This window comes from Lynx canadensis, chromosome B3 (genome assembly GCF_007474595.2).
Source record: "Lynx canadensis isolate LIC74 chromosome B3, mLynCan4.pri.v2, whole genome shotgun sequence".
Classification (NCBI taxonomy): domain Eukaryota; kingdom Metazoa; phylum Chordata; class Mammalia; order Carnivora; family Felidae; genus Lynx; species Lynx canadensis.
The window spans coordinates 31,492,191-31,771,225 of NC_044308.2; the positions used below are offsets into that span (position 1 = coordinate 31,492,191).

The 279,035-nt window shown below is 54.3% G+C and overlaps 7 protein-coding genes across 12 annotated transcripts; 4 read left to right on the forward strand and 3 right to left on the reverse strand.

The window, feature by feature from the left end:
• Positions 1-14,225: 14,225 nt before the first annotated feature.
• On the forward strand, positions 14,226-27,197 carry UBL7 (ubiquitin like 7). Of its 2 annotated transcripts, none has more exons than XM_030317713.1 (11): positions 14,226-14,313; positions 15,897-16,109; positions 16,909-17,040; positions 20,106-20,188; positions 20,996-21,080; positions 21,607-21,664; positions 22,727-22,860; positions 23,120-23,169; positions 23,411-23,578; positions 24,148-24,270; positions 26,949-27,197. In XM_030317713.1, exons 1-11 carry the CDS (start codon positions 14,226-14,228, stop codon positions 27,084-27,086), a joined length of 1,272 nt encoding a protein of 423 aa, XP_030173573.1. In that variant the 3' UTR covers positions 27,087-27,197. The 2 variants fall into 2 exon arrangements, with proteins under 2 accessions (XP_030173573.1, XP_030173574.1); XM_030317714.1 differs by having other exon boundaries at positions 14,239-14,313; positions 16,921-17,040.
• Positions 27,198-37,702: 10,505 nt separating this feature from the next.
• Positions 37,703-60,305, forward strand: SEMA7A (semaphorin 7A (John Milton Hagen blood group)). Its single transcript, XM_030317711.1, has 14 exons — positions 37,703-37,908; positions 51,110-51,261; positions 51,800-51,841; positions 52,167-52,259; positions 52,478-52,562; positions 52,682-52,792; positions 53,672-53,811; positions 54,387-54,571; positions 55,412-55,520; positions 55,605-55,803; positions 58,236-58,363; positions 58,564-58,718; positions 58,924-58,985; positions 59,294-60,305. Exons 1-14 carry the CDS (start codon positions 37,740-37,742, stop codon positions 59,653-59,655), a joined length of 1,992 nt encoding a protein of 663 aa, XP_030173571.1. The 5' UTR covers positions 37,703-37,739; the 3' UTR covers positions 59,656-60,305.
• Positions 60,306-105,921: 45,616 nt separating this feature from the next.
• LOC115515680 (cholesterol side-chain cleavage enzyme, mitochondrial) lies at positions 105,922-120,233 on the forward strand. Its single transcript, XM_030317715.1, has 9 exons — positions 105,922-106,190; positions 109,888-110,043; positions 112,726-112,925; positions 113,781-113,984; positions 114,651-114,808; positions 117,978-118,144; positions 118,630-118,708; positions 119,218-119,415; positions 119,895-120,233. Exons 1-9 carry the CDS (start codon positions 105,922-105,924, stop codon positions 120,024-120,026), a joined length of 1,563 nt encoding a protein of 520 aa, XP_030173575.1. The 3' UTR covers positions 120,027-120,233.
• A 1,555-nt stretch (positions 120,234-121,788) lies between these two features.
• CCDC33 (coiled-coil domain containing 33) lies at positions 121,789-141,387 on the reverse strand. 2 transcript variants are annotated; one of them, XM_032593593.1, is made up of 10 exons: positions 141,314-141,387; positions 126,369-126,534; positions 126,018-126,106; positions 125,720-125,851; positions 125,534-125,624; positions 124,415-124,581; positions 123,959-124,060; positions 123,303-123,389; positions 122,834-122,947; positions 121,789-121,987 (listed from the first exon to the last, which is right to left on the reverse strand). In XM_032593593.1, exons 1-10 carry the CDS (start codon positions 141,377-141,379, stop codon positions 121,880-121,882), a joined length of 1,122 nt encoding a protein of 373 aa, XP_032449484.1. In that variant the 5' UTR covers positions 141,380-141,387; the 3' UTR covers positions 121,789-121,879. The 2 variants fall into 2 exon arrangements, with proteins under 2 accessions (XP_032449484.1, XP_032449485.1); XM_032593594.1 differs by lacking the exon at positions 121,789-121,987 and having other exon boundaries at positions 122,643-122,947.
• A 14,598-nt stretch (positions 141,388-155,985) lies between these two features.
• Positions 155,986-229,353, reverse strand: LOC116737744 (coiled-coil domain-containing protein 33-like). The gene is made up of 15 exons (XM_032593503.1): positions 228,960-229,353; positions 227,709-228,073; positions 206,836-206,883; positions 206,067-206,230; positions 192,210-192,343; positions 188,011-188,120; positions 183,051-183,142; positions 182,082-182,202; positions 175,958-176,087; positions 175,195-175,328; positions 174,173-174,244; positions 170,366-170,499; positions 167,097-167,148; positions 162,193-162,381; positions 155,986-156,156 (listed from the first exon to the last, which is right to left on the reverse strand). Exons 1-15 carry the CDS (start codon positions 229,267-229,269, stop codon positions 155,986-155,988), a joined length of 2,226 nt encoding a protein of 741 aa, XP_032449394.1. The 5' UTR covers positions 229,270-229,353.
• Positions 229,354-233,423: 4,070 nt separating this feature from the next.
• STRA6 (signaling receptor and transporter of retinol STRA6) lies at positions 233,424-263,480 on the forward strand. Of its 4 annotated transcripts, XM_032593596.1 has the most exons (19): positions 241,734-242,109; positions 243,092-243,275; positions 246,757-246,823; positions 247,138-247,223; positions 248,422-248,561; positions 249,198-249,221; positions 249,419-249,585; positions 250,911-251,033; positions 253,176-253,243; positions 253,422-253,498; positions 253,770-253,831; positions 254,772-254,934; positions 258,057-258,132; positions 259,138-259,271; positions 260,381-260,498; positions 260,582-260,683; positions 261,383-261,546; positions 261,806-261,955; positions 262,582-263,480. In XM_032593596.1, the coding sequence occupies exons 2-19, from the start codon at positions 243,163-243,165 to the stop codon at positions 262,728-262,730; spliced, it is 1,983 nt and encodes a 660-aa protein (XP_032449487.1). In that variant the 5' UTR covers positions 241,734-242,109; positions 243,092-243,162; the 3' UTR covers positions 262,731-263,480. The 4 variants fall into 4 exon arrangements, with proteins under 4 accessions (XP_030173583.1, XP_032449487.1, XP_032449486.1 ...); XM_030317723.1 differs by lacking the exons at positions 241,734-242,109; positions 243,092-243,275 and adding an exon at positions 233,424-233,619; XM_032593595.1 differs by lacking the exons at positions 241,734-242,109; positions 243,092-243,275 and adding an exon at positions 244,104-246,605.
• A 2,445-nt stretch (positions 263,481-265,925) lies between these two features.
• ISLR (immunoglobulin superfamily containing leucine rich repeat) lies at positions 265,926-269,345 on the reverse strand. The gene is made up of 2 exons (XM_030317724.1): positions 268,724-269,345; positions 265,926-267,921 (listed from the first exon to the last, which is right to left on the reverse strand). Exon 2 carries the CDS (start codon positions 267,911-267,913, stop codon positions 266,627-266,629), a length of 1,287 nt encoding a protein of 428 aa, XP_030173584.1. The 5' UTR covers positions 267,914-267,921; positions 268,724-269,345; the 3' UTR covers positions 265,926-266,626.
• Between the last annotated feature and the right edge of the window lie 9,690 nt (positions 269,346-279,035).

Below are 279,035 nucleotides of genomic sequence, written 5' to 3' on the forward strand. Positions count from 1 at the left end.
GAGAGAAGCCACGGAGCACAGGGAGCTATTTTTGCTTGTGGAGAGAGGATGGAGACAAGGAGGGAGTACAGGAAAAGCACCGCCCCCAAAAGCAGCTGCAGAGAAAGAGGAAGAGTAAAACAGCCACAAGGGACTGAACAAAAGAGGGAGAAAGGAAAAAGGAGAGGGTTTAAATTCCTTTAAGACTCTACAAACAGGGGGAGTGCAGAGTCTGAAACTCCACAGCTTGATACCTGGCAGTGCTCTTGTGGGAAGGGTGAATCCCAGAGCAGAGAGTGAGGTCCGCGGGTCCTGGGGCCACACAGAAAGAGGCGGTTCCCCTGCTCAGAGGACATTTGGTAGAAGTTGTGTGGCCTTGCCATAGGCAAAGGTCCCAGTGGACCCCAGAGATCAACCACATTCGCTGGTGCTGGAACAAGGACATTAAGGGTGAAGCCTGGTGCCAGATGTGTGTTGTGATTCACCATAATCCCTGAACCGCTGATGCTACATGATTGTGTGAACTTTTTCTGGGGCAGGCTGCACCTGGCCTTAGTCTCTGGACATTGGCAGCAGCATGGTCAGGCGAATGTTCCTGGGGGCAGGCCAGCTCCTGGCCATTGTTCCATGAGACCCTCTCCCAGAGGGTCTGAGCGGGTCAAAGCTGCATTCCCTCAGAAGTGAGGGGTTGGGAAACACAGACCCATCTGAGGTAAAATTTGGGAGGGAGGTGCTGCCTGGCAGCCTGACAGCTTGGTCATGGACAGTGTAAAAGTAGGGAGCGGACAGAAGATGTAGACAAAGGAAGAGTGCTTGATTGCTGGTTGGGGAGAAAACAGTTCTGAAACTAGAGACTGGGTAGCTGGGTGATGCCATTTTCACCCCCTCCCGCAAATGCACATACACACCTACACGTGCCACAACAATCCTCCCCAGTAAGCTAAGCAGCGCCATCTAGTGGAGAACAGAGCTGTTACACTAAGCCCCGCTCAACTGGGCGAATGGCGCTCTTGAGGAATACCACAAATCTCTCTGTCTGCTTAGCTTATGGACTATAAAGTGCTTAATAGTTTGACTTCTAGGGGAAACTGGATGCAATTTCAATCATATTTCATTCTGTTCACTGGTCCATCTATTCAATTTTTTTTCCTTTTTCTTTTCTTATTCTTGAATACAGAAAGAGAAAAAAATTATTTTTGTTTTCCATTTTTATAAAAAAGATTTTTCCTTGGGGTGCCTGGGTGGCTCAGTCGGTTGAGCGTCCGACTTCAGCTCAGGTCACGATCTCGTGGTCCGTGAGTTCAAACCCCGCGTCGGGCTCTGGGCTGATGGCTCGGAGCCTGGAGCCTGCTTCCGATTCTGTGTCTCCCTCTCTCTCTGCCCCTCCCCCGTTCATGCTCTGTCTCTGTCTCAAAAATAAATTAAAAAAAAAACGTAAAAAAAAAATTAAAAAAAATAAATAAAAAGATTTTTCCTAATTTTTTCTACTATATTTTTCATTTTGTAAAATTTTTAAATTCTATTCTACTTTCATCATTTCATTTTATTCTATTGTATTCATTTTTTCAAATTTTTAAACATTTTTCTTTTTTTCTTTTCTTTCCCTTTTTTCTCTATTCTATCAAGTTTCTTTCAACAACCAGACCAAAATTCACCTAGGATTTAGCATCCTTTATTTGATTTTTCTGTGTTGTTCTTAATTTTTAATGTTTTTATACTTTATTAATTCCTTTTATTCCTTCAAAATGATGAAACGAAATTAATTCACCCCAAAAGAAAGAACAGGAAGAAATGACAGCCAGGGATTTAATCAACATAGATACAAGCAAGGTGTCTGAACCAGAATTTAGAATCACGATAATAATACTAGCTGGGGTTGAAAATAGATTAGAATTCCTTTCTGTGGAGATAAAAGAAGTAAAAACTGGTCAGGATGAAATAAAAAATGCTATAACTGCACTGCAATCTCGAATGGATGACATGGAGGCAAGGATAGATGAAGCAGAGCAGCAAATCAGCTCTACAGAGGACAAACATATGGAGAATAATAAAGCAGAAAAAAAAAGAGAGAGACTAAGGCAAAAGAGCACGATATAAGAATTAGAAAACTTAGTGACTCATTAAAAGGGAATAAACATCAGAATCATAGGGTCCCAGAAGATGAAGGGAAGAAAAAGGGGTAGAAGGTTTATGTGAGTAAATCATAGTGGAAAACTTTCCTAACCTGGGGAAAGACACAGACATCAAAATTCAGGAAGCACAGAGAACTCCCATTAGATTCAACAAAAACCGACCATCAACAAGGCCTATCACAGTCAAATTCACAAAATACTCAGGTAAGGAAAGAATCACGAAAGCAACAAGGGAAAAAAGTCCTTAACCTACAAGGAAAGACATATCAGGCTCGCAGCAGACCTATCTATCCACAGAAACTTGCAGGCCAGAAAGAAGTGACAGGATATATTCAATGTACTGAATCGGAAAAACATGCAGCCAAGAATTCTTTATCCAGCAAGACTGTCATTCAAGATAGGAGAGATAAAAAGTTTCCTAGACAATCAAAAACTAAAGGAGTTTGTGACCACTAAACCAGCCCTGCAAGAAATTTTAAGGGGGACTCTCTGAGGGGAGTAAAGACAAAACAAACAAACAACAACAACAACAACAACAACACCCAAAACTGAAACCAAAAGACCAAAAGCAACAAAGACTAGAAAGGACCAGAGAACACCACCAGAAACTCCAACTCTACAGGCAACGTAATGGCAATAAATTCATATCTTTCAGTACTCACTCTAAACGTCAATGGACTAAATGCTCCAATCAAAAGACACAGGGTAACAGAATGGATAAGAAAACAAAATCCATCTATATGCTATTTACAAGAGACCCACTTTAGACCTAAGGGCACCTTCAGATTGAAAGTAAGGGGATGCAGAACCATCTATCATGCTAATGATCACCAAAAGAAAGCTGGAGTAGCCATACTTATATCAGACAATCTAGATTTTCAAATAAAGACTTTAACAAGAGATCAAGAAGGGCATTATATCATAATTAAGGGGTCTATCCACCAAAAAGATCTAACAATTGTAAACATTTATGCTCCCAACCTGAAAGCACCCAAATACATAAGTCAATTAATCACAAACATATAGAAGCTCATTGATAATAATACCATAAAATAGCAGACTTCAACACCCCACTTGCAGCAATGGACAGATCTAAACAGAAAATCAACAAGGAAACAATGGCTTTGAATGACCCACTGGACATGATGGACTTAACAGATATATACAGAACATTACATGCTAAAGCAGCAGAATACACATTCTTCTTGAGTGCACATGGAACATTCTCCAGAATAGAACACATACTGGGACATAAATCAGCCTACAGCAAGTACAAAAAGATCAGTATTATACCGTGCATACCCACAACACTATGAAACTCGAAATCAACCACAAGAAAAACATGTGGAAAGATAACAAATACTTGGAGACTAAAGAACATACTACTAAAGAATGAATGGGCTAACCAAGAAGTTAAAGAGGAATTAAAAAGTACCTGGAAGCCAATGAAAATGATAACACCACAGCCCAAAACCTCAGGGACACAGCAAAAGCAGTCATAAGAGGGAAGTCTATAGCAATCCAGGCCTTCCTAAAGAAGAAAGGTTTCAGATACACAACCTAACCTTACACCTTAAACTGGAAAAAGAACAGCAAATAAAACCCCAAACCAGCAGAAGACAGGAAATAATAAAGATTAGAGCAGAAATCAATGCTATCAAAACCAACCAAACAAAAAAACAACAAAAAATTCCAAAACAAACAAACAAACAAAAACTGTAGAACAGATCAATGAAACCAGGAGCTGGTTCATTGAAAGAATTAAAAAAACTGATAACCCCCTAGCTAGTTTGATCAAAAGGAAAAAGGAAAGGACCCAAATAAATAAAATCAAGAATGAAAGAGATCACAATCAACACAGCAGAAATACAAACAATAATAAGAGAATATTGAGTAATTATATGCCAATAAAATGGGCAATATGGAAGAAATGGACAAATTCCTAGAAACATAAACTACCACAACTGAAACAAGAAGAAATAGAAAATTTGAACAGACCCATAACTGTAAAGAAATCGAATTAGTAATCAAAAATCTCCCAAAAAAACAAGAGTCCAGGGCTGGATGGCTTTCCAGGGGAATTTTACCAAACACTTAAAGAAGAGTTAACACCTATTCTTTTGAAGCTGTTCAAAAAAAAAACAAAAAACCCAGAAATGGAAGGAAAACTTCCAAACTCATTCTATGAAGCCAGCATTACCTTGATTCTAAAACCAGACAAAGATCACTAAAAAGGAGAACTACAGACCAATTTCCCTGATGAACATAGATGTAAAAATCCTCAACAAGATACTAGCGAACTGGGTCCAACAATACATTAAAATAATTCTTCACCACAACCAAGTGGGATTTATACCTGGGATACAGGGCTGGTTCACTATCTGCAAAACAATGTGATACATCACATCAGTAAAAGAAAGAACAAGAACCACATGATCCTCTCAATAGATGCAGAGAAAGCATTTGACAAAATAAAGCATCCTTTCTTGATAAAAACCCTCAAGAAAGTAGGGATAGAAGGATCATACTTGAAGATCATAAAAGCCATGTATGAAAGACCCACCGCTAATATTATCCTCAATGGGGAAAAACTGACAGCTTTTCCCCTAAGGTCAGGAACAGACAGGGATGTCCACTTTTGCCACTGTTATTCAACATAGTATTGGGAGTCCTAGCCTCAGCAGTCAGACAATGCAAAGTAATAAAACACATCCAGATCAGCCAAGAAGAGGTCAAACTTTCACTCTTTGCAGATGACATGATACTCTTTTGGGAAAACCCAAAAGATTCCACCAAAAAACTGCTAGAACTGACTCATGAATTCAGCAAAGTCGCAGGATATAAAACCAATGCACAGAAATCAGTTGCATTCCTATACACCAATAATGAAACAACAGAAAGAGAAATCAAGGAATCTATCCCATTTACAATTGCACCAAAAACCATAAAATGCCTAGGAATAAACCTAACCAAAGAAGTGAAAAATCTATACATTGAAAAGTATAGAAAGCTTATGAAAGAAATTGAAGAAGACACACACAAAAAAGAAAATATTCCATGTTCCTGGAGTGGAAGAACAAATATTGTTAAAATGTCAATACTACCCAAAGCAATCTACATATTCAATGCAATCCCTATCAAAATAACACCAGCATTCTTCACAGAGCTAGAACAAACAATCCTAAAATTTGTATGGAACCAGTAAAGACCCCAAACAGCCAAGCAATCCTCAAAAAGAAAACCAAAGCTGGAGGCATCATAATCCAGGACTTCAAGCTGTATTACAAAGCTGTAATCATCAAGACAGCAAGGTACTGGCACAAAAACAGACACTCAGATCAATGGAACAGAATAGAGAACCCAGAAATGGACCCACAAACGTATGGCCAACTAATCTTTGACAAAGCAGGAAAGAATATCCAATGGAATAGACAGTCTCCTCAGCAAATGGTGCTGGGAAAACTGGACAGCGACATGCAGAAAATTGAACTTGGACCACTTTCTTACACCATACACACAAAAAAATTCAAAATGGATGAAAGACCTAAATGTAAGACAGGAAGCCATCAAAATCCTCAAGGAGAAAGCAGGCAAAAACCTCTTTGACCTCGGCCACAGCAACTTCTTACTCAACACGTCTCCGGAGGCAAGGGAGACAAGCAAAAATGAACTACTGGGACCTCATCAAAATAAAAATCTTCTGCCTAGTGAAGGAAACAATCAGCAAAACTAAAAGGCACCCGATGGAATGGGAGAAGATATTTGCAAACAACATCAGATAAAGGGTTGGTATCCAAAATCTATAAAGAACTTATCAAACTCAACACCCAAAAAACAAATAATCCAGTGAAGAAATGGGCAAAAGACATGAATAGACACTTCTCCAAAGAAGACATCCAGATGGCTAACAGACACATGAAAAAATGCTCAGCATCACTCACCATCAGGGAAATACAAATGGAAACCACAATGAGATACCACCTCACACCAGTCAGAATGACTAAAATTAATAAGTCAGGCAATAATAGATGTTGGCAAGGATGTGGAGAAAGACGGTATCTTTTGCACTGCTGGTGGGAATGCAACCTGGTACAGCCACTCTGGAAAACAGTATGGAAGTTCTTCAAAAAATTAAAAATAGAACTACCCTACGACCCAGCAATTGCACTACTAGGTATTTATCCAAGGGATACAGGTATGCTGTTTTGAAGGGACACATGCACCCCAATGTTTATAGCAGCACTATCAACAATAGCCAAAGTATGGAAAGAGCCCAAATGTCCATCCACGGATGAATGGATAAAGAAGATGTGGTGTATATATATATATATATATATATATATATATATATACACACACACAATGGAGTATTGCTCGGCAATCAAAAAGAATGAAATCTTGCTATTTGCAACTATGTGGATGGAACTGGAGGGCATTACGCTAAGTGAAATTAGTCAGAGAAAGACAAACATCATATGACTTCACTCATGAGGACTTTAAGAGACACAACAGGGGCGCCTGGGTGGCGCAGTCGGTTAAGCGTCCGACTTCAGCCAGGTCACGATCTCGCGGTCCGGGAGTTCGAGCCCCGCGTCAGGCTCTGGGCTGATGGCTCGGAGCCTGGAGCCTGTTTCCGATTCTGTGTCTCCCTCTCTCTCTGCCCCTCCCCCGTTCATGCTCTGTCTCTCTCTGTCCCAAAAATAAATAAACGTTGAAAAAAATTAAAAAAAAAAGAGACACAACAGATGAACATAAGGGAAGGGAAACAAAAATAATACAAAAACAGGGAGGGGGACAAAACAGAAGAGACTCATAAATATGGAGAACAGAGGGTCACTGAAGGGGTTGTGGGAGGGGGGATGGGCTAAATGGGTAAGAGGCATTAAGGAAGACACTTGTTGGGATGAGCACTGGTTATTATTCATAGGGGATGAATCACTGGAAACCACTCCTGAAATCATTATTGTACTATATGCTAACTAACTTGGATGTAAATTGAAAAAATAATTAATTTTAAAAAGTGACGAAAAAAACCCCATATAATTTTTATTTACATATCGTACACACACACATATACATATATGAAATAGAAATATAGACGAGTAGGTTTGCGTGTGTAAACGTTCATATATGTCCACTGAGAGGGACTAGAAATAATGACATCCCAGTGGCAATAAACACACCTAGCATCTAAACTTGGATTCTAAATACAATTCTCTACTAAAATAAACCAAGGTTGTTTGGATTAATGACTGACAGGACACACTATCAACATTTCCCACATAATTTGTGAAAGCAGCAATGAGGTGATCAGCCTCCATCTACCTGGAGCAGTTGAAATTTGAATTACATCTGTGGATTAATTGTAGATGGTAGTACTGTATTAATTTCTTGATTCTGACGGGTTGTATTGTGGCTATGTAGGAAAGCATGTCTTTGTTTTCTGGAAATACCCTCTGAAACATTTAAGAGTAATGGGGCATCATATCTGCAACTTGCCTTCAAATGGCTTGGGATGTAGGTGGGAGAATATATATCTAGAGAGGATGAAAAAGAATGAAAAGGTAAATGTAAAATGTTAACAATTGGGGCTTTAGGTGAAGGTTGAAAGCAAGTTATTTTGTATTATTTTTGCAACTTTATTGTAAACTTCAAATTGTTTTAAAATAAAAATGAGCATCTGGATGGCTCAGTCAGTTAGGCATCCAACTCCTGATCTCAGCTCAGGTCCTGATCTCACTCATGATCCTGAGTTCAAGTCCCACACTGGGCTCCACACTGGGTGTGAAGCCTACTTAAGAAAAACTTTTAAATAAAAATGAAAAAGTTGGGGTACCTGGGTGGCTCTGTCAGTTAAGCATCTGATTCTTGATTTGGTCTCAGGTCATGATCTCATCACAGTTGTGGGAGATCAAGTCCTGCATTGGGCTCCATGCTGGGCACCAAGCCTACTTAAGATTCTCTGTTTCCCATTCCTTCTGCCCCTCCCTCTCTCTCAGTCTCTCAAAAAAAAAAAAAAAAGTCATCTTCTCAAAGACAACTTGAGCATACAGGGAACTATTCAAGTTAATAATAGATCCATCTTAAGACAAAACAAATACAAATCTCAAGGATGTATGCTACCAGATATCAAGACCTATTCAGAAACTGCAGAAATCAAGTCATGTGGTATTGGCACAGGGAGAGGAAAACACATCAGTGAGACGGAATACAGTCAGAAATTGACCCATACAAAAGAGTCACCTTATTTATTTATGACAAAGCTGCCACTGAAATTCAGTGGGGACAGGATTAAAAAAAAAAAAGAGTAGTGCTAGGTCAATTGATACTCATATGTAAAATAAAAACCTTGATTCCTATCTCACTTCCCACCTAAAAACTAATTTGAAATTAATCAGAGACTTAATATGAAAGATAAAAGTTACAGAAGATAAAATAGCTTCAAAATTAGGGCTAAGATTTCTTAAATGGGACATAAAAAGCACTCTCCAACAAAATAAAATTCCATAAATTGGATTTTTAAAAAGATTTTTTTAAGTTTATTTATTTATATTTGAGAGGAGAGACAGTGTGAGCAGGGGAAGGGCAGAGAGGGCGAGAGAGAATCCCAAGAAGGCTTTGCATTGTCAGCACAGAGCCTTATGTGGGGCTCGAACTCATGAAACAATGGGATCATTACCTGAGCTGAAACCTAGAGTCAGATGCTTAACTGAATGAGCCACCCAGGAGCCCCCATAAATTGGACTTTTAAAAAATTCTTAAAAACACCCTTAAGTGTGTAAAAAAGCAAGCCACCGAATGGAAGGATATTCGCAATGCACATTCTTTTTTAAAGTTTATTTATTTATTTTGAGAGAGAGTAAGAATGAACAGCAGGGGCAGAGAGAGAGAGGAAGAAGAGAGAATCCCACAGAGGCTCCGTGCTGTCAGCACAGAGCCCAACTTGGGGCTTGAGCTCATGAATCTTGAGACTATGAGCTGAAATCATGAGTCTAATGCTTAACTGACTGAGCCCCTGAGGTACCCTGCACAATACACATTCTTGACAAGGAATTAATTTCAGTGACAATAGTTATTTCTCAAAGTTCTTCTCAAATATGTCTGTTCTTTTTTCATCATGTCTTACTCTTTCTTAAAGCCTTGATATCTTCTTTAATGTCTTTAATAAATTTTATCTTGCTTATTTTATGTCCTCTGCCCATTTCTTAAATGGATTATTTGTTTTTTGGGTGTTGAATTTGATAAGTTCTTTACAGATTTTGGATTCTCACCTTTTATCTCATATGTCATCTGCAATTATCTTCTCCCATTCTGTAGGCTGACCTTTAGTTTTGTTGGTTGTTTCCTTTGCTGTGCAGAAGCTTTTTATCTTGAAGTCTCAACAGTTCATTTTTGCTTGTTTACTTCTGATGATGAGTCTAGCAAAAAAGTTGCTACGGCTGAGGTCCAAGAGGTTGCTGCCTGTGTTCTCCTCCAGGATTTTGATGGTTTCCGGTCTCACATTTAGGTCTTTCATCCGTTTTGAATTTATTTTTGTGTATGGTGTAAGAAAGTGGTCCAGTTTCACTCTTCTGCACGTTGCTGCCCAGTTTTCCCAACACTATTTGTTGAAGAGACTGTCTTTTTTCCATCGGAAATTCTTTCCTGCTTTGTCAGAAGTTAGTTGACCATATAGCTGTGGGTTATCTTGCTTATTTTATTTCCCTTTTTAGTTTTTAAATTTTTTTTCAACGTTTTTATTTATTTTTGGGACAGAGAGAGACAGAGCATGAACGGGGGAGGGGCAGAGAGAGAGGGAGACACAGAATCGCAAACAGGCTCCAGGCTCTGAGCGATGAGCCCAGAGCCTGACGCGGGGCTCGAACTCACGGACCCCGAGATCGTGACCCGGACCGCGAGATCGTGACCTGGCTGAAGTCGGAGGCTTAACCGACTGCGCCACCCAGGCGCCCCCCTTTTTAGTTTTTAAAATAGAGAGCAAGCAGGGAAGGGGGCAGAGGGAGGGAGGGAGAGAGAGAGAGAGAGAGAGAGAGAGAGAGAGAGAGAATCCCAAGCAGACTCTGTGCTTAGTGCAGAACTCGACGTGGGGCTTGATCCCACGACCCTGAGATCATGACTTGAGCCAAAACTAACAGACAGTCAACCAACTGAGCCACCCAAGCACCTCTTATGTCCCTTTCTAAAATTGACTTCCTAATATCTGAAGTTTTTGTTGTTGTGACTCTTTTTTGTTCTTCTGCTCTTTCTTACAATGGCTCATTTCCGTGAATGTCTGCTAATTCTTTGCGTGAAATCTTCAGTTTAGCTTTCTTCTTTCTTGTTGGATGGCATGGGTTTTGGTAGTGTTGCTCTGAAGAGGATTTATATTGGCTTTACCAACAGCCCCAGGACCATTTGTTTTAAGGGTAGGTTTTATTGTATACAAATTCTTTCTAAATAAAGTGGACTTAACAAAACTTGAGGTAATACTTAATCAAGATAACACTTTGAGCAACCTGATTTTATTTTCATTTCTGTAGTCTTTAAAAAAATTTTTTTTAATGTTTACTTACTTTTGAGAGAGAGAGAGAGAGAGAGAGAGCATGAGTGGGAGAGGGGCAGAGAGAGGGAGACACAGAATCTGAAGCAGGCTCCAGGCTCTGAGCTGTCAGCACAGAGCCCAATGTGGGGCTCCAACTCACGACCTGCGAGATCATGACCTGAGCCGAAAGTTGGACACCCAACCGACTAAGCCACCCAGGCGCCTCCATTTCTGTAGTCTTTATGTTTTTTATTCCTATAGATCTGGACTTTGCTACTTTTTGTAAAAGAATAAACTAGATTAAAATTTTTTAGTTGTAGATACTCAAATGACATGTTATTTGCCTTTCCCCTCCTCATTAAATAGTAGAGCTCAGCCTCATCAACTTAAGTCAGCCACCCAGCTACAAAGTTTCTCTTTGCCACCAGAATCTTGAGTCTCTTAATAGTGCCTCAGTTTCTGAGGCATTATATACTATATATCTTATATTCACTGGACATCATATACTACTGTTACTGTATGTTAAAATGCAGACCCTACCACCCATTTTGGATGTTTCTGGGAAAGGCTGACCATAAACGTGCACAAATTATAGACTTGGGGTTTCAAATTCTAAGGTAAGACTATTCTTTCACACATCAGCTCGTCTTTTACTATCCTGCCCTCAGAGCCAAGCAGAGAGAACTTTTCCTGTCTTTTCTTAGTGCTGATGCATGGTTTTTTGTTTCGTTTTTTAGTTTGCCCTTTGACATAGGGTGCAAAATTTTTAAAGGTTTCAATTTCATGCCGTGGTGTCAGTTTCTATCTCTGAGGGGCTCAGTCTTTCGGTGTTAAAACTCTCCAAGCAAGGTTCCCAGGACCACCACTCTCTTTGGAGAGCTGCTCATCAGCTTTCAAGTTCATTGCCTTGTTTCCAGTTGCCCCTTCATTTCTGGTGTCTGAGGATTTCCCACTTCTCCTGTGATCACAGCTATGTGATTTTTAGTAAGTGTACTATTTTACACATTGATTTGTAGCGGGAGTATTTACAGATGATTTCATTTGTTATCTTGCCAGAAATCCCCATATGAATATTATAAACAGAAAAGTTATTTTAAAAATGCAGCCCCATGTGGGGCTCCACGTTAAGCATGGAGCCTGCTTGGGATTCTCTCTCTCTCTCCCTCTGTCCCTCCCCGGCTCGCACTTTCTCTCTCAAAATAAATACAAAAATTGCAAATGTGGGGTGCCTGGGTGGCTCAATCAGTCAAGTGTCCGACTCTTGACTTCAGCTCAGGTCATGATCCCCACATCAGGCTCTGTGCTAGGTGTGGGGCTTAAGATTCTCTCTCCCTCTCTCTCTTAAAAAATTAATTAATTAATTTAAAAAATGCAAAGGTGCATACTCATAATTTGTTTTCCAATAGTTAACGTTTGGGCCAAATAATTTCCTGAAGGCTTAATGAACACTCGTCCACCACTTTCTCAGAGAAAACTAGCGAGGGTATCAATGTCTTCAAATATGGGTTGGCTGAAGGACTGGGTCAGGACACTTTCCTTTTTACTACATGTCTGGTCTTCCATCTTTATCTTGTGTCCAGGCTTCTAATTTTATCTAGAATCTGACCCTTACTTCTGAGCACAGCATCTACCTGCTAAACGGGCTCCCAAAGAACCTGTTTGGTCCTAGATTATTCCTTCCTTCATTTGTTCATGTAATAATTTATCATTACAGGGGTGCCTGGATGGCTCAGTCGGTTAAGCGTCTGACTTCGGCTCAGGTCACTATCTCACAGTTCGTGAGTTCGAGCCTTGCATTGGGCTCCGTGCTGACAGCTCAGAGCCTGGAGCCTCCTTCGATTCTATGTCTCCCTCTTTCTCTGCCCCTCCCCTGCTCATCTGTCTCTGTCTCTCAAAAATGAATAAACATTAAAAAAAAATTTTTTTAAATAATTTATCACTACAGTGTTTCTGAACATTGTGATGATTCAGAACTCAAAGCAGATTATCTCCTTTACTGGGAGGAACAAGCCACAGCAAGACAACCACATTTGGTAAATAGCTTTGGCCTGAATTACTCATTCAGTATCTATTTGTTATCACCTACTATGTGCCAGGCCGTGGTCCACTGCTGAAGATAAAGTGTGGGTAAGACAGTCATTGTTCATTTCTCTATGGAAATTATCATGAAATCAATCAAAACAAATTCTTGAACACTTAGTATATTCAGCTCCACTTTGAGGAAAACAAAATGAAGACAGGGTCCCTGTCTTCTGCAGGCAGTTACAACATAGTATCGAATAAAACTTAGTAAAACACTAAAATATGTGGTTCAGGTACAAATACCTTAGTAGACAGGAGAGGTAGGAGCCTAAAGAGAGCTGGCTAGTTAGGCAGGATTTCTGAGGAGTTATATCTAAAGATGGGTAGGATGGGTAGGGCAACAGCCATAAGGAATGTGGACTTCAGCCTGAAAACAGACTGACAGACTTTCTGAAAATCTCCCACATAACATATCAGAAAAGCAGAGGGGTCCCTGCCTGCAATGTTAGGCCCTTCCAGACCCTGTGGTTTGCTCTCCTCAGACAAGCTATCCCGCTCAGTTGCTGCCCCAGTTCCAGGCTTACGTTAGAATGTTCTAGAATTACACTTCTACGTTTGTGCACACCAGATCAGCCTTCAGCTGCTATGATCAACCTCATTCACTTATATTCGCCTGTTCTTTTGCTTTCCTTAGTCCTTGAATTAATTCTCGAATAGAATCCAATTAGAAGTGGCCCCTCTTGGGGCACCTGGGTGGCTAAGCAGGTTGAGCACCCGACTATTGATTTCAGCGCAGGTCATGATCCCAGGGTCACAGGATCAAGTCCTGCCTCGGGCTCCGATTCTCTTCCCTTCCCTTGCTCACTCTCGCTCTAAGATTTAAAAAAAAAAAAAAAAGTAACCTTCTTCAACATTTTAGCGCTAATTCTAATTTCTGTGCAAACGCAAACCAATTCTAACCATGCATTTAAAATACGCAGTTTCTCTATTACAGTTCAGTGGAAATTCCCCTCTCCAAATTGATTCTATGAATGACTGTTATATAAACCTCACCACTGCATGGTGAAGCAAGGATTCCGACTTAACAGCGGACCCACGTTTAGAGGGAGTCGTCCTTCCGTTCCTGCTTTTGCCTCATTGGTAGACTGGCTACGAGAAGCGCAAAAGAGGATGCCTTCATCCGAGAGCCCTCGGTTTTCCAGGGGAGGGCCGCAAGGTACCACTGGGTGTGTCTGGAGAGGCCGCTAGGGAAGGCGGGTGGCGAGCGTCGGAGCAGGAGGGGATCTGGGAGGGGCCTTCCCTCTGGCGGCGCAGTAACAACCCAGCACTGCCGGAGGACTCTGCATGCTTCTGGGGACGGCGCCAGGCCCACCTCCCGCAACTCGCGCCCTGGAACGCAGACAGGCACCAGGTCTTTCACCCGCGAAAGCCGCAGAGGTGCCCCGCGCGGGAAATTTCAAGGGGCTCGGAAGCCACGCCCACCCCAGAACCGGAAGCTTTGCAATTAGCGCCACCAGCAGGCAGGGGATTTAGAAGGGACGGGGCCGCAAGCAGAAACTGCAATTCCCAGAATGCAGCGCAGGGTTTCCGGTTTCCGGCGAGAGGACCGGAGTGTGTTTACACCGGCGGCTCTGCGGCCGGGTTCCTTCCGCGGGACGGGTGAGGGCTCTGGGCCCCGGGTCGCGCGGGCTCGACATGTGTCCATTAGTTAGCTGGTTCCGTGGGAATGGTGGGGTCGTCACCTAAGAGATAGTGCTCCTGCCCCACCATTAGCTGTTTGTAACCTTGGGCCGGTGACTTCACCTTTCTGAGTCACGGTTCCCTTGTCTTTAATGTTTAGTTGGTAATGCCTGCCTCAAGGAACAGTTGTGAGGATAAAATGATATGGTATATAAAAAGACCTATTTATTTCCTTCCTTCTTATAAACCTGGAGATCGGTACCTTGAGGATGCCTTGGGGTCTGCTGTGCAGCTTCAAAGCCACACGGCCTTTTTTTTTTTTTTTAGCTTCCCTACTAGAGGCCTCTTTGGAAGCAATAATGATTATAACGAGGGCTTGCCTTGGAGGATTCTTCCACCCTCAGAGTTTCTGATTCATTTTCTGGGGACCCACATCTGCCAAGCGTTGGGACAATAAAGGCAAAAATTCTAGTCTTTGCTATCAGGGGCCTTCAGGAACGCGTTGGGGACTGGGGTTTGACAAGTATATAGATATTTGTAACCCTTTGCCCTGAGGGTATGTGGGAACAACAGAGGAAGGAGAGAGGGGACAGAGAAGGTTGTATTTGAGTTGATCTTGGTAGTTTGCTAAGAGGCCAGAGGGAGGAGGAGGAATTATACATGCAGAGTTAGCAGATGAACAGAGATATAAAGTGGGAGACGTTTGTTAAGACTGGAGGCTTCCTGGGGGTGGACTTAAGTGCTGGGGAGGTTAGGGCAGGGCAGGGCTCTGTTGGGGAGGAAGGCTGGCAGAGGGAACAGAAAGAATGTTGTCATAAAACAAAACAAAACATAAAACAAAACAAATGTTGTCATAAGCCAGGCTGTGGAGTTATAGACTTATTCACAGAAGTGGTTTGGAGTCGTTGGAGGAGTCCTAAGCAGAGGAATGTTTTGATAAGATCTGTGTTTTAAAGTGATGATTAACTATGGAGAACAAACAGATGGTTACCAGAACAGAGGTGGGTGGGGGGGATGGGTGAAATAGTGATGGAGATTGAGTACATTTGGCATGATGAGCACTGAGTAATGTACACAATTATTGAGTCACTAGACTGTACACCTGAAAATAATATAACACTGTTTGTTAGCTCTACTGAATTGAAAAAAAATAGTGATGAGTTGGGTGGCAGCATGGATATTTGATAGGAAGAGAGGCAAGAGGCAGGGGCTTGTTATAAAGCTATGGCAGTTCAAGCAAGAGTTGATGAAGAAAATTGGAAATAAGGAGTGTACGTAAGGGAGGGGGTTGGATGATCTCATTTGAACCTCACGACATTCCATTTTTATGTCCACTTTAAAGATAAAGAAACCGAGGCCTAGCGAGCTGAAGTTTTTTTGCTGTTTATCGTAGGATGGGCATAGAAAGGACCCCAGATTCTAGTTCTGGCTTCCTGATGTTGCACCCTGTGTTTTTCCAACAGTGTCACAATGAATTATCTTTCATTCAGCCCCTTGGTGGGGTGGGGGTGGCGTAGGGTGGCAGTCTGCCCTTTAACCACTAAGGCTCTGTTCCTTTACAGGGAGAAAGAGAGAGCGCGAAAGAGAGAGGATGTCTCTCTCAGATTGGCATCTGGCGGTGAAGCTGGCCGACCAGCCACTTGCCCCAAAGTCTGTTCTTCAGTTGCCGGAGTCAGAGCTGGGTGAATACTCACTGGGGGGCTATAGTATTTCATTTCTGAAGCAACTCATAGCTGGAAAACTCCAGGAGTCTGTTCCAGACCCTGAGCTGATTGGTGAGTCTCTGAAACGGGTTGGGCTGCTGCTCTGCTCTCTTTCGGGGGAGGATACTTCGGGAATTACAAGGGTAAATTAAGAGTTTGGGATTTGTTGCCTCATAATGTTAATGGTCCAGGGAAGTTAATGGTAGTTGGGTGAATAGAAACACAAACCATGAAATAAAACTATTGGTTGCCATTTCAGTTGCGCATTATACTGAGTTCCTTTATCACAGAGCTCCTTAACCATGACATTGTTAAATTCTTTCCCTGAAAGAGCAAGAATTTGGGGTATGCTAGGGAAGGAGCAGCTTGTTGGGGGAGGCCCCTAGTATATGGCATTTGAGATGGGTTTTAAAGGATAATTAGAAGGATTTGTGTTTTTGCTTGCTTGGTTGGTTAGAGGGAAGGCAGTAAATAAAGGAAAGGAAGATGGTAAGGGTATTCTAGGTGGAGGAAGAGGGAATTTAAATATAATGTTAAATGATATCATAAACGTAATTTATAATAGCTGAGGTGTCCAACTGGCAAAAAGTATGTTCTTAGTCATAAAAACACTGGGTTCATCCTTTTTTGTTGTTGCATTTTCCCATTCATTTAAATATCAGTCAGCATGATGTTAAGCTCTGGAGCCTACCTGCGCATAGATGCTGTATTTTATGAGTTTGTACTTGCTAATAATTTGTTACTAAAATGTATTTATTAATAAAGAGTACTTTTTAAAGCACGTATCCTTCTCCAGCTGTCCGATCAAGATAAGTTTCTTAGGGGCAGAAACTATCTACACTGTTTTGAAGAATATAATATAAATGGACAGTTCTCTTTTTAGATCTGATCTACTGTGGTCGGAAACTTAAAGATGACCAGACCCTTGACTTCTACGGCATCCAACCTGGGTCCACAGTCCATGTTCTGCGCAAGTCCTGGCCCGAGCCTGATCAGAAACCAGGTGAGTAAGGGCCCTTAGACAAGCAGAGTTTCTGTAATGTCTACACCGAAAGGGTCTGTGTGCTCTTGAGGCCTGGCCTGGGTGGAACAAAGAAGTGAGTTACTGAGATAGTGATGGAGGATATCTATTATTACATAGTGGATTAGTCCCATTGGTAATAGAGTGCAGTTTTGATTTTTTTTTTTTTTTAATGTTTCTTTATTTTCGAGAGAGAGAGAGACAGAGCACGAGCAGGGGAGGGGCAGAGAGAGAGGGAGACAGAATCCAAAGCAGGGTCCAGACTCGGAGCTGTCAGCACAGAGCCCGACACGGGGCTCAAACCCACGGATTGGGAGATCATGACCTGAGCCGAAGTCAGACGCTTAACTGACTGAGCCGCCCAGGCGCCCCAATAGAGTACAGTTTTGATCTACTTGCTGCCAACACCACTAACAGAAGGGGACTTGTTTCTCTCCATTTTAAGTTCATTACCCATTGTATTCTAGTGGGGGTAGGGAGCGTGTGTCTCTTTAAACTTGTTTAGATTAATGGTTTATTTCTCAGTGAACTTTGGATCTCTTTGTTGTTGCTGTTCTTACTAGGAAAAAGCTGAAACTCCCTGTGCTCTCCTAATGCTGTAGCAAATCTTCCCACAAGTGGCCCTGGACAGCTCACTTCTGCTGTACTGGTAGTTTATTTTCCTGAAGCTTGAAAATATTTGAACAGTACTAAAGTAGCTCTTGGAGAACACTCACAAAACCTCGAATGCCCTTTTGATTTATTAATAAAAGGTGCTGCTTGGCATTCATAATTTCAGTTTTACATCTGTGTTTTAAAAGTGTCCCCAGGGATAAAGCTAAGCTATGTAAAAGAGGTTTGTTAAACTGCCCATCTGACATATTTTTGAAATGTTCATGACTGCTGTGATTGGTTATCAGTCTGAAATATTCCCTCTTTTCAATTCTAAACATCAAGGACAAAAAGATCTCTTGGCCACTGACGGGAGGTGAGAAAGAGAAAGGCAGTCTCTGACATTCAAGGGTTGGCCTGGCCCTTGGCTAGGCCTTGACACATGAACAATTTCAACAGATCGCCAACACCTGTAAGGCCACTCACTCTGAGACTATAATGGATCAAGACAAAAATAAGATCCCTCCCATTTCTGAACAGAGACAAAGCCCTGAGCATTGTTCACAACACAGAAGTGACCAAATATCCCTCCATCCTGGCTATTATGAGCGGCTGTTGCTTCTTTACCAGTTACAGCGTTGGCCTCGCTCTAGTTTTCTTTCCTCTAGCTAAGGATTATTAGCTATCCAATCATAAAATCACCCCCACTTCCTGACAGCGTTCAATCCAGAACAAAACCCTACTTCTTGAAACCGCCCCCCCCATCCCCGATCCCCCAGCCGAATCCCAAATCCTATAAATCTTCTGTAACATCATCGTATGGCGATACCCCCAATTCTCGTGGTGTGCATCCTTCCCTTTGTACAGAGCAGTGAGCCCAACTTGGTCCACTGCAGGTGTGCCCCTCTCGTCTTTGGCTGGAGGGCACTGACAGAAGGAAAGTAACATTTGTTGCTTCTTCAAGCCAGATTGTTTCTCTTTGATATCCCATTTAATCATTAGACCTGCAGGCCAGGTAACAGCATTAGCATTTGATAGATGAAGAAAAGGAAAGTTAGAAAAGGTATTTATTCAAGGTCACCTACTTAGAAAATTAATGCAAGAGCTGGGATGTGAATCAGGTTTTCCTGGCTCTAGAGCCCACATTCTTTCCACTGGGCTGGCTGCTTCCCACTTCCAAAGAGTGAGGTAGAGATTAGCTCAGAGATGTTACAGAGACAACCACAGCTCTTAGCTGATGACTGGATTCAGATATTAAGAGTCCTTTTCCTCCTCCCTTTGGCCTGGAGTTTTATCTTTGAAACACGTGCATGTTTTATTGTGGGGTGAAAATAAACTTAGATCTGAAAAGAAACGGTTTCGCGGTGGCATTTTGGATATTTTATTTTTGAGTGCTCTTATAAAAGGAAGCACATTTCTGGGTCTCCCACTAGATTAGCGCCTGTAGGAGGAGAACCTGTCAGTCCCTCCCTTCCCACCTGGATCCCTTTGATGGTTCTCTGTGGCAGGTTACGGATCTCTTCAGGATCTTACGTAGCCTGCTGTTTGAGCAGGGACGTGTACCGTGAGCCCTGGCTACAAAAAAAAAAATGACTTGGGATTCCATCAAAGCACCTCATTCTTTTATTCTCCCATGATTTTGCACACAGTCTCACTGAAGCTTAGAATACCTTCTCCTAGAAAACATCTGCTTTACCAATTAAAACTAAGCCAACGGCTAAACTTTCCCATATATACAAATCATAGTGTCCAAAGGTCAGGAAGGAGCTTTGAGTCCCAGTGAAACGCTTGCTGTTGGGCGTAGGTGATAACAAGGTTAAGGGGTACAGTGTTTTTTCTTGGTTCATATATATATATATATATATATATGTATATTTTAAGATTAAAAATAATATAGAAGCCTAAAAGAAAATATGACAGAGAAAACAATTAGCCTTGATCCTGCCACCCTCCCTAAGTTCTCTTCTCCCCTTTGTCCCCTTCCAGCCTTGGACCACGTGCACAATGACACATTTTACGGAGTTTTACTAGAGAACATATGTACAACTTCGTGTTCTATTTCTTTCGCTTAACATATTGTGTCAGCGTTGCTCCATATTGTTCAGATGGCTTTTGGTTCTTATTTTAAATCGCTGTCTAAAAGTCTACAGAGTTGGCTATACATTCCCCCTTTTCAAATGTAACAAGTCTAGAACTCCCGCAGTGGGATATCGATCGGAGCGGTCTCTTTCAGGTGCTGAGATCCGCCACTGCCACCTGAACTTGAATTTGTTTGCCTTGTGTACTGGAGCTGCTCCAAAGAGGGTGTGGTTCTCCCATCTGTGGTGGCATCAGTGGGTTTTTCTGAATGGGCACTCATGTTCTTTGTGGGGTGCTGAGGGAGCACGCTGGATGATGCTCTGCATCTGCCGCAGGGACAGGGCCGGGTTGTAGGTAACTGAGTGTCTTGTCCCCAGAGCCTGTGGACAGAGTGGCTGCCCTGAGGGAGTTCCGGGTGCTGCACACTGCCCTGCACAGCAGCTCCTCCTACAGGGAGGCGGTGAGTGTGTGCCGAGGCCCCTTGCCCCAGACTCTTGCCAGGATGGCAGGAGAGGGTGTGAACGCTGGTGAGTGGTGTCGAGTGGGAGCTGGAAGCCTGTTGCCATGGCTACTAAGAGTTCCTTGGGGAGTTTTTGTCGTGTCTGTGGGTCTCAGTAGAGCCCTGTCATCCCCCAAACAGGCTCTCTCAGCTGGGTCTTGTTGATTTCCTCTCGTGAGAATGATACTACCTCTCCTGATAGTGGATTGGCCTCACAGAATGAATATAGTTACAGCCAATGGATCCACATGCTGTTTCTGCCGGGCGTCATTCTTTGACTTTTGCTGAACTGCCTGCCCACTGCTCCTTACCTGGATTTCCTCACTGGGCAAATGTGCTGATGTCTTTCTGTAGGAGAGTTGATAAGCAGAGTTAATAGAGCTGCAAACTTCCCGACATATATGCATATGAAATGATAATTTTACAGAGATTGAAAAGGGCTTTTGGGACCTAGAAGAACGTTTGCCATTGGGCTTACAGAGAGAGCTTTTATTTTGGAAGCATTAGAACTACAGATGAGGGACAGGACTAGAGATTGAAGGTTTACCGTGGTCTTGCTTTCTTTAAAAATGGTTTGTTTCCCCTCCAGTAAGCTACAATCTTAGAGAAAAAAGTTCATGTGTTTCCTGGGGCTATTGTTCCACTGTGGTGATGTGCATGCAAGCACACAGAGGGAGGAAGCACTTCAGCAGCGTGCAGGTGCTTGCTGAGTGGATTGAGCTGGTTGAGTGCTCAGCGCCCCTGCCCCCACCCCCATTTCTCCTGCAGGTCTTTAAGATGCTCAGCAATAAGGAATCTCTGGATCAGATCATTGTGGCCACCCCAGGTCTCAGCAGTGACCCCATTGCCCTCGGTAAGTGCAGGACTGAGCCTGAGGAAACAGGAGTTGTTGGAGAAGGAGAAACAGGGAGAGGCAATTACCATCTTGTGAAGAACCACTAGTCTTGTTGGGGCGAGGGATAACCAAGATGTGTTACATACATCCAGCCCTCCAAGAGCGGTCAGTGCTGCTGAGAAATCATGGCCTAGCTAACATCATAAATGAGATGGTAGGTTGCCAGATGGGGGCAGCATTTTGCCCCCAGGAGGGAAGACTTCCTACACACTTTGGTGGCCAAGGGAGGAACCCAGACATATGGGGAAGAGAGGCTGATGTGTCGGTATGCAGCATGTGACCTAAGTGCAGAGGGAGGTGATGAGTGGGGAACACGGTGGAGAACACTTGGGTTGTGCTTCTTGGTGTTTTGTTTCCTCCCCTTCTCATGAGAGCTGCTCTGTGGTCCTGTGTCCCTGTTGAACTGGTTGCTCTGAGGCCTAAAGCCTCTTCATACCCTCCTAGACTAGGAAGAGTCTCTGAGGTGAGCCCTGTTCTCCTTCAGGTGTTCTCCAGGACAAGGACCTCTTCTCTGTCTTCGCTGATCCCAGCATGCTTGATACGTAAGTCTACCCATCTTATTAAAGGGTACCCTGTGTCTCCTCATGGTTGGGCCAGAAACCTAATCGTCACCCCAGATTCTGCTCTTAGAGCCCAACCCCATCTCTCCCAAAGTCTACCTGTTAAGTATGTCAGCAGGTGAGAAAGAGCAGGGGCTCCCAGTAGACCGACCAAGCCCAGGGACAGGACACGTGGAGATGCGGAGTTGAAGCAGGGTTCTGAGGGAGGTGGCTTTGCAGCCGGGCTCAGTTCAGTGCTTATTCGGTAGACATTGGAGAGCCTTTAAAATATATATATATATATGTAAAAATATATATAAATGTAAATATATATATAAAAGTATATATATATGTGTGTGTATATATATATATATATATACACACACACACATATATATATACTTTTTTTTTCTGAGAGAGGAGAGAGTGAGAGAGCAAACACACACATGCACAAGCAGGGGAGGGGCAAAGAGAGAGGGAGGCAGAGGATCCAAAGCGGGCCCCATGCCGACAGTAGAGAGCCTGATGCAGGGCTTGAACTCACGATCCACGAGATCATGACCTGAGCCGAAGTCGGATGCTTAACCAACGGAGCCACCCAGGTGCCCTGAGCCTTTAAAATATTTTAAGATGGGGAAAGATGCAGGAGCATTGATCCCTAGAATTTTAGAACTAGAAGGGACAGTACAGGTTATAGACCTTATTTTGCAAGTGAAGAAAACAGCTCCACCCTGGGAAGAGAAGGCACCTGACAGAGGTCATCCAGGAAAGTAGTGATGGAGATGAGACTAGAGAGAGACCCCTGAGCCGCCTTGGCTGTGCATGTCCTATCATGCCTTGCCAGAGGGGAAGGTAAAGCATTGGCAGTGGACCCTAGGACTGGCGGCCTTGCCATTGCTGCTGAGGGCAGGGCAGGAGAACAGAGCCAACCGATGGGAGGTGCCAAGGAATTTAAAGTCAGGCAAGGGAATGCAGCTGTTTTGAGGGGCACCCAGAACTGCTGGCATGCTGAAGGGTCTCTTTCCTTCTTAGTCACCCTTGTGTTTCTTCCTGCCTCTGTCCCAGGTTGGTGCCTGCTCACCCAGCCCTGGTCAATGCCATCGTCCTGGTTCTGCACTCGGTGGCGGGTAGCACCCCACTGCCAGGAGCTGACTCCTCTTCGAGGAGCATGCCCTCCAGCTCGTACCGGGACATGCCAGGTAGGCCCCAGAAAGCGTAACGTAGGCCCCCTCGGGAGCCGGCAGTGGCCCAGGGATTTGCTTTACTCAGCAGCTATGTATAGCGCTGGCAGAGGGCGTTCCTCGGGAACTCTCGGTTTGAGTCAGGGAGTGCATCTGTCCTGTAATTTTCCAAGGGGAGAGATGAAAATGTGAATTTGGAGAGTATCTGAACTGAGATTCTGGAGCTACGCCTGTGCCTTTCTGTTCTTCCTCCCGAAATCTGTTCTCCCTCCTCCAGGTGGCTTCCTGTTTGAAGGGCTCTCTGACGATGAGGACGACTTTCACCCAGTAAGTGGCCTGGCTGCTTGCCATTTAGAGGAGATGGTGCCAGGGATGCGCCTCTCCCTGGGACTTGGCACACCCAAGCCGGGGGGTGGTCTTAACCCCTCTGGTGGCCAATCTATGTCATACTATTCCTTTCTGAACCTGGCAGCTTGGGGAGGCTCCTTCTGTTCCTGCCGCGGGGGCGGGGTTCATCTGGGAATGTCTCAGTGCCACTTCCCTGATCCTGGGCACCTCCCTTCTCCAGACCTCCAGGTCCACGCCTTCTAGCAGCACACCCAGCTCCCGCCCAGCCTCCCTGGGGTACAGTGGAGCTGCTGGCCCCCGGCCCATTACCCAGAGCGAGCTGGCCACTGCCCTGGCCCTGGCCAGCACTCCGGAGAGCAGCTCTCACACGCCGACTCCTGGCACCCAGGTATGAAGATGGGGGCCGGGCCCCCAGGGGAGAAGCTCCCCAGCAGTACAGTGGGTTTACCTTTGCTGACCCTGGTGCTACATCTGGTTTGAACTGAAGTCTTCCTGGAACCCTGGTGGGGTTCTCACTGCAGCCCGGTCACCCTCTCCCTGACTTGCCTTTAGGGCTTAGCATCCGGGGTGCAGTACAGTCCAGAATTCCTCCCCTCATCGTTCAGAACCTCCCCTCGCGTAGTGTGCCCTTCCTCATCCTTGACAGGTCTCAGCCGTCACCGGCTTAAGCATTCCTGGTAATGGTCACTCTAGCTGCCAAGGCCATCTCTCCCAATGCTGCGGTCCTAGGCTAGGTCAGAGGCTCAGTTCCATTTCCCTGGGCAGAAGAGGATGGAATCTTTTCTGGCCTCAGCGAGCTTTTAGGCACCCCTGTGTGGTTGTCCCACGTAGGTGTCTATTGGGAGGCAGTAGTTGGGTACCCCAGGGACCCACGATGGGGTGCCGTGACGGTCTCATGTATGTACTGGAAGATAGAGGTGTCTCTGAGGGTGGCACTAACCACTGATTTGTCTCTAGGGCCATTCCTCAGGGACCTCACCAATGTCTTCTGGTGTCCAGTCAGGGACACCCATCACCAACGATCTCTTCAGCCAAGCCCTACAGCACGCTCTGCAGGCCTCTGGGCAGCCCAGCCTTCAGGTCAGTTTTCCCCACTCCGGTATCCATGCGGCTGCCTGGTTACTTTGAATATGGAGCTTCTTTCTGCTCTCTAGAGGGCCTTCTTCGCTCTAGGAACAGCTGGTGCCTGGCAGTGTGACAGGAGAGGATGCTCCCAGCAAGGGCAGTTTTCCCTGTGGCTTCCCCTCCTGCACCCTGTGGCCCTGGCCTGACTCCACTGACTGTGTGGCTGGGACACTTAATGGCCGTTTTAGTCAAAGAGTCATTCATTCATCCCGTGAGCATTGACTGAGTGTTGAGTACTGAAATACCGGATCTGGGTCCAGCTCCTGGGGCAGAGGTGAGCCATCATCATCTCTGCTGTGGAGGGGTACCAGGAGATTGAAACGGGAGCAGTAGAGCGAGAAGCCCGGCCCAGGCTTCAAGTGAGGGCCTGGGTCAGGCAGAACTTTTCTGAGGAAGGAGCGTTTGAACTGATTATCAAAGAATTGGTTAGAGGTTAGCCAGACAGGAAAGGGGTATTTGGGAGGATGGTGTCCAGGTAGAGGCAGCCACCTGTTGGAGCAAATGTGTGGAGGTACATGTGACATCCCCGAGCCTGCAAGGCCAGAAGGCAGTGTCCTCATGGAGAAGATCCTCAGACGGAGCCAGAGAACAGGGGAGCAGGACCCTGAGTGTGACAGCCCTGAGTGTTTGAGGAAGGAGACCAGACTTGATCCTGTAGTCACCAGGGAGCCAAGGAAGGTTTCAGCAGGGAATGACACCATGGCTGCTCTGCTTCATGGAAAGGTCACTCGAGCAACTAAGTGGAAGACCGTAGGAGCCAACATTTTATTGCATGTCTCTGTGCATGAGCTGTCTGCTTCACTCTGTTTCCTTTGCTTTGTTTCCTTCACTCTGTTTCCAAACACTTTGTTTCCTTTGTTTCCTTCACTCTGTTTCCACTCTGTTTCCTGAGCCTGGGGGTGAATGTCATTTCTGGAATTGGTCCAGGGTCATATAGCCATCAAGTGGGAAAGACAGGGTTCAAGCTCCCGTGGTTTCCTCTAAACCTGTGTGGTCCCAGTGGACAGTGAGGGGAATAGGAGCAGGGTCCGTGGACAGCTTGTCTTTTCCATTCCTTCATCTTCCCCAGCTAGATGCCTGTTCACTCTGCTCTCCAGCTCGAGCTTTCACTGGCTCCACCTGACCAACCAAGTTGGTTTGTGTGGTTTTTGAAAGACCCTCCACACCTCACTGCCTGCCCATCTCTCTGAATTTGCATTTCATCCCCACTGCCTTCTTCCCACGAGTGAGCACATTGTCTTCCCTAAGTTGTGCACTTCCTCCTGCATGAAGTAGAGATATTGATAAAGCTTTGAAAGTACTAAAAGAAAATGTGGGGGGCGCCTGGGTGGTTCAGTCGGTTGAGCATCCGTCTTTGGCTCAGGTCATGATCTCACAGCTCGTGAGTTCAAGCCCTGCGTTGGGCTCTGTGCTGACAGCTCAGAGCCTGGAGCCTGCTTCGGATTCTGTGTCTCCCTCTCTCTCTGCCCCTCCCCTGCTCATGCTCTGTCTCTCCCTCTCTCTCTCTGTCAAAAATAAACATTAAAAAAACTTAAAAAAAAAAAAAGATTTAAAAAAAAAGAAAGAAAGAAAATGTGGGTTAATTTCTTTAAACCCTTATAGTGGAGAGGGCCTTTTGTAGCTGAGAGTCAAAATCCAGGAGCCATTACATAAAGAGTAATACATTCTGAGTTTGTAAAAGTGAAGATTTCTGCATAGGAAACCACACCAAACCAGAAGCAAAGACCAAAGGCCAAGAACAAACAGGGAAAAAGTCTGTAACACATACCAGGCAAAACTTCCCTGGTGTGTAGAATTCTAGTAATTTAGGACCAACAACTCCATAGAAAAATGGGCAAAGGACAGGAACAGGCTCTTCGTGGAAAGGAAGTGCTGATTAATGCCATGATTCCTTCCAGCCCCTTTTCTTGGAATTTCTCCTGGAGTTATGTGTGTGCATGTAGAAAACGACATTTGTACAGAGGCCGTCACCTTGGCATCGTTTGTAGTGGCGAAGGGTTGGGAACAGCTCAGTTATGGTACATTTCAAGACACGTATGAGTTGGAATATTGTACAGTTATTAAAAAGCTCTCTGGTGGCAAAGAGAGATCATCAGGCTACGTTAATTATGTTGGAAAAAAGGCAGGTGCTGAGAGTAGAACAGGGTCTAAGAAAAGAGTAGCTACGGGAATATATATTTGTATTTTCTCAAAGATAAGTAAAATAGGTTCTCTGGGGTGGGTATGGGAGTGGATAGAGGGAAACTTTTCACTATGCATCACACTCAAAAACAAAACTAATTTAAAAATGTACCCCCTCCCCCCATCTGTGTGTATGTGTCTGTCTGTCTATACATAGAGCAGGAGAAAGAAAGTAATTTAATTTTTTAAAATTTAGATAGTGAGTAATCTGTGCCTTCTTTTTTGATCCTTATGTTAAATTTTTCCTTTTTTAATTGGGAAAACTTCTCGTTTGTTCTCTAAACTCTCAAGGCCCTCTGGTAGTCTTCCTAGAAGCCCTGTGTTCTGTGGAACTTCACATCAGCGACTTTGCCTTAGGAACCGACCTTCGTCCCTCCCCCTGAGAGAGCAGACCCCGGCAAGTCTACTGAGGATCCCAGCTAATGGCTTCCGCTTGTCCTGTCTTTCTGCAGAGCCAGTGGCAGCCCCAGCTGCAGCAGCTGCGCGACATGGGCATCCAGGACGATGAGCTGAGCCTGCGGGCCCTGCAGGCCACTGGCGGCGACATCCAAGCAGCCCTGGAGCTCATCTTTGCCGGAGGAGCCCCGTGAACTCCTGCTCCTCCTGACCCCCCAGCAAACTGCCAAGGCGGCTGCCCGTGGGAGGCACTCCTGAAGGTGCCCCATCTCTCCTCTCCCCAATACATCTGATGGTCGACCTTCCGCCTTGTCCATTGCTTGGCCGTTCTGGCTGATCTGAGCTGGTGGAGGCAATGGGGCAAGCGTGGTGTGTGGGTCTTGGCGCCGTGGGATCAGGGATTGTGGCCTGCCCCTGCTTCTGAGCCCTGGGTGGAGAATTTTAGACCCACATCACGGGATGCTGTGTGATGCCCACATTCTCTTTTTTGGAGAAGTTTCCAGTGATAGCCCCAGGACCTTTGGTACGTTGGGGTGTGGCAGCCTCAGGACATACCCAAGGCTGGAGCAGAGCCGCCACCCAGTGTCCAGGGTGGCTGCTGTGTGGCGGCTGTGGCCAGAAGAGGCCTGCGCTTCTGAGATGACCCCAGTCTGAGGAGTGGCCAGGTGTCCTTTTACTGTGAGCGGGTAGGGCAGCTCGCCTTCCCACAGGCTCCCACGAGATTCCGTATTCCTCCCCTGGCCTCCTCTCGCCAGGGAGTCTTTGATGCCTATTCTGTAACCACGCCAGACTCTGGGCCTCAGAGCTGTGCCAGGAGGCAGGGCCCTCTTCTCTGTCCTCAAGGCGTAAATACAAGAGCAGTTAAATAACAATACTAAACAACAACACCAACACGAACAGGGCTCAGCTTTCATCTTGAAGAGAGGGCACCAACCCCCAAGCTGCCGCTCCATCTGCCCGAGCTCTCGTTCCCCTTGGCACAGTGTTTCCTACTGCGTCGCAGACACGTCCAAGTTGAGTGAGTGGGTTTCGTGTGCTTTGAATACTTTGTCAGGAAAAGATCCTTCCCCTCAGATGGTGTTTCAGTGGAAAGGAGCTCAGGTCTGCGCCTGCCCTGTGCCTTAGGCAGACGTCCTGCCCACAGCATCCACCGTCCTGGTCATTCAACCTCTGCTTGTCACTTCCTGGGACAAGAGGTCTGCCACTGAAAGGACTGCCTCTTCTGTCCTTTGGTCCCATCTGTGCCCCGAGGGAGCACACAGACAAGCCTGCTGCCCTGTCTGCTCTGTTAGCGTGGCTTTAGTTAGGGAGAGGGGTGACAATTCACTTGCCCCTTTGGCCTGTGCTGGTTTTGGTGCCTCGCACATCCTGTTCTCCATGAATGACTTCCTTGTCAGTGATGCTCTTAAGAGGAGGCGCTCAGGAGGACCCCCTGTTCTAGATATGGCCTGAGTAGCATAGTGTTCTGTCCCTCCTCCAGAAACTGTGAAGTCTTGCCACATTTCCCTCTCCATCCTAGAATTAATGTTGAGAGGTGTTTGCATTTGCTGCAAAGGCTTGGAACTTACCAGGCTTCTTGGTGCTGGGCCTCTTTTGGGCCTCAGTGGTCTACCTGGAGCCCAGCTGCCTCCTTGTGGGTGGGAACAAAGACCAAGAAGGAAGCTCTCTGTCTTTTCACCCAATGTCTCTGGCTTGTCCGTGGTAGAAACAGAGGTCATTTCCAGCCACATGGGACCACTTGCTGACACAGCCCTTCTCCCCATGACACTGCGTGCCTAGAGCTAGTTTCCATTCTGTGGCCACTCATACCCTGCCCCTGGGGACTGCCATCACAAGCACTGGGGCTCAACTCTCCCACACCATCATGCTGGGGGACATTTGAGTAACCCTGCCCTGTCCCTGGAACTGACCCCCCAAATACCAGTTGCACTGTTTCCAAGAATTGAACCGTTTCCACGATTTCCCCTTCCCTTCTTTGTCAGCTGTTTCCTCCGAGGTCTTGGCAAGTTGGCTTTACTTCCTGTGGCCATGTTTTAAATAATATATGTTGAGTCTGATAAGCGCCCGCACAGAGCCTGGGGCTTTCCACGGGCCAAGGACTCCTTCCTCACCATTGTTCCCTTTACTCTCCCAAAAAACATTCGTTCAGCCTCTGCTCTGTGCCAGGTAAACCTGATGGGGTCCTTGCTGTCACAGAGCCACATCATTGGGAAGACAGAAAAACAGATGTTTACACTAAAGCCTGATGACAGGCAGACGAGGCAGGTCCCCATAGAAAGGGGAGAAAGGGTCCCCATAGAAAGGGTTAGGGTGGGGGTGTGTGAGTGAGGGAGAGCTTCTTGGAGAGAGTGGTGTCTGACTTGAGAGCTGAGGGGGAGGAGGAGTTGGGCAGGAAAGTGTACGTGCTGAGAGGGCCAGAAGCAGGGAGAATACAGCTCCTGTAGCCCTGTGTGGCAGGGTGGATTTTTGAGGTAGGCAGAGGCTGGATCCTTTTAAGCCGTGTATAAAGAGTTTGGACTTCCGTTAAGAACACTGGGAGTCACAGGAGATTTTGAGTCCAGGGAGAGTGAGGTTTGCATTGTAGATAGGTCACTGGCTGCTGTGTGTGAACAGGTGGAGAGTGGGGCAGGCTTGAGGCAGGGAGGCCAGTGAGGAAGCTGTGATCCACTAAGCACTGACCGTGGGCTCACCTGGCAGTCTGGCCGTGTGGAAGGGGGGTGGGTGGAGAGCCATTTGAGGACTTAGCATTCACATGGCCTCTTGGGAAAGGTGAGCGTTACTTAATTAGCCCCGGTTTTCGGGTGAGGACACAGGGGCTTGAGAGGTGAGGTCATCCGTCCACAATCGCAGTTAGGCATTGGACAAGTTGGCCTCAGGAACTCAGGTCTGTCTTGCTCCAAAGCTGGTGCACTTCTCACTGCTGCTCCTGGCTGGTGGGTGCAGAGGGGTGGGAGGCGGTGCAGGGGCTGACCAGGTGGAGGAGCTCGGGCTTTATCCTAAAGGCAGAGAGCACCCTTTGGATGGCTTTAGGCAGGCCAGTTGGGGGGTGGGGGGGGGGTGAGGGGCGGGGACCAAATTCGCGTGAGGTAACCTGACAGCTGTGTGGAGGCTGGATTTGTGGGAAGTGAGATTGGCAGTGGGAGACCAGCTCGGCGGCTCGGCGGCTTGCTGCCTGCAGATGGGACGCACGCACGTGGGGACTAGAGCCGCAGCAGGGGGGCTGGGTGGAGGGGAGGGATGTGAGATGTGAAAGACAGACTAGATGTGGGGACGAGGGAGACGGAGAAGGTGGTGGGGCGTGAGTGGGTAGATGGTGGTGCGGCCAGAATAAGAGATCGGGGGTTGGCTTTGGAATGCAGGGCCAGTTTGGGACACGTTGGGCTCACGGTGCCATGGGACAGCCAGGTGGGGGTGTCTTGTAGAACAGTGGGTGTTTCTTAAGTTGGAGATAATGATCAGGGAGTCTTGGGCTGACGACTCTGCTTGTGTCCTGTGAGAAGGGAATTCAACTCTTCAGGGATGGGTAGCAGCCAAGGGACACCCACTAAGGAGTTAGACTTTATAGGGATGGTGACTGGTGACCATGGAACACAGAAGGGGGCGGTCTCCGCCGCTTCTGGGAAGGTGAGACCATGAGTCATCAAAGCTGCCGGAATGGAACTGGACAAAGAGGGCACGGTCAGTTTTGTGAGCTCTGTGGAGAGACCTTAGCAGCCCAGGGCTGACCTTGGACTTGCTGACTTGAGCCATGGTGACCTTGCGGAAACGTTATAGTGGAACCAGAAAACAGTGGCAGGGGTTGAGGCCTGAATAGGTGGGGGCAGCAGAGGCAGGGAGGGCAGAGAACTCTGGAGAACCTTGCCTGCAGGAGGGTAGCTGGAGGGGAGATAGTTGGCAGTTGGAAGGGAGATGGGACTGAGAGTGAGCTTTTGCAGTTCAGCAGAGGTGAAGTTGGAATTGATCACGAGAACTTTTCTAGGAAGCTAAGGGAAAAAAAAGGAAAAGACCCCAAAATAGAATATGTAAATATGCAGAGATGGGTGAGTTTTCTGAGCAGATCCCTTCTCCTGATATAACTCAAATTTGGCTGGGCTGGCATGGGCTGGGCTGGCACAGCTTGCTGGGCACATGGGCCCCGGTTCTGCTCCTCGCCTCAGCCCCATCTGGCCTGGGCCCCAGACCAAGCTCTCAGAGCCCTACCCTGAGCTGGCCTCTTGTCACTTCTGCCACGGGCCATGGCATTGAACGTTTGGTGAGAACGTTGGGGGGTTATTTAGGCCTCCGTGTGCCTACCCAGCCTCCCCGAGCCCCCCGTGGGCCTGGGTGGGGGTTAGGTCGGCTTGGCTCTGCCCCTGTGTCCCTGGGCCCGCCCTGTCTGGCTCCTTCAGGCTCTGCAGTTGCCGGTGACAGCATTCAGCTCCCTGTATGCTTGCAATGCCTTGTGCAGAGACCCAGGCACTGCCCTGCTGTACCTTGGCAAAGTGGCTGACAGCAGTGCAGTAGGGCAGTACTCGTCTATTAACCCTGTCTGTGCCAGTCATTGAGCTGGGTACACGCATATGCCATCTCGGCTGAACCTCCTAACAACCCAGAGAGGTAGATACTACCCCATTTACTGATGAGGGCTTCCTCGTGTAACAGGATGTGGCTGTGCTGGGAAACTGGCCCTTTCTAGGACTGGGGTGGGATTGTATCAGCACGATTCCGTCAGTGTGCACACGTGGGGCCTGGCTGCCAGACCTGGAAGCCACTCAGAGGCACATCCCTCCACGAAGCGGCAGCTTGGGTCTTCGAGGGGAATCAATCTTCTGAGTCAGACGGGCTGAGAGTTAGGTCTTCTCCACAGACAGCCTAACCTCTTGGAGCCTCGCTCGTGTCCTGTTTGACATTTCCTCTCAGTTTGTAGAGATAGATATTGACAGGGTATAAAGCAGAGATGGAAGGGCACTCAGAGCTGGACTGGTGAGTGTTCTAGATGACTGATGGAGGCAGGGACAACCCTAACAAGAGGGACAGGAATGGGGACAACCTGAGGTCCTGTGGTGGGGACTAGAAAACCAATTGTTCTCATGAAGGATGGGTTCTCATTCCCCCCCCCCCTAAGCCCAGATTCAGACTCAGTCTTCCTCAACCAGTGTTCCAGAAGGCCACTGCTGATGGGTGGGAATTGGCCCAAGGATGGCCCTGGGCTAAGATCGATAGGATTTAGCAGCCTGGTATCTCAGCCCCATGAGGCAGTGCCTTTGGGGGGCTGTAGTCAGGAGGGAAATCAGTCTTCCAACTCTTTACTACTCAGCCTCTCCTCTAAATGTTGTGTTCTGATCTGCCACCAGGGTGCTATTTTTGAAGATGGACACAGGGGTGCCCGGGTGGCTCAGTCAGGAGAATGTGCAACTCTTTTTTTTTTTTTTAATTAAAAAAAAAAAGTTTTTGTTTATGTTTATTTATTTGAGAGAGAGAGAGAGCGTGCAAACATGAGTGGGGGAGGGGCAGAGAGGGGGACACAGAATCCGAAGCAGGCTCCAGGCTCTGAGCTGTCAGCACAGAGCCTGATGCAGGGCCTGAAGCCATGAACTGTAAGATCATTACCTGAGCTGAAGTCAGACGCTTAACTGACTGAGCCACCCAGGCGCCCCAAGAGAGCATGCAACTCCTGATCTTGGGGTTGTGAGTTCAAGCCCTACATTGGGCGTAGAGCTTACTTTAAAAAAAAAAAAAAAAAAAAAAAAAGTAAATGAAGGAGATGGACACAAACCGAGCTGCCCAGCACCTAAGAGCTTCTCTGTAGAAGTTTGTCAAATGCCTGACGGCTAACGTCCTAGGAATCAACAAGGATCACAGAGAACAAGCAAAGCCCCTGAGGGACCTAGTTGGAATTGGGGTTATTTGCCGTGAAAAAAAGAGTAGATTTAGAAGGGCATGACCTCTGCTGAAATTCCCTATTGAAATCCCCTGGCTGTATCCCAGGAAGAGAGATTAGACGTGGTCTGTGTGGCCTCAGAGGACAGATTTAGGACCACTGGGCAGGAGTCTTCTCCCAGGGGAGATGGCTTAATGAGAGCTGAGTAAGATGCCCTGGAAGTGAGCTCATCATCACTGGGGGTATGTAAGAGGCTGCATGACTGCCATCTAGGCTGCTGTGAGGGGCTCCCAGGTTGGACTGATTGACCTCCGAGAGTCAAGAATTGGGATTCTTAGATCATTGTATCTACAAAAGAACGTGAACTGTTTGTGGGAGATCACATGTCTGCATGTCTTTCTTTTCATGCAGGTGGCCCCAGCAGGCTCGGGTGACACATCAGAGCTGGGAGGGCCTGGGACACCTGTCCTGCAGAGATAATTTTAAAAGCATATCTGTTTCAATCTACAAACAAGGAAACGCAGAAAGAATGAGAAAGTTTGGTGTGTCTCTGGTCTAGATTGGAGATAGACCAGAAGGATAGTTTCTCTTTGTCATTTTGTAAACAAAGAAATGGAGGCCTGGGCTAGGGCAGGGCCTTACTTGGGTCACTGGCCATGCTGGGACCTGCTCTGACCTCAGCCACATCTAGTCAGGAGACTTTTTTAGGCAGGATGGGTTCCACATGACTCCCACGAGATTCTGCTGTGCCACAGGCCTTGGGCACTGAGAATAGAGGCTCAAAGATGGGGGTGGGGGTGTGGTGGGGTGGAGGGAGGAGTTTGTCTCCAGAAAGGCTTGGGAGTCTGTATCTACCCACAGCCTATGCTAAGACTCCCCTCTGTTCCAAAGTGGCCACCAGGTGGCACTCCTGCCCCACAAGCCCAGGGCCTGGCGTGTCGAGTTTGGGGGATAAGACACTGGGTTGCCCCTGCAAGCCATGGGAGGCCCTGACATGTTTTTAGGTGAGCTGAGTGTCCTGATGGAAGGAGAAAAGGGCTAGCTCTTATCTGCCAGTCTCCTGTCCATCACTGAATAGCCCCCTGTGGATTTTTGCTTTTGTCTCTCCCCTTGGCAAGCCAGACCCCAATCTTAACAATTTAGGGTAGGACCGAACAAATAAAAATGTATCTGGAATAACTAGGTCGGAGAACAGAGATGCAGGAATGGGATGCTTCAGGAAAGCGCTGACCCTCAGCCTAGGAAGGGTGGCAGCAGTTGTGTGAAGTTCTCCGTCTGAGCAGCCGCCTGGGAGACCGTGGCTCTGAGCTGGCCTAGAAGGAAGACACAGGCTTGGATAGGTGGGGAGAGTTTTAGGGGCAGACAGAGCTCTGAGGGGAGGGGGAGATGCGGTACCGGGGCCCGCGCAAGCCGAGGAGGGTGCCCTGTGTGTACATCATGTGGTCCATGCCTAAGCCCTGATATGGTCTTTGGAGGTTGGGCCAAGTACACGGGAGGCAGCCGCTGTTGTGTCTATGCCTGTGCCCATGAGATAGTCACGGGCCTGCATACAGTGAGCACACAGTAAGTTGGAATTTCCAGACGTGGCCTGGGTGGTCATAAACATTTTACTTGAGTTTTTTGGTTTTTGTTTTTTGGGGTTTTTTTTTTGCCACTGTTTTAAAACTGATAGTTTCAACATAAACTCAGTTTTCAGCTTCCAGTGAAAAGTCAGACTGCCTGTCATCTTGGGTGTACTTTCCCATGGCCCCTATAGCCTGGGGCTAAGTAGCAACTGCTCTGTAGATGGAGCGTGTGCCCTCCTGGTGTTCCCCAGCCCCACCCCGCCCCCCTTCCGCTTCACTGTTCTCAGAATTTCCCTGGTCTCTGCCCCGTGCTAGTGGAGGGGGTGCAGTTAGAGCTGCTGCTGTGAGTGGACATGAGACCTCCTAACATGGTGGGTCTAGCACGAAGGGGCTGTTATGGGCTTGGGTGCCTTATACCTACGACGGGCTTCTTGTTAGAGGCAGGTCACTCCTTTGAAGACCCATGGAATCAGGGCTGAGGAGGGGGTCAGAGAAAGCTTGGAGAGAGGAGGAATGCTCTGATAGGGCCCTGCAAGGCTTTGCTTGGAAGTCTGGGGAAGGGGTCCCGATGCTGCTATGGGGCCATGAACTTCAGGTCGGTGTGTGTCCATTTCTCTGACTCCCTAAGGGGTCTTCCGGATTTGGCTGTGCCTCAGCTCCCCACAGGGAAGACCCCTTCAAGGTCTTTTTCTCCAAATAGGAGCCCCTGCACCATTTCTTTCTCCCAGCTTTCTCTCCGGACTCCCCCATGTGGGGAGCCATGGGGAAGAGGGCAATAGGAATGCACTTACCCTCAGATCTGTCTGCAGTCACATCTGTGGCTTCCTCTGCTCCTTCATTTCCCACCATTTGCTGTGAGTGGAGATTATGCCCCCACCCTTGGTCCAGGCCCCAAAGCTAGCCTTGGCCTCCATTGAGGCAGGCAGGCTCTTGTCACCACCTGTGCCATCCTCATTTGATTTCCCCGTGCTGCCTGAGGCACACCAAAGTCCACACCCAAACACCAGTCCTCTGCTTTGCGCACCCTGGGTACCTGCTCCCACTATACCCACAGTGTAGTTGCTTTCTCCTGTAGAGCTACTGCCCCAATCACGGGCCCAGTCCTTACCTCCCTGGACTCCCAGTCCTTACCTCCCCAGCCAACCAGGAGTGGGCTGCCATCTGGCCCTTTGCCCCTAGATTGGCTGGCTCAGGGGTGCCCGTTGGTGTAGCAGGTGCTAAGCCAGGCATGGAGAAGCCCAGCCAGAGGCCCACCCTAGGGCATGAGGTGGAACAATCTTCAGCATTACCCCCTCATCCCCACCCCAGCCTGGAAAAAGAAAATTCCTTGGCATCTACCCCAGTTTCCATCTGCTGCCCTGTTGCTTGGGAGGCTGAGCCCGAGCCTGGCACCTGGTAACCTGGGCCCTGTCTGCGTCTTTCCGAGGATCATCTGGATCCAGATCCCAGCTACACACAGCAGGCAGCAGCAACAGGGTGCAGTGCACTGAGAGTGGAACATGATGATGTAGAAGATAGAGGTGTGGGCCCCAGGGAGATGACCTGAGCTTCTATCCCAGCCCTTCTCTATCTAGCTGTGTGACCTTGGGTACATCACATTCCCTCTCAGTACCTTGGTTTCTGTTTGTTTGTTTGTTTGTTTGTTTGTTTGTTTGCAAAGGGAGCCAAACAATAGCACCTACTTAGAAGACTGAAGATGGACTGAGTTAAAGTGGGGCTGTGAAACATGCGTAGCACATAGTAACCTCAGCGCCAGCCACTGGTTGTTGCAGTCAGAAAACCCAGGTCCACCTTGGCTCTACCAGCTGACCTTGGGCAAATCCCTCCCCCTCCCTGTGCCTCAGTGTCCTCTAATATGTCCTGGAGACGAGCCTGGGCAAGGGCATGCTGCTGGGTTCAGGGCCACGGGCTTGGGTGCGGCCTGGGGAGGGGCTCTTTGCTCACAGCCTCCTTCTTTTTTGGGGCACTGTACTCTGGGCATCAGGAAGCTGTTGGCCCCACCCAGGAGGCCAGGAACCTAGTCCTGCCCGGTCTCTAGAGGCATCCTGGTTTCACCTTTTGGCCTGTTCGGGTATCTTGGGGCCCTTAGGGAAGAAGGAAGGGGATAGCTGGAAACAAAGTATGGAATGGTGCAGCAAAACTTCCTGGTAAGAAAACTCTTCTGGCCATGGCACAGGGCAAAAGGCTGGAGCCGGGGCTGAGGCCTGGGCAGCCTATATCCGTCTTCGATGGTATCTGAAGCGTGTAAATCAAGTCCAGCTAGGCGTGTGGGTCCTAGAGGCCCATGTGTACCTCTGCTACGTCCTCCTCACCCTGCCTCCTCTCAGTGCAGCCTGCCCGGGGAGAGGTATCCAGTAAGTCCTGGGTAAGTGGGATTCCCATCCCTGGTTCCCTCAGGCACAGCAGAGGTGGAGAGTCTGGGCGCTCTCTGGCCCGAGGAGAGGAGACCCCCTCATAGAGGGCAGCCACGTGGCTCTAAGAGGATGAGCTGATGGCAGAACTGCCTGGACTGTCCACCCAACTGCAGAGGGACTGGGTCTGGATCCTGCCGGGCATCATCACTCAGTCATCAGGTTGCCTGCTTGGCTGAGCCCTATATGCTTTGGGGGCGGAGACTCCCTAAAGCTGGTCTGACCCTGCCTCCAGGACAAGGAGTCCTGGGAATGCAGGAGGCTCCCCTCTCTCTACTTGGGAAAGGGGACTTCTTAATTACATCCCCCTCCACTCACATGGAAATGAGTTTGGATTTTCTGAGCATACACCAGCTGGCTGGGGGGAGGCAGCCCAGAAGGCTGCTGGTTGGGAAAGGGAGGAGAAGGGAGAGGGGAGGGAGTCAGGCCAAGATGAAAATTCCACGTTCTCACGGCAGAGCAATGATGGGGTGCTGAGTGCTCCCCACAGATCATCTACTCCTCTGCCTGTTTTCCCCCAGGGGAAAGCATCTTGCTCCTCCATATAGTCTCCGAGGGAACCGTGTACACTCAAGCTAGCCTGTCCTCTGAGAACCAAGCTTTCAGGGGCCAAACCACTTAGCTGGCCATTAGTGCAGTTACCTGGTCCATGCCCTAGGAGAGATGCTTCCCGACTTCTAGGCCAACCCTTTCATGGGGTATGGGGGAGTGGATTTCAGGCCCAGAGAGGGTACAGGGCCTGCCACCGATCAGAGAAGTCCACGTCTGTCTTGTCCCTGGCGGTCCGGGTTCTCCCCTTGGAGTTGCCCGGGAGAGGGTGGCGAAGGTTCCCTAGCTGCGGGCACTGCGCCCCCCTTGGGCAGCAGGGAGGCGAGAAAGGCTGCGGGGTGGGGAAGCGGGGAGGGAGGGTGGGGTCAGGAATTTGACTCCGCCTCCTTGCACTGGGAGCAGCCTGCGGTCGGGCGCTGGCTCAGTCTCGGCTGCTCGCCGCTGTCGCTCCCGGGCTGCGGGATGACACCGCCTCCGCCCGGATGCGCCTCCCTCGGCGCCCCGCGCGCCCGCGTTCCCGGCCGGCTGGCTCGGTCTTGGCTCCTGCTGCAGCTGCTGCTGCTGCTCTGGACTGCCGCCGCCACCCAAGGCCACCAGAGGAGCGGACCCCGCATCTCCGCTGTCTGGAAAGGTAGGTGGCGCCGCGCGGCCGGTGGGGAAAGGGAACGGACGCCGCGCGGGGCGGGTGCAGAGTGTGCGGCACCGGAGGGAGTGCGTGCGCTGCGCTGCGGGTCCCGGGCTGTCCCCGCGGGGAGCGTGTGGGTCTGGGTGAGTGTGTGAGTGTGCGCGCTGGCACGCTGGAGCGGCTGTAACGCTGCGGCGAGCGAGCGGCGGGGGCCGGAGCCCCGGCTAAGTCGCTCCAAGTCCGCCCCCAGTCGGGAACCGCAGCGCCGGGGCGCAGGGGAGGAAGAGGGCCCCTCTCTCGGCCGAGAGGCATTCTCGGTCCTCCAGCGCTAGGACCTCTGTACAGGACCTTTTCTTCGGCCGGGACCTCCACCCAGGTCTCCTCTTCTTGAGCTGCGGGCTCCGCTGTCGCACGCAGCGCAGGCTGGGCCGGCAAGGGGGGCGCGGACCCCTTGCCGCCGCCGCTGCGCTCCGGCTGCGGGAACAAAGACCCCGCTGCCTGCCCCCGCCCCCGCCCCGGCCCCGAGCGCGGGCCGGGTAAAGGGGTGGACACCCAGTGGCGAGCCGGGACAAGGTGCGGTGCGGAGGCTTGGGGCACCCGGGCGCTGCCTCTGCAATGCCAGGACCGGCCGCTCCCCCCTTGTCTGCACGTGGCAGTTGTCATCAGGAATCGGCGCCAGCTTGGGGGGCAGTGCCCGTTGGGTGGGGCACGGACGTTGGGACCCCCAGGTGGCGGATCTGGGGAGGGAGTGCAGCTTTTAGGCCTCGATAGATATGTGAACCGGGGGACCAGAGTCTCCCCCAGGGGCGCCTCACTTTAGACCCCTGTACAATGGGTCAGAAAGCCGGCTTAGGTGGGGTTTGAGTCTTTCTGCTGCCAGGAACTGAGCTCCCCTCCCCTGCATTGCACACAAATGCTTCCCCGCCCCTAGACCGACAGAGCTCTGTCCTCCAAATTTGGCGGCACTGCAGACTCCCTGTGGTGGTGGTGGACTCGTAGTGGGGGCTGGGGGACTGGGGGACTGGTCTGGTCTGGCCCTGCTGGGGGCCCTTTGATGCCTGAGGCGGTTTGCAGGAATTGCCAGAGCCTGAGCATTATCTGGGGCAGGTATTCTTAGCAGAGAGAGGAAAAAATCCCACACACAAAACAAGTAGCCTGATCTGCAGCTGCAGCGGGGGGAATGTGACTTGCCCAAGGTCACTCCGCAGTGTGTGAGCTCACAGTGCAAACTGGGGGCTCTGATCTGGCACAGGACCAGTGCTATTTCTGAGTTAGGGAGGAGAGAAGGATTTAGGCAATTTTTTGGCCATAAAGGAGGGACTCTGCTCCCAGGCAGAGGTATTTCTGGTAGGAGTAGAGCAGGAAGCTGGACCTCTGGTCGCCTATTCATGGTGGACACCTGCCCACCCCTCAGTCATACGAGCTCCAGCCCGGGCTTTCTCTGCATTGCCAGCATCCCTGCCTTGACTCCGTCCCCTTGGCTGTCCTGGACAGCACAGCATTTGGGCACTCTGAAAAGGGCAAATGGCCATATCTGAGTGTTCTGGAATCTCCCCCCTGCACCCAACCCCTTGCATTTGGCTCTGCTTGTTCCTAGCCCCAAGTCTTCCTAAGACCCCTCCCCCTATACTTAATGCGCAGCCACATCTTAGCACTTAATGTGAACCTCCACATCTTGGGCACTTAGTCCCCACCCTGGGGCTATTTAAAGCTGCTTTCAGTCCTCTTACCCACTTTCAAAGCTCCCAGCCCAGCTCCACCTCTCCCCTGCGCGCAGTTCACAACTGTACCACAGAGGCCCGCATTGGCCGTGCCCTCTGCTTCATAATGCACTATTGATCCCTACTGGGATCTGCCACCCCCTCACCTATCTTGTCCAAAGGCAGTCTTTGCTCATCTGCACCAGTGCCAGGCGCCCCACTGGCCAGACGGACCCTGCCATCCGCCTATCCCCCAGGCCCACCAGCTGGTGATGGTATGCCTGGCTGACAGCTGTCTCCTATTTCCTGTGGGGTGACACATGGCAGTCGGACAGGAATGGGTTTGGGCAGGGCAAACAGGGGAGTAGGCTGAGAAGAGGGCCCTCCAGCCTTTGCTGTAGGCCAGGTCCCTGTCTTGCAGGGGTTGGGGTGCTGTGGGAATTGACTTCCATGAATGACTAGATCAAAGATAATGGTAGTTCTGGAGCCAGTTTTTTTTTTTTTTTTTTTTTTTTTTTTTTATGAAGCATAGACTAGAGTTTTAGTTTTAAGCCAGGATAGGTGCAAGGACTGGAGTGGGTACGGAGGGTTCTTCTCTGTCATTTATTTTTTGTTGCTTGGTCTCCTAAGCCTCAGGGAAAGATTAGATCAGGGAGTTCTGAGAGATTCCCAGCCTGCACTTATTGGGAAGGCTGATGCCTCTTCAGCCTGATGAAGGCCTGGCCAGGAGAGAGAGGACTGTGTCAGCACTGACCTGCTGGGTTCCCTTGAACTCTGCATCTGTCTCTGACCCTCAGAGCTTGCCAGATCAGGAAGGGCTCTGGAGATTGTCCTCTGAGGGCATCACTGACACATGAACTGGTCACAGATGCCAGGTGTGAGCCTTACCTCCCTGCAAGCAGGGGCTAGAGGAGATTGTGTTGGCATGCTTATGTAAGCTGTGCACCCCTCTCCTGTTCCATCCCTGCTTGGAGGAGATGGAGAAGCCCAGGAAGGTCCTGACCCCCAAGATCAGAGGTGAGCCAGCATGAAACGAGAGAAACAGTGCCCAGTCTCCAGTCTCCACCTGCCCAGCTGGTTCTGGGCTCTCCCTTGTCCAATTAAACAACAGGATGTTATTGTTGACTTGGTGGCTGCTGGGGGAGCCATTATGGGGCGACTCCCCAGGGTAGGGGGTTGTTGTCACCTCCTCCAGGAGATGAGGTCACGGCTGGGGCTCCCCAAGCATCAGCATTTCCAGTGGAAATCCTTGCCCCCTTGGGGACTTAGATGTGCTCATCACCTTCAAGGTGAACTCCCTCTGCAGAACCAGGGAAGGGGGGCAATTCCCAGGAGGAGAGGGGGGTTTCCTAAGCTGGGAGAGCTGGGAGAGATGCACGGTGATGTCACCGGGAGCATCCTGCCAAGCTGTGTGGCCCCTCTGTCCTGGATAGTGAAGATTCTGAGAGTAGGCTGGGGTGGGGTGGATGCTGGCACGGGCTTAAGACTATACGGCTTGGAGAAAAGAGATGGGAGGTCTGGAGCCTGGCTCTGGTCCTAGCTCTGACCTGGTTTTTTGTGTGACCTTGGGCACGTACTTGCCTTTTTCTGAGCCTCAGTTTCCTCAAATGTCCAAAGTGGGCAGAAGGAGGGAGGAGCTTATATTTATCAGAGCGCGAATTCTCTGGGATGGGCAGAGGCTGTGGTGGCCAGTTCAAACCTTAGCGGTGAGGAGAAATTGAAACCTGGGAAGTCAGGGGAAATCCTTGAGTTCTGTGTTCTTTCCTATCTTTTTCTCTTGTGAGCTGAAGGCTGTGAATCAGCTGGAGGAAGTGGCTCATTGGTTTGTGGTCTCCAGGGTGGACATAGTAATTTAGCATATTTGACATTTGCTGGGGCCAACCTTGTATTGGTCCCAGGGCAGGGCTTGGGGACCCAGGGATGAGAAAGTAGACAAGTTTGTAGATTTCTCAGGGTAGATGGGGAGGCAGACAGGCAGGTCAGCCTTCACTTACAATAAAATGTGGCAGGGCCTGTAACAAAGGGCAACTATGGGGGTTGAGGAGGTACCTAACCCAGTCTGCCCAATCAAGGAGGGCTTCCCGGGAGAGGTGATAAGTTGGGATGCCAGGAGGAGTAGAAGCCAGCGTCGGAGGGGAGGGACAGGAGGAAGTACCTGGTGTGACATAATTTCATAACTTGCAACTAGGACCAGGGAGAGGAGAGGAGCTGAGTGGGTGTCTCCAGGAGGGAGACGTTGAGTTAGCCAGGGCTTGGGGGCTCCAGGAAGGTTTCTTGCAGGAGGGGACATCTAAAGTGAGCCATTTGACCTTACACAGCCAGCAGGAAGAGGGATCTGGCAGGGAAGGCCTCCTGAGTGTCCTAGCTCCCTGATGGGAAGCCAGGGCTGGGTCCAGGGAGACCAGAGCTTTCTGCCTAACTCCTGACTGCCCAGGTTCTACAGATGAGGCAGCCTGTTCCTCACCAGAGACTCTCCCTGTGGGGAAGATCTAGGCCCTGTTGCTGAGGGCAGCATGCCCTTCCTCTGACCAGCTTTCCCTTCCAGGAGAAGGTCACCTTAGCAGGGGTAGGTCATTGGGCATAGGGGACGTGGCAGGTGTGGGGCAGAATTCTGGGCACCCAGGAGAAGCAGGGAGAACTGGGTACCCTTCTTTGTGGGGGGTCGGGTCAGGGCCCCTAATGTGCAGGTGGTAAGCTGAGGCTTCAGCCAGGGGAAGGGGTCCAGCAGCCCGCAGAGGGCAGTGGTGGGAGTGGGTGGCCCTACAGTTGACAGCTGAGGCCCTAGCTGACGTCCTGTCTTCCACACCCAGCCCCGTGTCCCTTATGTCAGCCACTATAGGCGTCTGGCTATGTCACAAGAGACTGACCATACTTCCTCTGCTCTGTTGGCAGCTCGGGGGCCGGAAAGCTTCCCCTTCTCTTAATTTCCTTTTTTGGACACGTCTGTCTGTCCCGTGAGGCCCCTCCATCCCTTCACGTTAATGCGCTGAACAGTTCACCTCGAATACACAGTGACAGAGCTACTGCTTTCCCCAGTGCTGCGTGGTGGCCGGGCCCCATGCCTACCTTGTCTCCCACACATCTTTCCTCACCGCTCCCCAGCGCCCATGTTTTCCTGCCTCAGGGCCACTGCCCTGCTTGTCATCCGCCCCAGCACCCCATTCTCTTCCTTTCTGCCATTTCTGTCTCACTTCCTCCAAGGAAACTTCTTGAATGACTCCAACCCACACAGCCTGATGGGCAGAGCTTAGGACATCAGAAGACAAATGTCAGAGATCCACACGTTCCCTGACATGTTCCACAGATGGGGAAACTGAGGCCAGAGATGACAGAGACTGGCCCAAGGTCACCCAATGACATAGGCAGAGCTGGGACCAGGACTGTATCTTCTGCCCAAGCCTGCTCTTGGCCTCAGCTATTGGCCTCCCTTCACTTGTCTGTCTGTCTACATGCTCTTTCCCCAGGCTTGGGGCTCACTGAGCACTTTCCTCCTCGGTCAGCTCGGCTGAGCCCAGACTCTTCCGGCCCCAGTGCTTTCTGCTCCCAGGAGCCCCACTGGCCATGACCATCTTCCCTTCAGGACTTTAGACTGGGCCAGCTTGATGTGCCTCCTCTGGTCTTTTCCTCAGGGCAGCTGGGCCTCAGGTCTTGAGGGCAGGTTGATCTGTGTCATGGGCTAATCTGGGTTTAACTGTCACGGCAGCCTGGGATTAGGCTGATCCTACCCTGCCTCCTGCACCCCTTGCTTCTAGTCAAGGGCTCGGGCTCTGTGCTAACACCCTCAGGGGCAGCCCTCACTGTGGAGGCAGCCAGCACCTGCCCCCGTGCCTAGGTCTGTGCAGCTTCTCTAGGGGAGAGAGCAGGAGAAGGCCCAAGGGTTTGCCCTTGGGGAGCACACAGGTGCCTGGAGAGGTGGGCCTGCTGCCTGGTTAGGGAGGGCACCTGGGAGATCTGGAACCTGTAGGTGTAGCCACGGACTGTGACAGGAGATGAGAGCAGGACAGGTCAGTGTGGGGTGAGAGGAAGAGCCAGACTGAGAGCGAAGGGCAGGTGTATGTGGTGGGGGCAAGGTGGGGCGCAGAGAACCACTCATGTTGTTTATCTGCTGGGCCCAGGGCTCTGAGCCAGCCTGGTGAGGAAGGAAGGTCACTGTGATAAACTAAGCACGCTGTCAGTGGCTCAGGAGCCTCATCCAAGATGTTAGTTCCTCCGACGTGGCCTACTGCCCCAGTCTGCCCCTCCCTACTATCTAAACTGTCCCTACTTGCCCAGCCCTGGCCTTGGCTTGGCCCAGGGCCCACAGAGCGAGAGGAAGCCTGGACTTCACCTTCAGGACCCCACAGTCCAGGTGAAATCCCACCAGACAGGTGATCTGAGAGAAGATGGTGTGTGCCAGATGGTATATAGCACAAGGTCAGAGGGAGGACAGAGCAGTGAGGGCTGGAGCAGTAGGGAACACTTCCTAAAGCCAGGGAGGTTGAGACCAGGTGTTCAAGGACAGGAAAGACCATGTGCACAGACAGAAGGGGAAAGGGCAATCAAGGTAAAGGAGAGCACAAGCAAAGGTGCGGAGGAGGGAAAGAGCCTTGGCAGAGATGAGCAGACATGGGCCTTGACTGCCAGGTAGAGGGGGAGGGCCCTGCTGGGTAGGCAGTTGAGAGTCATGGTGGGTTTTTGAGCTGAGGGGTCAGGGGTGGAGGCGAATGTTTTTGGTTGGTGCTGGTTGGGTAGGAACCTGGCTGGACAGATAATAAAGAAGGGTTCATGGGCATATCCTGCCCTTCACTGTGGTCTGCCTCAGGCTCGATAGTGCTTTCTATTTTGGGTAGAGATCTCAAGAGATTTATCTTCCTAATTAGTCATGCTGGTCAGCACTCAGTGCTGTGCTGGACCCCCAGATCCCTACCCACCCCACCCCGCACCCCTAATCCCTGGTGCCTCGGGTCTGCACACCCACGCTCTTACACTCTCTTTGGGGCATCGCGGTCAGGCCTTCATGGGTCAAGAGGCCTCTGACCAGGCTCCACCCTCTCTGCCCCCCAGTCTTCTCTTTTGTGTGGGAGGCACTGGCCTGGAAGCTTCCAAGGGCCCTTCTATGGAGCGCAGTGCTTTAAGCACAGATTCCAGAATCAAGCTGCCTGAGAGTCAACCTCCATCACTTAACAGCTGTGTGATCCTGGGCGGGTTACTCAAGTTCTGTGTCTCGCTGAGCTCATTATGAAATGGGGGTAGTAAGAGATCCCACCTTCTAAGAGTTCAGTGATGACCAAGTGAGTTAATTTATCTACAAATCACTTAAGAATAGTGCCTGGCACATAATAAATGCAGTGGAACAGTTTGGTGGTAGGAAAATCACTGTTGCCATCACTGTCATTCTCCTCCTTTGACATTCTGATTTCTGATGAAATGCAGCCCTGGCAGCCGGCCCCTGCCAGCTCTCCCTTACTGGCTCTGCTGGGTGCCTGCCCTTGCTCTTTGCCCACTCCCACCCTCCCGACTGGCCCAGGCTAAGAGTGAGCTGGGGAACCTTCTGTTTCTCAAGCCTTCCCATCGTGTCTGCCTCCCTCTGCTAGGGTGATGTAGCCATCTCTGCCCTCTCCCCCACCTCTGCCCTGGCTCTGGGCCCAAGGGCAGGCCCTATGCCTCTGCCCATCCTCTCCTTTGAAGGATAGTTGACCTTGGCCTTACTCTGGGGCTTTTGGAACCTGCTGGGCTGAAGAGCAGGCGGAAGGTGGACAGGACATGATGTTCATCCTGGGTTTCCTGCCTTCCCTGGCCTTGGAACCTCCTCCCTGCTCCACGTAGGCTTTGGTGTCAGACTGGCACCCCCACAGCTTGCTGTCCACACTGCCCTTTCCCCTGAAGCCTTGGCCCCAGCTGGTCTCCCCACCAGCCAAGCCTCTGGCCCTTCAAGCACAGTGGCGTGGTGCAGAGAGCGCATGGCCCTTGCCGGCTTGGAGGGGCCTTAGTTTTCCTGTCTATAAAATGGTACAGGGGCACCTGGGTGGCTCAGTGGGTTGAGCGTCTGACTCTTGATTTTGTCAGCTCAGGTCATGATATCGAGCCCCTCATCAGGCTCCATGCTCAACATGGAGCCTGCTTGGGATTCTGCACCCCCCCCTACCCCTCTGCTCCTCTCCTCCACTCTCTCTCTCAAATAAAAAAGTAACTAAAAAATGGGGGTGCATACACTTGACTTGCCTTCGTTGCAGGGTGGTTGGGGAATTTGGCAGGCTAGTTGATGGAGGCAGAAGGTGAGGTTGGCTTCTTCTGCTACCCCCACCTCCATCCAAAAGCTGTCGCTGACCTTTCCAGGACTCATAATCCCACCTTCCCCAAAAGGACCTGTGAACTCAACCCTGACTGTTTTGTGATTTGTCCTGAGAACCATGAGTGGGTCATAAAACCTAGATGGTAGCAGGTACCAACCTCTTCAATTCACAGAGAAGGAAACTGAACTCAGGAACGCCCTGGTCACAAACAACCAGCCACCTGGCTTCCAAAGGGAGCACAGGCTTCTTGGAGCCAGGACTGAGCCCACACGTGAGATATGTTCCCCTCCCCGCCACAGCTGACCTTGGTGGGTGGGAGGATGTGCCCCTTCAGCCCAGCACATAGCTCACTGTTCCTATGGCTGATGAAGACAGGCAGACCTGTCACTCCGCCATGAGCTACGTACCACCTCAAGGGCCTGCCAGGCAGCTGTCTGGAACATTGCTCTGTCCTGTGTTACCAGATCTCCAAGAGCAACCATCACTGCTCCTTGGCATGGGCTGGGGCCACCCTGGAAACTGGGCTTGTGGATGGGAATGGCTTCTCCTGCCCTCATTCCTGGCCATATCTGGAGAAACAGAGATGAAACACTTGTTCATTTGCACTCATCCCAGTGGAAGAGTTTCCCTCCGCTGATCTGACGCAGTGCTGAGTTTCCCCATTAGTCACTCCTTAGGGTTTGAGGCCTGGATTACTAAAGGCTCCCTAGAGATCAGGGCTCACCTGGAAAGTGGGCGAGTGGGTGATTCCCTTCAGTTATCAGGTTAGCAAGTTTTCACCTGGTAGTCAGGGAGGGAAGGATGGGGAGCAGGAAATGACCCAGGGAAGTAGGAAGAAGCAATATACAGTGCTTTGTAAATCAAGAGGCTCTCAGGGAGGTCCGGGCTGTGGTCCTGGAGGGCTGGAGCTGGTGATGGGCACCGGAAGCCCTGGGCTGTAGCCTGGCCCTACCTCTGCCCTCCTTGCCATGTGTCTGGCCTCTGTGCCCTCTCAGCCCAGTGATTGTTCAGATCCTCTCTCTTCTACCTTGACCTGTGGGGTATGCGTTGCAAAGGGTGGAGAGGCTGCATGCTAATTCTTGGACTGCATGTGGGGAGGAGGACTCCCTCCTCTTTCTCAGCCACGTGTGTGTGGTATGCGAGGGTGTGAGGTGGGCCTGACAAGGCAGGGTGGGGTGCCGTCGTGGGAGGATGTGGCTGGGTCCCCAGTCAGAGGTTGGCCTGGCTCCTGCTCCGTGCCCCGGCCCCCCAGGCTGCCTGACTCAGGCATTCCCTGCTGCGTGCCCACATTCCTGCCATTCTCAGAGCCTGCCTCAATGCCCACTTTCAAAGGGCTCCCTGAGGTTAGCATTCAAGGCCCTTTGGGTCAGTGGGTCAGGTTGGAAGGCTGTCCCTGCCTTGTTGCTCCCTTCATGGACAGCAAGATCCCATACATTCCAGCCCCAATTCTACCGTCCCCTTGGGCTGCCCCTGTCTTTCATAGGCAATGAGGATATGGGGACAGTGGGGACCAGATGGTGACAACACAGAGAGTGAAGGAGAGGAGGAGCAGTACCTCTCCAGGCCAGCCTGCTTTAGGAAAACTCAGCGCGTGTGAACCCCGGACTTGCCCCAGCCCATGGGCCACCGGGACTGTGGTAGGAGGGTGGTGGCTCCAAGAGCAGTCAGGTCTGATTCTTGCCAACAGCATCTTGTCTCCCACCCCCAGCTATCTTCTTGACCCTCCTTTCTGGCTGGGGCTGGGCCTTGCAGCTCCTGCCACTGTGAGGAGGGAGGGGACTCAGGGGGCTTTCTGGGTCCAGAAGGAGCAAGGATGGGGTGGGTGCCTGGCCCACCTTTGGGGCCATGCCCTCCCCATGTGCCCCTAGCCCCCTCCCCTGCCTGAACCCCTGGTTATTCTGGGAGCTTTTAGCTACCACTTAGTCAGCCACTAATGCGTCAGGCCGGGGAGTGAGGGGGGAGACACGGTGCCAGACGGTGCTCCTTTTAGACATGCAGGATGGGAAGCAGAGGGGGCTGGTCAGGCAGGGAGAGAAAGGAGGTGGGGGATGCTGGAGGAGGGGAGGTTTCCCCAGCTTGGCCCTGCAACCCTAGCCCTGCTCCAAGGGAGGAGAAGGCAGCAGTGGAGACTGATGGGCAGTATCCTTGGGCTTCCGTACCTCCCCTCCACATCACGTTCTGGACCTTTTGGTCTATGTACCCACCATTCAGTCAGCCTCCCCACCTTTGCTCAGCTGGTTCCCTTGTCTGGAATTCTCTTCCTGCCTGTTCCTGACCCACGTAGCTTTGATCTGCCTCCCCCAGCCCTATGGATTCACCGGGAAGCAAAAAGATGCATTTAAGGATGTGACACTTGCTCACTTGGCTGGGTCTTTTTAGGGGCAACCTCTGGGCTTGCTCAGCCCCTGCATGGGCGGAGCCTTGAATGCCGCCCCCTCCTTGACCCAGCTCTCTGTGATGGTGCCATCGGGCCATGGGTCCTGGCTGTGAAGGCTTAGTGCTGCCTTCACTTCCAGGCAGCCCTCCTGCCCCTGAGCCCCCAGCCCCCGCTCCTGTGACCTGAACAAAGCTTCCTTTCATGTATTCATCGAGCTGCTGCCGCTCAGACACTTCCCGGGCACAATCAGGCCCTTTGAGGGCCTCAGGCAGTGCGGGAGCCAGGCTGGGGCAGGGGTGGAGAATGGGCCAAGGCCTCGAGCTGGTGCCGTCCTCCCCATACACATCGCCAGGCGCAGACTGGGGAGGGGTAGGAGCCAGGGGGTCAAGGGAGGCAATGCTGCCAGCCCCTGTTTGTTCTTCTGCAAAATGGGGCGAGTAGTCCCTTGCTTCCCCCCCAACCCCGGCTGCTGCAGCCAGGATTTAAAGGGAATGGGGCGCAGGCTTGCAGATCTGTGCAGGACTGCCCTGGGCCTGGTGCTGCACCCAGCTGCGGGCAGCCCTCACCCTCCCTCCCATTGTGTCCTCAAAAGTACTTCGTGAGCAGTCCTGAGTTCTGTCCCAGAACAGTTTTGCATGAGATCTGGGGAGGCTTGCTTTGGTGTGGCCATCTCGCTTCTGTGGCTGGATTTTGGTGTAGGGCCGGATCTCCCCCTCAGGCCTTGCTCTCCAGGGCTGGGCCATGCATCTCCCATCAGGCTTGACTCCCCAGGGCAGGGCTTTCTTTCCCCCATCAGACTAAATTCCCCACGGCAGGACCGTGACCCCCAGACAAGAGCTGTCCCTCAGGGGCCACTCGGGTGCCTCTTTCCCAACCACTAGAGCTGTGTGTGATTGGCCTTGCAGTCCCCTCCTCTGAGGCCAGTGTGGCTTGAGGGGTAGGATTCCAGGGGCTTGGGCTCTCAGGGCCCAGCCTGTCTCCAGACCCAGACAAGCAGCCTTCCCTGGCCATAGCTGGCTAGGGAAGTGGGGGCGGGGGGGGGGGCGGTGGCTGCAGACTGTCTGGATCTCTGGCTGGCTGCCGGTAAAAGGGGAGCCAGAGAGCTGACCCCAGCACTTTAATTTTACCCCAACTGAAAAGGCGGGGGAGCCCAGGGGGCTGAGACCTGCCAGCCATGAGCCTTGGCCAGCACCACGTCCCCACGACCCGGTGCAGAGCCAGGGTCTCAGCCCTGCCCTGCACAGCTGGGGCTGAAGGGGTGAGCCCAGGGTACGATGAGGCCTGATGTGCTGAGCTGCTCTGGCTGTGTGTGGGGTGCCCCAGGAGAGCCAGGGGAACCTGAGAGCTGTGAGCTCAGCACTTCTCTGTGGCCCACGGTGTTGCATCTCTCTGAATGTCCCCCCCACCCCCCCACCCCCCACCCCAGCCAATACTGTCTGGATAAGGCAGCTTGTCTTCCCTCCTAGTGTGACCTTGGACTAGTGTGCCCCCCAGGGGCCGAGTTTCCACCTCTGTGCTGTGAGCCAGGCCACAGCTGAGGTGAAGACGGAGAATATCCCACTTCCAGGGATGATTTGACGGAGCAGGGAGGTAGCTTAGGGAAAGGGAACGAAGGTACGGGTCACGGGGTGCACCCCCGTTGAAGGCAGAATCGGTAGGAATGGCTGGATGGCAGCAAGAGGGCTCGGGGGTGGGGGCAGACTCAGGGAAATGGCTGTCCTCTCCTGTGGGGCTGTGGTGCGTCCTGCTTCAGGGTCTTGGGTAAGCTGGCTGCTCCTGAAATTGCTGCAGCTGAATAAACAGTGGTCAGGCCGCGCTCTGGGGTGAGGCCTAGAGCTGGTCAGAGGTGGGGAGATGCTAGCTGTGGCTGATTGCTGGGGTCACAGCCACAGGCTGTCCCATCCCTGTAATTTAGCCCTGCAACCAGGACAACCTCAGCAATGTCACCGGAGATGAGACGTCTCCTCCCTGGAGGCAGTGGCTACAGACGGTTTCTTTTTTGGGCAAAATTGTCCCGGTCAGCCCTTCTGCTTACTGTGCCCTGTGAAGGGCTCCCTGTCCCGGAGTTGCTGGGGAGAGAGGGCTGATCTCTCCCCACCGGGGTGAGCTGGCGGCCCTGTGAAACCAGACCAGAGCAGGCCAGGCCACAGAGCCCAGTTGGGGGCAGCAGCGTGGGCTCTAGTTCAGCGCCTGCTACCGACCGTGTGACCTTGGGCTGCCTCTTTCTGGACTTCCATTTTCCCATCTGTAAACATGGGAAGGAGTGGACGTTCAGATTCCTTTCTAGCTCTGATCTAAGTTGACCGGCTCACTAAGGGGCTGGGTGGGCGGGAAGGGGTTGCAGAGGGCTTCCCAAAGGAGGGGTTCGGGCTCTGACCAAAGTGATCCCTGGGAACCTTGACTCTAAGTGGGCTGCTTAGAGGCCCAGCTACCTGCAGGGGAAGGAGGTGGCTGCTTGCTCTGTCCTGGCGGCAGAGACGGGGAGCCCTGGTTCCTCCTGCCAGAGCCCAGCTTCCCAGGAAGAGCCGACTGTGTGTGCGTGTGCCTGTGTATGTGCGTGGTGAGTGTGGGGGGGTGTTTTTTCTCCCCAGGGGTCCCTAAATCCTGCCCTCATCCTGAGGTTACACATACTGTAGGACAGGGGCCTTGGCTTTGAGGTGAGGACAGCTGGTTGCTGGACCCCAGCAGGGGATCCCTCACTTCTCCCACTCGTGGCTCTGAGTCCTGGTACTGCCCCAGCCCAGACCCAAACACTAGCTGCCACGCAGGTGCTGATACGCCTGGCAGGGTGGGGAGGGTTGGGGTTCTTCCTGTCCAGGGCCCAGCCTCAACGTTTCTGCCAATTGCCTCCTCCTCAGGCCGCGCAGGGCAGGACTGGGTGGACTTTGGCCTGGCTGAGCCTCACACGGTGCTTTTCCACGAGCCCGGCAGCTCCTCCGTGTGGGTGGGTGGACGTGGCAAGGTCTATTTCTTCGACTTCCCCGAGGGCAAGAATGCCTCCATGCGCACGGTGAGCCTAGACCCCTCTGCCTGGACCCCTCTGCTGGCTCCAGGGACAGAGCTGAGCCCCTTCCTCCTTCCCTCCCCGCCCCATTTCTCTCATCTCCCCTCTGTCCTTGGTGAGGGGCCTCAGGGAATCCGGGGGAGTTAGCATCTCTTCCTGAACAGGTCTCCCCCCCATTATGTTCCATATATGGTCCCTGCGAGAGGCTCCCTAAAGGTAGTCCAGATTGGTGTGGGTGTTGGGGCAGTGCGGACAAAAGCCTGGAGCTAACCTCCCAGGCCAAGTGAGTAGTGCTGATGGGGGAGACCCAGTCAGGAAGCTGGGCTCCAGAACCCTATGGCCCCTATCTTCTGAGATCTCTGGGCTGGCCTGTGAGCTCTGGGCTTTGGCTCTGGGTATCAGGGCAAATAGCCTGTGTGATCTTGGGTAAATCACTCACCCTAGTTGCTCATCTATAAAATGAGCTCGTCCTGAAGATGCATAGAAAGCACACACAGGCATGTTGCCTTGGCAGAATGGCCTAATGCTTTCCCCTCCCCTCCAGGTGAACATTGGCTCCACGAAGGGGTCCTGCCTGGACAAGCGGGTGAGTGAGGGAGAAGAGTACAGAGGGGAGGCTGACCCGCTTGGAAAAGGGACAGGAGTCCCTGAGAGTCTGGGGAAGGAGGCATGGCCCTGCCTCAGGAGCCACAGTCTGGGAGGAGAGAGGTAGCCCTGCCCCAGGATTCCCAGTTCTGAAGGGAGACATGCTTCTTCACCAAGGCCCCTGTGTCCTTGCTGTTCTTGGGGCATTGGAGTCAGTGGCACCTCCTCTGCTCAGATCTGAAGCCTCCTGCCCCAAGACTGAGGGTCCTAGTGCTGGGCCTGCCGGGCCTCCAGCCAACATCTCTCTTTCCCTTTTGCCCTGGCAGGACTGTGAGAACTACATCACGCTCTTGGAGAGGAAGGGTGAGGGGCTTCTCATCTGTGGCACCAATGCCCGGCGCCCCAGCTGTTGGAGCCTGGTGAGAAGGCCCCTCCCCGTGCATCTGGTCAGCTCACCCTCGTCTGGGTGGGCTTCTGCCCCCACCACGTTGGGAAGGAGCTGGGGGGGGACTCTGAGGCTGGCCTCACTTTGTATCAAATCCCTGGGAGGATGGGGATCGTGCCTGGGAAGCTGGTGCCCACAGGAAGCGGTGGCCATGGCATCATGTGCTGTCTGACCCTCCTTCGTCTTCCCCAGGTGAACGGCACCGTGGAGTCGCTTGGCGAAAAGAGAGGCTATGCCCCCTTCAGCCCAGATGAGAACTCGCTGGTTCTGTTTGATGGTAGGGCAGCTGCCTTGGGCTGGGGGAGGGTGGTCAGCTCTGTGTCCTGTGGCCCAGGTTCGGAGGAGGGACTTCTAGGAGCTGTCTGCCCTTACCCATGCCCCTCCCACCATGCCCAGGGGACGAAGTGTACTCCACAATCCGGAAGCAGGAGTTCAACGGGAAGATCCCTCGGTTCCGCCGCATCCAGGGCGAGATTGAGCTGTATACCAGTGATACCGTTATGCAGAGTGAGTCGGGCTGTGGCTGGGCTGTGGGGGCTGAAGGGGTGTGAATGCCCAGGGCAGTGGATGGAGAGCCCTCAGTTTCCATAGGAGGGCTCCCCAAGGGCTGCTGGGCCACAGCCCGCTCAAGAAACGGGGGGCAGGTACCCAGAGCTGAGGAGGTTGTCTTTTTTTTTTTTAAATTTTTTTTTTCAACGTTTATTTATTTTTGGGACAGAGAGAGACAGAGCATGAACGGGGGAGGGGCAGAGAGAGAGGGAGACACAGAATCGGAAACAGGCTCCAGGCTCTGAGCCATCAGCCCAGAGCCTGACGCGGGGCTCGAACTCACGGACCGCGAGATCGTGACCTGGCTGAAGTCGGACGCTTAACCGACTGCGCCACCCAGGCGCCCCTGAGGAGGTTGTCTTTAAGGGACCAACAGAGACAATGGTGTGGAGGCAGGGTGGGCCCAACACATTGGGAGCAAAACAGAGGAAGCTGCAGACCCAGCGTGGGGTCCCCAAGAGCCATAGTGTATCCCTCTGCTGAGCTCATGTCGGGGCCACACCTCCTCCTTCTCATTAGGGCTCTGCCAATTAGGCAGAAGTGACATAGGGGCCCCCAGGGACCTCCCCCCAGTCCCTAGGCATGAAGTCATTGCTCCTGGGCCGATGACATCTTTGTGGAAGAGGGCAAAACAAGTGTGGGGTGGGGGTGCAGAGTCTCAGGCCCCTTGGGCTGTTGAACCTGATGTTCTGAGTTTTAGTCTAGGTCTGATTTGCTCTGGGTTTGTTTGTAGAGACTAGGTGTGTGTGTGTGTGTGTGTGTGTGCGCGCACAGAGTCAGGATGGGTCCTCCGAGCAGGCTCCCAGCCTCACATCCATTCATCTGTGTCTCTGGCAGACCCCCAGTTCATCAAGGCTACCATTGTGCACCAAGACCAGGCCTATGATGACAAGATCTACTACTTCTTCCGAGAGGACAATCCCGACAAGAACCCCGAGGCTCCTCTCAATGTGTCCCGTGTGGCCCAGCTCTGCAGGGTGAGTGTGTGGCCTAGTGGGCAAGAGTGTGTGTCTGAGCCTGAACAGGAGCAAGGGAATACATGCCTGGGTCAGGTGTGCACACGTGTTTCCATAAAGGAGTGCGTGAAATGTGCGAGTGAGTCTGGGAGTGGGATTGTGGGAGCAAATTTGTGTGCACGAGAAGGTCCATGCATCTGTACGTGGGCAAAGAGTGGGTCTCATGCATGTGTGGTGGTGTGCAAATGTCTGTATTCATGCCGGATGTGTTTGAGTGTGTTCGTGAGTATGAACGTGTGTTTACACGTGTTTGTTTCACCTGTGTGAAGGTGCCAATCTGTTCTATGGGGACCTGGCACCCTTACCGTGCAGGTCCCCATTGCTGGCCCTGTGCCCTGGATCGGCTGGAGCCTGGCCCAAGGACCTGGCCTGAGAGGAGAGGCAGCTGTGCCTTGTCCCCTGGCAGGTCCTGGCCCCTTTCAGAGCTCTCTTTCCTCCTCTGAAGCCTGGGCACTGGCATTCCTGGTGGCAGGTGCCTCGGGTGTGTGCAGCAGCGTGGGCAGGTGCTGAGGGCCTCCCCTTCCTCACCCTTTCAGGGGGACCAGGGCGGCGAGAGTTCACTGTCAGTCTCCAAGTGGAACACCTTCCTGAAAGCCATGCTGGTGTGCAGCGATGTCGCCACCAACAAGAACTTCAACAGGCTGCAGGACGTCTTTCTGCTCCCTGACCCTAATGGCCAGTGGAGGGACACGAGAGTCTATGGTGTTTTCTCCAACCCTTGGTGAGTGACCTTCATGCTGGGGCTGGGGCTGGAGCTGGCGTTGGTTAAGAGGCTTGGGCTCTGCTGAGGAGAAGGCTGGCGTGGCACGAGTGGGGACTCCAGGTTCAAGGGACAGGGCCGTTGCTGGGCATGGGGTGGGGGATAGCCAGTGCTCAGGGAGGTGCGTGCACTGGTGTGTTTGTGAGTCTGTATACGACAGGTGTGCGCGCACATGCCATGTGGATGCTCGTGACTGCGCCTGTGCCTGTGTGTCCACCAGCTATGTGCTCAGAGTGGGTGCTGGGCGCTGGGAAGAGGCTGCTGAGGCCTCTTAGGTGCTGGGTGCTATCACACCTGCTCAGGCATTGCCTGCGCCTGATAATTCACACCTCTTAATCACTCTCATTGATTGAAAACAAGGCAGGCAAAGGTGTTAGGCGGATGTGAGGAGAGTTGGGGGACAGGGTGGGGAGGCCAAAACCTTGCTCTGTTGCCCCTGGGCAGGTAGACCCAGCCAGGCTGGGAAGGGGACAGGCCTGTGTTGGGCATCAGTGTGCTGCAGCTGTGTCCAGCGAGGTTGGCGAATCACCCAACAGGAGTGCGTGTGTTGGGATTTCTCCTGCCCTGGGGTTAGCCTCTGAACTCAGTGATTCTGTGACAGAACACAGGTTGGGCGATTAGATTGTGACAGAGAGAAATTTGGTTAAACTTCCCTCTCTCCCTTCCCCCTTCCTCTCTCGTTTCCTCCTTCCTTCTCCGGTGTTTCATAACTCTCAGGCCCGGGCTTGCTGGGCTGGCCTGGGTGAATGAGGGTGGGTGGGTCCTGGGCCCTCCAGTGAGGCGGTCTCTGTGTCCCCCCAGGAACTACTCAGCTGTCTGTGTGTACTCCCTTGGTGACATTGACAAGGTCTTTCGTACTTCCTCACTCAAGGGCTACCATTCGAGCCTTCCCAACCCTCGGCCTGGCAAGGTAAGCTGTGACGCCCACCGTGGCCCAGGCCCCAGCCCCGCCCCCCAGCCACTTGACTAACCTGGACCTGTTCTCCTTGCCCAGTGTCTCCCAGACCGGCAGCCCATACCCACGGAGACCTTCCAGGTGGCTGACAGTCACCCTGAGGTGGCACAGAGAGTAGAGCCCATGGGGCCTTTGAAGACGCCACTGTTCCACTCAAAGTACCACTACCAGAAAGTGGTTGTCCACCGCATGCAGGCCAGCCGTGGGGAGACCTTCCACGTGCTTTACCTAACCACAGGTGAGGGGCTCCCCCAGGACCTTCTGGCCTGCTTTGTAAAAACGGATATGAAATGTATAGGGAATGATATCACTGGCATCTGGTTGGAACTTTATACTTGGAAGGAAGAATTGAGTGACCAAGAGCTGTCAGGTGTCAGTGTGTGTGGCTGTGGAAGGGAGGTGAGGGCAGAGGGAAGAGGAGAGGGTATCCTAGGATGGGAGGAGAACAAGCGTGGGGATTTAGAGGCCGAAATGTAGCAAGACCGAGCAAAGCTGGGCGTAGCTTTGGTCCAGATGTCTGACCCGGGGAAGGGGGTAGGAAGAGAAATGGAAAGTCAGGAGGAAGGACCTGGTCACTGGGATCCTGTGGGCCTCTGCTAGGCAGAAGGAGGAAATCAAACTCTCTCCTTGTCTTGGGGACCATGCAGGTGAGAGGAAACATTTGATGTGGGATGCCAAGAATTTAGTGAGCCGTGAGGAGGGGCTTCCAGACAGCGGAGCCTTTGCAGAGGACCACAGAGGGGGCTTCCCCGGGGGGCAGTTTTCTGCCGAGCCAGCTCTGAGCTGAGTTTTTGGTAGCTTCTTGCTCCCAGGCTGTGGGCAAAGGGGGCTGCTGGGAGAAAGCATGGAGATCAGTGTTGGTGGGGCCACAGGCTTTCCTTGAGACTGAGTGGTGGTGCTGTGAGAAAGGGCAGTGTCTCCCCCAGGAGCCTAGCAGTCAGGGCCTCAGGCACCCACCCTCAGTTATTCACATCTCCCCCTCAATGTGGCTTCCTGCTATTGTTTCACTCTGTGGCCTTCTCAGGGCCATGGTGGCCTTATTGGTTGTTTGACTCCTAGAGGCCTCCAGGAAAGGAATTCCCCAAGGGGTCCGGCTTCTGGGTCCTGAGACCCCACTTCTTTACTCCTCCATTCATCCTGGCTACACCCATGGGCCCCTGTCCTTGCTCTGCTCGGCAGCGGCTGGCCTAGCTGCTGTGGTCAGCCAGGCGATGGCAGGGCATTGGGGTGTCGGAGAGGAAGGGTCACACAACACAGGCATGGGAGCAGGAGCCAGGACCAGGAAAGCCAGGTTGGCTGTGGGCTCCCTTCCTGCAGACCTGGGAGGTGAGTGCATGTGAGTGATGAGGTCTTGGTGTGAGGGCCATTGGAGAGATGCCATGTTGGATCCTGCAGCAGGAAGGATTAGGGCCAGATGAGATATAGAACTTTCTGAGCCCTCTGCAGAGAGCAGGAGGCTCACCCATTTGGGAGAAGCTGTGGGAAGCAGTTATGGGGCTGCAGCAGGCAGTGTGTGCAAAGGCAGTGGCAAGGCTGGGGGCTTGTCAGGACAGAGGAGCGTCTGGCCCCATCTCAGAGCCTGCAGAGGGGGGCCATAGACACATAAAGGAGAATCCTAGGCAAGCAATCATCCCATCATCTGACTGCTTTTTTGGGGCAAGTGATGCCCTGGGAAATTGGGAGGGAGGAATGGGGGAGGTAGGCTATTCTAGAAACTGGGACAGCGGGTGAGGTGGGAACGGGAGGGCCCGGGGGTCAGGATGCCCATTAGTCCCTGACAGGTATGAATGGAGAGAGCGTGGCCTCAGAGGCAGGCAGCCTGGCCCTTTTTAGATCTAAGATTTTATAAAAATTAAAAAGAAAATCCCCTAAGATTAAATACAATGTGGAGTCCTGGATTGGATCCTGGAACGGACAAAGGACATTAGTGGAAAAACCCAAGAAATCCAAATAAAGTCTGTAGTTGAGGTAATAGTAATGTCTCAGTGTCGATTGCTCCATTGTGACAAATGTACCACAATTACATAAGACGGTAACGTTAGGGGAAACTGGGTGAAGGGTATTCGGGAAGTCTGTACTATTTTTGCAGCTTTTCTGTAAAGCTAAAATTACTCCGAAATGAAAAGTTTATTTAAAGAAAACATCCCCAAAGAGTCCAGGAAACAGGGGAATCATAGAAGGAGCTGAGGGGTGGGGTTCTGATGCCTCTGGGTTCCGGTCATCACCTGTGTGACCTTGAGCAAGTTGCTCAGCCTTTCTGAGCCTCATTTCCTCCTTCTTGAACTGGGAGGATAATACCCACCTCTTAAGGGTGTGGAGGATTCAACAACCGAAATGCTAATGCGCATGGGCTCCCACCCACAGGATTTAGGCACTCGGGGCTGTGCCTATAGGACAGTCGGCTCTGTGCCCCTGTGGACTGGTAGAGCCTTGGGCCTCCTGGGATGGCCTCTGTGGCCCAGATTTGGAAGCTTTCAGAGCTGCCCTCAGGCTCCCAGTCACCCTCTCCCCGCTTCACCCCACCCCAGTCCTGTGACCCTCGCCTGAGCCATGACTTCCCAGCCCTCCTCCACCGACTATCCCATTGGTTGGCGCAGCCAAGAGGGAGGCTGCCTGGCTCTGGGGATCTCCTGCCCACCGACCCGCTGACCCTCTGCCCCTCGCCCACAGACAGGGGCACCATCCACAAGGTGGTGGAGTCAGAGGAGCGGGAACGCAGCCTTGCCTTCAACATCATGGAGATCCAGCCCTTTCACCACCCGGCCGCCATCCAGGCCATGTCGCTGGACGCTGAGCGGGTGAGCCTCCCCACCCCACTGTATCCTATGGAGCTACCCAGCGATGGCCAGCTGAGGACAGAGCTCCTTTGCATGAGATTTGCATGTCCTTTTAAGAGCCTGTGGGCCCCAGGGCTCAGAGCCTGGAGGGTAGCCTGGGGACTTAGAACTCTCTTGGGGCTGGGGGCCCTGGCCTGACCCGAGTTGTGTTCTTCTTCTAGCGGAAGCTGTATGTGAGCTCCCAGTGGGAGGTGAGCCAGGTGCCCCTGGACCTGTGTGAGGTCTACGGCGGGGGCTGTCATGGCTGCCTCATGGCCCGAGACCCCTACTGCGGCTGGGACCAGGGCCGCTGTGTCTCCATCTACAGCTCCCAAGGGTACGTTGGCCAGGATCCCTTGTTCCTGGGAGGAGGTGGACATAGGAGTGGGGGTGGCGTCAGTGGGCTGCAAGAGGCTTCGGTGCTGGGCCACAACCTCCTCTGAGTGGGGGGAGGGGTGGGGGGTGGGGAACGAGGACAGGGATGGGGGGCCAGACCCGAGACCTCCTGTCCACTCAGCTTTCTCTTCCCCTTCCAACTCCAGGCCGGTGCTGCAGTCCATTAATCCAGCTGAGCCACACAAAGAATGCCCCAACCCAAAGCCAGGTACCTGATCTGGCCCTGCTGGGCCCCAATCTGCTGAGGGTGGCACAGCCCTGTCTGAGAGAGACATGGCCTGGCCCTGGGGGCCCCAGGCAGATGGGGCAGGACAGTCCTGCAGAGGGGGCCCTGTCGTATGGGAGGGTGGTTGTTGAGAGGGGGATGGTGAGGGAGGCAGGGGAGAGTGGGGAGGAGATTGGCACTGTGTTCATTTAGAAGCCTTGGCCCTGGAGGCCCAGCCAGCAGAGGAGGATACAGTCTGCCCTGGGAGCCCTCGGCCTCTCCTCACGGCTGCCTCCCCCGTCCCTCTCCAGACAGGGCCCCACTGCAGAAGGTTTCCCTGGCTCGGAACTCTCGTTACTACCTGAGCTGCCCCATGGAGTCCCGTCATGCCACCTACTCATGGCGCCACGAGGAGAACGTGGAGCAGAGCTGCGAGCCAGGCCATCAGAGCCCCAACTGCATCCTGTTCATCGAGAACCTCACAGCCCGCCAGTATGGCCACTACCACTGCGAGGCCCAGGAGGGCTCCTACCTCCGTGAGGCTCAGCACTGGGAGCTGCTGCCCGATGACGGCGCCATGGCCGAGCACCTGCTGGGTCGGGCCCGGGCCCTGGCCGCCTCCCTCTGGCTGGGCGTCCTGCCCACGCTCACTCTCGGCCTGCTGGTCCACTAAGGTCCCCTGGGGCTGGGCATGGCACAGGCTCCTGCAGCCTCAGGGGCACTAGAAAAGTTTCCCGTCCAGAGCCGGCTGGGCCCGGCGAGCTCCTTGCCCGATGCTTCTTCCAGGGGGACTGCATAACCTGATGAAGGACACCAGGCCTGGAGATGGCCAGCCGCAGGCGGCTGCCGGGCCCGAGCAGGCACGGGTGGCGGGGGCCACAGAGTGAAGGCGCTGACTGTGAAGCTGGGGCATTGGTGACCTAAGATTTTACCTTCTGGAGATTACTTTTCAAAAACTCCTCCTCAAACTTGACTAAATGCAGTGATGTTCCCAGCCCAAGAGTCCATGGGCCAGAATGGGATTTGGAAAGGGAAGCTGGGCCCCAGGCTCTGGACCTTGGGGCTGAGGCCCGAGTCCATCGGACTCTCTATACGCAAACTGCCCCCTCCTCCTCCCTCCTGCCATGGCTGGGGGTAGCTGCTGTTCTTGTAGGCCCAGGGCTGCCTTCTACGGCTCCCTCACCAGCCCTGGGTCCCACTAGGCAGCCGTCTTGCATGTTTATTGAAGGATGTTTGCTTTCCGGACAGAAGGACGGAAAAAGCTCTATTTTTATGTTAGGCTTATTTCATGTATAGCTAATTCTGACTGCATCTGTATGAAAATACCAAAACTACATGCTGGGGGTGGGGTGGGACAGGGAGGGACTGGGGAAGGAATGGGCTGGGGTGGGGGGGTCCCAGTCTGAGGCTCCGGGGATGGGATAAGAGTCTAGGGACAGGCATGGGTTCGAGGAGAGTGGCATGAGCTGGCTCTGCCCTGGGATCCCAGTCTGAGGGGGGCATGGTCCCAGTCCCCAGTGTGGGGCGGTTATGGGAGGGGGTCGGGTGAGGGAGACAGGGGAAAATGAAGGAGAAACTGAGCCCTAGGTTCACCACATTCATATAGAAGGAGGAGCCGGGTCCTCAGGGGGAGGCTCCAGGACTCTGCCCTTGGCATTGGGGGCTGGGGGGCGGGGGGGCCCCCTCCCCTCCCCTCAGCCCCCTTCCCCAGGGGCTGTGCTTCCATGCTCCTAGTCTCCCACCTTCAGCTCAGGACATGTTATAACTTAGGCTAAACTGTGAATTCCGGTGGGGACAGCCTGGGCCAAGCTCTCCAGGTGCACGGCTCTGCCCCCAGCCCTGTCCGTGGGTTTCAACAGAGAGCTGGGCCCTTCTCTGGCTGTGTCTGGCCAGCCCAGGGCAGGGCCTGGGGCCGGCGGCCTTCCAGCTTTGGCCCCTGCATCTCTTCTCAATGCACTTTAATAATGTAACATATTACTAATAAACAAGCTATTTATTTACCTGTGCCTGCTTCTTGCTTGGAAAGCCAGCCCGGTTGGGGGACAAGGGTGGGGGGCTCCTGTTTATGACTCGCCACCTCCTCATCACACACACTCGCTGTTTCTGCCCTTAGAGACCTAGCTAGTGAGAGACAGGGGTGGGGTGTGCACCCACATCTCCTGGGCCGTGGTGTGCTGCCTGCAAAGCCGTTGACGGGAAGCCAGGCGGCTTCTGCACACCAGCTCCTCTGTTCATACCTGGGGAGCTGGCCTTTCTCCCCACCCGACCCCACCCCCACCTCCACCCCCCTGCCTCTACCTCCCACCACTTCCCCTGAGAGGCCTGGCCTAGCCAGGCTAGAAACCGCCTCAGGCCTTCCTGCCTTCAGGGGGCCCACGCTGGGAGGGAGAGCTGATCAAATGAGACCCGGTGGGATAAATGTGTGGTGATAGAAGTGTGTGTGCAGGAAGCCGGAGGGTGGCGGCAGGTGGTGCCTGAGTGGGGACGAGGTACTTCCTCCGGGCTGGCCTGCCAGGCAGGGCATATGTGCAGAGGGGGAGGCTGGCGAGCAAGGGGACACTGGTGGTGGGGTGCGGGGTTTATGTGCTAGCCCCAGAGTTTGGCTTTTCAACCCCCAGGGCAGTGACCAGGGCTGGGGTGGGGTCTGTGCCTTAGAAACTTGACTCCCTCCAAGGTAAAGCGCCTAGGTTTCAGAACTCAGAAGGGTGCATGAGAAGGGATGGGGTGAGTGGCAGGGAGGGGAGTTAGGAGGCTGTTTCAGGGAGGTAGTGGGCTAGGGCAGGACCAGGAATGGGGCTGTGCTAGATGGAGGGACGCGGAGAGGAACCTTGCAATCCCCCAGAGGCCTCTCCTCCCCTTTGTTCTTTTCTGGCCTACCCCTGTGGCAGGGACCCAGACCTTTTGGGGTTTGCTGGGAGATTTTCCTGAACAGTAACTGCTAGAAAGAGGAATGTGGCAGATTTGGGGCAGTTCCCCTCTCTGAGTCTGAGCCCAGCCTCTGGGTGGCTCTGGTGGACACCCACAGAACTGGAATCACCCTCACCCATGGCACCCCCTCCCTGTCAGCCTCCCCTGTGCTTTCCTGGGCCAGTCCCCCACTGAAGATTCTGCCTGGTTCTTTCTTCCCCATACCCAGCCTTCCCAGAATGACCAAGGCAAGAGCAGGTGCTCGGGCCAGGAGTCCGGGAGTTTGGGGGGATCTGGAAGAGCTCTGGGCTGGGTGTAGAGACATGGGTCTGCCGTCACCCTCGTGATCCTGGGCAGACCTTGCCTTCCCTGAGACTCATTCTCCTTATGTGTAAGAAGAAGGGGCTGGGCCGGCGCTTCTGTGGGGCCCTTTCTTGCACACAGTTCTGGGTTCTAAGACCAATTAACTCGGTCTTGGAGGGAGCTCAGGGTCTATATCTTGGCCAGCTCACATCCAAGCAAAGGTAGAGGCAGGGCTTCCCCCTCAGCAAGCCCACCTACCCCACGGTGGAGGAAAGGGAGGAAGGAGTGGGTTCCAGGAGCAGCAAGTAGAGAAAGTGTGGGTTCAAGTCCTGGCCCTGCCTGGATTGCTGAGTGACCTCCAGTGAGGTTTCTGCCCTCTCTGGGTAGGATCCCTCTTTCCTGTGGCGGTGCTCTAGGTGCCCGGATGGGCCTTTGGGGAGAAGACTTGAGGGACAGAACACACTCCTTTGTCTCCACAGAGGTGCCGGCAGAGGCCAGGGAAGGAGGAAGCCGTGTGCATCGAGGCATGAAATGAGCCCGTGTAAATCCCATGTAAATGAGCCGGCGGGGAGGGGCATGCGGGACACAAGCCTCTTGTCCTGTTTTCTCCCAATGGGCAAGAAGCACAGTGGGCCTTGGATGGCGGTGGACCATCAGGACCATTCGGCTGGGCCTGGAAGCATGGAGATCCACCTGATATCATGGCACCAGCATCAGCCTCTTGGGGGCCAGGCTGGGGCCAGGAGCCAGGCCTGTCTTTCTGTCTTCTTTCCTGTGCATCGCCTCCTGCCACCAGAGGGGAAGAGGGGATCTGGCAAAATAGGGAGTTGAGACTGTGAAAGACCAAGGCTCAGCTCCCCTGGGGAAGGGAAGGGGGAACTCGTTTATAACTACAGGGCCATTAAGGCGGAGGCGAGTGGAGGCAGGGTGTCTGCCTCCCTGCCCCCCTCCCCTCCTGTCTCCCTTGGGGAAAGATCACTGCCTTCTAGTTTCTCTGCTGCTTGATGTCCTTGACTCTCTATTTACAGCCCCACACACCCCTGTCTTCTCTATCCTCATCACCCTCAGTCCCCTACCCACCTTTGCTGGAAACGCTGTGATTTTGCTCTTGTGAATCTCTCCCCTCGAATGCCAAGAGCAGGGCGATCTCAGGCAGGGATTTCAGAACGACTTCAGAGGAGTCCTGAACCCCCCTCTCTACCAGCACCACGAATGCCTAGGCCTGCTGGGTCCTGAGCTGCGGGTTGGGGAGGGGGCAGATGGAGCCTTCGGGTGAGTGCAGCTGGAATCAGACCCTGGGGTCCTGGCTATGGAAGGCATAGCACCTGCCCCTGAGACCCTCCCAGCCTGATAGGGGAGGCAGAAGTGGGGCTGGAGGGTGAAAGTGCAAGTGATGGTCCTAGGAAGAAGGTACCCAACCTATGGTGGGGTGGGGGTCAGGGAAAGTTTTGAGTGGGCCTTGGGGGATGAGTAGAACTCCCTAGGGTAGAGAAGTCACTGAAGAATGGAAGAGCATTTGTGAAGGCCTGGGGTGTGCAAGGGCCTGGAGTGTCGTGGGCTTGGCTAGAGCAGTGTGAGCTCCAGGAAGGCCGGGAGACTTTTGTCAGTTTGGGTCACAGTGGCATCTCTAGCACCTAGGACAGTGACTGCAACACATCTTGTTGAATCCATGAATAAGATAAAAGAGGAGAGAGTATCTGGAACTGGGGCGGAATGACTGTTGGTGCCAGCTCCTGAGAGCTAAGGCCTTTGATCTTCACCCTGAGGGTTCTAGGGAGCCATTAAAGGATTTTGAGCAGAGGGTGGGTGTTGAGGACTATAATGATGATAAGGGTGATGGGGGCTTAATGGGGGCCTCCCTACCCGTGTCCCCCAAAGCTCACCTCCTCTCCCATCCCCAGCAATATCCATCTGCCCCCGCGGCCCAATTTTAGTCTCTCATTGTCTGGAAAACAAGTGGAGCGTCTGGGTCGGGTTCCTCCCAGCTGGGGTTCTGGCCAGGAGGTCTGCAGGCGTGGGCTGGTGGACTGGGACTGAAATGGCTAACCCAGTCTCAGGAAACACTTTTCTGTTGATATTGGTTAAGTCTGGGAGGAAGAGGCCTTGGGAAAAAAAAAAACAAAAACAAAACGCACATTCCCAGGGTCACCAGTGGCCACAGGCCAGCCCACAGGAGAGGAAAAAACACAGAACCACACCCAGGAAGTACTTGGATAGTGCCCATGTCAGAACTGCTCGACCTGCACGTGAAGTTCTGGACTCCCACACTGGAGGTTTAGTAGGTCAGGCATAGTAAGTGGGCTCAGAGGGCTTAGGTGGAGGTGAACACAGGCTATAGCATGTGGACTGCAACATTATGCAGCTAGCTCACGGGGCCTACCCACGCCCGTAGCAGACATCACTAATCAATGGCGGCATTTCTTTCTCCTGAGCTCAGAGGGAGAATTTCCTCTGGAACTATGTTCTTCAAAAGCTACTGAGCACTTGAAATGTGACTCATCTGAATTGAGAGGGGCTGGAAGTACAAAAGACATAATGGATTTCGAAGGTGCGATATGAGAAAAAATGGTCTTTTTAATAATTTGTTACATTGATTACACTTGGAGATGAAAATGCTTTGGACACCTTGGGTTAAACAATACATAGTGTAAAAGTTAATCTCACCTGTTTCTCTTAACTTCTATTTAATGCGGCTGCCAGAAAATTGAAAATTATCTGTGTGGCTCCCAGATATTTCTATTGGACAGCACTACTGTTAGAATACCTGCTGTATGAGGGCAGGGAATTGTGTCTTTTTTGTTGCTGTTGTTCACAGCTAAATCTCCAGCACCTAGATTAGTGTCTGGCACATAGTAGGGGTTCAGTCATTATGTGTGGAATGAATGAATGACTCCTTGTTAACATGGTCCTTCAGGCCACCACCAATTAATCAGAACGCATTTGCTACCCTGAACCTATCCAACAGCTCCAGCAAGGTGCTCAAATCCCCATTTGTGCTTTGCAATTTTAGAACATGTATCGCCTTCGCTGGACTCTCTCGAAACCCAGAAGGGGCAGCTAGTGGTGGTCTTGGGTGACGGCTCTTCTCTGCCACTGGTCCTCTGAAGCGGAACTTTCGGTTCCTGCGGATGAGGAAGCAGGGCAGTGCAAATGATATGGAAATCACCTCTTACGGGCATTTGCCTCTCTGGGGTGCTGGAGATGCTTCCAGTCTACTTCCTGGCCCCAGCCCCTCGTCTCTAGGGACAAAATAGGAAGCTTTTGAGCTCCAGGTGCAAACGGGGCCACTTCCGTCTTTCCCCAGCACACAAGGGCTATAGCCTGGAGCATCCTTGTCTCTCCATCCAGCACAGGAGCCTAAAAATAGTCTGCAGTTTCAGCCTCCCCCACAGCCGCCTGCACTGAGCCAGGCCCTGAGCCCGCCAGCTCCCCCACAGCCCAGAACGTCTGCACAGTCTGCCCCAGCTACCGACCCACGTCTCCTCCGCCTCAGTCCCATCCTGGTCCCTGGGGACCCTGAGCTCAATGCTCCCACTGTCAGACCTGCTGAGGGTCTGCCTGCGGCTCCGCCCTCCCAAGCAGACTGGGCCCCGACACCCTGGACTTCCAAACCCTGTGTTCTGTCCATTTCCCCCTTCTTGAGGGGATGTCGGCCACACACAGAGGCAGGGTGAGGGCGTTCCAGGCAGTAGAATCAGGAAGTGCACGACCAAATGGTGTGAGAGGCTATAGCACATGGCAGAGGATGAGCTGTTTGGAAGGGCTGATTGAACAAGATGGAGCGGTGGGGTCAGGCACGGGCCTGAAGGCAGTAGGGTAGGTCTGCTGGCTCCCATCCCCCATGCATGGGTCCTCTAGCCCACTCTGTCCTGCCCCACAGGGAGGGGGCTGTCCCTCTTACATCTGGCAGCCCATGTTGCCATTCTGTCCATTCCATGTGTGGAGCCCTGGGGCTCTCAATGCCAGGGCCCATCCCCGCAGTTTAGGCCACCCACATCTATAATTTGTGGGAAACCCTGGTACCTTCCAGATACGATCTGCCTGGGTTCCTGCCTGCTCATAAGGCTGCAGGTGGACAGGCAGGATTCTCCACCGATGCCCAGAGAAAGGAGGTACTCGAGGCAACCTGGAGTGACTCCCAGAGCTGGGACTAGAACCTCCATATCTTGACCCCGCTGCTGGGACCCATCCCTCCTCCACCCCCCACTCTGAGATCAGCTGATCACTGTTGGGAGCACATCTTGCTCTGAGTCTGAAGAGTGGGGTTTGGGAACCTACTCTGGGGAGGGCCTTCCTGGTGGCAAGAGTGAGTATGCAGATGACACTGTTGGCCCATGACTGTTTCCCCACTCTGAGCTGAGCGGGGTCACAGCTGCAGGAAGTGAGAGCGGTGGAAGTCATGTTTTCCTTTTCTGAGGGGTGACTCTTGGGGAAATGCTGAGTTCATAGAGCAGATCTTCCTATACCTGGTGGCAGGAATCCTTATTACCAAAGTCCTTGCCCCACCATCTCCTGGTAGGCTGGCCAAAGCCCTTGGAAGCAGAGTGCCAGTGTGGGCCTTATTGTCCCACATAGAAGACGGCAGGTCGGGGGGAGGAGTGATGCCTGGGAGGAGAGCTTCTTGCCCAGAGATGCATAGTTTCTGACAGCCTAGCCTAGAACCCAGGACTTTTGCCTCTTCCCACCCCTACATGGCATGTGCCCCCAAGGAAGCAGGGGTGGGTGTGATCTAGATGCTTCTTGGCCAAGGTGTTGGGGGAAGTTTATAGACCCTTGAGGTTTCCTTATCTGCAGCCACCGCCTTCATTTCCCAGCAGATGGGGGCCCTCCTCAGTGTGAACATTGACCACCATGCAGTGTCAGTCTTAGGACATCTGTCTTTGGCCCTGGGGCATGTCATAGGTGTTCCCCTCCCCTAGCTCCCTCAAGAGCCCACAGGCATCTGGAGCTCTTCTGTACCCCGGATAGCATCCTTGGGACCCTAAACCCCTTTCTCAGTTTGAGAAACCACAGCCTTTGAAAAAGGCCCAGAATGGCTCTGTGAATGACGAGGTATGGAACTATTGCCATCCCAGCCCTGATGCGTCCCTTCCCTGAACTCCACCTGCTGCCTGCTCACCTCCTCTGGACACCTGCCCCAAGCAGTGTAATGAGAGGAGAGCGCTGTGCCCTGGCAGCCCACGCCGGGGAAGATGGAATTGCGGGGTCTCTATCTCTGTGCCTTTCTGTCTCAGTCTCATTCCTTTTCTACCGGTCTCTCTCTTTTCGCGTCCCTCCTGATTCTCTCTGTGACTCGTTCTCTTAGGTTTACTCACAAAGGATAAGCACGTATACATATACCATGCAAGCACACAGGACCACACACATTACCTGCTCACGTGTACACTCATGCAGGCACGCTCATCTGTGCACGCGTGCGCACACCCACAGGACCTGCCCTCCTTGGGTCTTGTCCACATACTTGGGGAGGGGCATGAAGCTATTTTCTCGTGTGTCTACAGGCTTAAGGCAAACCCGCGTCTCATTTCCAGCTGTCCCTGCTTCCCTGGTGCTGGCAACTGGGGGCTTGAAGACATAGTCTGGGATCCCCACTAGTATCTGGGGAATCTAGTAGGGATCACTGGGCCGATGTCACTTGCAGAGAGACAGGGAGAGACCGCCCTGGAGGTGAGCCGAGGAGAGAGGGACACAAGGATGCAACGTGGAGTTAATGATGCACTGGCCCAGAGGGTCCCCAGACCCATTTATGCTCCTTCCCTGTGGTTCTGCTGAGATGCCCTCTGACCCACCTGGGAGCTGGGGACAGAGGACAACTGAACCATAGGAAGCACCAGGGTCAGGAGGCTACAGGGAGGAAGGCTGACTGAATACGTACCCCACCCACGGAGAGCTGGGGGCTGGATGTCCCTGGAGGGAGGGTCATGGTGACCGAGGACTTGGTTTCCGTCCCTTTAGGACAATGGGCCAGATGAGGCCCCACCAGGTACTTGGGTTTCCTGGGCGGATCAGGGCTTTCCTGGAATGCCTAACTTCCCTGGTCTCCCAGGGTCAAAGTGATCCCATGGAGGGGGAGAGGGGGAAGGGAGGTGGGGCAGGCAGGAAGTCCCTGGAGTCACCAAGGACCTCCCTGTCCTGGCTTCAGGGCTCCAGTGGTCCCCAGAGCCTGTCTCTGTTCAGAGCAGACCACTTACTGATCACCTATTAAGCACAGGCTCTGTGTGGAGGAGGCTTGTGAGGGGCAGGAGGATCCCAGGTTGGGCACTAGGGAAGGGGCAGCTTTCACTGCTGCCGCAGGAAGTAAAGTCCCTCCAGGGTCTGGGGCTGACCCAGGAGGAGCTCAGAAATCTTTCCAAAGGTGTCACTTATCTCCCCCCTCCCTCTTCGCCAGAGAGGGGCATTGGTCAGCCAGTGCCCTGGCTGGGCTCCCTCGGGAAAGGCCATGGGGACAAACAATTACGGTGGTGGCTGTATACCATCTATCACACACATGCTTGAGACTATTCTAGAAGTTTTACATAATTATCTTAATTTTCTCAGCAGCCCTATGAGGTCGATACTGTTATTGTCTCTATTTTATTGTTAAAGGGACTGAAAGAGAAGGTAAGTAATTTACTAACTCATCATGGCAAAAACACACATCTAGTTTTTGTCTTAGGAAACTGGGGTTTCAGGGGTGCCTGGGTGGCTCAGTTGGTTAAGCATCTGACTCTTGATTTCCATTCAGGTCATGATCTCACAGTTTGTGGGTTCAAGTCCTGCGTCAGGCTCTGCGCTAACAGCATGGAGCTTGCTTGGGATTCTCTGTCTCCCTGGATCTCTGCCCCTCCCTGGCTCGCACTTTCTCTCTCTCTCAAAAATGAGTAAACTTAAAAAAAAAAAAGAAAAGAAAAAAAAACTGGGGTTTCAGACCAGTTCATTTGATCTCGCTCGAACTCATTCTGTAGCTATTCATTAAACTGTTCTTTGCTGGGCTTGTGGTTGACACAGGATGTGCATAGCAGAGGCGAGCAGATGGATGGGGTCACTCTGGCCAACTGAACAAGGTCAGGTCTGGGGCAGAGGCAGCCCCAGGGGACCAGGACCTCTCACACATAATCTGCTTGGACCTGATGCTTGGCCATCAGAGGAAGATGATGGGACCACCATCTCTGTTCCAAGAGGCTCAGAGAAGGGAGGGCCGCCTGCCAACTTACCCTCCAAGGGTGGGGGCGGGGGCCCCTCTACCTTGGCTGGGGGGCCGCCACAGGTGGGTGGAGAGGATGTCAACCTTCCCCTTTCAGTGGTTCCCACCAGAACCATCTCAGGAAGCAGCTGTTCACAGGGCTCGAGGGAGACGACAACTTGCTCCATTATGGCAGAGTGCACACGGGGGGCGAGGACCGCTGTGGGGGCCTGAAGCTGAGTAAGGTTGAATCAGGCTGCCTCTGTGGAAACCTCTGCCCACGGCTGTCTCCAAGCTGGGTACCACAGTCCGACCAAAGGAAGAACTTCCCAACTGCGGGGCCATACACTGCTGGAATGTGTGCCAAAGGAGAGGACTTCGTGGGGGTGCCCAGTCCTCTGGCTCTGTCCTCCTGCTGGTGTCCTTGGAGGAGAGGACAGGAGCTGTGTCAGAAGCCTGTAGCCAGACCTCAAGTCCCTTTGTCGTGGGGGACACCTGTCCTGAAGCTGCGCGCACAAGGGGAGGGCTCCATCCCACTACGAGGCCCACTGGGTCCCCTGGGGCGCTCTCACCTCCTCCTCCTCCCAGGCTGAGTGGCCGTGGGGGTGGGGGTGGGGTGAGCGGGTTGCGCCTTCCCAGGGCAAAGAGTGGCTCCCATGGGGTGGTGTTTTCAGACACAAACCAGCCGGCCAGACAGGTTTGGCCTTCGGACTCATCCCTAGGGAGGTACTTTGCTTTCTTTTTTTTTAACTGAGATAAAAATCACATCTTTTTTTTTTTTTTTAATGTTTACTTATTTTTGAGAGACAGAGAGACAGCGTGTGAGTGGGCAAGGGGTAGGGAGAGAGGGAGACACAGATTCCGAAGCAGGCTGCAGGCTCTGAGCTGTCAGCACAGGGCCTGACGTGGGGCTCGAACTCACGAACCGAGAGATAGTGATCTGAGCTGAAGCCGGACACTTAACTGACTGAGCCACCCAGGCGCCCCAAAAATCACATCTTAAAGTGTACAATCTGGTGTATTCACAATGTTGTGTGGCCATCCCCACCATCTAGTTACAGAACGTTCCATCACCCCAAAAGAGACTGTCCATTAGCCATCGCACCCCTTGCCCCTTTCCCTACTAATTTACTTTCTGTCTCTAGGGATTTACCCGTTGCAGACACTTTACATAAATGGAGTCATATAAGATGTGGCCTTTGGGTCTGGTTTTCTTTCACCCGTGCTAATGTTTTCGGGGTTCACCCACGCTATAGTATCTATCAGTATTTCGCATCCTTTCCTGGCCGAATAATAGCCCCTCATGTGCCCCACTTTTTTTTTTTACCCAACTCATCAGTTCACGGACACCTGGTTTGTTTCCACCTTCTGACTATTGTGAACAGTGCTGTACGAACATAGGTGCACAAATTTTCCTGTGGACATATGTTTAAAAATTTTTTTTAATGTTTATTTACTTTTGAGACAGCGTGTGCACAGGTGAGCCGGGGAAGGGCAGAGACAGAGACGGGGACAGAGGATTCGTAACGGGCCCCCGATGACAGCACAGAGCCCACGGGGCTAGAACCCACGGAACCCTGAGACTGTGACTTGAGCCAAAGTCGGATGCTTAACTGACTGAGCCACCCAGGCGCCCTACGTTTTCAGTCCTTTTGGGTATCTATCTCCCTGGGGTGGGATTTTGGAATTATATGGTAATTTTCTCTTTAGCTTCTGGGGAGCTGTCACACTGCTCTCCATGGACGTTCTATCATTTTATATTCCCACCAGTGACGTGTGGTTCCAATTCTTCACCTCCTCACCAACACTTGTTGGTGATTTTCCGTGCCTTTATTCTTTCACTACATATTTTGTTGAGCACCTACTTGATGTGCCTGGGGCCCGGGGTGCAAGGGCATGGAGGCTCGGGCTGCTGTACCAGAGCAAGGGGACACAGACCTAAAATAGTGGCCCTGGTGACGAGTGGAACGAAGGAAAGGTAACGGGGCCCTACGTGTGCAGGACAAGCAGGGAAGGCTTCAGAGGGGCGCCGCTCCCTGCCTTTGCCCCCTCTCAGCATCACGTCTCTGGAAAGGGTGATGGTCGCGGTGCCCAGTGCCTCAGGGCTGCCGTCTGAGAAGTCCCATCCTTGCCTCACATCTACCCGTACAGCCAGATCCTTTGTGTTGTTGAGTCCTCATCTCCAGGTCATGTGCCGGCAGCCCAAGCCAGATGAGTAAACTGAGGCTCACAGTGGGGAATGATTTGCCAAATGTCACCCTAGAAGGCAGCGGCCGAGGAAAACCCAGAGCCCTGACCTCCAGCCCCCTAGACTGCAGGCTAGTGGTCCTTTTAGCTTGGATGGGGTGAGGCCTGGGTAGCAGGGGGTTGGGGGTAGGGAAGGGAAGGTGGCAGGAGGCTGAAAGGGAGGCCCTGGCAGGAGGCTGAAAGGGAGGCCCAGGTAGGAGGAAGCCAAGCTTCAAAGATTTTCCCAGGCTGGGGGGAGGGGCCCTGGGCAAGGTGTATGTGGGTGAGGCGTGAGCAGTGGAGGTCCCTGGGGCCTGCTTAGACCCATTTGTCCTCTGCCCAGTTTCAGTTCTGCCTGACTTGCCCCTTGAGACCCCGGGATTAGGGTTGGGGGGATGGGCCCACCATGAGCCATGGCCACCTCCCTCAGTCTGCTTTCCTGTCCCTGCCAGGTCCTACAGTCTGAGGGAGGAGGCTGGAGCCTGTCTGGGTCGGTCCTGTATGGGTAGGGGTGAGCTACAGGCAAGGCCTGGCTGGCACGTAGTGGAGCTTGGAGCCTCCAGTGGCCGGCCTCAAAAGCACGATTTGGGGAATGTTTGCTCCATGAACTCATACTTTATAGGACTAAGCTGAAATGTGCTCACCCTCTCACTTGCATATTCTCAGTGACTCACGGGGCCCCAGGGTAAATCCCTGGCCAGACCAGGTGTTGAAGTGTGTGGGGACAGCGTAGACGCAGCCCTTGGTCCTCCCACCAGCAGGCTCAGGGCTCTGGTAAAGGCAGTGGTGGTAGTGCCGATGGGGTGTAGACAGGTGGGACCAGCCTGACCTGGGTGCTCAGAGGGGAGCTGGGAGGGAGCCCCGTGGCTCTCAAGCCTCCCCTCCCCCCATGTCCCTTCATTTCCTCATCTCGGAACTCAGCTCACGCAGGCTGATGGTAGCTTTTGGTCTTGTTCCCCGGCAGGCCCCACGCCTGTCCCTGTGGCTGCTTGTAAAGAAACTCGAGTTATGGGGACATGGGGAAGTCCAGAGGATGATGGCGTTGAAGTGCCTCCCCCTCCTCTGGCCTCCTGAGGCCTCACTTCCCCATCACGGCATTCCTACGGGGCTTCAGGGGCAAGTTCTACATCTTTAGCAAAGGGCCTTCGAGGGACTGGCTTTTCCTTGGGGCTGCCCTTGTGTTGTGGCACAGTCGGGTGGGGGATTTTGGCAAGGCCAAGGGCTCCGCACGGCTAAAACTCCCCCGGGGTTGCCTGGTTGGCTTAGCTGCCCAGGCTGGTGGCGCTGTGAGGACAGACATCAGGACGTCATCGGTGTCTTTGGGATGAACAGTCCGGGGGGGCCGGAGGACCGCGGAGTTGCGGTGGTGGTGGGGGGGCATTAAAACCAAAGTGGTTCTTGGATTCTGTCTTTGTGGAGAAGCAGGCGTTAGCTAGGTAAAGATGGAGACAGGGGCACCTGCTGGGTCAGAGGCACAGAGGTAGGAGGCAGAACGACCTATGTGGGGGCACTCAAGTGTTTCCATGTGACTGACTGGAGTGGATGTGTGGGGACAGGAGGGCAGACGGTGAGCAGGGAGGCTCTGCAAGGACCCAGAGGCCTCAGCCGAGGGGCGGGGAGCTGGGACCCTCCTGAGCCCCTCACATCCATGCAAGGAGGCCTCCTGCACGAAGCTGGCAAGGACAGCCCCCACCCCACGACAGATGGCAGCTGACCGGGCTCTGCCTCTGTGAGGGCCAGAGGGAGGCCGCCCTCACGAGCCAGCTGAGCTGTGGCATGGCCTGGGCTGGCTCTCTGGGGCTGCCCTCATGCCAGTGTCTCGGAGCTCCGCCATTCGGTCTGAACAACCTCGAAGGCCCTGCAGCCTGCTCACCGGCTGCCACTCTTGCCGTATCTCTGAGGGAGCCAACGCAGGGTACTGTGTGTGCTGATGGGTAGGTCAGAGGCAGCAGCCAGGAGAGAAGAGACCCGGGGCGAGGGGGGGGGGGGCTGGGCAGGAGTCCGTACCCCCTCCCCTGGTATGCATGAAGGCTTAAAGTGTTCTTCCAGAGTCTGGGGGCTGGCCTCCCCAGTGCTCCCAGCTGGGCCCCCCAGTATCCCTCCCTGCAGGCTCCAGGAGGCCGATCGTGACAGAGGCAGAAAGCAGAGGGGACCATCAGTCCCACTGCGGGCTCGGGCCCTAGTTCCGAGGAACGGCAGCTTGGTACAGAGGGGAGCGTGAGTTCAGAGTCCCGCCCTGTGTGCAGATCCAGGCTCTGCTGGGGCACACGCCAGGTCAGCGAGGCGGTAGGAGGGCAGCCCGTCATACCTTGCTAGTCACCCTTGGCCCAGCAATCCTACTCCTGGGATTCTGTCCCACAGAGACACCCACACACATGCGACGTGCGCACAAGAGCATTCACGGCTGCACTGTTGTGGCAGGAACAGATTGGGAACACCTTGTCTGTCCATCAGCGTGGGACGGGCTGAGCCTACGGCATGTCCCCGTGAGGGACTACCATGAAGCCGTGAAAAGAATGTGGAAGCTCTCTGTGTGTGACGGTGCAAAAAAGCTCTGGGGTTTTTGTCAAGTGAAAAAGCAAGTACGAGTCAGCGGAGGGCAGAGAAAGTGGCTCAAGTCCCGGCAGGGGCAGGACGCAGCGTGACGGACGGCTCCGGAGACACGGGGAATTTCGCATGATTGGAACGAGGGGACAATGCCAGGCAAGCAAGATGGAGGCCCGCTTGGGAGGGTCCCTCTCTTTCAGAGAAGAAACAGGAAACCACCAGGAGCCGAGGGATAGTTTTCAGTAAGTTCTGATCTGCTCTGTCTGGTAACAAGATCTGGCAACTGCAAAGCAATGACCCACATTTATAACACGCTTTACCCACGTTGTATCATTTAAACCTCTCAACGACTCCTCATCCCACAAGGGGGGGGGGGTGCTATTATCATCACCCCTATTTCACAAATAAGGGAATAGAGCACAGAGGTTAGGGAACCAGCCCAAAGTCACACAGCCAGTAAACGGCACAGGCAGAGAAAGAATCCAGAGCCTGGCTCCTGAGCCCATGCCGCGTCCTCTCAGAGCGGTGGCCTGGAGGGGGCCAGCTGGAGGCGAGGGAGAGTCAGAAGGCTGTGGTAACAATCCAGACATGGGAGCAATAGGGCCTGGGGGAAAGCAGTGGCTTTGGGGATGAGGACTCAGGTGTAGATTTGAAAGTGTTTAAGAAGGTAGAAACAAGCCCTGGTGGCGAGTGGGGTGTGGCCGCTGTGGAAGGGGCCCAAGATCCCATTGTTCACACACTCGTGGAGCAAAATCATGGAGTGGCTGTACTAGGTACTTCGTGCCAGGCATTGTTCTGGGAACCGGGCTGGCCTCAATCCCCAAAACAGACAAATGTATGCCCTTAAGGAACTTTCATTCTAGCTGGTGGAGGAAGACAATAAACATAATGATATGTAAATTACATAGTCTGTTAGAAGGGCGGAAAACATAAAATAAAGGCAAGGGTGGTGACAAGCAGTCCTGGCCAAGGAAGCTTCTGAAGGTTTTTTTTTCTTTTTAATGTTTATTTATTTATTTTGAGGAGGGAGGAGAGGCAGAGAGAGAGAGGGAGAGAGAGAGAGAGAGAATCCCAAGCAGGCTCTGTGATGTCAGCGCAGAGCCCCACATGGGGCCCTATCTCATGAGCCACAAGATCATGACCCGAGCCAAAATCAAGGTTCGGACGCTTAACTGAGTGAGCCACCCCGGCGCCCCACCTCTTTTGAAGTTTTAAATGGGGGTGGCCAGGGCAAGTCTCACCAAGAAGGTGATGTTTGAAAGAAGGCATAAAGGTGGTGAGGGAGTGAGCCTTGCAGACACATAGGGGAAGGGCATTCTAGGCAGAGGAGCAGGACCTGGGACATCTGAGGTGTTAGACATCAAGTGGATCACAGAGCGAGCCACTGGGGAGAGAGAGGTCTGGACATGGGATGGCAGGTGCGTGTGTGTGGGTGTTCGGGTGTCCACAGCATAGAAGACACTTGATGCCTTGAGACTGGATGAGATCTGGAGGGAGAAAGTGAAAGGTGTGCTTGGCATCAGCATCTGGGTCAATGAGAGAGAGAGAGAGAGAGAGAGAGAGAGAGAGAGAGAGAGAGTAGGTTTCGGGGAGATCCTGAGAGGCAGCCAGAAGTGGTGTCATGTAAGCATGTGCATTATGTGGTCTGGGGCTCAGGAGAGACACCAGGGGGCTGGAGCCCTGAAGATGCAGGGGGAGTACAAGCTAGGGGTGGGAGAGGTCTGTCTCCTCGGGAGGAAGAGGAAAAGGCCGAGGACAGAGCTCAGGGTGGGGGCCCACTTGCAGGTGGCATCGGGAGAAGGGAGACGCAAGAAGGGGCCCGCAGGAGGAGCGGCCAGCGAGGTGAGAGGTCTGGGCGTGAGTGGAACAACACTGAGGAGGCGAATCTGGGGTGGCAGGGAAGTGCCACAGAGTAACAACAGAGAGGTTGCCAGTGACCCTGGCGGAGCACTGGCGGGAGCCAGATCTCTGAGGTCAAGGGGAGGTGGGAGGTTGGAGGTAGCCACGGAGGCAGAGGGGGGACAACGCCTTCAGGGGCTGCTGGGCAGAGCTGGAGGTGAGGCCGAGAGAGGGCTTTCGGAGGACGGGAAGGCCGTAAACAGAGGGTTTGATGCCAAGAGGCACTGAGGGCCAGCTGGGGAGCCCAGCCTGCCAGGCAGGGGTGCCTGGGCACTGCTCGGCAGCACTGGGTGCCACAGGATCGTGGCTGAGTGTGACCGAACCACAGATGCTCGCTGCCCTGTGTCTGCCTCCCGCCCCTTGCCTGGGCAGGCCCCCAGGAGCTCACCACCCCACCACCCTCTCCAGGGCAGGGGGCCAAACGTTCCAGGAGGGAATGGACGGGTGGAGGCAGGTCCAGGTAGACAAGAATTCAGGGGAGAGGTGCTGGCTTTACAGCTCGAGTCTGGTCACCCCCTCCCTTTGTGGGACACCTGACCTCACCTACTGAATCAGTAGAGCTAGAGGTTTGCCAAGGGGGTGGGTCTGCCCCTCTGGTGAAAAGGTTCTCAGGAATCCACCTACTTCCTCTTTTCTGAAAATCGGAACTACTGCTGTTAATTTCGGGAAAAGGAACTAACCTTCATTGTGTGGCCCTCCCCCTCCACACACACACACACACACACACACACACACACACAGTGTGAGCAGGTTCGAGGCCCAGAGCTGGTTATTACTCACCTGGTGTGAAAAGGCCTCAAAGAGAGGACACTGTTGTTTTCCCTTCTTGACAAGCGGGAAAGCTGAGGCTGTGGGAGGCTCAGTGACTCACCCAAGGCCCCACCGTGTTGTGAGATGGAGGTCACTGACATGGAGGTGGAGTGTGGAGAGGAGAGGCCTGGCCATGGTGTTATCTGTCCCCTGCACATGGTGGGCCAAACACTCCATGTGGCCGGATAAATGTCTAATCTCTCCTATCTCAGTGGCTGGTTTCCTAGATGCCTGGGGCTCTTGAGGCTCATACGAACCTATGAAAGGGGTCCTCACCTCTGGTGAGAGGCACTCAGGGCCTGAGAGAGGCTCCAAGGGGGGTACTCAGCACACGGCCTGGTTCTCAGACAACGCTCAGTCCCCACGCACCCCACTGGAGACTTGGGATTGGCCTCTGAGGGGGCTAGTGACCAGAGCCTGGAGTCCACACATGGTGGCTCGATCTGCCCCCCGCCCCCCCCCCCCCATTGTGATACCCAGAGGCCAGCTCTCTGCTGGTCCCTAGCCTCCCACAGATGCCCTAGCCAGAAATGCCTCCCACTCTTCTCTGCCTGCTTAAGAGCCAAGGGTATAGGCTTGGGGCTCAGAGTGAGTCTCTGTGTGACCTCGGGCAAGGTCTGTAAGCAATTGGAAACTTTTCCTCTTCTGCAAGAAAGGGGTGCAAACAATGACAATGTGCCCAGAAGATTCCTGAGGATTAGGGGAGATTCTTCCAGAGCCTGGCTCATAGAAGGTGCTCAGTTAGTACTACTTCCTTTCCCCCAGGACCCCAGGCTCCTGGGATGCCCCCCACTGTCAGCTGCTAGGTGCTGGGACTGAGTCAACTCTGGAATGAAATGGAGTAGAGCTTTAGGACTTGGTCCCTGCTTCAGGGAGTTAATGGTCTAGCCTGGGCGTTTGGGGTTCATGTCTCTCCCCGGCATCCTGGAGGAAAGAGACCATGAACTTCAGAGCAAGCATGAGGGACCATGTGGTGGGGGGGCCCTGCAGGAAGCGCCTCTGCAAGGCCCACCCCTAACATTTGTGGGGCTCAGAACAGAAGCACAAGGGGAGGCCCATATATGTCTAGATATTTAAAGGTTATACATCAAGCTAACAAATTGCTAAATGGAATACATTCTAGCCTCTTACGTGGATAAATATGCCCGGAGAACAACCTGGAAAGTCAGAGTGCAATTTTGAACTCTTGGACTCCTGGGGTCCAGTGCTGGAATGTGGCAGGGCGAGGAGATCCCCTCCCCCAATTCCTCTCCTGGCTCCAACTTTGGATACTGCCCAAGGCTGCCCCAGGCCATCCAGCCATGTTTCATTCACAGACCAGGCAACAGCTGCCCTTGGCTACCCCTTAGGCCTGGGGTGTGCATACCAGCCGCAGGGCCAGGGGACAGGCCCACGCAGACTGTGGGGCAGGGAGTTGTGGGATCCTGCATGCGGAGGAAGAGCATGGGCCTTGGGTGGGCATGTCCCCTTGGCTCACGGGCATTTTGCCCCTCGATTGTGGGGGTGAAACCAGAGGAGGGTCAGAGTGGATTCCTCTAATGTGCAGGGCCCAGGACAGGAGCCCTTCCTGCCTGGGTCTAAGTTTGAAGCTACTCTTGGGGTACTCCCAGGACCTAGCTCCAGAGTCCAGTGCCTGCCCTGTTTGCATCCAGCACTTGAGCCCCACCGGACCAGGGAGGCGCAGGCCACTGTGCCTTGCTGAGCTCACAGTCTAAGGAGCGCCGCCCCCCGACCCCGGACATCAGGGATCCCTTCCTTCCTACCTAGTGAACCTCATTCCCCTCATGTGGGATGGGGGTGGGATGTCTGCTGCCACACGCCCGCCCCCCTCTCTGAGCCCTGATCTCACGCTGCCTCTTCTGACTCTGCGGACCATGCAGTCCCCGACCCCGTGGGCAGTGGGCAGCCCTCCCTAGCTCGTGCCGGGAAAGTGGGGCACTTTAGCCCATGTTTCTCGCTCACTCAGCTGAAAAGCTACAGCTGCCCTGAGGCTCCTCCCTGGGTACTGGCCGCTCCTTCCCTGATGCTGTGTGACAGGCCTGACCTCGGGACTCCTGCACCTGTCCTGCCGCCCTGCTGCGGGGTGCCTCCCTCACCGCGGGTAGGGGGCACGGCCCCTGCCACAAGGCTGTCGGTGTCTAAACCCCCCCTCCCACGTTGCTGCCGCCTGCCTTTGGGCTCAGCATGGCCCCTGCTGGGTCCCCTTAATGTACGTTCCCCCTCCCATCCCAGAGGGGAGCAGGGGGATTGGGGGTCCCTGCTACCAGGGTTCGGAGGCAATTCAGAGACCTTTTCCATTAGGATAGAAAGGCCCCTGGCAGGGGGTAACAGGGATTTCCCGGGAAGGCTGAAGTATGTCCTGAGCTGCAGCCGTGAGGCCGAGTCTCTGGTCAGGAACTCTACACTTGGCGGAGAGGCGATCTCATGCTTCCTCCCTCAGACACGCAGCCCGTGATGCCCGCCGCCACCTCAGGAACGGCTCCCGCACAGGCAGCCGCCTTTTGCCCTCTCCCTTTGTTCACTGGTAGCTCTGTTCTTGCTGTGTCTGCATCATCGCTGCCCCCTGCCAGGAGAGCCCCTGGGGTGGGGGGCCTCCTGTGGGTGAGGACCAGGCCTGGGACTGGGTGAAGGGCGTGCCCAGGCAATGGAGGGAGGGAGGGGCACCCATCGCCCCTGGGCACCCATGAGCCGCCCTGGGAGGCCTCTACTTCTCTTTCACCGGGATGGCCTTTGTCTTCCTCCTGGAAGCAGTCCCTCCCTGCCGGCCCCACAGGGACCGAGAGCCAGAGCCTGACTTATCAGTGAAGAGACTCCAGGGGGCAGCGCCCGGGACAGTTACCACACCTGGGGGCCCACTCGTGTCAAAACTGTGGTGGGCCGGGAGCCCAGAGTCTTCCCCTGCAGGCTAGTCTAGCCAGCTGAGGCCGGCGAGGCCAGGGGCGTTCATCTCAGCAGGGATCCCTGAGCCCATCCTCCCCTCCACGCCTTTGCACCTGCTCTGCCCTGTCTCACTGCCCCACGGTGCCCCCTTTCTGAGAAGTCCTCCTGACCACAGAGCTCCCCAGCCTGAGTCTGGGTGAAGGACCTACCACAGAGGGTCCTTGTCCTGTGAGCTGAGAGTCCTGGAAACCAGCCCAGGTGTCCTCTTGTCTCACCCACCACCCTCCTGGGCGGGTTCTGGGCCCCTGGGGGCTCAGGGCATGCTGAGTTTATTCATTTTGAGTGTGAGAGAGCAAGAATGAGAGCAAAGGGAAGGCAGAGAGAGAGAGGGAGAGAGAGAGACTCCCAAGCAGGCTCAGCACTGTCAGGAGCCTGACACAGGGCGGGGACTCGGGAACTGTGAGATCAAGAGTCAGGGGCTTAACCGACTGAGCCACCCAGGCACCCTCGGTGCAGGCTCTTACTGGAGGTGAGGGGCACAGCATTCTGGCCTGTGCCTCGGTTGCCCATTTGAGAAAGAGGAGCTCTGCCCCAACCCATTTCCCTGACAGAATAGCCCGGCTGCATCCCAGTGGGACGCACCTCTCTCCTCCAGGAAGGTCACAGGAAGCAATCGAGGATCTGACATCATGTTTGAGCCCAGCCCTGTCTGGTGCCACCGGATGTCCCCGGAGCTTCTGCAGGGGAGGAGCGAGCGGGCAGGAGATGGGGCTGTAGGACAAGAGGTTGGACCTGACTTTCTATCCCTTCTTGGGACAAGGCTGTCCTCCATTCTTTTTTTTTAAAAATGTTTATTTTATTTTTGAGAGAGAGAGAGAGAGCGAGCGCGCTTGAAGGGCAGGGAGAGAGGGACAGAGGATCTGAAGCAGGCTCTGTGCTGACAGAAGAGAGCGCAATGTGGGGCTCAAACTCACGAACTGTGAGATCGTGACCTGAGCCGAAGTTGGATGCTTAACCCACTGAACCACCCGGGCACCCCAAAGCCGTCCTTCATCCTAGCTGGGGTCCTGAGATGGGGGGCAGCCCAGGCTATAGAACTAGGCTGCCCATGCCTCTTTTCCCAGAACTATCCTTTACATGTGCTACAGATTCGCAGGGAAAAAAAAAAACCTACCCAATGGATACCAGCCCTCAAAGCCACCTGAAGCCCAGTAGGTATGAGGAGGCAGGTTTGGGACTGAAACCAGCATGGAGTGGGGACTCCCAGGGGCGGGAAGCTGACTTCAGCTGGGTGGGTGGAGTTGGGGGCCCTACAGGGACAGCAGGCCACCTGAGACACTCTGAGTCAGGCCCCGGACAGACAGACAGACAGACGTAGGAGCCTCTGGGACATTGTGGCCTCAGGGAGCATCGCTAAACTGAGCTGGTGGGATAGGCTGAAGGACCAGTCACTTCCTCCTTCCTGACCACACCTTTCTGATGAGATCACCTCCTACTTCACTGCTTGGTCCTTCCGCTGCTGCAGGAGCAAATGAGGTGATGCAGAGACTGAAAAGCATAAAGGTGGTATTATTATTAGCAGGAGTCATATTTGACTTGCTAATTAGCTTCCTAAAAATAGCCACATTTATATAGCGCGGGGAGAACCCTAAGCTGGAGCTGGCGCCCTGGATTCTTGGTATAGCTTTGTGGCGGCCTTGCTGTGTGACCTTGGGCTAGGCCCTGGCTGTCTCTGGGCATCTGGTTCTAGTTCGGGCTCCTCCAGTTGGGGGGCTGGGTTCCGGAGGACTGGCTTCCTCCGAGTCACTAGGTCATGGCAATTAGTGTCAGGGGGCTATCCTTGGTGCCTGTTGGGGAACTTGCAAGGGTCTTCAGTCTGGCCTTGGTCTTGGGGTCTGGGGGCGCTGCCCAGTCTCTACCACAGAGCCCAACCAGTAGGAGGCTCCACGGACTGCAGATGACAAGCGTTACAGGGAGGAGCTGGGGCCTGGTAGGGTGGGAGGTGAGGGGCTGCAGACCCACCACAGGACATCCATCCATTCAGCGCCTGTTTACCGAGTGCCTGGCCCCGTGCCACATGCTGTGGAGACAACGGAGGGCAAACTAGATCCGGTTTTGACCTAGTGCTAAACCTCATAAGATACACGCAGCTCCCACAAGGGCTAGAGAGGGGTGTGTGGTGCCAGGGGCACACGTCATGGGGGATTTGACTTAGTTGGGGGGCAGGGAAAGCTTCTAGGAGATGACTTAGCTTGAACCTGAAGAGTAGGTACCAATTAGGCAAAAATGAGTGGGAGGGGGATTCCAGGCAGAGGGAACAGAGGGGGCGTCGGTGGGAGGGGCTGAGGAAGAGCCCCATGGCTGGGGAGGGGATGGGGGCCTCAGGAGGCCCACCTTTGCCATTTGAGGGATGAAAAAGCCCCCGAAGGGGGCAGAGAGTCATGAGCGGAATGGTTGGAAGAAGCTCTTACCGTGGTCCAGGACAGAGGTGGTGGTGGCTGACCCGGGGTGCTCGTGGCAGTGGAAGGGGGTGGGGTATTCTGACTGTGGAATCGAGAGCCCCAGACTCTGACGATAGCATGAGGCAGCAGGGCAGGAGGGTCACAGTGATTCATGGCAGGGCCGACCTGGAAGTGTACCTGGGCGAACAAAGGCTTCAGGATGTATATTCTTTCCTCCCTGTCTGGTTTCGGCTTTGGGAGGAAATGCCCCTTTGTCGTCCTATCTCGTGAGTCACACACGCCTCTAGGCAGTACAGCCTGCCACCTGCCAGGATGCTGTCCCTCCTGTGTGTCCCCATCTCCGTTGTCCTTGCCTCGCGGTCTCCGGGGTGCCCGCTGGGGCACCCAGCTCCCTGCCCACCTGGTCTGCTTTCTTGGGCAGAGGAGCCCGTCAGCTTGTGAGGACCGCAGGGTTAAGTGTAGGACAACTGGCCTTTACAGGGGGGCTTTCCCGCAGACTTCGCCTGGATGTGGGGATGTGGGGGCATCGGTGGGAATCTCTAGGGCCGTGATGTTGGAAGGGGCCCCTGGAAGACCATATGGTCTGTCCCCGACAAAGCACAGCCAGGCTGGGTGCTGAGGACCAGAGAGGGTACGACTTCCACAGCAAAGCACAGAACACCTGGATGGCAGCCTCCAGCCTCCTGGGCATTTTAAGTCTCGGCAGGGGCAGGGCCGGTGGTTCTTTCTGACCCCGGGGATCTCAGTACCCTCAGTGCCTCAGACCCTGCATTGCCTCCTGTCCCGGGACTTTTGTCCCTAGAAGCTGGACATCTGGGACTTTGAGAGGAGGCCTCAGGGGATATAGTGAGCTCTCAGTCAGAGCAGGGATTCCTGCTGTGACCAGATTCTAGAAGACTGGGAATAGGAAACCTCACCAGTGGGAAGGGTCTTGGGCTGTTAGCGGCGACGTGGAGCTCTCCCACAATGGGCCAACTGCCCTGTGCTGGGATCTCTTCTGGGGCCCGGAACGGTTCATCACCCCACTCCCCACCCTCACTGTCCTGGGGAAGATTGTCTCCCTTCACCTAAGGGGGAACTGAGACAGTACAGAGACATCCGACCCTTCTCGCCCCACAGCAGTCTGACCATCTTCCTGGCCCCCCAGAGCAGGCTTTCGGTACTAGGACAATCCTGGAATCCATCAGGGACACTCTGTGGAGATCTTGGGAAGCTCCTCCTTAAGTCCAGCCTCCTTTGCAAGACAAGTTTCTATGTAGGGCTGCAGCCTAGGATGCATTCTCTTTTCCAGGGAGCAGAGGTTGGATGGAGCTGGGTGCATATCCAAAATGTTCTCTAAGCCGTGGGCACGTAAGGAGGGGGAGAAGGGCCGATTTTCTACAGTGCTCAGTTGGGGAAACCGGACCCTTAGGCAGGAGGAGGGGACTGCATCGGTCCTGATTTTCAGCCCTGCAAGTTCTTCTTGCTCCTGGGAACTCAGTTCCCCCTCTGTTCGCCCCTCCCCTACACCTGCTCTGGGACCTGGGGATGGACGTTGGGGAGGTGGCTGGGCACCTGGGAGCTTTTACTCTGGGTCAGCACCACCCTCTGCTGGTCGTCCAGAAAGGCCAGAGATTTCATCAGTGCCTGCTGGGCAGCCCAGTGCGAGCTGCTGGGGCCTCAAGAGAGGCTGGATCCTCGGTTGTCCCCAAGGCCAAGCTGGGTGTGCCCTGGGACCCCGGCCTCAGCCAGGCCTCCCTCCCCACCAGCATCCCCCCAACCCTGGCCAGTTCAGGATACACTGGGTAGGGGTAGAGCCACAGCCAAGAGACAGGTCCCAGCTTGGCCTCTGGCAGGCTGAGTGACCTTATTATGCAAGTTTCTGTTCCTGCCTAGACCTCAGTTTCTCGATCTGTACAATCATCAGGGTGGCTCAAGGAGGTTTCCCCCAGACCTCAGCTTGAGAGCCCTCTCTCTGCCTACCCCTCTTCTTGGTGTCTGACAGGCCTCAGCCCTGGGCAACCCCTCTGAGTCTCTGTGACCCCTCTCCCACCTGCCAGCCTCCACGCTCTCCTCCAGGCCTCGCTGGCTTCAGGAGCAACCCTCAGCCTCCCTCCTACCCCAGCACCAACTATTCGAGCGGGCCCTGGACGGGTGTGTAACAGCACCACTGCTCAGTGTACCCGTAGTAAAATGGGATAAACACGCCCAACTCCCGGAGCTGCCATGAGAATTAAACAGGCTAACAATATGTTTACAGAAGAGTTTCGTAGGTGGCGGATATGTGTCAGAGGAGGGGCGGTGAGTAACTCTGGGAGGATACTGTCCCCAGACTCCTGCCCCTAGGGCCGTGCCGGCACAAGTGGCACTCGCTGGCCACGGGCACACCCTCCCAGGTTGGGAGTCAGGTCGGACCCCTGGTTGTCTCGTCCCGGCCCCTCGTGGTGAGAGAGGCCTGAAGCCTGGTGACAGGACAGGCCTGTGACCGGCAGAGCTCTAGAGCCGATGTGGGGCTGCGGCCAGACCCTCCCTGGGGCGGAGCAGACTCTCAGCTCTGCAGGAGAGGAGGTAGGACGTCCCTTGGGCACCAGCTAGGATGCAACATTGGTGGAAGATTTTATCCTGAAGGCGCTCCAATCATCTCAGGAGCAAGTTCACGGGCCTTCGTTGGACACAGAAGTTCTCAGAGCCCTCGCTCCTGTGCCCCTTTCTGCCTCGTTTTATCCCCTTTGCCCCCAGCCCCTATCGGCCGCTCTGAATTCCTTGGGAACCATACCGTTCACAGGCACCCTGGGAGGCAGGTGCTAATACGACGGCAACGTAGCACAGAGATGTTCAGTAGCTCGCTCATGACCTGGAGCCTCGCTATGAGCGGAGGAGCCAAGAATGGAACCCACTGAGCCTTGCACCCGATCTCCAGGCTCCGCTGCCTCGTGGAACTCAGTGGGGAGACCAGCTAGGGGTCTTGCGGTGTTCTAGGTGACAGAGGATGGTGGCCTGAGTGGGGCAGGACCAGGGTTCTTGAAGAGGGATGGAATTGGGATATACTTGGGAGGAGGAAGTGCTGGAGTTTGAGGCTTTGAAGCCTGGAGGTCAAGGGGACAGGGCAGAGGAAGCTCATGGGGTTGGGTTGGGCATGGGGTGGGGGTGGGCCAGGGGGCTGCTCAGGATGGCCGGGTTGTGGGAGGGGGTAGGAGGCGATAGTCAGGGGCTCAGGATGGGACCCCCTCGGGAGTTGTCAGCTGTGGGACTGGCCGTGGGCACCCAGGAGCACGTGTACAAGGGAAGCTCCAGGAAGCCACAAGTCAGGGTCCTCTCAGAAAGTGGTTTGGCTGAGGAGCCAGGCAAGGTCTGGGGGCCAGACACCTGCCTGGGAGAGAACCGAGGGGCAGCAGCAGCCGTTGGGACCCAGGGACGTAGGGAAGAGTAGCTCTAGGGGGCTGAGATGGGACCCCCTGGGTAGGCTTCTCTTTCTCATAAATGGAGCCCTCACGGAGAAGACAGACTTGGGGTCCTGGGTTCCCTGTCACAGGAGGCATGTGACGCAGGCTGAGGGCTGTTTCTGAGGGGGTTTTGCGGTAGGTGGTGACGGACATGAGACCAGAGAACCTGCATCTAGTCGGGCGGCCACTGCTTCCTAAACGTGAAACGGCCTCTCGCTGGCTCCGGCTCTGACTCGTGCTGCGGTCGGGTCCGTGCACCTGCCGTGTACATGGAGGCCTCCTGCGTTGCCAGAGAGAGCCTCTGTCCCTTCCTGGGTCTCAAGTCCCGCGTCTTGGGGGCTGCCTCCCTTCCTCCCACGCCCTTCCCCCCGCGCCCCTTCCAGGGCAGACCTCTGAGCCAGTGTTTCCTGCATGGTCGGGCATGAAGGGAGCCATGGAGGGAGGTCTGGCAGCAGCTGCCGGCCCGCCTCCCCAATTCTGGATGGCCTGGGGCTGCAGCTGACAGGCTGGCCGTGGGAAGGGGGCTCCCGAGATGCTTCCTTAGACGTGTAATTGGGATTGCATAGCTTGATAATTAGAAGGAGCACACTCTTCTGTAAATGACTGTAATTATTGCTACTTTCTGCAGCCAAACCAGGAGTTTCGGGCATCACCTGGGGGAACCGGGGTGAAAGGCAGAGGGGAAGGGAGGGGATGGCTTGGGTGCACAGGGTCTGCTGTGGGCCAGACACCCCCCCTCCCACACACACACACACACACTGCCCAGGCCCCTCCACAGACCCCTGGGGGCTCCAGACAGCCAACAGGCCTGGAGGCCATCTGGTTCAAAGCCCCAGTCTGACAGAAGGGAGAAGCCTGGAGAAGGGAAGGGACTTGCCCCAAGTGACAAGGGTGCCAACAGCAGAACCGGCACAGGACCCCCCCCCCCGTTTCTGGTCCATGCCAAGCACTCTCTCCCCTCCTAGTCTTTCCCTGGCACTCCCTTCAGCCTGGCACACTTCCCACCCCTCTCTGGGATCCTCTGAACTCTTCCCTCAGGTTTCTGTGTGGCACCACCTCCTCCAGGAAGGCTTCCTTGGACCTCTGGGTAGGGCCAGTGCCTCCTCAGGTTCTCCATGGCCCCACTGTATCCCTTTGTCCCTCCCTGACAACCCCACCCTGGGTGGGCCTGCCTTCCTTACTCAGCTAGTATGATCTCGGGGTAACGGACCACACTCGATTCCTAGTGGGGGACTGGGGCTGGCTGGCAGTGGCTTTCGAGAGCTGGTTAATTTTTAGGAATTTTGTGAATGGGTTGTTAAGCTCGGCCATTGTTAATAATTACATTTTACAAACTTACAATTAAAACCAGTTTCTTCAAAAGGGAAATGCATGCTAAAAACTCATCACTTCCCAATTATCTTCCTGATATCTAAACTAAGGTTATTTAGGGGCGCCCGGGTGACTCGTCAGTTAAGCGTCAGACTTCGGCTCAGGTCATGATCTCACAGTTCTCGTGGGTTCGAGCCCCGTGTCAGGCTCTGTGCTGACAGCTCAGAGCCTGGAGCCTGCTTTGGATTCTGTGTCTCCCTCTCTCTCTGCCCCTTCCCCACTCACACTCTGTCTCTCGCTCTCAAAAAATAAATAAAACGTTGGAAAAAAATTTTTTTAACTAAGGTTATTTATGGCTATCGTGTCGAGTGTGGACACGCACGTTACAAAGGTGTGAACAAACTTGGCGTTCAGCGACATCACATTGGTGCCTTGATACCTGCCATGCTAGGAATGAGCAAATGCCACGTATCGGGGCCCTTCACCCCATCCCAGAGAGCTGGCTGTCAGACGTTTCTCAGTGCACCGCTGAATTCACCTCTGACCTCCTGGCCCTTCCCGCAGTGCCGAGTGAGACGAGACAAGACGAGACAAAGAACGTACTCTTCGCCTTGGGAAGCAGGATTATAGGCTTCCAACATCTGCCGCCAAGTGCTGGCTCTAGCCTTTGCCCTGTTTTCTTCTGGGGCTTTCACGGGGACACAGGTCAGGCTTATGGCTGGGGCCTGTATCTGCGGGTACTGGGGTGCAGGGGAGTCAGCTTTCCCAGGCCAGGACCGAGGGGCCCCAGAGAGGCGGTAGGTGTGGGCGGCCTTGGCAGGGTGCACAGAGAGCAGAGCCCAGAGGAGGTCCTGCTGCTTCCCCTCCCAAACGGTCCATGGCAGTGTGCCACCTTCTTGCACCCCTCCCAGCCTGGCCGCGGCAGAAGGGGAGGGCAGAAAGGCCATGTGGCTGGGTGGCTTCGGAGAGGGTGCCTGAAGCGCTGCCCTCCCTTAGGACTGTGGGTAAGAACTGGCCTTTTCGGGTTCTTTCTCTTTTCTTTTCTTTTTCTTTTCTGTTCTTTTTTTTTTTTAGAGACAACGTGCATGTGCAAGGGGAGGGGAGGGGCAGAGAGAGAAGGGGAGAGAGAATCCCAAGCAGGCTGGGATTTGTAATGTCAGCACAGAGCCCCACACAGGGTTCAATCCCACGACCCTGGGATCATGACCTGAGCTGAAATCGAGTCAGATGCTCAACTGACTGAGCCACCCAGGTGATCCTGAGGGGGTGCCACTTTTAAGAAAGAACATGGGCGAGAAAAAAAAAAGAACACGAGGGGCGCCTGGGTGGCTCAGTGGGTGGAGCGGCTGACTCTTGGTTTTGCCTCAGGTCTTGATCCCAGGGTCTTTTTTTTTTTTTTTAATTTTTTTTTAACATTTATTTACTTTTGAGACAGAGAGAGACAGAGCATGAATGGGGGAGGGTCAGAGAGAGAGAGGGAGACACAGAATCTGAAACAGGCTCCAGGCTCTGAGCTGTCAGCACAGAGCCCGACGCGGGGCTCGAACTCACGGACTGTGAGATCGTGACCTGAGCCGAAGTCGGACACCTAACCGACTGAGCCACCCAGGCGCCCCGATCCCAGGGTCTTGGGATCGAGCCCTGTGTGGGGCTCTGCCTGGCAGTGTGGACTCTCTCCCTCTTTCTCCGCCCCTCTCCCACTCTCACTTGCACGCTCTTTCTCTCTCTCTCAAAATAAATAAACATTAAAAAAAAAAAAAGCCCACCCTTTGGGCAGCAGACCCTTTAACATCCCAGAAAGTCAGGGATGAGGAAGAAGACAGGCGGAGCACTTTCTACCCATTGCCTCATCTAACAGTCCTGCTCTCCCCTCATCATACAGAAGGGGACACCCATGAACTTGCAGCTCACCTAGCCCAGGGGTTTCCTGCAGCTCTTCTACAATGTTTCCGAACCAGGGGCAATGTTGCCCCCCAGGGCACATTTGGCAACACCTGGAGACATGATTTTATTGTCACAACTGGGAGGGGGACGCTACTGGCATCTAGCGTGTAAAGGCCATGGATGTTGTTATTAAACATCCTACAATGCCCAGCCACCACTCCCCCACCCCCCACCCCCCCCCCCAGAAAGGATGGTTCAGGCCAAAACATCAACAGTGTTGAGGCTGAGAAATCCGGATCTGGAAAGATGTACTCAGACACACCCGTGCAATGTCAGTCCCCAGTTAAGAACCCTGGTCTCCAACCTCTTAATTTGTAGAAGAGGAATGCACAGAGGGCAGAGTGGATACATGGCTGGTTCAAGGTCACCCAGCAAGAACCCCTTGCAGCCTGTGCAGTGAGCACAGCACCTGCACACAGCAGCAGCTCGGTAGGGAAGAAGGCCAGGAAAGGACTGGGTTCTGGCCTAAAACTCCTCAAGGTCTTCCTGGGCGGGACCCTCATCGTGTCTTCTTCATCCTTGTTGGACCCCAACCTTCCTACAGCCGGCACAGCCCCTGAGCAGCCCCTTCTTGACTGCAGTGAGGAGGCCTGAGCCAGGCTGGGGGTGGGCGGGGCTGCCAAAGGGACAAGGGAGGGGGTGGCTTGAAGCCAACTTCACACATCTAAGCCAGAGAGGCCACAGCGGTTGACAGGGTATGTCATGGCAGTGGGCACTGGAGGGCTGGGTCCAGTTTCAGGTGGTGATGGGGCGGATATAGCCACCTCCCCACGGCTATGTCCCCAGCAAGGCACGTGGGGTATCTGTGGCGGGAAGGTCAGATTTTCCGACCTTACTCCACAGATGACTCGAGGTCCTCGATTAGCTAAAAGCCCTTGTCTGGTGCCTGCTTCTGGAACTGGCCTTGGGGAGCCCACTGGAGTTATGTCTGCGGGGACCCCAGCTGCCTCCTCCATTCTCCATCCTGCCCACCATCTTCACAGGAAGCAGAATTGCATGGTGTGGGCGCACAGGCTCTATAGCTCCACTTCAGGGTTCATATCTGGCATTTATTTACTGGCTGTGTGTCCTTAGGCAAGTTATTCAGCCTCTCTGTTTCCTCATCTGTAGAATGGGGCTAACACCATGCACCCCCCCTCATTCATAGGGTTGGTGGAAGGATCAAATGAGGTAATTTCTTTATAAAGCCCTTAGGATGCCTTAGAGTAATCACTCAATAAACGTGAACTATTATTGGTATTGTTTTTATTAGGCTACTTGCGTCGTCTGGAGTGGCTGTGAACTCATCTAATCCATGGTTCTCTCTAGCATCTCCGTCTCTCTGCTGCCCTCTAGTGGACGCTGGCTGCACTGTCCTGAGGGGCGCTTGGTTGTGTCCACATAGGTAATTTCTTCCTTCAAATTTCAAAGGAAATCTGTCATTGAAGGAAACGTTATGATTGATTCTTGGATACAGTCAAACAACTAATTACTTCCCCTTCCTCCCAAGTAGAAGTCACTTGGGGTTGGTGTTCGCTTATTGGTTTGCTTGAAGCAGCACCCTGTTGTAGTGGAAAAGCTACAAGGGGGGGATTTTGCTTCTTGACATTGACGTTAATTGATCATTTTTAGTTTTTGCAGGTGTGATTACCTTTAACCCCAACACATTTCTGCAAACTTCCTCATTCGACTGTTGAAGCCAAACGTGATCACCCACACCCCCAGCGTGAGGATAACTTGTTCATTTCCTCAGATTCTGTCTCTTCCTCTTCCTCCTACAGTTGGGTGTGGAAACTGGGGAGCAGCAGAGACCATGTCTGTTTTGCTCACCGCTCTATCCCTGGTGCCCATGACAGGGTCTGGCACATGGTAGATGTTCAGTTCCTCTCTGTGAAATGGGTAAGGCACTCATGGCAACCACGTGGCCTTGTTGCTCCCTGCCCCGCTTTCCTCCTATTGAAGGGGCCACCACACAAGGGTGGGGGGATCTTCTGAGGCATTACTGGGGGAGGGGAGGCCCTGTGCTGAGCGCTGATGGAATCTGGGAAGAGACTTATTTAAAAGGAAAGATGAAAGTAAAGGGAGGGCTTGGCTGTTGGTGAGAGGGGGCGAGTGGGTTGGAGAAGGTCTGGACACCGACCTGGTTTGGCTGGTGGGAGGTTAGACCACGGGGAGGGGCAGCAAGAGTTCTGGACTCAGGCTGTCCCGGATGCCCCCCAATAGGGGGAGTCTGAGTTATGGAGCTGACAAGGCTACCCGAAGGAGCCTGGAACTTGGTCTCCCGCGGCACACCTGTGCCTGGGGACAACATGGCCAATGCTTACCCCGGATGCCGGATCAGCTCTGCAGCTCGCGTCCTGGCCTAAAAAAGGAACGCGCAACACCTGCGCCAGGTCTGTTGCCCTTCCCCACGCAGTCTTTATCCAGGTTTTTGTCTCTCAGCTCCGCCCTGGCCCCGCCCCTCACCCCCAGCCAATCGGAGAGCCCCAGCAACCCCCACGTCCAATGCGGAGCCTCTCGGCCCAAGCCCCGCCCCGCCTCCACCTGCAGCCGCGGCAGTGGACACTTTGCGATGCTGGGTCACCTGCGCTTGTTCGCGGAATCCTGGGCCTCTCCTCCGCTCTTGTGGGTGCTGGAAGGGATGGCGACCTGGGTGCCTGACGCGGAGCCAAGCGTGTACCCGGTCAGTGCCCGCTCTCGGGATTGCCCTATCTGGGGGCGGCACCTTCTTCACGTGCGCCCTCCTCCCTGTGCGCTCTGGGACTATTTAGCCTTTACTGCTGAGGCAGACTTTGTAGCTCCAATAAGTCCACCCTGAGCTGGGGCTGGCTGTCCCGTCCCCTCGCTGGCCCCGCTGTAGGGTCCAGACTTAGCCCCTTTCTCTCGGTCCTCTGCCTCCCGAGCCCATCATCGTCTTAAACCCAGGCAGCTTGGGTGTCCCAGCCTAGCCCAAGGCCCTTGCCATGGGCTTTGGCTCCACCTAGGGGCACAAAGTGTAACTTCAGAGGCACTGACAGGCTGGGGCGAAGGTGGCGGCGGCTGGTATGCAGGGGATACCTGGACACGGCCCGGTGACAGCGGAGTGAGCCCAAAGTGGCCTTTCTCTGCCTCAGCCCATCCCCTCCCTCCGCTTCCGAGGGGAGGCCGGGGTGCTGCGGGAGGTTCTTGCCAAGCACAGATGCCCCTTCAGTCCCCTCTGCCCCCAGAAGGCTTTGGTGACCTAACAAGCAAGGACTCTCAGAGGAATTGGTGCCCCTGCCCCCCATCTCTGGGCTGGCCCTGACACCTGGCTGCTGCTGCTGCTGTCCCAGGGCTCCCACAATCCTAAGAGATCCTGCTTCCGTTCCCCTGAGTACTGGCACTCAAACCAGCCCTCTTTCCACTTTTCTCCCTGCCTTCATGCCGGCTTCTTCTCAGCCATTTGCTCTCTGCCCTATCTCATCACCCTCTGCCTGTGCCACTGTGTCTACATTTCCCGCCCTCCTGGTGGTGCGCTGCCCTGGTGCCATGGAGAAGCTTCTCACAGCCCTCTGGCCCCTGCGTCCACCTGCCTCTGTAGTCCCCAAATACATTTGCCTCCAGTACCCACCACCCTCAGGAGGGACGAAGTGCCTGTGCCACCCTCTGAGGCTGGCTTGTGTCAGCCTCTGTGCCCTCAGCAGCTCCAGCCGCTGGTGGCAGTAAAGAAGTCCTTTCTCACATGACAGGGCACGACGGGACATGACATTGCTTCCTGCCCTGCTCTTAACTGGTTCCGTTGTCTTCCCGATCTGGAGCTGGACCCTGCCTCCACAGTCCAGCCAAGGCGATGTTTGTCCTTAGGGTGTGTGTGTGTGTGTGTGTGCGCGTGTGAAGGGTCGTATGCTTTGGGTGGAAGTTAGGGAAGACCCGCCGGCCCAGGTTACTTCAATGTTGCCCGTCAGAGGAACCCATGGTCCGAGCCTCCAAAGGGACCATTCGAATATTTGACAGGGAAAAAAAAAAAAAAAAAGATTGGGTCTAAAATAAGAATACTGCAAAATTGAAATCAATAAATTCTTAATCAAATGTCCAACTGTAACATTATATCAACCTCATTAATTGTTAAATTTAGTATGCATAAAATTTTTATTACATTTGAAGGAATGTGTGGGCTGGGTTTTACGAGAATTCCCAATTGTAATTTAAATCAGTTACTCCTAGCCAAACGGTTTCAAGAGCAAAATTATAAATATCCTTTCAAAAATATTACAGCAGGTTTTTAATGTTTTAATATGTTTGCACTGATATAGGGCAAAGCTGTCAGAAACAGAAATGCCAGGGCTTGCAGAGGTCCTACAAACAGCTTTTTGTCTTAGGGTGAAGCAGGAGGCAGGCGTCAGTGAGGATGAGGGGGTGGGGGTGGTGATGGGGCACAGGAAAGTCTCAGGGGACAGGATGGGGACAGTGATGGTGACAGGGGGAGGGAGGTGTAATGTCTTCTTTTACTTCCTTTGTTTTTAAATTTTATTTTTTATGTCTTCTTTTACTTCTTCAGGAAGTGTTACTCAACCCCTTAAGTTGGGGTGCAGGGGCTCCTCTGGACTTGTGGGGTCATGGGTTCTTATAGGAGCAGGGAAGGGCCACACTGTCGCTGAGTGAAGATTAGGGCTCAGGCTTGAGCTCACCCACGGGGAGTCCATGTGCCCAGTCCTCAGCCCAAGAGGAATAAGTTCTTCTAGGAGGGTTGTGATGAGAGGCATCTGGGGCCAGCCCTCAGAGGTGCCTTTTGCAGGGACCCCCAAACTGGGAACACTCCTTTGCTAAGGGCTCTGGGCCCTTGGCTTCCGGGTCCTGTCTTCCTCCCAGCCCCACCCTACTTTACTGCCACCTCAAAAGTTCTGTCAAGTCAGTCCCATATTTTCCTTCATTTCATTCTCTCTGGTTAGAAGAACTAGCTCAGGATCCACCAAAAGTTCCCCAAGTGGGATCCCCTTTCCTTCAGGGCACAAATGCTCAGTCTTTATAAACCCTGGTTATGTGATGGCCAGCCTGGGTGGGGAGGACAGATGTTGTCATTTCTGCCTGGGAAGATCTCATGACCCACAAATGGCCACATGACCCCTCCCAAGGCCAAAAAAAAAAAAGGCGGGGGTGGGGTGGGGAGAAGAAAGAACAGTGAACAGCAAAAGGAATTTAGTGTTAACAATAATAAAGTTTTGAGTTGCATTTTGCTACTTAAAATTAGATAGGTCACAACCTTGTGGCCTGTCACTGGGCTGGTTTCTCTCTAAACTGTCTGGGTCCTGCCTACTCTCCACCCCAGACCCTTTGTTGAAGTGCGGGTCGTGGCATGAGAACGTAGAAGAAACTCCCTCCCTCTGAGAAGGGAGTGGGGAGGGTGCGGCTTGACCTCGGGGTGGCCTGATGCAGCCTGGAGCTGTGCATGAGTAAAGAAACAAGGAAAGAAGCATAGTGTTCATGTATGGTGTTTATATCCTAAGCGAAGCCACAAGACAGTGGGAGGGGGGTATTAAATTCAGTGACGTTAGCTTGGCTACTCCGAGAACCTACACAGTTTCTGAATGTGCTCTTCCAACACCTAGAAAAAAGCAGAAGTGAATAGGCCATAAAAGCCCAGGAAGAGGCCCACGAGGTGGACCTGCTTCTGAATGTTTCATTATTTTAATCCTTGCAACAATCCCCCAAAGCAGATATGATTCCCCATTCTATTTTTTTTTTTAATTTTTTTTTTCAACGTTTATTTATTTTTGGGACAGAGAGAGACAGAGCATGAACGGGGGAGGGGCAGAGAGAGAGGGAGACACAGAATCGGAAACGGGCTCCAGGCTCTGAGCCGTCAGCCCAGAGCCCGACGCGGGGCTCGAACTCACAGGCCGCGAGATCGTGACCTGGCTGAAGTCGGACGCTTAACCGACTGCGCCACCCAGGCGCCCCAGATTCCCCATTCTAAAGATAAGAAAGTTAAGGCTCAAGTAGCTTGCTCAAGGCCGCACTTGGATTGGAACCCACATTCATCCGGCTCCAAAGCCTTTGCCCGTTTCACGACGTACACGTGTATTACTGGGGCGTCTGCGTGGCTCAGTTGGTTCAGCATCCAACTCTTGATTTAGCTTGTGGCCAGGATGCATGAAAGGAGAGGCGAGAGACAGGAAGAGAGTTACAGAGAGAGTGTATGAGCCCTGGAGTACTATTGGATCACCAGCTTTTTACCTTGACTTTTCAAATTTATGTCAATGAATTTTTATTTATTTGTGTATTTATTTTTGTTGAAGCCCGTTTGAGCTGGATTTTTGCCACTTGCTACTGCAAGAATTCTAGCTAATACTATTCTACAATTAAATGTGGTACGAACATGGAGCTCTTCCCTGCTGGAAAGGGAAAGGTGACTGGGGTAGTCACAGTTCTTGATGGCAAGTGACAGAAAGCCAGCTGGAGTTAGACGATGCAGACTGGGGGTTTACCGGAAGGCCAGAGGAGTAGCTGGGCCTCTAGGGCCCTGGGAACAGGAGCCAAGTCCCGGCTGTGACTAGTGTTCTCTGTGGTGCTATTCTCTGAGTTGCTGTGGCTCTGGCTTCGTCCTGCCTGTTGGCTTTTCCCCCTCTGGGCGGACAGAACATGGCCTTCTATCTCAGCATTTGGCCACTATCGAAAGACTGATGCTGTTTCCTCACTTGAACTTCAGAATGCTCATGAATGGCCCGGCCTGGGTCAACTGATACTCAAGGAGAACTGTCATCTGTGACCAGAGGGGAGGGTTACTTGGGACTCACCTCTGTTTTGAGGGTCTTTTCCAGAGGAGAGGGGCTTCTCATGAGACGGGGAGCCCCCTTACAAAGTGTCTTCCACAGGAGTGCAAGTACTGGTCAGCTAGTCTGTCTCAGACACCGTGCTGGGGGCCATCTGGGGTTCCAGGAGCATTCTTACTCCCTGCAGATTTTGCAGGGATTGAACGATAGACCCAGATGTCAGACAGGGTCAGGTTCTTGGCTTCACTCTTGGAAAAAGTGGATAGAAGGACCAGGCTCCCTTCCCGTTCTTTCCTGACTTGGCCTAACTTACTGTCACCAAGACTGCTAGCTGGCCATGTTGTCGCCAAAGGGAAAACTGCATTTCCCAGCCTCCCCGTAGCTAGGTGCACTCGTGCGGTCAGGTGCAGCCAATGAGATGTACTTGGACCTGTGTGGTACCTCGAGGCTCCCTTTCTGTGGGAGAGAATAAGTTCCTATCTTGGGTAAGCCTGTACTTTGGATTTGCTGCTTATCCATCTGAATCTGATCCCAGTCAATATAATCACCATCTTGGTCACAGACAACATTCTAGATGGATCTAAATGTGTACTAGCTCCACTCTGAGGACTACAGGGAGGCTACGGAATGCGGGAAGCAGGAGGGGGAGGAGGGGATGTGGGCTTTGTAAGCCCCGGCCAGCCCTCCCGAGAGAGCCAGGAAGGACTCCGGGTCCCGCTCACTGGTCCAACCTCACCCATCAGAGAAGTCGGGGGTGAGGTGGGTGCTGATTTTTCCATGAGCAGATGAGGGGCCTGAGCATTTGCCAAGGGCCCCAGAGCTGGTAGGGGGTAGATATGAAACTGACCACATATTTGGCAGACTCTTAAAATTGTTGATGCTTTTCCCGCTACTTGTGGGTGTTTGTCTGAGTCGGAGGTCGAAGGCATAGGGAGGCATGTCCAGAGCGACCTGGTGTAGTGCGGAGGGTGTGAGGCCCATGCAAACCTGAATGCACGAACCTGTCTCATTTCTGGGGCCCGATTAGTGTGTCTTCAGGGCTTTGGTTTGAGCTCAAAAATCTGACATTTAAGCATTCTCATAGGGAAGCAAAATGAGAAAATGCCGTCTGTGTGACTGTCCCAGAGTTTCTCCTGAACCGAGTCTCCTCATCAGCCTCCTCCTGGGCTAGTTGTCACTTAGGTGAGAGCCCGCCGGCCCCTCTGCTCAGGGCAGCCTCGTGAGTGGGTGGGCAATATCCTGTGTCCCTTCTAGGCCGTGGGCGTGCTTGCCCTTGTGGACCCTATGACTCTGTAGTGTCTTCTCCGTTTCTACAAGGCCATCAGGAGCTATTCGATTCCAAACAGCAGAAACCCCAACTCAAACCGGCTGGAAGTATAAGAGGACTCATCAGCTTATGTCCTGGAAAGGCTCAAAGTAGGCCTGGCTTCTCGACACCTTTCTATGAAACCCCCTGTTGTAATTCCAGGATGGTTGCCAAACATCTCCGGGGCTGCAGGCTTCCTCCGTGCAGATTAAAATATGCCCATGAGTGCCCTGACACTTCCTTTAAAAGGTGTAGCCAAGTTCCCTTCTCCTTGAGTGCTCTTCCAACACCTAGAAAAAAGCAAAAGTGAGTAGGCCCTAAAAGCCCAGGAAGAGGCCCACGAGGTGGACAACGGAGGCCTCTGACCAACAGCCAGGGAGAACCGCGCCCCCGGCCAGTGGCCACTGAAAGGTCTTGAAGCAGGGCCACTTTAATCCAATGAGCTTGGCAGTTGGTCCTCAGCCCCGGCCGGACCTCAGGTGACAGCAGCCCCTTGTGAGAGACCCTGAGCTGCAGCCACCCAGCAGAAGCTACTCCTGGATCCCCGGCCCATGGAAACTGAGGTAACAAACATTTGTTGTCTTAAGCCACAGTTTTGGAACAATTGGTTAAGCAGCAATAGACAACATATTCAGCTTGTCCAGGGAAGACGATGTGCTTCTAGAAGTTTGTTCAGGAAAGAGAAGAAGCTTCTGTCTCAGAAGCCTCCAGCAAAACCTTCCTCCTAGAGGAATGTGGGGGCCACTCAAAGTACTTGGCTCTAAGTCAGGAATTCGTGAATTTTACCTTGGTTCTGCAATTCTGTGAAGGAAAACAAGTTGATTGCTTTTCTTTTCTGTTTTGTTCTTTTCGTTTCTTTTTTTTTTTTTTGTGGAAGCTCATTGCCCCAGTGCTGCCTGTGAGACATGACCTTCCCCGACTGATGTCATTCCAGGCTCAAGGTCATCAGTGAGGCAAAACAGCTCCCTCTAAACTCTCTTTATCAGAAAGTTCATGCCTGGATGGGGCAGTGGTCCCTCCTCCTGGGAGAGCAGTAACCACTCTTGATAAGTGCAAATATATATGTATATACACACGTGTGTGTGTGTGCGTGTAGATATATGTATTTTATTTATTTATTTATTTATTTATTTATTTTGCTAAAAAACTACTCTAAGGTTTTTTTTTTTTAATGTTTTTATTTATTTTTGAGACAGAGACAGAGCACGAGCAGGGGAGGGGCAGAGAGAGAGGGAGACACAGAATCCAAAGCAGGCTCCAGGCTCTGAGCTGTCAGCACAGAGCCCAACACGGGGCTCGAACTCACAAACCAAACCGTGAGGTCATGACCTGAGTGGAAGTCGGACGCCCAGTCGACTGAGCCACCCAGGCGCCCCTGCTGCTCTCAGTTTGTTGAAAATGGTCCAACACTATGTGAATCCTGGGTCAAGTGACTGTATAGGGACAACATTCACTGTCATGGGTGATCTATGGGCTGCCAAACGTAACAGAAGGGGTCAGGAGGACAACAGTTTGCGTGTGTGTGGTAACAGCTTTATTGAGATATAATTCACATACCACACAATTCATCCACTTAAAAGGCACAACCCAGCATTTTTTAGTATATTTGCAGAGTTATACAACAACCACCATAATCAATTCAATTAATTAATTAATTAATAATTAATCAACATTTTCATGTTCATCACCCCAAAAAGAAACTTCATACCTTGTAGATATCATCCCCTCTACTTTCTGTCTCTTGTTGGTGTGTTTTCAATATATCTTTTGTTTGCCAGCAGATAAGATTCTGAAAAAAATGGAGAGAAGTTATATTGTCCAATGTCAAATATAAGATACAGTGTAGATTGTTGTCATGAAATGTTCTCCATGGCATGTGTGTGCTTTCTGACATACACATTTTTATCCAATGGGCTGTAGTTTTGTTGAAAGTCTATTATGATTGATCTTTGTCATCTGGGAAGGTGTTGGGTGCAGGGAGGGGATATGTGGGGGGTGCTGGCCTTGGCTGGGATGGACCTTGTGGTGTGGTATAGTGGTAGGGGTTGTCAAGGCAGTCCAGAGAGCTTGTGTGGGGACAGGGAGAAGTTGACATTCCGGGTTGGGTGGTGACCTGATTTGCCAAGATCTTGGAGTGAGTCCAGAGTGGCCTGACCACAGACCTCACTCAAGAGACCCAGGGCTCCTTCTGAGTCAGCCATGTTGAATCTTGGCTCCAGATCAGGGCCAGCTGAGGAGGAATGACGAGGATTGGGGTTCAAGGTGAAATTCTTTTGTTTTGAGTTTCTTCAAGGCCTAGTGCATGAAGGCCTTCTCAAACCTCCTCTTCCTCTCCGGACTTCCCATCTCTCATCAGCCAGGTGCCTACTCTGTGAAAGTCTGCAGTGATCGCTGAGTTAGCCTCACACAGGCTGGGGGTAGGAACCAGCCATGCCTCTCCAAATGGCCACTCTTGGTTTGGGTCCCTGTAGCTCTTTGCGGTTGGGTGGGTGGGCTCAAGGCCTGGCTTCAGGCCTGCCTCTGTTTCTGCTTTGTTCTAGTGACTCAGGGCAGGTCTCTGCCCCTCTCTGGATCTCGGTATTCTTCTCTCTATAAGGGGAGACCAAAGAAATGATACCTAAGGGCCTTTCTCACAGGTCTCAGCCTGTTCAGTTTAGGGGCATTGGTCACTGGTCTACAGGCACAGAGTGACACAGAGTCACAGAGTGCTTATCATTTGCCTTCATTTTGTTCCCTTAGGCCTTCTCAGCAGCATGGCAACAGGACTGAGAGTCCAGGTCTGGGAGAAGGACCCCCTGGGATTTTTTTAAAGTAGGCTCCACACCCAATGTGGGGCTTGAACTCACAACCTTGAGGTCACGGAGCCAAGGGACCAGTCTCCCCAAGGGAGTCCCTCCCCAAGGACTGAGCTCCCCAAGGGACCACCTGGGTTTTGATCTCAGCTGTGCCTCTGGTTAGTGTTGTAACTTCAGGCAGATACCCATCCTGTCTATGCCTTGGTTTCCTCATCTCTAACACAGGGAAACTATTAGGACCTACCTCGTGGTGAGATAACGAATAAGCGGGATAATGCACGTAAGGTACTCTGCACACAGGAAATGTCCAGTATGTTCTAGGACACGCACGTGGAAAGTTATGGGGCTTGCCCAGGGGTAGAAATGGAAAACCAGGATCTTCTCAATGTTCCCAAATCCAGATGCTTGTGAGGCAGGGGGCCTGGGAGCACACCTCTCTACTTCTGTTGGGCACTGGTCTCGTTTATTTCCCCTTGGCAGTGTGTTGACAGGGGCTGTGGGAGATTCTGGAGCTGTGGGCCAGGGTACTGGGATGCGAGGGATGTGGGTGGCCTGGGGAGTGAGCTGTAGGTAGTTGGACAAGGCCATGTCCTGCTCACGGGGGGCCAAGTTCTTCACTCTTATAGGGGTGCAGTGTGGCGAGACACGGTGCCTAGGGCGTCACTTTCCTTCTCGCAACTGTCTCTCCCCACCGTCGTCCCGAGCCCTGCTCATCATTGCCAGGCATAGTGTGACCCAGAAAGAACTTTCTGTGGAGCCCATTTCCCTCCTGTCCCCACTGGCCTTGCCCCACTCCCTCAGTCCCCTCCACCCAGGCTCTGGGCCTGCTCCCCGCTCTCCTGGCCCTACCTCCTACCTGGGCTCTCTTCCCTCTGGTGCTCGCCACCTGAGCAGGTTCCCCTTATTTGGCCCAGGCACCCTGAGGTCAGCTGAGGAGGGTGCTGCCCCATCCAGGCCCTGTCCAGGTGCCCTTCCCCCATGGACATGCTCCTCCAGGGGGAGGTCCACGCCCAAGAGTCATGGAGCGCAAGGCCTGTGGGCAGAGTTCCAAAGACAGTGTCCCCCGACTTCCAGTTGGACCCTATCGGGGGTCCAACTCATTGGACAGAGGTGGACCCTCAGAGATGCATCCGTGTCTCAGGGTAGCCAGTCGGTAAGAGGTGGCGCCCTAGTCCGGGCCGGTTTCATTCGAGCTGCGATCTAACTCCCTCTGTTCCATGCGTCATTTGTTCTCTAGAATGATCCTTCGATGGCTGCCTTGGAGAGAGCACGACGGACAAGAGCCCAGCAGGCTGTGGATGGTGCCCTCAGCTGGCCTCAGTAAGGCAGTTCGGGGTACAGGACACAGACGGCACAAAAACCGACAGGAATGAGAAGTGCCAGCTCTGGCTGAGCCTCTCCGCTCTCCCCTGGAGATGTGGCCCTCTCCTGCCTCTTGCCAGCCTTCTGTACATGCTCCTTCTTTGTCCTCTTCCTGGGGTTCTCATCTTCTCCTGCTCCCACCCTTGGGGGCCCCTGAACGTCATCCTTCTCCTCGGAGGCTGGAAGCCTCCCTGCGGCCTCGATTTCGTGCTGTTCCCCTGGACTGTACCCTCCATGAGGACAGCGCCCATGTGTCCCTCCCCTCTGTGTCATCACCTAGCCCAGTGCCTGGAATAGAGGAGTGGAGCGCTACAGGTGTGGGAACAAATCAATACACCTGTCCCCACTACGGTCTGGTCCCACCCGATCACCCAAGTTGACCTCAAACCTTAGAGTTTTGAACTTAAAAGAGTAAGGCACAGATAAGCCCAATCACGGCGTGTGATGTGGCTTTTCTAAGAGATAGTTCAGGAGCATTGAAAGTACGAATGCCAGTTTTGGTGCAAATGCAGTAGGACACGAAACTGTGCAAACCCGATGACCACAGCTATGTGCACAGACCCCCCTGAAGGGCTTCTGGGTCAATGTGGTGAGGTTTGCTCTCTGGAGACATCAGCCATGGCGAGGCACGTGAGACGTTCCATACCAAAAACGTGGAAGATTGTTCCTCAGGGCAAATGACCAGCCTAAGTGAAGAGTCATGTAGCCGCTGACTTTGGAGATCTGTCAGAGTCCTCCCTGATGACCCTGCCACAGTGGGACAAGTGCCACTAACGTGCTCCAAACTCGCCAGCTTTCTGGGTTCTGCAGGACTTCTAGCAGACCGCCCCAAATTGGTAGGCATTTCAGGAAACTTCTAACATGAAAGACAGGGTCCAAAACAAACAGAAAAAGGAACCCAGAGGAAACAGGGACAATACAGAGAGCAAAAGAAAACAAAAACACCCAAACAAACAAAAACCCCAAACAACTAAACAACAACTGTATGATTAATATCTTTAGAGAGTTTTGAGGAGCCGTTATGTCCATATCGTGTCCATAATCCAGTGGAGGGGTTGGAAGTGAGAGCAGGGAATCTCTCATTAGGTGGGATGAGAAGACATGGAAGAGAAAAGAAAAAATCAGCAGCAGGTAAATCCAGAAAGTTCCTATATGATGAACAGGAGTTCCAGAAATAGAGAAGGGAGGAAATGGAGGGGGAAATTCCTAAATAAACTGTACAAGAACGTGTCCAGAAATTTGAGGATGTGAGTCTCCAGATTAGGAGGGTTTACCAAGTACCCAGCCCGGACCCGATGAGTTTGACTGTGTTGAGAAGAGAGTTCCATTCCCCTCTGGGAAATGGCATCAAGAGTTGCGAGGGCCGGAGCAGAGGACTGCTATTTTCCCCTATAAGCTTTGAAGTAACATGATGGTCAGTTGCAGATGTTATAGCCTAGTGAGGCTGCCGTCCTCAGTTATTCAAGCACGAATGTAGGTGCTGCCGTGAAGGTAGTTTGTAGATGTGATTCAAATCCATAATCGGTTGACTTTAAGTAAAGAAGATCACCCTAGACAATCTGGGTGGGCCTGGTTCAACCAGTTGAAGGGCCTTAAGAGCAGAGCTGAGATGCCCCTGAAGGGGAAGAAATTCCACCCGTGGGCTGCAGCTTCCGCTGGTGCAGAGTCCCGCCTGCGCTTCTAACGGCGCCACCTGTGGATTTCAGACTTGCCCAGCCAGCCCCACATTGCATAAGCCAATCCCTTACACGCCTACTAGTTCTGATTCTTTGGTTGAACCTGTGACAGACTTTTAGCAATATCATTGTATATTATTGTATCATTCAGAGTTGCTAGTTATCAAGAACAGAATTCACTCCGGCTAATATTTCCTAGGGGAGAGTTTATCAAGAGATACTACGTAGTTCACAGACTCTCGGGGAGGGTGGAGAATCGGGTGTCAGGAACGTCACCCGAATCCCATCCCAGAGGTGCCTCGGTGGCCACCCCCTGATCTGCACGGGTCTCACCTGTGCTGCAGCTGGCCCTGGCTGAGGGTCTCTGCCATCACGTGCCATAGCGGGTTTCACGTGGCGCTCCCCTCTTCGTGTCACTACCTGCTCAACCAAAATTTCATGAGAGGACGCCTGACTGGGGAGCCCCAGCTATCTGCCTGCATCCCAGGCAGGGTTCCCTGCATTCCAGGGACGCTGGAAAAGTGAGTTTCTGGTTTCTGCCTTGCGTGTGGAGTCCTTAGTTGGAGAATCTCCAAAAAAAAAAAAAAAAAAAAAACCCAATCTGTGAGCATTTGTGCCTGGGCAGCCCCACCCTGGATACCCAGCAGGTTTTGATAAAAGCCAGGACCACATTCAGCAGCCCCGACTACAGTGAGAGTCTGCCGGCTGCCACCAGAGCCAGCCGGACAGATGTTCGGGTGTGGCGATGCTGTCACCACTGCTGGGACCCGCTGAGGGAACTGCGGCCTCTTCCCTGCCAGGTGGCAGTGCCCCGCACAGTTTCTGGGGGCCCAGGCTTCCAGTACTCCTCCCCATTCTCGGTGTGGGGTCAGGGTGGCCCATGCTGTGCCCCAGTGGCTACGCGCTGTCCCTTGACCCAGGGACTTCCTTCTCCCTCCACCTTAGGAGCAGGGAGCAGCACCTAGCTTGAGTCAGGTTTAACTCGTACTTAGTGAGGCTGTGTCCTCTTTGTAAAGGCCCGTTGTTTTTTTTTTTTTTTTTTTTTTTAATTTTTTTTTTTCAACGTTTATTTATTTTTGGGACAGAGAGAGACAGAGCATGAACGGGGGAGGGGCAGAGAGAGAGGGAGACACAGAATCGGAAGCAGGCTCCTGGCTCTGAGCCATCAGCCCAGAGCCCGACGCGGGGCTCGAACTCACGGACCGCGAGATCGTGACCCGGCTGAAGTCGGACGCTTAACCGACTGCGCCACCCAGGCGCCCCAAGGCCCGTTGTTTTTTATAGGCAAAAGAATCTGTTAGAAAAAGACGACTTTTTTTTTTTCCTTTACATTTTTATCACGGTAACTTATATTCCCTAAAACGCAAATATCACAAATTCATGGCTCAGGTGAATTTTCACACATGTGAACACACAGATCAGGACAGAGGACATTTCTAGCACCCCAGAAAGTTCTCTCATGCCTTCTCCCAGTCGCTACCCCACAAGAGAACCACTTCTAACACCACACGTTCATTTAGCCGATTCTTGCACTTGACTCGAGTGGAGTCCAACAGCATGGACTCTTCCGGGTCCGGCTTTTTTCACTCAACATCAAAGACTCAGGAGATTTTAATTTTTCTTGTTTGTCCTTTTCCTCAGTGTTCTACAAGGAACAAACACAACTGTAATTTAGTTTATTTTTTTATTTTAGAAAAAATTTTAAATGTTTTTATTTATTTTTGAGAGAGAGAGCGTGAGAGACAGAGACAGAGCACAAGTGGGGGAGGGGCAGAGACAGGGAGACAGAATCAGAAGCAGGCTCCAGGCCCTGAGCTGTCAGCACAGAGCCTGACTCAGGCCTTGAACTCGTGAATTGTGAGATCATGACCTGTACCGAAGTTGGATGCTTAACTGACTGAGCCACCCAGGCGCCCCTAGTTTATTTATTTATTAAAAAAAAAAATTTTTTTTATATATGTATTTATTTTTGAGAGAGAGACAGAGTGTGAGCAGGGGAGGAGCAGAGAGAGAGGGAGACACAGAATCCGAAGCAGGCTCCAGGCTCTGAACTGTCAGCACAGAGCCTGACGCTGGGCTTGAACTTACGATCTGTGAGATCGTGACCTGAGCCGAAGTCGGATGCTCAAACAACTGAGCCCCCGGGAGCCCCGCTCCTAGTTTATTTTTTATAGATAGTATCTTTAAAAATAAATGATAAGTCCTGGGGCCCCTGGGTGGCTCAGTTGGTTGAGCGACCCACTCTTGATTTCAGCTCAGGTCATGATCTCACGGTTCGTGGGTTCGAGGCCCGCTCTGTGCTGACAACTCAGAGCCTGCTTGGGTTCTCTCTCCCTCTCTCTCTCTGCCCCTCCCCTGCTTACGCTCTCTCTCTCCCCCAAATAAATAAACATTAAAAAAATAACGATAACAACACCTGCCATTTTCAGAAAATATAGATTTTTTTTTTCCAAGCAGAAAAAGTAGAATTTTAAAAATCAGGGAATTGGGGCGCCTGGGTGGCGCAGTCGCTTAAGCGTCCGACTTCAGCCAGGTCACGATCTCGCGGTCCGGGAGTTCGAGCCCCGCGTCAGGCTCTGGGCTGATGGCTCAGAGCCTGGAGCCTGTTTCCGATTCTGTGTCTCCCTCTCTCTCTGCCCCTCCCCTGTTCATGCTGTCTCTCTCTGTCCCAAAAATAAATAAACGTTGAAAAAAAAATTAAAAAAAAAAATCAGGGAACTATACAAAAAACAGTTTATAATTACCTCTCTTTCTCTCTCTCTCTCTCTCTCTCAATCAGCAATGGGGCCGCAACTAAGATGCAGGCTGGCCCAAAGCTGCAGGGTGGCTCTGACCTCCTCCTCCTGGGCCCCAGGTTGTCCGTGTATGCTGAGGGATGTCTGCCAGCGGCTGGGTCCCTACAGCAGGGCTCAGCCGGAGGCCCCAACACCCCAGCAGAGGAAAGGCACAAACCTGTACCATTTCAGGGATCTGCTGGAGCTGTAGTGAGGACAGAGGCAGAGGGGTCTTCCTGTGCTTCGGGAAGTTTTTCTGGCTGCAGAAATCCCAGACTGAGTCTCCCAAGTCTCCCAAGTCACCCCAAGTCTGGGAGGGGCTGTGTGTGGGCTGGAGCCAACAGGCCAAGGAGGGAGGCTGACTGCTTTGTCAGCTCGTTTAGCCTTGACTTGCTGCTTATAAGCTGGGCCGCAGGGGCCCAGGGCCAGAGTCACCCTGGGACAGCATGCTGGCCAAGGGGTTCCCTCTTCGCTCAGTCCTGGTCAAAGGCTGCCAGCCCCTCCTGAACACCGCACGGGAGGGTCCAGGGCATCCCAGGGCGCCCACTGGGGAGGGGGCTGGGATCTCCACTCAGATTCCCCGCCCCTTCAGCGAGATCCCCTCCCCGGGAAACAACGGCTGGCTAAACTTGTACAATTTCTGGAGGGAGATGGGCTCACAGAAAATCCACTATCACCAACTCCAGAACTTCCAGAAGTATGGCCCCATTTACAGGTAAGCCTGGCAGATTGTGGGGCTCATGGGATAGGGTAGAGGGCTGCCCATCCTAGATATAACAGGGCTCCATTAGGAAAAACTGTTCAAGAGAGAGGTCTCAAACATAAAGCCATTAACATGAACTTAAAGTCAAGAAATTTAGGATGAAAAAATCTGCTTATAGGCTCAAAAAAACAGCCAGCAACTCAAGGTTCTGTGAAACAGGAAATACCAGACATCGCACCGCTGGTTTAGGCCGGGGGTCCCCTTCCCCAAAAGTCCTGCCCTCCATTCCAGGCTCTGGTCTACTTCTGACTTGTTTGTTCCTTGCCTGGGGCTGGTGGCAGGAGAAGGGAGAAGGCTTCCCAGACAATGGGTTCAGTTCCCTGCCCTCCATTCTAGGCTCTGGTCTACTTCTGACTTGTTTGTTCCTTGCCTGGGGCTGGTGGCAGGAGAAGGGAGAAGGCTTCCCAGACAATGGGTTCAGTTCCCAGCCCTGAGGCCTCAGGTCCTACGGGCTTTGAAATCGACTGGGGGGGAGGTAATCAGGGCCGAAGCCCTGTTAACTGCCTCCCTGCCTCAGCCGTCCTTAAGACAGCTTGGAAGGTAAGTGTGTCATCCCACTGTGGGAGGAAACTGAAGCTGGAGAGGTAAGGATTCTTGCCCTGGTCTCCTGCTGGGGTGCCGGCCTCACCCCTCAGCCCTGCGCAGCTCTGGAGCAGCTGATTTTGTCCCTTCCCCTCGGCTGGGCCACAGCTCCTCTTCTCCAGGCATCTGCCTTGATTTCTGCCTCAAGGAAGGGGCCTTTGGTCTTTTAGCCTCTGAATGTGCTTCCCCCCCTTTCCCCTATTCCGAGGGACGGGGTCTGCGGGCTGCCCTTGGTGGGAGGCCTCACTCGTTCTGATTTAGCTATGCACCTTCCAGGCACACCTGGGCTTTGTTCTGAGCAGATACTTAAGAGACTGGAGGTGGTGGAGGTGCGGGTTGGGGCAAGGAGGGGACCCAGGGAGGGACGGTGCATTTTCCTTTAAGTGAAAGGGTCAGGATGGGGAAAGGGCATTGATAGGATATGTTGGCTGTCTTGAAGGGGGGGTCAGGACGGGAGGGCAGGCAGGGCAGGCGTGTTTGTGGAGGGGTGCAGCTGCTCATTGGTCAGGGTTCCTTCCTCCTCCTCTCCCATCAGGGTTCCTACCTCCTTCTCTCCCAGAGCTGGTTGGAAGCAGGGAGTCCCATCCCCCCCCCCCCCCCCCCCACGCATTGCCCAGCACTGAGAAGATGGATCCTCCCTTCCTGCTCCCTTCGCTCCTCCTCCTTCCCTGCTACTTCTCCCTCGGGTAGGAACCTAGGAACTCGTATTTTATCAAGCCCCTTCTGTTTTCTGAGTCACTATCATCTGAGCCTCTCGACGCATCCTCGTATTTGATGTTACTATTCACATTTTACAGATGGAGAAACTGAGCCAGGAAGGAGAAGGTCATTCCTGCGTCTTGCCAAGGTCACACAGCTTGTCAGGGCAAAGCCAGGGCTATCTTTGGAACCCCAATTGTCTGACTTCTAGTTCAGTGTCACTGTTATGTTCTAACTTATAGCCCAGAAATGATACATTTGTGAATAAATGAGAATAAACAATTCAGAAAATATAGACAAGCACAATGGAAAAATTGCAATCAGACACAATCTCAATTTTGATAGTATGTATATTTTTTATTTGAGAGAGAGACAGTGCATGATGTAGGGGGAGAGAGGCAGAGAGAGTAGAGAGAATCTCAAGCAGGTTCTGCATTCAGAGGGCCCAAAGATGCAGGGCTCGATCCCACAACTCGGATCATGACCCAAGTGGAAGTCAAGAGTCGGACACTCAACCTACTGAGCCACCCAGGCGCCTCTCAATTTTGATAATATTTATGTAACATTAAGAATGTGAATATATTATGTATGCTGTTTGTTGGGGTCCCACAACGACATATGGAGGACTTCTTTCCTCTTTTCTCTCTTTAATATAATTTTAAAAGGCAGCACGGTAGTCCGTAGTGTGGATAAGCCTTATGATGGTAGCCAGTTCTTTAAAGTGGACATCCAGCCCTCTCTGGGGTTTTTTGCTATTAGACACGAGGCTTATCCATCAGGCATCATTGTCACGCTTCAGATCACTGCCTCGGGCTAGATTCCCAGAGTTGGAATTGATAACAATGGCAGTTCAAGGATTTTGCTGAGCTGGGTGGGGGGGGATGGGGCTAGTGGTGTGAGGTCGCTTGGTAGCTGGAAAAACACGGAGGGGATTTTCTGGGAGGCCACAGACAAAGCCCAAGGGAACCTGGGAAGGTAGGCTGGGGTGCAATGGGTCAGTGGTTAATGAGGGACCGCTCCCTCTCCCCTCTTCCTCTTTCTTCCCCTCCTCCCCCCTCCCCCCCATCTCTTTGAGGAAGGGGGAGGGGAGAGAACTTGGCTTGGACCTGTGTGTTTTTATATGTTGTCTTATAGGGTGTCTTGAATTAAGTTTCTTAGGCAAAAGGCAGATGCAAGTGAGAAGTGGACTTTTCTGCTGTTTCCCCACAGTTGTGGTTTATGTTTTTCAATTTTTTACTTAAATGTTAGCACGCAGTGCAATATTGGTTTCAGGAGTAGACTTGAGGGGTTCATCACGTACGTAGAACACCCAGTGCTCATCCCAAGTGCCCCCCTTAATGCCCATCACCCATCTAGCCCGTGCCCCTCCCCCCATCAACCCTCAGTTCTCTATCTTTAAGAGTCTTTTGTGGTGGTGTTTTATTTATTTATTTTTTCAATTTTTTTTTTTAACATTTATTTATTTTTGAGACAGAGAGAGACAGAGCATGAATGGGGGAGGGTCAGAGAGAGAGGGAGACACAGAATCTGAAACAGGCTCCAGGCTCTGAGCGGTCAGCACAGAGCCCGACGTGGGGCTCGAACTCACGGACCGCGAGATCATGACCTGAGCCGAAGTCGGACGCTTAACCGACTGAGCCACCCAGGCGCCCCTGTGGTGGTGTTTTAATAGAGACTGTAAAGTGCTTTGTGACAGGTATCTATGCCCGAGGCCTGATATTTTACCAGGGTTTTGTTTGAATAGAGACAAAGTGCTTTGTTGGAGTCTGAGGAGAGGCAGGGTGGCTACTCCCAGAATTGCAATCCTAGAGCCTAGAAGGGACTGGCTGGCCGGGCCTATGGACTACCTAGAAAGCTACCCCGAGTCCCTCCAGTAGTGACAGGACCACGCTGTTTCTGAGCTCTGCGGTGGGTGCGAGGCGGGGAGGGTGCTGAGGCTTTGGATGCCCAGGAAGAAGGGCGTGGGAGCGAGGATCTGATGGTCCACAGTAGACCCTGGGTGGGGGCAGGCTCGTCCTGGGGCCAGGCAGCAGCTACCGTGATGGCAAGAGGAACATAAAGCTGTCACTTATCCAATGCCTGACTAGAGTCACTTCCATAGACTGTATCATCTTGTCCGTCAGCAACCCTGTGAGACAGGTACTGTATCTCCATTTTATAAAGAAGGAAATGGACTCAGAAGGGGTGAGTGCCTTGCCTCGGGTCACACAGCAAGGAGTGCTGTGGGATCGGGGTCCACTCCCAGGACTGTTTGCTCTGCAGTCTTGGCCACGAGGCGGTTATATGTGAGCTGGGCCCCATCCTGATTGCCCCGAGTCTGCATGGCTCTCCGGGAACCCACCCTAGCTTGTCTCCTCTGTTCCCCCAGGGAGAAGCTGGGCAGCATGGAGTCGGTTTATATCATCGACCCTGAAGATGTGGCCCTTCTCTTTAAGTTCGAGGGTCCCACTCCAGAACGATTTTCCATCCCACCGTGGGTGGCCTATCACCAGCATTTCCAGAGACCCCTCGGCGTCCTGTTGAAGTGAGTCCTGGGCCATCTCCGGGGAGCTGGTGGGAGATGATGGGCAGCTGTGCCATGGGGCCTCTGGGCAAATCCCTGGCATCTTCCTGTCACCATAAAGCCGCTGATGGTGAACTGCTCTGCCAGCCTTCAGGGAAGTGCTCAGGCTGAAGATTGTAATGAGTAAATAAAGATCTAGAACAGTTCTCATTTATTGGTTCACGCTTTAAGACCCATCTTTTTAAAAAAAAAAATTTTTTTTTAACGTTTATTTATTTTTGAGACACAGAAAGACAGAGCATGAACAGGGGAGGGTCAGAGAGAGAGGGAGACACAGAATCTGAAACAGGCTCCAGGCTCTGAGCGGTCAGCACAGAGCCCGACACGGGGCTCGAACCCATGGACCGTGAGATCACGACCTGAGCCGAAGTCAGACACTTAACTGACCAAGCCACCCAGGCGCCCCAAGACCCATCTTTTTGAGCACCTGCTGTGTGCCAGGCTCTGGGGTACAGTGACAAGGAGGGCAGGGCCCCGCCACCGTGAGTCTAAAGGGGCAGTGAGAATCGCGGACAAGTCGGTGTATGTAAGTGTAACGGACACAGTTGTCCACCAAATCGCTCATCAAACGTTGACATGTGACCATGTCAAGTGTTGCTGAGGATACAGAGAGATGAGAGTTCTCGTGGCTTGCTCGCGGGAGTGAAAGCTGGTGCCGCCACTTTGGAAAACGGTTGGGCATCGCCTCCTGTGGCTGAGTGTTCACACACCTACAAGACAGCAGGTCTGCGCTCAGGGATAGACGCCAAAGCACGGGTCCCCAGGGGACGTGAGCTAGAGTGGTTGAGCAGGGCTGTTCATAAGGCAAAGCCCAGGAAACCACCTAAATGCCCGACAGGAGCGAGAATGAGTGAGTGGTGGCACACACCAGTCAAAGTGAATGGACTCAGTGACCCGCAACCATCCAGATGATACTTAGAAGTGTAAAACTGAGGGAAAAAAGCAAGTCATGACAGTTCTTTAAAAAAGTTAAAAACAGGGGCACTCAGGTGGCTTAGTCGGTTAAGCACCGACTTTGGCTCAGGTCAAGATCTCGCGGCCCGTGAGTTCGAGCCCCACCTCGGGCTTTGTGCTGACAGCTCAGAGCCTGGAACCCGCTTCAGATGCTGTGTCTCCCTCTCTCTCTGCTCCTCCCCGGCTTGTACTCTGTCTCTCTCTCTCTCTTAAAAATAAATATTAAAAAATTTTTTTCAAAAGCTGAAAACAAGTATACATTTATTATTATAGTTATTAACATTTATTTATTTTTGAGAGACAGAGACAGAGCGTGAGCAGGGGAGGGGCAGAGAAAGGGAGACACAGAATCCGAAGCAGGCTCCAGGCTCTGAGCCGTCAGCACAGAGTCCGATGTGGGGCTCGAACCCATGAACTGTGAGATCGTGACCTGAGCTGAAGTCCAATGCTCCACTGACTGAGCCACCCAGGCACCGCCCCTTTTTTAAATTTATTTTTTTATTTTTTAATTTACATCCAAGTTAGTTAGCATATAGTGCAATAATGGTTTCAGGAGTAGATTCTAGTGATTCATCCCCTATGTATGACACCCAGTGCTCATCCCAGCAAGTGTCTTCCTTAATGCCCCTTACCCATTTTAGCCCATCCCCCTCCCCACAACCCCTTAGCAGCCCTTAGTTTGTTCTCTATATTTAAGAGCCTCTTATGTTTTGTCTCCCTCCTTGTTTTTATATTATTTTTGCTTCCCTTCCCTTATGTTCATCTATTTTGTACCTTAGATTCCTCGTATGAGTGAGGTCATATGATATCTGTCTTTTCTCTGACTAATTTCGCTTAACCTAATACCTGCTAGTTCCATCCGCATAGTTGCAAATGGCAAGATTTCATTCTTTTTGATTGCTGAGTAATACTCCATTGTAAATATGTACCACATCTTTATCCATTCATCAGGTATACATTTTTAGAATAATTATAGATCAAACTATATACAAAAACAAGCAGAGGAGTCAGGGTGGTCCCCTTGGCCAGGGAGGCAGGAAGTGGGAGGACCAGGTCGGCCTATGTAAGTTACTGTCAAGTTCCTAGTTTTCGTGTTGCCTGGTGAGTTTGTAATAATATCCTTATAAACAAGCGAAGCCCTCAAACTGCAAAGAGGGCTTTGTGTGGATCTCTTTCCAAGTATGGGCCGTAAGCTGAGGTCTATCATTAACCCAGTTCAGGGCACCTGAGCTCCCCCACCAATGGTGCTGGTGGGACATAACCAGGGGTGCAGAGGAGGAGAGATTGGCCAGTTGTATCTGTGCAGGGGCCAGAAAAGGTGAAGTCGAGGGGCACTTGAATGGCAGGAGGTGAACATCAGCCAAGAGGAAGGGCATGTGTGCCGCTGAGGCAAACACTAGAGGATTTGAAAGTTACTTTGAGGTTCTAAGAATAGGAGTTCTTGGCCACAGCAGCAGCGGGGTAGAGGCAGTGGGGGGAGGTCGGGGTTTTGTTCTCCCTACCCTCTTTCTTCCTGCCTCCATGCCAGGCAGAAGCTGGGAGATGGGAGGCCCAGAGTGATGGGGGTGGAAGTGAGTGCTGGGCTCTGAGCTGTGGCTCGGCCTCCTGGGAAAGTTGAGTCAGCCCCCTCTGTGTCTGCCAGGCCTGGGGTTTGTGACCATCAGGGCCTGAGGGCCTGTGTTTTCTCAGGAAGTCAGGAGCTTGGAAGAAAGACCGACTGGCCCTGAACCAGGAGGTGATGTCTCCAGAGGCCATAAAGAACTTCATTCCCCTGCTGGACCCAGTGTCTCAGGACTTTGTGAAAGTCCTGCACAGGCGCATCAAGCTGCAGGGCTCCGGAAAGTTCTCAGGGGACATCAGTGATGACCTGTTTCGCTTTGCCTTTGAGTGTAAGGAGACTGTTTCTGCCTGGCAGTGGTCCTGTGGGTGGGAGAACCCAGCCTCCTACCTTGAGACCCAGCACAGATCCTGAAGAAGCATTGGGATTGGCTTCTGGGATGAACTGCTGGACTCATCCTCTACCTCTCTCTCTCCTGGGACACTGACCTTCGAGGTCTGGGAGGGGAAGGGACAGGGGAAGGGGGTTAATCTAAATGGGGTAGCTGAGGATATGTAGGGGTTTTATAGATGGGGTAAGGAGTCAGGCAGTATGGGAAGAGGGAATGGTGCATGCAAAGGCCTGTGGCTTGATGGCCATCATGTGATCACTGCAGGAGATTCGGGGTGTCCAGAGTTTGGTATGAAGTCAACATTCAAATTCCTGACCAAGTAGGCAGGAAACACTTGGGGCGCTTGGGAGTTTTTAGGTCCAGCCAGAGTGGGTCTTGGATGGCCAATCCACTTTCCTATATGGCCTGTTTTGGGAGATAGCCAATTTGGTCACTTCCAGATGAGAAATTGATCTCCCTTCCCAGGAGGAAAGCCCAGAGGCTGCTTGGGGTGCTGTTGGAGGGTGGGAGGCGCAGTTTCAGTCCCGCCTGGGCACTTTCCCTGCTGGAGACTGCTTCCTGCCACCCTTTGCAGGGTCTTCTACTCGCCCCTCTGAAGGACCTGAGTGGCTCCCAGAGGGTAGCTTTCCCTCAGTCCTGCCATTTCCACTGTTTGGGAGTCAGGCCTCAGTTTCTTTACTGAAGGAGCCTGAGGTTGGGTGCAGGAGATCCTCTGGGTTGGCGGGGGTGGGGTTCCTGGGGGCTGAGGCCCTCAGATGGCCAGGTCGAAAGGGGCTTTTCTGCCTCCCCCTGCAGCCATCACCAACGTCATGTTCGGGGAGCGCCTGGGGATGCTGGAGGAGGTGGTGGACCCTGACGCCCAGCGGTTCATCAACGCTGTCTACCAGATGTTCCACACCAGTGTCCCCATGCTCAACTTCCCCCCAGACCTGTTCCGTCTATTCAAGACCAAGACCTGGAGGGACCATGTGGCTGCGTGGGATGTGATTTTCAATAAAGGTGAAGGCTGGTTAGCCAAGTCTGGGGGCCAGGAGAGCCCTGTCTACCCCAGAGGGTGGGAAACCCAGGCCTGGGATGGGGTGGGGGGGGGGCGGGGAAAGGTAAGAAATCTCTGCTCTCTGGTGGGCAGGGAGAGGAGGCAGGAAGGCCCCGGAACTCCTGTCCATGGTGGCCTAAAGGCTGGCTGTTGGAGATGGTTAGAAAGAGGATCAAAGACATTCATCATATTCTTCCCAAGAGCCCAGGATCTCCCGAGGGTTAAGGACTGGTGCTCCAGACACAGCTGTGCTTGGTGACAGATTAGGACTTTGGTGAGCGAGACTGGTAAGGTAGGGTGGAGAAGGCAGATGGGGGTGTGGTGTTGACCTCAGACCTAGAACCATATCCCAGCTCTGCCCCCCCCACCCCCAACACTCTCGTGACCTTGGGCAAGCCACTCCTCTTTAGGGCTTCTGTTTCCTAATCTGTAAAATGGGGATGATCTCACCTCCCTCTCTGGAGCTGTGGTCAAGAATTAAATGGATATGAAGGGCTTAGCAGAGAGTGTGTGCTCAGTAAAGTGGCAGCCGAGCAAGCTGGGCTCTTGAACCCGCAGGCCCTTGGTGCCTGCCCTCCCCTGCCCTCCCACCTGCAGAGAGCTCACTCTTCCTTTCTCCTCCTGCACAGCGGAGGTATACACCCAGAACTTCTACTGGGACCTGAGGCACAAGAGAGATTTCAACAATTACCCCTGCATCCTCCAACGCCTCCTAAGAAGTCACAAGCTGCTCTTTGAGGATGTCAAGGCCAACATAACAGAGATGTTGGCAGGGGGTGTGGACACGGTAAGGTGGCCGAAGGCACATCCTGTCCCTTCCTGTGTCCCGTGCCCCTTCCCCACCAGTCCACCTCGTTGCCTGAAACCCTACCCATGTGGGGTGGGCCTCCCTTTCTCCGGTTGCATTTCTTAAATCCTAATCCTCTAGGATGAGGAAGGGCCAGGTCACATGGTCACCCATGGTGCATAACTTGAGGCTGATCTGCCAGGTTTTCTTGGCCTGTGAGAACGGAGCACCTGGGCATAGGTGGCGGGCCCAGGTTGCGCCTGGAGCCCTTGAGGGAGGGAGGGGTGCTCCAATCAAAGGTGGAGGACACAGCTTGCTCGATTCAGGAAGGCAGGCAGGACCGCAGAAGATCTGGGAGCCAGTAGAACATCCTCCCCCTTCCAGATGTCAGTCCCCCATGGTGCCCCCTGTGTCTGGAGGCATGCTCTGTGGTCTCTCCCTCAGGCCCTCTCCACAGGCGGTTCAATACCCCAGAAACTTCTTGACTGTCAACATGTCTCTGGCCTGTGTGCGGTCCCTTTTACCACTATCTTGAACCTTCCCAGGCCGCTGTGATAGTGAGGGCTCATTATTTAGTGTTTATGGAGTGTTAGTTGTGATTCAGGCATCGAGACCGTAAAGATGAATGCTAGAGACCCCAAATGTCCCAAAGGGCCCGGGAAGGAAGGGCATATCAGCGTGCCGGGGCTGTTAGAACAAAGTACCACAGACCGGGTGGCCTAAAACACAGAAATTTATCTTCTCACAGTTGGAGCTAGAAGTCCAAGAGCCAGGTGGCTGGGTTGGTTTCTTCTGCGGCCTCTACTTGGCTTGTAGATAGCTGTCCTCTCCCTGTGTCTTCACAGGGTCTGTGCACGCATGCGCACGTGTGTCTGTGTCCTAACCTCCTCTTCTTAGAAGCACAGCAGTCCTGTTAGATTACGCCCCACCCACGTGACCTCATTTCACCCTAATTCGCTCTTGAAAGGCCCCACGGCCCTCAGTGTCCCACGGTGAGGTACTGGGGGGTCAGGACTTCAGCCTGTGAACTTGGCGGGGACGCGGGGCAGCCCACGACGAGGAGGCTGCATGGGCGCCGATGACCACCACGCCGTGTTGTAGGGTCGGCCGACCAGGCATGTGCCGAGTTACTGACGGTGCCCAGAGGAGGGAGAGAAAACGGTGGCCTTGTAGGACAGGGACAGCGCCCCATAGAGGAGCCGACATTCAGCTTGTGTCTTGAAGGCTGCTGCTGAGAGGAGGGAGAAGCAGAAATTTCAGGACTAGGGAGACACGTGCCAAAGCCCTCGGGTTAGTAACTTTCTTTCCTGGTATCGGATTTCTGTTGGGCTCTAACAGCGGATTGTTGGTCTCTGGGACAGGATGCAGCCGAGCCTTTGAGCATATTTTAAACCTAGTTCATCATCAGTTATGTAGAAGACAAAACCGCTCACCTATTTTTGGGTAACATTTTTTAAGCCTGTCCTAGGGGCGCCTGGGTGGCGCAGTCGGTTGAGCGTCCCACTTCAGCTCAGGTCATGATCTCAGTCAGTGAGTTCGAGCCCCACGTAGGACTCCGTGCTGGCAGCTCAGAGCCCGGAGCCTGCTTCGGATTCCCTCTCCCCCTCTCTCTGCCCCTCCCCTCCCCAGCTCATGCTCTGTCTCTTTCTCTCTCTCAAAAATAAAATAAGTATTGGGGTGCCTGGGTGGCGCAGTCGGTTAAGCGTCCGACTTCAGCCAGGTCACGATCTCGCGGTCCGTGAGTTCGAGCCCCACGTCGGGCTCTGGGCTGATGGCTCAGAGCCTGGAGCCTGTTTCCGATTCTGTGTCTCCCTCTCTCTCTGCCCCTCCCCCGTTCATGCTCTGTCTCTCTCTGTCCCAAAAATAAATAAACGTTGAAAAAATTTAAAATAAAAAATAAAAAAATAAAATAAAATAAGTATTAAAAAAAATTTAAAAATTAAGCCTGTCCTAGATGGCAGGCAGGCTCCTAAGCTTTTCACATGTATTAACTCATTTAGTATTCACAAACAACACTATGAGGTATGTTACTATTATCCCTCTGTTTTAGATGAGGAAACTGGCGCACAGAGAGGTTAAGCAATTTAAGGTCACACAGTTGGTAACTTAGTTGACTATCGTATTCACTATCTCCCAAGTACCTAGTTTGTGTCAGGCCTTGGAGGTGATAAGACCATTACACACATTTGATCTGAGCCTTAAAGGAGTACATCGTTGCCTCCTAGGTTTGGTGGGGGGCGGCGGGGGTGGGGGCGGTAATTCTAGAATGAGCAAACAGCATGAGGAAGATTTCTGGGCTTCGGGAGCTGTGTGTAGCTAGAACATTAGGGGGCAGGGGGCCTGGGAGCGGTAGGCAAGTGTTGGGGGGAGCCTCACGGGTCAGGCAAAAGCTTCTGGGGCCAGGTAAGGATTTGGAGCTGGGAAGTGGCCTCATGACATTTTTTCCGGAGTGCCCCTGCTGGGAGGAAGGAGGAGACCAAAATATGACCCTTGGTCAGATAGCAGCATGTCCTGGCCCCAGGAGGGAGGGCTGCTTCAGCCTGGGGTCCCCCCTCCCCGTGAAGAATCTTGGACTGTGGGGCTTGACGAGTGTCACTCACGCTTCAGTGAAGGGCTACTGGTCACTGACTCCGGCTAATACTGAGATGGGCTGGTCCATCCCAGAATAGACCGCATTGCTCATTGAAACACGGATGGAAAACGGGTCTGGTGGCTCTGGTTTCAGTATCTTTGGGCCTCACTTTCTTTTCTGTTCCCACAGGCAAGGACTAATGTTTGGGGAAGGTCTAACGGGAGAGGGGTGGGATGGCAGTCATTGGGGAGTACAGCCCTTACAGTAGTAGGATTTGGCTTCCAAAGGCCTCTGGAGTCCTCTGGAAGAAGGCACCAGCTGTATGGGTGACTCTGCTGGCTGGGGAAACAGGTAGGCGCTGGTGACATCGGGGACGAGGGCAGGGACAAATGCTGCCCCAAACATTCCTGCCTGGGGGGTGAGGCAGGCTCTTTGGACGTTTGCCTGTCAAACTGTGTTTTGCTTTCGTGGACGGTGGCCTCTGGATGCAGGGATGAGAGTGGGCAAAGATCCTTGGAAGTGAGAATTTAGCATGGGTTTAGATGCCTCAGGAGTGACGGGTCCTCCTTGTCTTCCACACCGCACACTCCCTGCCAGACGTCCGTGACACTGCAGTGGCACTTGTACGAGATGGCACGCAGCCTGAAGGTGCAGAAGATGCTGCGGGAGGAGGTCCGGGCTGCCCGGCGCCAGGCCCAGGGAGACCTCAGCATGATGTTGCAGCACGTCCCGCTCCTCAAAGCCAGCATCAAGGAGACACTGAGGCAAGCCCAACCCTCCCAGGCCCACCCACCTCATCCCCCACATCCCTGGGCAGGGCTGAAGGGAGGGCGTTGGTAGGAAGTGAGAAGTCCGGGGAGACAGCTGGGAATGGCGAGGGAGGAGAGAAGAGTACGGTCCGTCCCCAGATGCCCCCGGGGCACTGGGGCTGAGATGCCTTGCTGGGTGTACAGGCTCTGTCCAGGCCTCAGGGCATCGGCTTCCTTTTCTGTTGTTTTAAAGTTTATTTATTTATTTTGAGAGAGAGAGAGAGAGAGAGAATGAGCACAAGCGGGGGAGGGGCAGAGAGGGGGAGGGAGATCCCAAGCAGGCTCCGCGCTGACAGCTGACAACGTGGAGCCCCGACGTGGGGTTCGAAGTCATGAACCGTGAGATCGTGACCTGAGCCGAAATCAAGAGTTGGACGCTTAACTGACTGAGCCACCCGGGTGCCCTGGGGCATCAGCTTCTGAATGCCTTCCTCCGGCAGACTCCACCCCATCTCCGTGACCCTGCAGAGATACCTTGAAAATGACTTGGTTCTTCGAAATTACATGATTCCTGCCAAGGTGGGTGCAGCGGGGGCGGGGGGGGGGGAGGGGGGGCGGGGCTGCCGGCTCTGCCAGTCAGACAGAGGAGGCTGGGGACAGACTGCAGTTGCACACAGATGGGTGGCGATGAGGGTTTCTGTCCCCTCTTTCTCCCTGGAGCTGGCTGGTGCAGCAGTCCAAGTAGGAATGAAGGGCAGGAGTACTGGGCATAGTGCGTGATGGTCCCTGGAATGTTGCTGGAGCCCAGGGTTAGGAGGGAGGCCCCACTGGGTCTCGGGAGCCCTCTGGGGTTGAGGAAAGGGCTGGACAATCCCTTGAGCCATCCCTGGCCTTGAGTCTTCAGTCCTGCCCATCTGATGGGTGAGGCTCAGGGAGGGGTGGGAACTTTTTCAACGTCACACGGTGGGTGGGGTCCCGTGCTGGAACACTGGGCAGCCTGGCTGGGGAGCGGGGGTGGGGAAGCTGAGTTAATGCTCCCGGCTGGGAGTAGATGAAGCCTCTCAGGCCTCTGCCCACCTTGTCCCCAGACGTTGGTGCAGGTGTCCACCTATGCCTTGGGCCAAGACCCCACCTTCTTCCTCAATCCGGGCAAGTTTGACCCAACCCGATGGCTGAGTAAAGACAAGGAACTCATCCACTTCCGGAACCTGGGCTTTGGCTGGGGTGTGCGGCAGTGTGTGGGCCGGCGGATCGCTGAGCTCGAGATGACCCTCTTCCTCATCCATGTGAGTCCGGCCGGGGGCACCTGGCCACCCTGGGCTGGCCATGGCCCTAATGAAGGCAGTGACCCTCCTACTCTCATCTCTGCCCGGAGCCCAGGGAGTACGGGGCTGGGGACATCTGTCTCCCATTATTTGCCTTCCTCCTCCCTGACAGTTTCGGGCTAATCTTCTTTTTTTTTTTTTTTTTTTTTCGGGCTAATCTTCTTATGGCCCATCGGTGTCCCCTGGCCATCTGTTACCCCCCAAGCGGGATGGGACGGGTAAGGGGGTGGGGGGGACAAGGTTTCGTTGAAGCTATAAGGCTGATCGAGGGGACGAGGCACTAGTCATGCATTTTCAGGCACTGTGCAGGGCCAAACAGGAGCTGGCGGTGAGTTCCTCCAGTCACTCACGACAGGTGACATCTACAGGTGAATGAGCCTGGCCCCGGGGAGACAGCCCCTCCCCACCTCTCCTCTAAGCCCACCACCCCTCTTTCTCAGATTCTGGAGAACTTCAGAGTTGAAATGCAACATCTCAGTGATGTGGGCACCACATTCAACCTCATCCTGATGCCCGACAAGCCCATCCTCCTCACCTTCAGGCCCTACAGCCAGGACCCACCCCAGGTGTGATTAGAGAGGGTGGACGCTGCCTCTCCCACCTCTCAGGCCAGCAGGGGTGCTGGAGGAAGGTCGGGGTGGGGCCCATGGCGGTTCTGCTCTTCAGTCCCCAGCCCCCCTCCCCTGCTCCTTTTGGGCCAGCTCTGGGAGGAGAAAGTTGGCCAGGGCACCCCTCTTTCACGCCACCTCTTCCCCTTCTTTTCCTGACCCGTGAAGGCAATAAATGGCCGAACCGTGTGAAGTGTTCTCATTTCCGCCCGACCCCCGAGTGATCTATCGCTCCTGTGACGATGCTCCCTGACCTGGGTCAGCAACGGGATCTGGGCACGAATGGGGCACCCAGGGCAGCTTCCCTTGAAGCCAATTCTATTGGGACCCACCTGCTCAGGAGCCAGTAGGATTAACCCCCTTGCTGCCTGGGGCTGGGGGCAAGGCAGAGCGGGTGGCGGACTATTGCCACTGTGCGGGGAGCTCCCGGAGCGGCGGGCAGAGGGACAAAGGACCCGGCTTCTGTTGAGGGAACAGGGTGGTCTGAGAACAGACTTCCGGGCAGGCCCACCTATCAGGAATGAGGTTCCTGTAGACCTCTGACTGGCTGAACTCAGGGTGGGAGTTCCCTATGGGGTCATGAGGACTTCCTGCCAAGGTCAGCTAGAGTTCTGGGGCATGTCCGCGGCTGAAGCCTGAGTGAGGGTCTGGTGTGAGGTGGCCAATCTAGGGAATAAGAGGCCAGTATGTTTGCTTTACCCCACCCGGTCTTTCTCTGGGCAGTAGGCAGGAAGACTGTGGCTGGGCCTTTGGTGCGTTATTTGGACTGCCTGACACTGGTCCCAGTTTTGGCCCCCTTACCCTCTCTGAGTTCTATAACTCCCGACCAGGTGCCTGGTCCCTCCTGGCCCTCTGCTAGCCAAGTCTAAGTTCTGCAGGCAGACAGGGGAGCTAGTCCCACCCAGGACAGCGGCCCTGCTGCCCTGGTCTCTTCTGCCAGCATCTGAAGGTTCTGAGTCCACTTTTGGAGCCTTTCTACTTTTCCCTACCATAGAATCATCTTTCTTGTTGGCTTTCTCTCTCTTTCTTGCTTCCTTTCACTTCTCTGGGCCCCAGTTGTCTTTGACTCAGAAACGGTAGGGCTGGAAAGGGCACTGCCATCGAAGAAGTCAAGCTCTGCATGGGACAGATGGGGAAATGGAAGCCCAGAGAGGTTTCTTGAGTCACTCAAGGTCGCACAGCATGTTTATAACTAGAATCCGGGCCTTCCGACTCTCAGCAGAGGGTTCCTTCCCCTAGCCCCATCTGCTTTCCTGTCCCTGGCTATATATGGACACAACATTGCCCACTCAGCCTGGCCCTGGTTAATGGACTATTTCACACTAACATGTAACTGATTGCCACGGTCAGGCTTTAAGTCTTTCCCTTCCCAAGAAACTGATCAATCGAACTTGAAAGAAGGGATTTCAGATATGAGATGTTTAGGGGCAAGTGGAAAGTCCCGGCCTCCCTCACATCTTCCAACAGAGCTGGCCTCAGGTGGCCTCATTTCTTCTGGAGTTCTGGAAGGGGCTTGTCTCCCTGGCTCCTGCTTTGGAAGGCCTCTTCTCCCCCACCCTCCTGGGTCCACTATGGCCTTTGGCTCTCCCAAAATGGTAGCTTCTGGGACAGGCAGGAGGCTATAAGGCTGCAGCAGAGGGACCGGGCCCAGAGTGGGGTCTGGAAGGAGGAAGCTGGGCCCCCTAGGCTGCCCTACCCCAGAAAAGAGACGAATGCTCAGGGACTTACAGCATTTAATGGAGTCATTTGGGGGGTGGAATGAGACTCCCCAGCACACAGAGAGGGAGGTCTGCTCCGGCACTCAGGTCTGCTAAGACTCAGGTCTTCTGGGAGTTCGAGGGCTTGTTGAGCTTTGTCTCTGAGCTGGGCGTCAAGGGGTCCAGCTTTGAGGGTCGCCTGCTGTCCTTGGAGAGGGCCGAGTAGTGCTGTGGCGTGCAGAGCAAAGTGAGGTGAGCACGCCCCTGCCGCTGGGGGCGGGGGATGACCCATTAAAGTGCATCTTGGCAAGCCATGCCTCAGAGGATCCAAAACCTAGTGGGCCACGACTTCGCAAAGGTTCCCACAGCTGTTTAACCACAGCAAGTCAAACCCGATTTCTCCAAGAGCCCCCAGGTCTCAGCAGGTGACTTTGCCAAGGTAGCCCTGTGTTCTCTGTCAGTGTCCCGCCCCCACGCCCCAACCTCCCATCCTCTTCCGGCCTTTCCGGGAGCCTGGAGATGTGCAGAACACTGATGGCTCAAGGGCAGGAGCCTTCAGGGGTGTTGCTCTGGGGGACCTGGGAGCCTGGGGCTGAGCTTGAAGGGCAGTTGTGAACAGGCCCATGTGCGCTCAGGACGCCGCCAGTGTTTCTCTCTGGCAACGTTGCTCCCCTCCCTGGCAGGGGTGCGGCACTGCAGTTGCCCGAGAAGGTGAGCTCCTGGGAGGACCCCAGGTGCTAAGGGGCTGGGTGGGGGCCGCAGCTACTCTGCCCATGCTGAAGGACAGCCAGTGCCAGAGCAGTCCAGAAACGCCTGGACAACCCCCACCCACGGCCATCACCCCTTGATTCTCACCACCACCCGTGGGGCATCTCAGCGATGCCTTAGGCAGGTGGGACATCGAGACCAGGCGAGGGCTTCTGGTGGTAACAGAGCAGAAACTGAGACTTCCAGTGGGTAGCTGGTCCCCCTGCGTAGTTCTTCTCAAGGCCGGGTGACTCGGGATTGGGGCGGGGAGTGGCTGCCAGCCCCACTGCCTGACCCCCAAGGAGCTCGTCCAGAGGGCTCACTCACAGGCAGGTCAGTGATGATGGAGTTTGAGGGTTGCGCCAAGCCGTACTCTTGCTCCTGTAGCCTTGTGGCCAAGTCCTGCTTCTCTCGTCCCCAGCGTCGAGCCGAGTCCTCTAACTGTGGACACGGAGAGGGACAGATGGGGAACTGCTGGGCAGCAGGGCCCATCCCTGCGATCCAGGACAACCAGAGCCTGAGCCTCCTCTCTGGGCAGTGAGCAAAACCCTGGGCAATGTGGACCTGCTACCTTCCGGAAACAGCAGGCGTGGCAGGGTGGCGGGGGAGGGGTCTAAGACACAGAAGGACCTTCTCTGAGTTCCAACAACATACTGAGCCCTGACCCTCAGTCCACACTGATCCTTGACTCTGGTCATAGACTGAGCCACAACCTTGGTCACACTTTGACCCCGACCCTGGTCATAGGCTGAGAGGTGAACCCGCCCAGCCTGACTGACGCCTGCACCTCACCCACCTGGCTTTCCAGGGATAGGATCCGGCTCTGAGCTCGTTCCAGCTTGGCCAGAAGGTTGAACTTGTCTGAAGTATTGCCAAGGAGATCCTGTGGGCAAAGCAGAAACGCACACATGGCTCCAGCTGGGGATGGCGGCCGTGTGGGCTCAGGAGGCCACGAGATACTGAGGGAGAAACCAGCCAGGTCTGAGTTCCAGACTCAACTGCCTGATTCAGAGCCTGAGACCCAGGGCCAAACCCTCGTCTCAAAGTTGACCTGATACGGTGTGTGCTTTTTTTCACAGCTGTTCTCCCCAAAGATTTTGGTTACATGGAGTTTCCGGACATCCATCTCTAAACGTTAAATGCACTAGGTGGCGCCTGTCGGTGCCCAGAAAGGAATCTCGAACGGGGAATCTTGTAAAGTGAAGCATCTGTGAAGCAAGCGTTCCCTTATCCCCCCGCACTTCACCTGGATGTCAGTGCACCGGATGCGCTTTCAAACAGAACTCACCTCCCGCAAGTCCTGGGATGAAGAGAAAAACTCTCCTGTGTCCCCTGGCCACCCCTTGCTGGAGTTCCAAATGTCTCGTCTTTGGGTTTGCATGAGGCAAGGGCACCTGCAGCAGCCTTGGAGACGGAATGGGGCTGGGCATTTATGGGGCCGGGGGCACCCACCTGTACGGGCAGGGTCTCTGTGCCCTTGGAGTGGCCTGGGCCATCTGTCTCCTGCAGTCTCTCTGCCAGGTCTCCTCCTGCTCCCAACTCCCCGGGGTCCACCTGGGATGGGGGAAAAGGGCTCTCCAAGGCTGTACCAATCCCAGGAAATGCTCCGGGACGGAGCTCAGAGAGGCTTGTGTGGAGTCCGAGGGCAGGCCAGCAAAAGGGGTCAGGAATCAAAGGTCAAGGGCCATTTGGGGCTGCTAAATGAGGGCAAAAGTGGCGCCTTCAGACCCATGTGTGTCCCTGGGAGCAAAGGGGCAGGCCTGAGAGCTGGCGTTCCAGGAGACGCCAGGAACGTTGGAGACCCTGGGAAGCCCAGTTCCTGGTCTCGGTCTTCAACTTGGATTGTGCTGTGAGTGATCGCCGAGCACCTGTTGGGGCAGGCCCAGGCCAAGCCTGTGCAGCTCTTACCGGCAGGGCCTGCTGCTGCAGGATGATGGGGGCCGACTGGTGGCGGTTCTTATCCAGCTCTGCCCGCAGCCTGGAGTTTTCTGCCAGCAGCGCGGAGTACAGGTCGACGGGCAGGTTCTCTCTTGCGGGCCCCGGGGGAAGGCCAGAGGCTGAGAGCACAGGGAAGGCTGCAGACGTGGCCACAGATGTTCGTGAGCTGGGCTCTCCTGCCCTCGTGTCCCCTGCCTGATCCGCCCCGGCATTTTGCTCCATTCTGTCCTTCCTCTGTTCCCAAGCGCTCACCGGCTCCCTGCCCGGTAGAATCAGATCCACACGCCCCAGGCCCTCCTTGTGGGCTCTTTATAACCTGACCACAGTGTTCTCCATAACCACTCCCCCGCCATTTGTCCTGGGTCTATTTTAGCTTTTCACCTCTCTCTTTCCTCCCTTCTCCGCTCTTGGCATTGTCACTCCCTGGTCCTCCGCCCTCCCTGGGTTGCCTTCCCTCTTCTCCCACTCTGGGATGACCTCAGGGTTCCTGAAAGGCAGTCTCATCTTTCATTCTTTTCCAAAGGCCTTCTGGAATGCACCGCCCGACATCCCCATGCAGTGAAGGCTGAGCACAGGGCTGGGCACGCAGGGGTTCCCGGTGAGGCTGTACAGATGGCTCAGGGAACTCCTCTGCCTGGGCCGGGCTGATATGGGGTGAGCTGGCTGTCCCCTGCCCGCCAGAGCCCTGTCAGATTGGCAGTCCTGGGTGGCTTTGGTTAACATCAATGGAGAGAACAAACAAGTATTGTTTGTTTTGTAGGAGCAGACTCTTTGAAGACACGGGGAGAGGAGGAAGTAATCTGGAGGGTTCTGGAAGCCCCTCTTCTTGGGCAGCCCCTGTCTGCTCACCCCAGTCTGCAGTGCCTCCCCTCTGTGGTCCGAGCACGTCCGTCTCTAACCTGGTTCACACACTGCCCTGATGTGTCCTGAGGGGCTCCCTGGCAGGAGAAGGGAGCCCAGTGGACCTTTGGGAGCCCTCCTCTCACTGCCTGCGTCAGTAGGGGGGTAGCATCCTTTGTCCCAGTTCTGCTCCGGAAGCGGATGCTCCAGGAAGGCAGGGCTTCCGGGGGGACGGGACAAAAGACTCACCCACGCTGGGCTTTCCCTGCAGCCTGGTGAGCAGGGGCTCCTTCCTGTCCCGCAGCTTGTCCTCCAGCACCCGCTCCATCTTCTCGATCACCTGGAGGGCAGGGCACAAAGGCTGGGCTCGCCAGGGGGCTCTGCACCTTCTGGTCTGTGGCTGGCGCCTGATGGGCCGGCCCCTCTGACACCTGCCTTCTCCTGGTGCCGCACAGTCTCCTCCAGCAGTTTCGTCTTCCGCAGCTTGTCCTGGTACCGCTTCAGCAGCGCGGCCTGCGGCTGCTGAGCCTGGTGCAGGAGGAGTAGCTCCTTCTCTCGATCATTCTTCTGGTGGTGGGGGAGGGCAGGGAGTGCCTGGGGTTACTGCTGGCCCCTCTGCTGAGTCTCCAACTGCACCACCCCCTTCCTTCCACACCCCTCTCCCTTCTGCTCGCGGGTACTTCTCTGGACACCCCCCAGCTCCCTTCCCCTCTGTCCCCCAGCCTCAGCTCACTCGAATCAGCTCATTCTGCAAATGCTGCACTTTGTCCCACAGCTTCTTCATGTCCAGCTCACTCAGCAGCAGTTTCTGCTTCATGGACACTGTGTGGGGGTGTTGGGGGGAGCCGGCTCAGGGAGGGCGCATCTCCTGGCTCAGCACAGCTGGGGACGGGGCGGGGGGGGGCGGGGGTCTCTCAGTCCTGGGGCTCGAGACAGGGCTGGAGTCTCCCATCCCGGAGAGAGGACCCGGCCAGTGTCCAGGAGCAGGTGCACCTGGGAAAGGCTCCCCGCCACCGTGACCCACAATTTAGAGCCTGGGCTCAGGCGGGCAGCTGGATGCTCTCGGTGGCCCGGACACCCTCACCCAGATTCTGGCTCTTGTTGGTGTCGTTCTGCTCCTCTTCCACCTCCCCCTGGGTTAGCTGGCTCCTCAGCGTGTGGTTCTCTGCCTCCAGGATGCTGATCTGCTTCCGCAGCGACAGGATGTCCTCTGCCATCTTCTGCATGGCCCGCCGGTAGTTGTTCACCGCCTGTGGATTCCAGGGCTCAGAACTGGGTCCCAGCTCACACGTGCGCCCACACTTGGAAGTCAGCGGGTCCCCGTCAAGGCCAACAAACAGAGTGAACCCCAAGTGGTGCCCTTGAGCCTGAGCAACTCCTTCTAGGGGTGGTTATGATTTGGTCTCCGCCCTTCCTGGCCATGGGAGAGCAGTCACGCCAACCGTCTCTCCCAGTGACGCCACCGAGGAGGGACCCGGGGCTCGCACACCAGGTGAGGAAGCCCAGTGAGGCAGAGACTCGAAAGCACCCGGGGCTGGGTTTCTAGGGCCTGGCTAAATCCAAGCCACTTCTCTGCCTTCTCCCTTCCCCTTTTCCCCTTTTCTAACCCCTGTCCTTACTCATGTCACTGAGGAAGGACTCATGTCAGAAATCCCATTGAATGCTACTCGGCAGCTGAGCCCAGGCCCCAGCACCCCCACCAGCCTGGGGGCGGGGGCAGGAAGAGACCTATGGTAGGCCCAGGAGACCCGGATAAAGACTCAGGGTCAGGGTTGGGATCCAGCTACAAAGTCTTAGGTAATGAGGTGGGGCCAGGATGCTGGGCTCCGTTTTTAGGTGAGGAGTAATGATAATCCTAATATCAGGTACTCGCCGAGAATCGACAGTGTTCCAGGTTAGGCCCCCTCCCCCCCATTTAGTTCTCACACGGAGCCTCGCGTCGAGCCTGTTAGCATCCTCATTTTACTGACGAGGAGACCAAGGCCCAGAGAGGTGCAGAACTCGCTCTGTCACAAAAGTAATGAGTGGCAGAGAAAGGCTCTGAAACCCAGGCCAGCTGGCACTTGAGTCCGTGTTCCCAAGAGCTGTTGCAATCCTGCCAGATGCCCCGAGGCATGGACACCACACAGGACATTGAGAAGCAATCAAAGCATCTTCTTAATAAGGATGATGAGTATAATCTCAATTTGGGAAAAGAATTAATGTCTGCCCTTATGTATGCATAGGAGGTTAATGGGCTTTATTCATGGCGTTTGTTTTATACTAAAAAATTCCCTCTTGTTGTTTATAAAACGTTTGTAAAAGGGGATTTCTTAAATATAAATATAAAAGGGGGACCCGAAAGGTGAGGCCAGGAAAGCGCATCGAGGGGGAGGAGGTGGGCGGAGGGAGGTGAGGCCGGTGGGGGTTTCTAAGCCCTGGTGGCCTGTGACCTTCCCGAGGCTGTGGAGGCCTCGATGTGAGAGTTGGGTCTCCTAGGCCCATCCAGGCTCCCAAGTTTCCAGGAAGCAGAGCCCTGCCCTGAACTCGCACCTGGGCCCCGTGCCGACGGGGGATGTGGCCTCGCTCCAAGCCGCTGCCTCCAACCTGCTGCATGTGGGCCACTGGCTCCTTGGAGAAGGGTTCCCAGACAGCAGGGACTCACCAGACACCATTTGTCACCTGCCACCGTCCAGCCTTCTGGCCGGGCTCCCTCTGACTGGTGCCAGCCCTGAGTCCGTCTCCCCAGCACCCGCCCCAGTTGAGTTCCAGGCCTTGGCTCCTCTAGGTCTGCCCATCTGGTGTCCTTGGGCAACGTTGTGAACTAAGAGACTCGGCCTGGAGACCGCACACACGCAGGGCTTTGCGGCCAGGCCTCGGTCAGAAGCGCAGCGTGGCCCCTGACTCACTAGGCAAGCCCAGACAGACCCCTGCACCTCTCTCAGCCGCAGATCCCTCGCACGGTCTAAGCACGGGGTTGCTGCAAAGCTCAGGGCAGCGTGTGCAGCAGGTGGCATATGGCCCTGCCCAGGACAGGTGTCTCATCTCACCCCATTTCTGTTCAGTGGTTGCTTTGATGGACAGGTCAGACCCCTTCCTCTAACTCTTTGCTGCTCTCCCCCTGGGCTCCCTTGCCCACCCTTCTGCTGTGCCCTACATCTTCCATTTATGGCAGACCCATGACTGACAGGGGTTTGGGAGGCCCAGGAGACTCTCAAGAGGAAGCACATGTTATTTTAGAAAAGGAAATTCGTCTCTCTTCTCCTTCCCCTGCCTGGTTCAGGCTCTTGTTATGTCTGCTCTGAATAATTACAGCAGTATCCAAATGGGTGTCTTTGCTTATCGGGTTAAATCTCCTAGAGGAACACACACACATCCAAGAAAACACGTTCTAAGATGCTCACTGAGTTCAGTCTGTAGTCTTGTACTAGGACATAGTCTCTGGCTGCAGGCGGTACTTATAAAGAATGACCTAGGTTCAATTGTTTTGACACACAGAGATGTCTACATAATATTGTTAAGTTAAAAAAGCATGTGGCAAATTAATACGATCCCATCCAAAATTGGTACGTATGCGCGTGTGCATAGAGGTACAGAAGCACAGTGCTTATATAAGAAACTGCTGCGTTTGGGAAAGGAAATACTTGTTTCATCTCTAATTTTATATTTCTTTTTCTGTTTCATTTGAGAGAGAGCGTGTGTGAGTGGAGGAGAGGGGCAGAGGGAGAGAGAGAGAGAAAGAGAAAGAGAGAGAGAGAGAGAGAGAGAGAGAGAGAGAGAGAGAATCTTAAGCAGGCTCCACCTTCAGTGCAGAGCCAGACGCAGGGCTCTGTCTCATAACCCTGGAATCATGACCTGAGCTGAAATCAAGAGTCGGACGTTAAACCAACTGAGCCACCCAGGCGCCCCTCTAATTTTGTTTCTTTTTAAAAAATGTTTGTTTAGTTTTGAGGGAGAAAGAGAGCACGGAAGAGGGGCACAGAGAGAGGGGAATAGAGTTTCTGAAGTGGGCTCTGTACCATCAGCAGAGAGTCCGATGTGGGGCTTGAACTCACGAACCATGAGATCATGACCTGAGCTGAAGTTAGATGCTTAACCAGCTGAGCCCCCTAGGCGCCCTAATTTTATATTTCTAATAAAAATGTATCCATATATTATCCATCTAATTAAAAATAATTTAAACATAAACACATCGAGGGTCATACCATGTTCATGGATTGAAAGATGCAGTATTTATTTATTTTATTTTTTTTTTTTTAAATTTTTTTTTTTCAACGTTTATTTATTTTTGGGACAGAGAGAGACAGAGCATGAACGGGGGAGGGGCAGAGAGAGAGGGAGACACAGAATCGGAAACAGGCTCCAGGCTCCGAGCCATCAGCCCAGAGCCCGACGCGGGGCTCGAACTCACGGACCGCGAGATCGTGACCTGGCTGAAGTCGGACGCTTAACCGACTGCGCCACCCAGGCGCCCCAAGATGCAGTATTTAAAGAATTAGTTCTTCCCTAAACTGGTTTATAGATTTGGCACACTCCCAATCAAAATCATAACTGTGTGTGTGTGTGTGTGTGTGTGTGTGCAGAAATAGACAAGCTGATTCTATAATGTGCGAGAAATAAAAAGGACAAGTATAGCTAAAATACTTCAATATTTTTGAAGAGGAACAGTAAGGAAGATTTGCTTTATCAGCTATCAAGACTTATGATAAAGCTATAGTACTTAAGACAAGGTAACATTGGTGCAAAGATTGATAAGTAGGCCATAGAGGCAGAATAGAGAGCCCTGAAACAGAACCACATGTATATGGAGTCTTAATTCATAACTAAGATGGCATCAGAGGGCTGCAGGGAAAGGACTGTCATTGTAATAAATGGTCCTGGGTCAATCTGATATCTATACGGAAAAGTAGGAACCTGGCTTCCATCACAAATCATAATTAAAAATAAATTCCAGATAGACTGACATCTAAGTATAAAGATAAAACAGTAAGACTTCTAAAAGACAAAGCTAAGAATCTTTATGAACTTGGGGGAAGGTAAGGTTTTGAAAAACAGGACACAAGCACAAACCAGAACGGAAAGGATTGGATGGAATTGGTACATTTAAATTAAGAGCGTCTATTCAAGAAAAGACATCACAAAGGGAGGGAGTGGGCAAGACAAGTAGAAGATATATACAACACGCACGACAGATGATGGGCTCATATTCAGATATAAAAATAACTCCTACAAATTAATAAGAAAAAAGACCACCCAAGAGAATGGACAAGAGATTTGAACTGGCACTTGAGAGGATAAGTCAATAAGCACGTGAATTGATACCTACCCTCATTAGTCATTTAAAACCCCACAACGAGGGCGCCTGGGTGGCTCAGTCTTGAGCGTCCAACTCTTAATCTTGGCTCAAGTCATGATCTCATGGTTTGTGGGATCAAGCCCAGAGTCAGGCTCTGTGCTGACAGTGTGGACCCTGCTTAGGATTCTCTCTCTCTCTCTCTCTCTCTCTCTCAAAATAAACGGATGAACTTAAAAATTAAAAAAAAAACAAACCACGAGATATTACTATACACCCACTAGAGTAACCAAAACCAAACCAAAACAATCCCGACTACGTCAAACGTCGATAAGGGTGTGGAAGAAGCGGAACGCTTATTCAGTGCTGGGGGGGATCTGAAGTGTCACCGTCACTTTGGAGAGCTGCGTGCACACTGGACACTATTCAGATTGAACGTAGGCATAGCCCATGCAGCTATCCTCCTGGGTACATACCCAACACAAACGCGTGTGTGGATGCATCACCCAGCGGTCGTGAGAACATTCGTAGCAGCGTTATCTGTATGAACCCCAAATGGAAGTCGCACAAATGCCCATCGCAGTAGAATGGGGACATAGTCATACAGTGGAATATAGACGGCGATAAAAATCAGTGGGTGCCGCTACACGAAGCCACAGGGAGGAATCTCTCACACATAATCTCAAGCAAAAGGAGCCGGACACAAAGTACCTACCCTGTGATTCCATAGAGATTTGGTTCAAAACCAGGCAAACTTAAGGCCTGGGATTAAAAGTCAGGGCCTGAGATCTGTACGGGGAGATGGGGGAGTTTTTGGGGTGCTGGCAGTACTATACCTCTTGACCTGTGGGACACGTGGGGCTTACACACGCAAGTCCACTTTGTGACGAACCACTGCAGTCGAACACATTTCTGTCTTGTGCCTTTGTCTGAATGTGTGTGTCTCACACACAGAAGTTAAAAACATTTAATGAATTAAAAAATAAATGAATCTCGGCTCAAGTTTAAGCACACAAAGCCTCCGCGTCACCGTTCTCCTCTGGGGACCCTCCCAGCCGTCAGCAGTAATGGGTTCTTCTGGGCCCCGAGTTTTGGATGCTCCCGGGGGGCCCTGCGCCCAGGCCCGCGTGGCGGCCTCTTCCTGCTGCGAGGCCCTCCCAGCCCTACCCTGGAGGGCCCACGGATTCTGCTCTGCCTCTGCAGGGCCCCCTGAGGACGGGCAGGCACAAGCGCTGGTCCTCGCTGAGGGCTTACACGATGCCGCGGAAGCTCCTGTGAGGCTCGGGTTGCTTCAGGGCCGTATCCAACATCATCCGGCTTGCGGATACGGATCTATAGCACTGGAACCCAGGCGTCACTCAAAGAACTGTGCTCTTTGCACCCCCTTGACTGAGGAAGGCTGGGAGCTTCACCCGGAGGGAAGAAGAAAGAAGAGTCCTGGCCTGATGCGGAGCTGAGTCTGTCTATAGAAACTGAGTGGCACTGGTGGGGGAGGAGCCAGTGTCCATATGACGTCCCAAGGCCCCATTCTGCCCTTTGTTCCTGAGGCTAAGGCTGCCTCGGGTGGCGGGGGGGGGGGGGGGGGGGAGAAGGGGTTCCCCCATCTGCTCCTCAGGGAGCCAGACACACGCCCAGGCCTCCCTATGTCAGGAGAGGTGGGCTTGTGCCTCATGTCACAGTCCCCACCTACAGCTGGCCAGGTCTGTGAGAAAACAGCAGATTTGAATGAGCCTGCCTGATTCCATCGCTGGCTTCCCAGCTTCTCCTTCTGATGGGCCCTGCCCAAGGTAGGGGTTGGGGGACAGGGGCTCGGGGCAGGGAAGAGCTCTGCAGGATGCTGGAACCCTGGGCGGGCCAGTCTGTGTGTGTGTGGATGGAGGGCCGAGATCGTCATGGCCGGCGGTGGTCCTGAGTAAGCTCCTGAGGTTTGGACCAGCTTCCTCCCAGCTCCGTGTCAACTCAGATGGCAAGTCTGAGGCCCTTTACAGGCGCGCTGAGCCACCCTTCCCTCCAGCACATGCTCTATGTCTCTCTCACACCCGCATTCATGCTGAACCTCCATTCCCACACTTGACCTTTTTACAGTCCACTGGGCGGTTTTGAATTGCATGCATGTGAGTGTGTGGGTGTGTCCATGTACGCACACGTGGTGGGGGGAGTCCCAGGGGGAGGGGGAGGGTCGCCCATGGGTACAGTCGCCCCTGTTCTCATTCAGGGCCTCATTCTAAGACCCCACTGTTCTCCAATTCAACAGTCCTGGGGGTGAGCGAAGCTCTCTTTCTAACACTCCCCTTGACAGAGGAAGAAAGCTGAGGCTCAGAACAAGGGGAAAAGAGGCAGAGGGACAGCATGGCTCCTGATGAAAGGTGTCCTTGCCTCAGTCAGATGGCCCCTTCCGGAGGGAGGGCAATGAGTCCTTTGGGACTTGTTCCCTTGGAGAATAGTCCTATAGACCTTCCACAGGCCCCATGCCTCGCCTCCCAGCCTGGCTGCTCTCTGAGAACCAGGCCTCCCCAGGGGAATAGAGAGGAACCCTGGCTTACCCCCCTCAGCCTCTGCCCTGGCCAGTGCCCTCCATCCATGGGACCCGGAGGGGTAGCTCCCTGGCGGCCTTGCCCTCCCTCCTCAGCTTCAGCCACCTCCACAGCTGAGCAGTGACCTTGGGCAGTAAAGCTGGGCTGGGAAGCCGCAGCCTGCAGGCGGGCAGCTCTGACCTCTCCCCACAGCCTGGGCTAGGCTGTCCGCTCAGGGTCATGCTCTGCGTCACAGCCCGGCCTTGAGAACACTTGGGACACCGTGCCCCAGATTGCTGTTGTGGTTCTGCCTCTCTGTCTGCTCCCTCCTTCCTCCCCAGTTCCCAGCCTGCTCTGGGGGTGGTGGACAGGATGGCAGCCTCTTCCCTGTCCCCTGTCTGGGCTAGCACATCTTCTGGGGACACTGAGCCTATCTGTGCCTGACCCTGAGTGCACCCTGTCCACCCGCTGGTCCCCCACAAGACCCTGGCTCTCAGAGTCTGTTGAGGTGCAAGGCATTAGGTAGCCCCAGATTCAAACAATCCCTCTGCTGCTCAGTAAGGAGGCCAGCGGTGCTCTGAGCCTCAGTGTCCTCATCTGTGGAATGGGAAAATGGTCCTAACTCAAGGGATGGCTCTGTGGTGAGTGGGTGCGAGGAGGGCCGGCTCGGACCCTGGCACACAGGATGATGCTAACTCCTGTCTCAGTACCACCTTCTAATTTTTTTAATGTTTATTTATTTTTGAGAGCAAGAGAGCGAGAGAGTGAGAGTGAGCAGGGAAGGGGCAGAGAAAGAGAGAAAGAGAGAGAGAGGGAGACACAGAATCCGAAGCAGGCTCCAGGCTCTGAGCTGTCAGCACAGAGCCTGAACTGAGAGATCATGACCTGAGCCGCAGCCGGTGCTTAACCAACTGAGCCACCCAGGCGCCCCTCACCTTCCGGGTGCTTTTAAAAAACTATTCTTGGGCCGCAAGAGTGGCTCAGTCGGTTAAGCGTCTGACTCTTGATTTCGGCTCAGGTCATGATCTCACGGTTTTGTGAGTTCGAGCTCTGCATCAGGCTCTGTGCTGGTGGTGCAGAGCTGGCTTGGGATTCTCTCTCTCCCCTCTCCCTCTCTGCCCCTACCCTGCTTGCTCTCTCTCTCTCAAAATAAATAAAGAAATTTAATTAAAAAAATAAAAAATTATTCTTCTAATAGCCCTGGGTATCTGGCACGGAAGGTATGATTATCTGACTACTCCCATTTTATAGAAACTGAGGCCCAGCCCCTTCTGCACGCTCCTTATTGTTAATTAAAAAGAAAGGGTGGTGGTTATATCTCACAAAAGCCTGAAGAGGGCAATGTTTACCACTCAGCCCCCCTTAAGAAGTTCTTATGGTGGAATCTGAGGTATCTCATCCACGCGGGAGTGTTCAAATATATCAACTATGTTGACCAGAAACGGCCTTCGACCTTCACTGTACAGATGGGGAAATGCCCAAGGTCACAGAGACTCAGTTATAAAGTCTAGGCTGGAAGCAGCTCAATAAACTAGCAGTCGGCCAACACTTGCTGAGCACCACTATGTGCCAGGTCTGTCCCATGCTGGGGCCGGGGAGCACAGAGGACCCCCGAGTGTCCCTCCCTGCCTGCAGTGGTCTCCTGTCTACACAGAGAGGAGAGGGCAGGAAGTGCCTGTGACAGAGGGGAGCACAGAGGAGGCTCTGAACCCTGGCTGGGGAGCTGGGAAGGCCTCCTGGAGGAGCTGATAACCTGAGTTGACTCTTGAGGATGAGGAGGTGTTACCTGGGGGTGGGGAGGGCTCTCTGGGCAGAGGAGACACTGTGGCAAAGGCAGGGAGGTGAGTGTGTGATGAGGAACAAAGCAGGGGAATTTCTGGAAGGCAGAGTGCAGGGAGGAGAGTGTAGGGGTATGGCTGGAGAGGCAGCAGGGCAGACAGAAGAGGATCTTGAAGGATCGGCTCAGGGGCTTGGACTTGTCTTATAGGGCCACTGAAGGGCCTAAGCTGCAGGACAGGTGTGTGTGTGTGCGCGCGCGCGTGCATGTGCGCGTATGTGTGTGAGACAAGACTTCTGGGGCTGCCCAGCCCAGAGGGAATGCAGGCCAGGTGCAGTGAGCCAGGCAACAAGGGATGGGACCCATGCCAGCGGAGGCAGTAGGCATGGATGAGGGCTGGAGCTGCAGGAGAGAGGAGGAGGAGGAAGAGAGGAAGGAGGAGGAGGTGGAGTCTGGGGTCTTGGGGGACAGGGCAGAGGTATATGCACCCAGTGGGGAGAAGGAGGTGCTGGCCTGGAGAGGGGTGAGGCATGCTGGGTGTGAGGTGGTCGCAGGCAGTTGATGGTGGTCAAGCTTGGGGAGCATCTTGGCTGCAGACAGGGTGGGGAGGGCGGCCCACGGAGGTCTAAGTGAAGCCTTGGAAGGAAGGGGATTTTCCAGGGGTAAGGAAAGTATAGAATGAGGAGGGGGGCTCTGGGACAATTGCCTCTGGGAGGAGGCAGCGGCGAGTGCCAGGGCGAGTGCCAATTCAGGGCGAGTGCCAGAAGGGTGGGAGAAAAACTGGCCGAGCCAAAGCCACGGAGCTTCAGAAAAGTGGGTCTTCGTTGGGTAATGATGCACTGGGTAAGACAGACTCTCCCTCTGCCCCCCTGCAGAGAACCTAAACACCTGGATACTAAGAAAAAACTACCTTCTTCAAAGCATGAAAGGGTGGGCAAGACACTGAGGACTTATGGGACAGAGATAAGGGACCCAGGAAGACTGCACAGTGAAAAAGAGGAGCCACAGTGACAAGCAACCTCACTCATGAATCTTGCACACAAAGCTGGGCAAAAACCAGACAAAAACTGACGTGCACAGTGTGATGCCCTTTAGAGAAAGTTAAAAACTTGGACTATTAGGACATAGGGACTGGGGAGGCACACTTGGGTGGTGACAGGATAAAGCAGCAAAGCCAGACAGTAAGTTGGCACAGTGGTCATGTCTAGGGAAGGAGGGGCACCAGGGGCTTCTGGGCGCTGGCAGTGTTCTATTTCTTGACCTGGGTGGTGGTTTCAGGGGCATTTGCTTTAAAAGAATTTGGCTGTGTTTTCTTTTTATTAAAAAAATGCTTATTTATCTATCTTGGTCGGGGGGTGGGGGGAGAGGGGCAGAGAGGAGGGAGGGAGAGGATCCCAAGCAGGCTCTGCCACTGTCAGCGCAAAGCCGGATGTGGGGCTCGAACCCACAAACTGTGAGATCATGTCCTGAACCTAACTCAGATGCTCAACCGACTGAGCCACCCAGGCGCCCCTGGTTGTATTTTATTTTTATGTTCCATGCGACCCATGTGGGTTACATTTCATAATTTAAAAGGTTTTGGAAAAAAACTTGAGAAGGCCCAGTAGTTTCCAAATTTGCAGAGGGAGCCCCTGGGTATGTGGCCCCTGGTGACCTTGGCCAGTGCTCTGAATGCCAGAGTGCAGGGGGTGGGGGGAGGGGGATAGTGAGGTTGAGAAGGGAGGGGGGTGGGGGACACTGGGTGGAGGGGCACGGGGGTGGAGAGAGAGATGAGATAGGCAGGGAGGGGTGGATGGGGAGCAGGGGCTGGAGCAGGGGGTCGGAGCAGGGAGGGGCTTCACTTTCCAAGGGGAAGGAAGAAGCCTGAGGCCACCGCAGGCAGGTGTGGACAGGTGTCTGGATCAGAGGCAGTGTGGGTGGGTGGGCTCTGCAGCGGGTGGCGTGGGTGCAGAGGGTGGGTGGTGAGCCTGAACCAGTGCGATGGGTTTGCTGGGCCCAGCTCACACCCTTCCCTCCTTCGCTCTTCCCTGGGGGGCCATCTAACCTCTGGGTTGCCAGGCCCCGAGAACCCACCGCTGGCAGGCCCAGGCTACCTGCCATGTGGTTTGCCTTTACCGCCGGTAGAGGGCAGCCGCCTTCCACAGATGCTCTGCCTTCGGGCTGCGGAGGGAATGAGGCTGGCCTGAGCAGGCCCCACAGCTCAAGGGGGAAGGAGGGAGATGCATACTGGGCTGTCTTGTCCAGCCCCACACATGTCCCTCCTCCAAGAGGTCCTGCCCAGGAACTCCCATCTCGGAAGTTCTGATGAATGTCCTCTGCCAAAAATCACCCATAGAGGCCAGAGAGGGGCAGTGACTTGCCCAAGGTAACACAGCAAATCCCAAACCTCACCTGGGGCCTCCGTCTTAAGCCAGCCCCCGGGCAAATAATGGGGCTAAGTGGGGAGTGGAGCAGCTTGGGACAAGAGCCACCTCCAAGCAGAAGGGACCACATCGAAGTGACCCCATCTGAATAACCCCCATCCAAAGTAACACCTGCACCGTGTTGGACACTTGAAGCTGAGCCTTGTGCAGAAGGAACAGTTGTGAGGGACCCGGATGCGGTTTAGAAAGTGTACCAAACACGCGCACACACGCACACACCAACTAAACCTTCACAGACGAGACAGGATTCTTCTCCCCACCTAGGAAGCCACACTATGGACACCAGGCCCGGACAGGACCTACAGGGGTCACGGGGCCCGATAACTGAAGTTCCCCCCTTGAATGCCTACCACTGGCCAGTCGTCTAATTTGAACAAGGAGCCTACAGGGGAGGTATTTGCATTCCCAGGTCCCTGAGGAGGAAGCTGGGGCCCAGGGTGGGGGGGTGGGAGGGCTGTGGGTCTTGTTCAAAGTTGCCCCACTGATAGGAGTAGAGCCGCAGTCGACCTGGGTCCCCTGCGCGTTGCTGAAGGACTGTTCCGCAGGCCCAGGGAGCCTGGGATGGCAAATCGGTGGGCTACGGTCTCCACTCTGCCCTTGACCTTCTCCCCTCCCCAGGGACTGGGGCTATTTGTCCTAGGCCAGGTGTCTGCTGGGGGAGGGGAGGTGTACACATCACCCAGGCCTGTCTGATTCCCTTCAAGCTTGTGAGGTGCTCTGAGGGCCCACCCGGGCTGCTTTTCTGAGTCAGAGATAGAAAGATTCCCACCCTCTCGCCCCCTGCCTCCTCGCCCCCCTCCTCCCTGCCCCAGGCCACCAGGCCTATTTCCCTCTGTCCCTGTACCCCGCTACACAAGGCTGAGGGGGGCCAGTTGTATTCCCTCAGGACAGCCCTCTGCCAATAATGAAATCAGCCAATAATGTAGTGTTTCTATCCCCCAACCCTGGGATTTCCTCTGCTCAGGGGCATCTCCTGGTGGCACCCCCCTCCTACTATCCTGGCACACTGGTCTGATCTCTGTAGCCTCCTCCTACAGGCAGGCCTCCTACTTCTCCACTTCTTTGGGCCTCAAAATGCAACCTTCCTCTCTGGTAGAGGAAAGACGGCTGAACTGCTCTCGGTGAGAGGTGGCGGCTAACCACCCTCCCCTGGAAACTGGACCAGTCTTAGAGAATTGCAAAGGCACACCGTGAGCTTCTGGAACTTCCTCGCAGCTGCTGCCTCCCTCCTGGAACGTTTGCTGTGCCTGAGAAGCCCTGTCACCCTGAGACTGCCGTGCTGTGAGGAAGCTCCAGATAATGGTGTGGGAGGGACCGTGTCCATCCACCCCCCGAGGCTCCAGTCCCCTGCCCTAGAGGCCACCGCAGCTGAGGACCCACACGCCAGCGAATGGAGACCAGCCCTCCATGCTATGCCTTGGCCTAGCTCCTGATGCCAAGAACAGAGATAGAAAAGTATGAGAAAAGTGATCACTTCAAGTCACAATATTTGGGGGTGGTTCATTATGCAGCAATAGATAAATGGAACATCCTCCCTGGCCTCTGGAACCCTTCAATGGCTCCCACATGCCCTCATAATAAACTTCCAGCTTTGAATTTCAAGGCCATCTGAACCAGCAAAACTAGACTCCCTTCAGAAATTGGTCACTGTCACTCTGATCATGGGCCAGCCTTCCTGGGCCCCTCTCTATCTCTGATGCCTTGTTGCCTCCGTCAAGAAGCCATCCTGATCCCCTACCCTCCAGACTGGCACTCCCCACCGGGGACCACCTATACACTCTCCCTCTAGCTCCTGGGACACCCTGGCAGCATAGAAGCATCTTCTCTCCATAGACTCTGGTGGCCATTCTGAGATGGGGAAGGAGGGCCAGGCAGGCCCTCCAGGACTGGTGGCCAGGGACACTGCTTCTGCCAGATTTGCCATCATGCGATGGAGCTCCTGCAGGTCCCCTCAGGATGTCTGACAGGCCACCCTTGGCCACTCTAAATCATCCAACACCTTTAATGGGAATTAGCCTCATTTCTTTAAAATCAAATGGATACATTCAGCCTGTGCAAATCGGTGCCAGCCTCCCCTAGTTCCAAGATCAGAGCTCTGAGCAAGGGCCCAGTTCTAGGGGGCTGTCTCAAGGAAGCAGGAGTGAGGTGGGGGTGGGGGGCAGATTAAGGTTGGAACTCCAGGGCTCATGCTGGCCAAGTAGCCCCTCACTCACAGGTACCCCCAGGGTCATGCCTCTAAATCCATGACCCCTCTGCCCTTGGCCATTGCCCAGCCAGGGAAGCTCCCTTCTGTCCCCTTTCCTTCATTCTCTCTTGAACCTCTTCACCACCAGAGGGAGGGAGGCCTGAGAGTCCCACTGGCTGGAGAGGACGGGAGGCCTGGGAAGACCCACCAGACCCCAGGCAGCAAAGGTGTGGCCAAGTGGGAGGGGCTGCTCTTGGCGAGGGGGTGGTGTCGAAGGGTGCCCTGGAGGGGGTGTGACTCTGGAGGATCACTTCACGGGCCACCATTCTTGAGGCAGCCAGGGGCTCTGCTTCTGAATTGGGCACAGTCAAGAGCTATAGAAGGTCCTGGAGCCAGGGCCCTGCTCACACACCAGATCCCTGCTCCCGTTACCCCTTGAATGTCAGCTGAGCTACAAGGAAATCTGTGCAAATTGCTGTTTTAAGACAGGTTCCCCGAGGGGGAGGCAGTTGCTTCTTTGTTCAGCCCAAGGTTACAGCAAAGAAACAAAAGGAGTGAATTTTCCCTTCCTTCTGTTCTTTATTTTCCTTTCTGCTGCATCGGAGATGGTGCCTTTTGTGCTTAGCACAGTGAAGCTCAGAGGGGTGGTGAGGCCTTGGCCAGTGCTGACCTGAGCCCCAGCCTAACTGGCCCTGCAGGATCCAGGGGGGCTAATTGGGCTGGGTAGAGACAAAGGAGCTGGGGGTGGGGCTGGCTTGGGGGAGGGGCTTCCTGGAGGACGCTCTTTCTTTCCATTCCCCTTTCCCCTTCCAGGCCTCCCAGAATCCTGCCCCACCTTCAAGGCGGTACCCTGGGCCTTTACCTCTTCTCCTCCAGGAATACCCACTGGACCACCCCAAGCCCAGCTATCAGCCACTCCTCCTCAGGTCTGTGGCTCAGAGTCCTTCCTCTCTGGACTCTGATTGGGGCTGGCCCTTGCCCGCAGCCCATGGAGGTACAGGGCCAGGCACTCAGGGGGCTGGTGAAGGGAGAGACCCCAGCTCTGGCCTCCCAGGCCCTGCTTATTCTTCCATAAAGAACCCCTACTCCGCTGGTCGCCTCCCGTCACAGTCCTGTCTGGTCAGAGCTTTGCTGCCTCTGAATGCCCCGTGTGGGGTGCGGGGAGAGCCCTGGCTGGAGTCTAGAACCCTGGGTTCTAATCCAGCCTCTGCTCACACCTGTTGTGCATCCTTAAGCAAGGTCCTTGCCCACTCTGTGCCTCATCATCTGCAAGCTGGGGCGATGATCCCGGTTGGGGATATGCTACACGGTTCTTGCCACAGTAGAAGAGGAAATGCTTTTGTAACTGGGGTCCAGATGAGGTGTTATGAATAACCCAGGCAGCTCAGAGCCCCTGGCCGGGGGCTGACCACTTCCTCTGAAATGCCCCCAATCTGTGTCACCCCCTTCCTCTCACAGCCCTTGTGAGCTGTGCCCTACCTGCAAGCCTTCTCTGCCTACCTGCCCCAGGCTAGCCCAGGCCCAGCCACTTTCTAGGATGTAGGGCTGGCCCTCCAAGAGTCCAGAACCAGGGCCTGGATTAGCAGGAGACAACGGCCACTTTAAGGCATTTTCCCAGAAGCCCTTCTCTCTTCTCTTTCTGGGTTCCTGTGTGTGGGCTCCAGATGGGGACCCTGCAGAAGGTTCCTGTGAACACAGGCCTATGGGGGACAATGCCTGCAGGCCTGATCTGCCAGTCCTCCCTGCACCTTGCTCTGGGAACACTGCTACTCGTTGCCAGGCAACACACCCCAACACACCTGCCTGCTGGTTGAACCAACCCCTCCTCCCAGAAGCAGTGGGTATGGAGGTAGACTTACACGGCTATCCGGGAGGCCTGGGGCAGCTTTGGGGGCTGGAGCGGATGGGGACTCTGGCTCCCCCATCTTTCTGGCTGGCCGTCTTGTTCCCCAGGATGGGTCCCCAGGGACCGTTGCTACAACAAGTGCCTGCCTGGTGACTGAGCCCAGCCCTGAACTGGAGCAGGCAGACTCGAGGGGCCACTTCCCCTTTGTTCCAGGGTGGGGAGCATCTGGGTGGGGAGCCTTCGTCAAGCTAGGCTCATTCCTTGGCCAGGGAACAGCAAGGAGGTGGCAGGGCCTGGGAGGGCTGTGGGGCCAGGAGCCCAGGAAAGGGCAAGGGCCCAAGGGCTCTGGCTTCTTCCTCCCCCAGCAACCCTCTGCCCCTGCCTGCCCTCTAGCTATACCTCAGTCTCCTTCTTTTTCTCCCCCCTCAGCCTCCCCTCTCTCTCTCCTCTACCCCCATGCCCCACCCCCACCCTCCCAGCAATCTCCCCACCACAGCTGGGTGGGCTGGGCTCTTCATGCAGCTGGACGGCATGGCTTAGGGCCCCACGCCTGCCCCCCGGGCCTTCCCATCTCTGCTTTCCTGATGGTCTGGACAAATTCCTTTCCCTTTAGTTCAGTGGAGACATGGGTGGATGTTTTTAAAAGGAACTCACTGGGAAGCAAAGGGAAAACAAACCCAAACAAAGCAGCCCGCCATCTAGAAACGGCCTTGGTCACTAAGGCAGCCATCTGTTTTAACCACCCTTGGCCTGGGCTGTAGAGACCCCCTCCCAGGGCATGGAGGGGTCTGTCTGTCTTTTTCCCAACTGTGTTGGGTCCAGACTGTCTGTCTCAGGCCAGCTTGGCCTCAAAGCCTCTCCTGATAGGCACCCCCTCTACACCCAGCTAAGTGCCTGCACAGAGCTGGGACTCCATGAATACTTGTTCAGCTATTTAATGAACAGATGAGTGAATGTCAGAGGTCTCTGGGGCCTCAATGGTGGCACAATAACAATATCTGACCGGATGGTCTAAGACAGACAACCCACCTGTCTCAAAGTCTCCCCCCCCCCCCCCCCCCCCCCCCCCGTCTAAGGAGGCCCCTACCCCTGGCTGCTGGGTGCTGGCCCAGGATTCTGCATGCGTGGGGGCCTCTGGCCTCAGTTAGTGTTGCAGGCGGGCCCTTACTCTGCTCATGTGCAAGCCTCATTTTTCACTTAATTCACTCTGAGATCCTGGAGAGATCCTTTTCCTAACTGGGGTTTTTTCCTCTATACACGAGGGACAGGGCAGGAGAGCTGGACAGGACAACCCCCCAAGCTGCTTTGTGGCTGAGATCTGAGCTGGCCCAGAGCAGTAGAGAGACAGGGAGCTGCAAGTTTGCTCAGTGCTGGGTTCCAGTGCCCGTTCTGCTTCTAATTATCCGTGTGATGTTGTTCAGCGCGGTCCTGAACCTCTGTGAGCCAGTTTCCTCCTCTGTAAGATGGAGAGCATGACCTCCCCCATCTCCTTGAGCTGTGGGAGATTTAATGAGCTTGTGGATGTAAAGCCCAGAGCAGGGGACCTGGCAAATGGACGGCTCTGGGAATGTTACTCACACCTCTGTGTGACTCATGGGGGCTCCGGAGGGTCAAATACTCCTCCACAATGAAAAAATGAGGTTCCTGATGGAGATGGCCATCCTCTCTGGACAGCACCAGCCACCCAGATGGCATTCCAGATGTCGGCCTAGACCTTCCTGATCCCGCCCCCCAGGGAAATGGGCTGCTGTATTCTGCTGTGTGCCCCTCCCATCCCATGACCTGGGGCCAGAAGCCTGGAATAAAGGTGAAGCCAGACTGGTGCCCACTCCCAGCCCAGCCTTCAGCCACCCCCTCACTGAGTGGGGCCCGGTGCTCCTGCACCCGCTGTGCTACCAATCGATTGAATCTGCTCCCATCCTCGGGCGTGCCATGAATTTTTCATCAAAGGTCTGTAGACTTTGGGAAACGCACAATTAGAAGCCCCATCAATAATGTACCACGTGGAGGCATCGGCCACACTCAGCCAGACCCCAGACGTGGCTGTCTTCCAGCCCTGCTCTGGAGGGAGGCAGAGGGGCACCAAGACCCCTCAGGGGGTCAATCCCTGGACACAGAGCAAGTGTGGGATGCTGAGAGGGAGGGGAAGTCATTCCCGAAGAGTTGAGCCTGTCCCCTTGAAATCCCACCGGGACCTGCGTGATCTCAGACACTTCATCTATAAAATAGGTGCTAAGGAGCCCCCCACCCCCACCCCTGAAAGCGTGGTGAGACACAGCAGACAGTTGCTATGTCAAGATTAGGGTTCTTTGCGGGGAGGGGGAAAATCTTCTGTGGGGTTCGGGAAGCAGGAAGGCATCAGGCTGGGTGGGGAGGAGGGAGAAGGGAGCACAGAGACGCTGGGTGGTACTGGGGGCACTTTATTCACCCGGCTTGGTGGTCAAGGTCCACTGTGATCCCACCCCCTCTCCTCCAGCCTCACAGCTCACGGGAAGAGCGGAGGGTCTGTTCTGCCCTCTCTGTGCCTTTGTAGTTCCTCTACCGACAGAACGGAGGCGACTTCACCCTGTCTCTGCAGATCCATTCTTCAGAGTGGCCTCCAGACAAAAGCTTTCCTCATTCTCCTTGGCTAGAAGGGATGGCGGCTTCCTTTTCTGACTTTCTAGAGCCTGAACCAGTCAGGTAATAACAAGGGCTCATCGTGGGCAGGCGCCGTTCTAAATACTTTATACAGCTCACTCTAATTATGCCTCCAATTAACCCAACAAGGCAGCTGCCACTATACCCATTCTACAGAGGAGGGGAGTGAGGCAGGAAGGGGTCAGGGAAGTGGTCTTGGTGGGAGAGCTTTTCCTGAGTCCACACTCTTTTTTTTATTTAAAAAAAAATTTTTTTTAATGTTTACTTTTTTTAAAAAATTTTTTTTTCAACGTTTTTTATTTATTTTTGGGACAGAGAGAGACAGAGCATGAACGGGGGAGGGGCAGAGAGAGGGAGACACAGACTCGGAAACAGGCTCCAGGCTCCGAGCCATCAGCCCAGAGCCCGACGCGGGGCTCGAACTCACGGACCGCGAGATCGTGACCTGGCTGAAGTCGGACGCGTAACCGACTGCGCCACCCAGGCGCCCCTTTAATGTTTACTTTTGAGAGAGAGAGAGAGAAACAGAGTGTGAGTGGGGGAGGGGCAGAGAGAGACAGAGAGTCACAGAATCCGAAGCAGGAAGCAGACTCTAGGCTCCAAGCTGGTGGCACAGAGCCAGACTCGGGGCTCGAACCCACAAACTGTGAGATTGTGACCTGAGCCAAAGTCAGATGCTTACTGACTGAGCCACCCAGGAGCCCCTTAAGTCCACACTCTTAGTCACCTGCTCAGACCCTGGGGCTGGCCCTCCTGTCCCCAACAGGCCTTCCAGTCTGTGAGGGCAGGGTTCATGCTCCCTGCTTCCTCACTGGACCTATAGCTCAGTGGAACTCAGGGCAGGGAGCATAGGCCATCAGTCCCCACTGGCTGCTGTGCTCCCCAACCCCACAGGTTCCAGGCCTGGCTCCTACATTTTGAGGCTCTCCTGACCACAGTTCCTTCCTGCAATAGAGCCACTGAATTGACACAGGGGAGGGGAGAAGAGACTAGAACTGAGATGGTGCACAGCGTGGCTTCCAGCATGCTGTCAGATTTCTCCGGGCCCCGCCTAGCCGTGGGCCTCCACTCTAGCCTAGGACGGGGCTTGTGGGCACCCAGGGTTCTGTGTCCCTGCATGCGAGCTGTGTGGGGCCTGAGACACCAGTACCTGCATGTGCCAAGCAAACACGAATCCCTATTCCTAAGACCCTCTCCTGGCAGAAATGCCATCAGTGGGCCTGAAACACTTTGGGAGGTCTGAACAACCCCCCAACCCCACCCCCTCCACCACCACTACCACCAACATCCAGCTAAATCCCAGACCCAGGTGCTTGGGCAGGATACGTAGAGCTGTCTGTGGCAGAGGACTCATGGGTTCCTGGGAGACAACTGGTGGGGGGGGGTGGGCAGGGAGCGGGGTAAAGCCCTCTCTCTTTGTGTGCCTCCCCAGTAGTGTGCTGCATTTGGCCCTAATGAGTCTATTGCCCACCTGAGACTTCCATGACTCTATTAGTGGGCAGTCAGAGCAAGAGGGATGTGTCACCTTCCATCTATGGGGGACCATAAGTACTGCCCTTCCCCCAACCCAGGCTAAGGAAGCTGGGGGTCCTCCAGTTCAACACACCCTCTCCAGTAGCCCCATTTGGCTTGGCCCTGTACCGGGCACCTGGTATCCAGATGTGACCAAGGTTTGGGGCTTATATTGTCTTCGAGGAGCCTGTATGGAAGTGGATATGGCAGCAGGCACAGTGTGATGTGATACATCAGTATGGTAAGGACAGTATTTGGGGAGCCCCTCAACCAGGCCCCTTCTCACCCTGGGATGCAGGCAAAGGTATAAAGAAGGCCATCACACAATGAGTTTTGGAATGGGTTTTGAAGGATGAGTAGGAGTTTGCCAGGTGATAAAGGAGTGAGGAAGGGGTGCACTCCTGGCAAAGGGACCAGCAGGAACAAAGGTGTTTGTGGGGGCAGTATAGACAGATGGGACATATGGTGAGGAGGGGTGGTGAGAAAGGAGGCTGGTGTGGCTGCAGGGCCTAGTCATGGGGCATTGAATGCCAGGCCAAGGCCCAACTGTGGAGGCTGTTATAGTCAGGTGAGGTGGGCTGGGCTGGAGCTACATACTGAAGATGAATTTCCAAAGATAACTTCCAGGATAAGGCTTGGTTTCCTTGTTTTTTTTTTTGTTTTTTAAGTTCTTATTTATTTTGAGAGACAGAGAGAGATCGAGTGGGAGAGGGTCAGAGAGAGGGACAGACAGAATCCTAAACAGGCTCTGTGCTGTCAGCACAGTGCCCGTTGTGGGGCTCGAACTCACAAACTGTGAGATCATGACCTGAGTCAAGATCAAGAGTCGGACACTTAACTGACTGAGCAGCCCAGGTGCCCGGGCCTGGTTTCCTTGTAAACATGCCCAGCGTGCCTCACAGGTCACCACAGAGAGGGCAAGAGGATTCCCAGCACTGGCCTGGCAGGGTGAGCTCAGCACTGTAATCCCCCAGGGTCAGGAAAGCCGTCTCGAGATCTGTGCCGAGGGCTGGAAGCACAGTCTAGCAGAGCTGCTAGGGGCTGAGACCCTTCTGGAAGAAAGAGCAGCCCTGAGAGGAGTCGGGTGGGGATGCCGGCTGCCAAGAGCCTTGGGATGAGGAGATGACCAAGGGCAGGCATTGTTAGGATGCTGCCATTTCTCAGTCGTCTGGGTGGGCCATCTGCCTGGCATCCTGGGGCCACCGGGCCATGCCCACTCTGCTCTGGGGGCTGCCCAAGTCTAGGCCCCTGCACCACCCTTGACCCATGCTACTCAAGAGAAAGAGAGACTTGGCAGGGGCTTCTCAGCCCCCTCCAGCCCCGTGACTCACTGATGTCACTGTTCTTGGAGCAGGCACCTTCCAAACCTCAGGCTGTGGGAGCCAAAGCCGGGACCAGAACCAGAACCCTGCCTTTCAGCCCCCAGGGGCAGCCAGCCTTTCAGAGGATGGCTTGACTGGCATCTGGGGCCTTCCTCTAGAGGGCAAGGCCTGGCCAAGTCAGGCTCAGAGGGATTCTGCAAGGGCCTCAGACCAAGCATAGCTCCCCAGGGCGGGGGGCTAGGTGCGGGGATCCAGATGGAGGAAGAGGAAGTCTTGGCCGTAACTTTAGGGGTCCTAGACCGAGGGAGGAGACAGTGCTCCACCCTGAGGAGCCCCCAGTCTGATGGGGGTGTCATGTGCCCGCTCTGGAGCACATCTGAGGTGGAGGCAGGACCCATACACGCCTGATAAGGACACATGAAAAGAACAGATGGTGCCAACAAGCGCAAATTAATTGAGCGAAGCCTGTGTACATAGGCGCTGTGAACAGGCGGCGTGACAGGCCCGGGAGAGGTGGCGGGGGGTGGGGGGGGCAGGGCAGGGAGTGGGCAGAAGCTGTAACGAGCACTTATCGATGTCTCTCTGGATCTGCAGCCAGAGCACGGTTATTGACAAAGCCTGTCTATAAATCTCCCGGCCATGTCTCCAGGAACCTTAATTATGGGGCCTCGTTACCCCTCACACCTCTAGGCACGGGGGACCGGCATGGCGGCTGCTGACACTGCGGCTGGCCTGTGACGGCCCGGCTGAACCCCTGCAGCAAGAGATGGCCAGCTGGGGTGTTTCGGGGGGTCACCATTTAGAGTCCTGTGCCCTGTGGAGCTGATGGAGCTCAGCTCCAGGCCAAGGGCACAGGGGTGAAGACTTTGGAGCCAGAGAGCTCAGGGTTTCCAGGCCGGTTTTCCTATTTAGTGTTGACTCTCCTGAGCAATTTGCCCTGCCCCGCCCCGCTCACCCTAGCCTCAGTTTCATCATCTGTATAGTGGGGAGAGGGCCGTGATGAAGATTAAGTGGACAAAGTCTGTCCAGGGTCGAGCACGGAGCCTGGCACCGGTGCGTGTATAACATGTGCCCCCCCACCCCCCCCGTCACCCTGCCTAAAGCTACTGAGAGAGAGCAAAGCAGCCCCAGGGGCCAGGAGCTGGCCCAGCCGCACAGCTACACCTGGGTGTTCTGTGGGCCTACTTCACAGCATCACATGAAGCCACTTTCTGACCGTGATGGAGCAAGACAAAAACAAAGCCACTCGGAAATCATGTCTGAACACAGCTAAAACACGAATATTGTTCAAACCACAAAAATGAGGTAGCCTGGGTGACTCAGTCAGTTAAGTGTCTGGCTTCGGCTCAGGTCACGATCTCGCGGTTTGTGAGTTCGAGCCCTGCGTCTGGCCTGTGCTGATAGCTCGGAGTCTGGAGCCTGCTTCTGATTCTGTATCTCCCTATCTCTCTGCTCCTCCCCTGCTCACGCTCTCTCTCTCTCTCAAAAATAAATAAACATTAAAAAAATTAAAAAAAAAAAACACAAAAATGACCAGACAGTCGACTTCTCTGGCCAAATTGAGTGCCTGCTCCTTTATCAAGGACAGCTTTGTTCCTCCTGCCTTCTGGATGAGAATTCAGAATTATTCCGCCTCCTGAGAGCATGCAACCAGAGCAAAGGCCTGTGTCCTCAAACACTGTCTCAAATCACCTAACTAGAGCTGAATCCTTTCCGTCCTTTCCAACACATCCTTCCAGATGCCCCCACTCCTTGGCTGCAATGAATCAATAAACGCAGTTCTATTACAGGTGTGCACTTGGCTGTCTTTGGCTGGAGGGGATTGGGAGTACAGAGTACAGAGCACTGTCTCTTTAGATTCTTGTGTTCTCCAGGGTGGAATTCTAGGCTATTTTCACCCACCTACGCCCCTTTCATCATTTCTGTGAAGGTGTGTGTGCCCCCTGCTTTCAATTCATTGTCTCCTCCTCAAGCCACAAGAGGAAAGCCTCAGAGCCGGGCTGCAAGGAAGGGGGAGAGGTCCTGAGGGCCACCTGCCAGGTCTCTGGTGTGGGGGGGAGGAGCCGCAGGCAGGACATCCGGGCATCTGGAGGGATCCAAGGAGGCTGAGATAATCTTGAGCCAAGGGGACAGTGGATGGAGAGACTGGAGCTCCCTGTTTCCTAGTGCTCACCTTAGCCCCTGGAAAGCCAGCACGAGGACAGTCAATGAGCTTCTAGTGAGCTAGAAGGAGCAGATTCCCAAGGACTTTCTGGAGGGGAGGTTGGCATGACTGCGCAATCTCTTAGGGTACTTGAGGTTGGGACATCTGTAGGGCCCCATCCCTGGGAGCTCACCTACTTTGCCTCTGCCCCTCCAACCTCATCTAGATTCTTTCTTAGGGGCCATTATGTCCTCTACTCACCCCCATCCTCATTGGCTGGACCCTTTCTGGCTGGTTTGCCTCTCCTGCCTCCAGCTCATGCCAGCACATCCTTCGCAGCCTTGAGTTGCTAGAAATGGTACTCCCTCTCTGCCAGGCTCCGGGCTCACCCCACAGCTTCACAAAGTGGCTCTGCTTTCAGACTCCTGTGCAATGCTTCTGGTAATCCATGTGTCACACACTTCGCCTCTGGGAACTCGAGCCTCGCGGCAGTTGGCACCTTCAGAAACCCTTCTCATCTGGCTTGTCACCCGGCCTCTTTTGGCTACTTCCCCCCTCATGACTCACCTCCCCCCATGAATCCTCCTGGGCCCAGACCTTCACGATGCAGGCAGCAGTGAGGGGAGGGGCTTCCTGAGGGGCACTCCCACCTGGGGGCACCCTCCCCTACTCAGTCTCCTGGGATGCCTGTGCCCCTGCCCACCTCGGGCCCAGTGTTCCGTCTCAGAAGGCTCCTGAGCTAGACTTCTGCTTCAAGAAGAAGAATCTTCGGGGCGCCTGGGTGGCTCAGTCGGTTAAGCGTCCGACTTCAGCTCAGGTCACGATCTCACGGTCCGTGAGTTCGAGCCCCGCGTCAGGCTCTGGGCTGATGGCTCAGAGCCTGGAGCCTGCTTCCGATTCTGTGTCTCCCTCTCTCTCTGCCCCTCCCCCATTCATGCTCTGTCTCTCTCTGTCTCAAAAATAAAAATAAAAGGTTAAAAAAAAATTTAAAAAAAAAGAAGAAGAATCTTCTTCTAGAATCTCATCTAGACTTCTGCTTCAAGTCCATCTCCAGTCGTGCCTCAGGACCACCCTCCCAGAGTTTTTAAGCTCCCTGCCCATTTTTGAGGTCCAGATCTCAGGCCCTGCCTGCTGAGATGGAAGTAAAATCCTCAGTAGGGCAGCGGACTTGGAGAGGTCTGGGATAGGCAGGGCTGATAGTTGGCAATGGATTCCCTTAGGGAGGGGCTGATGGTTGTCTGTTGTCTGATAGGAAGGTTTTGGAGGGGCTGAGAGAGAGAGGCTCTCTACCCCTTCCCCCCACTTCCCTACACTGTCCCCTATATCTTTCTGTGAATGAAGGTGCCAGAGGCCCCTCACGGCTCACAGAGCCCTCTGCAGGCACCATGGGATTTTTGCAGCCAGCCTACAGGGTAAGGGTTATCATTATCCCATTTCACAGCTGGAAAGACTCAGCTTCTTGTAGGCGCTGGCTGGGAGCTGAGCGGAAAGCAAACTTCCAGTGTCTGATCCAGACCTATCATCTCCCCGGGCTATGTGGCTGCCTAGGAAGCGGCCTTTTTATGTATTAATGGCCACATTTACTGAGTACCTACTGTGTACCAGGCACCTGGGGTGGGGTTGGGGAAGGGGACATAAGACAGAATGTAGAAGAGCCAAGGCTCGGAGCTGTGAGTGAATATCATTATGGTTAGGCGTGGGTAGAATATTCTGGGTTGGAGCACAGGTTTCAGAGGTCACGGCGGCCACCAAGGCTGAGGGACCCATGCCGCAGGTGAGGGAGCCATGGCAGGTTTACAGTAAGGGCAACACGCCTGGATTTGCACTTAGGATAGGTCACCTGGTAGCTATGTCCTAGAACGGAGGGGGCCAAGTGAGCAGGAGGGCCCCGTTAGTGGACTGTCAGCTCCTGGTCTCTGAGTTAGCCTGCTGAGGGAGCCCCCCACCCACATAGAGGAGAAGAAGGGGTCTTCCTCTTGGCCTCCATGAGGCTCTCCCCCACTGTGAAGCAGGGTTCCCCACGCAGCCAGAGGAGGAAGGATGAGATGCCTCCAGTCTCCCCAGCCAGTCCTCTGAGGGGGTCTGGCCGCCAGGCCCTTGCCCTTGCTGGCCCTTCTAAATCCCCAGACCACGGTTCAGCTGTCCCCAGGGTCCACCGCGAGGAGGTGGATTTGCATATCTGAGAGTAAAAAAAAATTCTGTCCGCAGAAGCTTAGCGCCATCAGGGCTGCTGAGCCCCCCTTTTGTCTGTTTGAGTAAGAGCTGGCTAAAGGCTGAAGGATAATTAGTCCCCCGTGGGCAATGCTGTCCCCCCTCCTTGAAGATTTAAAGGCACAGCCCACCTACTCAACCCGTGTCTCCTTCCCACAGTTCCCCGTGGGCTCCAGCCCTTCTCCTGCAGCCTCTCCCGCCCCCTCTTCTCAGTCCTGGAGGCTGAGGAGGGGATGGCTGCCTCTGGCAGGAGCCGATGAATGGGCATTTTATCTGATTAAACTGGGAGTGAACTGGCTCTTCTCTATTATCTTTGGACCTGATTGGATATTTAACACCAAATGTATTGTGTGTGTGTGTGCGCGCGCGCGCGCAGGGACTGGGCTTTTCTAGTCTATGTCAGGGGGAAATTGGATTGTACTGAAAAGCATTTAATCGGAGCTCAGGAGTACAGCCTAATAGAGTCACAGAGATGGGGGAGGGGCTGTTTGGCCCTTAGCCTTGGACAAGCAGGGCCCCTGCCTTGGGCCCTGTGTGTTTGAGGGTCCTGCTCTGGGCCTCCTAGGGTCACAACCTTCCCCATGGGCTGAGGAGTTGGTAGGGCCAAGGAGACATGTCCACCCAGAGCCTAAGCACCTTCCAGACCACAGCCCGGTACCTGGGACCCCGGAATTCCCTCTGACTTCCAGGGCCCATCCTCCTGAAGGCAATGTGTCATTGGGCCATTAAGGTGTGGGACTGAAACTGAGCCAGGTTAACAGGAAAGGGGCCATCTTCTAGGATCTGGGGGACTGGGGGCTGGGGGCTGGGCGCCGCTCTCCCCATGTAGCCAGGGTCCAACGTAGATAGAATCTGGGAATTCTCTGAGGTGGTTAATAAGGTGTATTTGTTGAGGCAGATACAGCTTAATTCATAGTTTTCAGTTATTTGGGGTTCAGACAGAGGGTGTGTAGGTCTCCACCTGTGCTCTCAAAGGTTTGGGGTGGGCCTGGGGAGGGGACCTGCAGCCACAGAGCTCTGTTTTGCTCTTGACTAGGAAACTGAGGCAGCCCTCCCACCCAGACAGATGGGCTGGGAACACGATGAGTCAAGCTCACCAGGCTCTTGACTTCTGAGTCACGAGGCTTGGCCAAGGCAGCTGCAGGAGCAGGCTCTGGGCTGGAGACCCCATGCCTGTGCTGGACCAGTGACTGCTCTCCCTCTGTCTTGCCCCATGGTCCCGGGAGGGCTAACTGAGCTTCCGGTAGTTTGCTCACCTCTAAAGTGGGGATGATAACTGTGCGTCCTTCATCAGGTTGGTGCAAGGATGCAATGAGATTATGGCTAAAGTTCGGGGAGCAGAGTACGAGCTCAGTAAAGATTGATGGATGTAATTAGCATTGTTAAAAGGAGGGCTAAGCTGGCAGTTTGTGGAAGGAATGGGTCCCAGTTCCCAGGTGTCACCCCTGGTTCTGTAGTCCCTCCCACCCTCACCAATCAATGATTCAAGCCTTCAGCAATTTATGGCCTCATCATCTTGGCTTTATTTACCGGGAGAGCTGCACTTCTGCCCCACCCACCCACTGTTCAATCAGGAGCGGAGATGGGCAATGACACAGGGATGCATCAGCGGTCTTGCTAAGGAGCAGAGCCAGAGGCCATCCCATCTCCATCTGCCTTGTTTGCTAGGACAAAAAGGGCACATCACCAAGACCAGGTCTCTGACTCCACAGAGGGGAAGCTGGGGCCCAGAGAGGGGAGGCGTGCAGCCAGGGTGACCGCTCTGGTCAGCGGACCCAGGTCTCTCGGTGCCCCTCCTACCCCAGGAGGGGGTACTGCACCCCAGTCCTGGCCACCCTCCCACACTGATTCCCCATGTGTCTTTTGTAGGACAAGGACTTTTGTAGGGAGTTATCTTTTTTTTTTTTTTTAAGTGGGTTTAAAAAAAATTTTTTTTAACATTTATTCATTTTTGAGAGACACAGTGCAAGTGGGAGTGGGGCAGAGAGAGAGGGAGACACAGAATCTGAAGCAGGCTCCAGGCTCTGAGCTGTCAGCATATGGCCTGATGAGGCGCTCAAACTCACAAGCTGTGAGATCATGACCTGAGCCCAAGTCAGAAGTTCAACCAACTGAGCCACCCAGGCGCCCCTGTAGGGAGTTATCTTTATGTTACTATCACTGAGCTTGGGGACGTGCTTCCAGAGAAGGGTCAGAGGGGAGGCCTGGGTGAGTCATGTTGCTACCCCCTCCCCCCTTCCCCCAGCTCGAAGGGTCCACGAACACAGTGGCCTTTAATAAGCCTCCTGCAAAGTGGACAACCCTTCAGTTTCCTGTGCACTGCCATCCACTCTCTTGTCAATCTCTCCATTCTCTCCAAAGCCTCAACAGTCAGGTACAGGGAGAGTATTCCCTCCACTTAACAGATGCCACAGGCCCAGAGGGGTGGAACGATTTATCCAAGGTCACACAGCTCTTGAGTGGTAGAGACCGGACTCAAATGTCCGACAGCTGCACAGATTAGAGGGTTCTGCAGGGCAGGGTAACAGGGCACATGTGAAAAAAGCTGGCCAAATGAATGAATGAATGAATACATGTATCAGACTACAAAGTCAACAGGGGAGGAGAGAGGAAGCTCAGGGTCCATGGGGGTGCAGGCATACTTGACATTGGTTTGCTCTGTCCCCTTCTTGGCTCCTCAAGCACTCTTATCCTTGGGGCACCCCTGGGGCTGGTGCCCCTTTCTTAGCAGCCTCCCCATGCTGTCTCACTCTCCGTGGTCCCTGCAGACTCCTCTCCAGCTGGCCTGGGAGGCTTTCTCATTGGACGTGTACCTCCCACTGTCCAGATCCAGTCCCTAATGTCTGTGGGTCCTGAGACATGCTCTCAGCATGTGCCACCCTCCTTCGCCAAGGGGCCATCCCCTGGGCCTAGTGGTGCTTCTCCCTGAAAGTACTGGGCTCTGGGGAGGGTGGGCTTTGGGAAGAGGCCTGCATGGCTCTCAAGGGCAGGCTCAGGTCCATCTGAGCAGGGAATTCTCAGGTCTTGACTACCTAGAAAGTGATCTAGAACTGTGGGCCTTGGGTTCTGGGGTGCATTTAACCAGCCCCTTGGACCCCTGCCCCCTGGGGAGAGATGGGTATGGAGAAAGCCCAGGAAGGACCCTCTGAATCATCTAAGGAGGGTACCCCCATCTTGTCCAATAACCCTGTTCCATGGGCCCGGACGCCCTTTCCTGGGGCCAAGGTCACTTGCTCCTTTGGTCAAGTTGATCAGGAAGACAAGCCCACTCCAGAGGCCAGTGGCTTTCCCGTGCTGGGCTGCACCAGGCTCCCCACCTGCTCTAGGGACCAGGCAGGGGGTGGTGCACCCATAAGTGCTGTGAGTATGTGGAGTGGGGGAGGGCAGCTGGCCTGCGGGGGGGCCTTGCTCAGCGCTCACACACACCGAGAGACAATAAATCGACAAACACTTAATCTCTCTGCAAATTGAAACGGAGCCGTAAATATCTGCTGCATCCCGGCAGCTGAGTTATGAGTCTTGTTTATTAATCTCTTTAGTCCCAGGTGATGGATGGGGGAGGAGAATGGCCCACCAGAGACTCAGAGGGCGGGGGCAAGGAGGGGAGAGGAGTGGGCCGGGGGTCTGGGAACGTCCCTTCTGGAGAAAGGGTCAGAGGGCGGAGGCCTGCAGGATTTGCAGGATTTGCAAGATTTGCAGGCCTCCCCCCCCCCGCCCCCACACCCCCCCTGCAAGGACTCATGAACACAGTGACTCATCATAAGCCTCCTGCACAGTGGACAGCCCTTCACTTTCCAACACACTGCCATCCGCTATTATCAGTCCTCCTCACAGCCTCAAGAGCGGGACAGGGGAGAGCATTCCCTCTACTTAACCATGAGGAGACAGGCACAGAGAGATGGACTGATTTATCCAAGGTCACACAGATCTTGAGTGGTGGGGACAGACCAAAGCCTTCCAGAGCTGCATGGAGAGGAGGGGAGGAGGGGCCGCAGGGGGAGACAACAGGGTACATGTAGGACGGGCTCCTTATTTCTTCCTTTCCACTTTTCTCGCCTCCCTCCCTTCCTCAAATGCTTGTGAACTTGCCCTCTCTCTGTCTCTCTTTCTGTGTCTCTCTGCTTTTCTGTATGTGTAGGAACTGGTAGAGGCAGAGAAGAAGAGTCAGGAGAGGTAGAGTCAGGAGCTGATGAGGGCTTCAGCTGAGCCCGGGAGCTGCGACTGTGGCACACTCACAAGATCTGTTTTCAGGAATCCACCCCCAGCGTCAGCACTCAGGGCTCACAACTTAGGGGTCGCAGGAGTGCAGGGGCAGAACCGTGGAGGGCTGGATCCCTGAGAGGACTTCCTGCCTGCGGGAGCTGGGTCTGGAGGGGTAGGTGGGGTGGGCGTGATGTGGTGCTTGTGCGTGATGAACACATGCCCTTACCTGGGCCTCTGGCCATGGGGACAGATGGGACAGGGGTACTTGTGGAGGTGACGGGACAGAAGACTGACCTGGCAAACTGGGGCCATGAGCACTGGGCAGTGGAGTTGGGGAGCTAGAGGGATAAGGTGGTGTTTGGGGGACGTGTCTGGTGGTTTGTGTGGCATGGCCTGGGAATTGGGGGCATCTGATTGGAGGCTGCTGGCTGTACTTTCTTTGTCTGTCTCTGATTCCAAAGTATTGGGGTCCCCTGGTAGGCTTAGACACAGGACCTGGGTGATCTGCCTCCCAGTGTCACTCCAGCTCATGGGGGTCAATGCCAGGCTCCTGGGCTTTGTGATACCACCATCCCAGGCAGACATTCCTGCAAGTGACCAACGTGGGCAGTGTCATCAGGTTAACCACTGCCTGTGGCTGCAGGAGGCTCCTGCTCAGGACCCATCACCTGCCACCAGGTGGTGCCTGAGGAGCAGGGCCTGGTCTGAGCCTCTCAGCCTCACCAGCCTGCAGACCTCATCCTGGAGGGGGCCAAAGGCAAGACCATGGCCCCAGTCACAGTGCAGGGGCCCCAAGGGACCCCGGAACATCTGCTCCAACCTCCTCTGCCAATGGAGGAAAGGAACTGGGGATCAGGGAGGGGAAGAGAGCTCAAGGTCACTTTAAGGAGGTGCAGAGAGCTCTGTGAGAGCAGGGGACCATGTGGAGCAGAGCTGGGTGGGCAGAGGGTGTGTGCCCTGTCGCTATGGGGCTCAGAGGGCAAGGGCGTGGCAACCGTGAGTGGAGCAGGCCCAGGTCAGGGGAGCGCCCACGCCATGCAGGGTGAGACTGTCTCTGGTTTAGCACCACAAGTCCTACGGCTCGGGGATGCCTCAGATCTGGGCAGGGGTGGTTGGGCACCCTGGGGCCATGCCAGGCAAGCATGCAGGACCATGCTTCCAGGTATCTCTGCTGCACGGCCAGCCCCCCTTTATGAAGGCCCCTCACCTGCCCCATCTGGCCCTAAGGGGCACTTAGAGCATGGTAAGCAGGTCTCCTGTGCTGTCAAAGCTCAGGGACACAAAGTGCTCACAGCCACTATAGGAAGGTGTGGCAGGGCCGGCACCTCTCCACCTGGCTGGGGGGTCTCCTGGGCTTGGGAGGCCTGCCTACCTGCGGTCCAGACCCCACCCCTGCTGCTGTGTGGCCTGGGAGAGGTCACCAATCCTCAGGTCTTCCTCCCCGTCCTTGCCCATGAAATGGGGCCCCCTCCCTTGGGGCAATGGTGTCCAGAGGAGCAGAAGTCAACTTACCACCCTTAGCAGAGGTTAAATGGGGTGGCGCAGCCAGTAAGTGAAGTTAAAGAAATGAGGACCAAGGGATCATTCTGGGGTCCAGCAGATTTAAGAAAGGAGAAGAGACAGCAGCTGTGCGAAAGCGGGGGCGGGCACGTGGGGGCCAGGAAGGGGAGAGATGGAGGGAGGGGGAAAGGCTTTCAAAGACAGAATGAAAGAGATGAGTTATTCCAGTGTGGTGAGGTTGAGAAAACTCCACTGAATCTTTAAACAACCCTTGTCAATTATTCATCTGCTGGTATGAGGGCCCTCTGGTCTGCCACAAATCTCCTCTGAGCACAGGAGGAAGAGGGGGGGGGGGGGGTGGATAGGGGAGTCAGAGAGAGAGAGAAAGCCAGAGAATCAAAAAGAAATAGAAATAACTGAAAAAAGGCAGAAGCAGGGAGAGGCAGAAATAAGGGCGGGGGGAGAGGGAGAAAGGAGGGGGTGTGTTGGGGGAGAATGGAGGGAGAGGGCCAGAGAGAGGAGGGTAATGTCCCTGTGCTGGAATTTCTACACTAGAAACAGCACTGATCACACATTTCTTGAATAGCAACTGAGTACTTCTGCCTCCGTTCCTCTCTCTGTACTGAGGGCTTACTAGGTGTGCCCAGAAATGCTGGGTAAGTGTGGCACTTAAGAAGATAAACTGTCTCAGCCATGCCCCTTTGCCATTTATCCCTCGCCAAATATTTCCTGTGTGCCTACCCTGGGTTACTCTGTTGTTTCCTGAAGTGTGGCTTGCTCCTACCTGCTGGGAACTTCCAGACTCAGGGCCTTGGCTTCTTCCTCCACCACCCTGCCCCCCACACAGCTGGACATAGCAACTAGGAACCTGGAAGGGGTAGGGAGTTCTGGTTTTCTGGAAGGTTGGAGGAAGTGCTTGATGATAGAGCTGCCGGGGGAATGGGGAATCCTGGCACACGACAGGTGCTTTATAAGCCCTTTGTGAATGGAACCAGGCCTGTCTGGAGACTGCACGGAGCCCCTCATCTTACCTGCTCTTGACATTGCCTGGCTCAGCATGAGGTGGGCTCAGGAGGGATGGGGGTGAAGGGGACCGCTTGCAAGTTGTTTAATATTTGGGAATTGCCGTGTTCAAGACAAGTCTTAACATCACACTCTTCACACTCAGAAGCCTAGCTCTTCCAAAAAAGACTTCCTGGGTTGCTCAAAAGGGAGGTGAAGACTTCCTTTAGCTCTGCCTGGGCCCTTACACTTGACCTGAGATCACACCTGCAGAACCCTGGCTCTGGTGGGTCCACTCAGGACAGGAGCTTTGCCCCACATGGACAAAGTGGCACCTGAAAGGCCTGTGTTAAAACCAGCCCCAGATTAGAAAACATAAATAGACACTTCTCTAAAGAAGACATCCGGATGGCCAACAGGCACATGAAAAGATGCTCAACGTCGCTCCTCATCAGGGAAATACAAATCAAAACTACACTCAGATATCACCTCACGCCAGTCAGAGTGGCCAAAAGGAACAAATCAGGAGACTATAGATGTGGAGAGGATGTGGAGAAACGGGAACCCTCTTGCACTGTTGGTGGGAATGCAAATTGGTGCAGCTGCTCTGGAAAGCAGTGTGGAGGTTCCTCAGAAAATTAAAAATAGACCTACCCTATGACCCAGCAATAGCACTGCTAGGAATTTACCCAAGGGATACAGGAGTGCTGATGCATAGGGGCACATGTACCCCAATGTTTATAGCAGCACTTTCAACAATAGCTGAATTATGGAAAGAGCCTAAATGTTCATCAACTGATGAATGGATAAAGAAATTGTGGCTTATGTACACAATGGAGTACTACGTGGCAATGAGAAAGAATGAAATACGGCCCTTTGTAGCAACGTGGATGGAACTGGAGAGTGTGATGCTAAGTGAAATAAGCCATACAGAGAAAGACAGATACCATATGGTTTCACTCTTATGTGGATCCTGAGAAACTTAACAGGAACCCATGGGGGAGGGGAAGGAAAAAAAAAAGAGGTTAGAGCGGAAGAGAGCCAAAGCATAAGAGACTCTTCAAAACTGAGAACAAACTGAGGGTTGATGGGGGGGTGGGAGGGAGGGGAGGGTGGGTGATGGGTATTGAGGAGGGCACCTTTTGGGATGAGCACTGGGTGTTGTGTGGAAACCAATTTGACAATAAACTTCATATATTGGAAAAAAAATAAAAAAATTTAAAAAATTTAAAAAAAATAAAAAAAAATAAAACCAGCCCCAGATGGAAGAGTTGGCAGCTGAGAATGAAGAATGAAGGCGGACCCATGGGTGCACTTGGGAATGGGTGCCAAGTGGGCTTGTTGGGGCCATAGAGGTGAGACTGGCAGGCCCTGGGGCAGCGGGAAGCATCTGTGGCTCCCGGCAGAGAGGGCAACAGACCATGTGTCCCCTCCACTTCCTTCTCCCTTCCCAAGGTGCTCCTTTCTCCAGAAAATGTTCCATTTCTTATTAAGCCAGAGTAGCCTCTGGAGGGACTCAGAAGCAAAATTGTTTCTTGGGCTCTGGAAATGTGCTACAAGACTAAACTCAGACAAACCACGCTCCAGGAATCTGGTGCCACCGAGAGGCTCACAGCCTGAACACAGAGTCAGAGAGCCGAGGGAGGTAGGTTGTCACCTGCCATGTCACTGGGGCCCACTGCCACCCCCCAGGCTCTGCTGCTGACCTCACGTCCAGGCGTCATACACTGTGATGGCACCATCGCCACCCAGATGTGTTCCAGTGTTAGTCGAGTGTCTCCTCCTGCTCTGTGACTCTGTCCGCAGCTTACACGCTGTGTTCTATGCTCGTTACTATGTTCTACGACTGCATCTCCTATAATACAGTGCTGTTTAATATCACTGTATGGCTTGGGTCTACCACTATGCAACTATACTCCATTGCTCCCTCACTGTGTTCTATTGCTTGTCGCTTTGTCTCTTGGTTGCGTGAATGAGCTTGTCTATTGCTATGTAATTTTGCTTGGTTGCTATGAAACAGTGACCCATTGCTACATGGCTACCTGTGATTTCACGGAGCTACAGATTGTTGTTACCCACCCACGTTCAATTGCTTGTGACGGGGCTCTGCTGGGCATGTGAATGTCTGGGTCCTGCCCTGGTCCTGGCAGGCTCTGGTGAGTGGGTAGGAGCTGGAGCTGGGGGCTGGGTCTCCAGGACCCAACTAGGGCAGAGAGTCACAGGTGGGAATAGCCAGATGGTAAATCCGAGCCGAGAGAGGGACAGAGAGAGAGACAGAGAGAGGAAGGAAGGAAGGGACGAATAATGGGTTGGAGGACAAAGGCAAGGGAGGGAGGGAAAATGGAATGGAACCAAGAGTCAGGATCAAGGAGGGAACAGGCTGGGCCTGAGAAAGGCTGTAATGGGCAAGGGGAAATAGCAGGCCCACTGTACTGAATACTATATGTATTCAGTACAGACTCACTGGGTCTGAGGGACCCAGTGGTGTAAGGTTGGCCAAACGGTATAGGGCGGGGTGTGTAGGCTTCTGCCACTCTCTGGTATTCACCTGGTTATAAGCAAGACAGCATGGGATAGTGGGGTCAGGAAGCATTGGGCAGGGTCATCCCACCTCAGAGCCTCCTCATGGCCATCCTTCATAAAATTAGGAGATTGGACTAGATGCTCTCTAAGGTTCTTTCGGATGCCCTTGCTGTCTAGCCAGGGGTTCTATCACAAGGCCCAGTAAGTATTTACCAACATCTTGCCAGGTGCCCAGCAAGGGGGAGGGTGGAGGGACCAGCCCACCAACAGGAGTGCTGGGGAGATCTCCAGAATCACAACATCTCTGATAGTCTGTGGGTATAGGGGAGCCCTAAGCCCCCTTGCATGCACTCAGAGCCTTCTAGAATCTTGTCTTAGTGCTCTTGGGCCACTTATTTCCCCCCCTCCCCTCTGTTGCTCAGTTTCTTGCTCAGTTACTCGGTCTCTTGCTCAAAAGTTACTCAGCTTGATTTCTCAGGCTGCAGTCTAGTCCATCTCTTAGGGTTTCATCCTTAAGGGAAGATGAAGACGGACTGCAGGCCAGTCACACTGCCAGAGTCTCCAAATGCAAGGTCTGAATGTTTATTCAACCAAGTTGAGGGCTGAGCTGGCAGGTCAGGCCTGAGAGCTGCTTTCCCAAGGGGCAGAGGTGAGAGAAAGGGGTACAGAAGGTGGCCCATGAGTGCTCTGGCACATGCCAGTGGGGGCCTGCTCTGGGGTGGGCAGCGACACTCATGTGGGAGCATTCTGGGCACAACCAGCAGATAGCAACCCTTCCTATTCATCTGATGGGACATGTTCCAGAAAGGTGCAGAAGTGCCCGGGGAAGATGCGGAGGCTGTCGGTGGAGAGGGGCAGGTCCTGAGAAGAGGAGGCCGAGGGCTTCCCTATGGACTGGTGGCCTTGCTTTTGGGCCTTTTCTCAGGATCTTTCTGAGCAGCGTTCCCCATGGGATCCGCTGTGGAAGAGGGAAGGAAGCCACATGTGAATTCACCCATGGTCATTGGGGTGGAACCCCAAGTGGGGACTTCAACTGGACTGTGTCTTTTGGTAGCCTGTTCTTAAGCTCTCTGCATCAAGGGGCCAAGATTCAGCACCAACCCCTCACCAAATTAAGATAGTGCCTTGGCCATCTTCACCAACCCTTTCCCAGCATCTGGTCAACTGGCAATAGGAAGCCACTGCAGCTCCCATGACCAAGCACATAGACTTTGTAATCAAAGATGGTGTCCTCTTTTCTTTAAGTCCCAATTTCTTCTTTTAGAAATTAAAACTAATGGGGTACCTGGGTGGCTCAATCAGTTGAGCATCCGTCTGACTCTTGATTTTGGCTCAGGTCATGATCTTGTGGTTCACAGATTTGAGCCCTGTGTTGGGCTCTGCAGTAACAGCATGTAGCCTGCTTGGGATTCTCTCCCTCTCCCCCCTCTCTGCTCTCCCTTGCTCATTCTTTCTCTCTCTCTCTCTTTCTCTCAAAATAAATAAACTTAAAAAGCAAGCCAATGACTCACAGGGGCTTCCCATTACCCAGTGGACCCGCTCCTGAGAAAGTTCTGGGTTGATCACTACGTGAGTCAATGGATCCCTGCCTTACAAGTGTTGCAAGGGTGTGCTTTGAAGGAAATTGTGTGAGAGTTCCATTCAAAAGGTGAAGAAACTGTAAGATAAAGAATCCATACCTTCTACCAGTTTAGCTTTGGGGTGAGTCACTCACAGAGTATATCTGAAGGGAAGTCTTACTTGCCACCTATGGAATGAATCAGGTGGCAGTCAAACGTCTTCTCTGTGGCCCTTATCACCGCTCTGGTCCTCCTAGCGCTAGGTGGAGACACTCACCATTTCGTGGGACATCTTGGGCACCAGAGATTCTTCCTCTGCTTCCTGAGAGGCGGATGTGCTACAGTCCATTGTAGAGCTCACCAGGGTGTTGGACGCATGGATGGTACCCAGCTTCTCATCTAAGATCTTGGGGTTTAGGATGGGCAGAACCTTGCTGTTGTCTGGTGTCAAGAAGTTTTCTGGCTTCTGGGGAGAGAAGGTGCAAAGAAATTTCTGTCTTTCTACCACAAGTGTGCTTACGAGACCCCCAAGCCTCTCCTCCTCCTGGCTCAGGAGGCCCTGCATGCTTGGCACCTCTTAGCACCTGCCCCCTTGCTCCGTGGGGTCTTCCCACACTGTCCTTGGCATTCCCCCAACATGCCAAGCTCTTTCCTGCCTCAGGGCCTTTCCATCTGTTTTTCTCTCCGCCCAGAAGTCTCATGAGTCTTTACATGGCTGTCCCCTTCTTATCATTCAGGTCGCAGCCCAGATGTGATCTTTCTAGAGAGGCCCTGGCCTTCAAGATAGAGGCTTATCTTCTCTAAAGTCAGCCCTGCTCCAATATACTCTCTATTCACATTATCCCATTTTACTGTCCAGAGTACTTAACTCTACCAGAAAATTAACTTTCAAAAAATGCTGTCTGTCTCCCTCCTCTAGTACCCACACTAGGAACGGAAGTGACATGTGAGCAGATACTTTGTTTATCCCTAGTGTCTGCCTCATTGGAAGTGCTCAGTAAATATTTGTCACAAGAATAAATAAACCATGCCATCTAGGACTCTCATACTTGGTGCAGTAACAATAGCCTCTAAAATCTCCAAGCTCCTTTGACACCCTTTGCTGGGTAGATTTCTTTTCCATTCCATCTCTGCTGTTACCTTCCCCATATTATAACCCATTAGTCTCCTCTCTCTGTACTGCACTGGGCCTCCTCTTTGGCCTTCCCTGTTCTTTTTCCTCTTCTCTTCTTCCCTTGGCATGACTATTTCTCTCATCTCTGCTTGTCTACAACTCAGCCTCTCCATGAAATCTTGATGGCCTCCACCCATACTTGCACAAAGCTTTCCTGGGATCTTCCAGCCCAGCAGCTGGCTCTCTCTGCTCTTACACTGTTCTCTAATTCCAGGCTTATTTGCCATTTTTATTTTTTTGTTCAAATTTTAAGTTCCCTGGGCTTAGGGACATGTGTTAGGCTCCCTTTGGGGAGAGGTTATTTTAAAGCTCTTTTGGAAATCCATGGTTAGCCCTAACACATGCCCATTGTTCAAAGGCTGTAGGGACCTCAAAGGTCTTTCCTATATCAATTGTTGGAATTCTGTCATGGCCACATAGCAGATAAATATGCCATCGTCTGCACCAGAAGCTGAGAGAACAATGGGCACAGTGCCAACCAGGACAGATGTTCTCAGCGTTACAGGTGCCTGAATGCCTGACCCTGAACAAACAGAGAGAATGAGTACAGGTGGGCCTCTATAGTGTAAACTCTATATGAAAACCCACACATATGAGACAGATGAATCAGGACAAGGATGCTTAACGTTACCACTCAGATCCTTTAAATAATGATTCCTTTATGCCCTTATAAAATACAATTTAGGGGGGCACCTGGGTGACCCAGTTGGTTGGGTATCCAATTCCTGATTTCGGCTCAGGTCATGATCCCAGGGTCATGGGATCGAGCCCCGAGTCGGGCTCTGCCCTGAGCGTGGAGCCTACTTGGGATTCTCTCTCTCCCTCTATCTCTTCCCCTCCTCCCCTCTCAAAATAAATAAACTTAAAAAAAGTAAAATTTGGTATGCAGGAATTCATTAACATGAAGTCTTTTCAGGCTTATGTCAGTAGAGTAAGGGATGGATAGTGGTACAAGGACAGAGGCATCCAGTCCAGTATGGGTCTCATCTCCCACTCCTGTCAGATGGGTACAAGGACAGATAATTCCAAAGAGAAAGCAGCTATATGAGGACTCTTGGAATGAGAAGTGTGGAGCATTGGGTGACCTTGAGGCTGATTTTGGTACCTGTTGTGGTTTAAAAAAATTTTTTTAATGTTTATTTATTATTGAGAGAGAGACACAGAGCGTGAGCAGGGGAGGGGTAGAGAGAGGGGGAGACACAGAATCCGAAGTAGGCTCCAGGCTCTGAGCTGTCAGCACAGAGCCTGACACGGGGCTCGAACTCACAGACTGTGAGATCACGACCTCAGCCGAAGTCGGTCGCCTAACCAACTGAGCCACCCAGGCACCCCACCCAAACTGTTTCATAACCCAAACTGCTGGGCCTGTTTTGTCTCTGAGCTTTAGGCCTGCTATCTCTCTCCCCTGCCTCTCCCAGTGGCTATAGTTTAGGGAGGGCAAGATTCCTTTAAAAAAAGTTTTTTTTAACGTTTATTTAGTCTTGAGAGAGAGAGAGAGAGAGAGCAAAGGAAGGGCAGAGAGAGCGAGACACAGAATCTGAAGCAGGCTCCAGGCTCTGAGCTGTCAGCACAGAGCCCAACGCAGGGCTTGAACTCAGGAACTGCGAGATCATGACCTGAGCTGAAGCTCAACTGCTCAACCGACTGAGCCACCCAGGCGTCCCACCGGAGGGCAAGATTCCTTTAGAGGCTCCCCACTGAGCACACCCAGTGCCTCTGTGTAGCATCTGAGTCAGGTGATTTGGGGTTGCCTTATCTCTGTGTTTTAGATAGGAAAAGGCACCACATGTGTCTCCTGTTCTGAACAGCTAAGCACCAAATTGGCTATAGCAGGAGAACTACGGAATACACAACAGATGCATGCATAGGTAGATGGATGCAGGAGAGAATGAAGGGAAGAACAACTAGCCAGGGCAAAGACTAAGTCCCCATTGACCAGGTGGCCGCTGGGGCTGAGGCGAGATGCTGATTCAGGACCTATAATGACATTTCTCCTCATTTCCAGGCAGAAAGCCAATCTCAATGCCCTGGATTTCATAGACTGCCATCTAATCCAGTTAGGGGAGGAAGTGGAAGTAATGAAATCAAGGGAGAGGTCTCCAGAGGAGCCCCATCAGTTCTAAAGCAGGGACACATTGCAGAGGGTGTCCCCTCCCCCAAACCTGTCTCCCTGACATCCACCCTGTGTGGGTTCAGCACCAGTTGGGTAAACTCAGTGGCCCAGACCTGACATTTACTGGGCCCCTGATCAGAGCTGGGTACTTATTAGGTACTTAATTTTTTTTTTTTCAAAAGAAAGGCAGATTGCCACTTACAGTGCCCCATTTAGATGTGTCTGGGGTCTTGGAAGCTTGACTGCCCTACATTCTCCTACAAATAGACCTTGAGAACTTGTTTGGAAGTTCTAGCAGGGGAGTGCAGCTACTCATATGCTCATATGCCCTTGACCAAGAATGTTCTTCCACTATCTACCAAGCTGAGTCAGCTTCTGAAGAGATGTACATGTAGTGGTGAGGGAGGAAGGGGACACCTGCCCACAATTCTAGTCCCCTGCTCTAATCAACTTCACCAGGATCCATTCTGGCCTGGGGGCAAGTCAGTGGGTGACCTTTACAGAAAAATCTTTAGATTTCCATACAGTACAAGCCCTAAAGGAGGTAGTCTGGTCATATAAGGGGTGCCAGGAGGACCACAATGTCCCACACAGTGCCTGAATTCTCCCTAATCATTCCTTTTTCCCAATATTGCCTATTTAGACTCCTCAGTCTCAATCTGCCCACGTTTTGGGGAGGAGATTTTGCCCTCCTTTCCTTGCTTCTCATGAGAGGGGAGCTTGTCTGGGGCTAAAGGAAGGGGCCAGGCTGCTGGAAATGGTGGGTGGTCAAGGTGGAGGATGGGGGAAGAGGATAATGCTTAAATGGGGATGAGGAGGGGGTAGAGCCTTGGGGACTAAATCCTCCCTATGTAAGCCCAGCCTTTCCTAGCTCTCCTCCTTTCTTACAGGTGGGGATGGAGTCTGCTAGCCCTATAAGCCTGCTTGTTTGCTTTTCTATTTGGCAGACCTTGCCCTGCTGGCTGAGGCAGCGTTGGGCTGACAAGTGGCCTCTCCCTCTGTGGTTCCGTGGCTGCAGCATGTCCTGCTTCATTAGAGATGTAATTGGAGACCTACTTTGAAATCTCAAAGCAATGCACAGCCATGCACTGGCTCAGACTCGATACGCATCCCACGACTGCTTGTGCTCCGCAGCTGCCCCACACCACGTGAGTGTCGTGGTGGAGAGAAGACACCCCTTCCTTATGCCTCTCAGCCCTCACTGTTGCCTGCCTGCAGAGGAGGGTCTTTTGAGACAGACCAGGCCAATAGCATCACAGGCTCCAGGCTTCTTGGGTCACCTGTTTCGTCCTCCTCTCCTAACATCTTCTGCCTCCCTCCTACCGACTCCATCCCCTAAATCCCTGATCATGCAAAATGCAACAGTTCCAGCCGGCCCTGGCAATTACAGACTAGCCAGGATGCAGCTGCTGTCCTTGGTGCTGAAAGCGCCCGCCTTCCGGCCTGCCCGCCTCTTGCCCCGCCCTGAGCCTTCTCGCTGGAGCGCACTTGCTCTTAATTCAATTAGCTGGCCCTGAACCCTCCCCAGGGAGCCTGGAGCGGAAACTGACAAATTCTGTTTAACAAAGACATTTGTCCCCCGCCCCGCCGGCCTTGGGCTCTGCCTGCCTGTATCCCGCTCATTAGGTATCTAACAAAGTGCGTCCCAAGAAATCTGCTTCCAATCGCTAGTAATTCAGGAGGCCTGATGCAATTTACTCCCTGATAAGGGTGTCTCGCCCGCTGGCAAGCACCATAATGAGCCCTGTGCAGCAGCTCCCCGATCAGTCACTGCTTTGTCATTTCCTGTGGCCCCAGTTGTAGGTTCTTATCTCTTCAGCTGAAGGCGAGGCTCAGAAAACGGGCCCCTCCAAGAGGGCTTGCTGCCTCCCATGCATATCACAAGCCTCATTACGGCATCCCGCATGGTCTTGCAGCTGCGGTGGGGTTTGAAGCTCTGAGTCTGTCTGCCAGCAAAGAAGGGCCTGAGTGTTAATCCTCATTGGGGCCATAATTTATTCTCCAGAAAATGGTATCAGAAGGTTAATCTAAAAGCAAGTTGGGGGTCAGGGGAGGGGAGCCAATGATAAGGATATTTAAAAATTCTGGCAAGGATTTTAGTATTAAATAGAGCCCTAGCTATAGCTGACTGGAGAGTCTGTGGGCTCGCTCTTGTTAGCTTGAAACCTGGTCTTTTTGCATTTAATCTTTTCCCTTGGTCTCTCATTTACATCTAGAGAGACTTTGTGCAACATATAGGTCAGATCACATCCTACTGCTGGCCAAAGACCTTCCTTAGCTTTGAACCACTTTATGGCGAAGTCTAAACTCTATATCTTGGCATCTAGGCCCTCCACAATGTAAGCCCCATCTAACTCTCCAGTCTCGCTTCCCACAACAGCCTCCATATGTCCCATGTGCTTCAGATACTGTCATGCCTCCATGGCTTTGCACTTGTGATTCTCTGCCTGAAACATCTTTGCTTTGCCAATTTCCAAGCCACTCTTTGAGGCAGAGTTCAAACCATTCTTCTCTGTGACTCTTCCTCTGACCTTTGTATGCAATGCACTTCAACCAGAACCCTTAGCAACATGGGTGATAATGATCTGTCAGGGTCCTTTACTCCTTGGCACAGATTAGGGATCTAAAAAATGGCTAAGGGGGGAGCCTGGGTGGCTCAGTCAGTTAAGTGTCTCACTTTGACTCAGGTCATGATCTCACGGTTCATGAGATCAAGCCCTGTGTTAGGCTCTCTGAAGTCAGTGCTCTCTGGACCCAGTGTTTTAGGTCCTCTGTCTCCTTCTCTCTCTGCCACTATCCCCTCTCTCAAAAATAAACACTAAGAGGCAAAAATAAAAATACAAATAAAAAATGGTTAATGAATTCATGCCTGAATGGCCTTGGGTGGACTGGGGTGCATCTGGTTTGGCCGAAGAGAGGTCTAGGCTATGGTAGTCTGGCTTTGAGATGGGGAGAAATCCAAGAGCAGCCCCCACTCTCTGAGTGGTTTGGTCCGGAAGTTTTGCTCTCTCTCTCTCTCTCTATTCTCCCCTCCCCCCTTTTCAATACACCAATTGTGCACTGGGCTCATGGGAGAGCAGAGCAGGCCAGAGGAGGGCCCAAATGTCCATCTTCCTTAGCCATCCCTATATCCAGACTCAATACATTCCATCTCTGGCTGAGGGTCAAAGGCTCACATTCTCAAAGCTACAGAGTCCTGTGGTTGGTGAGGCATTTGGTATGAGCCTGCAGTATGGCTCTTGGTCCAGCCCTGCCCACTCACAGGCCAGGAAGCAGGTCCTCAGTTTCTCCACCTCCTCCACAGCCCCAGCTCAAGGCAGGATGTAGTGGGGACTTCAGCAAATCTGGCCTCTAGAGAGATGATTGTCTGTCTCTTCTCCATTTCTTCATTCCCTGAAAAATTGCTGTGAAACCAAATGTGGGGCTGGTGATGTTTATCTTCAGCACTTGACAAGGCCTCCTGATGTCCTTATGTATGTGAATCTGGTGGAGCAGCTGTCATGAAGGGCGGGCGCCGAGTGATGAATTAGCAAGGCTCCATTGTTCCCCTCCCCCAGGAGCCCTGTCCTCATCTCTGATGAGTTCAGCATGTTTGTCAGCAACTACACTGGGCTGGGCACTTACACAGGCTCCTTCATTCAATTGTCACTATATTCCTGGCTGGTAGGGATCATGACTCCCTTCTATGGATGAGGAAGGTGGAACTCAGGGTGAAAGGTCAAGTGAAAGATCCAGGATTCAAACCCAGATCTAAGGATGTACACTCTTTGGGTAGGGGAACTGGGATAGAAGGAAAGACAGGCAGGGGTGTTGGGAAGTTGTGGGAGGGGAAAGGGTCTTTTTCTCTGGATCCATCATCATCCATGTGGTAGCATTTTCAGAGCTGAGGACTTAGGGGTGGGGACAGAACCAACCCTCCAGAGGATGGAACCAGCCGAGGAGGCTCCTGTGTCATCCTAAACACTGGGCCTTCCAGGCAGCTGCGTTTGGTGAGGAAATGGATGTAGGTTTGTATTGGGGCTTCTCAGAGGACCAGATCAGGGCTTTCATATGTGGCCTTCAAAGAAATTTATAAAAATTCATCAAAAGCCGTGTGATTTTGCCTGTCCTCTGGGCTCCCCTCCACATTTGTCAAACAGCCCTTTGTCCCCACGTTGGTCTGGCCTCCAGAGAGCTTTGTAACTGATTTGAATGAAAACACCAGGGCAGTCCATGCATGGCATTGAAGACCTGCCTGCCTCTCCCTGTGAGAACAGCAAAGGGGGAGGGTCAGACAGGACTGTGGGAGCCGCCTCTTCCCTCAGTGGGTGGCAGCAGGCGCCACCTCCTTCTCTCCACAAAGGCACTCACCCTGTGCTAACATCCAAGGAAACCTGTGGGTTTCAAGTCCTCCCAGCATCTCTCAGGGCTGTGGGCTAAGAAGGAGGCAGCCACCCATGTGAGGGGCCCCATTTTTGCCTGGTGCCCTGGTGCTCTGCCTGGGTAAGACTCTGGATTCCATATTCCAGCTCAAGAGGGCACACGGTTGCCAAACACTCAAACCTTGCAGGAGGCACATTTCCATGCAAGGAGGCAGGGACTGACACAATAAGCACCTATCGTGTGCATGCTGGGCTCCAATCCGCACGGGTCAACCTAGGAGACCTGGTCAGGTGTGGGCCTCACTTCAAAGAGGTTGCCTGCAAGCTGGAGGGCACCAAAACTGCTGTGGGATCTTGAAACCAGTTCATTAAAAGAGGCAGACTGTTTAGCCTGGAGAAGCACAGATTCCTGAGGGACCAGATCACACTCTTCAAAGAGAAGAGGCCAACATCAGAGGGGGAATGGAGGAGAGCAAAGGGTTATTCATATATGTGTATGTGGAGTAGCCACGGGCTCCTGGATTCTTAGAGCCGAATGGACCTCCAAGGCCAACCCCCACCGAATGTGCAATAAAGGGAAGTCTGCTGTGTATATGCAGGTGTACATTCTTTTTTAGTTTTTGTGAACCTATGTGTAGTTATTCATGTACTATACACACAACTCCAGCTTAAAGCAGATCACTGTAAGCAGCAGGTGCCTGTAGAGAAGTCCCATCAGAGGGAAAAAGCTTAACCCATCACCAACAGAACCACTTCAAACACAATATCCCAAACCAGGAGACCACTCCATCTTGCCATTTACAGAAACTGCAGGGTTTTTGTCAGCTGGTCTGCCAGCCGGCATGCTAAATGGCTGACCATGCGCCAGTGTCCCCAGAACCGGTACAGGAGGCTGGCCAGGGCTTCACTGCAGCTCCAAGTGGCGGAGCCAGGAGCCTGGGCAAAGAGAGAGGGTAGGCTCAATGTGGGGCGATCAGTTCTATCTGTTGCGGCCACTGAGCCATGGGGCAGGGTGCTTCTGGTGGTAGTGAGCTTCCTGTCATGGCAGAGCACGAGTAAGACCACCTGTGGTGGATGTTGTCAAGGAGAATCCTGTCCAGGGGGTGCGACTGAGAGACACCTCTGTGGTCTCTGCCTATCTGGAAATTCCACAATGTTCTTGTTCCCCAGAACGCTGAGAAGGGGTGATGTGGAAGCAGTGGGTGTGGGGAGATGGTGTTCACCAAAACCTCAATTAACCCGGATGACCGGTCTCATGAGAAAGAGGCTTGTGAGAGAGAGGATGCATCCTCAGGAGGGAGGTACCCAGATAAGGCATGCATATTCACTTCTCCCGAAGCATCGCTTTTCAGTAGCACATCTGATCATGTGCCCCTCAGATGGAATTGTTAGCCACAAGGATGAGGGGCCCCAAGAGGCCCATTATCCCAAGCCCCCCTGCATCTGAGTGTCCACAGGACTCTAAGATCCCAGGCTTCAGGCAGTGGCTTGTGGAGCTTTGAGCTGTGTTTGATTTCAATGGGGGAAGAAGCAATGTTTCTGGTCCCACAGGCTAGAATGCAAATGTGAAGGCCAGGTTACCTCCCACCGTGGATTTGCAGACACCGTCTCAGGTGGAACAATAAGACGGAAGGAATTCAGAACCTGTCAAGTGTTTGCTATTACATCACCTCGCTGGGTTTCATCAGGCCCCTTAAGAGGAGGTGATGTCTGCTCATGAACTGACTGGCTCATTGTCTGGTCCACACTCCCTGTCCTCTAAAAATGCAAGCTTTATGAGGACAGGGCCTTTTTCTCATTGTCCTCTGTGTAAGATCGCTAAAACCAGGACAGTATCTGCTACATAGCAGGTGTCCAATAAACATTTGCAGTTGCACGGAGGACAATGGGGCAAGAAGAGTGAAGGTGATGGTGAGTGATGGAGTTGGGGATGGGCCCTCTGGACTTGGCTGCAATGCCATCCACCTGTTCATCAATTCTCAACATCCTCCCATTACCCCTTAGGGAGAAGGATGCCAAAAGGGCTCATGGCTCTCTAGCAGAGAGCCATGTTCAAGCCTGATGAGGGAGAATTCAAGGCAGATGGGCTCCATGGCTGCCGGCCCCTCCCTCTCCGCATTGCAATCCACAAGGGCAGCCTAAATTCTAGGCTTCGTCAAATACATGCGGAATAAAAGTATGAATGAATGGTTGCAAGAACCTTATGCCGGGTCCACTACATGAGCAGTCAACCCCCAAATTTGGAGTTCAAGATTCTAGAATCAAAGTGAGTCAGTTATTGGCCAATTCACAGATAGTTTCACCAAGAAACAGTTTAGCCACAAAGAGATTTAGCTTCTTTGTATGCCAATGTGGGTGTGAAAAACGTCTGTGTGTCAAGTTGCATGTGTGTGTGAGCATGTATATATGCATTAAATGTGTGCACCTTTGCAAAGCAGTGTGTGTGTGCATGTTTGTGCATATGTGTTCTCTGCATGCGGGTATTTGAATGTGATGGTGGGAGAGAGTGTGCACGTGTGCAACTGTGTGTGTGAACACTTGGCCGCAGAATCTGAATTTCCTCTCGTACTATTTTCCTGGTACACACCCAATCTCGATCCCTTTCTTTTCCTTTCTTCTCAGAAATCCATTACTGAAAGGTTTTCTACCCGCCTCCAGGGGGAGGGGGGCTGGGGGAAGGGGAAGCTAAAATCACAAGGCCCAGATCAAAACACTCAGCAGCTAAATGAATTCGGCAGCATTTTCCCGCATGACTTGGAGGGATAATTTAGTGAGGCCGCCAGCTGGAAGGAAAGGGATTAATTCTGCACTTAGCACAGCTCCAGTGAATTATTCATTACTGAGACCTTTGTGCCTAGCCCCTGGGCAACTGGGGAAGTGTCCCGTCCACCTGCCTGTTGCCTGCCTGGGTCCCCCAGTGGCCTGACCAGGGGCACTTGATGCTCCTTTCTGTCCTCTGGACACAGGTGCCCAGTAAAGGGACAGGAGGCAGGGCGAGGTGAGGAGGGGACAGGCAGTGGCCACTGACAGACTCTAGACCCCGAGAAGAGGCCGCGGAGTGTTGAGCTCCCATCTGGGAAATCTGTGACATTTTCTTTAAGGACCCTTCTTCTTTCCTGGGGTCTTTCACTGCTTCTGTGTCTTCCCCTCTCAGTACCTTCCTGGTCCTACATGTGGTTTGGTGTTGGTGTTGGTGAGGGCTGTCTGGCTGTATCTAACAAACTCTCTTTCACCAGGAATTAGAGGAATTAGAAGACAATGCAGAACATTCCAGAAGGGGAAGTGCTAATGGGAGGTCCCAGGTACTCACCAGAGGTCTTGCAGGGACACAATTGCAGGTGGCTGCATTCCCAGACTATACCTCTTACCCCTCACCATGGAATTCCTGTGTTCTCCATGCATAAGACACAGGGCCAAGTATTACCCCAGTGCTTCTGGCTATTTTTCCTGGTATGGGACGCTGGAAGGAGTGGGCTGACCCAGACATCAGCTCCTGCCAGTATTTCCTGGGTTCATGGTCCTGAACTGCCCATATCCCGGCTTCGTGCCTGTCCCAGCACTACCGACTAAAAAGTGGAAGAATTCCAGGAGGTGCCTGGCCGGTGCACTGGGGCCAGATGACCAGGGTCCAACCTGGACTCTGAGTCCAGGGAGAGCTGACTAGAGGAAGAGATCCCATCCATCAGGCAGGGCTCAGCCAGTGGTATCTTTCCACTTGGATCAACCCAGCTGTGGCAGGCAGGATTCCAAAAACGGGCCCTCAAGATTCCACACCCTAATCCCCAGGACCCATGTCTATGATGAGCTATGACCCCTGTGATTATGTTACATGGCACAGTTGACCTTAAGATGGGGACATTATCAGAGTGGGCCTGCCCTAATCACATGAGCCCCTTTAAAAGCAGAGGGTTTTCTCTGGCTGCTGACAAAGGAGAAAGCCAGAGAGTTTAGAAGTGTAAGGGGGATTTGACATGCCTGCTGGCTTAAAGATGGAGGGGCCCATTGTGAGAAGGAATGCAGGTGGCCTTCAGCAGCGGAGAGGCCCCTTGGGATATAGCCAGCAAGGAAACAGGGACTTTGGTCCTACAACGGCAGGGAACTGGATTCTGATGACCACCTAAATGAGCTCGGAAGCACATTCTTCCCCAGAGCTTCCAGAACGGAATGTGACCTCGCCAACGTCTTGATTTCAGCCATGCTGTATCAGATTGCCTACCCACAGAAATGTGAGCTCATAAATGGGTGCTGTTTTAAGGTGCTAGTTTGTTCCGCAGCAACAGCAGCCGAAATCCTACTTCACCCTGGTAGAACCTTGATCCCAATGAGCGCAGCTTGGCTTGGGCTGGGTTAGAGACTGACTCCCAGATCTGGGTGGCCCTCTGCTTTCAATTCTTTTCTTCCTAATCTCAGCTTTCTATCTTGTTTTCCAGAGCCTCAAATCCCCCTCAGATATTTCTACCCAAAGCAGCTGTCTCCTCCTCCCAGAAGCCCCTGGCCCCAGCCCCCGAACAAGGCCAGCAATTGTGAAGGAGGTTGGAACCCACTGTGGGGCTCCAGGAGCTGGCATACGGCTGCCAGGCCCTGACCTTCCCATGCGCTGCAGCCTTACCTCAGAGGAAAGCAGCTGGAAGGAGATATCCACTGTGGGGGCCTCACCATTTATGGTTTTCAGCTTGGTGTCCTAGGGGAGGAGAGGGGAGCAGTCAGCCCATGCTGGCCAAGACAGCTTCTGCCTCTGCTCTGCCCAGTGCTCTGGACTGCCCAAGAAGGTGCCTGCTAGGGGCTCTGCCCGGGGCCTGAGAGGGAGGTGGGAGCTGGTCCCTGCCTCCGCTCACCCTCACTGCCTCAAACCTCGCTTCCCAACTCCACTGTAGACCCGACTGGCACTTCCAGACCTGTTTCCTGGCAGAGTAGGGAAACTCCCATTTATTGGGGTCTATTATGTCAGAATGGCCAGAAGTATTTCAGGGGAAAAGGTGGCATAGAAATAAACAATGATGTAATCGTGTATTAGTTCTTAATGAGACTGTATTCTGTTCTAAATACTTTCTAAATACTTTTGCTTCAAAAAATCTCACAGCCACCCTAGGAGAAAAATTCTATTACTATGAACCCATTTTACAGATAAGGAAACTGAGGCACCGGAACTTTAATTTTCCCATGGTGATGTAATCTGTTAAGGGGTGGAATTGGAATTTGGATCCAGACAGTCAGGCTCTAGAGCCTGGGCCCTTGGCTCTTTTGTCATACAGAGAGATCCTATATGGGCATGTTGTTCCCATTTTAGAGATGGGCACTTTGAGGTTCAGAAAGGCTAAGACACTTGCCCCAGGTTGCACAGTGAGAACTAGGGCAAGTCAGTATTTAAACCCAGGCTGGTTAAAGGATTGAGCTCTTGCCACCATCCCATGGGGGCTCCCTGTACTTCTGCTCGTGTTGCTGGGGCAGGAGCTCAGGGGAGCTCAGGGGAGCTCCTTACACATGACAGTGGTTGGCTTCCCTGGTAGGGGCCCTGGTGGAAGCTGCTGGAGAAGCCAGATTCACTTGTGCTAGTGTGGCAAGGTGGAGCAGGGTGCAGAGGGGTGGGAGCAGGCCACCCATCACGAGCTCCGTCCAGGGTTGGGGACTCACAGTGATGGGGAGCCTCTCCACATGCAGCCCATTCAGACCTTTCCCTGTCAGCATCTTGCGGTACAAACGGTTCTTTAGCGGCAACACGGAGATGCCCAGGGGCTTGCTGAGGGTCCACGGCTCACTGCCTTTCACTGTAGAGGGAGGACCAGCTGGGACTCCCACCAGAGCCCCCACCCCAGGCTCCTCGGATCCCAGCATCTAAGGCCCCACCAGGCGCCCGATCTGTTGGTACCCGACATCTAGTTCTCCCATCCCTCACTGCCAGCCTCTTTCCTGTCTCCTGGCCTTGCCCTGCACAAGGATCCTCCTCCTCTGCTCTTTAGGGCTTCCTGAGTTCCAGGCCAAACTCCAAACGTATTCTGGGTTTTGGGGTGTGTACATGGATCTCCCTTGTCTCTGCCCTTGGGGGCTTTACTCTCTGAAGGTGGAACTCAGGCTTGGATCACCTGGTCTCTGAATTGTTTCTCCTGTAGTCTGTGAGCCCTGGGGGATCCCTCCCTCCTCGCTGACAGGTACATGGGGAGGGGACAGGGGTTCAATAAAAATGCATGGATCTAATACAGGAATAGGACCCATGTATCCTGGCCCGTGCCATGGAACAAGGACAAGGAAGGCTGCCATGTGCTCCTCTACCTGTCTGCATGCACTAGGAACTGGGTCCCCTTAACCCACCCCTGCAGGGGCCAGAGGCAGGTGGTCTGAGCACCCCTTCATCATATGTCCTGATGCACGGCTGCCCTGGCCTGGCAAGCGCACTCACTGGAAGTCGAGGGGTAGAACTCCAGCACCAGGGCTGTGTCTTCCGAGAAGTTGGTGGCTCCGTCTCGGTCTTGGAAGAGGAAGGACTGATTCCATGAGGGCAGCTCTGGGGGTCCCCCAGGCTTGGACAGCTGAAAGGAGGCAGTGGGAGTGGGTGGTGAGCCCACAGCTTCTCCCAAATGAAGGATGTCCAGATATATCCATCTATGTGTGTCTATATATGTCACAAACGTTTGTCCCAATTACCAAAGCAGCATACGTGTAAGGCATGAATTTTGGAAAATACAGAAGAATAAAAAGATTAAAAAGAAAAATGCTAAATTCCTACACACTAAAGACAACTATCCTAAGCCTGTGCATTTCTTTCTAGTTTTTTTTCTGAAGCCTATTTTGTATATAATTGTCATCCTAACATCTTATGTTTTTCATTCACCATGAAAACCTGAGCATATCCAGAGTCACAGGTAACCCTGTAATCCACGATTTTCATAGCTGCAGGACATTTTCTCATGTCCAAGCACCCTGGCTTCTCCCTTCCCATGTTTTCCTAGACTATCACTGCATTGAATATTCTTTGACATGTATCTCTGTATCTCAAATTGTCTCCTGAGTACCCAAAATGGAGACCCTGAGTTAAAGGATGTGCCGTTTAAGGCATTTGACTGATCGCTGGTAAACTATTTTCCTGAAAAGTCGCACTACTATTCACACCCAGGGCTGTGGTGGTATCAGAGATGCCAAATTAGACATGACCTCTACCCTTGTCACCAGTCCCTCTCTGCCCCAAACAGGTTCCCCAGGCCTTTGCAGACGCTACGGCAGGTCTGCAGATGCCTGAGCCTTGGTGTGTCTGCAGGGCATGCCAACGGGCATCTGGGGGACTTGATAGCATACTAAGTCCGCAGCTGAAGCACACACGAGTACTATTTAAACAATGAGACAAGACAGCATTGACTATGGCCGCAGAATAAGGGGCTAGATGAGAGATTCCTGAAGGTGGTCAGCAGAGTTGTCTTGCGGGACGAAGGACCAGAGGAAGGCTCTGAAGTAAAATATGGCAGGATGAAGGGAAGGAGGAGGGGCTTCCGGCTGGGAAAACAGCCCAAGAAAAAGGTCCGGGTGGCAGCAAGCGTGGCAAGGGTGGAGGACACCTGGAATGAGGAGGGACTCCAGGTAGAGGAGTCCTGGCATCCGCAAAGGCTGGAAAATGGGGAATGGGGAATGGAACATAGGGGCATCAGCCTGGAACACCCAGCAGGCAGCCCTGCATGGTCCCAACACAGGGAGGGGCTGGGGTCATTGGTGCGGACCCCCGGCAGGCTGCCTTGCCTCTGTCCCCAGCCAGGGGCTGTCAGCAACAGTGGCGGCTGCTCCCACCTCCTGCTCCCCTGCGGGAATCAGTCAGTGCTCAGAAAGGTCAGCACAAACGCACCGCTGGCTCCGGGAGTTATTGATGCAGGATCTTGAAATATCAGTGTGGGTCCACTCCCCCCGTGGTGGCAGGGCTCTGATGCCTGTCACACTAATGTGCCTGCTCTGGTTCTTTGAGGCCCGGCCTGAGGCTCAGCTGTGTCTGCCTTGGCCCCTGCCCCTGGAGACATGAGCTGCAGTCTCTTTGGGGCTAGGGGTCCTGAACACAGGGGCAGTGACTGGGGTGATGGGAGTGTTCCTGAGAACAGGCTCTGGAGGGAGCTTGGGGACAGCCACTTGGCCCTGGGGCCAGGCTAGAGAAGCTGCTTTCAGGCTCTGTGGGGCTTGGGAGTCGTCTTTCAGGATTGATCCCCAAACCATGCCCATCCCAGAGCCACCCTGTTCTCTTGAGTGCCAGAGGGCCTTCCCCATAGTCTGGATCATCTGCCAGGCCCTGGGACACTCAAGAAGGACCTGTGACTCAGTCCCCTGCTGCCTCCATCCCTTGCTTCCCACCCGGCGGTGGGGGGTGGGGAAGAGGGGTATTTAATGGATGCTAGCTGTCCTCTCTGGGGCCTACTAATGTGTCTAAATGGAACCTACTAAGCAAGAAATAGTGTCTGACTGCTCAGTAAGGACAGTTCTTTCCCTGAATGGTTTCCCAGGATGAGTCCTCCAGGAAAGATCCCTTCAGACCCACAACTGGGGAGACAGGGTCCAGCTTCTCCTGTGTATGAACGGAGTGAGGGGGAGGGGCAAGGAATCAAGGATTAATCACATTCACAGTCTGATGCCAAGGCCCTGGTGAAGGTGTCAGTGGCATGCGTGTGTGTGTGCATGCACATGCACGTATGGAGTGGGCAGGGCATGGGGTGGGGAAGCCATTGACCACAGATGCTAATGGGAAAGGCCATGGCAGGCTGTGGAATTAAGGGATGTGATTAACCCTCGGCTGTAATCTTCAGCAAAGCCATTAACCCCTTGCCACTGAGGCAGACCTGCCTTCCCTAGGGACAGAGCCTTCATTACATGGGCCCATGGGCCCTCCTTCCATTCCCCCTGGGCCCACCACATCCACACCCACACCTGCCACTGTCTGCTCTGCCCATTCCAGAAAGAGTAGCTGACAGTGGCTGATGCTGGAGGGCCTCAAGGGAGCCAGGACGCCTTAGCTCTGGGCGCAGGTCTGCCTCAACCTTGCTGCAAGACCTCCGGAAGTCCCTTCCCCTCACTGGAACCGAGCTGTCACTGTCCACTGGGAACTGTCTTATGATCGATGCCTTGGAAGACTGTTGTGAAGCCTGAAGGAGATAATGGATACTTTGATATCGAGGTGAAAGTTCAGTTGAACTCAGCAAATGCTGACTGGGGGCTCCTGCATGCTCTATACCTCAGGGGTGCTCAGGGCCTACAGGCGACCTAGAGTCAGACCCTGTCCGCTCTGGAGTTCACTGTCTTCCTAGGTGATAGGACACACACACACACACACACACACACACTCCTATGATCTATGCAGAGGCCTAAGCAAGTTGTGAGTTCTGGAAGCTGGGATGCCAGAGGAGAAAGTGATGACTTCTGAACGGGGTAAAGGAGGATCTGAGGGAGGAAGGCCATTCTAGGCTGAGCGCAGCAGAGTTGGGAGGCCAGAGAGGACAGCACGAACATGAAGAGCTGGGCATCCAGAGTGACTACAGAAAGCCTGTGCGGGTTGGAACAGTGAAACAGGAGGCTGTAGGGGACGAGGCCTTGTGTACCTGGTGGCCAGCGAGGGCTTTGTCCTGTCAGTGAAGGAGTCAGGGATCCAGGGGAAGAGCCTCGATCTGGGGGAGGCATTGCCCTGGCTGCTTCTCACACGCTGAATGAGATGGGCCCAAGTGGAGGCTGCTGCGGTGGGTCACGCCAAGAGAAGACGCAGCCAGCACTAGGGCAAGGTCTGCGGGTTGGAAAGGGGCCCCATGAGAGCTTGGGTACCGACTGGCCATGGGAGCTGAGACAGGAGGAGATGACAGGAGCAGCCTGCTGGCCAATGGCCCTACCCCAAAGGTGCGGGGTGCAGGGGAGGAGTAATTCCTAAGTCCCACCCTATTTCGTGTCCCTCCGGTAGAGTCAGGTCAGCCCTACGGGCCCACCTATCTCTTCACTCACCAGTTTTGCCGTCATCACCAGGCTCCGAGAGGGGTGAAGCAGACTCTAAGAGCCGCCTACCCCTCAACCATTCCCCTTCCTCCCTCCTAGCCAACAGAAACTGCTTTGGTCCAGGCTGCCACCCTGCACCTCACTTGTGCACTTCTGCTACAGCAAGGCGATGATGCCACACCCCTCCTCAGTGATTGGCTGTGAGAGAAGTGCATGTGACCCAATTCTGGCCAATGAGACGAGAAAGGAGGTCTGCGGAGGGGCTGCGGGTGGGAGGTTTCCAACGCTACTTAAAAGCCACAGGTGAGGAGGAGAGGAGGCTCCTTCTTTCTCCGGTCTTGGTCATGTCTGGGGTACCCCGAATATTTTGCCTCCATGAGCTGTTAGCCACCTGAAGATGGCAATCCAGGGATGGTGGAAAGCTCCTGAGTCCTGAGGACATTGCTAGGATGGTGCATCAACCAATTCTGGCAGCATCCTACATGGGGACCCCTTGACAATTGTAACAATAAATATCCTTAGAGCTTAAGTCCATGAGGTTTCTGTTACTTGTAGCCAAATGTAACAAGGGCAATGGCCAGGCTGGCCTCAGGAGGCACTGGACACTAGGAGGGGCAGCTCTGAAAGGGATGGGGTCCACTGAGCTTCCTTCCACCCTGGGCTTGGGCGCCGTGCACAGGTTACTCCTTTAATCTCTCCTAACAGCCCAGTAAAGGTAGGAATCTGGAATTGGAGAAATTGAGCTCATGCAGCTGGTAAGTCACAGAGTGGGGTGGGGGTGGGGGTCGAACTCAGGTGTGCCAGGCTCTCAAATCTCTGCCCATGGTGCTTTGGCTTGGTGGGCAGCTGGTGGGAAGTCACAGCAACTGAAGATGTCAGAGAGGCAGGTCCTAGAAATTACCTGGTCCAACCACCACCTCTCAACTCAGAAAGGGGCTGCGGCAGGGGTGTGTGTAAGCTGCTGACTGGTGCCCCTTTGAGGTAGGGCTCTGCCCACCCCCACCTAGTACCACAGAGGCCTGTCCCTGTCCTCTCACTGCTGGTACGTGGGCACCTCTGTGAGTTCTCAACCTGACCCAACTACCATGTTGCCTAGTGAACAAGTGTCCTGCCATTACTGGAACCCTGGCCTTGAGTCCCACACATGCATGGGGCACAGGAGGCAAGTCTTTGGAGCTAGGGGCACCTCCCCCCCCCACAAAGATTCATTAGCAAAGGCAGCCAGAGAGGGTCCAGGGATGGGAGGGGGCTCCCTCATTAAAGCAGCCAGTGCTTCCTGCCCCTTGGGACCGCCTGCTGATTGGTTCATAATTTTCTGGGCAAATGCAGGGCCATGTGTGAGATGACTCTGGGGAAATCAGGCCGAGGATTGGTTTGGGTTTGAAGCCTCTGTCCCCAGGGTCCCCCTTCATCCCACCCCTCCCTGATACCATCACTCTTGCCTGTGTCTGAGCCTTCAAATGTCCTTGCCTTTAAATGAAGGCTGAGGCTCCAAAGGGGTGCCTCATTCTGTATTTGCCCTGCCAGACATGAACTATGGTGGGCAGACAACAGGAAGGACTTCCCAGGTCTACGGCCATACCACCCTGAACGCGCCTGATCTCGTATGATCTCGGAAGCTAAGCAGGGTCGGGCCTGGTTAGTACTTGGATGGGAGGAAGGACTTCCCAGGCACCCCGGTCTTCTTCAAGGCCCAGGAATGTGGGGATCACCATGTGGGGCAAGCTCCCGCTGAAGTAGAGACTATGGGAAGAGACTGAACTGGCCATTGCCTGGAGCCCAGCCGCAGTCTGCACATCCCTCCCCAAAATATTCAAATACACTACCCTCCTCTCCAGACATGATGTGCTTCATGCCCTGTGTGTCCCATCCCTATTCTCGCACTCTTATTCTCTATTGCCCTGCACCAACCCTCCCCTATTGAAAACTCAAGAGCCTTGTGTCTGGATACCCACTCGAATCACCCAGGCTTCATATCCCTATGGCCTCCAATTAAAAAAAATTTTTTTTATTGTGGTGAAATATACACAAATAAACCGTCCCATTTGAACCATTTTTAGGTGTACAGTTCAGTGGCATTAAGTAAATTCACAGTGTTGCATAACCATCACTGCTATCTATTTCCAGAACTTTCTCATCATCCCAAATAGAAACTCTGTACCTATTGAACAATAATACTCTATTGTTCCCCCTGGCAACCACCATTCTACTTTCTGTTTCTATGAATTTGCCTACTCTAGGAACCTCATATAAGTGGCATCAGATAATATTTGTCCGTTTGTGTCTTCTCTGATTTTTACAGCTCTGACAGTCCCTCCTGTTTGTTATTAGATTACATATTATCTTGTGTTGATGTTTGACCTTTTCCTATGTGTAATGCCTATCTTCTGCAGACCAAGAGTGCCCCGAGGGCAGCTCCTCCCCAGCACAGACAGGCATGGCTCTGGGTACATGGCTGGGTTCAATAAACTCCTTAATAGTCAAGGGAATCGCTGACTGAAGGAATGAATGAATGGACACGTGGGTGAAACACTAGAGGTCTGAGCCAGTGACAGGGTGTGTGGGGGAAGGAGCCATACCTGAGGACACCCGTTCTGGCTGACCCGAGGAACATCCAAGTGCAGAAGAGACGGGATTGGGAAGGGGAGTGGGGTGATGGGCAGCCCCACGAAGGCTGGGTCCTGCTTCATTTGATTGACCCTGGGGAGGCAAGGAGACAGGGGTCAGCCCATGAGTGCTACAGATGCCCAGTACTCTTGACTATCTGCCCAAGCCTGGAAGCCATGGGGTCCCGCTTGGACGGACTCTGGACTGATGTGAAAGAGGAGCAGGGTGCAGTGGCTTGGACACCAGGACAGGGGATGGATGGTCCTCCTGATTGCTGGCCCAAGCATTGGGAAAGCTCATCTTGGTCAGGAGATAGGCTGCAACTCCCAGGTTCCTTTCCCCATGGCTCACTGTGGCCTTGGCCACATCTCAATGCCTCAGCTGGCCCATCTTTAAAATGCCTCACCTTTGGAAGTCCTCGCCAGAGTGACCCACCCCCATGGTTTAGGCTTAAGGTGGGGAGCACGGAGGCTGTAAGGGCAGGATTCAGGGTGTGTGCATGTGCTGAGCTCTTTAGGAGGGCTGGGAATGAGTGAATCAGTCATCTTCATTTCTCCAAGAAGCAAGGGGTGTTCACAGGTCATCAGAACTCAACAGATGGTTTGGCTGAGTCTTGTTGGGCCACCAGAGGCAGTGACAGAGGCAGACAGCTCTGCCTCCCCATCCCATACCCACCGCATCAGGTTGGGAGGGGCTGAGGACCTCCTCTCCTCCTCCACATGTTGGCCTGCCCTGCAGCCTGCTCTCCAGAGAGTTCTGAGCCACCCCTCTCCAGGGGCTGAGAGCACCTTCCTGGGACCTCAGACCCAGTGGGAAGGTTTAAAGGGCCTTGGGGAGGGTAGGTTTCTAGGCCTCCTGGAATCATGTGGCAATGACAGCCTTTCCCCTCCTCTGTCCTCTGCCCTCCCCACCCTCCTTAAGTGAGTGTGGGCCCCACTCACTTAAAATCACTGTAGTTGGGAACCACCCTGGCAATGACCACCATGGGGTCAGAGTTGTTGACCAGGGGCTCGTTGATTCCCCGGAGAAAGACCTGGGGAAGAGAGGAGGCAAGTGAGCCTTGGGTGGCCTTGGGCCCTCTCAGAAACAAGGCCAACCCATCTACCATCTTTCTCCCCAGTAATGAGATCATCTTTGCCTCCATCTGCCTCATTTGGTTCTCTGCTCAAGGCTACTCTCCTTCAGACGCTGGGCTAGGCATTGGGAAGGCAGGGGGAGAAGACACAGATTCTGTCCCCCCATACCTCTATTGCCAACCCAAGCAATTCCTGATCTGGCTACTGGCCCTCACCCCTTACCCACCAAATGGGTTCCCACTAGCCCCTCAGTCCTCACCCCAACTCCCCCCAGCTGTGTTTCCTGTGGCTTCTTCTACTTCTCTGACCTCCATCAGTGGCCTCTGCTTCTATTCTGGCCCCCAATCCATCCCCTTTCTCAGGCAATTTGACACATGATGGCAAAAACCACTTTTGTAAAAATAAATGGGATCATGTTATTTCTCCTGCTTGAGACCCAGAGATGACCCTCCTCCCACTGCCCTTAGAATGAATTCTATAATTCTAACCATCATGGTCAAGGCCTGCATGTGTGGCCTGTCTGCCCTCAGCCCACATTTCCACCAATCCCTCAGTCCTTGGCTCTAGCCTCTTTTGTCTCACACCTCCAGCATACTCACTTGTTTCTGCCTTGGAGTCTTTGCATACGCTGATCCCTCTGCCTAGATTCCCCACCCCCACCCCCAGTGACTCAGTGGCTGACTCCTTCTCTTCCTTTAGAGCTTAAATGTCACCACCTTCTGGAGGCCTTCTGTGACCTTACTAAAGTAGCCCACCCCATTCTCTTAGCCCCTGGATTGTCTCTTCTCTAGCACTCATCATAGCCTGTGTTTGTTCTAATTCTTTCTTGCTCACATTGTGTCCATTTGACTAGAACCTAGTCTCCACAGAGGCAGGGATCATGTCTACCTCATTCACTGCTGTATAGCCAGCTGTTAACAAATGCATGTGATACAGAGTAGGAGCCCAGGATGTGTTTGGGGAATAAATGAGCACCATTTAGGAAGGAGAGAAGTAGAGGATGGGGAGGGAGAGGCTGATTGTATTTCTGAGCACGAGAGAAACAGAATCACTGAGACCTGGGAGGGCAGGGCAGGAGCCAGGAAGTGACCTCAGCAGGGTGGGAGGGCTGGGCTTGAGCTGGTCTTGGAAGGTGGATGGGGGCCCTAATTACATGGGAAGAAGAGCAGGAAAAAGAAGGGGCTGTGAACACAGCTGAGGGCCCACTCACAACAGCTGGGTCACTATGTCACCATGGCGAGTCCCTGCTCCATGCCGGACCTTAGTATCCCAGCTCATACCCTGAGGGGTTGGACCAGACTGTCCCTGGTCCTCCCAGTTCTGACCTTCAATGGGAGGAGAGTGCCTGGGAGTAAGGGCTTGTTCTGGATCCTCTTTCCTCCTCCCTGGGCACTCTCTCCTAGGACCCTGTGCCAGGACCCATCTTAGCAGGTGGCTAGCAACTCCACACAGCTGTGAGCTGATAAGGCCTTAAGATAGTGCTCAGGGCCTTTCAATGCTCACTGGGGCCCCTGGAGACTGAATCCCTTCCCCACATTCAAAGGACTGAATCTGATGCGGGCATTTCAAACTTCAGGTGGGGGTGGGAGTCTGGGCTGAGCGAGTCCACTGCAGAGGTGTCAGGCCCTGGTGCACACAGGGACTCTAACAGGTGTAGCGGCCGAGAGCAGGCCTCTGAGAGGTAGGGGGTGCTGGCTAATTTACACCTGTTCAGTGCTATATGCTCAGGTGTGAATGAGAGAGCTGCCCAGGTGCACATGCTCATGACAGCCAGTGAGTAAAAGAAGCAATTTCTCTTCCCACTGTGCTCTCCAGTCTGCTGTCAGGACTGGAAGGGGGGCATCTATCTGCGCTGGGGCCGCAGAGTAGGTGGGGTGCTTGAGACTCTCCCAGGTAAGTCTGGAGGCTGGGGTGGGAGTGGGGCAGATCCTCAGTGGGAACCCCCCACTCCCACAAGCAAGGGTTCTGCCAGGTCTTTAAAGGTACGGTCTTCTCCCTGTGGGGTGGGGCCTGGGAACAGCAAGGCCAAGCTGTTACCACTCTTCCTTATTCTGGGTGTGTGTGTGTGTGTGTGTGTGTGTGTGGACTGCTGGCAGATCTCAGGAAAGAACATGATGGAAAAGGGAGGGAGATTAGAACAGGGGGAGATTATAACAGACCTACAGGTCTGATATACACTGGCATGCAAGGTGGCGGTGGAGAAGCAGAGATGTGGGTCAGGAGCTCTGGACTTCCATACCAGACTCTCCGAGTCTCGGTGTCCCCAGCTGTGAAATGGGACTAAAGAACGCTTTTGTCCTGCCAGGCTGATAGTGTCGTGGGGTGGGTCAGATCAGGCACATTGGGGCAGGGGAAGCCCAGAGCTTGGGCCTTCTCGGATCCCTCTCTCATACTCAGGCCAACACTACTTAAGTCTGTCATCTCTGGGAAGTTTGAAGGCTGTAGGGGAAAGGGAGGGGGGATAGGTCCCTGGACATCTTTCCAGAGCATTGCCCATCTTTCTGAAGCTGCTGAAAAGCTGAGAAATAGAAGGTTGGGGCATCATGTGTGCCAGCTAGGTCTAAGCTGAGCCAAGCCTGGAGGAGGCTCCGTAAACAGTTATTGAATGAATGAATGAATGAATGCCTAATTGGAAGTCCAGCCAAACCTCTTCAGAAATAGGACTCAAAGAAGAGGGGGAGGCCCTAAAATTTTGGGGGTTGTGGGTCAAGGGTCCCTACTCAAGTGGGACAGAAAAGGAGAGAAACAGGAAGGGAATGTGGGCCAAGGTGGGGGGTCTTTTCCTCCCCACCCCCCAGGAGATTCAAACAGACATAAGGCTTTGGGAGCCTCCCTTTCTCCATCCTCCCTGCCTGGGATGTGTGGAGCAGAGCAGGACTGTATGCCTGGGAAGTGCTGGAAAAGGTTAGGCATCATTTTCATCTCCATCCCTAACCCATCATCCCCGTCATCCCAGGGTGGGTTCTTCACAAAGTACTTTGGCTATTCTTGGAAGGCCTTGTTGCATTCTTCCTTCTTAATTTCTTCCCCAGACACCCCGCCCCACCCCACAAAGTCAGGCCAACCAGAGGTGGCCAAGGGGAGGGCCTGGGGTCTGCTCCAAGCTTGCCCCTTCACCCCCCACCCACTGCTCCAGTCCTGGCACCTCCAGAGCTGTGTGGTTGCTGCTGATGTCACGGTGGAAGAAACTGCCTTTCCGAACGATGGTCACATACAGTTGGGTCTTGGCAGTGGCTTCCTCAGCTTTCCCAGACTGGGTGGGCTGGGGACAGGGCAAGGGAAGAAGACACACAAGAAGGAGAGTGACTAAGGGGCAGACCCTGGCCATAAATCCAGCCCTCTGCACACAATCACTTGGCATTGCTCCACCGGGGCTCCGAGCTGATAATTAAAGCTCATGGTCCCTGTGAGCCCTTCCAAGATCAATATAATAAATCTTCCCTTTTCTATTTGAATATTTCATCGCCCTCACAAGGACCACTGCCTGCCTGCTCTCTCTGTAAAGATGTGATAACAAGGCCTGGGTTGTAAGTGGACAGAGAGCCAGGAGGCCTGGGTGATGATCACAGAATCACAGCTAAAGCACTGTCTTCCAGGTGAGTCATGAATCTCTCTGGGTCTTCCTGGCCCTGCCTGCCCCAGGTATCTCATCCAGGCTTAGGGAAGGGGCATAAGGAAGGTAAAGACCCTAGGCCATGGTTGAGGTGGTGCTTGGAAAGAGGATCGATGCAGGACCTGGTGGGAAGCAGGGAGGGAGGAAAGGAGGGGAACTGACCTGAACTGAGCACCCACAATGTGCCAGGTACCTCACCAGAGGTTTTATGCTCATTGTTGCATTCAATTGTCCAAATGGCCATGCTCAGTGTCTCTATTTTGCCAATGAGAAGTAGAGGCCTAGGGCGTTAAGCGGCTGCTATGGATATATTGTTAGCAAGAGGCAGACCTGGGATAGAAACCCAGACAATCTTGCGTCACATTGTTCTTTCCGCCAAACCATAATAGGGTCTGGAGTGCACACTGAGGGGAAAGTATGCTTCTGTTCATCGCTGGCCCAGTGCCTAGCATGCAATCAGAGAGTGAGTTCTTCCTTCCACCAATCAGCATGGGGGAGAGGGAGCGGGCAGGGGAGCTAGTCTGGGAAGTTCAGACCATGGACTGAGGTCCCTGAGGCTCCCCTCTCCAGGCTCATGTCAAGTTCCCTACAAGAGGGGTGCACTCCAGGGAGCACTTTCTTTCCCACACAGCCCAACTCTCCTGGGCCTTCTTCCTGCCAAAGCAGTGTGTGGAGGCCGCACAGAAAGAACGGACTTGGGAGACAGCGTGACCTGGGCTCACCCTCCACTCTGCTACTCACTTGCTCTCTCACCCAGGTTGAGAGGATTCCTCTCTCTGGGTCCCAGTCTTATGTGTGCAAAACAGAATTCACCTTGAGGATTAAAGATGATGTCTAGCCCAGGACCTGAAACACAGTAGGTACTATGAAAATACCATATTTCTTTGATTTTTAGATATATTCCCACTTTTAACATACATGAAATCAGAATATATCTTTAATTGGTGTATTCATTTAATGTAGTAGACGTTCTATGCTATTGGGCTGTTTTACAGAGATGAGTTTGGAGAATTCCAAATTTCTCATGGAAATCATTCATGTCTACCTGTCAGCTGTGCTTCCTGAGTCTCATACGACCCAAGACTTATCTTACTGTACGGTGAGCATGGGAGGCTCTGAGAGAATAGCTGGGCACATGAGGGTGGTTACCATCTGTTCTTCCTCTACCTGTTCCAGGCCCACATGGGCCCAGCACCCAGGGCCCTGACTTACCTTCACCAGCTCAAAGTGGTAGGGGTGGAAGAGACTCAGGTATTTGATGGGGATTTGATAGGACAATAGCTCCTCTTTATTTTTATTGTCCATCACCTTGAGGACCATATCTGAAGAGAGAAAAAATGAGCTCAAGGTCAAAACAGGGCTTAGTGGACCAGCGTCACCTGTGGTGAGGTGAGCCAGTGGGAGATGAGACACTGCTGAGAGCAGGGAGCAGGGGCCATGCTGAGGAACCAACACATGTGTGGGACACACACGTACACAACTTTAAAAGCACTGTTTGAGCTCCGGTGCTGGGCAAGTGTCCGTGCTAGGTGCTGTTGGGATCCAAAGATGCAATTCTGTCCAGTGGTCCAGAAACTCCCAGCCCAGAGATGGACACACACAGTATGGAGCTCCCATCACAACAGACACACATGAGCTGGCACAGAGATATGCACGCAAGCAGGAATAGTACCTCTTCCTAGGAATAAGGCCGCTTCCCTTAGTCAAAGACATTCTCACCAGCAGCTCAGGCAGGAAGGGGAGGGCTTATCTCCCACATGTTGTGAATGGGGAAACTGAGTCTCAGTAAGGAAAAGTGATTTGCTCAAGAAATCTTCCAATATCAATAAAATATCTTCAAGGAAATGAAAATTAGTCTAACACTAAGAATAATGCACCACTTAGAAAACTCCCTCTAAAGAGACTACATTTTGTCAAAAAATGCATGAACTTCAGGATGAACTCTGAGAACATCAATGACTTAGAAATAATCATGGAAATGCTCCTTAGTGAGCACCTGCTGTGTGTGCAAGACATGGGGATGGGTGCTCCTGAGTCATTATTCCAACAAATCGCCACCACAACCCCTCAAGTAGGCATCACCATCTCTTTTTAAACTGTGGACAGTGGAGCTAAGAGAGGTTTATATTACTTGATCGCCATCACACAGCTAGTAAATGGCTGGTGGGAGAGGCTAGGCTTGTAACCCTGGAGGCATCTTTTCATTCTGGAAGTCTATGGTGTGAGAGAGAAGAAGAGATGAGGAGGGAGGAAAAAAAGAGGAGGGAGGAGAAGGAGGAGAATAAGAGAGATGGAGGAGGGAAGGATCTAAAAGATCTAGAGAAGAATGGAAAAGGGAGGATGGGAAGGACGAGAGTACCTGATGGAGACTGGGGGTAGCCCCTTGCTCTTTGCCTCTTTCTTGAGACAAGGACACATCAGCACCATGGACAGCTGCTGGAGGGGCGGGTTCAGCAGTCTGGGAGCCCTGTGTGGCTGGGTCACTTGGAGCTGGGTGGGTCATTTGGATGAGCATATGGAGGGTCACCTGGGTGGGTCAGTCGGTTAAGTGTCCAGCTTTGGCTCAGGTCATGACCTCATAGTTTGTGAGTTCAAGCCCCGCGTCAGGCTCTGTGTTGACAGCTCAGATCCTGGAGCCTGCTTCGAATTCTGTGTCTCCCTCTCTCTCTGCACCTCCCCTGCTTGCACTCTGTCTCTCTGTCTCTCTGTCTCTCTCTCTCTCTCAAAAATAAACAAACATTAAAAGAATTTTAAAAATGACTGTTGGAGGAGCATATGGAGGAGGATGAGGAGGAGAAAGAGGAGGAGGAGGAGGCAGAGGAGGAGAAGAGTTTTGCTAATTACTCTTCCTTTCTTCTTTTTTCTCACTGCTACCCTGGAAACAGAGAGGGAAATACATTTGCCAGAGTCCCTCAAGAGCTGGCCAAGTGGGATCTGTGCTCGAAAGAAAGAAGGGGAAATGCGGAAATGGGCATCCAAAAGACCTGAAGTTGCCTTGAAGGAAGTAGAATAAGACAAGAGGTTTGGAGTGAGAAGACCTGGCTTCTAACACAAACACGCCAACTTGCTCTGTGACCTTTGTCAGTCACTTAACCTCTCTGAGCTTCATTTTCCTGCTCCGCAAAATGTTAATATTTTAGAAAGGAAAATCGTTGTCTCTCTCCTAATATTGTTGTGGGGAGGGAAATGTGTTTTTCAAGCTATGAAAGTCTAAGCAAATATTCCTTGTAGCTGTCACTATTTTCCTCTTCATTAACCATCTGTAGTGCTCTGTATACTCACCGAGCCCTGGGCAGAACTGAAAAAAATTCAGCTAGGGGATTCCAGTGCTCCCAGCCAAAACTTCATCAGTAGCTATGGCAGCTGCAGCCCCTCATGGCCACTACGCATGGGCCCTGAGTCCCTAAATCTGGTTGGAATTTGCTGAAGCTGAAGAAGGGGTGAGTGTCCTGCATTTCCTCCTCCTACCCCAGTCTTTGGAGCCCTGTGTGGGCAGCCAGCAGATGAGCTGTGATTGGGGGGAATGGACAGCCATCCCTCCCTGTTCCTGTCTCCATGCTACAAACACGCTTCATCAGCTTCTTCTCTGGGCATTGTGCCTCTCCAGCCTCCCACCGCTCCCTTTGTGTGGCCAACAAGCCATTTCTGCCACCTGCCTGCTTTGGCCCTGACATGGGTCTGCAACTCCCCTTTGCTTTCATTAACACCTCCTTGAGCTCCCTCCCCCTTCCCTCCACCTCTTGGCTTGGCCCCCACCTCCCCACCCCCACCACAGACATCACCACAGCAACCAGTTCCAACCAGGTTCCAATGAGAATCCAGCGACTTCAATCTGCAAAGAGGCACCTGCCAATATTCCCTGCCTGCCCATGAGGCCTCGCTACCCTCTTGTTCCTGCAGTGAGTCCTGTCCCCTCTCTGCTGCACAGATGGGCCCCAAGGCCACTGACTCATCATGTCCTTTCCTATAGTTACATGACATGTGCAGAGCTCAAGGTGGGGTCCCAGACCACGTCTACTCACCACAAACCCTAACTTCCTGTCAGCCACATAGATACATGCACACACACACATACACACACATGCATACACATATACATGACACACAAACATGCATGCCTCTGGGTACGGACACAAGCAGGTACTCACACACACCACGTTCACACATACATACGAGCCAGCGGGCAGGCATTCACAGAGACATGCACATTCAGGCGCACACAGGCACATGCGTGAAATCCTAGGTCAATTTTTTGTCCTCTTCCACATTTTCTCAATTCACCCCAACAGCCCCACCTATCCCTTTAGAGGCAGAAAAATATCGTCTGGTGTGACCCAGAATTGGCTCTGTCCGCCTTTATTGATGGGCCTCCTCACCCTCTGTCTCTCATCTTCCTACATCTTTAGCAGCTGGCTTTCTGCTCTTTATGAGGCAGACGGGAGTTCTAAGTCCCTGGTGAGATTTCAAGGGGGGGAAGTAAAGCCGGTCCTCTGAGGGAAGGGCCACCTGCAAGATAGGAACTTGAGGTTCTTCTGACCGGATAAGAGCACAGACGCTGTGCACACCTGTGGGTCTGTGCTGACTATGCCTGATGCCAGTGCCCATAGCTGTCCTGGCATCTGCCAGTCAATACTCCTGGGTGCCCAGCCCCAGGTCTCACCCAAGAGTGGAAACCACAAAGTGCACACACATACTCATGTACACCTGTACCTGGAGATTTCGGTGTAAGCCCTGCCTTGAAAAACTTAAATCACCTCCAGTGTTAGAATTTGCTGAAAGACAGGAGCTGGAAAGGCTTCCGGGGGTGGAGGCAGAGGAACTAGTAGGCGGTTTCTATGACAGTGGCCCGTGACCCTCAGGAAGCACAGGGACACCGCTGTCTCACAATGGGCAGTGCCCAAGAGACAAAGCAGGATAAGGAACCATTCTAGGGAAAAAGCTAGAACACTGGAGCCTCAGCGAGAGTGTGTATGGCTGATCCTAGGTCCTCCACTTATTGATTACCTGAGCTTGGGCCAGTTCCCTGAAACTCAGTGTTCCCATCTAAGCAATGGGAACAGCACTGCTCCTCCCAGGAGGAGCTCCCAGTGAGCGATGTGTGGGGATGTGCCAGGAAGCTGTAATGTGCCGTTTCAGTGGGAGATGGTAGTAATAACAACCATGAAAATAATAACAGCGGCCATAAAAAGATAAGCTTTCATTGTCTGGGAAATTCATTTATGTGGAACAACTCATTTTTCGAGCAGACTGAGGAGATGAGGTGTGACAGTATTATGATTTTTTTTTCTTTAAAGTGCTTTTAACTGAGCGCAAAGAGGTGTTCAGGTGGCTTCCAGCTGACTCAAGAGGGAGGCTGCCTCTGCCTCACACCCCTCCCGTGCACGCCAAGCCACGTTTCGCCCCCGCCTCACCTTCTTGTCCCGCATCCTCAGTTTGGAGCTCCACTTTGACCGTGTCCCCCCAGATGGGGGCTATGGTGGGCTCTGTGGTCACAGACGTGACTGCCTTGGCGTTCTGGTCCTTCACATCCTCAGATGTGGTTTCCCTGGGGAGGGGAGGAGCAGGCTGAGTCAGAGGAAGGGTGTCCTGCCTGCTGCTCACCCCTTCTAGACACATTGTCCATAAATCTGAGCAAAGGGTGGACGGAGAATGGAGAGCTCCCCCCCAGGCAGACACACTCTTGTCATCCCAGGCCCAGGGGATGCCAGGTCTCTCTCCTTGGCTGCCCTGACCGCCTGGGAGACCACCCTGTCTCTCCGGCCACCGCTGAGGTCTTCACGTGGACTCAGGCACCCGAGGCCAAGGGTGGGGATGGGAATGGGGGTAGACTCCTTGCCTGTCTGACTTCCTGCCCTCTGCCTTGGCAGGGTTCCCCAGCAGGCGCCTGTGTGCATAGACTCCCCATCCTGACTCTCTTCTCTAGGTTCTGTTCAGTGGGAGGAAGTCTCTGGGCAGGGCGGCTGTGTGGTGCCCGCCTGGCTGGCTTCTCCTTTGACCTTCGTTTCCCTAAGCTGCTGGCCCAACTCCCAAGGCTCGGCCCAGCTTCCTGGGCTCTGAACCTTTTCAACGGAGCACATGCACACTACTGACTTTTGCAGCACCCACTTCGTGCAGGGCCCTGGGCTGGACACTTAGAGCTGGGCACGAGGCAAGGCAGGGGGGCGGTGAGGGGTTGTGCAGGGCCAGCCTGTCCAAGGAGAGGTGGGATCTTGGGCCCTCTGCTTCCCAGTGCATCCCACAGGTATCTGACACTTATGTCCCTGAGCTCCCGAGCCATCAAACAGTTCAGCAAGAGAGTTAATACTTCTTCTGTTGAGGAGGTTATTATGTTGGGGCTGTAAATAGCGCCGCTACATTAACTGCAGCAATCATGGGTGAGGAACCATCCCAGAGAGCCTGGAGCAGGGGGAGCCACGCCATGTACTCAGGAGGGGGAGGTGCTCTGCACCAATGGTTCCCCAGGCGGAAGCACAGATGGTGTCCTCACCAGCCTTGGCCCTACCCCGGAGGCCCCCAAAGGGAGTGTGGCGCAGGCGAGCTGGCCCAGAAACTCAGAGCCAAAGTGCCCCATATGGTAGCTAAATCAGCCTGTGGCCTTCCCAGCCCACCCTGTTCTTCCCCTCCAGGAAGCCTTCAGAGCCCCCTGGTCCTCACTGCTCCCTCTGGCCTCTGGACTTGAGTGACACAGCAGCCTGGATCTTTGCTCCCCAATTGTCTACAGGACTCCTGCGGACAACCATTCTTGTAAGAGTCCTGTCTCCAAGCTCCAGGGCTTAGCTGGAGATTCCTCTCTGCTTCAGCTGAGAGACAGTGTGGCCTGGTGATGACAACAGGGTCCCTGGAGTTCCTAATCGCAGCTCTGCCCCTTATTAGCCGTGTGACTTTGTCAAGGTACGTGCTCTTGTGGTACGTTACTTCCTTCACCTGTGAAATGGGGTTGATAATGCAGGGTGGTTGTGGGCATGAGATGAATTCATGTGTGTAAAGTAGTTGACGTGTTGTTAAGTATCATGATGGTGCTAATCATCATAATCGTTTTAATTGCCCTTTTAATCATCATAATTGTTTTAATTGGCCTGGTGTCCCCCCATCTTGACCCCAACTCTGGGTCTACCTCTGAGGATCTCGGACTGCCGTGGCCAAGGTATAGAGTCCTGGGGAGAGGACAGTGATGACAACTGGGTCTGAGGCCGCAGTTACCTCTTGACCAGGCCACCTGCCCTCTCTGAGCCTCAGTTTCCTCCTCTGTAGGTGGGATCTCCCTCCCAGGGTGGTTATAAGGACTGGGAAGAAAGCATGTTAAGCTCTTGGCACACAGAAGGCCCCAGTTCATGTTATTCCCTCATTTATGACACAAGCTGGGTGTTTCTCAAAAGTCGCTGACCCAGGGCAGCCTGGCAGGGGCAGGGGAGCACCGAGAGAGGGCTGGGATGATGAGGGGGGTGCCTCCCAGACTCAGCCCTGGTCCAGACACTTCGTCTCCGCACACCTGCGAAGAAGGCCCCTCTGGCCCGGGGCTGTGAAGGAGGCTGCCAGGCTGGAGAGGAGAAGGCATCAAGGCTGGCAGGGGTTGGAGCTCCCTGCCTCCTGACTTGCTAACCTCCGCTAACTCAGGGGTGCCATCTGAGCCCCTCCTCCTGCTCCTCTGTGCCTTACACTCTATGTAAGGATGAGGTCAGTCCTCTACACCCCAAACATCTGTCCTGCTCCTGCACGGACACCCAGTATTTTGTGTCCCTGGGGGCTACCCAGTGCTCAGAGCAGACAGACTGAGGGTGAGCAAGGGACCTGAACCACAAGCAGTGCAGTGACAGAATGCAGGTCGGAACCCATGACCTGTACTTGCCAGCCTGTCTCCCTCTTGCCGGCAGGAGGGATTCCAGGTGGAAAGAGATGGGGAAGGACAATGGACAAGGCCAAGGGAGCCTGCTGGTGCTGACGCTGCTCAGGCATAGAAGGGGTTAAGCAAGCATCCCTTTCCTCCCTTCTCTCACCAGGAGAGGTCTGTCAGAGCTAGGTGAGTGGAGACGAAATAACTCAGGAGGGGTGAGGCCCCAGGGGAAGGAGGGAGGCTTTTAGCAGGTGGAGGGAGGCTGTCAGGGTAATGGCTTTTCCTGGCACAGCTGACTCCTTCAGGCCTTGATGCTATTCTAGAAACTAGAGATCTAGAGGGGCGAAGGGGGCCAGTTCACTCCTTGCTCCTAGTTGCCATTCTGTACCTCTCAGCTGGGCACGTGGAAGGCTAAGTTGTAGGACCCCTGGCCCCTGATGGGGCTCAGGTCTCCTAGGGAAGCTTCTGAGCCCAGGGGACCTCTCTAGGACCTGCCTCCATATAGCTTACTATAAGAGCAGGATCTTCCCTCCGATCCTTAGAGCCCTGGCCTGGCTCTCGCAGGCCTGCCTGGGAGGAGCTGCTGGGTGCTTCAGGCTGGGAGCCTGCTGTCAGGGGCTTAGACTTAATCCAGTCATGGGAGGAGCAGTCATACCAGGATGGAACTGGGGTTGGGTTCAGGGCTACAGTTTAGCAATCCTGGGTCCCAAGCTGCCAAGAAACAGAAACCCCTCCCTACCAGGCCCACCCCCCAGCGTACTGGAGGGGTATGTGTGTGTTTGACAAAGCTGCCAGGAGGCCCTGGGGCTCCCACCCAAGCAGGGGGTGGGGGCCAGGCCCAAGCACATCTGTGAGTGGGAGGGAAGAAGCCGGATTTTTTGCTTTCCTTCTACACTGTCACCAAGGGAGACCGTTGTCTGGCCCCAGAGGCCGTCGGTGAGGTGAGCAGTGGGAAAGTACAGGGCACTGATGGGGTGGTGAGTACAGGCTTCTGAGCCATTCCCCCACCCTCCACCCATCCTCTGAAATGCCCTCTAGAGCATGTATACCTCTAGGGGTGGGGGGGTGTGCCATTGTCCCTGCCTCCAGGAAGGCTCCCCTGACCAGCCCCTCCACCAGCCCGTGCACGTGTGTGTGTGCACGGACACACAGGCTTCCCCAGGGAGGTCTGTGTGCCACACATTATCCCATCTCCATACCCTCCTCCACGTACCAGCCCTCAAGCTGCTTCCCAGTTCTCTGAGCCCACCCCCTGCACTTGCCCTGCCTGTCTGCTTGGTCTCCCACACTCCTCAAGGTGTCAGAGCATGAACAAATGTCAAAGTCTGGCCTTGACAGGGTCCAGGGCTTTGGAAGCTCAGGATGCAGACCACCTGCCTGTCCTGAGTGTCGATCCCAGGGCAGCCCCTAGGGTATCAGGGGGAAAGGGAGGACCCTAATTTGGACCTGTTCTGGCTGCAGGGGTCCTGGCTAGGCAGGACCCGGAATCCTGGAAGACCAGAAGGATGTTCCCAGAAGCCCCAAGGAAGGAGATGCTTGGGCAGAATGAAGATGGACGAAGGGCAGAACCTTTACATAGATGGACGGCAGAACAAGAGGCCTTGTAATCTTTTGTCCGGGTCCTCCACAACCCTATCACTTGCTCACCTGGGAAACTTAGAGGCAGGTGAGGAAACAGGTTCAGACTAAGATTCCTCAAGGCCAGATGCCCAGTGTGTCATGACTGGACCCCATTCTGTCCTGAGAAGGCAGCGCAGTTCCCCTCTACTTGCACTCTCCATGTCAGCCTCTGGGCCAGGAAGGCCAGCCTCCCCATCCCCCAGAAGTCTGAGGCAGCCTGACTCCCAGGCATGGACCTCCTTCCATCCCTGGAGGGCACAAAAAAAAAAAACAATGACCTGTCCCCTGCCCCGGTCTCCAGCCTTAAGCAACAGGGGTAGAATGGGAGAGTTGGCCCCTGCAGAGGTGGTCACCTGAATGGGGTGGTCAAAGGCTGGATTCTTGGGTTTGTGACCCTGCCTGGGCTGGACTGGGGAGGCAAGGTTTCCTGGAGGATGCAGGGCTTGAACAGACAGAGAGGAGAACTTTTCCAATTGGAGGATAGAGCCTGAGGTTTTGAGGAGCCGTGAACAGGTCTGGGGAGGGCATGGCTGGCTGACCCAGTGTGTTGGGACACGGGTTGGGGTAGTCAGAGACAACAGGGAGGCTTGTGGTCCTCCCTGACCTCGTGCCTTTTCCAGCCCTCTTCTCTCCACACCCATGTGCATTGTCCTCTGAGGCCAGACAGGAAGGAGGAGAAAGCCCTGCCTTCTTACCTCTGGCCTTGGCCAGGCTCCCCTGGGATTGCTGGGCAAGAAGGCTTCCTCAAAAGAGGAGCTAAGACCCCAGGCAGGAATGTCTGGTCTGAAGCTCCTTTCTCTCCCCCTCCCACCGTACCAGACAATAGCCCATCACCATCAACATCCCCCCTCCATGCGTGCCCCCCACCCAGCCCCCAGTACAGCTGGTTCTTATGGATTTTGAGCTCTTGGGAGGCTGCCACTTGAGGCATAAGAAGGGCTGTTATTCTCAGCAAAGCAATGGCTCTCATCCTGGGTTTCATTTATTAATTGGACTCTAATGAACCATCACTAATTGCTGATGGTGCTACACCACTACAGGTGGGCCTCGACTTAAGGAACAACCAACTCTGGAGCACTGGAGGCCAGCCAACTCCCCGTCCACATGGGCATGGCTGCTCCCCCCCACCCCCACCCCGTACCTTCCCACAGGGGGCGGGTGCTGCCCTGGAAATCAGAAACGAGCACTCCGGTAGAGGGAAAATTCTTTCTACAAAACAAGAATTCTGCTCCTCACTTTCCTACCCATACTTCATCTGAAATAATCCCATTGTTCTCAGGGGAGCCCCTCAGGGTCAACCACGCACCCCTCTCCATGCTCAGGGAGGCAGCAGGGCAGGGGGATTCGGTCCATACAACCCAGGGCAAAACCTCACCCCACAGAATTTTGTGATGGGTGCAAAGCCAGACTCAAGCTCCAGTCTGTTGGGCATGGTCATATCCTGCATCCTCTCCCAGGGAGGATTTCCTGGTTTTCTAGGGAAAACTTTTCTCTCCATGGAAGCAGGAGGTGGTGCATGGGCAAGTGTTATCTGCCAGCCTCTGGAGTGCCCAGCTGTGGTCTACCCTGTGGCCTTGCTTGGCGAGGGGCCCGGAGAAACATCTTAGAAAGAGGGGAGAGGGTACAGCTGGCTAGGAAATACCATGGCCCTACGGGATGAAATGATAGTCCCTTGGCAAGGTATAGGCCTGGGTGAAACAGCCCTGGGAGGTCTCTCCATGACTTGAGATCCTTCTTGATCACTCTGAACACCCCCTCTCTGAGTATCAACTTCTCATGGATGTAGCCTTAGCGCAGGAGGAATGTGGACAGACATATAGGTGAACTTCCCAACCTCAGGAGAATGACCTGAATCACTCTCATTCTTGTCTCTGGCCTAACTTGCATGGTGTATGGTCCACATTCTGAGTCTGGCATCTCAGACATAGAGCCCTGCCTCCTGCCCCCTTCCCAAGAGACCAGCCTTCCCGAGGGGCCCAAATACCCAAGTGCTGGCTGGGGTCTGGAGCCTGCTCAGTCGCCCTCTGCCTTGGGAGACTGTGGGCAAAGGACAGGTGGGTATTATCTGTTTAGTACCCCCACCACACACACACACACACACACACACACACACACACACACATGCTAGGTGAGCCCCTCAAGGGCTTGTCTTGTCACTGCTGGAGCTGTTTCCAGTTCCCACCTAGGCACAGTGGGACCCAGCAAGTGTTTACTGAATGGGGGAAGGTGTGGAAGAACCTTCCTTTCCTCTCCAGCTCTGCTAGGCCAGGCCCCTGGCCCAGACTGCTGGGAACCTGCTCTGATCCGGGGCAGCTTCTCAGTACTGCCTCAGAAGCAGCTGTTGGGCTGGGACGAGGGTTCAGATCTCAAGTTCTAAGCCCAAGTACATCCTCAAAGGGAGGGAAGCAGAGCCCAGCTGCGGGGACTGGGCTCCCCAAAGGCCCTGGGGCCCCAGGGCCGGATCCTGGGTCTGGTTTTCCTGCCACACTGACATTCTAAGGGCCCCCAGTCATAGTCACAGGCTGGCCCCAAGTCCTGCTTCTCCAACACCCCCAGGGCACCCTAGCATGTACACGGCACTTTCCACAGGCCTCAGAGCTGCCCGAAAGTCAGGCAACAGCTGACAGGGAGGGAGATACAGGACAATCAACCTCTCTCCCCACTCAGGGCCAGCAAATCTGCCCCTACCTTAGTTTGGGGGCAGCCGCCGCCTGCCCTCCCCAGGGATAAACCCCACAGCCTCCTGAGCATTTCTGGGCCAGTCATGCTGAAGGCCGGAGAGAGTGGATTAGTGTTCAGGCTCACAGGCTGTGGGTTTGAGTCTCAGCCCTACCGACTGCGTGGGCTCATCCTTTAAACATCTCTGAGCTCATGACAGTGTCCCATATCTCACAGGCCTCTGGATGGATGGTGAGCCCCAGGGGGGCAGGGGGGAAGGGGACGAGAAGGACAGTTTGGGAAGGCTGAGTCTGAGGTGGAGTATACATCGGCTGGTGGGTCCATGGGGCTGCGGGGCAGGAGAGAGGACTGGGCTGGAGCTAGACATTCCTGGACCTTCAGGACAGGGCTTGGGGGTAGCCTGGGATGAGGGAGATCTTCAGGGAGTGGGGGGGGGAATGAGAGATCCAGGGAGATGCCAAGGACTAAACAGGGAGCACCAACATTGACCGGGTATGGGGTGAAAGGATCCCACAGAGGAGTGGCCAGAGAGAAGAGGGAATCAAAGGGGGCTCGTCCTGGAAGCGAAGAAAGAGGGGGCTTCAGGAAGGGGGGGTGTGCCTCTGAGACACATATAGAGAGTGGGTCCCCACGGGGAGGCCCCTGGGAGAAGAGGACAGCTGGCCAAGTTGGAGGCTGAGTCTGAATGGGTGGAGGGATCAGGAGGAGAAGACATGACGCGAGGCCCAGAGATTCAGCTGCGCAGAGGTGTTTGGTCTGTGTGTAGAAACTGGCTAATTTCACACAACAGTGTGGATTTCTGACTTCTCATGAAAAACAGAGACAGCCCACAACCCAAGCCTACAGTCCTCCACGGCAGGAACCCGAGGGGCTGACTGGGGGCTGCTTCCCCGAAGGAGCCCTGCGCTCTTGACTTGGTCTCACACACCCGGCCGCTTTCAGCATCTGCGGAGCCGGCTCCTCAGGCCTGAAGGCACTGACTTTGCTGCCCCCGGTGCCCCTCCCTCTGATGGAAGCTCACTGCGTGTAGGGAGACAGCACAAGGGCAGGAGGAGCTGAACTGGAACCCAAGCCCCAGTTCCCTGCCCAGTAGCCTGCCTCCCTCTTTGATGGATGCCAGACCATGCAGCATCTGACCTGGAAGCCTGAGGTGGGAAGCAAGGGGCACAGAAGCCAGTCAAAGCCCCAAGGGGGGACCCCACTTCCTGGCCATCTGTGATGCCCCGGAGGCAGGGGTGGGGGAAGGAGGGGCCCTGTCAGCAGCTTTGCCCGTGCTTAGAAATAAGCAGCCGAGACAGCCTGTGTGTTATACAATGAGGACACCAGGAAAGCTCCCCACCGGCCTGCCTCGTTGCCTGAAATCTCCCCATTAAAACTTGCTTCTCTTGGTAAGCATTGGCCTCTTGGGCTGCCCTCCAGGATTCCAGTGCCTCTGCAGAAGAGCTCATGCTTTTTGGGTCTGAATAAGTGTTTCGGGCATGAGAAGGACCATAGGGGCCCTGCATGGCGGTGATAGGGGAACATCTGGAAATATCCTTATGGCTTCAGTCTGGCTTGCGGGGGGGGGGGGCGGGGGACGGTCTCAGGCAACCCTCCCCTTTTAACCACTGACACCAGCTGTGTTTACAGCTCTGGGATACAAGGCCGTTCTCACTGAACAAAAATTCTGAGGCTCTGAGCCTCAAGGGACTGACATCATTTGGAGAAGGTGTGGAGAGGTCTGGCCACACCATAGGCTGGGGACTCTGCAGGGGAGATAAGACCCGAGATTCTCAGGCCTCTCCAGGGCCTTCTCCCCCATGCTGTGCCTTTTCCCACAAGCATCCTGCTGGAAGGGAAGGAACCTTGGCCTCTACCAGAGGGAGTCACTAGTGGCCAAACAGGGACACTTATCTTTATCTGCTCCATTCTTACTGGCCAACCAGACAAGTCCCTTCACTTCCCTGGGTCTTGACCTCTTTGGCCATCACATGGGGCTAATGCAACCTGCCTGCCAGGGCTGCTGTATTAGAGCCAGGGGGCAGAAGAACCGAGCTCTGCGTGAGCTCAGCGTGGGCCACCATCAGCAAATGGGGGCTGCTTTTTTCCTGGCACTGTCCCATGCTCACTGTCACAGTGTGTATTTTTGTTATTTTTGCTGAGCCCAGCCCTCTGGCTGCTGAGACAAGCTCACGGGTCACCTATGAGTCATGCCAGGCCTCCACCCACTCTGCCCAAATCCCTGCCCTCTGGAGCCTTTGGCCAAGGCTCACAGCCAGGCGGGGGGAAGGTGTGGGCAATCCAGATCCCAGGAAGGGTCTTCAGACTGCTCACTGGATCTTCTCTGGAAGTCTGGGTTAGGACCCTGAGGCCAACACCCCTTCTAAGAGGGGCAACCACCGCATGAGGATCAAGTCAGGGAGTGAGGTTGAAAAAGCTTTTAGATTTTGGAATCCTGGATCCTGGCTTGGGTATGCACTATAGTTCTGTGACTCTGGCCACCTCACAGAAATCTGCTGAGCCCTTAGTGACCTCATCTGCAAAATGGGGATAGTATTTTACCTAGCTCAAAGGACTAAGTGATGATTAAATTATGGGAAGCACATACATACCGCACACACACGTACACACACATGGACAAACACACGCATTCCTAGCATATTTGCCAAATACATGGTAGGCACTTGGTAAATATGACCTTTAACCTTCTCCTACGAGGACCTTACACAATTGTCTTACTTTCAGTACTTTCTCCAATTAGTCACTAGGGTCAGAGCTCTGTCTGTGGCCAGGGTAGGGGCCCAGTGTGTGATTAGGGCTCAGTCTATGACCGGAGTCAGGGCTCAGCGTGTGACCAAGGTCAGTCTCAGTCTGGGACCAGGGTCAGGGCTCTCAGGCTCACCCAAGAAAACCAAAGATCCTCCAAATATGACTCACTGGCTCTGACCTGTGCTCTGCCCCGCCCACTGTGGCTCCGGCCAAGCCTTCCCCCACGTGCACAGAGGAAGCAGCCCTTCCCCTCCCGGTCCTGGCTCCAGCCCTATTCCTTAGCTCTGGGCAGCAGGCGGTCAGAGCAGCCACTGCCAACTGGCAACCCAGCCACCAATCCTTTGGCCGAGGGTTAGAACCCCACAGGATGTCTCCTGGCTGGCCCCTTCCCCAGACCCTGCCTGTGAGGGCCCCCCCCCCCCCCCCCCCCACCTGTCAGGGCCACTGCCTTCCTGGTCCCTGCTGGGCTCTGACTGGCAGGTCTCTCTGTGCCAGGCCAGGAGGCAGGTGTTGGGCACTGCTCAGGCTCAGATCGGTCAGGGGAGACCTGGGGCCCGGGCACTGGCCCAGCAGACCTGGACTTGGAATCTGTCTTGCATGTACAGCTGGGGCTCTTGTTGTCTCTTAAGAACGGACACTATTTCCCAGGCCAGAGCACGAATCAGCTTGGCAAGCCTTGAAACAGCACAGAGACCAGAATAGACATCCTGGCCACGGGAAGACTAAGACTCAGAGAGGGACAGGGACTACCCTGTCAGGGGCAGTGAGCCAGATTCTGGGGTTTCCTGATCCCATTCTCGCTTTTCTCCACTGCCCCACCGCTTTCTTCTGACAGATCTTCCATGCCCCCCGTGGGCACTGGGGGTAACCTTTACTCTGTGTCATACTTCACACCTGTCAGCATCTCCTACTGGCTCCCCATCCCTACAGCCCTCTGAGGCAGCTTCCTGGGAGAGGCATTTGAGCAATGAGAGGACAAGGAACCTTCCCAAAGTCACAGAGCAAGCTAGAAATAGGGCCGGATTCATTCAACAGTTATTGACAGCCTCCTATGCTCCGGGTGCTGTGTTAAATAGTAGGGATAGAATGGGGAGCAATACAGACCTGGTGGTCACTTGTTGAACTAGAGGGCCACTATGGGGGTAGGTTCGAGGAAGAGTAAGCCAGGAATCCCATGAAAGCACATCAAACTCGTGAGGCCGGCTGTGACACTGCAGAAGTAAAAAGTCCCAGGGAGGCGTGGAATGTAGGAAACTTTGGCCTGGTCTGGGAGGTCAGGGGGGACCTCCTGGAGGAGGTGATTTAGCTGGGATCCAAAGAGGAAAGGGGAAGGGAGAATGTTCTGGGGGAGGGATCCTGAAAGGCCTAGGGAGGGAGGAAACAGGGTCTGCTCAGAGAACTGAGAGATAGACACGTGGTACAGCTGGAGCGAAGAAAGGGAGACGGGAGTCATGCTGCTGGGGATCTGGAGGGGGCCGCAAGGACCCAACCTTGCTGGGTCTAGAATCCTCTTTACCCTGGGAGCAGTGAGAACCCTTGGGGTTTGAAGATGGGTAAGATCAGATGTGCTAAGAAGAGAAAAGTGCAGAAGCTTAAGGTGGGGCGAGCCAGCAGAGAGAAGCAGCCAGATTTCAGATACAGGAGACACATTTACAGGACTTGGGGATGGAGTGGGGGTGGGGGGGATGTTGGGGTGGGGGGAGGAATATGATTACTGGCAGCAGGATGAGGATGTTATGCAGACAGTATAGAGGAAGAGGAGCGACCAAGGGTTGAAACCTGGGACAGGCCAGCATCTGGAAAGATGAGATGCCCAGTGGACGTAATGGGGTCAAGCACAGCCGTCATTTTAGAGAAAGCTATTTCAGAGGAGTAGAGGGGTCAGACTGGAAGCAGGTCAATGGCTCAGATGGAAAGAGTTGGAACCACAAGATGAGCCACGTGGACTTCTTGGTCTGGGTCAGTCACGGCGAGAGGTGTGCTCTATTATACTAGATCGGCTTGAGGCTGGAGACTGCACAGGAGTGAAGTGACCAAGCCCCCAGCTAGGGAGTCCCCATCATTAGACCTGAGTTCTCTTCAGCTCCCCACTAATGGGCTGAATGAGTAAATGACTCCGGGGTACGCTTAGGCCTGTGCTTTAACTCCTACTCCACCATTGTCCCCGCAGGTCGGCCTGCTGGGGATGCAACAGACCCAGAGAGAGGGCGGAACTAGGCAGGGACAGGAAGCCCCAGAGGTGAGACCCCTAGGGATGGCAGAGAGCAGGAGGCTCAGCCAGGAGACCAAGCTGAGGGCACCAGAAACACAGGCATGAGAATGATGAGAAAAAGTGTTTTGAAAGACTATGGAAGATCAATATTATTAATATATATTAAATATATACCCTATATACTTTAAGCATTGCAATATTCATCGTGAGAGGAAGGAACGCTTCGGGGGACTGGCTTCTCATGCCTGTGGTCTGCTTTGTTAATGGCGTACGTGGAATCAGACATCCAGGGCACATCAGATTCTTCCCAGGGCTTCTGGCTTCTGAGGGTCTGGGTCGTCCCTTTGGGGTTCCTGCCTGGGGCTGGGGGCTCGCTGCGAAAGCCTCTTTCAGGTTCCTGACAGCTGGGCCTTCCTTCTCAGAAGCCCTCCCTTCTGCTGTCATTTGCATCTCATCAGCACCCCCGGGGCTGGTGGCGGCTCAGCCGCCAGGAGCCCTGGAACGCCCCGGAACGCGGGGCCGCAGGCTCGGCCGGGCTCTGCTCCCTGCCCCCTCCCTGGGTGGAGATGGGCGCAGCCATGCGCTCTCCCCGCCGCCCCCACACCCCTCACCCAGGCTCCGGCCGGCTGGGCTCCCGCCGCGCGTTCCCATGGCAACCGGGTGAAGGCGAGGGTCGCGGTGCCCGCCGCAGAGCAACGCGGCGCCCCGCTCCCCGCCCCGCCGCCCAGGCTGGCTTGGTGATAGGCAGGGCCTCAATCTCCCGAGATGATCGGCGATAATTGGTTTATGGAAATAGCTGAGGGGAGAAGGCGAGCTCCCTGCCAAGCCCACTCTCTGCCACCTGTCCCTCCTCACGGCGGAAATGGAGTTGGGGGAGGGGAGGGCCGAGGAGCTGGGTGGGTGGGTGGAAATGGGCCTTTTGAGACAAGCAAGTGTCCCACCTGTTGGTCTCCAGCACACCATCTACCCTCCTTTCAACTGTGTGGAGGTGCGGGGGTTGTTGTCATAGCTACTGGCTGGCTGTCTCCGTGGCTCCTTGATCCCTAAGTCGGCGCTCAGGCCCAGGCTGGGCGCATTGTGGGGGAAATGGAAGACCTGGGATGTGTCCTCTGGAGCCCCAGTTTGGGGAACAGAAGAACAGCCCATAACTGTATTTATGTGAAGTGTGTCAGATCAGAGTTGCCATTGCTGTGCAGCTCCAGAGAGGAGAGCTCAACTCTGGTGGCTGCCTGGAGGACGAGGCAGTCAAGAATAAGGCTTTGAAGGTGGGATTTCAGCAGGTGTTGGGTGAGGGCTGGGGCAGGCACTCCCCCAAAGGACATGTGGGCAAAAGCCTGAGGCAGGCACTGAACTGGAATTAGTAGAGGAGGGGAGGTGTAGAGTAGCTTGTGGGGAGGCCCTGGTGGCTCCCACTGTTTACAGAGGGGCTCAGGGATGACAAGCTTGGCGGAGGGGTTACTGTGCAGTGCTTCACAACCAAGATTGAACGGATGTCCGACCTCTGTACGGAAGGTTGGCCGGATGGACACCCTGTCACCCCCTGATGCCCTCCTGGGAGAAGTGAGGCCCACAGCATGGGCAGCAGATGGCGTGGCAGGCCTCACTCGGCCACCAGGCTGGGAGAAGCGTGCAGCCTGATTGCAGCTGGCTGACGGGGGACGTGGGGTGCATTAAAGGACCAGAACTAGGGAAGTCCCTAAGATAGAAATGACCTGAGAAGTGGGGGGGGGGGGCAAGGAGGAAGATGGCTGTGAGGACCTACCCCAGAATAGGGCGTGGGGGGATGGGGCACCCAGAGTCCCGGAGAGGCAGGCTCAGGCCTTCTTCCTTTGATCACCACCCCACTCCGAGCCCAGCCCAGCCCAGGCTTCTGTATCCAGGGGCCCTGCCTCCCTGAGGTCAAACTGTGGCCAAGCCCTGCCCAGCTGGCTGTGGGATCAAGGAGTGGCTCTTCCTTCCTTCCCCAGTCCTGGTGAACAGCTTCCCACGCAGCAGGGAAGATGTCAGGCCTCACGCGTACAGAGCCTCCAGCCCCTGTGTGATTCACACTTGGCTTTCCCCTCTGGGTATCACGGTCCCCTCCCCCAACCTTTGGTTGCTCGCATTCTGAATTTCCATCCACTGGTTTCTGCTCACAGCCCCGCACCAGCCCCTGCCCCTACTCCCGGCACCACTTACACTACCACGTATGGCCACGGCTCAGAGCCATCCTTGCAGGTGGGTAGGTTGGTGGCCCCGTGGAGAGTGACCATGATGGTCTCCTTATTAGGGGGAGACAGGTGGCTGGTGACAGATTCCACACTCTGTGAGGTGTTCAGGGGCTCCTCTGGGCTCTCAGTGACCTGTGGAGAGAGCCAGGGCTGAGTGGCCTCTTCCTGGTGGTCCCCTGCCCTTACTGCCTCCTTAGAACTCCAGTCCCTCACCGATCCCCTCCCCACCAAGTGCCTTTCCCTTTGTCATCCACCCACCCCCACCCAGTTTGGAACTATAGGGCACTTGCCTTTGACCCCATCTTCTCCCTACCTCTGTCCCACACCCCACGTCTGCCCCAGTCCGTGATCACTTCCTGCGGAGGGAGACAGGGCTTCATCTCTCAAGTCCAGTCTCACTGCTAAAACCTTTGCTTTTGTGGGTGCCCTTGCCTCTAATTCCTAAATCCCACCTGCAGCTGGCCTTCTCCCTCGGTCTCTCCTGTAACCTCAGCCCAGTCCATCTGTCACCTTAGGTCCTTCCTGTGCACAGCCCCTTACAGTTTACAAAGTTCATCCACATCCATGGAGTCACCCAAGGCATTAATGAAAAGGGACGAACGTGTCTGTCCCAGATGCTCCTCTCTCTTCTCCCCAGAGAACCCTGCAGACCAGGAAGGAGTGGCACCTGCCTGCACATGGCGCCCCCTAGGCTGGCTGCCCCAAGCGGACACACATGTGGGAGCTCACCAGCTCACCAGCTTGTGACTCAGGGCCTGAAGGACCATGGTATTCAGTGAGAGCTGCTGAGAGGAGACAGAAGCAGCAGCCGGGCAATCAGGAAAGGCTGCTGGGAAGAGGAGGACCTGAAGGGTTGGGACCTTTTATCTAGAAAGTTTGCATGAGGCACCTGGGTGGCTCAGTCGGTTGGGTGTCCGACTTTGGCTCAGGTGATGATCTCACAGTGGTGAGTTCGAGCCCCGTGTCAGGCTCTGTGCTGACAGCTCAGAGCCTGGAGCCTGCTTCAGATTCTGTGTCGCTCCCTCTCTGCCCTTCTTCTGCTTGTGTTCTCTCTCTCTCAAAAATAAACATTAAAAAAAAATAGCAAGTTCAGTCTGTCAGATCCTGACAGGGGGCAGGCCCTGGTAGGGGGATCCCCTGGCTCAGTCCTGATGAGCACTGAGCGTCAGCAGAGCTGGGTTTAAACCAGCTCTGCTCCTCAACACCATGGACCCGAAGCCCCGTCATGCTGAGAGTCAGTTTCCCCAATGGGACAATGTGGGCTTGGACCAGCCTGTTTGGAAGCTGCCCTGCTTCCTGTGTGAGGGCCCCAGTTCCCCACACACTGTCTGCTCCCACCTTGAGCCTGGGGGTTCTGGGTGCAGTGGCTCCTGGCTCTCAGAAGCCTCTGGGCAGAGGGAAAGGGAAGGGCCTGAGGACTTTGACGCCTCTTAAACGTCATTCCGTTCTGATGACAGTGGAGGGGTGAACATTACATGAGCCCTGCCTTCAAACCATGTCTAGGGGGGCCCTGGGTGGCTCAGTCCGTTAAGTGTCCAACTTCGGCTCAGGTCATGATCTCAGGGTTCATGAGTTCGAGCCCCACATCTGGCTCTGCGCTGACAGCTCAGAGCCTGCTTAGGATCCTTGCCTCCCTCTCTCTCTGCCCCTCCTCCACTCGCGTGCACTCTCTCTCTCAAAAATAAACATTAAAAAAAAAAACAAGGGGCGCCTGGGTGGCGCAGTCGGTTAAGCGTCCGACTTCAGCCAGGTCACGATCTCGCGGTCCGTGAGTTCGAGCCCCGCGTCGGGCTCTGGGCTGATGGCTCGGAGCCTGGAGCCTGTTTCCGATTCTGTGTCTCCCTCTCTCTCTGCCCCTCCCCCGTTCATGCTCTGTCTCTCTCTGTCCCAAAAATAAATAAAACGTTGAAAAAAAAATTAAAAAAACAAAAACAAAAACAAAAAAACAACTCATGAAACCATGTCCAGAATCTGACCCCTTCTGCATGCCTGACTGTTTCCTTTCTGGCACTCCCTCCACCCTGCCCATCTCACAGAGCAGCCAGAGTGATCCTTTGCAGATTTCAATCAGACCAGATCTGTCACTGCTCAAAACAGTGGCTCCCTGTTTCCTTCAGAGCTTCGCTGGCCCGTCAGGACCTACACACTCTGGCCCAGGGAACCGACCTCGCCTCATGCCCCTGGGCGTCTTGCCCACTGGCTCCAGCCCCGCTGGCCTCTGGGTGGTTTCTTGCACATCCCAAGCTGGCTCCCACCTTCAAGACTTTGTCTGGGTGGGTCCCTCTTCCCCTGTATGTCCATCCCTGTGGCTTGTTCCCTCACTTCCTACAGACCTGATGTTAACACAAAGGCCTTCTTGGTACAATCTGTGGTCCTTGACTAACAAGATGACTAATTAGGAGGTGAGAAACCCCCAGCCCCAGAAGTGCCAGCTCTACACAGAGACCCCTCCTTCTGCCTGAGGAAGGCCCCCTCCGCAGGACCCAGGGGGCGCCTATCACCATCTGCAGAGGTGTTGAGAGTTATCCTTCCCCCTCTCCCCCTCTCCCCTGCCAGGCCATGATGGGAGGAGGGGAGGGAGGTCAATGTGCAGAAAGAACCCCTACCAGAAGGAAGGGGACGGGGAGGGGGGAAACAGGCTCAGTGTCACCTCTCCCCTCATAGGTCAGAGATACTGCCTTCCCAATGTCCCACCCTCACTGTGTGCCCCCCGTAACCCACTCCACTCTCCATCAGGCTCAGTCTTCCGGTTTAGTGCCAGGGGAGCAAGACCAGCGACCTGGAGTGCCCAGAAATGTAGGTTTCAGTCCAGGTCTGCCCTAGCTCCCAGTGGGGTCTTACTTTTCCCACCTGGTCAGTGGGGATATCTGGAATGGTTTTGTAATCTTCCCTGTGGAAGGCCTAAGGTTCTGCAGTGAGGTCAGGAGAGGTGACTAACGTGTCTCTCCATCACCCTGATGCCCAGGAGAAGCCCAAGATGGTGGCCCCCTCCCCCTTGTTTCTGTGGGGGTACAGGGCCTGTCCCCAGCCTCCTATGGCCCCCAGAAGTGAGGACCCAGCATCACGGTAACCCCACAGCCCAACCAGTGATTCTGCAGACCAGGCCCGTGAGTTGTGTCCTCTCTCTGTCCCCTACTGCCTCTATGCCTCCCCTTGTGGGACAGCCTTCTGGGAAATACAGCTTCCAGGAGGCTGGACAAAAACTGCTCGTGCTTCACTTCTGGGCATGAGGCCAGCTGCCAGGCTGGCGCCTCCTGGTGAGGGCCGCAGGCATGTGCCGCTGGGCAGGCTGGGCCCAGGGCCAGGGAGGCCTGGAGCGGGGACTGGGGGCCAACCTCTCAGCCTTCCCCTTCCTTCCTTCCTACCTCTGGAAGGACAATCTGCAGGCTTCCCTCGGAGCTGTGCCTGCATCAGGACCAAAGTCCCCCCTCACCCGGATTCAGGTTCCCCAGCTGTATCTTAAGGGCTTTGAGTTAAAAAATGGCCCTTCATGTTCCTTCTAGTTTCAGCATCTAAACTCGCTTGGGAGTTACAATGGCCACTGGAGGGCCCTCTCCTAGGTGGGGAATCAGGCTCAGGGAGACCAAAGCCCTTGGGTCTGGGCCCTCGGCTTTGCTAGCGGGCAGAGTGGGAAGTGGGATGGGGTCTGTGTCTCCACCTTGTGAGGTCTCTGCTCTGCCCTGTTGGTGTTTTCTGGACATGCCGAGCTTTCTCTGGGCCACAACGTATACGCCCTCGGGCTCATGACCCAAGTAGCCAGTACTTGTTAGTAAGTACTAGCCATGGGAGTTGTGGCGTTTGGACAAGGAAAGACTCTTTCGAAGATGCCGCAAAAATCAGAAATCATAAAGAAAAGACTGATCGCTCGGATTACATTAACAATCCACACCAACTTCTATGATAGCCTCCAATTCACCACAGTCCAGAGAAAAAACAAATAGGAGAAAGTATCTGCAATATATATAAAGGGATGAATATCCCCAATACACAGAGATCTGGAAGCATCACCACAATAAAAAAGACATGAATAGAAGCTTCACAAAAGAGGAAATAGGAATATGTAATACTATATGTACACAATATGAACATTCTTATAGGAGATTCTACCAAGTCATTAAAAATGTTCCACAAAATTATGAATTAAACAAAACAAATCCGGGGCACCTGGGTGGCTCAGTTGGTTAAGCGTCTCGCTTTGGTTTCAGTTCAGGTCATGATCTCATGGTTCGTGAGTTCAAATCCCAAGTCGGGCTCTGCGCTGACAGTGCGGAGCCTGCTCGGGATTCTCTCTCCCTCTCTCACTGCCCCTCCCCCGCTTGCACACACTCTCTCTCTCACACACTCTCTTTTTAAATAAGCATTAAAAAAAATAAATCAAACAAATCCATTTCCTTCTCAGGGCTCCTACGAATGCTCCTTGGATCCCCAAACCCAGCTTGGGTGGGCGGGTGGGAATGAGCTTCAGGACCAGCTGGCAGCTTAAGGCCTCTAGGTCAGGCCAGCCTGGTGCCTGGTCCTGAGTGTGTGACATTCAAGAAAGTAGCTTAAAGGGTAGAGTCAAGGGGAGGAGCCAGCTGTGGGTAGAGAACACCAGGAACCCCAGACACCAAAGTCAAGGGTAATAAAGTAGAAACCACAGTGGGGCACCTGTAGCTATTTGGTTTGAGTCTAACAGCAAGAGAGGGTGTTCCCAACTTAGCAAGTACCTGGTGCCTTTGGTCTTAGCTCATTCTGCCACCCCAGTCGGTACTTGGCACAGTCGAGGACATAGGCTCAGCCTTGCCAGTTAGCAGGAGACAAGGGTGGCCTCATATTGAACTGTCTGCATTTCACCACTCAGAGATTTTAGTCCCCTCCCGGCAAGGTCTTGCTGTTCTGTCACAGATATTTATTAAGCACCTACTATGTGTCAGGCACTGTTCTGAATTCTGGGGATACGGCAGTGATCAAAAACAACAAGAAGCCCTTCTTTCTAGGAGTTGGAGCATCTGCGGCCTGGGGCAGGGGTCTGGGCCAGGGCTGGAAGGGTGGAGGATGGTGAAGCATTGGCAGTCCCAGGGCAGCAGTGTGGGAATCTCCCAGTAGATCCTGGAGGGGGATGGTTGAGCCATCTCAGTAGGGTCTCTGTGCCTTTGTGACAACACAGCAAAAACTCCTTTCCAGGCTATGCGGGGTCAGGGGTACTATACCCATTCAAGCCACATTTTTCTCTGGGTCATGGGGATACAAGACAGAAACAACCAGGTAAGGGTACCAGGAGCTGATAACACCTGCAAGCACACCGAATTCAGATCCCACGTGGCCCCAGAGTACAGCATGCCTAACTTGGAAGAACACCGAGAGACCACCTCACTCTCCACTCTTTCACTCTGTGAAAACTGGGACCCGGATAAGGGAAGCTTTTGTCATGATTTAGGAGCAAATAAAACAAGGGACTTTGAAGGAGAGATGAGCTCATACAGATGAATGACCCCTGCCCCTAGCCCTCACCTTTTTCTTTTTCCGTCCCATCCTCTTGGGGGCAGGAGTGTTTGGCCTTGTTTAACAATCTTGGGGACCAGTACCTGATATTGGTGGCTGACCAGGCACTGGCCCTGCCCAGCTGGCCTGGGCACCGTGGAGTCTTGGGGCTTGGTAAACAGTATAGAGCGTCAGTGTTGTCTCGGGTTGGGGGGGCATACGCTGGCTCTGGGAGCTAGATGGGGGGGAAACAGTGGGGGGTTGGAGATGGCGAGGTGGGGGGCAGCCTGGAACTTTCTCAGAAGTGAGACATTCTTGGAGTGGAGGTGTCCTCAGGGCTCTGGGCTGTGACCAGCTGGGTAGGGGTCAGCAACGGAAACAATCGGCTCTTTGTACCCCCAGGAAGGTAAAGACAGGGGTGGGTGGCCCTTTCTCTGCCAAGACCTGGAAAAGCTGTGAGCTTGTCCACCCAGCTGGGTCACCTGGGCAACACTGTGTGACGTCATAGGGCAGAGCAGAAGCCACATGGGTATAATCCAGGTATAGTGGGGGGGGGGGAGCAGAAGCCCTTCTCCCTATTTTTGGAGGTGGGTCCTGCCTGCTCTCTGGAATCCAGTCCTCACCCTCTCTGCTTTTGAGACCCCAAACAGTCTATCAACCCGATTCACCAATGGCTCTGTATGTCCAGCCCCACTGCGGAGACCCAGATGCTACCCGCAGGAAGTTGCAACTTGGTTGGTAAAAACAGTTATTTCTGTTAATGAATGTACAGCCATCCTGCCTCTTTGGGTGCCTGTAGTCTTTCGTTTGTTTAATAATAATAAACATGGGGCGCCTGGGTGGCTCAGTCGGTTGAGCGTCCGACTTCGGCTCAGGTCATGATCTCGCGTTTCATGAGTTCGAGCCCCGCATCGGGCTCTGTGCTGACAGCTCAGAGCCTGGAGCCTGTTTCAGATTCTGTGTCTCCCTCTCTCTCTGCCCCTCCCCTGCTTGTGCTCTCTCTCTGTCTCTCAAAAAATGAATAAATGTTAAAAAAATTTTTTTTAATAAAAAAATAAAAAATAATAATAAACACAAAGTTCAAGAAAATGGTTCCTTCTTGGCGGCTGGGCCGGAAGATGACAGAGAGAATGGGGAATAAGTAGATATGTTATTGTAACGTCTCTTCGATTGGGCGTTCAGCTAATGGGTGTTCATTATATTGTTGAAAATAAACTATAAATAGCTAACGACGGCCGACAAATCCAATTCTGAGCTCCACAAGAAATTATTACAAAGGTAACAATTCTTTTTATTGAGCACTTACCCTGTGCCAGACGCAGTTCGAAGTCCTTTTCCGGGCAGTGAGATGGCAGAATGAGGAGTGACTGGCCCTTGGCCTAGGGTGAGGTCTGCTCCCCGGGGAGGCGAGATGGGAACCGGGCCCCGAAACATGGTCAGAACCCTGGTCCGGCAAAGGTGAGATCTGGGGTACTGGGTGGGGTTGAGAGGTGTCTGGAAAACTCCTGCGGCCTGCCTCTTTCTTCTGCCAGCTGTTTTAGAGCCCATATTGAGGGTTCTTCCCATTTTCCTGGGTCTGGGGACCAAAGCAGGCCCATCCTGGCAACAAGAGGCAGGAGCTTATGGCTTTCTGGAGGCCTCCTCCTTACCCCTCCACCCCTAGTCTAGAGAGAGGCAGGAAGGATGCAGCTGTCCCCAATTTAGAGACAAAAACTGAGGCCTCACCTACAATCAGAATTGGAAAGACCAGCCAAGGTCACACAGATGGCCGGAGATGGAAGCTGGGAGTCCCACAGCCAGTTTTCTCCCTCTCAGGTCTGCTGAAGGTGGGGCCCCTGCCTCCTGGGCCCATCTCATCCCCACCAGGCAGGCGCATGGGTGGAAAGGGTCTCAGGGATGGTTCCCCAGCCACCTTACTGTGCCTCCTCCTTCCTGTTAGTCTCCGAGGCTGCAGCAGCAGATAGGGGAGGGGGGACCAGTGCTGCCTCAGTGCCTACGTGAGCCATTCACTGCCCAGTTCAGCATTCTGCAGCAGGGCTTGAGAGAGGCCAGCAGGACACTTTGGGAGCAAAGTTTAAGGAAACCAGTGAGCACTGGTTCTCAGGGCTTGAGAGTGTTCCTGCCATCACATCTCCTCAAATTTTTACCCCAGTCCCTTCCCTGCTTCACTGTGGCCCCTCACCCCCCTGCATGTGGGCTCTGGGCTCTCACCCAGCTGCCCTACCAGACATCTGAGCTTTGTACCCCTGGAGCCCTAGCCTTTGGCCTTCCTGCCTGGGAAGAAGATAAATGCACCGGTTCCAGGCGGTCTGGCTCCGGAGTGCTAGCGAGCCCTGCACACTCAGCAGCCACCAGAAGGGCCTTCCTACCACCTCATTTGTGGGCTGGCCGGCTCCCTGGGCCAAGGACCCCTGTGACACTCTTGTGCCACGCTAGCCCTACCCCCAGAACTGCTTCTTCCTGGCCAGTGAGAATGCCATCAGCCTGGGACTGCATGTGGCTTTCCTACTTAACAACACCATGAACCTCACCTTTCCCTCTGCCTCCCCAGCTCCTCCTCTTGCCTCCTTGCCCATCCCTGGTAAGGGGTACTCTGCCTCCCCCAGCCAAGGGAAATGAGCCTGCTCCCCAAATGCCTAGAGGCCAGCCCCAAGCTTTGGTGACTCAGATTCCAGTGTGAGCAGAAGCAGGTAATGAGTGATCTCACAGCTAATAGGTAACCCTCCCCACCTCCCTCCAGGAGAGAGTACTTGGACCTGCCCCGAAGCTGGGCCAGGGGTTAAACACAGCCATTTAGGGAGCCTCCAGCTATGGAGGGCAAGCCACTGGACTGGATCTGAGGCTGGCTCTTGGGGAAGGAAAGGTCCTGCTTCCTCCTATGGCTTTGCACTGGGCTTACTGTGCAGCAGGAAGAGTCTGTGCAGACACGTGATTCACAGCTGTCCATACTCCCTCATGCTGTGTCCCAGGGCCCAGCTCCAATTGTCCCTTTAGGCCTAGATATCCCTGCAGCCAGTCCAGGGAAGGGTGTCTCCCAGGGCCCGCAAACTTGGCCTTCCTTTCCCCTTAGTCCTGTCCCACACCCTTTGACATCCTCCATATTCCTCCCACCCTCCACTCTCCACCCCCATCACTTTCTCTGTATTTCGTCTGGTCCACTGCACTGGGCTTCTGGGAAAGGCAAAGGATGGAGGGTGTGGGAAACTTAGCGAAGCTTATAGCTGTGTGATCTTGGTTCAGAATAGTGACCCTCTCTGAGCTTTGGTGTCCCTCCTTTTTAAATTTTTTTTTTTTTTTACATTTATTCATTTTTGAGAGACAGAGAGAGACAGAGCACAAGCAGGGGAGGGGCAGAGAGAGAGGAAGACACAGAATCTGAAGTAGGCTCCCGGCTCCAAGCTTTCAGCACAGAGCCCGACGCGGGGCTCGAACTCACAAAACCGCAAGATCATGACCTGAGCCAAAGTCGGACGCTTAACTGACTGAGCCACCCAGGTGCCCCTGGTGTCCCTTTTTATACAGAGGGGAAATCAGGGCTGCTCTGAGGATTGAATGAGGCAATGGAGGTACTGCTCTTAGCACTGATACTCAGTTGAGTGCTCCAAAAATGCTTGTTCTTTTCCTTGCTGAACAAACTGGGACCTGGCAGGTTCTCCCCAGCAGAAATGGGCCAGAGAAGCAAAAAATGTCTGTAGGGTGAAATACGGACACCTCCACCCAGTGCTCAAACCTTCACATGCCCTCCCCCGCCACCAGATATTCTAGCCCCGGTCTCCCTTTTCCCCAGACCCACTCTGTGCCCAGCTTCCGGACCCGGTGTGGCTGTGCGCCACACCTTTCCGGCAGACCCCTTGCCAGAAAAGTCTCCTGCTTTCCTACCTAAGTTCAATTTGTCCTTACGGTCTGGCTCAAGACAGTTCATCCAGGAAGCATTCCTGACTCCCTTCATCCCCTGCTCTGAACAGTCCTCTTTGTCCATGGTGACACCTGCCTGTGTCTGTGCTGCTGAGTTCACCCCCAATAGGTGATAAACCAGAGGCAGGGGTGTGGCACCTGGCCAAGTCCCTGCCCCTCCCCCAGAATTTGACAGGTGTCAACTGAGGCAGTTCTCTTACAGAGTCTCTGTTCTCCAAACACCACGTCACGTCCCCGCAGCTGGAGTGGAATACACAGCAGGTGTTCATCTGTTGGCTGTTGAGTGGCAGACTTCAGAAGGGTCACCTCCTATAATTATGGTGGTGAATCCGCAGCCTGCCTGGCCTTAACCTTGGCTCGGCCAGGCCCCGCAGCAAGCATCTGGGCAAGTCCTCTGGCCTGTCAGGGCGGCAATTTCTCCTCTGTAAAGCAGCGAGGATAGCCTACCTGGCAGGGGCCTGGTGAGGAGCAGGTGAGAGAACAGAGGCCCGGCACATGGCGGGCAGCACTGAACCGCACTTCCTCCACGTGCACACCAGCGTGTGCCCACCTGAACCCCCGTGGCCCCCGCTTTGCAACAGGGGACTTGGGGCGACTGTAACAGGCGCGCTGTTCTCGTTGGCTCAGCAGGCACATTTATTGACCGCCTTGTTGAAGGAGCCTTCTCAGCATTCAGTAACCAGAGTTCTCACTGGGGGCGGCCCAGGGCCTATCTTCACGTCGTGAATCACTTTGCTAAAGATGCAACGTGGCTTTGGGGCATTTTTCTTTTGAAAAATCAATAACTCATTAACAAAGAACTAAATAAAGGGGTAAGCAATGGAAGCCACCTGCCATTCCCTTTCCTCAGGTGGGGGCGCAGGAGCCAGACCCACCGAAGTGGAGGAGGGGGTCCACTCGGGGTCCACTCGGGCTGGGGGTGCCATAGGCTGAACCCTCACCCTGACTCTTCCAACCCCACAAATGTGACTAGGTCCCTCCTCTGTTTCAGTAAACACTTCAGGAGGGCCCCACTGCTCTCAGGAGAGATTGGAGTTTTCTCAGGAGACCCCGGAAGGCCTCCCAGTCTACTCACCCCAGTCTCTCCAGCCTCGTGGAAACCGATCCCTGCCTCACACCCACGCTCCAGCCACACTACACGCCTGTGGCCCCCTGAAATGGGCTCTGATCTCTCCAGCTTCCCGACCTTCACATTCACTGCTCCATCTGCCTGGACTGTTGTCGTCCCTCTGCCAGCCTGAATAATTCATGATGCGTCCTCAAGACACAAATGGAACAACATCTAGCAAATCTGCCCTGAAACCTTCTCCCACTGCCCCCATCCCCACCCAGGGGTATCAGATCCACAGCCCCCAGGCCTCTCTGCGCCCAGGTACATGACCCACTATTACTTTCTGGGAGAGGGACTGTCTCCTCTGAGGACAGGGACTGTGCCTGGCGGTCCCATCCTCAGGGGCCAGGCTATTGCCTGGCACAAAGTTGGTGCCAGGTGGGTGCTCACTGAATGAGTGAGGGATGACATTAACATCAGATGTCTTCCTCCTCCCTGTAGTTCCCCAGAAGCCCCCACTTCAGCCTAGGATAATGGTGACTGCCCCCCAGATAATCTTCCTTCCTCCAGGGTCCAAGCCCTCAGTGGCCTTGTCTCCCCTTCTAGGGCACAGATAGCTGGTGTGTGAACCTCATAGTAAAATCAAACACTCAACAAGCACTTGCTATGTGGCAGGCCCCATCTATACGTTTTACAGACACGAACTCAGTTGTCACAAATAGGCATGAGATAGGTACTAGTCTAGTCCCCATTTCACAGATGAGAAAACAGAGGCAGAGCCTGGAGCAGAAGGGCCAAGCTTCAGACCCAGGCCATATGGCTGCAGAGACTGTACTTGGAATCACAGCCCTTGCCTTTACTGAGGGGCTTGTGGGGAGTCTGGGGTGGGGGAGACAGCCCAGAGTACCCCAGCCGCCACCCACCACCCCCGCCACCAGACAGGGCCTCAGGGCCTGTTCTGCAGCTGGGATGAGCCAGCAGGTCGGGGGAGCTCCAGTTACAGGAAACTGCTTATTCAGGGCCAGCGGGCTTGGGATCCCTGATTCCCTCCCTCTCAGATTCCCTACTCAGCGCGGGTCCCTCGCCCACACCGCCCACCATCTCCACCAGAGAGCACAGCCTCTGGCCCTAATCTCATTTGAGGCCATGAAATCGCATTTGCGGAGTATTAATGCAGCACGGAGCTGGCCCAGCCCTGCCTGGCTCCTGGCGGACAGGAGCCTGCAAAGCAATCTCTCGGGGAGGCGGCTCCCGGAACACCCGCCGACAAAAAGCAATTATGCTTTAAGAGGAAGATTAAAATAATATTTCCCCACCCCCCCTCCCCCATGCCCACCCGAGGGCCTCAGCTCCACGTGGCCCCCACCGCCTCCCAGCCCAGCAGTGACTCAAGGGCAGGCTTCCTGCTGGGTGAGAGGTGGGGGCAGACTCCGCCCTCTCTCTCCTGGGTGTGCCCCCATGGCCGGCCCCTCACCTGACCCCACGCTCCCCACCTTTTATTCCCCCAAGTTCCCAAAAGAAACTGTGCTCTCTCAAGCTTCTGGGCCTTTGCCTAAACGTTCCCTCCCCCTGGAGTGTAGCCCTCCAACCTGTCTATCCGGCAAGCTGCCATTCACCCAGCACAAGGATCATAATAGCTAATGTTCTGTATTTAATATCTTCTTTAAATTCATTGCATATTCAAGTCAACAATCTTGTGTGTGTTGGGGGGCACTGTCATCCCCCGTTTTACAAAGGAAGAAAGGAGGCACAGAGGGATTAAGTCCCAGTGCAGGACCATGGCAGAGCAGGGATTTAAGGTAGAAGTCTTTCCCCCTTCCCCCAGAGTAGACCCAGTGGCTTCCTCTCTGACATCCAAGGACCACAGTGGCCTCGCTGTGGTCTCTTATCTCCCCAAGAGCTCTGAGAGGCCAGGCCTGGAACAGAAGCAGGATTTAACACACATTACTTGTGCGGAAGAATCAGGCACCTCCCCGCAGCAGCAGAAGGCCTGCGGATGTGTGTCCCGCCCCTGCCTCCAAGCCTGGATCCCTGGTGCCTTCCAGTCTGTCTCTGTTCTGGAAGTCTTTGGAATCTCCTTTCCTCCAGGAAGGGCTCCCGAATTGTAGTCAGGCTAGCATATGATTTATTTATTTATTTTTTTTCAACGTTTATTTATTTTTGGGACAGAGAGAGACAGAGCATGAACGGGGGAGGGGCAGAGAGAGAGGGAGACACAGAATCGGAAACAGGCTCCAGGCTCTGAGCCATCAGCCCAGAGCCCGACGCGGGGCTCGAACTCACGGACCGCGAGATCGTGACCTGGCTGAAGTCGGACGCTTAACCGACTGCGCCACCCAGGCGCCCCTAGCATATGATTTAATCCTCACAATCATGCTGCAAAGTAACCATCACCCCCCCCCCCCTTTCCCCCCGCCCCCAGCCATTTCACAGAAGAGAAAACAAAGAGTCAGAGAAGTGACCTGATCAGGAACAGCCGGTATGGGGCAGAGCAGGGATCCGAGTCCAAGGTCCATGTTTATCCACTGCACCTTCTTGGCTGTAACTTTCTCTCACCCCTCAGGTTGGGAAAGGGCTGGGTTCTGTCCTGAGACTATTTATGCAACACTGTTTTCTGTGTCATCCACCAACTCCAGTGGGCTAGGGGGGTTGCCTGGAGCCTCTGAGCCATTGACAGCCCCAGCCCCATTCCTAGTCCCTCTCCCCAATCACCCAGCACAGTGAGCACTCGTTGTTGGGGTCACCTTAAGCCTCAGTGATCTGGCTTGCCGGGAAGAAAACTGTTCCCCCAAACTGCTGCCCCTTGATCCCGCCACACCATGTAGAAAGCTCACCAAAATACGGGTCTCCCTGCGACAGAGTGCCATAAGTCACTCCCACCTCTGTGCTGGTTGCTATACCTGAAACGACAAAAGACTTGGCGGGCCCCTGGGTTCCAGCCTGGCTTTGCTACTGACTCCATGGGAAGACTCAGGCAAGCCATCCACCTCCACTAGGGGCTCAGTTTCCTGCTCCAGAAAATGGACATTATGAACGCTACCTTCCCACCTCCCAAGACCCATTTGATGCTTCAGTGGGCTTCGCAGGTTCCAGCTTTGCAAGCCTGGCTCAGAGAGGCCTGGGAAAACAGGTGATGGCAGAGGGTTTGGGGCGCATGGAGCCAGTACCTGCCCTCCATTCCCTTGGCACCCCTGCAACTCCCCATCCCATGAACATGCTCTCCCCACTTCATCCCTTCTCCCCTCTTGCTGTTCCCACGCACACACCTCCACACTCCTGCTTCCACACCTTTGCTCACACTGTCCTCTCCACTTGAAAACCACGATCCTCAATCTCTCCCGGAATCCCACCCCTTCTTTGAGGCAGGGATCAGATGTTCCCCTGACATCTGTGAGGTGGGTTTTAACGAACCAAGCAATTTCCCACCCCCCTCCTCACCTGACCTCACAACCTTGCCATCAGTAGGCACTGCTCTGCCCATCGTACAGATGAGGAACTTGAGGCCCAGTTAAGTCAAGTGTTTTGCTCCAAGCTACACACACACAGCTCTCGTGCAACTGAGAAATAGGGTCTTCTGCCTCCTGCCAGAACTGGTTTTCCTATGGCAGACCGAATCCTTGATGACCACCCGGTCATGCCCATCACTTCCTCCCCAGGTCCCAGCAGCCCTCGCAGACAGCTTGGAGAGTCACTGTCCTCCAACTCCTCCTACTGCCTCTCCCCACCCAGCCTGACAGCTCCCCAAAGGTTGGGGGATACAGCGACTTTGTTTACTGCTGGGGGAATGGATGGCCAGACAGATGGATGGATGGATGGACCGATGAACACCCTGGGCTCAGGGAGGTTGGGCCATTGGCCCTATCCAGGTGGCCAGATCCAGGTGGAGGAGGGATATCCTCATTCATTCTCCATCTCTTGGGGGAGGGGGGTGGGGCCCTGTTAGCCTCAGCTGCTCCTGAGCCCAGGACCTCTGCAGAACCAGCCCAAGCCCAGGCTGGGATGTCTCAGTTGACTCCCGACAGGCCCAGGTCAGGGCTGGATGCCCATCAGTGTTCCTTCCCTGCCGCCCTCCCCCATCCACTGTTTTATTAAAGATCAGTTCTTACAGATTGGCTTCGCATGGGGTTTTAATTTCACCTCATACATCACACATGCCATGTCCCCAAGTCTCTTTCTCCTCTGGTAGAGGCTGCACTGGGGCAGGGGTGGGGGGTGTTCTGTACAGAGAGATAAAGCCAGGAGGGTCCCAAGGAGGTACAGATCTGCGTGTGGGAGGGTGTGTGACCCACGTGTGTCTATCAGTGAGTTGGTGTGAATCTCTCTTTGTGATGGGGAGGGTCCCTGCCTGTCCAGGATGAGATGTGGTGGCTCTGTGCGTACCCGCACACCCAGGAGGGTGGCTGTGCTCAGGAGTGTCTGCTGGGGGCACATCCACCTTCCAGGGGTATAAGTGAAGGAGAAGAAAGGAAGACAACCATAAAACGCCACATGACTGGATCCTCCTGCCCCTCCCCCCTCCTTCTTTCACTGTGAAGGTAACTTCTGGAGATGAGAAGGCCACCATGGTTCCCTCCCCTGGGCTGGCTGGAAGGACATCAGAAGCAGGCACCCCCCTTCCGCTCCATATCCCCTTCACCAGACACATCTCTCCCTCCCTCCCTCTCTCTCTCTCTCTCTCTCTCTCACACACACACACACACACACACACACACACACACACACACACTCACACTCACTCACACAGACTCCAGAAGGTGTGAGTCAGCAGTAGCCCCTGGCTGGAGTGGGGGAAGGTGGAGATGGGGGGGAAGGGCAGCAGGGCCATCTGGCACGCTCAGTTACAACAATCTGCTAATGGAGCTTCTTCCTCGACTAGCACCCAGGCTGGGCCAGCCTTCTCCACTCCAAAACCTGGGGGTCGCAGAGGGTGGGGCTCACAAGTTCCCATCACCCCTCCCCTGGGAGGCCGGCTAGGCAAAAGGAAGCAACCCTATTTTCTAGATGCAGAAACTGAGGCCCAGACCTATCAGTTTTGCCCAATACAGACATCTTAACTCATTACTAGAACAGCAAGCATTTATTCAACGCCTCCTGCAGGGCAGAGGCAACCGTAAGCTAGTTCATGTGTCTTTCCAGCAGTCGAGGACACAAGGATTGCTCTCCTCCATTTCACAGATGTGGAAATGGAGGCTGAGGGAAGTTATGTAATCTGCACAAGGCCACATAGCTACTAAATAAATGCTAGATACTGATCTGAACCCAGGTCCATCTGACCCCAGTATACCTGCCTCTCATTGTAAGCTGCCTGAATCCCAAACCTATTGTATACCCCATCCTGCCGAGCTCCAGATACTGATCCTGATAGCACCTCAAAGGCATATAGAGGTGACCTGGAAATCAGGCAGGGCAGGACTGAGGGACAGGCTTGGCAAGGACATAAATATGAGACCCCCCAACTTATGCATGTTCAGGTTCTTATCTGCTATGTCCAGGGACCTCTGAGGTCTCTTTCAGAGGTCCCTGAGAGAGAAAATCTTTCAGTGCTACTGAAGAGGAAGAGGGGACATCAGGTGGCCTGCAGGGCAATTTGGTACATTTAGTTGACGGCCTTTCTCTTCCTGAGGGGGCTGGTCATGTCCTTGTCTCTGGGCCAGCACGGGCCAGCCCTGACTCTCCTGCCAACCTCAGCCCTCCATCACCGTGATGGGTCTGCATCCCTCCCTGCGTGGGTGACAGCGCTCTCCTGGAACGCCTTGACAGTGCCTTTGTTCCTCTGAAATAAAAGAAAATCGAGCTACAAAGGGAAACCTCAGGTAGCTTTTAACGGGGGCTCAGCTGCCTGAGGCAGAGTGTGTTTAAGCTGGAGGCTGTTGTCACAGGAGCAGAAGGGGGAGCTGCCTGCAGTCTCCCTCCCACCCCCCACCCCCCACCCCCACTATCCCCATGATCAAGTTTACTTGAGGAAAAGGCTCTTCCAAATAGCGGCCAAGGAGGAAATCAATGAAAATTGATAGAGAAATGTAAAGCAGCTGTCCGCTGTGCGTGTGTGTGTGTGTGTGTGTGTGTGTGTACGCGCGCGCACAGGCAGCAAAAGTGTGCTGCCTGGACCCAGGCTGACCTGCTTAGGGCCAAGAAGGCCAGGGGCTGGGAGTCACTCCAGCCGTGCTGCCAGAGGGGTGCTGGTGGCTGGGGGAGGGGCAGCCGCCAAGTCTCACTCGAGTTAAGAGAGAGATTAATATATTCAATCTGCTCAGGGTAATTGAGGGAACAATCGGAGTGTTTTTCTAAAGCCCATAAAACTGCCTCATTTGCAAGGAGGCGCTGACCTGTTCCAATCATCTGTATTTGCTGGAGCTCAGGAAGGGAGGAGGAGGGGCGACAGTATAGTCCCTCTTCTGAAGGACTAGGGGACAGTAGCCTGGGAGGGGGCCAGCAGGCAGGGTCTAACCTGTTCTCACCTTTCCCACCTCCCACCTCTTAGTAGCATCCCAAGCACTGCCTTCTGGAGCCTCTGTTTCCCCACCTGTGAAATGGGCCATGGGCATCCTCCTCCAACAGGAGAGTGGGAGGGAGTGGCAGAAGGGGAGGCTTCTCTAGATGAGGCAAGCTGGCAGGGACACCAAAAGTGTGGCACCGTGGTGAAGGCGTGTGAGCATAGAGGTGCCCAGCTCCCCCAGCCGGGCCAGCTCCCCACCCCCACCCTAAGATGAAACAGGCAGTAAAGTTAATGAAATCCACATTGTGTGCCTTTCTCCGCTTGAACCATTCCAGTCTCCAGGGCAATAGAAACAGCGAATGCAATAGCGAGCAATAAAAGGCACAATGAATTTAAAAGAGTGAAAGGGGAGGAGAGGGAAGACGTGGAGTGCACCGGGCCGGAGGCAGTAAGCGGAAGGCCCGGTGCACAGGGCCAGAGCTCCGGCTGGCCGGAATGGGACCGGAGGGGATGGGGGTGGGGAACAAGGGAAAGGTATGGGGGAGAGGGACCGGGAGGCAGGGAACAAAGGGAGAGAGATGGAGCCAGAAGTTTAGGGGCAGAGGGCAGAGGGGATGCCCCGGACCAGCCACCGCCAGCTCCGTTCCTCTCCACTTCTTGTTAATGAAAGCCCCCAGCCTGTCGGTGCCAAAGCCACAATCAGAAGCCACAGGCTTAGAGCCAGGTGCTCAGCATTTGGTGATTGCTTTATTAGCTTTTTCTTCTTTTTTTTCTCCCTCCGGGGCAAAAAGAAAAAAAAAAGGTGTTTTAAATGGAAAGAATAAGAAAAAAAGACCCTTGAAAGCGTCATTTAAAAGGCTCCTGGGGAACGGAATCGTTTCCATGAAACAAAACTGCGATTGTTTGGAAGAGGTAAATGCCGGGCTGGAGTGGGGGAGGGAGCCCCGACACCCTCCCCTCCCCCAGCTCCCGCTCCAGTGGGAGGATGCTCGCTTAATCGCTCGCTCAGAGAGTGAGGGAGCCCCCACGATGGCTCCCACAGCTACAAGCAAGGAATTTTCAAGTTCATGTTTCCAGAAATTTTATCACTGGGAATTTCCAGCCCAAGGTTTTGCTCTTAAACAGCTCTGCCTGTGGGAATTCGTCCTGAAACCTTCAGGATCTCTCAGAGAGGTCCAGTGAGGTGCCGGAAGGAATGTGGCCCCTGAGAACTCTGTGGCTCCAGGCTCCAGGCTGTGTTGTCCTCCCCTTGCCCTCCAACCCCCCCAGGGAAGAATGGAGCCAGAGTCACCCCAGCCAGCCCAGCAGCCAGACTGTGGCCTGCACCTTGCTGCTCCCCTCACCCCAGGGATGTTTTCTGCCCAGCACTGGATGGGCCACCCTCATTCTAGTCAGATAAACTCCCTCTTACTCTGGGGGAAGGAGAGCTGGGGGGTGTTGGGGTAGCACAGCCATGTGGCCTTAAACCTGCCAAGAAGATAAGGAGGTAACGTCAGGGGACAGGATGGGTCTGGTGGAGCCCTGCCCAGAAAGGAAGCCACTAAACACCCATGCAGCTGGTGGCAGGAAACCTGGAGCTGGCTCCCTCCCACGCACGGGAAACTTCCCTCTGTAGCCTCTGCCTGTGCACCCCAGTCCCCCATCCGTGGGTCAGGGGCCGACGGAGTGATCTCCATCCTGGAGTCTGACTGTACCTGCTGGAAACATCCATGGGGGATCTGCCCTTCATCACCATCAACCTCCACCCCCCAGCACACACACACAGGAGGCAACCTGAGACTTGGAGAAGGGAAGGTGTTCGTTGTCGGCGTAATGTTACTGTGGGGGGATTGATTGTTCCCGTGGAGTCTCTGGGATTCGGGACATGCTGTGACCAGCACTGGTGTGTCATTTTAGGGCTATGTATCCTGTGGGCCATGGCTGTGGAACACAATGGGTCAGAGTCAAAGTCAGTCACTGAAGCTCACTCAGAGGCCTGTCTCCTGCTGCCTAGTCATTATCATTGCATTCCTAACCCCCTTGCCCTCTGCCCACGACGCTACACTTGAGTCCCACGAACATGATCAGTTCTGGTCTAAAAACTGACACACAGGACGCCTGGGTGGCTCAGTTGGTTAAGCATCGACTCTTGATTTCGGCTCAAGTCATGCATGAGTTCGAGTCTGGCATCAGGCTCTGCACTGGCAGTGCGGAGCCTGCTTGGGATATTCTCTCTCTCTCTCTCTCTCTTTCTCTGCCCCTCCCCTGCTTGCACTCTCCGTCTCTCAAAACAATGAATAAACATTAAAAAGAGAAAAACCCTGATACACAAATTGAACAACTTACGAGCTCACAATACAGTTGTAAATGGAATAGATTCATTGGTTCACATGCCTGAGGCATACAGGACTGAAGATAGTCTGGAAGGAACAAAATCCATGCAGAACAGGCCTCCTGGAGGAGGTGACCTTGAGTCTACCCCTTTGCGTCCGAAGCCCAGAAATCCATTCCTGGCCCTGAACTGCATGCAATGAATGCAGTCTCCTTTCTTCAACCTTCTGGATCATGGTCTCTTCTCACCATCTCACCCTACCCCCACTTTCAGATGTCTTTCTCCTCCTCCTCAGTTGACAGCCAAGGAGAGCTGGGTGAAGTCCTTCCCTCTAGGGCTCCATTTTCTCCATCTGCACAGAGGGGAGGGAGGATGGTTTCGAGGGTCCCCGTGGCTCTAGGCCACATGCACTTCCCCAGGGAGCTGGCCACAGGCGTGCAGCCCCAGCCCCAGTGTGGAGCCTCTAAGTCCCGGTTCCAGAAAGGTGCTCGCTGCATTATCTGTTCCCTACCAGTTTCCTGACCCTGTCGTCAGGGTTGTGATTGCTGACCCCCCAGGAGGGAAGCTATTTTCCTCTCCCTTGAAAGCCATTTTCTTGTCTTGGTAGAAGCAGACATCTGACACTTTAAGAGGGAGAATGGCAGGGAGATGATGGCATTAAATAACAGAAATTAGAGCTGCCGAGGATGGCTCAGCCACCCCGAGGCCCCCCTTCCCTGCAGCAGCCGCCCCATCACATGCATTCAGGGCTGCAGCCTGCAAGCTGCCTGCAAGGCCCGGCCTCTCAGCGGTCACAGAGAGCAGGGGACTGCTTCTCCCTGAGTTCTGAGGCTCTTGTGTGTGTATGCAGTCCTGTGACAAACTAGGACAGAGGGGCCAGGGCCCCAAAGTCAGGGAGCTTGCTTGCAGCCTGAGAGAGCGGAATGTCACCGAGAAACCGGGGGAGCTCCAACTCCCTCACAAGCGCCCAGGGCATCCTCAGCCTCCCCGGCACACAGCCCTGGGCATACAATAGGCGGTCAAAAGCATTTGTTAATAGACTGGTGAATGAATGGCTGAACAGGGGCCAAAGTGGTCCACATAACAGGCTGAGACCTGGCAAGAGAAACTGGCCCCTGGGTTCCTTTCAATCTTCCTGGCACATGCCAGCAGGTCACATTGTATCTTTCCCCCGCACCAACGGTCTCCCCCTTTGCCTTCCGAATTGAATAGCCACCTAGCTCTTCTGCCATCGCACCCTGATTCCCTCCACTTTCCCTGGCCCAGCAGCCCTCCCCGGGCCTGATCAGCCCACCACCTGGGCTCTGCTAAAGCCCCAGGCCGATGCACTGCCCGGGAGAGGGGCTGCAGGAAAACCCAGCCACCTTCAGCTCCAGGCTTAGCTCAGTCTCCTGTTGCCACTGAAAGCCTTTCCTTCTCCTCAGGCAGCTTATTCTAGTCTCTCCGCCTGGAGTACCTTCCCCAAAGCCCAGAATTGACATCCTGAAATCTCACCCACCTAGCGCAGGGTCTGACAGGGTCAGCGCCTAACCAACGTTTGATGGTTGAATGGATGGGTAAGTGAGTGATGAACAAATAAACGAGAGACTCATCTCCAATAACATCTCTTCTGAGGAGCCTTTGTGAGGCTCCAAAATCTGGCCTGCACACTCCCTCACCAGAGTGCCCCTTCCAGCACATGGCTTCCAGGACTGCATGATGCCCACACTGTGCCCACCGTCTTTAAGCTGGGTGGCACCATGAGCTCCGGGACTGACCTAGCTTTGGATTCCGTGCACGACTGTACACTAAGTTCCCCAGGAAATGTTGTTGGTATTAAATGGACTCAAGCATCCTCGGGGATGATCCTCAGTTTCTCCACCCATGATATGGGCTGCCAGCTTCCACCTACACTGGCTTCGAGGCCCACCAGACACACTGCCCGGCTGCCAAACACGACCATACTGGGAAACCCTCCTTCAGCTTGTACAAGGACCAGCAGACTCTCTTACTTGGGTCCGAGGCTGCCAGAATCCTGGTTCAGGGCTGAGTCCCTCCTGGCCGTGGTGGGAGCTGGAGGGGCTTGAAGGGGGACACACACAGACTTCTGTCTCCTGGTCACTTCGGGCATCTCTCAAAACCTGGTGACAACGCGTGAGATTGAGTTTGCGGAATGAAGGGTCTCGGGGACACTTACCCACTGGGCAAAAGACATCCCACCCCGTGGTGTCCCTGCTCTGTGTGGGCTTTGCTCTATTTTTCTGTCATCCCCTTCAGACGGGGGTGACCTGCCTCCATTCTCAGACTGCACGTTCCCCAGAACTGAATGAGGCCACCCTGGGAAGTTCTGTTGCTCAGTTCGGGATTTGGGGACATCCAGGCTTATCAGAGGCTCTGGGTCTTCTCACTGGGGAAGCAGTGATGCCAGAAGCTGAGCGGGGTCCCAGGGAACACCCACCTGCAGCCTGGGCAGCTGGGGCTCTGGGCGTGATGACACGGGTCCTGGCTGGCCGGCCCCTGGAGGGCAGTTTGGGGCTGGAGGCTGAGGGGCCCGGTGCTCGCGGAAGGCCACGCTGTAGGTCAGGCCCCCGCAGTGGCGGGCCGTGGGGTCTGCGCTGGCGCGCAGCAGGGCCAGGCTGCCGCAGTAGCGGTACAGGTCCTCGTGCTCCCGCGCCCACAGGTTCATGCGGGGCTGGTCCGGGCGCGGGAAGACCGGGAAGATGGCCTCGCCCACTCGCTGGGCGGGGTGTCCCGAGGCCCCGCCCAGTCGCAGCGCCTCGACGCGCAGCTGCGCGTCGTGCTGCCAGTCGTTCTTGCAGAACCCTGGCGGGCGGGGTAAAGTGGGGGGTGTGGGGTGGGGGACACATGGGCTCAGGGACGGTGTCTGGGGTCTCCCTGCCTCCCCGGGGGGTGGAGATGACTGGCAGGGCCCTCAGGAAACCTGGGGGGACTGCCCTTTGGCTGGAAGCTAAGAGGCTTGGCTAAGATTTCCCTGCGGTTGACACCTCTAGGGCCCCTCACTTTACCGATGTGGGGATGGGACGGCTCTTACTCGGGTACATGGTCCTGTATAAGGCCACGTGGAGGGAACAGTGCAACCTGTCCTTGATCTTTGGCCACCTGAAGGCCTCGGACTTGGTTTCCGCATTCCCTCACATCTCTCCTCCTCTAGGTAGCCTGCCTAGATGGCCTCACAGTCTAGGTGTGGATCTTCTCCTTCCAGATCACTTAACTATTCTCTGCTTGAGATTCCTGCCTCTCCACCTAGTCTGGAAGCTTCCTGAAGGCCAGACCGGGTCTCCACCTCCCTGTGCACCCCCATGCCCACAGTCCAGTGGTGCTCAGCCTGGGGACTCAGGGCACTGGGATTTAACGTTACTCAGTATGACATCTGGCAGGATTGTGCCCAAACCTGCTGTGCACTCAGCTCTTGTAAATTTACAAAGCCACTCCTCATGTGTCCTTTCATTTCTTCCTCACCCAAAACCCTGTGTTCAACATCAGTGTCCCCATGTCACACGGAAGGAGTCAAGGGCTCACTGAGGGCCAGCATTTGCCCAAGATCACACAGGCTGAGCTTTGGGATCCAGTCTAGAGTTCTGACCCTGCCCCTCCCAGTTTCCCTGAGGCTCCCTGGGGTCCCTGATAGGGGCTGAGGCAGGAGTTACAGGGTCCTTCTCTCCCCCCAGCCACTACCCTTACTTCATACCTTTGGGCAAAGTAAAGACAAACTTGTTCCCGGTAAGGGCGAGGTTCTGGCCAGGATCCTGCTGCTTAATGACATCGGTGACAGCAGAGCAGGTAGGGAGGGGGTCCCCATCATTTACCTGCAACAGTACCCCAGCCCCAGAGCCGGCCTGCAGGGGGTTCTCAGCTGTAAGCCGCAGGGCATATCTGCCCTCCTCATTAAACCCCACGCTCAAGACTTCGAACTCCAGATCCAGCTCCTTCTCCTCGGCCTTCAGCCTCTGGTATTGCAGGGATGCAGGAACCCAGGGTTCAGGCCCCCTGAAGGCCATGGTCTTGCCAGGGACTAATCCCCAAGCTGAGCACTGCCCCCTCACTCCCACAGCCCCAGCCTGGGCCCCGTATGAAAGCCTGTACACCGGGCTCGCTGGGCTATACCTCACCTCTCTCTGTTTGTTTGAGGAGAAACCAGGTAACAAGCCAGGAAGCTGGGCCTGTCCTGGGGAACAAAGGCTGCCATTGATCCCACCCTTTTAGCATTTGGTCATTCAACAAATATTTATTGAGCATCTAATGTGTGCCAGGCATTATTTTAGACGTTTGGAATACAGCAGTGAAGCAAATGAAGGTTCCTACCCTCCTGAAGCTTCTCTTCTAGTGGGGGAGGGAGGCTGGGACCCCACTGGGAGGCTGGTATAAAAATAGACACTAAATATGGAAAATCAGTAAATTATAACATATGCTAGAAGATAAGTTCTATGGAAAAATTAGCGCAGGGTCAGGGATGAGGAGTCCTGGCGTGGGTAGGGGGTAATCAGGACTTCCCATTGTCCAGAGAACCTGTCTCCACATGCCTATTCATTCCCAGGAGTTGTTGAGTTGGGTGGGTGAGAGGGTCTCAAAGGAAAAGGGACAGCATTTGTTCTCTGGGAGCATGGCCTTAGCACCTGCTTCCGGAAGCAATTTACCTTCACAATCAAAACTCACGATATGGGGCACAGCTTCACTTTACAGACACCCCAAAGCTTCTCACACCAAAGAGTTGTCAAGCTGGAACCCATCCTTCCCGATGCCGATACCCGAGAAGAAAAGGGAAATTCTGAACACTCCTCGGTAAGAACCGTCTCTCTACCGTCACCACCACCACCATGACCATCTCTGCTGTCATCACCATCCCCACCATCCCTCCATCTTCGCCTCCAGTATCATCATCATCATCATCATCATCATCCATGATACTCTTCATTGAGCAGCAGGCACTCTACGTGGCTCCATGACGTAGATATAATCATTCCCATTTTACAAATGAAGAGTCTGAGGCTTAGAGAATCTCAGATTACACAGCTAGTAAGAAACTGAGCTGAGATCTGTATCTATACCTACACTTTCCCCTACTAACATGTCCTGGGACTGGCTCAAAGATTGAAATTCATACTATCAGGGGCTGCTGTATCCCAACACCGGAGAAGTACAGTTCTACAGTTCTGAGTCCAAAAAGCACATTTACGGGTACAATAGATTTCATTTAAGAGTTCATTTGAATTCACCTTGATTGGAACGCATTATTTTCATAAAGTAGGAGATAACCAGATGGTATTGGCCAGCCCCACTAAGGGTCCCAATGTATGTGGTATGCTTCCTCTGCAATGATTAAAAATCAGTTTCTTCACGTCCCCCAAGGAGAAACTGAGTCAAAGAGGGTTTAGAAGACCAGAGTTCCAGTCACCTGATTTGCACATGAACTTGAGCAGATAGATCCCTTTCCCTCTCTGGGTGTCGGTGGCCCCGTCCGTACCGTAAGTATGAGTTGGGTGGTAAGTCTTCCCACAGCTGTGGTGGCCTGAGACTCTGTAAGTTGTATCGGAAAAGGCCATTTAGGGAAGAGGGTGGGTGGCCTCGGCCACCCGGGAACGTTTGCCTGCATAGCTGGGCCTGACCCACCAGCCTGGGTCCAGAGGCCATGACTTGCCCCTGCTCAGTCTAAGGTCTTGGAGATTCAGTGATTCAATTGAAGCAGCTCTCTTCCCTTACATGTTTGAAGTGACCCCAAGAGACATTACAAGATGGGAGTCACTCCCTTCTGCCCTGGGGGCAACCTCTGTGCACGCCCATGCAAGCAGGGCCCATGCATACTCCTAGTCCGGTTGGCCATGTTGGTCTCAGCATGGTTTGAGGGCCCTTGACCTCTCCCCTTTCTGGCCTCCCCTCCCCAACTCAGTCCCTGGGGAAGGCTGTGTGTGTGTGTGTGTGTGTGTGTATAGTTACCTTTTAAAATTGTGGTCGAATATACATAAAGTTTACCATCTTAACCATTTCTAAGTGTGTTTAGTAGTGTTAAGTACATTCACATTATCGTGCAACCAAACTCCAGAATTCTTCTCATCTTATAAAACTGAAACTCTACACCCATGAAACAACTCCCTATTCCTCCCTCCCTCCAGCTCCTGGCAACCACCATTCTACTTTCTGTGTCTATGAATGTGGCTACTCCAGGCACCTCACAGAAGGGGAATCACACAGTGTTTGTCCTTTTGTGCCTGGTTTATTTCACTTAGCAGAAGGTCTTGGGAAGGCTCACTTTTGCCCCAGGCCAGGCCTGCCCTGACTCCCCTGCCTGCCTTTGCTGGTGCTGTTTCCTCCGCCCCAATAGCCCAGCCACACCTGGTGTCACCCTGGGTGTCCTGCGGACCAGCTAAAAGCCTCTTCCTCTGGAGCCGGGTCAGTGATTCCCTCCTCTGCCCCACTCTGCACCTTCCTCTTCTGGCTCAAGTGGTGACTTTGCCATACTCGACTGAGTATTTCTTCAGGGATCATGTCTGTGTGTCCAGGCCAGGGCTGAGCAAGGGATAGGTACCTGGGGGACCATTAAAGCATGAATGAATGAATGAACGAATGCATGAACAAATGAATGAAAGGGTAAATGAATCGATGGACAAGCCCGACCCAGCTTTTGCTTGTACAGAAAATCATACGAAGTGGTTCTTTTGGCTGCTTCATCTGGATCCCATTTGTGAGAAGTGAAGACCATTTTGGGCTTTTGACTCACACTTGGACTCGGAGATGCATTCTGGTGCCTCACTGCAGGCTGGTGCCCAGGAGGGAGGGCAGGGGGGTAAGTGGCAGGGCAGGACACAGTGGGCCCTAATGGTCAGGCTTCTCTGGGCCTGGCCTCAGTTCCACAAAGTCTGGAAACCTCAGTGAATTTTAGCAGGTCAGGGCTGGATAGCACTCCCATTTTATGGATAGAAAAACTGAGCCCAGGGTAGCAGACCGTGACCAGATCCCTGTTCCCTTCCCAGGATTCTCTCCACTCCCCAGCTGCCTCCCTGATTCAGCCTTCTGTGGTTTTCAAAAGATTTAAACAGCAGGCAGAGGCCTGGCTCCCGCAGGAGTCAGGAAGGGGCAGGGTGTGGGTGAGGAGGAGAGAGGCAGCAGTGCTGACTTCCAAACTGCCCTCCTCGGCCCAGCATGAGAGGCCTTAATGGAACCCTCCAGTCTTCTTTCTTCGCCGGAAGAATGGCCACTCAGAGGCCATTGGCTTTGTCTGGAAGAGCTGGGCCTGTAATTAGCCCACCTCAGAGGGCCCCTTCCTGCTTCCCACAATGGCTCCTTTCATCCTCCCTTGTTGACACCCCCCATGGCTCCTGTGGGCCCTCAGACCCCCACCTCTATCCCCAAGGAGCCACCTCCAGCCCCCCGACCCCCCGACTCCTGGTCTCTGCTCAGAGCCGAATCCTCCCAGTGGGAACATCTGTGAGTTCCTGGATCTTCCCAATAGAGCTGGCACAGTTATCCCCTTCTACAGATGGGCAAACAGAGGCTCAGAGAGGTCAGGTAAGGGAATGGAGGGGTGGAGCTGGACCTCAGGCCTCCTGATTCCCAGGCCAGTATGGTCACATGGTCATCACTGCTCCACCCCGGGACTTCAGCACACAGCCTCCCTCCCGCGGCCTCTCCCCCAAACCCTCTGAGTGGAACAGTCTCCACACCCCACTCCTTTCAAGCCCACAGCGCCAGAAGCCGCGGGGTGACAGAATCATAGACTCACGCTGGTAAAGTGAAGTATGGCAGCCAGCCTCCCTCCCTGGCACAGATAGGAAAACAGGCCCAGAGCGGGATAGAGCTTCTCTTGTGGTCACTCAGTAGCTGGTAGAGGCAAAATTAGAAGTCTGGTCTCTTCCCTCCACCGATTGTGGGGGGTCAGGGCTGGGGCCTGGCTACCGTGACACTCTCCCCTCTGAGTGGTGCGTCTGATCCAGTCCCCACACCTCCATCAGGCTGTGTGTGTCCTTCCCCTCCTGGCCTCCCACTCCAGCTCTGGTGCGGAGCGCTGGCAGGAGAATCTTGGTCATCCCTACAGCCCTCTAGCTCTGGCCTTCTGCTGAGCAGGAGCTGGGGCTGCGCCCGTGACCCCTGGGCTCACGTGACAGCTCCTCTCTGCCAGCCTTGGCTCAGAAAGGATAAACCTCCTGAGGTAGCAGGAAGGAGAGGGTTCTAGTCTCTCTTGCTGCCTCAGGGACAGCACCGACGACCTTTGCCCTTCCATGCGCCTAGTCGCTCGGCTGTTCTGCTGGCTCTGAGGACTCAAACTCCTGAGCCGGCCTCCTTGGGGGTCCTACAGACTCTGGGGGTTCGGAGACCAGCGCGAGTCCTCCCCCCGGCCCTGGAAGCAGATAGGACAGGTAAGCGGGGAGGGAGAGACAGGAGCTGGCAGGGGCAGTGCCAGGCTAGCTCACGACAAGGCCAAGGGAGGGTGCCGCCTAAAACCTTCAGGAGGAGAGACAAACTTCACAATCAGATGTAGAGACAGGGAGGCAGAGAGGGAAACGAAACAAAGAGCAGGAAAGGGGAATAGAAAAGGGAAAGAGAGAGGAGAGAGAGACACAGAGACTGACAGAGAGTGAGGCAGAGACAGAGAGTGAGAAGGAGAGAGAAAGATGGGGGGACAGAGAGACTGAGTCAGACACCATGAGGGTGGGGGGAGAGAGAGAGAGAGAGAGAGAGAGAGAGAGAGAGAGAGAGAGAATAACAGGGGTGGAAAGAGAGACTGACGGGCAGGGACAGACAGGCAACAGAAGGATGAGGAGACAGAAGGAGAGAAAAAGAGAAAGGAGATACTGACAGACAGACCCACCAGTAGGCACCAGTGGGTAGAGGTTCTTCTGTGTTCTCATCAGACACAATGCTGAGAGCTGTGTCTCGAGCCAGCCACTTAACCGACTCTGAGGGCCTTTGCCCAACCCCAGGGACTGGGTTCCAGATGGGGTCCCCCAGTCACAGCAGGTAGCAGAGTCCAAGCTCTGGAAAGGGAGGTTTCTGGGCAAAGAGCTGTGAGCTCTGTATTTGCGTGGGGGTGTCGGGAGAGAGAGGATTCCTGGCAAAACTTCTCCTCGCTCAGCCACTGCCCCTGACATCATGTGGCCTCTCTGGGCCTCAGTTTCCTCTGGATGTGATGGTGAATATGGGTAAAGCAGGAGTCTCTGAGATCTCCTCCAGCCCTAAGATCTGGCCTTAGCTCAGGCTCTTTCTTTGCAGCTAATTTACTGCTCTATCCTAGTTAACTCATGACCTCCACCTCATAGTCCAAGATGGCAGCTTGAGATCCAGCCATCACAACTGCATTTCCGCCAGCTGGAAGGAGGGGGAAGTAAAGAAAACATCTCTCTTTTAAAGAACACCTCCTTTGGGAAGTTGTGGCCAACACTTCTTTTTCTATCTCATTGGCCCATATTTAGTTTCAGGTCTGCATCTAAACTTCAAGACAGGCTGGGGGATGTGCCATACTAGGCTGGGGACAGACTCCATTTCACAGAGCTCAATGATGCCTTCACAGCTCCTCTCTCACAGCAGGCTTCAATACAGCCTTACAATGTTTTCCTTTTGCTTACTAGATAGATAGATAGATAGATAGAGATAGATAGATAGATGATAGATAGATAGATAGATAGATTGATTTCAAGCAAGTGAAAATCCCCCTTCATTTCCCCAAACTCTTCCCTCACCCAAGTGTGACCACTGTGAACAGCTTACTGCATGTCTGCTAGATTCATTTTTTAAGGTATTTACAGACACACACACACACACACACACACACACACACACACGTGTACATACCCGGCTTAAAGGAGCATAGAATGGGATCGTGATTTAGGTATTGCTCAGCAACTTGCATTCATGATTATTATACTCGTCCCTATGTCTTGGAGGTCCCACCATGCCAGTCCAGGAAGAAGCACCTCACTCTTTGTGACCGACCATAGTACCTTACTGTACCGACTTAGCAAAGCTCGTCGATGGATGTTGAGCTCGTTGCCAAGTTGTGCAGTATGACCCGCCTTGGGCATCTTCCCTGCATATGTGCACCAGTGTTCTTTGAGGATAGATTCCCAAAAATGGGCCAGAAGTTAATTCTCTCTGTGTTGTAGTTTACCCCTTTCTATGTAAAATCTCTTCTCACTGCTGTGCCCCCTCTGTCCGGGGTCGTCACCGTCATGGAAGCCAATCTCACGTCCTAAAGCCTGTGTTCCTTAGGCTGCCCCACCCTTTTATTGACTGGACCCCCTTCTCCTTCAGGGAGGTGGAAGGTGTCTCCCCAGGGATCCTTCTCCTGGGAATTTAGGGCTCTGCTTCCGGTCCCCATCTTTATCCCTTGCCTCCCCTCCCTGCCTGCCACAGCACCGCGTGTTAGCATCTTCTGAGCCTCCTTCCTCTTTTCCGGTGCTGTTTGCAAAGTCCCCCTTCCCATGGTCAGGGCCCTCAGCCCAGCTGGCCAGCATCGGGAGGCCGATCTGGTTATTAAAAGCTTAGCTGGTGGTTCCCCTCTGGCGTGGAGCAATTCATCAGGCAGTGGCCCCCCGGGAGTGATGGATGGTGACAAATGAGGGTAGGTAGGGGGTTCCTGAGCCCTTCCAGGGCCACAGCTGGGGAAACTCAGCCATCAAAGCCCTGTGCAGGCTTCTCCACCAGAGGTGACTCTGAGGGCCAGGGAGATCAAGTTTCGGGCAAATGGTTTGGAGGTGGGGGTGGAGAGGCTCCTCCTGAGACAAGCCGTCCTGTGTGCTGTGTGGGGCCCAGCCTGGCTGTGGGCCTGAACTGGAGAGATGGGGGTGGGGTGGGCTTCTCTGATCCTGGAATCACAGGCGAGAGGCCTTGGGGCGGGGGGGGGGGGGGGGCAGGAGGCCTGAGGGGTGGGAGGAGGGGCAGGGCCAGAGCCGCAGAAGGAGGGATCTGCCTTTCCGGGAGGAGGAGATCAAACACCTTCTAAAGCAGGTGCTGGGGACCCTGCTTAGGGCCATCTGCTGAGACTGCACAACCAGCCAGCCTTCCGGGATCCCAGCCAGAGCTGGTGCTGGCTCTCAGAGGAGGAGACCTCAGTTGTTGGGGAGCACCCTGGGGCTGGAGCCAAGCCTTGCGGGCCGGGTAAGACCAGAAGAGGTGGGGGAACAGGGAGAAGGTACTTCAGTCGGGGGTGGGGGGGGGGTCAGAGCCCCAACAAAGGCTTGGAGGCAGGAAGGTGGCCGGAATGGTAGGGTAGAACAGTTCTGAAGGATGAAGTTGGAGACCTGGAGATGGCTGTACTGGGGAGCTGGCTCTAAAGACAAGGAGACATCAGTAGAGTCGTGTCTGAGTACAGTTTGCTGTGAGAGATTGATGGAGAACCCTGTCCTATGGCCAGCAGGGAACAAGGAGAGAGAGCTCAGAGAGAGAGAGGGAGAGAACTCAGGGGACCTGCCCAGAGTCAGTTCCTCAGTGAAGAAGGCAGGCAGCACAAAGTCTATGTGTCAAGGCCCGAGCACGGTGGCACCACTCCAGGGAGCACGTGCTTGGAAGGGAGAATCGGGGCTCTTAGAGCTGAGGGATCTTCACGGCCCTGTGGCCAGTCCTCCTTTGAAGGTAGAAAACCATCTGTAGCTCTTGATGTGACCAGCCTCTTCTTGTTTGCCTCCCCTGATAGGGGACTCACTACTCTGTGATGGTAAGAAAGCTACCTTTGTCCTGAGCTGAAAGCTGCCCCTCTAGCTTCCCTCCTCTGAGTCATTTCTAGCCTAGCGCTCCGGGAGGGGAAGAACATGTCTCTCCCTGCAACAGCCGGCTACCTTCCTCCTACTTCTCACCCGGGTTTACACTCATACCAGAGCAGGCTGGCCGAAGTCCCTCATGTATGATGATGTTGTTGGTGAGGGGGAGGGGAGGATTCCAGAAAGGGCATGTCAGGTGATGCTTCTGATGCTCCCACATAGCAAGGGAGGTAGGAGGCAGAGAGGTAAGAGGTAGAGAGCCATCCACACTCTCCCCCCAAGAGCTTAGTAGCTGATAACATGCCCTCCAGCCACTGAAAGGGGTCAGGCTCCGTCTGGGGCCAGGTTATGAACCTGTGTGTGTCAAGGGCAATTCGATACACAGGCACTGTGAGAACAGACCCAGAGCTCACGGGCCCGCATAATGTTGAACCTTCACCGGCTGCCTATCCACGGGGGACCCCGGGGGCAGGGCCCAGCTGCACAGGCAGGCACATTCCCACTCCCTACTCCCGGGCCAAACACCCCTTGGGCATTCACTGCTGTGCTGCTGGGGACTGGGGGTGTTGGTGAGGCTCTGACTTGTCACTGAGGTTTGGGTGTTGTGGAACTTTTGTGGGGTGCAGTTGAACTCGGAGAGCCCAGAGCAAGGATGGGAGGGTCGTGGGCAATGGGGTCTCTGGACCTTCTGCAACTGCTCACCATGGTTCTGATCAACCTGTGCTTGATTTGCCAGTGTCTAAGGGTCCTTGGATTGTGGCCAAGGTTCTGGGATCCGGTGTGATACTGAAGTTCTGGGCGTTCATGGGGGTGATTCTGTGGTTCCAGGAGTTCTTGTGGTGTTACTAGAATTCTGAGGATATTACTGAGATTCTGGACGTGCTCTGGAGGACCTGGGATTCCTTGGGGGTATTTCTGTGATTTGGGGGATGCTGCTGGCCCTCCTTATTCCCTCTGGCCCACTGTCAACTCCCTCTAAGCCTAGCACTTTGCCCTTTGAGGATTTTGATAGCCACAGGCTGCTGAAGGCACACATGTGGGCCTCTGTTCCTGGATGCAAACATTCCTGAGATTTAATCAACTTGAACAAAAACATGGGGAGGAAGGAAGCCCTGTCGTCCCAAGGTCCCAAGGTCTTCGTGGGCCAGCTCCAGCCCTCGGGGCAGAGCAGGGCAGCCCTGTGCCAGGCCCAGGTAGCAGATGGCCCTTATCTTCCCAGAGCGCAGAAGCTTTTCGTGACCCCCTCCTACAGTGAACAGGGCTTAGCCACCCCCCAATCTGTGCCCAGCTGGGAGCTCTGGCCTGGGCTGCCCCTTAGGTATTTGCATCAGCCTTATCTGATTGTGCCCACATGGGCTTATGCAGGTCACAGCTAGGTGGCCCTGACCCCTGCCCTGTCTTCTTGCCTTCCAGACTCCCCTTCTCAGCTCTACTAAGACACCTCATTCTTACTCTCATTGCTGACCCTATCTGACCTCGGGACCCTGCTCCAAGCCCCCTCCTCCGGGAAGCCTCCAAGACTGCCCAAGACATAGCCTTATTCCCCCTCCCTACCTCTCTTCTCTGAGCTACTGCAGTCTGTCTCTGAAGTGCCTCCACTCTCCAGCCCCTTCTCTCCTGATGGCAAGTGCCAGTCTCTGACTCTTCTGGGTATGAGTCACCCTATAAAGCCAATTCTAGGGGCACCTGAGTGGCTCAGTTGGTTAAGCATCTGATTTCGGCTCACGTCGTGATCTCACAGTTCATGAATTCAAGCCCCGCATCGGGCTCTGCACTGACATCTCAGAGCCTACTCTGTCCCTCTCTCTTTCTCTCTCTGCCCCTCACCCAGTTGTGCTCTCTCTCTCAAAAATAAATAAATAAACATTTTTTTTTTTTAAAAAGCCAATTCCAGTGGGTAGGCTGTGGACTCTGCCACCAGGACTTTGGAGAAATTCTTCAGGAGCACATCATTACCATCCTTCTCTTCTCATTACATTTCCTGGCAAGCTTGCAGTCTGGTCAGGTGACATCTTTCCTAACATCTTGGAGCCAACCCTCCCATTTTACAGATGCAAGCTCCAAGCTCTTCCAGCTCCAAGCCGAGGAGGTACTTTGGGCTCAAGGAGTGGGGTCCCTCTCCCAGCCTGAGCCATGTGGCCACCCAGTAACCATGGATCTTCGACCCGGTCTGCCTCCCTCTCTACCCCCACCAGAGTGAATGGAGAGGCTGGGGACCAGGAGGGTGGCTAGAAGACAACAGGGGACACTTGGGTAGTCACAGCCTCTGTGGCTTTGACCTTCTTGTTACAGCCAGTGCCTCGTGTGCTAGCTCCACATTCTTGGGCCATGAAGTCATTGAGAGCAGTGAATAGTGGCCTTGGGGAGAGGAGAGCCCACAGTCAAAGAATCTCCAGGCTGGTAGCCCCACCCCTCCTGGGGCAGAGGCAGGGTTGAGACCCAGAGAGGCCAAGAGAACATTCAGGATCACACAGCCAGCCCCAGGGCTCAGGTAGGCTGCCTCCCCAACCAGGGCATTTCTCTTTGCTATATAGAAACTGTGTTCTTTCCTCCTGGGCCTGCTCCTGTCTGTTTCCAGTACGGCCCTGATCAAGGTACTGGGCACCAGGCTGCCTTCTGTTAGCTGTGCCCACACCCAAGGAGAGGGACAAAGCTCGAAACTTCCTCACCTCTTGTTAGGGCCTCCCTGAAGACGGCCTCTGCATCTCCCTGGTGAGGAGGGAGGTGATATCATGGGCACTGGAGTAGCCCTGGTGGGGAGAGGCCACTGGAAGGCATTAACTGGAAGTCCCTTTTGGGGAGGGGGCAGGGTTTGGTTAGGGGAGAGGTACTGTGGGGGAGGGCCCAGGCCTGGGCTCTGCAGGGCCCCTCCCTGCCAGCGTGGCTGCAGCCCCCGAGGTTGAGAGACACTCCTTCAGGCAGCCTGGATGTCTTTCCATCCAGGTGCCCAGCTGGGTACCCCTCTCGTCCTCCAGGTCTCTGCTCCAATGTCACCTCCTCACCAGGGCTTTCTTGACCATCCAGCCTAACGCAGCCAACTCCTGTCTGTGTCTCTTCTCTTGTCCCAGTTTATTTTCCCTCTCAGCACTCATGACACGGCCGTCTCGCCACTGCCCCGGGACACGTTGGCTTCCCTGTCTCGCTCATTGCTACATCCTCAGTCTGTAGAACCTTCCCCGGTGCATAATCAGCATGCAATCCACCTTTGTTGGCTAAATGAATGGATGAACAAAGCAGACTGGGGAGGCTTCCTCCAGGGAAGGAAACAGTCTCTGACAGGCAAGATGGTCCAGTTATGAACATAGAGGGAATGAGCTCCCCGTCACAGACTGGACTCCAATTGTTGGAGGTATCATGATGGGGATTTAAGATAAGATGGGACTTAGTTGATATCTAAGCTGGGGGTCCAAAACTCCTCAGCAGTGAAGGGAGTGCGGGGCTCTGGTGTTGGAGTAGAGAGTTCTGCAAAGCCTGGCTGGAGAAATAGTGGCCCGCACCGGACAGGCCCCTGGGGGAGTGACGGTCACTAGAGCAAGCCATGGCTTTGCAAACCCAGTTTATAAAGGCATTGTCACCGGAGAGCTCCATACTGTGCATCAGCAGAATGAGGGAGCAGGAAGCAACTGAGGCAGAGCTCTGCCCCCAGGACGTCACAGTCAGGCCTGGGAGGCTGGATTCACCCCAGGTTCCTGGGATCAGACAGGAAGTGTGGGCTCCCTCATCGCATCACACAAAGTGCTGACTCTGTTCTGCGTCAGCTGACACTGACAACTCTGTGGGGTGGGGTGGGAGTTCTGAGCCGTCTTCCCGGAAGAGGGGCCATTTGGGAAGGAGGGGGAGCAACCGAGGCTGACAGAGAACTCGGGCCCTAATCCTGAAAATCCTTGTGGGCCTGGCTATTAAATTTACATGGGGAGCTTTTAGGATTTCAAGCTCTGTCTCCTCTGAGCCTCCCCCAGGGCTGTTCACTCTATCAGGAACACACTTCCTTCTACCCCCACTCCCACCCTCAAGACCCCCACCCTCCGCTCACTGGTTTTTCCTTGCCCTCAGATCTCCACAGAAAGGTTTTTTTTTTTTTTTTCAGGAATCCTCCACTTTTCCGGACCAAATTCAGTTTCCTCTGGTACGCATCAGAGCATTCTGTACCTTCCCTTTGTAGACAGGAAGACTCAGACTCCAGGTTATTTACCCGCTTGTCCCCCCTACACTGTAAACTCTCACATCCCAGGGCCCAGAATAGTGCCTCCACTTAGTCATTGTTCAATGAATTTTTGTTAAAAGAATAAATGAGGGGTGCCTGAGTGGCTCAGTTGGTTAAGCGATCGACTTAGGCTCAGGCCACGATCTCTCGGTTTGTGAGTTCGAGCCCTGCGTTGGGCTCTGTGCTGAAAGCTCAGAGCCTGGAGCTGCTTCGGATTCTGCGTCTCCCTCTCTCTCTGCCCCTCCCCTGCTCATGTTCTGTCTCTCTCTGTCTCTCAATAACAAAATAAAAATGTTAAAAAAAAATTAAAAAAAAAAAAAAAGAGTAAATGGATGGGGGCACCCGGGTGGTTCAGTTGGTTAAGCGTCCAACTCTTGATTTTGGTTCAGGCCATAATCACAAGGTTCGTGAGTTTGAGCCCTGCATCGGGCTCTGTGATGACAGTGCAGAGCCTGCTTGGGATTCAGTCTGTCTCTGCCCGCCCCCCCTCCCCCCGCCCGCCCCTTCCCGCTCCCGGTCTCAAAATAAATAAACTTACAAAAAATAAAAAGAATAAATGGATGAATGCCTTTAAAAAAAAAATCCTGTTGAATGAATACCTTAGCTGGGGAGGGCCATGTCCCAGGGCCCCTCTGGGGTATTGGAAAGACAGGGACCTTCAAAGGTTCAGAGGGCCTGACCCCCACCCTGGGACAGGGGCCTGAGAACTGTTCTCTGTCTTTATCTACATCTTGTCTCCCTTCTGAGCTGGGGCCAGGAGGGGGAGGGGAGCTGGCCAGGGGTGCAGCCTCTCAGGGGAGGGAGGATGCAGAGGAAGCCCCAGCCTCTGCCAGGCCCTGCCTCCCTTACCCTCACCCCACAGCCTGGGAGGAGCAGGAGACCGGAGGGACACTTCTCGCATACTCGTGGGTCTGGTTTGTGTTTAAAGGACTAATCTCCGCCTTGTGGGGGTGAGTTATCTCCTTGTGAAATCAAGTTGGAGAAACTAGAAGGGTTTACCAGTGAGACACATGTTGCCTCCTTCATGGAACACCAGGAGAAGGAATGGCTAGACTCCCCCTCCCCGCCTCCGCCCCTAGCCCAGCTCCAGCTGTCTCCTTGGGTTGCAGGACCCTGGACTTGTGTGTAACTGGCACGCTGCAGTTACAGTGGGCAAAGGTGTGGGCGCTTCGGGGCAGGCGCTGGGGGCAGGTATGTGTGTGTAGCCAGGTGCCCGCCCGACCCTCCTGGCCGCACCCCTGCAGGGTGGAGCTGGGGTCTCCTGCCCCGGGAGGGGGACTTTGTCAGGACCATGATGGGATCCCATCAGGAGGGCCAAGGGAGCCAGAGACGGGCAAGCTAAGGCTGGGGGGTGGGGGGAGGGGTGGGGTGGTATCTCGAGGGAGCCCGAACAAAGAGGGGGATTGGGTTCAACCCCTGAGGGCAGAAAGGACCTGGAGCTCAGCTGGGAGGGTCCAGGCTGTTTAGGCCTGCCTGCTGCCCGCCCACCCTTTCATCTCTGCAGCTCCTTCCTCCCTGCCCTTCCTTGAGTGTGTGTCTGTGGGTCAGTCTGGGTGGCTTTGGGGAGGGGGAAGGAAGAGGGGGGGTCTCCGTGGGCAGCTTGGATTGGACAAACTTTCTTTGAAAATGGTCCTTTGCACAAAGGCTGGGGGTCAGACCGACAGGTGCTCCAGCAAGAACCTAAGGACCCTGAGGGGTGCATTCTTCCCAAGGGGATAACTATCTCCAGCAGGAACGGGCAAGACGGGGCGGGAAGGGACGGGAAGGGACGCAAAAAGCCCTTCCCCTTTTCCCGTGCCAGCCTGCCCTGGCCCTCTCTCCCAGACAGACTTTTCCAGAGAGCTAAAAGCAAGAAACTAACCTTTAGGATTAAAGAGAAACGTTTTTTGTTTGGGTTTCTTTCTTTCTTCCTTTTTTTTTCCCCCTCCTAAGCCTCTTTTCATATCGGTGGTGGCTTTTTCCCTGACTTGTCTGGGGGCGGGGGCAAGGAGAAAGGCCAGAGAATGTCGTCCCAGGCAGTGGGGAACCAGACCTCTTCTCAAGCCACGGATGACTACTCCTATGGCAACTGGTACATCGACGAGCCCCAGGGTGGCCAGGAGCTCCAGCCAGAGGGGTAAGTTGGAAGCCCTGGCTCTGTCCCCCAGGAGAGTGGGGTGTGGCCGAGGTCACTGGTGGGGGGATGGGGAAGCCCCTGGGCCAGGACTGCTAAGATGAACCATGTCGCTCATTTGCTGTGTGACCCTTGGCAAGTTACAGCCTCTCTGGACTTCAGACCCTTGTTACATGGGAATAACAGCCCTTGCCCTGATGTTGGTACTTGAGGGGGACCTGGGCTGGACTGTCACTTACAAAGCACCCGTGTGGCTTGTTAAAAATACAACCTCCTGGGCCCCATCCCTGCAAATTCAGATCCTGCCAGTCTGGGGCGGCTCCCTGAGTGACTCCAGCTGGGCTGGAGAGTGAGTGCTGGGTGAATGGTTGAGGGAAGTTGGGCCTGCCTTCAAGGGGTTACTGGTTCCCGTGGTGACCATCTGGGGCATGGTGTCAGGTTCTCTGGGCAGGTGAGGGCAGGGGGAGACCTGAGGAAAGAAAGTCTTTGAGGAAACATACCACCCTGTTGCCTTTGGCTGGCTCTGAGTCTCCATGAAGATGAGGGGGTCCTTTCGTTTTTGCAGGAGTGTTCAGGCGAGCCCAGGGGCAGGGGGCAACCACAGCGTGGTCAAGTGCGGCCAGAGGACTTGCCAGCCCCTATCTTTGTTGAGTCTGAGCACCCCGGCAGAGGGGCCGGGGCTCCCTGGGCCCCACAGGCCGCCGAGGACTCCTCGCCTGTGTGGGCCCCAGAGCCCTGTTCTCCCCTTCCTGTTCCTGGCCCTGGCCCCAACCCCCACCCCCCTCCCCTCTGTCTGAGGGCTTACAGTACTGGAAAGGTGAGGCTGGGGGGGCAGGGTGCAGAGCCAGATGTATACACATCTGCTCTCCATCAACAGTGGAAACTGGAGAAGGAGACATGCCTGTGTGCCTCCCCAGGGGCTGGGGCTGCGGCTGGGCCAGGCTTGGGTCACCCAGCAGGGACAGAGGCCCCACCCAGGCCTGGGGGAGGCTGCTGTTGTTTGGAGCACTCAGGATGCTGGCCACCTGGTCAGCAGTTCCGCGGTCAGCAAGGGGTTTCCCACCCCCTTCCCGAGCTGATCTGGACAGTCAGTGGGCTCCCCTCGTCCCTGCTGCATATTTTGGGGGCGGGAGAAGTAGCAGAATGGGGAGGGGCCCAGGAACCCATGAGGGTACAGATCCTGACTTGGGTTAAGACCTTAATCTGCAGCTGAGTCCTTGGGAGCCTCAGGGCCCGGGGGGATTGGTTGGGGCCGGGCTCTTCAGATACGGCTCAGAATGAAGTTGGGTACATAGCAGGGCCTGCGTGATGGGGAGCACTGCCTGTCATGTGCGTGGCATCTGGGATTTGCAGCTCCCTCCTCCGGCCCCAGGGAAGAATGAGGAGGTTTGCTTGAGTCGACTTACTTGGCCAATCCAAGTCTAGTTGCTTGTCCCCCAAACCCCACCCCCGAAGCTGGAAGCTCAGGGGAATCCCAAGGAGATGAACTCGGGCTCACTTCTCCTTGAGTGAGTCAGACACCCCAGGGAGATGGTGCACAAAGCTTTGAGGAGTTCCTGATGGTAGTCCCCCTTGGCACGTCAGTGTGCCCCAACAGGCTGGGGTTGGGGCTGGTGGGCACTGGTGACAGTGGCTGGCTGGACTGTCTCCTGGTCACACTTAGCCAGGGGACCTCATGGTAGAAAAACTTGGGGGGTGGGCAGTGAGTCTGATGGGGTGAGCTGTGTCATCTGGGGTCTTCTGTGGGCATAGGACTGCTCCAAGTAAGCCGAGCTGACCCTTTCCTACCCCCCGGAGCCCCTCTGACCAGGTTGTGTGCCCAGCCCGACATCTGCCCATGTGTTATCCCCTCCTCACCAATACTGACCTTCTCAGCCAGAGCCTGGGGACACAGATGCCTGTGGCAGCCGTCCAGGATGACACTCGCCTCCCCCGCCCCCTCACATCAAAGGGGAATTGGAGGCTTCCCTCCTGGCCTGCCTCCCAGCAAGAGGCCAACACCAGGCCCTTCTGCAATGGCGGTGGGGGGAGGGTATCAGGCCCCCCCACATCAGCCAGCCAGCCTTTCCCTCCCAACCCAGAGAGATGTGCTTGCCTTTCCCTCGGAGTGGGGCCCTTTGTAGGCTCAGAGCCTAACGTCTAGGAACAGCGGTCTTGCCCCTCTGCTTCAGTGTCCTCACCACTGCTGTCTCACCTCTGTCCCTGAGTGTCTGAGACCAAGCCTGGGCTTCCTTGGCTACATGTGATTCTGGTCCTCACCTCTCATCTTGGAATAAGGCCTAGAACTCAGCGGTCATTCTGGAAACTCCTCTTCCTTCTACTATCCTGTCTCCAGACATGTACATTCTTCCTCCTACACACCTCTGAGACGCACCCTGCCATCCCCCTTCCCCAGCCACGGCTTGTGCTCGACTGTTTGAAAATGCCGATTCTCAAAGATTTTTGATGTACGGAAATGACCATTTCATACGGTTCAACTTAAAACTTCCTTCCACGCTCCTTACCTCTCCCGCCTGGTCAGATGTGGGCGTTGGAGCCAGGTGACCTCAGTTCGAATCCTTGCTCTGCTGCTTTCCTAACTGTGTGATTTGGGCAAGATACTTAGCCTCTCTGAGCTTTGGTCTCCTTGTCTGAACAAGGGGGATAATGATAGCACCCACCTCTTAGGTAATGCCTGAGTTAAGACAGGGAACAGACAGCATCTGGCACTTAGTCAAATTCTTTGTAAGTATTACTTGCTGCTGTTGTGATTCAAATTGAATCACAGAAATCTCCCCAAATCCAGAACAACCACCCTGTTCAAACACCCTCAGTGGCTCCCTAGTGCCTCTCAGGCCTGCTGCGACCTGCTTCTGGCCTGCCCTCCCCTCTGTAGACTGTAAACTGAAAGTGCCTGGCCCCAGCCACACGGTCTGCTGCCTGTCACTCGGCTGCCTCATGTTCCTTCCTCTACACGGAGCTACTTTTCCCCTTCTTTGCCTCAGCAGGTGCTAACCATCTTTTAAACTCAAATCAAAGGGCCAAATCATAGGGCCAAACACTTGATTGCTTGACCCAGGCAATAACATTCAACCACTGTGCTGAGAAGGAGAGGTCTATGAGGGCTGGAGCAGTCAGGGAGGCTTCCTGGAGGAGGGAGGAATGAAGTGGGCCTTGAAGGATAGGAAGAATGTGGGTGAGAAAGAAGAGGGGTCCAGGTCCAGCTGGCCCACTCTGTTTCTCCCATGTTTTCCCCTGGGAGCCCCCTGTCTCCTTCAGCGCTGTAACCTCAGAGCTTGGCACGGGGCTGGCACACCACGAGGGGCGTGAAAACCCTGGAGTGACCCTGAGAAGGTGGAACTGGGCACGCTTGTGTAGGAGAGACCGGAGGGTTGAGGGGGGTGGTGGGTGGAGCCCCAGGGTAGACCGCCTGGGACCCCGAACCTGGCTGCACACCCAAGGGAGTCCCTACACGGCCCTGACCCAGCCTTCCCTCGCTCTGCAGGGAAGTGCCCTCCTGCCACCCCAGCGTGCTGTCCGGCCTCCTCCACGCCTGCCTGGCTGTGCTGTCGGTGAGTCCAACCTGAGTCCGGACTGGCTTGCAACCGACTGCCAGGCCGGGCAGGGGCTCTTGCGTTCCCTGCTGAGGCTGGTGAGGGGGGACCCCGGGAGCTCTCCCAGGGTGAGGACCCCAACCAGGATGCAGTCAAGTCCAACCTCTCAGACTTTGGCCACCTCTCTCTGGCCAGTCCGCAGTATGCCTCATGCTTGTGCCCTGGGGGAAGGGGAGGGAGGGGGCGTCCTGGGCATTGAGGCCAAGCCCTCAGACTCAGCCCCTCAAGGAAAGGTCTGGGCACCCACGTCCTGCTCTGTGCTCTCCTTCCAGATCCTCGTGCTGCTGATGCTGGCTGTGCTTGTGAGGCGCCGTCAGCTCTGGCCCCGCTGCGGGCACGGCAGGCCTGGACTGCCCAGGTTGGTGCCAAGGCCTGGGCACTCCCACTCAGGTGGCCCGGCTGACAGGAGCCACTCTGGGAGCGTGGTGGTTTGTTAGGTACCTAGACGTCAGCTCAGGTCTCGATGACGTCCCCGTCCTTTCAGCCTGGGGGCTCTCCCTACACCTACCTGGTTCTCAGTTTAGTCAGGAGCCCCAGAGGGAAGGTGGGGGGGGGGACCCGCTCAGGCCCACCTGCTCCTGTTCCAGGCCCAGGGAGACACAAACCCAACAGGGCCCGGCTCCAGGATACGTTTCCTCAGACGGCCCATGGTCTGGACAGGGGATGCCCATGAGGGTTCGTTTCTCTTGAGGATATCACCAGACCCCGATGTTTAAAGGCAGATCATGAGAGGCTGATCTCCAGTCCCCGTGGCTAGAACTTTCTTCCCCTATCTCCTTTAGTCCTGCGACCCCAGAGCCTGGGACAAGGATGGCCCTGAGGATATGGGCCTGGGCAGGCTTATACGGGAGAGAACAAAGTGTTGGGGGAGGTGGTGATGGGAGCCCCAGTGTAGACAGCCTCGTTCCCAGGCCCAGACCACACACCCAGGTGGGTCCTGCCATGATGGTTTTGGGGAGGACTAGCCTGGGGTTTCTGTCACTGGTGGGCCCAGGAAAGAGCTTGTGGGCTTGGAGGGAAGAAGGAATCAGGACGGAGCTCTCGAGGCATGAGGTGAAGCTGGATGACAGAAGCGGAAGGTCTGAGAGGCCTGCCCTGAACCCAGAGGGCCAGGGCCTGGGACGGCTGTGCCCGCTGTCTGCCCTCTGCCCCGGGCCACACCCAGGCCGGGGCGGTGGCTATTGCACAAGGATGTTGTGACTCTCCGAGCTCTCTGAAGGTTTGCCAGCCCAGACAGACTGATTTGTGTGGAGGCAGCTGTTTCCCGGAGCTTCCAGAGTGGGTGGAGGGAGCGGTGCTCTGGCTTGTTCCTACTGTGTGTATGTGTATCGGCGGGATGTCCTGGAGTCCCTTTGCCACAAGGCCCAGAACTTGGTACACAGCAGGCACCCCACAAACACGTGTGGGATGAATGGGTGATGGGGCCTCAGTTTCCATCGGGAAAGTTTCCACCTCTACCTCCCCGGTTTATGGAACGTGGCACAAGGGAATGGGGGGGGGGGCGGGGAACAGGGCCTGAGTGACTCCTTCCTGTCCTGTCCCTGTCTCTGCGCCAGCCCTGTGGATTTCTTGGCTGGGGACAGGACCTGGATGGTGCCTGCCGCTGTCTTCACGGTCCTCTTCAGCTCCTTGTGTTTGCTGTTCCCCGCCGAGGACCCGCTGCCCTTCCTGACTTTGGCCTCACCCACTAGCCGAGGTACCCAGTGCAGCTGAGGCCCTGGGGCTAGATCGGTGGGATGCACCGGGTGGGAATTCGGAGCATGGGGCAGGGCCCTTCTGTAGCGAGTCAGGTAGCCCCCATCCGAGTCGTAAGCCGCTGCCGGGAAGATGCTGACCCGCTAAGCTCCCAGCTGCTCCCACAGTGCATGAAACCTGCCCTTTGTGGGTCCCAGCTGTTGGGTCACTACCGCCCTGTCCGCCTCTTCTGTTCTTGTGCAAACCGCACCCCCAGAACAGCGCAGGCTGAATCCCCCAGGCAGCCCAGCCCTCAGACAACGGAGGAGAGTGGGGAGAAAGCAGGAGGGGTTCTGGAGAATTGAGAGCTGGGCTCAAGGAAGCGAGGGTGCAAAGGGCAGCTGCCAGCAAGAGGGGCCACTGTCCTCAACCTGATCTCTTCAGATCAACCAGTCCTCACAATGACCCTGCAAAGGGTGGGTAGTAGCGCCATCTCACACCGGAGGACCCTGAGGAGGGTCCGGGAAGGGAAAGGGAAAGGTAATAAAGTAGCAACTTTAAGTTTATTGACAGCTGACCAGGCACCTGTGCTAAGCGCCATACATGTGTCTTCTCATGATGTCTTTGCTAATATACTACCACCATTTCCATTTTACAGATGGAGAAAGTGAGGCTCCCAGAGGTAACTTGCCCGAGATCACAACGCCGGTACTAGTCAGAACGTGAATTTGAATGTGGGTCTCTGGCTCACTGAACCAGCTGAGGGGCTCAGAAGGCGGAGGCAGGAGAGCGGCCTGGCGGGGGGGGGGGGGGGGCTGGACCCAGGCCCCACATCTGCCTTTCCAGCACGTGTCTCCCTCTGCCCCTCTTGCCTTCCAGGGCCCTGGAAGATACTCGCCCTGCTCTATTACCCTGCCCTCTACTACCCTCTGGCCGCCTGTGCCACGGTCAGGCACGGAGCCGCACACCTGCTGGGCAGCACACTGTCCTGGGCTCACTTCGGGGTCCAGGTGTGGCAGAGGGTAGAGTGCCCCCAGGCACCCAAGGTAACCGCGGACTCACAGCAGCCTGAGGCAGAGGGGCATGGAGGGCTGCATGAACCAGCATGGCTCCTCTCCTCTTATCTATGTGCTGGGCTTCTCTGCTGCCTTCCACTGTGCACAGAACTCCACTCCTGTAAACACAGGCCCTTCCACACTGGGCCGTCTGTGGGAAGAACCGGGGACGAGGCTGGGCCTGTCCTCAGCACCGTCTAGGAGGGGACAGAGAGGGGAAAGGGAGAGCCTGAAATCCCTCCATTATTGACTCCCCAGCCTTCCTTTGGTCAGGCTGGAGTGGGGGCGAGGAGTGATGGAGGAAGACAAGCCCCGAGTAGGGGGATGGTCTTGGAGGGTAAAAAGAGAATTCTAGAACTTCAGAACCTGGTTCACTGGCTGCTGGCTGGGGGTGTGACGCTGCCCCATCTAGAGCCCCAAGGGTGGAGCCAGACAACCTGAGCTTGAACCCAGCTTCTTCTCTCCCTCCTCCCTCCTTTCCTTCCACAAACATATTTGAAACACATACTCCGTGCCTGGGATGTTTCCAAGCACCGGAACACAGCTGTGAACAGGACAGATGAAGTCCCTGGCATCCCAACAGTTGTCATTCCGGAAGGGAAGACCCAATAAGTAAATATACAAAATGATGCCAGGTGATGCCAAGTGTTTTGAGGAAACCACATCACCAGTCTGAGGCTCAGTTTCCCCCCTGTAAACGGAGTTGATAACACCAATCCTTCAGGGCAGAGATGCAGATTGGTTGGTTTCTTTGAGAGCTGGGACCTGACTGGTCTTTTTCACCACTCAGAGCCTGGCACCTACTGAGCTCCCGGTAAAAACGTATTGAACTAACAAATAAGTGAGTGAATACAGAAGGAGCCCAACCCTGGGAAGGTCTCGGTGCCGGGAGGTAGGGCATGTACTTCCCCGATGCCCAGGTCGCAATTGTACACAGACAAAATTAGGCCCTCTTCTAATTTTCAGGGGCCTGTGCCCAAAGCCCAGGAACGAAGGAACATAAAAAGCGGGTGTCCCCGGTTTCAGACCCCATTGCAAGGAGGAGGGGATTACATAGCTTCTTCTCTTGGCTCCTCCCAGGGCTGTGGGAGTCCGGGAACCCGGGGGAGGGTGAGCATCTCCACAGGGCCTCACAAGGGGAAGCGAGAGTGTTGGTGCTGAGTGGCCCAGGTAGGGGGTGGGCATGAGAGACCCAGAGGCCTCAGGCCACCCTCATGGCGGGTGGGAGTGAAATGGGAAGGGAAATTGATCCTGGCCTTCTGTTGGGGGAGGCAGGCAGGAGGTTAATGTGTCTGGGAATCTATCTGTCTGCCTAGATCTACAAGTACTACTCCCTGCTGGCTTCCCTGCCTCTGCTTCTGGGCCTCGGATTCCTGAGCATTTGGTACCCGGTGCAGCTGGTGAGAAGCTTCAGCCACAGGACAGGAGCGGGCTCTGAGGTAAAGGGGCAGGGCTGGGCTGGGCTTCTGGTCACGCCCGACACCCTGAGCTCCTGTATGTCTGTTGGTGCCCTGTGGGCAATCGCGCTTCGTGTAGGGCATAGCACATAGCAGGTGCTCAGAAAATATTCGTTGAGTCACCAAGTGACTGGGTAGTCCCCCCTCCCAGGGCAAAGGTTAGGCCAGGCCCTCAGCTGGCACCCAGGATACCTGGGGCACCCCGCCGGACGCACAATGGGGACCCAACAAAGGCAGAAGTCAGAGCTCTGCTTCTGAGACACAGAGGCTCCAGGTGGAGAAATGAGACAGGCCAGGAGCCGTGTGCCCACTAGGAGCCCTGCAGATGCCGACATGATTCAGGAAACACCCAGGGCAGAGTCGCTTCATGAATCAGTTCTAGGTTGGATATGGTTGGATAAAGGCAGATGAAGGGGTGGGCTGGAAGAACTGAGGCCGGGGTGGGGTTGGGGGGGATGGGGAGCCTCTTGGAGGAGGTAGGCTTCAGTAGAGGCCCTGAAGGACAGGAAGGATTTGGAGTAGGGAGAGAATAAGGAGAAGGTGTGCAGGTGTAGGAAAAGAGGAGTAAAGGGGCAGAGATGGCTTGTGTCTGTTTCGTTCACACACAATTTGTAGCACTGGCCAGGTCTCAGCACACGATAGATACTCAACACATATTTGTGAGGTTTTTAGATCGATGGGTGGGTACATCATAACGAGAGAGAATTCTTACAAAACCAGGCAATCTTATTAGGAAGCTTTCTAAGCACCTACCAAGTGTCAGGCCCCAGGTGAGGTACCCTGGACTCAGAGCCACTGACTTGTGTCTGACCTCCAGGAGCTCCCAGTGCCCTGGGGGGATTCAGGCAGCAACAAAGATTCACAGGGCAATGTGAGAAGCACGGGGCCCATCCCCCAGCCGTGGGCTAGCATGGAACTGGGGGGTCAAGGACTCTTCCTGGTGGGGGAGGAGAGGAAGAAAACCATCCCACAGAGGCCCTCAGAGGGAGGGGGACAGACTCAGGAAAGGTTGGGGACTCAGATGCCGAAAGGGCTTGGTTAGCCCTTTAGTTGGGGAAGGTGAAGGCCAGGCTTGAGGCGGCATGTGGGAGAGACAGTAGGGAGGTGGCTGCTATACGGACCGTGGGTGTGCGCGCGTGTGTGCAGGGGATGGGGTGCGGTCAAGGGGGTGTGGCAGGCAGCTGGCCCACGGGCCTGGAGCTCTGGAGAGGGGCTGGGACTGAAGCTAGACAGGGAGCCAAGGTCCCCAAGGACAGAAGGGGAGTGAGGCAGGAGAGGCTGGGTGGGCTCAGGTTCTCTAGTGGCCGCCCTGGGTCCTCCGTGGGCCCGCCCGACTCTGGGTTTGGCTCTTACGTGGTAACACTGGGCACGTCTCTACCCTGCCTAGTCCCTTTCCTTCCCCCTCCAGGGATCTTCTCTGCCTCACCTCTCCCTCCATGCATGCCTTTCCTCTTGAGAAGTCCTGGGAGAAGTAAAATTCTCTTTGGCCCTGGGTCAGGGAGGTTTAAGCCTCAAAGGACCCAGTCAGGCTTCCAGCTGACCCACGCTTCCCCTGGGTTTCAGGGTTGCCATGGCAACCTGTGACAGGCTTGCGGTCTCATGATCAGGGGCAGGGGCTAACCCCATCTTACCGTGGGCCTCTGCCACTTGGCAGGCCGCTTAAGGCCTGGGATGGGGCTTAGACAAATCCCGTGACCCTTGTGATCTCCCTGGAGTCGGAGGAGAGGCCTGGGGGATGTGACCTGGAATGGCCCCCGCCTGTGTCCTGGTCAGGGATGTGCCCGTGGGACATAGGTTCCCTTCTGCCCCAGTCTCAGCCAGCAGAGGCCTGTGGGCCAGGAGGGAAGCAGTGAGCAGTGGCTAAAGCAGGAGAGAGCTGGAGACAGACCTCAAGAAGAACTGCTCACACTGAGTATTTTTAGGAGACTGATAGTCTCATATTTGGGGAGGAGAAAGGGCAACTTAAGGGGGCACGGACCTCATCCCCCCAGGTCAGCCCTCTGCACCCTACTACAGGCAAGAAGGTTTCGTGGAGCCCACTGTGGTTCCCTGAGCCAGGGACCCAGGGATGGCTCCAGGCCATCTCCAGGTCTCATCTGCTCGTCCATTTGTCTGTCTCCACAGGGGCTGCAGAGCAGTTACTCTGAGGAATATCTGAGGACCCTCCTTTGCCGAAAGAAGCTGGAAAGTAGGTGAGGTCCTAGGCATTCCCTGTGGGCCAGTGGGCAGAGCTGGTAGGCAGGCTAGTTTGGGGGGGGCTGTCCCTGGGCAGCATGGTGGGGCAGAGTGAGGAATAAGCCAAACTCTGGGGCTGGGGCTCAGGGCAGGGGTTTCACCTGAGGGCACCTGCCTGCCTTGGTTTTTCTGCAGCTCCCACACCTCCAAGCACGGCTTCCTGTCCCGGGTCTGGATCTGCTACGGAAACTACATCTACACTCCACAGCGAGGTATGGAGTGGGGAGCTGAGGTCAAGAGTGGCAGGTGACCTCACCCATTCCTTGCACGAAACAGCTGCAGTGGGAGGCCAGCTCCCGTCCCCCAGAACTCCTGTCAGGAGGAACAGCCCCAGCTGGGGACAAGGGGAAAGCCCCTGGCCTGGCTTTGGTGGTCTAGGGTCCTGTAAGTCCTGGCCCTTTTTCTGGGCTCTTTGGGAGGGGTGGGGGCTCCCTGGCCTGAGTGGTGCTGGGCTTCCCACATCCCTCCTTTTGGCGACTGCAGGATTCCGACTCCCTCTGAAGCTGGTGCTTTCGGCCACCTTGACGGGGACAGCCATCTACCAGGTATGTCCTGTCCCCGCAGTGCCATTTGCCTCTGGACCCCTGCTCCCAACCCCCAAGCCTGGGATGGCACAGGCCCAGCTCAGCTCCCCCAAAGCCCAAACTACAATCCTGTCTAGCTGTTTCTGGACATCTTGGGAATGCTGGCTGACCCAGAAGAGAGGGGGTGTCAACTCCTACTGGGCTCAGATAGAGTCAGAGCATGAGTTCTGGAGTCGTACAAACATGGATTTAAACCCTGACTCCATCATTTGCCTCCTGTGTGACCTTGGGCAAGTTATTCAACATCTCTGAACCCATTAGCTCAGCTGTAAAATAGAGGAAATAGAATTACTTTCCTCTTTGAGCATTTGGGAAGTTTTAGGCAGATTTGGGCAGTTAGGAAGGACTATGTGTTTAAGAAATACTCCCCTCCCCCGCCAAGCACACCCCCAGAAAACCAAAAAGCCCAAATCCTGAGAGATAGGCAGGATTTTTTTCTCCATTTGACAGATGGGGGAAATTGAGGCTCAGAGAGGTGGATTGACTTGGCCAAGTTCCTATTGCTAACACCTCATGGTAGCCAAAATGTGAACCCCGGTGAGCCTGGGCTCATCCGTATGAGACGCGGCTTTCGCCAACATGGGAAATTGGAAATTTCACGTTCTGAGGTTTAGACAGTTGTCCGAGAGACAGATGGGCACAGCTGTGCCGCTTGGAAGCACGGCTGCCGCCTGTTAGGCCAAAGTCAGATCTGCTCGCGGCGTGCGGGGTAGGGGCAGGAGGACGCCGCTCTCGGGGCAGACAAGAATTCTGGCGGGTGCTGGCCCTGTGGATGCAGCCGTGTGCCGCCGCAGTTTCTCCCCCGAAGTCTCCCTGCTGGCTCAGAAAACGCTTCTCCTCGGATGGCCGCCTGGTGTGAGCACGGCCAGGTCCTGGCACCTTCATTCTGGGGCTCTTCCAGGTGGCCCTGCTGCTGCTGGTGGGCGTGGTACCCACCATCCAGAAGGTGAGGGCGGGGATCACCACGGACGCCTCCTACCTACTGGCCGGCTTTGGGATCGTGCTCTCAGAGGACAGGCAGGAAGTGGTGGGGCTGGTGAAGCATCAGCTGTGGGCTCTGGAAGGTGAGGCCTCCCCGGAGTCCCTGAGGGCCCGTTGGGGGGACCTGAGCCGGACACCCAAGCTCAGTCCCAGCTTGCCAGGGACATGCGGGGTGCTCGTGGGTATGTCTCTTCCCCTGTGTGGGTCTCAACTGCCTCCCCTCCAAACTGGGCTGGTTGCAGCGTCCAGTTCCAAGTCTCTGAGACCTGAAGGAGTCATCTCAAGCCCCTTGTCAGCTTGTGTGGTGTCTCCCACCCCGGCTCCAGGGTGCAGCTCTCTGGGCATGGAGATGGGCAAGGCCTTGGATGTGTGGGCTGAAGGGACAGCCCGTTGAGCCTTGCTGAGGGTAGGGAAGGAGGAAAGGAGGCAGGGACGTGGGACACTGGGCCGGTGGGGTTGGACAGGATGATGCTTTCTCTTCCTCAATCCCTATCCTCCTGGGCCATCTCCTTTCTCCTTCCCTCCCTTGACAATGAGCCTGTGGGCCGGGGAACCATACCAGCCTCCCCTTCTGGGGTCTGATGCCTCCTTTAGTCCTTAGTCCTGTCATCCACCTATACTACCTCCCAGGCCCTCCCAATAGCCCTGTGGAGGAGACTGAGAAGTGTCCCCCCCTTGACGCATGGGAAAGGATTCACTTGGGGTCGCACAGCCAGGCAGAGTGGAGCTAAGAGAGTAATACAGTCTCCACCACCTTGAGCCAAGGCCTGGTGGTCAGGAGTCCTGGGCCTGCACCCTCTGCTGACTTGGGGGTCCTGGGCTGGTACGAGCGCCCTGGCTTCCGAGGAGGAACGTGGGATGGTCGGAACTTAGGCTGCCAGCCTTGCAGGTGGAGGTGTGACTGCTCAGCAGCTGTTCCTGACTGTTAACATCATCCTCTCCCCACAGACCAGGCATGCCGAGCACGGAAAGGGGCAGGAAGTGGGGGTGGGCAGAGATGTGTGCAGTCACCACTTCCTTCCCTGACCACCACTCCCACCGCCTTCCTGAGCGTCTCTGCTCCCATTCGAGAGGCTACCCTGAACATGTGGCCCTACAAGTTGGACAGGTGACAAGTTCTAGGTGGGCTGAAAATGACACCTCCAGGGAGGTTTTCTAAGTTGGCTGCCAGCTGGGCCACAGGCAGGAGCAGACGTGGCCCACATCGGCCCACATCCAAGGTCACAGCAGCCCTGTTAGCTCAGCCTCATCAATCCGCAGGAACAGGAAATGGAGGCTCAGAGGCAGGAGGCGACATGTCCAGGATGGTGGGCTTTTTCTACTCACCACACTGGCATTTACAATCACCTGCTGCAACTTCCAAGCCTAAATGCTTCCACTTTGGATCTTGTTGGATTCAGGGGCCAAACAGAGCAGTGTTTGCTCTCCTAGTCTGCAGATGAGGAAAACTGAGGTCCAGGAGGGTCCAGAGCTACGTCCAAAGCCACTCAGTAAGCCAGGGATGGGACTGAGATTATATCCGGGCACAGGGGCCCTTTGGTCTGTGCTTAGCTTGAGGAGCTAATGTCTGCTGAACCCCGAGACCCTATTTTCCGGCTGCCCACTGGGCACCTGGACCATAAGCCTAGCATCGCTCACAGAGGGCCCTGCCTTTGAATCACATGGACTAGATCAGACAGCTCAGATGGAACTCCTGCTCCTTCACTTAAAAGCTGTGTGACCCTGGGCAAGCCACTTCACTTCTCTGGACCTGACTTTCCCCACTGCAAAACAGGTGTTAAAGCTACAGAGGCAGCCTTGTCGCTGAGGCCCTCAACCCAGTGGGGGGAAGACCGATCTATCTGGGGGGAGGAAGCAGAGAGCAGGAGGGTTTTGTGGGTACCAGGATTTGGAGAGACCCAGGTTTGGAACCAACTGAGGGAGAAAGGAGCGGAGGTAGATGGACAAAGATCAAAGGCCAGGCCTGGGGCCAAGGGGGCGCCCCCCCCCCCCCCCCGCCCCCGCGTTAACCCATCCACTCACCTGCACAGGCTCACAGACAGGCCCCTCACCTGGCAGAAGGTGGTCCAGAGCGCCCCCTTGTTGGTGCTGAGCTGGCTCCTGAGGGGCAAGAGGAGCAGGACAGAGCTGCATGTGCCTAGTGCTTTCTTAGGTAGCCGTTGTTCTCAAGCCTGGCTGTGCCTGACAATCACCTGGTAACTTTTTTCAAAATCCCAAGGCTCAAGCGGCTTGCCAGACTCCAGAAACTCTGAGGGTGGGGCTCAGCCTCTATGACTGAACAAGCCCTCCTGGTGATTCCGCCGCCAGCCTAACTTCAAGAAGTTAGCAGGCCCTCAATACCTGTCGGTGGCCTGGTTGATTTCAGTCAATGGCTGATTGAAATGGATCATTAAGGCTCTATCTTTGCGCAGCCCCCAGTGCTGCGGCTCTCAAGCCGGGCTGCATTCAAAAGCCAAGGACTGGGTCCCACACCCAGAAATTCTGATTTCATTGGCTTGGGGTGCAGCCGGGGCTACGAGGGGTTTTAACAGCTCCGGGAGGTCGTGCTGTGTTGTCAGTGCAGAGACCCACCTCTCCGACACCTGAGGCTACAGGAAACCAGTGCCTGCCTCTCCTTGTGTGTTTGCTCCTGCTCCCCAGTCTCTGGATGGAACACAGACACCAGGAACGCTTCCCTAGGGTGACTGATGCGATCAGGGGGCAGGCACGCTGGGCTGATTCTGGGTCTGCTTGGAAACAATTGCAGGTCTCGAGCCATCACTTCCCAGCAGGGCAACTGGTGGGCCAGGCCCTCTCGCTGAGCCTCAGCCCCCTGGTCAGCCCAGCACCCCTTCCGTGGGGTTGTTGTGAGGGTGCAGACTGAGGCTGGGTGTTGATGGAGGGCAGGAGGCTTGCGGCCCCCAATCCCTGCTAGGCCTGAATGCAACACGCCGCAATGGAAGCAGCAAGACAGATGTGAAGACCAGGTCTGCAGCCTCAGAGCTGGCCTCTCCCTGTCCTGGCCGCCAAGTCACTGGGCAGGAGACCGCTGAGAATGTTGACTTGCACTGCATCTGAGAACAGGGGGTGGGGTGGTGGCAAGGGGTCTCCACTCAAGGCGGAGCGTGGGTGGGGGGCAGGGGTGACTCCTACCTGGGCACCGCCCCGGCAGCAGTTTGGGGGCCCCGGGGAGGCCGTCCACTTTGCTCTCTCTCCCCCCCTTCAGTTTGCTACATCTCGGCCTTGGTCCTGTCGTGCTCACTCACCTTCCTCATGCTGATCCGCTCACTGGTGACACACAGGTCAGTGGCAGGCTCTGACTCCCCAGTGCAGCTGTGGGGAAGAGGTGCAGGAGCCCTGAGCCAGGAGGCCTGTGGGGAAAGCCCTGGGTCTGGGAAGAGGGGAGAGCCACTGCAGGCCCAGGTGGTCACTGTGTCCGCCTGCCCAGCTGCCCTGTGGTGGGTGGAGAAGGCGGGGCCTCGCCGTGCCCACCCTCCCGGGCTTCCTGTCTGGTGGGAGTGATACAGGGCTGGAAGACCCCAAGCTGGGGTGTGGACTTTGCCCTCTGAGAAGGGACCACCTGGGTGGGCTGGAAGGCAGCCTGGGAAAGCCGGGGGTTGGAAGAGGCAAGAGATGGGGGAGGAAGGGTGGCCAGAGGCAGGAGGAACAGTGTCAGAAACAGGGACTGGAGTGAACCTGCCACGTGCCAGCGTGGCTGTGGAGGTGGCCCGGCTGGTGCTGGGGCGCTGAAGAGATTGTGATGGGCCATTGAATCCCAGACTGCCTCGCTTGCCCGCACACTGTGAGCTGTGAGCAGAGTGGGGAAGAAGGTTCTAGTTAGGAGCAGCGTGGGTGGGAAGGGGAGCAACGGCAGAGTGTGCATTTGCCAGGCCTCAGGGTTTTTACCCAGGGATCTTTTCCCACAGGGTTGGCCCTACTTAGGCCGGCGTTCAAGGCCCTCAAGCCTCTGCCTGCCTGGAACCTTGCTTCCTGCGAGTCACTCTCCGTTCCTACAATCGTTTCCTCGCCTTTCTGACTTGGCTCAGGCTGAGCCTTCCGCCTGAACTCATCTCCCTCGATCTCTGCCTTGCACTAAAACTTACACTCATTCATCCTTTAAGACTCTACTCAGATACCACCTCCTCCAGGAAGCCCTGTCTGGCTCCCACGGCCCTTGGCTTTCCTGCCTGTGGCCATAGGTTGTAAGGAGACAGGGAATTCTGCCAGAGACTGGCCCAGAGGAGGAATTTAGGGAGTGTGTGTGTTCCCTGAGATCTCTGCTTTCCTCACCCCCTTCCCCCAACCAGGGTCAACCTGCAAGCTCTGTACCGAGGGGCTGCCCTGGACCTGGGCCCCCTGCCCCGGAGTCCCCACCCCTCCCGCCAGGCCATATTCTGTTGGATGAGCTTCAGTGCCTACCAGACTGCTTTTACCTGCCTTGGTGAGCACCCCATTGCCCCCTCCCCCGCCCCAGCTGGGGAGGGGAGAGCACTCAGCGGGTCTTGGCTGCCCCTGGGTGTCTACCCGTGCTGGGGCAAACTGGGGCGAGATCAACAAGAGGGACCCACCTTGCCTTCTCTGCCTTCAGGAGGCTCACTCAGGTTGAGGGAGAGGGGCAGGTGCAGAAGCCCTTGGGGAAAGGATGGCCCCTCACTGCCACCAGGTGTTTCCACAGAGGGTGAACCCAGGGCTGGAAGGTGGGAAGTTCACGGAGGCACATTCCTGCTTACATAAGGGTGGGTTATGCCACAGTGGGCTGCCTTGTGGAGATAATGAGATCCCTATCACTGGGGTACGCAAGCAGGGTTCTGTGGTCATTGTTGGGGCTGCAAAGGGGGTCCTGCCCTGAGAGGGTTAGTTTAGGTTAATTTCTAGCACGTTTCTGATTCTCCCCATGGGCAGTGCAGTGAATAAAGCCCTCTGAAATGGGAGGGGGCCGGGGCCAGTGTGGCAAACCCAGGGCCTGATTTCCCTGCCTGCTGGTTCCTTCGGTCCTCACCTCCCCGGGGGAAGAGGAGAAGAATGACAAAGGAGAAGAGAAATTACTAGTGCAAAAAGTTGTAATTCCTCTTCTTGGTAGACTTTATACCTCCCAAGCTCTTTTAGACACATGACCTCGTGTAAACAAGTAGCCAGTTGTTTCCATAGACGAGTTTCTGGCATCAACTGTGTGCCAGGACTCTGGCCAATAGGAATGCAACACTAATTTAAAATGCAATCTTGTCCCCAAGGGCTTGGGGACAACTGGGGGGAAATAACGTTTGCAAAGCACTTTGTGGTTTTCAAAGAGTTGCCACAGACATTATATCATTGGATCCTCCCAGCAAGCCTGCTGAGGTAGGGGCCATGACCTCATTTGACCGAGGAAGAACCCGAAGTTCAGAGAGGTAAAGTAACATGCTCTAGTTGGCACAGCTAAGGCAGCGGCAGAGCAGGGATCTGGAACCAGGTTTGCCCCATTCCTAAGCCCTTGGGTTCCTGGGAGTGCCAGGGTGGGCTGGGGTCCCACAGAGCCTGATGTCTGTCCCCCTGCACCTCCCTGTCCTGCAGGGCTCCTGGTGCAACAGATCATCTTCTTCTTGGGGATCATGGTCCTTGCCTTCCTGGTGTTCATGCCCGTGCTCCACGGCAGGAACCTCCTGCTCCTCCGATCCTTGGAGTCCTCATGGTGAGAGAGGCAAGGAGCTGAGGGCTCTAGGCCCACCGCCCAGAGGGCCACTAACAGTGACATCCTCCCCACCCCACCTGCAGGCCCTTCTGGCTGACCTTGGTCCTGGCCGTGGTCCTGCAGAACATGGCAGCCCACTGGATCTTCCTAGAGACTCGCCATGGACACCCAGAGCTAACCAACCGGTGAGGCAGCTCCTGGGCTTGTGGTCTCCTCGGGACCTCAGCCTCTTCTTCTTCGGGGTCTTTCCTATTGTGTCCTTCTTCCTCCGCTGCCATCTCTCCCTTTTCTCTTGGGAAGCCCAGCGGAGGGTAGGAGAGCTTGACTTTCCCAAAGAGAAAGGGAACAGTGGCCCAGCCGACTCCAGAATACGTCTCTGCTCACCTGTCACAGTGCCAGAAATACTCCATGAGGCTTTCCTGCTTTGGGGATCAGCACCGCTCTCCCCTGGACCCTCTGTGTTCCCCAAAACCATGTGACTCCCTCTTTGCAGGTGAACAGAAACATTTCCATGTTAGGTGGAAAGGCTGTGGGAGGACCTCAGCCCCAGGAGAGACTCGGAATCAGCGGACAAGGGACCCAGAGGAGGGAGATGGGACACTGGGGTCACAGAAAGTTCCAGGACATAAGCCCCAGCTCTGCCACTGATAGCCTTAGCTAAGCCATCCAGTCTCTCTGGGCCTCAGTACCACCACCTGTCTCCCAGCATGGTGGGGGGAAGAGAGCAGGCCCAGCACAGGGCAGGGTGCTTAGAAGGTATACTCGATAAATGATAGGCAGTGAACAACAGCGGCTGTGCTTAGTACCTAGGTCTGACCCTGACCCCGAGGAAGGGGCTCGGTGGGGGAGGGCCAGCCTCAGCCTTTTCTCTCCCCCCACCCCAGGCGAGCGCTCTCCGCAGTCACGTTCTTTCTCTTCCCCATCAACGTGCTGGTGGGCGCCGTGGTGGCTGCCTGGCGAGTGCTCCTCTCTGCCCTCTACAATGCTGTCCACCTTGGCCAGATGGACTTCAGCCTGCTGCCACCTCGAGCCGCCAATCTCGACCCCGGTAGGGCCACTGGGCAGGGGCCAGGAGCAGGGGTTGCTTAGGCTGTGCAAGCAGTGAGGGAGGCTCTGCCCCGAGCTAGTCCACGAGGGACTGTGGCCGGTGTGGGAGGGGGACCCACGGGCAGCGCAGGCACCGTGCGCTCAGGGGGCCGGGGGCGCGCCGGCAGGCTGCTCAGGACACTTCCGGTACGTGCGTTAGGGGTGGCGGCGGAGGGGGGGGGGCTTCCTCCCCCAGCGCTGCCGTCCTCCACCCACCGCAGGCTACCACACATACTGCAGCTTCTTGAAGATCGAGGCCAGCCAGTTGCATCCAGCCACGACAGCGTTCTGTGACCTGCTTCTGCGAACACAGCGGCCCCAGCCTCTCCGGGGCCCCCAGGATGGCCTCAGACACGGGGAGGAAGAAGAAGGTGGGCCTTCCCCCTGGGGATGGCGGGAATTGAGCCCACCTTCTCTGAGGGACGAGGCATGCCCCCGCCCCCTGCCACACGTAGGACGTATGTACCACGTACAATGGAGTGAACCGCAGGAAAACGCTCACTTCCTCTCTCCCTCCGCTGCCTGCGGGAGGAGGGAAGTGAGCATTTTCCTGGTGCCTCTCGAGGTAATTTTTTTCCTTGATCCCACCACACACTGTCTCCCTCTGCGCGTTCCGTAAGAGTGCACACACACACACACACACACACCCTTCTCACGCAGAGAATGAGAGGTCTTCCCCTTCCTTATCGCCCGGGAAGTTCGCAGTAGGGAGGTGGGTACCGAGCTGGCTGTCCCAGCCCTTCCTCCAGTCCCCTCCATAGAGCTGGCCCCTCTCTCTTCTGCCTGCCCCTTGCGGGACAACACCCTGAGCCTTTACAAACACCCCTCTGTGGCCCACACTTCTCCCAACTTCCCACCCTATGAGCGGGCCCCTGGAGCCCCGGGGTCACCAGCCTCCCCAACAACGCACATGAGGCTTTCAGACTGCTCAGGTTTGGCGCCAGAGGGGTTGGCTGGGTGTTTGCTGAGTGACTCACAGGAAGTCTCTCCCTCTCAGGGATACAGCTGCTGCAGACCAAGGACCCCGTGGCCAGAGGAGCAGGGCCCAGGGCCCGCCAAGGCAGGGCCCGCTGGGGTCTGGCCTACACGCTGCTGCACAACCCGGCCCTGCAAGCCTTCCGGAAGACGGCCCTGTCGGGGGCCTAGGTCAACGGAGCCCAGCCCCGAGGGTGCGGGAAGCCACCGTGTCCTTGTTTGTGCTGGGGTCCTCCCCTCCTCCCAGCCCACTCCCTCCCCAGCGTCCCCAGCGTCCCCCCCCAGCCAGGGCAGCCTCTCTGCCAGCAAGTTCCCCGGATCAGCGACCAGCACCAGAAGCCAGGGGTCGCTGTGGTTGGATGGAGGTCTGCCCACACCAGGAGCTTCCAGAGGGCTCTGGTCTGCACCCTTCGTCTTGGGAAGCCAGCAAGGGCTCCAGAGGAAGTAATTGGTGGTGTAGGCTCTTGGTCTGGGAGCCAGTGGAACCGGGGAGGCCACATCCAGGCCCCTCCCCATGCTGGCAATGCCACCAGCCTCAGCCTCACTGCGGTCTTCTGCCTGGCCTTGGTGAGGTTCAGCCCAGAACAGTTTCACGTTCCAGCTCAGCCCCACCTCAGCCTTGGATCTCACCACCACGGAACCAGACACAGGGCTTCCTCTCTCCTCCAGCTTCCCCCTCTCCTCTTGGGGGGGCCTCATGCCTTCCTGCGAGGCAGCCCAGGAGGAAGCCATGGGCTCCTACTGGGCAGCAAAGTCATGGCTCAAAGCAGGCCCCACACCGAGCTGGCCACACTTGAGAGCCTGATATTTTTGCAATTGGTATGCCTTTAGATATTATGAAAGGGGTTAGTGTGCTCCTTGTAATAAACTTGTCCCTGAGAAACAGTCCTCCGTAGGAGGAGGGTACGTGGGGGAAAACTGCCCGTACTGCCAGTAAATCATGTATGGGGCTTGGGTGGGGTCGGGGTATCCTGGTCACATGTGGGGCTGGGTACTCCGTGCGGGGCAGAGGAGAACCCATAGCCATATCCTTTTGGGTGGTAGAGGGACTGGGGACCCTATGATGCCACCTCTGAACTATGTGGACATTGGCTTTGGAGGTAGGACTTCTCCTGGGTCCTTGAGAATGGGCAGGACTTAGGGAAGAGAGATTTCAGGAAGACGGAAGCAATATGAATAAAGAAGCGGAAGAGGGGGGATGGGGCACAGGGTGGAGCTGTCCTAAAAGGAGTAGACCCTGTGTGCAGCCGGGAAGGGCAGCTGAGGTGGGGGGGGGGGGAGGGGGGGTCCCTTCCCTTGCTGGGGACTGGTGGAGGTGGGGGATGGATGACTGAGGGTGTAGGGCCCACTGTGGGCTTGGTGAGGGTGGGGGAAAGGTGGCCACTCCACAGATCTGGGTCAGCGGGGCCTTGAGAGATGTCTGCACAACCTCTCTCCTCGCCCACATTCCCACACTCCACCACGGCCTCAAATACACTTGAAGCTAGGGGTGGGGCCAGGGAGCTCAAACCCGCCTTTGAGGCTGCCCCAGAGGGGCAGGGGAGGGTGGGTAAGAGGGCGGGCTCTGATCCCACTGTAGCCCATTGAAAAATGTCTTTCTGACCCAGTGTTGGTGACCCACAGCGTCACAGGGATGAGAAGGCAGACTGGGTCTCTTCCCTTAACAAGGAAACAGTCACAATAGAGTGTGATCAGACTGGGACACTGGACACCCAGGGTTGTGTGAGCCAGAGGAAGGGACCCCATCCTTGTGGGGGCCAGGGGGTGGGGCACCCAGGAAGGCTTCCTTGAGCCAACTTAGCCAAGTGAGGAAGAGGGGAAGGGTGTCCAGACCAAGGGAACAGCATATATAAAGATGTAGAAGATAACACATCACAGACTATTACGGGAACATTAATTAGCAGGTCCAAGAGGGTCACGTGGAGGGAGGGTGACATCAGAGAGTCAGGCAGAGGGACAATGAATGGCTGGCTGGGGAATTTGGGCGTCACTCTGAGGGTACGGGGAGCCACAGATGACTTTGAAGCAGGAGAGTGACTGTTTCATTCAGAGCACAGCTGTTCCCCAGCTGCCCCTGACTCAGGTCTTAGGCCCAGGTCCCATTTCCAAAAGCCAAGCTTGCTCAGCTGTGAATGGGAGCCAGAGACATCAGGGATCCAAGATGAGTTAGGATATCAAGCCTTCGATAATCAGAGTCCGTTGGACCCTTAAGCATCCTACTCGTCCTTTGTTTTCTGAGGAAACTGAAGCCCAGAGATGGGCAGTGATTTACCCAAAGTGGCACAGCACGGGGGACTTGGCTCCACCCTGCTGCTTCCCACCAGATGTGCAGACATCCCTGACATGTGCTGCTGGTGACATCAGCTCAGCAGGAGCTGCAAGCTGCTGAGGGGGGCGGGGAGGTGCTGCGTGTGGACCAGGAGGAGGGGGAAGGGAAGCTGGCCAGACTCCTCGGCCTCCCTGCCTCCACTTTGCTGGGCTCAACAGTCCTGAGTGCAGAACCTGGGAGGCCGCAGAGCCTCTCCCACAGGGTCGTGTCCCTATGTGTAGCCCCCTTCGTTCTGGAAACGGGTGGGGAGGGAGACACATCGCTGACTCGGCACGGATGCGGGGATTAGTCTCCAGGTTGATTCCATCTACATGCTCCCCACTCTAAGAGACCCTCAGGCTGCTGCCAGGCCCTCGCCACCCCCCAGGTCAGTCGCCGATCCACCTGCTGTGTGGGGAAGACGCCCAGGGCCGACTTCTCCTCCAGGAACACCATTTCCTCTTCCTGGAAAGCACCGTTGGTGTCCTGGGCTCCCCCCTCAAAGATGCTCTCTTGTTCTCACTCTCTGGGTGTTTTTTCCTCTCCCCCCTTCTCGCCCCTACCCTGCGTCCCATCTCCCCCTTTCTCTTTCCTCCCCATCTTGCCTTGTCTGTCCCCATTTCCTCTCCGTTCCTTAACATCCCTTCCAGGAATAGGACCGGGAAGGGGGGGGGCCACAATCCGGGTGCTTCCGTTCCCTGCCCTCCCCCCCAATGCCTCCTTAGGCCACTGCTGGCATGAAGCACTGTGCAGGGCCATGGACCCAAGGGAAGCCTCTGGGATGCTCATCAGGCCCACACCCCCGTTTGTCCTGTGGGCTCATTTGAGGACAGGGATGATCTGCCCTTCAGCTCAGCTTGAGGCCGGGCGCTGAGCCCACCGGCCCAACCCCTTGTGCTACCTGCTACACAGTCTGTGCGGGCCTCACAGGCCCCGTCACGCGTGGACAAGCAGGCTGGTTGTCCTGACCCTCCGACTCCCCATCCTGTCCCCAACCGGGATGGGGGCGGCGGGGGAGGACCCTAGATTCAGACAAAATGCCAGGCAGACGCAAGGGAGCATCAGAAATGCTGTTTATTTCTCAGCCGCCCCCTGGGACGGCTAGCCTCTTTGGAGGGGCAGGCTACAGATGCATACTTGGAGAGAAAGGCAGGATAGGTGTCCGGGGTGGAGGGGCACAGGGTGGGAGGAGATGAAGCCCATCCCGGATCCTCCGATCCTGTCTGAGATCAGGGCACAGACTCCCGAGCCCCCAGATCATCAGGGAATGCCAGGAGGCAGCGGGAACTCAAGCGGGTCACCAAGAGCCCAAAGCTATGCCAGCCACCGCCCGAGACCCTATTCCCTGTCTGCTTCAGGTCACTTCCCTGCCAAGCCCCTGGCCCCAACCCTGTGCCCCCAGCCTTTGCCAGCTGGTCGGACCCAGTGCCTGCAATTCCATCGGTGGGGCTTCCCCCGGGGGGTTAGGGCATCGCCCTGTTAGCGAGCTGCCCTGATGGGGGAGCACGGGCCATGTGGTTAGCAGCAATCAGCACCGCACACGGTGAGTATGGGATCAAATTCTGGTCTAGTCACTAGCTTTGAGCAAGTTTAGAAGTCGGGGGTGGTGAGGGTTCCAGAAGAGGTGAGAAGGGAGGTAGGAAGATGTGAAGTCCCCCACACCGGCCTTGGGAGTTGCCACCCTCAGACCCAGGTGTCGCTTATTATAAGGGACATCCACAGAGTCAGGGGAGGGAGGGGGGGTGGGGACGGGGGAAGGCTAGAAGGAAGTGAGGAAGAGAAGGAGGAGGCTCTGGCCTAGTAGGAACAGGCCGGGGGGCTGCTTCCCAGGGGCCCCTCCTCCCACTGCTGCAGCCTCAGGGCCCCCCGCGCGGCTGAGGTAGATGATGACGACGTTGTCCTCCGGCCCTGAGGGCTGTACCTCGTTGTCAACCGTGTAGCAGCCCTTACCCTCAGCCGCTTTGCCGTGGAACCTGCGCCCCAGCGCATCCTCCCCACCCTCGCCCGGTGTGGCCAGTGCCACGTTTACTGAGCTCTCCGCACTGCCTAGCTCGTTGGTGGCCAGGCAGCTGTAGGTGCCCTCCTCCAGCTTGCCGAAGTCTGGGATGAGCAGGCTGCCATTGGCAAAGGCCCGGAAGCGAGGCCGGCCGCCGGCGGCCAGGGCCCCGGGCAGGGCACGCCCGTCGGCACCCACGTTGGGGCTGGTGATCTCCACGGTGCCACCGGGCGTCTGGATGTGCCAGTGGAGCTGGGGGGCCGGTTGCCCCTCCACGTCGCAGTGGAGGGCCAGCACGAAGCCCGGCCGCAGCTCGGCACCGTCCTGGCTGGGCTGGTAGGTGAGCTGCACCGAGGGCGCCGAGCAAGGCAGCGGCAGCAGGCGGTTCAGCGGCGTGCCCTTGAGCACGTGGGGCGAAGTGCAGGTGATGTTGTCTTGCTCCGGGATGGACACGGCCGTGGTCAAGGCCCACGTCTTGAACCACACGATGCCGCAGGTGCAGTCGAAGGGGTTATCGTTGATCTGCAGGTGGGACAGAGCGGTGAGAGGCGCGAAGGTGCCTTCGGCCAGCGCGTGCAGGCGGTTGTGGTTGAGCTGCAGCGAGCGCAGGGCACGAAGGCTGCGGAAGGCGTCCCGGGGGATGAAGGTCAGCTCGTTGCTGTCCATCTTGAGCAGCTGGAGGGCACTGAGGTTGTGCAGGTCGCTCCAGGCAAAGTCGGAGATGAGGTTGTGGCTGAGGTCCAGGCTCCTGAGTTGGCCCAGAGAGGCGAGGGCACCGGCGGCCACCACGCGGATCTCGTTGTGCGCCAGCCACAGCGACTGCAGGAGGGGCACCTCCCGGAAGGCGCCCTCTGGCAAGCTTGGCAGCCGGTTGGCCGACAGGCTCAGCGTGGTCACGTTGGCAGGGAAGCCGGGTGGCACGGCCTCCAGGTCGCGGTAGGCGCAGTCGGCGATCTGGAAGCCGTACTTCTCGCCGCAGTCGCAGGGCTCAGGACAGGCCTGCGCTAGGCCCAGGAGGACCGCCCAGCAGAGCAAACGCAGCTCCTGCATCCTACCTCCTGCAGAGAAGGACACGCCACCAAGGTGACCCCAAGGGCCCGTGCGAGGCACTCGTCCCTCTCGGGACCCCAGCCAGACAGAGCTCTTCCCCCTCACAAGGCCCTGCCCCCACAGAATCCGGCTAAGACCCAACACCACCTAGCCCCCCTGCCCATTCTACAGAAGGGGAAACTGAGGCCCAAAGAAGGGCCAGGACTTGCCTGAGGTCACGCAGCCAGAAGGGGCGAAGACGGGACGGAAGAGGACCCCAGCTCCTCCTCCAAGCAGAGAGCTCTCCCTGCCTCGGCCAGCTCCGAGCTGATTTTATGACTTGAAATCCGTTTTCAGCCGCCCCCTCCCCCAGCGCTCCACGGAACCTCCCTCCTGCCCTCCCACATCCTGGCCACAGTCCCTCCCACCGGAGCCCCCCATAGGTATGCTTTGCCCCGGCCCAGACAAGGCCCCTTGTGCAGTGCACACCGCCCCCATCCACCCCATCCGCCCCCCTCCCGCTCCTACAGGCTATGACCACAGCAGACACCAAACCCTTTCTACAGAATCATACCCGTGGCCTGTTCCTTTCAGACTACGCCAGGCAGCTGCCTAAATAAACCCCCGCCAGGACCTCTCAGCTGGCCTGGGGGAGGCCAGTGGTTCAACCCAAATGCTGCCGGGATTTCCGGGGATGCGGTTGCTAGAGGGGCAGACGCCCCCTGGACACATCCAAATAAGGGATTGTCCCAAGCACCCCGAACCAACGGGAAAGTGCCAGGCAGTCGAGCCTCTGTGCCCGGCAGGCCTCCCCTTTTCCCGCTGGCTTACCTTCAAACTACTCTTTCTTAGCCAAGCGGATCCACTTCTAAGATGGAACCAAAGACCAACAAAGGACAGAGTTGGCCCAGGGCAGGCTGCGGGGGCCACCGGGCGTGCAGGGAGGATGCGGAGGCTGGAGGAAGGGGCACCCTGGTTCCTGCCCCACCTTCGAACTGCTCGCCCGTGCCCGCCCTTCCCCAGACAGGGTGCCTGGGGCCTCGCTGAGAGCAGGCTGCAGGAAGGGAGCCCAGACAGCCCGGACACTCCCTCCTTCTAGCAAAACAACTGCTTCTCTGCAGCAACAAGGACCCGTGTTTCATAAGTGACACCAGAAACTCGAGGGGGAAGAGATGCCAAATTTTTTTTCTTTTTTTCCCTCTCTCTCACTCACTTTTAGCAGCTTCAACTTCCTTAAAGACACAGCACTAGCTGGACAGCACCCAATAAAAGATGGGGCTAGGAGGATTTTTATGGAGCGAAGAGTGAGAAATGAGTCTCCCGGAAGGTGGGAAACTTCTAACCTCGCTTCAAACAAGAGGAAAGGTGGGGGGGGGGGGTCTTCTCCAAGCTGGGGCCGTATGACTGATTGTGTGTGCACATGCGTGCGACATTTCTAGGCGTGGATGAGTGTGTATGTGTGTTTGTGTGGATGTGGGTGTGGGACTGTGTGTGAACGTGTGTGTTTGGGAATGTTTGAGCGTGTGTTCGTGTAGGTGTGAGACTGCGTCGTTTTGTGTCGTCTCTGTGTTTGTCTGGTGTATACAAGCGAGTGTGTGTATTTGGGAGGGTGTGTGTGTGTGTGTGTAGAAGTGTGTGTCTTTGTGTCCATGTGTCTGTGTGGGTGATGCTGTGTTTTCAATGAAAAGCGGAGAAGGCCCAAGTGTATGAAAACCCCACCAGGCTCCAACACCCCAGCGAGAAGCCAAAATGTTAGTCCTGGTTTTGTAAGAAAACACATCTTCCTCGTCTGTGTCAGGCCTGCCTGCTGGCTCTGAGGCTAGGCTGCTCTAAGCACATGTGGTCCAGGGAGGTCCCCAGGCGCCAAGGCGCCAGACCTGGCTCCCCACTTGGCCGGGAGGGGAGAGATCAGGGAGGCGGGCAGAGGTATGACAAGGCTCCGAACCCCGTAGCAGAGAGCCTTGGACACGAATCAGTTGGACTTCAGTTTCCCTGACTGGGATTCTGAGAGACCCAGGCTCACACAGATAGTTCCGTCACCCAGGACTGCCCACCCGGCAGGCAGAGGTGAGGCTGAGGGTCTCGCTCCTTCCGGAATATTCTCTGTGTCCTCCCACACTGCTTGAAATCCCACCACTGGAGCTGCCTGTCTGTGGAGGCTGCACTGCTCTCTGGGCCCCGCTCTCCCAGCACTAACTGTGTGGGAAGGACATATGCCTCCAGGGTGAGGGTATATCTGAGCTTTTCTCCCCAAACAGGAGGGCCCGGAGGAGTCAGAATGGGGAGGAGAAAGAGGCCCCAAACAAGAGAGCCAGAAGAGCAACCAAAAGATGAGAGAACCCCCTCGAAAACACTTTGTGCACTGGATACTTTTGCCCTCCACAGCACAAGCCTACTCACATCCCCTCAGCCCCCTGCCCCAGCCTTCCTTTTCCTCCTGTCCATATACCTGGCTGAATTCTGCTCAGCACTCTCCTGACCCTCCTGGCAGGGCCAAGGACAAACAGGTATCCTCTTTGGATGAAAGCATCCCCGGGGAGCCCTCCGTCCCAGCTCACCGCGTCGCCATCCCCCTGTCACCAAGCGGGGCTGCAAGCACCGCGTGCCCCCTGCAAAGCCCCTCAGTCTGATACTGAGAATATTCTCGCAGTCCGAGTTCCGACCCACTGCAGGCGAAGCCTTGTCTGGCATCGTCGTTGCTGTGTTGGGGAATTGGGAGGAACGTCCTGAATTCGGTAGGCCCACTAGAGGCTGGAAACACATACATCGGGAGTTCGGGTAACCAGAGGGGAGACTCAGCGACCTCAGTGCCAGTCACAGAGGGTTTCCTGGGGGAGGGGGCGTCGCTGTGCTGCTGTACCCGCCTACACCGCCTCACCCACGCCAGGGGGCTGCCTCTGAGGCGCTCTCAGGAGCCCACACTCTCCCCCCGGCTCCCCCTTCCAAAGCACACAGGCCCAGAGTGCGAAGATCCCCCCCCCCCCAGCCCCAGCCCTCAGACCCTCCTGCTGTGGCTGGAACCTGGCATTTCAGGCTTCCATTAAACATCACCTCATCAGAGCAGCTCTTCGGAGACCACCGAAGCTAAAACAGGCTCCCCCCTTAATTGTCCTCATAGACCTCCCTGGCCTTTCTTCGGAGTTCTTACCGTCATCTTTCTCAATGACGCTTGTTTTCCCTGGAGTTGTCTTCATCTGGGTGCGGGGAAGGGGGGCTTGTTGTTTTGGGTTTTTTAGTGCTTCTCACTAATTCAATTCCCCACTCTCCCCCAGCTGGGTGAATCTCCTTTCAACGTAAATAAACCCATAATGTACTCTATCCATTTTATCTTGGAGAAATCTCTCCCTGAGCCTTCTGACCTGCTCCAATTCGTTTATTTATTTTTGAGAGAGAGAGAGAGAGAGAGAGAGAGTGCAAGAGCAAGTGGGGGAGGGGCAGGGAGAGGGGGAGAGAGACAGAATCCCAAGCAGGCTCTGGCGCTCTCAGCACACAGCCTGACACCGGTCTCGAACCCACGAGCCGTGAGATCATGACTTGAGCTGAAACCAAGAGTTGGGCACTTAACCAACTGAGCCACTTCCAGTTCAGTTTATTTGGACCCTGGCTGTGCTATAGTCACACAGAGATGGCCCACCTCCCTTGCTCAGGGTCCATTGCTCAGCTCTCTGGGCTTGGGCCTCTTGCTTCCTGGATTCCCACATCTTCCTCTTCTCAGTTTACACTCTCGCTTTGTCGGAACCCACCCTCCAGTACCTTCTGGAAAAGGTTTGTAGGAGAGGTGTTGTGGGACCTGCCTGTCTGAAGACTCTTTGTCACTCTGAGTGATAGTTCAGCTGGGTAGAGAACTCCAGATGGAGATCTCTTCCCCAGAACTTTACAGGGGCCCTCCCTTGAAAGCCGTTGCTCTGTCGTTGCTTATAGGGCTGGTGTGGGGGGCTCCGCCACTGTGTTGGCATCAATTGTGTGTGTGCCGCCTGGGATTTGTCTTTCTGGAAGCTTGGAGGTGATGATTCACTATGCTGTGCCTTGCTGAGGGCCTTGCCCTTCCAAATCAGAAATTCATGTTCTTCAGCCCTGGAAAAGTTTTTGATTTACCGCTTTATGATTTCCTGACCTCCATTTTCTCTGTTCTCTCCTTCTGGAACCCTAATCAACCAGATGTTGTGCTTCGTGGAGGAACCCCTAACGTCCTCATCTTTCCCCTCCTTTGTCTCACTTTTGTATCTTCCCATCACTGTTTCTAGGAAGTCTCGTCTATGTTACCATTCTGCCCTTCTAATGGAGTGTTTGATTTGTAAGCTTTACATTTCAAAGATTCCTTTTAATTTGCTGACTGTTCTCTTTAATATATGTTGTACCCAGTTCTTGTTTCATGGATACTGTAGGTTATTTCCGTGAAGATGATGATAGCTGTCTCTCTTTTCTGTTTAGGCTTCCTTCTGTCTGCACTGCCTGTCTCCTTGTTTGCTTGCTTGTTTGGACTCTGTCTTTCCTATTAGCGGTTTCCTCAGGTAATTCACTCAGCAGAAATGTATTCCTATGTGTTTAATGTGAGATCCCTCCACTAGAGAGGAAGTGCACTGAAGGCAGACATCTCATCTCCCCAGTTGCTGTTAATTTCTGGCACAGAAAAGATGTTCAATAAATATTCCTTGACTCAATGAATGGGCCAACTGGGTGGTCATCAAATGCCAGAGATGAAAATACCATAGAGGCCACCTCCTGTACCTCCTCATTTTACAGATAGGCACTCAGGGTCCAGACGGGGACAGGGACGTGCCCAAGGTTACACGGGGCCTTTGGATAGGACATCTGAGGAACATTTCACACAACGTGGGAGAGCCGCACTCTTGTCAGGTGGTTGAGTACGTTACTAGCCTTCCTGAAGGAGGGGAGCCCTTGCACCCCCGTTCCCCACCCTTGAAGGCCTTGATGACAGCTGAACACTAGTCGGCCCTCAGAACCTCACTGTGGAGGAGCCATCGGGGGCTGAGGGCAGAAAAAGTAACAGGGACTCGCCTATCTGGGCAGAACTGACTCTACCCGCGTTGGTCACTGACGACTCTTGCCCACTGTCCAGATCCCACCCCTGCCTGAGGGTGCAGCCGTGCCCCGTCTCCTCCAGAAAGGATGAGAAGACAAAGGCTACCATGGCCAAGTGGGCCCCAACCCAAACCCATCTGAGCCTCCAAGGTACTTGACCACCCCTGTATACCTGAGGGAGGGTCATACACAGCCCCTAGCTATTCACATACCTCCAAGGATGGGGGCTTATTACCTCCTAAGCAGCCCCCTCTAATCTCTTCGTAGCTGCCATAGGCTGAAAATTCCTCCCCCAAAGCCCATCCCACAAGAGATAATGGGATCAGGCAGGAGGCGAGCCTGAGGCTGGCCCTCCTACCTCCTCGTAGCCCAGGAGCTCCCTGTCGGCAGCCTGGGCCACCATCTTCCCAGTCCTGGCCTCCTCTGAGCTGGGCTCAGTCCCCAGGACTGGAGAGCCCTTCTTAGGCCCTCAAACCCCTCCACCATCCCTTGATCCTCAAGAGCCCCACCGCAGTGGAAGGAAGAATTGCGGAGTGGGGAGGGGGAGAAGAGGGGCCAGGTTTGGGAGCCCTTCCTGCCTACCCCAGCCTTGGCTCCTGTGGGCCTCAGTAGTTCATCATAGAATGACCAACTGTTCCAGTTTGCCGAGGACCGAGGGGGTGTTCCAAGATGCCAGACTTTTGGTGCTAAAATCCTGACAGTCCCAGGCATGCTGGTCACCGGGGCAGGGGACGTGCCCGCTTCTTCCCACAGAGGTTTTCCTTCCTGCTCCCTGTTCTGCACCCCCTGCCCTTGGCAGAGGCCAGAATTTCTCTTCCCATTCCTCCGCGCCCCCTCCCACGGAGCTGCTACCCCTCCCCAGCTGTGGCTGCTCAGCTTGTGACTCCTGCACCCCAAAGGGGCCTCACTCCCGCTGACCAGGGGGCTGCTGGCGCGGCCACGTCAGCTTTTCCTGGAAGGCCAAAAAAGATCCCAGAGAGAGAGAGAAAGAAAATAGAGTGAAAGGGACAGAGCGCGGCAGAGAAAGGACTGGGGAGGAACTGAGACAGACAGGGAGTGAGAGAAAGCAGGTGCTCACTGACAGCCAGGGCTGGATCCGAGGTAGAGACAGGATTCAAGATCCAGAAAGAGCGACGGAGAAAGAGGGTCCGATGGGCCCTGAAGCGGGCTCCATGAGGGAGGAGACAGTGGGGGGTCTCAGTCCCACCCTGCCTTCCCTCCACGGCTCATCGGGATCATTGGGAGGAAGCTCAGCAGCTCATGGGGGACTGGTTGAAGTTTCCTGGGGGTTTCCTGGGAGGGAGAGGCCAGCCTGGGCCCTTGAGAAGGTGCGGTTACGGAAGGAACGTTGTGCAGGTGCGTGTGCGTGCGCCTGCGGAGGACTGAGATCCGCCCACACCATCAGATTATGGGATTTGAGACAGTCCCTCCCTTTCCTGGGTCTCAGTTTCCTCTGTCTTGCGTGGGAGATGGAGGAAAGGGCTTAAGGTCCTTCAGCCCTGCCGTTCTAATGAACGTCTGCATTTACGTCTACGTGAGGAGTCTGCACGTATGCGTGTGTTCATGCACAGTCAGTTCTGCTGTGTGCGCGTGAGCCTTGCTGGGTCTGCGTATGTGATGGTGGGTGTGTGCACACGTGTGGGCCCGTGCGGCCGTGTGTTCGTAAGCTCACTGCGTGCCCCTGAGGCTGTGCGTGCGGCGGCAGGGCGGGCCCCATCTTCCCCCCCCCCCCCCCCAAATCAGCTGCAGCCAAGAGGCAGAGGTGGCCTGGCCCCGGGCTGATCTACAACGGGTGCCTGCCTCCCATGCCTCCTCTCCGCCCCCCCCCCCCCCGCCCCCGCCCCCGCCCGCTCGCTCCCTCTCCACCTTCCTCTCCACACACCCTTCCATCATCAGCCGTGAGGGTCTCAATCCCTCCCACCTTGGAAACCAGGATGTGCCTCTGACTCTACCCTCCGGCCTCATCTCCAGCCGAGCTCGGCTCACCGAATCCGGTCCACACTTCAGCCACGTCCCACCTCGGGGCCACCCCTGTTGCTCTTTTCTCAAACTGGAGTCTGTCCCCCTTGGATTTGCGGGGCCCGCTCCCTCTTGTCTTTGGACACTTTGTTCAAATGCCTGCTCCCTGGAAGGGCCTTCCCAGCCCAAACTATGTAAAAAGGATTTGTGGGGCGCCTGGGGTGGCTCAGTCCGTTAAGCGTCCGACTTCGGCTCAGGTCATGATCTCACAGTTCGTGGGTTCGAGCCCAGCGTCCGGCTCTGTGCTGACAGCTCAGAGCCTGGAGCCTGCTTCGGATTCTGTGTCTCCCTCTCTCTGCGCCTCCCCTGTTCACGCTCTGTCTCTGTCCCAAGAATAAGTAAACATTAAAACAAAATTTTTTAAATAAAAATAAAAGGCTTTGCCCTCTCAGTGTCCACACACAGTTTAGTTGTCCCTCTTCCCAAGACCCACCCCTGCTATCTGTGAGTGTATGTCTCATCCATTTCATCCATCTTTCCAATCCGAACGTGAGCTCCATACGGGTGGGCACTTGGCTCTGAGCAGGTGCTCAGTAAATCCTTGTTGAACGAATGGATGAAAAAGTGGCCTCTGGGTTTCCACCGGGAAGCCTCTGCCCCCGGCCCTCCTAGCTGCCTAGGGACTCACCAGCCCCTCCCTTCTTCGTGGCTATGCCCTCCCTCTCAGCGGCCCCTCACCAGCCAGGATTTCTGATTCCTCCCCTGGCACCAACCTTGCTGCCCTCTCCTGAACTTCCCCTTAGTCTGCAGGGCCATTTTTAGCAGCAGCACTAACCGGGGCATATTTCATGGGAATTATTTTTGTTCTTCCCCCAGGCCGATCCCACAGTTTCCAGGAATCCAGGCCCTGGCCACAACCCAGGGCGTGTAGCAGATTCCAGTTTTCCACCCCAGCCCCTCCCAAAGGTGAGAGGTAGGATCGGGAGTGTTAGGAATGAGGGTGTTTGAATTAAGGTTCTTTCTAGACTGGGACCAGAGTTACAGGGTCAGGATCCCAGTCCCCGTGTTAGCTGTGGGGCATGGGCCAAGGGCCCATGTTAGCTGGAAAGACCAGGACTAGATGTGGTGCAGGTGTAGCGGGTGGGGGCGAGGGTAGTGTAACCCGTCAGTGAAGCAGGGTCTGAGGTGTGAATGGGAGGGTGACAATCACCCCTGTGGCCACGGCGTGGAAATGAGGCGGTGGGCAGAGGGCTAGAGAGGGATGCGGAGAGACGAAAGGAGAAGCAGGGAGGCGGGGTGGAGAGAGAGAGGAGCAGGCAGAGACCGACACATGAAGAGAACGGGGATCGGAGAGGCCGGGGACAGCCAGGAGCAGGGCTGAGCATTTCGCTGATGGCAGAGTCATGTGGTCCCTGCTTTTCATCCACGGGTCAGGCTGTGGCGCGGTTTCCACGCAACCCCGCTGCATGCCACCAACCGGAAAGGACCAGCCCGCAGGTCCCCGAGCTTCTCTCAGTCCTGAGGGGCTTGTTCAGCCATGGCTGCTGACCACGGGGAAGGCAGGCGACAGGCCGTGCGGACCTCGGCCCGAGGCCCCCTCTCGGGGGACACAAGAAGAGGAGACGGGCGGCCAGTCTGCCTGGGGAGGTGACTTCGGCTGCAGAGGCCTCTGGGAAGAGAGCAGTCCAGGCCGGACAGAAAGCTGCACAGCCCGTGAGGGTTCCAGAAGTTCCTAGAAGGGAGGTGAGAGAGAGGTGGGGTCAGGAAGACTTGAGAGAGGGGTTGGAAACTTGACTAATTTTCAAACAAGTAAGAATGCAAACGTAACACAGGAAATCAAATTCCCCCTCTGCCCCTCCCCCCCCCCACCCCTCGCCCCCTGCGCCGTCCACTCCCCAGGGGCAACAGTTTGAGATGGTTTCTGTTTTTAGTACCGGTGCGGTTACACACATCAGGCCTGCCCAGAACATTTGCAGAGCCTGGGGTAAAGGACATTTGGAGGCACACATCCCATACGTCCAAATATTTAAAAGTTATAAATCCTACAAACTGTGTAATATGTTTCATTCTCCTATCTTGACAAATGTGCTTCATAACCACTTGAAGGCCAAGTTCAAATTTAGAGTTCTTGGACTCCTCAGAGGCCCCTGCCAGAAACAGACAGGCAGCCCCCAGTCCCCAGCCCCCACCCACAGCTGTCCTATTTCTCTCCCCACCCCACCCCACCCCATCCCATTCTGTCCCACACCGTGCGGGGGGCCTGCTGGCATAAGTAGGGAGACACCCCAAGCTCTGTCCACATCCCAACCTCCCTCAAACTGACTCAGACCCAGGGGAGCACACATCTTGGTACAGTCCTCCCTCGGGAGGACTGGTCAGGGTAAAAGGTTTTCAGAGGCCCTGGAAGCAGGCTCAGGCCATTTCATTTAGGCAGAGAATTCCAGGGTCCCAGATCCTCAAAGCTTGCTCCAGAGTAAGGATATAGGCTCTAAGTAGAAAGGTCCCCTTGGAAAGGCTATGGTCAGCGTAGGATTGCCAGATGAAATACAGGACACCCGTTAAATTTGAATTTCAGAGAAAGAACCATACATTTTAGTATATCTCAACTATTACATGGGATATATTCATGCTAAAAACAAACAAATAAACAAAACAAACAACAACAACAAACCCTTATTCATTGTTATCTGAAATTCTACTAATTGGCAACTCTAGGCCAAAGGGAAGGTCAGAGCAGAGCCCTCTAAACTCGGGGCTCCGAGGGGCGCCTGGGTGGCTCGGTCGGTTAAGCATCCGACTTTGGCTCAGGTCATGATCTCACGGTCCATGAGTTCAAGCCCCGCGTCGGGCTCTGTGCTGACAGCTCAGAGCCTGGAGCCCGTTTCAGATTCTGTGTCACCCTCTCTCTCTGCCCCTCCCCTGTTCATGCTCTGACTCTCTCTGTCTCAAAAATAAAAAAAAGTTACAAAAAAAAAATTTAAACTCGGGGCTCCGGGAAGGGACCCCCCCCACCTCACCTGGAGTAAAGTGATTTGACCTGAATAAGTCTCAATTATATGCATAGACTACCATGTCTTAGTGGAAACTTTAGACAGTATCTACTCACCCTTGCTATGGGTTGAATGCATTCCCTTCAAAAAATATGCTGAAGTCCTAAAGCCCACTACCTCAGAATGTGACCTTATTCGGAAAAAGGGTCTTTAGAGAGGAATTAGTTTCTGGTAAGTCACCCAGATTTTGGTACTTCGCTATGGCACACCCAGGAAACTAATACACCCTTCTATAAAATAAGATTTTAGCTCACTTAACGTGTTTCTATTCTTCCCTCCCTTCCTCCTTCTGGTTTTTGGTAGTTAAAACATTCTCGGTTCTTCTATTGGTTACATTTGTGCTTTAAATGCCCCTTACTTACTGATCCCTAGAGTGGAGATGCTATCTAATGACTTCCCACTCACTGTATAACATGACACATGTACCCTTCCCATTTTTCCTCTCCCCCAACTCTTCTACCTCTCAGCCTGTCTGTAAATCTTGCCTTTATGTTTTAAAAGATGATAATGTTGGGGCTCCGGGGTGGCTCAGTCAGTTAAGCGTCCGACTTGGGCTCAGGTCATGATCTCACAGCTCGTGAGTTCCAGCCCCGCGTCGGGCTCTCTGCTGTCAGCACAGAGTCCGCTTCACATCCTCTCTCTCCCTCTCTCTCTGCCCTTCCCCTGCTCTCTCTCTCCCTCTCTCTCTCTCTCTTTCTCAGAAATAAACCAACATTAACAAAATTCTTCAGAAGATGATAATGTTTAAGTACTGTTTTGAAGTCATGGTTATGACAGTTGCGTTTTGTCCATATATAGATTTTAAAAGTAAAAAAAAAAAAAGCAATAAACCAACATTACATTCTCCTGCCTGTATGAGTGTGGAGCCAAGGAGTATGTACCTAAGAATTACATTTCCTGTTTTGCTGATCCAATGTCACAATGCCCAGGCTACTTGGAAGGGTGACTAAGAACACGTCAAGGTCAAATGTATTCAATTTTCTCATGCTCCATCGAAGCCTTGCTCAAAGGCATGTCATGTTTCTTTTGCAGGCATGGCTTTTTGTACAGCTTTGTATTTTCTTGGAGTTTCTAATTGCTTTCTTTATTAT

Coding starts and splice junctions, on each gene's coding strand:
- ISLR (XM_030317724.1), bottom strand. CDS start 267,913: ATGCAGGAGCTGCGTTTGCTCTGCTGGGCGGTCCTCCTGGGCCTAGCG.
- STRA6 (XM_032593595.1), top strand. CDS start 246,442: ATGTGGGTGAGAAAGAAGAGGGGTCCAGGTCCAGCTGGCCCACTCTGT. Junction 247,224..248,421: donor GGCAGGCCTGGACTGCCCAG/GTTGGTGCCAAG, acceptor TCTCTGCGCCAG/CCCTGTGGATTTCTTGGCTG. Junction 260,499..260,581: donor CGATCCTTGGAGTCCTCATG/GTGAGAGAGGCA, acceptor CCCCACCTGCAG/GCCCTTCTGGCTGACCTTGG.
- SEMA7A (XM_030317711.1), top strand. CDS start 37,740: ATGACACCGCCTCCGCCCGGATGCGCCTCCCTCGGCGCCCCGCGCGCC. Junction 51,262..51,799: donor AGAATGCCTCCATGCGCACG/GTGAGCCTAGAC, acceptor CCTCCCCTCCAG/GTGAACATTGGCTCCACGAA. Junction 52,563..52,681: donor CTCGCTGGTTCTGTTTGATG/GTAGGGCAGCTG, acceptor CACCATGCCCAG/GGGACGAAGTGTACTCCACA.
- CCDC33 (XM_032593593.1), bottom strand. CDS start 141,379: ATGGGGGAGCCAGAGTCCCCATCCGCTCCAGCCCCCAAAGCTGCCCCA. Junction 126,535..141,313: donor CAGGCCTCCCGGATAGCCGT/GTAAGTCTACCT, acceptor TGGAATCCACAG/GCGGTGAACAACTACCGGCG. Junction 124,061..124,414: donor TGCAGCAGCAGGCCCTGCCG/GTAAGAGCTGCA, acceptor CCCCCATCCCAG/GTGGACCCCGGGGAGTTGGG.
- UBL7 (XM_030317713.1), top strand. CDS start 14,226: ATGCAGCGCAGGGTTTCCGGTTTCCGGCGAGAGGACCGGAGTGTGTTT. Junction 17,041..20,105: donor CGAGCCTGATCAGAAACCAG/GTGAGTAAGGGC, acceptor TCTTGTCCCCAG/AGCCTGTGGACAGAGTGGCT. Junction 20,189..20,995: donor GCTCCTCCTACAGGGAGGCG/GTGAGTGTGTGC, acceptor TTTCTCCTGCAG/GTCTTTAAGATGCTCAGCAA.
- LOC115515680 (XM_030317715.1), top strand. CDS start 105,922: ATGCTGGCCAAGGGGTTCCCTCTTCGCTCAGTCCTGGTCAAAGGCTGC. Junction 113,985..114,650: donor GGATGTGATTTTCAATAAAG/GTGAAGGCTGGT, acceptor CCTCCTGCACAG/CGGAGGTATACACCCAGAAC. Junction 114,809..117,977: donor TGGCAGGGGGTGTGGACACG/GTAAGGTGGCCG, acceptor ACTCCCTGCCAG/ACGTCCGTGACACTGCAGTG.
- LOC116737744 (XM_032593503.1), bottom strand. CDS start 229,269: ATGGCCTTCAGGGGGCCTGAACCCTGGGTTCCTGCATCCCTGCAATAC. Junction 175,329..175,957: donor GTTCTACCCCTCGACTTCCA/GTGAGTGCGCTT, acceptor CTCCCTCTACAG/TGAAAGGCAGTGAGCCGTGG. Junction 162,382..167,096: donor GCAAGACCATGCGGGATGCC/GTAATGAGGCTT, acceptor TTCTCTCCCCAG/AAGCCAGAAAACTTCTTGAC.